The 240,000-nt window shown below is 40.4% G+C and overlaps 3 protein-coding genes across 7 annotated transcripts in view; 2 read left to right on the top strand and 1 right to left on the bottom strand.

Moving 5' to 3' along the window:
- Positions 1-53,296, top strand: part of Mettl3 (methyltransferase like 3) — a 252,746-nt gene extending 199,450 nt beyond the window's left edge. For both annotated transcript variants that reach the window (XM_067108002.1, XM_067108003.1), the window contains exons 8-11: positions 9,842-9,986; positions 19,000-19,147; positions 39,344-39,519; positions 50,670-53,296. In XM_067108002.1, the coding sequence (XP_066964103.1) occupies positions 9,842-9,986; positions 19,000-19,147; positions 39,344-39,519; positions 50,670-50,781 (581 nt within the window). In that variant the 3' untranslated portion in view covers positions 50,782-53,296. The remainder of the gene's footprint in view (positions 1-9,841; positions 9,987-18,999; positions 19,148-39,343; positions 39,520-50,669) is intronic.
- A 42,152-nt stretch (positions 53,297-95,448) lies between these two features.
- Positions 95,449-221,542, bottom strand: LOC136840991 (uncharacterized). Of its 4 annotated transcripts, none has more exons than XM_067108008.1 (5): positions 221,414-221,542; positions 182,111-184,282; positions 145,187-145,357; positions 125,055-125,221; positions 95,449-96,321 (listed from the first exon to the last, which is right to left on the bottom strand). In XM_067108008.1, the coding sequence occupies exons 2-5, from the start codon at positions 184,203-184,205 to the stop codon at positions 96,298-96,300; spliced, it is 2,457 nt and encodes an 818-aa protein (XP_066964109.1). In that variant the 5' UTR covers positions 184,206-184,282; positions 221,414-221,542; the 3' UTR covers positions 95,449-96,297. The 4 variants fall into 4 exon arrangements, with proteins under 4 accessions (XP_066964109.1, XP_066964110.1, XP_066964107.1 ...); XM_067108006.1 differs by lacking the exon at positions 95,449-96,321 and adding an exon at positions 97,903-98,078; XM_067108007.1 differs by lacking the exons at positions 95,449-96,321; positions 221,414-221,542 and adding exons at positions 97,903-98,078; positions 221,079-221,219.
- Positions 189,179-189,935, top strand: LOC136841185 (vitellogenin-1-like). The gene is made up of 2 exons (XM_067108224.1): positions 189,179-189,635; positions 189,805-189,935. The coding sequence occupies exons 1-2, from the start codon at positions 189,179-189,181 to the stop codon at positions 189,933-189,935; spliced, it is 588 nt and encodes a 195-aa protein (XP_066964325.1).
- Positions 221,543-240,000: the final 18,458 nt, after the last annotated feature.

Below are 240,000 nucleotides of genomic sequence, written 5' to 3' on the forward strand. Positions count from 1 at the left end.
ACAGAAGTGAAGTTCTGTATCCCCATATTTATATTTCGTCCCTATTAGTGTATGCGTTTGGTGTTGTTTCATTGTGAAATTTCGTATCATTAACTAGAAAAATATGTACAGTATTGCATTATTCACTTATAGTATGTATCACTAAAATTTGTTAAGGTTTGCCAGTTAGGTCTACTGTATTTCAAGTCCTTGTTGGAGATGGACCTTATGGACCTTCACCTGCTGTGTTACACTTTACAGCCTAGCACTGCATTCGGGTAACACCTGTGATGTTTACTGGGACAAACGTGCTTGGAGAAACAAATCCACAGTTATGTAACTGTGCAAAGAAATCTCTACAGAGAGATTTTGAGAATCCGTACAGATTCTCAAAAGCTCTCTATAGAGATTTTCTTTTAAATATATTTGTACAGTTACATAACTGTGGATTTGTTTTTCCACTGTAAGACTCATACTATACTACTATGACTAATTTTATAAAACTGCTTACTCTTGCTGTTCTTATGAAAAAGGACACACCAGGCAAGGAAGGAAGAGTGCTTTTTTACCAAATTTTCTGCTTATCTTGCTTGGGAATCAGGTTTTGTTGTCAGCTTCTGGATCTTGGCTTTTCTTGTTGAAGTTTAGGAAAACTAATGTTCAAGCAAAGTGCTGTTGTCTGCAGCTGAGCCTGTCTTCTGATTACCTGCCCACTTTCTCCACAAGATCTGTCTGCTTTGCCCAGTGACTGAACTACTGCCTCCAGACTTGCTACTCCCTTACCTTTCTGCTTGCCCACTTTTGCCCAGTAACTTGATTGGCTCCTAGGCACTGGCTTCTCTGATACTTCTGGTACCACTCTCCTTTATCAGACTACTGTTGCTTCATTGTTGGAGGACCCTGATAGGTTGGGTAGTTGCTTAAGTGCAGGAGAACATCTTAACTGTAATTCTGATCATCCTTACCAGGTTGTTGCTGGGTTTGTTTGCTTTGTGACATGCTGGTTTTCATGCTGTGCATGCTATTGGTTTTCCTGGGGTATCGTTAAGTGTTACCCGCTGTGCCTGCTTCATTATAATTGCTTTTACAGGGCCTCTTCCTGTTGCCTTGCATTCTGCATGCACTTACAGCTGCTTTTGCTGCTCCGGCTCTACCTATTGTTTCTTCAAGGTCACCTCCTTACATTTTCTTGATTGTTATGACCACGTTAGCTCCTGTGTTATTAATTCTTCATACTAGATTTTCAACAATTCATGTACTGACAGTGCCTGATGTGCCTCCTGTGCTTGTTACTCATCTCTTCAACCACTTCCTTTGGTGATGACCATGGCTTTTGCTGTACCTGCTATGTCTGTGTTGCATGTTGTGCCATCTACCCCTGCTTTGCCCATTATTTTTGCTTTAAAACTTTTGCTTATCTTATTGTTGCTACTGTTCCTATAACACTGCCCTTGTCTTCAGCCTCTGCACCAGTTATACTGATATCCTCTTCTGCTGTCTCTGTTATCATCATAACAGGTGCTCCTTCTATTGTCTGTTACCATTCTAGCAGATGCTCCTGGATATAATAAAATAGGCTCATCTTACTACAAAAAAGCTCTTGGTGTGTGTGTTTATTAGTTGTCAAAATATCTTTTGCACAAAGATTGAGATATGGCCAAAGTTGCCATGGTAAATATCCACAGCTAATATCATTGAAGTTGGTTGTGATTGGTGGCCAGAGGATTCATTGCTAATATGTTTATGCACATAGATTATTTTACTTGCTTTTGTTCATCAACCTAATTGATGAATGTATGGATAAGATTATGGAGCCTCCTACTTTCTGTTATCACTATGAGTTCAATTTCCAATTCTTTTGCTAAAGAATCCAGGTAATATGTTGGCTTTTGCATCTTTGAGGCATATGAGGCCTAGGCACTTAAGAGGTGAGGAATGTAGACTTCTTAATACATCAATGGTGGAAACATGTCTCTAAGAACACAGTGTCCTACTGGCTGAGGCTGGTCATCCTTCAAGCATGTATAAGGGTTTCAGAAACCAAGGCTAGCCATATAAGAGTGACTGCATAAATAACAGTGCCCTCAACATCGTCAGTCTTCAAGAGGAACATTGAGATTGAGGCCAGTATGAGTGTAGGTATACTGAGATGTCAGTCAACCTTTACCAGTTTTCATCTTCAGTCTTAATGTAGATGGTTTGGATTGTACTTCTTTGGAGTCACTCTAATCAGTACCCTTATTTATTTATTATTCAGTTCTCTAAAGATGAGCCTTTGAATGGTTAACTGATCTGTAAACCTGTTTGATACTATTGCAAATATTATTTTACTCTCAGGGTTCTCATCTGCTTACAATACCCCCACAAGAATAATGTGAGGACTTGGGTCTTTTGACCTTGTCTGTCCCCAAGCACTCCACTGGATATTTGCAGAGGCTGGGATTCTCAACTAAACTGTGATCCAGGATGGATGGGTTTATTATGGAACAAGTTATCAAGTTTTATAGTGTGAAGCCCAACTTTTTCATATAAACTGAGCATTTATATAGAAAATGAAATTTTTAAAGTAATTTGTATTTTTCCTAACACAAACCTGAGGTCTTTACATATGGGATTAACTTTCAGCAATTGGAAATCTGAAAGTTAAACTTTTGCAAGGTGGTTATGGTAATAGTTACTGATGGTAGGGGTGGAAGTACCGCCCACCAAGTTGGTGAGGATTCAATTCTACACAGTTTTCCTTTTGGCCCAAGTAAGAGAATGAGGGGTGGTAAGAGGTGGGCCCTGTATGTAAAGACCTCAGGTTTGTGTGTTAGGAAAGATACAAATTACTTAAAAAATTTTTCATTTGTTCCTACACAAATACAAACCCTCAATCTTTACATATGGGAGACTTACTTTTGGAGGGAGGATTCTGAGTATATCTCTGAACTGACTGGTAGTTCGGCCCACCTGGGTACTCTCTTCCTGTTCATGAAAGAGCCGAGGAAGGAGACCATACCTCTGATCTATTGAACAAGAGAGATGTTCAATCGTCAGACTTCTCGGCATTTTGAATTAAAGGAATGTTAAAAGAATGTAATATCCTTGATTTGAAAAGGTTTGGATGAACCCACAGTGTCAGCGACTATAAAGCTAAGAATAACCAACTGCTTTGCTCATAGTTAGTCCTTCTCTCCCCTTGCTAGAGAGAAGGAAGGATTTGCATCTACTAATCCAAATAGAGCTAGATTATAGATAGGGTACTCAGTCATCTAGATCACCTGCATGCACGCCAGTCCAGCATGTGACGGCTCATTCACTGTTCCTCTGCCCACTGGAAGAGGAAGGAGGACAGGAGAAAGGGAGGAGGCCAGTCCCACACACACACACCTTCTCCTTGCAGCCGCACACCTTAGGTGAGATGCAACCTGTCCCTCAAGAGCTGGGTGAACTACATGAATTATTGAGCATCCATTGTAGGATCCAAGGAAAAGGAGTCCAAAGACCTATGGGCAACATCCCAAGGTAAAAGGAGGTGAATGTGATCTGCACGATTACATTCCATCCTAGTACTTGACTGACAGGTTCTTCCTGAATGTGATGGGCAGACCAATGCCTCTGGCCTCAAAAGATCTGGCCCTAAACATACTGATGTCCACCAGGAAGTTGCCGGGTATGCTCGTTTGGTCCTCTCACTAGTCAGAGGAATGACTACTTGGACACTGTTTCTCGGCTAACTTGAAGGTAACGAACAAGTTGTTGGCGTTGGGTTGAAAGTCTAGTCTTTACGGAGGCAACATAGGACCGTAGAAGTGGAATAATCCATCTCACTGATCACCTTTGAAACATGTAGAATGACAAAAGGTGCAAGCTTCCAGATGTAAATAGGTACCAAAGATGTCTTACTACTGTATATCCAAAGGTGCAAGAAGACAGAACAGAATAGTGCCAACTTCAGTAAGTGAAGAAAATAAGGACTATGATCAAGCTTCTTCAGAGGTTGAATGAATTCCCAGAAGTCAAGGTGCCAAGATCAACTGTCCTTATTTCCTGGCTTCAGCGAATAATTGTTGTAATTACAGTCGACCCCCACCTATTTGCGGTTCCGGATTTGCGGCTTCACCTGTTCGTGGATTTCTCTATGGAACATATAGTTACACATTATTCACAGAAAATTTGCCTATTTGCAGTATTTCTCATAGAGAAATATTCATAGATGACTGTATTTTTTCATATAATTTTTGTGACTAAATGCAATTCATGTGATAAAACTATTAAAATATTCAGGTATAAGCATTTTAAGAGGGTTTGTTGGTGTTTTGAACTATCAAGATAGTCAGTTATAAGCATTATTAGAGGGGTGTCAAGTATTCGCGGATTTTAGCTATTGCGGGGGGTAGTGGTACACATCCCCCGCGAACACTGGGGGTCGACTGTGCATCCATCTTGCCTGGGATGTTCTTCTGTCTGCTCGTATACTTGCACTGCAATAGAGTAGATGAAAGGACACTGGGACCTTTTATTGACCATGATGCTACCGTGGTGTCGTTGCTATCACACCGAGGAGTGTCCATCTTGGATCTTGAGACTCTTGAAAGTCTTAAAAGAACTGAACCTAAGTTCCTGGTCAGTGTTCCGAAGAATGAAAAATCTCTGGACGACGATACAGTAGTGTAATGACAGCACTACCTTGGTGTTGTTGCTATCAAAGGAGTGCCTATTCTGACACTGAGACTCCCGAGGCTGTCTTAAGATCCACATAACATCTCTCCTCGGGTTGTGAATCAACTGATAATTGCAGTAGCAGCAGCTGCTGCTTACAACTCCCACTCCTCACAGGAGTGTGACCACATCAAGTCAAAAGAAATGGAGCTCCTAGACACCACTTCTTGACTGAGTAGGAACCAAAAACAAGTTGTCGGAACTTAGCTTATAGGTGTTGTTGATCTCCCGATGAATCAGGCAAAACAACAGGAAATTTGCAAGCCCAAGACTTGAATCATGGATGCGAAAGATGTCTCTTAGGAGCCAACAGCATCTGAAGTTTCTAGGAGATCACTTATCTAAGTACTGACTAGTCCTAACGTTTCTAACCATGGATGGGAAAGATGTCTCCTAGATGACAACAGAATCCAGTGCTCCAGGAGGTCACCAATCCAAGTACTGACCTGACCCAAACATTGCTAACTTCGCTGATCAGACGAGAAGTGATATCTTCAACATGGCCTGGTCGATGGGCTGTTATGCCAACGGTCCATAGAGACAGAGCCGAATAGTAACATCTTCGGAGTGTTGAGATTGTAAGACCAATTGGCTGTCCTCCTAGATCAAACAATTCTTCGATACATTGAGGTGTCAAGACCAGTTGTCACTAACACTGACCCTAGTGACAGAACTTGTCTGTCATACATCCATCATCCTGGAATGTGTCTGGTTGACCACTGTGCTGAGTGTGTTATTGTAAAGCTGTGCACCGCACCATCAATCAAGGAGATGATAGGACACTAGGCCCTCCCCCTCCTGTTGACTAAGGAACTACCATGGTACCGTTCCTTAACAACACTATGGAACGCCTATTTTCAGATCCTGAGGCTTGGAGAGCTAAGAAGATCCAGATTATTGAGGTGCAGATTAGGTCAGGTTAGGCTAGGTTTAGTTTAGGGTAGGCCAGGTTGGGTTAAGTACCCAACCTAACCTAACCCAACCTAGCCCCCTGAAGACCAGGTAACTACTGGTTGATGCCATGAAACAAGAAGTCCTAGGATACTGAAGTGCAGGTAGGGTTAGGCTAGAACTAGTTAGGCTAGGCTAAGTACCCAACCAAAACTAACTCTACCTAGTCCCTTGTACAGTAGAGCAGGAGACTGCCTCCTGGTTGATGGTATTAGGCAAGTAGTTCCAAGATATTGAAATACAGGTCTTGTAAGGTTAGGCTAGGCTAAGTTAGGTTCAGTACTCAACCCAACCTAACCTCTTGAAGTAGGTTGATTCTTTGAGGCATGATGTATCCCTGGAGGGGAAGTCTGTACAACACCCCAAGGGGACAGTTGTCGTCTCAACATTAGGCCAAGTCCTCTCACTTCTCTGAGAGAGGATGGGAAGGAATGAGGAGACCTTGTTGAAGACCAGGACCCCCCCCCTTTCCATCTTCAAGAATTAGTCTTCATCCTTGCGCCAAGAAGAGTATTGGAGAAGAGAACACTGAGGCTGTTGTGCCGGGGAGTAGGTCTGATCCGTAGATCTACAACACTAGAAAATAATTCTGATTGCACGATCAGAATTGATTGACTCCTATTTCGGAAGCATAGGATGCTATGGTTCTACAGAACTTCACTGTAAACGAAACCAACCTGCAATAAAAAACGAACAGGATTCCAAAGAAATCTGTGCTGACGAACTGTAACTACCATGGCTCAGGGAGTCAAGGTTAATCTTAGTGTAGGAACAATCAAGAGTCAATGTTCGAATGCGAATGATGAAACAGAGATTTCTTCCTACCTGAAAAATGTCGAAGTCTCTGCCTGAACACAATAAAAAGACCGTCAATTCTTGCAATGATGGCCGTATGTGTCTGATAGAACAAAGATATTCAGTTGTAGGCATTATGAAAAGATGTTGGATGCTATGAGGAAAATGACTGATGAAGGTTGTTACTTATGTCAGAAACATCTGGGAGAATGATCCATTCGTTGGAATTTGTTGACTGTTCGTTCTGTGATGTAGACATTTACTGAAAACGGAGGCTGACTGCTACCGATGAAGGACATAAAAGTTGGCAGAACGCTCCTGTTCGCTCATATATAGGTGGTATGTTAATGTCCGTTGGCTGTTACCAGATGATCAAGATAAAACTCGTATGTGATCGAAAGGCACTGCACAGACATGCTGTTGATGCACTCGCACATGGGTTGTCACCCTTCTAGAGCTCCATAGACCTTCTATCAATGCTCTTTACTCGACAGACTTTGGTGCTTCAGCGTGGCATGGCCATAGACCATCCTGTTCTCTTCCCAAACCTTCATGTGAGCGAGGTGGATGGTCCGTTCCCGGACATGCCATCCTTAGACATCTTCTACACACCCCTGTGCAGCAGAGGTATGGCCGTGCTGTCACATCCACGGCTATGTAAACTTGAGTGACGAACCCAACTTCCCCTAGGAGAGCGAGAATGTGAGAGACAACGAGACACTGAGGAGCAAGGCAGAATGGCCGACTGGATTGAACTAATCGCACGTATATGCGTGTTCATGGATGCAGACATGCGACAACGGTTGTGGGAGCTGGAATGAACCAACTCATTGCCAGTGAGAGTGATAGGCCTGATATGTGAACTTTGAAAGATCAAAATCTTCACTGGGTACATGAATAGCCAAGCTAAACTAAAAAAATAAGGAGAGCGTGAACAGAGAGGAGTTCTGGAATGACGGAGACTAATGACACGGATGTGCGAGTGATGAGGCATCAACAGCCTAGACTGGAAACATGTCCATCATACGATTGCCTTTACTACACAGGATTTCTTAACAGAAGCCTTGTCATCCTTCCTACGGACACAAACAGGGGATCAGGGAAAGGCGACACTGCTGTAGATATCCCGATTGCTGATCTATGCTTGGAGAGAAATACTGATGGACGAGAAGCAGCTGGATGTGAAACCCCCCCTCATCAGTGAGACGTCCGCGATCTGGAATGTGAGAACCACGGCCGTGGTCGGACAAAGAGGGAAGAGAAGGGAGACAATGGAGGAGGAGACGGAGACCTGCGACGCTTCGTCCTCACAACACGGTTGAACTTCTCCCGAAAAACAGTGTCAACTCTGTCAACTACTGCTTTCATGAGAGCATCAGAGGATGGAGCGTGAGAAGAAGTCACTACTGCGGTAGGGGGACCAAAACTCTGCGAGGGATACGCTGCTGACTGAGCGGGAGAAACACCACCAAAAAGGGGTTCCAAAGCTCGGGGAGGGGGTACGCTGCCAGTGGAGCTGGAGGAGCCACTGCCATGGAAGAGAATCCAAAGCTCTGAGAAGCATACACTGCCAACATACTTGGAACTGTAGGTCTACATAGAGGTGAACGGGTTACCCGCTGCAGCTGCCGACTCAAAACGCTGGTCAGGGCACATCAAAGGCTGATCAATAGGCCACCAAAGGTTGGTACTCCTAGAAGGCCTAGAGAAGCCCGGATGCCAGCCATCTTCTGAGCCTCCGATCATGAAGTAGAACAAGATGGCATTGCCTCTTCCCTCACCGGGGCTGATGGCTCCCCCCCACAAGAGAGCAGGGGCAGCCTGAAAGATAATATCACCTGACCCTTCTCTCGAAACTTCCAAAGTCGAAGCTATGGAAGAATGGGAAGGGGTAAAATCTTCCAAGGAAGGAGAAGCAACTGGAGGAAGATTGGCATAGGAGGAACCAGAAGGAGACTGAGAAGCAGCCATCAAAGGGGGAGAAAACCCTTCCAAGATGGCACCTTCTCCCCTCCTCTGATGCCTTGTCGGCAAAAAATCCTCCACTGCTCAGGAGTCCATCAGAGAGGGGAAGGGAGTGAGCCTACACCCGCCAACAAAGACAGGGCAAGAAACAAGACATGAACCGTAGACAGGAATTCCACCTGGTCCTGGAGAGCAAGTCGGGACCAAATGCATTGTCAAAGATCTTCCGACATCAAGCTCTGTTTTGAGGGAGAGGGGGAAAACTTGCTAGGTTTAGGCAAGAAGTATTCTTGTACGACTGAATATAAAACCCTTGCCTGGAGACACGAAAAACCCCCTTGTCTCAGTCCTCTCAATCTACACATCTGAAAGACTAAAACATTACAACATTCCAAGAAATTGTGTAGTCGAAATAAAAAAATTTTTTGTTCATGAAAAAGCACTTCAGAACAAGGAAGCAAAGACTGTTGAAGAGGGAAGTTCTTAAAAATGAGGTTGAGATGTCAAAAAACAGAACAGTTGTCATTAAGAGTTGGAAACTATCCTTCCAACTCTCCACAGTTATATGAATAAGAAAATAGACTACACAAAGCAAACACCAAGGAGATAGGTGGTAGGTTTGTGTAAATACAAAAAGGCAAAAAAAAAGCAAGTAAAATGAAATATAAGGAAAAAGGCTCCAAAACTTATACAGTACAGCACAGGCTAAAATCAGCCAATATAGCTATGTAGCAAGAATAAGTGAATATATCATTACAGTAGTGAGACACAGAAAAACATGTTGAAATGTTTCAATATATGCAAAGTATAAATATATAAACAATATGTTATAAAAGCAAATACATTCAAATACAGAAGAGATAGTCGATTGGCAGGTCAGAGAAAGAAACGCATCTGTATCAGACTGTGAACCAAAAGAAACTGAGTAAAATTGAATGCTCTCTGACTTGGTGGGTGGTACTTCCGCCCCTACCATCAGTAACTACAGTATTACCATAACCATCTTGCAGAAGTTTAACGGCCGGATTTCCAGCTCGCTGAAAGTTAATCCCATATGTACTCGCTGAAAGTTAATCCCATATGTAAAGACCGAGGGTTTTTATTTGTTTAGTAACAAGTACCCATGTTCCCACCTAATCATCCTCACTGGATCATATTCATTTTTATGTGAATCAGTGAGAATGTGTACTATCCACCCATGGGTCATAGGCAGGCATGCTTGAATAGTTACTCTTAGAACAGATAAGGATATTTGTGTCATGGAAAATTCAGGCTACAAATGAGGGCTGAATGTGATAAATAATTTTTTTTATAAAATGTTATGAATACTGGATTTTTATGTTATCATAATGTTACAATTAGGAATTTGTTGTCTGTTTATTCAATACTTTATACTTATGTAAATTATGTGTATGCAACTACTGTACAAATTATCTTTTTGATACAGGTAAATTTGCAGTTATCATGGCAGATCCCCCGTGGGACATTCACATGGAACTGCCATACGGCACGATGTCTGATGATGAAATGAGGCAGTTAAACATTCCAATATTACAAGATGAGGGACTTATTTTCCTCTGGGTTACAGGAAGGTGAAGTAGTTTACATATTTTTTTAAATGTATGTTGTGACTTTCCATAAATTACATTAATCAGGTACAGTATAAACGTTCAACTGTGCTGGATCCTTGATAATGTCAGGAATGAAAATACATATAAATCAGCCGAAGCTGAAGCTGTTATGGCTAGATCAAACTTGTAAAACCCCATATTGATTTTGTGGCATCAGTAAGCTCCATTGTAATGAATAATGGGCTGTATTTTTCTTTGCAGAAGGGTAAAGCTGGTAATAACAAATTAAAGCACTAGATTAAACCCAAAGTCATGTTGTGGCGTTGAATAGTATGAAAAAGTAGCAGTGGCGTATTATCCTGTTTAAGAACTAGGCTTACTTATGTAACACAAAGATACTCTATGGCCACTCCTCATGATCTCTAAGAATCTGTGATCTGGATACTATTCTGATTTCATGACCCCCAACTGAATTTTGTGCCTGGAGTTCAGTAGTTTTGCTAAGTCTTCAATATGGCTTGCCTGAACCAATAACTTTGCCCACTTGGTTATTTAACACAAGGTTACAATGGTCACACCTCATGATCCACAGTCCGTATTTAGACTGGCCCAGTTTCAACCAACATAAGTCTCATCAAGGGGACTAGTTGCTGAAAAAATTATGGAAGCCAGAAGAACATGAAATTATGAAAATTTTTCTATTATGTTTGGCATTCATCATTCTAAATACAGATTGTTTAGTCAAGTTTGTTGAAGTTTTGTAGAGATGGGGATTTTCCACCAATCCTAAAAATTAGAGTGTATTATGTTGATCAATATATTTTGTTTATTGCAATAAATTACTATAATCCTTATTGAAAAATGCCATCTAAATTGACTATGGTACCTCTGTCTCCCTTCCCAACTCAGAATAAGACTACAGATTGTGTTATAGTTATCATCCAGCCTTTATTGAAGTAACAGTATCATGCAGCATTACATGGTCACCCTCTCCAACTTTAGAATTGTTTATTTCAAAGCAAGTTTTATAATTTAAAATTCTTACTTCTCCATTATTAACGTATAAACATAGACCAGTCTGTTTGATGAAGTATAACTTTTAAATATTAAAATGGTAAAATATTGGCAGATTTGTTTTTGAGGGGTGATTTTACAACTGAAAATTGAGTCATTCTTTCATACTCACCTTGTGATAAAGAGTGTGGGGAAGGGAGGAGGGCATTATGTAATATTATAAATAGATTACATGAAAATACGGTTTTTTATAAACTAAAATTTATACTTTCAAACAAACCCATCACTTTATGATAGTGTGACACGTGACAACAAATTTTCATAAAAGGCCCAGCAGCAGAAGGTGGTGACTTCCAAATTGTTGTCTTTACATCTGGACTCCAAATTACCCTTCAGTTTAATTCATATAATTTCAGGTACAGTATTACCTTAATTGCTGACAAAGAAGATAGATTTGAGTACAAAAAAATCAATTTTAATTTTTATGACTGTATTTATTTCTATACCACCCATCCCTGTATTTATTTCTATACCACCCATCCCTTTAAGATAGCCTGAATAGGTATTTAGGCGAGAGGACTTTCTTAAGTCCTACAATAAAACGTTAGGCCTAAGAAGGCAGACAAACCTCCAGAGCTTAGTGGTCCACAAGTCTTTGGTACTGATAATGGGTCATGAAAATAGACAGGTACCCTGTTAGTCAGACTATGATCTGGATTGGTCAGAACATGTTATAATTTGACCTGAAAAGGAATAAATGCACTCCCCTTATTCAAGTAGTGTGGAAGCAGATACCCCAGTCCAGTTCCAAGGGCGTTATGCATCATCCAACCTATCCCTCTTGTTCGGTTTTTATCAGACATTGAATAAGAGAGATATATTGTGGGGGGGGGGACCTGAAACTGGTAAAATTGACAATGGTTAGTGAAAATTTTCTAGTGTATTTAACCCATGCATGAATTTTGACACATACATACTGAAGTCATTTACAGCAAAATGGCTATTGTTGGCTGCAACTCCTTAGTGATTATATGAAACATGATTGTTAGTGACAAATCTCACCAGAAATGGTTGCTTATTTTATTATGAACAATTTGTATCAGCAAATCATGTTGAATGCAGTGCTCAGTCGGGATGGGCACTTCAAAAGCAGCCCAAGCTTTCTCGTTGTTGTATTTTTTCTTTCTTTATACAGTAATCCTTCAATTATCTGGATTAATAGAGCCAAGGGTCCATCAGATAATGGCGAAATCGGAATAATGGCAAGTAAAAAATCTAGGGGTGTTTAAGGGCAACTTTGTACCCTTCCTCACCAAACCTTGTCAGTGCCACATAAATAACTATAAACACTCAGTATGCTTATAAACAACAACCATCACACTTTAAACTGAAAACTTTATGCAAAAGGCAAGTAACTACCTTTTTTTCTTATATTTGTAACAAAATATATTGCATAAATAGACTTTGAGAAAAACTCCAACCCCTTCTTTTCTTCTCCCTAGTAAAGGATAGTTTAGTAGGCAGGTAGCCTACTTGTGTTTACCCACAGCCTACCTTGGTTTTGTGACCTACAATGTATTTTTATACAGCAAATGCCTCATCAGTTGTTACCATACTGTATTACTATATATGAGATAAAATGTGTAGGCTATGCGTGAACCTTAGACTTAACCTAACCTAGATGTTACACTCATAGTCTCCATTTGCAAGTCAAATAGGCTATTACAACTGTATTTAAGATAAAGGTAATGGTAATGAAACTGTTATTTTACCTACAGAATCTATTTATGCTGTATATCATATCGATATGTTATCATCGTGTTATGTATGAAAAAAACTGATCATCCTGCCATTTGTAATGTTTACGTTCTAAGATTGAGCCTAGTACTGTACTATCGAAGGAAGTAGGAAAATAATTTTTTAGTTGCTAAAAGAAATGAATGTATTAATGGAATTATTATTTTTATTTTTGTTCATAAATGTAAAATAGGTATACAAAGGTAAACTAACATACTTTATGTTAAATTAAAATCTCTCAAAATTGCAAAACAGCTGTTTCCCAGTTCATTTGTTTACTGATGTAAACATACCTCAGTTCTCCCCACCTCTCTCTCTCTCTCAGTACTGTACGTACCCTTTAATGAAATATGAATTGCTGTTCATAAACATAAAAAACGAAACTAAAACTCCAGGAAGTTCTTGCATACTTATGTATGTGTTACCCTTTTTTTCTTTATCTGCTTAGCATGATTTACAGTAGCATTTTTATTACAAGTTTAATTGACTCTAAGAGTGATTATCAAACATATCATAACAGTACACAAGAAGATATTTTATCACTGTTGATATTTCATCTTTAATAACATTAAAATATTTAAAATGCGAATTTCGTATTTAGGCAGGACAAAACCAAACAGGCTGTAGCAAGTTCAACGACGGCATGGAGTGAGTGTGTACATACATACATATCCTAAGCACACAATTGTGTTATCCTTTGGTTTGTAAAAAAAAAAAAAAAAGACAGAGAGAGAGAGAGAGAGAATACAGTAAAAATATATACAAGAATACTGTAGCTTAAAATATAAAACAAAATAGTGTAAGTGTGTGTGTGTGTGTGTTACTGTATTAGGCTTTAATAAACATAGCTCAGTTTTCTCTCTCTCTCTACTGTATCAGCACTGTACATATACTGTAATGAAATATCAATTAATGTGCCATAAACATAAAGAAAAACAAAACTGAACAAACTCCACAAAGTTCACATGCCATCGAATGAGTGCATGCTTACATAGGTATGTGTCGTCATATTTTTAGTTTTGCCTGATTTACTGTACCGTATTTCATTACGGGTGTAGTTGACTGTAATTATGAGTATCAAACATACTATAACAGTAAACAAAGAAATATTTCATCACTTGATGTTTCATCTCTAATCACCGTAAAATTATTTAAAATCCAAATTTCATACGTAGGCAACACATAACCAAACAGGCTGTGGCAAGTTTACTCATGCCATGGAATTAGTGCATACGTACATACTGTATGTATTGGCATTTTTCTTTTTTTGCTTTGCTTGATTTACTGTACCACATTTCATTACAATTTTAGTTGATTCTCGGTATGATTATCACAAATATCATCTCAGCTGATCTCTCTCTCTCTCTCTCTCTCTCTCTCTCTCTCTCTCTCTCTCTCTCTCTCTCTCTCTCTCTCTCTCTCTCTCTCTCTCTCTCTCTCTCTCTCAAGGTAAAAATGAAACAAATAAAGAAAAGAACAAAGATCATGTGATGAAGGCAAAAAGCAAGCCAACAACACATTATGAAAAGTCAGCACCACGACATGAGCCATCAGCACCTAGATATAGCACAAGGAACAAGCAATGTATCTATGATGCAAGGGGATGGTGCAGATATGGAGAGATAAGTGCAGGTTTATGCACAAAGTGAATAAATATGAAGCTGGAAGAACAAATATAATGGAAAAGTTGGATTTTTAATGTATAAATTTCTGGAAATGAAAAAAAGATCAACATATCAGAACAGGAAAGAGACATGGGAAAATCCTTATTATTACCCATATTAGATAATGGAGATAATATGCAAACCATCATAGTGATGAACAGCTACAGGGGTCTAGTTTTGAGTAACTCAAAAAGAAAGGTAGAGTTCTTAGAAGAACTAACCCAAAATGAAAAAATAGAAATATTGAATATAAGTGAAACCTGGTATTCCCAAGAGACTGGTAATGATGACCAGATAAAGGGTTTCCAAACTTATAGATCAGATAGAAAAATAGAAATCAAGGGGGAACCGCGATATATGGGAGAGATGCCAATCAAGGAAAAATCTGTGAGAAATATAGTAACACAGAATGTGAATTAATAAGCGGTAGAATTTGAATCTGAAAAATTAGTGAACATTGTAATATATAGACCCCCTAATACTAAAGAGTTTGACATAATAATTGAAAAATTGGATGAAATATGTAGAAATCACAAGGACTGGACTATACTCCTAACCGAGACTTTAACTTTCCTTTTGTAGAATGGAAAGAACGAATAGGAGACTGTGGTTGTATTTATACATATAAAAAGAGAGCAATAGTAGTGCAGAAGATAAGAGGCAATTTGAAAAGCTATTAGATATGCTACTAGAACATAACATTCAGCAAATAAATCACCTACCAACAAGAAAGGATAATATTTTAGACCTAGTATTTGTGAATGAGGTGAACTATGTTAAAGAAATAATAGTATATATAACACGAGTATTTCGGACCATAATGTCATAGAACTAACAGTCCGTTCCAGAACATACAAAACAAAGAAAAGCAAGAGACGAAAAATGGGAAGGATATGGAAAATACAATTTCTATAGTAAGAATATAAATTGGTCAAAAATAAATGAAGAATTAAACAAAGAATGGAAAACATATTTGTAAGTGATGATATACAGGTAAATACCGATATATTATTTTATATAAAATATTAGAGGAAATAGTGGAAAAATATATACCAAGAAAAAAAGTAAGCATCAGTCACGAATTCCAAGAGACAGAAGGATCTTGTTCCAGAAAATTAGAAAGTGGAAAAAGCTCTTGCAAAAGAAAAGAATGCATGGAAAGTGATGGAACTAAAAAGTAAGATAGAAAATGCAGAACAAAAGGTTATACAATCAAAAGAAAAATGAAAAATGGAACCTAGAAGAAAATGACACTACAAAATATCAAGCAAAACCCTAAAATTTTTTTATTCATATGCAGAAAAGATGAATAAAATAAGAGTAGAAATAGGCCCTCTAAGAATTGAAGGGCGATTAACGAATGAAAAAGGAAATATGTAACATATTAGCAGAAAGATATAAGAGTGAATTTACACCTAGAATTGACAATGAAGATAATGATACAGAAATAAGAGATGAAAATACTGAATACTTATCAGATATAGATATTACAGAAGCCGATATTGTGCAGGCTATTAATGAAATTAAAAATGGATCAGCAGCAGGACCAGATGGAGTACCTGCCATATTGTTAAAGAAAGTGGTTCATTCAATGTCGCAAAGCCGCTAGCAATATTATTAAGACAAAGTATAGATACAGGCAAGATTTATGAGCATAAATTAGCATATATTACTCCTACTTTCAAAAGTGGTTCAAGACTAGAGGCAAAGTAATTATAGGCCTGTGAGTCTGACATCTCATATTATGAAAGTATAGTAAAGGGTAATGAAAAAAAATAAATGAAACATTTAATGAAAAATAGATTGTTCAATATAGGACAACATGGTTTTGTACCCGGAAAAAGTACACAAACCCAACTGTTAGTCCACCATGAAAGCATATATAAAAATATGATAAATGAAAAAGATACAGATGTGGTTTACCTAGACTTTGCAAAAGCTTTTGACAAGGTAGATCATAATATATTAGCGAAAAAATTAGAAAACATAACATTGTTGACAAAGTAGGAAGATGGATAAAAGAATTTTTGCAAAATAGAAAACAGATAGTGATTGCAAACGATGAGAAATCGGATGAAGCTACGGTAATATCCGTGTACCACAGGGTACGGTGTTAGCTGCATTGCTGTTTGTGATTATGATTGCAGACATAGACAGTAATGTTAAGGACTCAGTAGTAAGAAGTTTCGCAGATGACACAAGAATAAGTAGAGAAATTGCTTGTGATGAAGATAGGAACTCGCTACAAAGAGACCTAAACAAAATATATAAATGGGCAGAGATAAATAGGATGGTATTTAACTCTGATAAATTTGAATCAATGAACTATGGTGATAAAGTACGGATGCTATATGCATATAAAGGACCTAATAATGAGACAATCACAAACAAGGAAGCAGTTAAAGACCTTAGTGTGATGTTGAATAGGAATATGTTATGCAATGATCAAATAGCAATTCTATTGGCAAAATCCAAAGCAAAAATGGGAATGTTGTTCGGCACTTCAAAACAAGAAAAGCTGAACACATGATTATGCTTTATAAAACGCGTCGTCGTAGTCCACTTGAATATTGCAATATAATATGGTACCCACACTACCAAAAGGATATTGCAAATAAAATAGAGAGTGTACAAAGGTCATTTACAGCTAGAATAGAAGAAGTTAAGGACCTTGACTACTGGGAAAGACTACAATTCTTAAATTTATATAGTCTTGAAAGGAGAAGAGAACGCTACATGGTAATTCAAGCATGGAAACAGATAGAAGGAATTACCAAACATCATGGAACTAAAATTATCAAAAGAGCAAGCAGAGGTAGATTAATAGTGCCAAAAACTATACCAGGAAAATTAAGGAAAGCACACAGGACATTAATCCACCACGCACCAGCATCGATAATGCAGCGTCTATTCAATGCGCTACCAGCTCATCTGAGGAACATAACAGGAGTGAGCGAGATGTGTTTAAGAATAAGCTCGAACAAATATCTAAGATGCATCCCAGACCATCCAAGACTGGAAGATGCAAAATATACCGGAAGATGCGTTAGCAACTCTCTGGTAGACATCAAAGGTGCCTCACACTGAGGGACCTGGGGCAACCCGAACGAATTGTAAGGTCTGTAAGGTAAGGTCTGTAAGGTCTCTCTCTCTCTCTCTCTCTCTCTCTCTCTCTCTCTCTCTCTCTCTCTCTCTCTCTCTCTCTCTCTCTCTCTCTCTCTCTCTTGTACCCTGTACTTATGATTGTGTTTATATTTTGGTTTGAAAGAATAAAAAATGAGAAAATACAGTGAAAATATAAATGAGAATACTGTAGTATAAAATATAAAAAGTGGAGTGTGTGTGTGTTACTGTGAACACTTAGATTCTCTCTCTCTCTCTCTCTCTCTCTCTCTCTCTCTCTCTCTCTCTCTCTCTCTCCATCTCTCTCTCTCTCTCTCTCTCTCTCTCTCTCTCTGTATTTCAGTACTGTACATATCCTTTAATAAAATGTGAATTACTATATTATAAACATAAAATCACGAACCAAACAAACTCTTATCAAGTCAGGTACAGTATACCAATCCCTCTTCACCCATCCAACACTGCACCCCCAGCCCCTCCCAACCATAGAACTGCTCCCAGCTCCACCCATCTTCCAAAACAACACCTCTGAGCCTTCCTTTACCCAGCCTTACTGCTCCTCCTCTCCAATGGCACCAAGCCATTTGACCCCCCCCCACCCCAATCCCCCATCATGGAAACTTATTGAGATCTCCCCTACCCCCAAAACCCTTTCCTGGTCAGTCTGAATATAGGTTGTATTACCAACATTTTCTTGAGGCCGCACAGCATTGCCAACCATCGGAGGGCAGTTTTTTCAATTTTTAAAAAATTTATATATATAATCTTTGGGGCCTTGATCCCTGGCCAGGTGTCGGATAATGGCGATAATTGGAGGATTACTTTAATATTACTGTTGGTGATTATTAATTGTGACATTTCTGTCAGTTATTGAGAAAGAATTAGAGGAATTAAAAGCTTATTGAATATATAGGTGAGGTTCTTTATTATTTCATTAGTTTTACCAGTATCTCCAATCTCACGTGAGAAAACGCTACCATCAATTCTGCCTGAACAAAATATTTGTTAGAAGTTCAGCCAATTCCCCAAAGTCACAGCTTCTCATCCATGACTTGTCTGTGTAAAAACTTGTTTAATTACAACATTTAATTTAGAAAATCAATATTTTTTATAAAAAAAACCCATAACTAATATTAGCCTGCATTTCTGATGATCCAAAGCCCCAGACACTTCAATTTTCTGTTTAACAGAAAGAAGTGATGGCAGTCCTGCATGTTACTATGGATCCTTGGGTCCCAAACGGATAATTGCCCCACTTTATGTAGTCTGGAATGTTAGCTGTAATAACTGGGCAAGGTCAAACTCATTTCTCTGCTATTCAGTGTCTTAATGTCACTGATATTAATGGGGATTCATCTTATGAGCATTAATATGTTTCAATGTGTAGAAAGCTGAAATTGTTAATGAATTTATTATTATTGTATGTTTTGTTACAGGGCAATGGAATTAGGACGGGAATGTTTGAAACTTTGGGGCTATGAAAGAGTTGATGAAATTATATGGGTGAAAACTAATCAGCTTCAGAGAATTATTCGTACAGGAAGAACAGGTCATTGGCTTAACCATGGAAAGGAACACTGCTTAGTAAGTATACAGTTTTTGAATACCAAAATTAATTTTTTAAGCAAACTCATCACTTTATAACAGTCTTGAGTCAAGTGTTGTTGGAATTAATACTAGTGAGAGACATTAGTCAGGGGGAAGACCTTGAACATTTTCATAAATCAGACAAAATTTGCACTGATCAAAAGTCATAATTGGACCTGAAAAGAAAATAATACACCCCAGAGGTCCACACTAAAGCTTCTCAGGGGAGCTAACATTACTGTATTATTACAAAATAAACAATTTGACCAGCAGTAATGATATGCCATAGGTAATTTATCAAAGGACTTACAAGTTAGAGCTTTCAAGTAGATCTTACACAATTATTAGGATATTTCCAAGAGGCGCAATGTTTACTTCAATATTGACTTTTAAAAGGCAAGTGAGACAGATACAGCCTAACTCTCATGACCCTGTATACAGGTTTATGATTTTATCCATAATTCTAAATCCCAAAATATTTTTTGGAAGAAATTAACCATTTGCAAAAGTCAAACAGTATAATCATATTTATAATAACAATGATTTAAATAAAAGTAGTTTTGCTTCCTGTGTCCAATTACATTATGTTGCATATGTTTTGTCATTATTGTGTTACAGAATGTAAACCTTGTGATCGTATGCCATGTGCATTTGATATTGTTTACGGTCTCAAAATCTTGGCTAGTTGGTTACCAACAACATCTTCATTGCCATTAGTTGCTAGAAGAAACATAATTTGGAGATACTTTTCCTTGTAAATGAACAAAGTTGGGTTTAAAGTGTGCAGTTTACTTGATTGTAAAAGCAGTAAGTATGAACAAAGCAATCATGCGCCATTTGCATTCTGGTTCTGTTTATATTCTTAAAACCATCAACTGATGGCATTTACCGTCATCATCACTGTTATTAATATTAATTGCTGAATGAAACTAAACTTAAAAGATTAATTTCTTTCATAAATTATCAGAGCTGGGTTTGAAAATGCAACCACTCTATTTATAAATGCAGTAAATCAAATAAGTACGTGTGATTTTGCCAGTTTCTGACATTACTTTTTCCCCCAAAATATTTTGCAGTTTGGTGGTACAGTATTCATTTCTTCAGCCACAGCTATAACCTGTCACTTAACCCTTAAATGCTGACTGGACGTATCGTACATCAACTAAAATTGTCTGTCGGGTGCCGAATGGACGCACCGTACGTCGACTACAAAAAATTTCAACCTTTCGTTTCACTTTGACTCTACCAAAATGGTCGAAAAATGCAATTGTAAGCTAAAACTCTTACATTCTAGTAATATTCAATCATTTACCTTCATTTTGCAACCAATTGGAAGTCTCTAGCATAATATTTCGATTTATGGTGAATTTTTGAAAAAAACTTTTTCCTTATGTCCGCGCGGTAACTCGGCCGAAAATCTCAGAAATTCTTTCATCACTTTGTCGTAATGTTTGCACTGTTTTTCTAATAGCTGTTACATAAAGTTTTATATATGAAAATGTGTGCAATTTCATGTAGAATACAACAAAAAATAACTCATGGTTGTAGCTTTTATCAGTTTTGAAATATTTCCATATAAATCACGATAAATAGAAAAAAATTCGACCTTCGGTCAACTTTAACTCAACCGAAATGGTCGAAAACTACAATTGTAAGCTAAAACACTTACAGTCTAGTAATATTCAATCAATTACCTTCATTTTGCAACAAACGGGAAGTCGTCTCTAGCACAATATTTTGATTTATGGTGAATTTTTGAAAAAAAAAACTTTTTTTTACGTCCACGCATTACGAATTCATGCATTATTTTGTGATAATATTTTCTCTGTGTTGCTTTGATCGTTTTACAATTTGTTATATACCAAAATCATCGCAATTTAGTGTACAATACAAAAAAAAAAAATAACTCATTAGCTTTAACCGTTTTGCTCACAGCGCGATTTGTATACAATTATATATGAAATTTTTTTTTTGCGCTGTCATATATTTCAATATTTATATATGATAATGATATTTTTTTCATTTCTGATAGTTGCATACTAAACTTCAGGCAATGACAAAAAAAGGAGCCGAAAATGAACTCTTAATCTTGAAAACAAAGTGTGCTGTGATTTTTTGAAAAAAAAAATTTTTCCGCTTCAGCGCTAACTCCCGAACGCCGCTGGCATACGGCAGACACTTTTGTAAATAGAGGCTCGGCGTTTAAGGGTTAAATGTAGTGGCATACTTTCTTAAAATATTCTCCATTGCATGAAGGACGAATAAAAATATATTTTATTTTTATTTATGGAATTACATTGAAAATAAGCAAGGTTCAACAAACTAACAACTATAATGCAACTATTAGTAAATGTGTGTTAGTTACGGTACCTAACATTGGCAAACAGCTGTTTCTCGATTCGGTTGTTTATGTCACTACTTGCTGTTGTTTATTCCAGTGTCTTGCATTCAGTAGCTAGTGGCTGTTGATTGTTAGAAATAGCAATGAATTCTTCCACAAGCCACAAGTTTGCTAAGCCTGGTTGAATGTATGATGATGTGCACTTAACCTACTGTTTAAAAGCTAACTTACATAGAAAGCCAAACCTAATATAATCTACCAAATAAGAAACCTGCATGTTAAGCATATCCTCATGTAATCTATCGAAAATGGATCACTCACTATACATGATATTATATGTGATGAAATCAAATCATATTTTGGGACAAAATTTTAAGAATCGCTTGATACACAAGATCAGATGATACATGAGTACAGTATATATGCAAATTACAATATGGTTTTTTTTGATGCTGTGTATTTTTTAGTTTTATAGAATGTTATTGTTGGAAATGAAATGTGCATGTGTGTTTTAGGAGCAATCTTCAGTTCTGAAATCCAAAATATCCAAAAACCAATACACTCTTGCCCCAAGGGTTTCGGTTAGGGATTGTGAACCTGTAGTGCCATATAATTAAAGTTTGTGCACACTGGTGGCTAAAACCAATCCTCCTTCCCCCATTTGATGGTAAAGCCTTACAGCTTTCACTGGACATAAAAAGATCTTAAGTTGTATGGCCAATAAGTGAACAACAAAAGATGGAGCAGGTGGGTCAAATGAAAGTGCTTACTGGGGATTGGCCATGAAACCAGACATTTATAAAAGGCCATTAGTCAGCCTTCATGCAAAAGTTAATGTTACCAAACCCTAAGGCTTCCACAAACAGACCTGAAAATGCTTTAAAACAATGGACATATACCATAAAGGAGGTCTGAAGCCTTGGGGAAGGGCTTTCCTCAAAAGTCTGGCACATTGATCATAGCTCATTTGAGGGACCTAAGTCTAGGTCCTTGGTCTTGAAAACATGTGATGGAGCAGACCTTTGATTTCTGAAACTTAAAAGACTCCTTTAATTATAAAAACTTCAAGGAAGGAATCTGCTACCTGGGGAACAGTGAAATAAGGTGAATCAATTTGTCTCCGAATTGGAAATGGTTTGCTACTTGGATTGGTACAGTTGGGCTGTAGACTTGTTGGCAGGGTTGGCAATGACATTGGCAGCATGGCTTGACAAACATATCTTGATAGGGCCCTGGTTGATAATCTCCAAGCATCTAGGTGAAACACTGCCTTTTAGGTGCTGAAATAACACCTGAGGATTTTAAGGATGTATGACTGGTTTACCGTCTCCAAAGCTTTACTATAACACCAGTTGTTGGAGAATCAGTACAAGTTCTCATAAGCTTAAGAAAATTGGGCACAAATTGATGCTGCTGCATAGTGAGTGCTAGAAGGAGAAGCATTAAACTGAGAGAGTTCAGTTGCTTCTGCTAAAGAAGTAGTAAAGACTGTCCCAGTGAGATCACACATGCTTAAGAGGCTTCCTTTACACATGTTGGAGAGTTGGGTAGTTACTTCAATAGCTAAATGTGGAAGTGGTAGCTTGAGAAAGTGTATCATTTTGACTGGATGGTTTGGTTAAACTACTTCAATAATAATAAAATAGAAGCCCTTTCCCTGCCAATACTGCTAAACTTCTATAACCCCATATTGTGTAGTTTTTGAGTGTATCAGGGCAAAACTTTCAAAGGCTAATGCAGGAAGTAATCATCTGTTCCCTAGTTTGAGCTTGGCTTTCTTAAGGGCCAGATGGCCTGTATTATACTCTTTTTTTAGTTTCCAGTATTTCAAAGATAATCCTAGATTCTGGTTGTTCAGTTTGTACAGTCAAGTACAAAAGTGTCGATACTCTCAGTCTAGATTTTTGGACAAATTGTTAACCTAGAAAGCAACATCTGGCAACTACAGAAGTCTCGATACTCTCAGTCTAGATTTTTGGACAAATTGTTAACCTAGAAAGCAACATCTGGCAACTAGAGCATGGGGAGGGTGCCGCAGGCAGCAGAGTTGCTGTGAAGTGACAGATTTAAAGGGACACGTTATCTTTCAAATTATCATTGTGGTTTACTTGTACATTTTGGGCTTTGATATGTTTTTACTTGAGAAAAAGTTAAAAGGTAAAAACTAAAATAACAAAAAAGAAAGCTTTTGCTTTATCAGTTATGTATGGTTTGAATTTTCAAGCTCTCATTAAGAATTAAATCTCATTACTAGGTCTGTTGGTCGGAAACATCTGTTTGTATTAAGTTGTTCATTGTTAGACTTCATGCCTAATTATTTTGCATATAATAAGTATTGTTGCAAGTCTGTTGTTATTTAACTGAATCATAAAGGAAAAATTGAACAAAAACACAATAATTCACTTGAAAATTTTATTGAAATATGAAACGTGAAATGTTCTAAGAAACTAAAAAATTATATTACATGCAGTCCTGGTTTACGACGGGGGTTCTGTTCCTACGCCGTGTCATAAGCCGAAAATCGTTGTAAACCGAAAAATTGTCGAAAATCATCAAAAATCCTAAAAAAACTTACTTTCTGAGCTCGTCCCTATGTCAGCTGGTGAAATTCCTATTAACCTTTAAATGCCTGTTGAACGTGGCAAACATCGACTAAAATTGTCTGTTGAATGCCGAGTGGACGTAGCAAACGTCGACTACAAAAAATTTCAACCTTCGGTCAACTTTGACTCGACGAAATGGTCGAAAAAACGCAATTAATAAGCTAAAACTCTTACATTCTAGTAATATTCAATCATGTACCTTCATTTTGCAACAAATTGGAAGTCTCTAACTGTATTTCGATTTATGGTTAATTTTTGAAAAAACTTTTTCTTACGCCAGCGCGGTAACTCGGCGAAAAAAATTTCAGAAATTCTTTATCATTTTGTCGTAATTTTTGCACTGTTCTATATTAGCTGTTACAAAGTTTTATATATGAAAATGTGTGCAATTTCATGTACAATACAACAGAAAATAACTCATGGTTGTAGCTTTTATCAGTTTTGAAATATTTTCATATAAATCACGGTAACTGCCAAAATTTCAACCTTCTGTCAACTTTACTTCGACCGAAATGGTAAAAAAAAACGCAATTGTAAGCTAAAACTCTTACATTCTAGTAATATTCAATCATGTACCTTCATTTTGCAACAAATTGGAAGTCTCTAGCACAATATTTCGATTTATGGTTAATTTTTGGAAAAAACCTTTTTCTTACGCCCACATGATAACTCGGCCGAAAATTTCAGAAATTCTTTCAAATCACGCTGTCGTAATGTTTGCACTGTTTTATATTAGTCGTTACACAAAAGTTTTATATATGGAAATGTGCGCAATTTCATGTAGAATACAACAGAAAATAACTCATGGTTGTAGCTTTTATCAGTTTTGAAATATTTTCATATAAATCACGATAACTGCCAAAATTTCAAGCTGGTCAACTTTAACTTCGACCGAAATGGTAAAAAACGCAATTATAAGCTAAAACTCTTACATTCTAGTAATATTCAATCATGTACCTTCATTTTGCAACAAACTGGAAGTCTCGAGCACAATATTTCGATTTATGGTGAATTTCTGAAAAAATTTTTTCCTTCACGATCTGCTCGCGGTAACTCGGCCGAACATCTCAGAAATTCTTTCATCATGTTGTCGTAATGTTTGCATCGTTTTACATTAGTCGTTACATAAACTTTTATATATGAAAATGTGTGCAATTTCATGTAGAATACAACAGAAAATAGCTCATGGTTGTAGCTTTTATCGGTTTGAAATATTTTCACATAAATCACGATAACTGCAAAATTTCAACCTTCAGTCAACTTTAACTCAACCGAAATGGTAAAAAACGCAATTGTAAGCTAAAACCCTTACATTCTTGTAATATTCAGTCGTTTACCTTCATTTTGCAATAAATTGGAAGTCTCTAGCACAATATTTCGATTTATGGTGAATTTTAAAAACATTTTCCTTACGTCTACTTGCGCGTAACTCGCCGAACATCTTAGAAATTCTTTTTCGTCTCGTTGTCGTAATATTTGCACCGTTTTATATTAGTCGTTACATAAAGTTTTATATATGAAAATGTGCGCAATTGCATTTACAATACAACAAAAATAACTCATGGTTGTAGCTTTTCTCAGTTTTGAAATATTTTCATATGAATCACGATAAATAGAAAAATTAAACTTTTCGGTCAACTTTAACTGGACCGAAATGGTCGAAAACTGCAATTGTAAGCTAAAACATTTACAGTCTAGTAATATTCAATCAATTAGCTTCATTTTTCAACAAACAGGAAGTCTCTAGCACAATATTTCGATTTATGGTGAATTTTTGAAAAAAATAATTTTTTACATCCGCACGTTACGAATTCATGCATCATTTTGTGATAATATTTTCTCTGTGTTGCTTTGATCGTTTTAAAATTTGTTATATACCAAAATCATCGCAATTTAGTGTACAATACAACTAAAAGAAATTAAGTCATTAGCTTTAACCGTTTTGCTTACAGCGCGATTTGTATACAATTATATACAATTTTTTTTTTTTTGCTGTCATATATTCCAATATTTATATATGATAATGATATTTTTTTCATTTCTGATGGTTGCATACTAACCTTCAGGCAATGACAAAAAAATTAGCCAAAAATGAACTCTTAATCTTAAAAACTAAGCGTGCTGTGATTTTTTGAAAAAACTTTTTCCGCTTTGGCTAACTCACGAATGAATGCCGCATACGGGAGACGTTTTTGTAAATAGGGCTTGGCGTTAAAGGGTTAAGCACGAATTTCTAGGTATAGATATTGCTAAATATACCAGAGAAAAAGCTATCAGGAAATGCTGGGTTACTACCCCAGATCGAACATCTATTATGAAATAGACGTCGGTATAGATAAGGGTGAGTGATTGTTGTCACTGCCACAGGACTGCACTCTGTAGACATCCCAATGACAAAACCCTGGAACGTGAGGAGCCGATCTAACGCCCGCACTCACCTGCCCGCCAACCGACGACCCCAGCGCCATCTGTACTCATTCCATACTAGCACGTTTTCCTTCCGGAAGATCTTTTTCTTGTGCTGGCTTTGCCCCAATTTTCCTTGAATTTCATCATGTCTTCAAGCAATTTCACCGTTATGAAGTTAAGTACCATCTTCTTGTGGGGTTTTAATTATCAGTGAGGCTTTTTATTGGCCCGTAAGTTAATATTTACAGGGTCATATTTGACGCTCCCGGCGTTCGCCACCTCCGCCATGATGACCTTGGAGGTACACCCTACAGCTTGTTTCTGCAGGGTTTCTCTCGGTTGTTTACAATTTTACTCATGTTTAGTAATTCCCCTTCAAGAAGTTCCTTTTGGAGGTGTTTATCTATTTCGGGGTTCCTGGTACCTGATTAGCGTCATTCCTCACGGAGGCTTCCTCCCCTTATCTTGGTTCTTACAGTTAATTCATAGCTGATACCAGGCTCTCGCGCGGATAGATTCCCTCTCAAGGTGGTGCTTTCTTTTGTCAGTTTCTCTGATTTGTAGTGTAATGGATGACATGGATAATTCGGTTTATTAGGTCGGGCTCGCCTGTCAGGTGCAGCCAGTTGGCTGCCTACCTCCTGCTCGCCTCGCTCGGTTTAGGCTATACGCTTAGCACAAGTTCTTATATTTTTGTATATTCGATCATATTCGTGTACTTATGTAGTTATTGGTTAACTTTAGCGGTACTTATCAGTAATTGATCCTAGCCTAGCCCTCTCGCTCCAATTGGTGGGTTAGGCTATTCAGGTTAGGCTTTGGCATTGTCTTAGCTCCCATCTCTCCCGACTGTGTCGCTTGAGCGGGGGAGGGAGGGGTAGGCTGGTCGAGGGAGTTCCTGTTTGTTGTTCCATCCGCCTTACTGCCCGTTTTCGGGTTCGCTAGGGCATCTGAAGCCCCCATCCCCTCCTCCCTTTAATGAGGGAGAGAAGGAAAAATAAACAGGATCTTCTTTATGCATTGCCCTTCTACCCTATGGGTCGGTTGTTGGTTGGACTACGTTGCAGGGAATTTCTCTCCTTCCACCCTCTTCCTCTCCTCTCTCTCCTCCTCCCTTTTACTGTCTGGGCTGTGCCTTCAGAGGAGGGTGAGAGTTTTGGCGCTATAGACTAGTGCTGTTGTCCTATCCTCCCTAGTACTTTTGGTGAGTGTCATGAGTCTCCCTGCGCGCAGGAAGTCGATACGTCTGTGTCGATGCCCCGTGGGGAGTTTTAGTCAGTGGATAGGGGTCCCCGTCCACTTGAACATAACTCTCGATTCCACCATTCTAAGTACTGCCTCCCTGACTTTGCCAGTGGTGTGTCATCTCCCGCGTGTGGGGCGTCGGTCTTCGATGCGATCACCCGTGGGGTCTAGTCGGTTCCCAGTTGAGAGTCACCCACCCTCCTGGCCTCCGTTCTGGTGTCAACCGCTTCGGCTAGTGTTTCGTTGGTTCGCTCTCCTTCCGGTCAGGCTGAACTTCGATCACCCTCAGGGTTCAAACATTTCCTAGCTGGTTCCGCTCCGCCGTCCCGGCCCTCCGTTGCCTTCTTACCTGTTACCACTCCGGTGGTTTTGGTTTTCAGTAGGTTGGCCTTAGTCACACCTAGTTCTCTAGCTGTATACTAACTGGAGGTAATGATTTACCCGCCCTCCCTGCTGTAACCAAGTGGCGGAGGCACGGGATCTCGGAGGGTCTCTTGCGCCGAGCACTGACCAGCAGTGTACTGCTATCCTATATTGTTAACCATTTACTTACTACCGGTCTCCGGCAGTAATTATACTTTAAGTTGATTTTACAATTAAGAATTGCATGATCCTAAGTTAAGGTCCCTACTCATTGAACTATCTCTGGAGTTTCTTGATTTAATCTGTGTCATGTTTTGCTCTGGTTTATCGTCCCGCCGAGCATTCCGGCGGTCCGTATAAATTAATGCTTGCTGCCGGACTCCGGCAGTAATTATACTTTAAGTTGATTTTATAATTAAGAGTTGCATGATCCTAGGTTGAGGTCCTGCTCCGTCGAACTATCTCCGCGCTCCTTAATTTAGTGTGTCATGTTTTGCTCTGATTTATCGTCCGCCAGAATGCTCCAAGGGTTCGGTATAAATTAATTAGCATGCTTCATTACCTGCTGTTGTTTAAGGCCCCTATCTCCGCCGGTTCTGCTCCGGCGCCTTAAATTAGTGTGTTCATATACCTTCTCCCACTTACAGACAGTGCGTTGTGAGGAGCCTGGGTGCACTGCTGTGCTGCACCAGCCCTATGGGCCGTTGTCTGCCGTTCTCATTCGGGCTGTGCAGTGCGGATCGACGATCTCATCGTATGGCACCCGGACGGTTGTGAGTTTGCTTCGCTCTATACGAGCGTGTCCAGGATGAGTCGGTAAGCCTATAGTCACTGCCTTTAGTTTACCTGGTTGCCTCAATTGTTTCAAGTACGTTATGTTCTTGATATATTGCTTATATATATCTCTTCACCGAGCTAGGTTATTAAGTCCTGCTCTCTTCCAGGTTGACCAAGCTTCCCAACGACGCCTTGGGTTCCCTTCGAGCCTGGGTGGCTGGTTATGGCAGGAACGTTCCATCGGGGAAGCCGTGCGTTCTAGATGAGAACATCCGAACCTGCTTTACCCGGCGCCGGATCTCAGCGGCTGTTCCACCTGAAGTCGCCGCTCCTGTCATCGAGCAGATCCGGTAGAAACCCAGCCTCCCAGGACAAAAATTTGTACGTGGAGGTGTCGGAGGAAGTGGTGGCCATAAACCTCGACCTGGAACCAATGAACACCAACAGGACCAGGAGGTAGGTAGGGAGGTAAGTGAGGCAGTGGGGCGGGCTCCTTTTTGATTCCCCTTCATCCACCGCTTCTTCTTTTCAGGGTTTTCAAAAATCTTCTTACTTGGAGGGCGGCGCAATCCGCTGTCCCCAAGTTGAAGAAGTCTTGGAAGGCGAAGGGCTATAAGTCCGGTGAAGCCACGGGATACTAGTCCGGTGGCTTCCAAATTCAAAACCACTCCTCTACTAAGGGAGCGAGTTCGAGGCAGCCAACCTGCCTTTTGACCGGAGGTTGCCGGTATACTTCTGCAGAAGTTTACCTCGGAGGTGGATGCTAAGCAACAAGCTTACGGAGAGGTTGCAGAGCCAGGAGAGTATGCTCTCCGGGTTCATGCGCTCGGTGGTTCTGGGTACATTACCCCATCCCGGATGCCTCCGCCCTCCTCCATTTGACAAGGGAAATCCCTGGCGTTTGGCCCTTCATGCTCCCGGCATGAAGATACCCTGACGATCGAGGGTCTAGGCACCGCGAGGCTTCAGGAGCTGGAATTCTTTCCTTCTGACCTGCTGCCCCCTACCAGGCTTGGCCAGGTTGGGAGGAAGCTTGGGTGCGGACGGATAAGGTCCCGAAGGAGACAGTGATCTTCCCAAGGGACCAGGCGCAGTGAGACCAATCAGGTGGGCGGCAGACTTCACCTGTTCAGGGACCAGTGGACCTTCAGTCCGTGCGCCCACAGTATAGTCTCAAGGTTTGGGGTGGAGTTGGATCAAGGCCCTCCCCTCTGATCAGATTTCATCAACCGTCTTCCAAAGCTCTGGGACTTTGCGGCGGAATTACTCAAAAGAGGGCCATAAAGAAAGTGAGACACCTGAAATTTCAAGGCAGGCTGTTTAGTGTTCCCAAGAAAGACTCCAGTCAACAAAGGGTAATCTTGGATCTGTCGCGTCTCAATCTTTACATACAATGCGACAAATTTACGCATGCTTACAATCGCGCTGCGGACTCTACTTCCTCGTGGAGCATCACCACCTCTATAGATCTTTCAGGCGCATATTATCACGTCCTGATTGGGCTGAACTGTCTCCTTCCTAGGTTTCAGACTGAAACAAGCCTACTCCTTCAGGGTCATGCCATTCGGGCTCAACACTTTTCCACGAAGCTGGCGGACACGGCAGTGCAGCAGTTATGGTCCCGGGGATATCGCTGGCGCATACCTGGGCGATTGGATAATTTGGGCATCAACGCCAGACCAACTACGGCCATGGTGATCGAGTTTCTGGAATCCCTAGGCTTTCAGATAAACAGGCGAAAGTCCCCCCTAACTCCAGGCTTGATTTCAGTGGCTGGGTATCCAATGGGATCTGGTCTCGGACAAGCTGTCTATTCCGCCAGCCAAGCGGAGAGAAATAGCCAAAGCCACCAGGCAATTCCTCAAAGGCAGGAAAGCCTCCCGCAAGAAAGAATCCTGGGTTCTCTTCAGTTAGCATCCGTAACAGACCGGCTCCTAAAAGCAAAACTGAAAGACATAAACAGAGTGTGGCGGAGACGGCCAATGTCAAGCTCAGGGACAAGGTATCTTTAATTCCTCCAGTGCTGAGGAAAAGACTCCGGCTGTGGTCCACAGTCAAAGGGTCTTTCAGTCAGTTCCCCTTCAATTCCCTTCCCCAGCTCTAATAATCCACACAGGCGGCCGTTAAGCGGCTGGGGAGGGCACTCACCAAAGAAAAGGTACAGGGTACATGGTCCACACTGTTCCGTCAATTCCACATAAACATTTTGGAGGCAATGGCAGTGTTTCTAACTCTGAAAAAACTTTGCCCCACCAGCAGATTCATATCAGGCTGGTGCTGGACAGCGCAGTAGTGGTGCATTGCATAAACAGAGGTTCCAAAGCGAGTCGGATAAACCAAGTGATGATAGCCATTTTCTCCCTGGCGGAGAAGCACGGCTGGCACCTATCAGCTACCCATCTAGCAGGAGTCCGAATGTCATTGCAGACTCCTGTCCAGGGCAACTCCGCTGGAGTCAGAATGGTCCCCTGGGCGTCTTCTTTCAGATGGATATGCCATCAGGTTCCGGGCCTTCAGGTGGACTTGTTTGCCCACGGAGAGCAATCACAAACTCCCTTGTTATGTTGCTCCCAACCTGGATCCTCGAGCTCACGCTCACGGATGCAATGTCAGTGGACTGGAACAAATGGCAGAAAATCTATCTATTCCGTAATAAACCTGCTGATGAAGGTGTTGCACAAGCTCAGGTCATTCAAAGGTCAAGTGGCCCTGGTAGCTCCCAACTGGCTGAAGAGCAATTGGTTCCCTCTTCTTCTGGAGCTCAAACTACGGTGTCATCAAATACCCAAGCCACAGCTGACTCAAGTAGTGCAAACACGGACTGTGTCAGCTTCCTCAAGAATTCTGAATGCCCTGGCTTTATGGACTTTATGAAATTCGCTCAGAGAGGTGCGGATATTGATCCGTTAATACTGTTTCTGGAATCAGATAAAAGAGATTCTACCCTCAGACAGTACGATTCAGCAGTTAAAAAGTTAGCATCTTTTTTTGAAGGAATCTGAAGCTCAAGTTATGACCACCAATTTGGCAATATCATTCTTTAGATCACTGTTTGAAAAAGGTCTGGCTCCGGCCACCATTACCACAGCGAAATCAGCTTTGAAAAAGGTGTTTTTGCATGGCTTTAAGATTGATTTAACAGATTCATATTTTTCATCCATTCCCAGAGCATGCGCTCGTTTGAGACCAGCGACCCGTCCACATACGGTTTCCTGGTTTCTTAATGATGTTCTAAAATTAGCCTCAGAAACTAATAACGATCAATGTTCTTATTTGAATCTGTTAAGGAAGACGTTGTTCCTAATTAGTCTAGCTTCAGGTGCCAGAATATCAGAACTGTCTGCTCTCTCTAGAGGTGCGAATCATGTGGATTTTCTCCCATCAGGAGAAGTTCTGCTTTCCCCAGATCAAAGGTTCTTAGCAAAAAATGAAGACCCTCAGGATAGGTGGTCCCCCTGGAAGGTTGTTCCTCTTCCACAAGACCTGTCTTTATGCCCAGTTGCTACCCTGAGGGCCTATTTATGGAGAACTTCTCAGTGTTTGTCTGGTCCTCTTTTTATCAGGGAAAAAGGAGGAACGCTTTCTTTAAAGGCTATTAGACAACAAATTCTATACTTCATTAAGCAAGCTAATCTGGATTCAGTCCCTAAGGTTCATGATATCCGAGCAGTGGCTACCTCCGCTAATTATTTTCATACTATGAATTTTGATGAGCTTAAGAAGTATACGGGCTGGAAATCTCCATCAGTGTTCAAACGCCACTATCTGAAATCACTAGAAGCTCTGAAGTTCCCTGCGGTGGCTGTAGGGAGCATTGTCCCTCCACCTTAAATTAACCTTTAATCCCTATCCTCTCCCCCCTGCCCGCCTGCCTCATTTACTTGCCCTGCCATTTTCTCCTGGACCAGACATGCTTCACAGCCTGGCTCCTCATATTATGATGTACAATTTTGCGGTGTTAGTTTTTAAGTTTGCGGCATGTTATGTTTACTGTAACTTAGTTTTAAGCGGAGAGTACCTTTATAAATTTTCTGTCGTTTATTTAGTTTTGGTACCTTCCCATTATAGTATTATTTATGTACATAGTTGTTTATCATGTCCTTTACTGTGATATTAATTGTATCCCTAGTTATAACTCAGTTTATCTGGCTATACCTTTGGTATTTAATCATGTTTTGAGGGATAATTAAAACTATTTTCAGTAATAGTGTTTTTATACATGTCCACCTAACTGTTCGCTCCTTTTAGACTTTCACCAAAGCTTAGTATGATTCTCTGTCATGATTTCACCGGCTGACACAGGGACGAGCTCAGAAAAGGATTTTGACAAAGGAAAAATCTATTTCTGAGGGAGGCCCTGTGTCACCCGGTGATCCTCCCAGGATCTAGGTTTCCCTTCCCGGTAGGCATACCAAGCTTGTGGGGGTGCTAGCCTGGAATGAGTACAGATGGCGCTGGGGTGCGTCGGGTTGGCGGGCAGGTGAGTGCGAGGCGTTAGATCGGCTCCTCACATTCGGGTTTTTGTCATTGGGATGTCTACAGAGTGCAGTCCTGTGGCAGTGACAACAATCACTCACCCTTATCTATACCAACGTCTATTTCATAATAGATGTTGAACTGGGGTAGTAACCCCCAGCATTTCCCTGATAACTTTTTCTCTGGTATATTTAGCAATATCTATACCTAGAAATTCGTGCTTAATAGGAATTTCACCGGGCGACACAGGGCCTCCCTCAGAAATAGATTTTCCTTTGACAAAATCCCTTTTTAATGCTTTTGGTGCATTGAAAATTATGTAAACTGCATTTTTATTTAGTTTTTCATCAAACAAACCTCCCAATTATTATTATTCTGCCATTTTGGAGCCATATTTCTTCTGTCGTATCGGCATCGTAACCCTGGAACATGCGTCGTAAACCAGGAAATAATTTCTGATGAATATATTTGAAAAGCGTCATAGCCTCGGAATGTTATAAGCTAGACCCTTCGTAAACCGGGGACTGCCTGTAATCAGTTCACTCCTGTAAGAACAAAATGGAAATATGGAGCATAAAAAAATAGTCTCTCTTTCTCACAGTTAACAACAGTTCATCAAATAATTTAATTTTCCTTCAGTGTCTTACACATTATGATAGTGAATAAAAAGTAATAGTAAATATATACAGTATTTCTTTGATGTAATATAAATTAATATTCTTTGGTATAACAGTAAATAAATTTCCTTTTTTTTTTTAAGATGACACTATACATTATCTGAATAATGAGTTAAGTTGTAGTCTATAACATAAATATATGTTATATGCTACAATTTAACTTATTATTCAGATAATGTATACAGTAGTGTCTAATATTTAGTATGACCTCCATCATTGTCAATCACAGCTCTTAGCCTATTTGTGATTGAATCTACTAGCTTTTGAAAATAATTATTCATCCCTCTTTTCGGTATTAATGATTCCCACACTGACAGGCAGTGTTTGATCAGCGCAGGTTTGGTTTTTATTGCCCCAGTATCCCATTCCTTTACCATTTGTCCCCAAAGATTTTCAGTAGGATTGAGGTCAGGAGATTTCGCAGGCCAGTCTATACATATGGCATTGTCCTGTTCAGCAAACAATTCACTGACCATTTTATAGTTATGAACAGAAGAGTTGTCCATTACAAGGTAGACTGGCAAATGATCTGGTAGTAGAAGTTTCCTCACCAATGGGATCAGGATTTCACCAAGAATTTCTACATATTATTGTCCGGTTAAACACTTGTCAATGGGAATCAGCTACCCTGGGCCACATGCAGCCGTCCTTGCCCATAATCCTGCTGAAATTCTTCTACTTCGCCGCAGCCGTTAAATATTTTCTTTATTGAACCTAGAAATTGAATACAAAAAAAATGTTATTGCAAGTAAACGAAAATATCAGCGCTGAATATCACCAACATTCATAAAATTCGGCAACAAGGAATTTACATTGATATTAACCTTTGTCTAAGCCCTATTTACAAAAAAACGTCTCCCGTATGCTGCAGCGTTCGTGAGTTAACAATGCAAAAAGTATTTTCAAAAATCACAGCACGCTTAGTTTTTAAGATTAAGAGTTCATTTTTGGCTCATTTTTTTGTCATTGCCTGAAGTTTAGTATGCAACCATCAGAAATGAAAAAATATCATCATATATAAATACTGTATTGGAATATATGAGTGAAAAAAAAAACTGCATATATAATTGTATACAAATCGCTGACTAAGCAAAACGGACTTAAAGCTAATGAGTTAATTTTTTAGTTGTATTGTACATTAAATTGCGATGATTTTGGTATATAACAAATTTTAAAACGATCAAAGCAACACAGAGAAAATATTATCACAAAATGATGCATGAATCCGTAACGCGCAGACGTAAAAAAATGTTTTGTTCAAAAATTCACCATAAATCGAAATATTGTGCTAGAGACTTCCCGTTTGTTGAAAAATTAAGCTAATTGATTAAATATTACTAAACTGTAAGTGTTTTAGCTTACAATTGAAGTTTTAAGTGCCATTTTCGAAGTTAAGATACAAAAGTCTAATTTTTTCTATTTATCGTGATTTATATGGAAATATTTCAAAACTGATAAAAGCTACAACCATGAGTTATTTTTTGTTGTATTGTACATGAAATTGCACAATTTCATATATAAAACTTTTATGTAACGACTAATATAAAGCGGTGCCTATTACGACAACGAGATGAAAGAATTTCTGAGATGTTGATGCCGAAAGTTACGCGAGGGCGTAAGGAAAATGTTTTTTTAAAATTCACCATAAATCTCAAATATTGTGCTAGAGACTTCCAATTTATTGCAAAATGAAGTTAAACGATTGAATATTACTAGAATGTAAGAGTTTTAGCTTACAATTGCGTTTTTTTACCATTTCGTCGAGTTAAAGTTGACCTGAAGGTTGAAATTTTGGCAGTCATCGTGATTTATGTGAAAATATTTCAAAACTGATAAAAGCTACAACCATGAGCTATTTTCTGTTGTATTCTACATGAAATTGCGCATTTTCATATATAAAAGTTTATGTAACGACTAATGTAAACGATGCAAACATTACGATAACATGACGAAAAGAATTTCTGAGATGTTCGCTTACCACAAACATAAGGAAAATTTTTTTTTTTTTTTTTTTTTTTCAGAAATTCACCATAAATTGAAATATTGTGCTACAGACTTCCAGTTTGTTGCATAATGAAGGTACATGATTGAATATTACTAGAATGTAAGAGTTTTAGCTTATAATTGCGTTTTTTGACCATTTCGTCGAAAAGTTGAGTCCTTGAAATTTTGGCAGTTATCGTGATTTATATGAAAATATTTCAAAACTGATAAAAGCTACAACCATGAGTTATTTTCTGTTGTATTCTACATGAAATTGCACTTTCCATATATAAAACTTTATGTAACGACTAATATAAAACAGTGCAAACATTACGACAACGTGACTGAAAGAATTTCTGGCGCAGACGTAAGGAAAAGTTTTTTCAAAAATTCACCATAAATCGAAATATTGTGCTAGAGACTTCCAATTGGTTGCAAAATGAAGGTAAATGATTGAATATTACTAGATCGTAAGCGTTTTAGCTTAAAATTGCGTTTTTTGACCATTTCGGTCGAGTCAAAGTTGACCGAAGGTTGAAATTTTGGCAGTTATCTTGGTTTATATGAAAATATTTCCAAACTGATAAAAGCTACAACCATGGGTTGTATTTTGCTGTATTGTACATGAAATTGTGCACATTTTCATATATAAAACTTTATGAAACGGCTAATATAGAACAGTGCAAAAATTACGACAAAATAATTCAAGAATTTATGAAATTTTTCGCTGAGTTACACACCCGTAAGAAAAAGTTTTTTCAAAATTAACCATAAATCGAAATATTGTGCTAGAGACTTCTAATTTGTTGCAAAATGAAGGTACATGATTGAATATTACTAGAATGTAAGAGTTTTAGCTTACAATTGCGTTTTTCGACCATTTCGGTCGAGTCAAAGGACCGAAGGTTGAAATTTTTTGTAGTCGACGTATGGTACATCTACTAATGATGAAACAGACAATTTTAGTCGACGTATGATACGTCCAATAGGCGTTTAAGGGTTAAGAATGTTTTCTAACCCTCGATAGGTAATTCATTGGAATTCCAATAGGCTTAAATTATTACCCTTGAAAGCAAAAAGAAACGTTATATTTTAACGAGCTTGCAGGTATTTAATCAGTGTAGTGAAGAAAGTTCATGTTACACATAGGCCTAAGCCTACATGAAAACTAGCAGTATTAATTACTTACCTTGTGTTATTAGGTCGCCAGCAGTGGAGTATACCATGATCATCGCTAGCAAAAGTCTTCTCATCTCATCATATAACGTTATCCCAGAATCCTGATTCAAACAGTAGATACTGAAGAACGAAAGCTATTCATTGCTGTTGGTGATTATGAGACAGAGGGTTTGACAGCCGGACTTCGATGATGAATTCCTTGGTTGTGCAATTGCCTTCTCACCATAACACTAGAGATTTGAAGACCTAGTTCTTTTTTCACTTTCACAGCAGTTGTTATAGGCTGTGAGGTGAATTTAGCAATGATCTGGTCATCCTGCTCTCGAGTAGTGCATTGGGGTCGTCCTTTTCTAGGCCGATTCTTGAGGTTCTCCCCTTCGTTGAAATGTTTGATCCACCTGAATACTGTTGTCCAACTTATACTTAATTTACGGCTAATTTCTATGGGGAGGATATTATTTCTATGCATTTCTATTATGACTCTTCATATAACTAATGAGGTTTCCTGAGCTTCGGCTCAAGAATTTTTTTGATGTTGCCCAAGATGCTCCAATATCCCAGCATCGGGTAAGCGTGAAATAGGCTAAACACTGAATGCCACTGTATGTCACCTGACAAGTTGCAGCACTGTTTACGCAGCTTTTCAGGGATGCCAACCTTTCGGAGCCAGGGAGGCGAATTTTCTCGTGGTTTTATTGTTTTGGGAGAGTGCATGTGGTTGTCAGCCCTCATTTTATTGTTCACCTTACAGAATGTTTCGTTTTATGTCGGTATAATATCGAAAATGGTGAAGTTTTTAGCAGTGAAGATTTTTTTTACATTTTATATTAGATATATTATTGATATATGTATTGTTTTACTCTTATAATTCAAAATAAGCTTTTAAAAAAATAAAAATTCTTTTCACTTGTGAACGATAACAAAAGCACTCGGTACCGTCACTAACAAACGTGACTGTACAATTAGCTTTTACTTTAGTGCTGCTTGTTTAGTTAATCAAGAGGCCATTGTTTTCACACATGGATAGGGGTTAGGGGAGCATTTCTTTGTACATTATTATTATTGAATTTTTAACTTTACACAGTATTATTATTGAATTTTTAACTTAGTTATTTTAGAGTAGTTGATGGGCAGTATAGTGACTACAGGGATGTAGACTCTGGTGTTCCTCTTGAGTTATAACAACACACACACACACACACACTCTGTGGTTTGGCTTTGAAAACAGGCTTGTTGCTGAAATCTAACAAAATTCAGAGTATGATTATTAGGAGGTCTAGGCTATAGTACTGCCGCATTGAGATCTTTCCATTGACAGTATTTCTTCAGGTACATGCAACTTAAAATTCTGTGTCATCCTCAATTGTAAATTCACTTTTTATAATACATATCAAGTCTTTTTCCTTTTCAGTTGCACAAATAAATTCAGGATATTTTACTGAGAAAGTCTTTCAAGATTTTTAGAGACTTGTCTATCCTACTAAAATTTTGTATTGCCGTGTTTTGAATATTAATCTCTAGCAGCTGCCCTGCATTATAAATTGTTTGGACAGAAATTTCCCTTCAAATTTGTTATCTGAGATTATAGTATCAACTTCTGGCACTTATGTTCAGTTACCTCAATGAGCATACTACAGTATTAAAATGTCATAATCCTGATCATCCCTTGTATTCAGTTTCCTTAACTCTGCCATCCACTGATTTGTAATAGATCTTTAGTTGTTCCAAGGCTTCCCTGTTCAGAGAGGTTCAGTAACACACAGTTGCCAAGAAGTTATGCCAGTGAATCTCACAGCATAGTTTCTTTTTTCTCCTTTACAGTTTATTCTGCATTTCAGTTTTTTTTTAGTTTGCTGCTTTCTGTATTGTAGCCTTTGGGCTCGTAGCATTTTGGGCTGATGCTTGACTAATAAAATGAACTTTGTTGCAGGGTTTTGCATAGATTAATTATATATTAAATTGATTCTTATAATGCAAGACATTTTTCCGACTCGTGTTTATACTATGTAATATATCAGTAGATTTTTTATTTTGTGGGTATTATAGCTAATGTTACTGCTACTTTTTGCATAGAGTAATTATAGATTAAATTTAATATTATCCAACAGGATATTTCATGAATTCCAATTGTTCATTACAGGTAGGGATGAAGGGCAATCCTAAAGTCAACAGAGGCTTAGATGGAGATGTTATTGTGGCGGAAGTACGAGCCACTAGTCATAAGCCTGATGAGATTTATGGTATTATTGAACGTCTTTCTCCGGGAACCCGGAAACTGGAATTGTTTGGCAGACCTCACAACGTACAACCTAACTGGTAAGAAGTTTTCTGGAGAGAGAAAAATTTGTAATAAGTTTTAGAACATATATTTACATGTATGAGTATACAGTATACTAATGTAAGATAAAACAAAATTAAAACATTTAAGTTCAAAGAATGTAGCAGAGTTCCTTTACTGCATAAGTAGCTGATCATGATAAATTAAAATCTAGAAGAATGAACTTTAGGATATGGATAAAAGTGCTAGAAAAGGAGAAGATAGACAGGAAAGTGAAAAAATTAAAACCAAATGTAAGAAACAGAAAGCAAATATCAGTAGGTAGATATAAAAGATAACTTTGGCTTAATACTAATACCTGGGTAATCCATCCCAAGGACCAGTATATTGAAGAATAGATGAATTTTTAGTTGTGTAACTTACAAGTTCAGTCGAAACAACTGGGAACTAGATTTTTTTAAGTTTACGACTTAATGATTGATGAAAAAAAAAATGCAAAAAAACTACAAAAAGAAAAGGTATGAATTAGAAGCTTTAAAAAAAATGAGTCATTCCATGTTATCTTTCCAGTGTCACAATGAACACATTATAAGAAAGGGAGGGAGGAGGGGAAATTGAAAGGACCACATTGTGCCCTTTTCCCCAGTCTTTGGGAGGTAAAGTGTTTGATTACCCATGGGTGACCTGTCTGCTGTTGGGCAGACTGGCACAGGTCTCACTGAGTACGCTCAGTACTCCCACCCCGGCATGCTTCATCTTGGATTTGACTGCTGCACCCAGATATTCCAAGGTGGTTTTACCAGAAACACACTAGGTTGAGCCAGCTTTTACTGGTGATTTACTGGGCAGTAGCTGGCATAAATAGCAGTATAAGCTACTCTACAGCAGTTTCCACTCCACAAAGCAAAATAAATTTATTTTCACTTTTATTCATATGCTACAGTTTAAAATATCTGTATATGGCCGACTTCAATTTGTAATTTTTGCTCTTCTGTAGTACAACTGTTCAGCTTCCAAGTGACACTAAAATCACTACTCTACCATGAACAGTACATGAACAGTAACTTTATAGACAGCAGTAAAGTGAAATATCTCTATGTGCCTTGCATGCCTGTAAAACATTCTTACATCTCATCTTTTATCTTCAGCTTTTTTACAAAATCAAGATAGTGCACTTTGTATTTTACTGTTTGTTTTTAGTTGTATTATACATTATGTATTTAACACGTACATACTAAACCATTTTTCTTTCTCTCATGTACACATTGCTAAGACTTGTAGCCAAAAGCTAGACTTAAGCCACAGAAAATCATCAAGAGTGCCTTTTTCTCTTTATGCATTAAGCACAGTTATACATCTCGTATTGGTTTTAACATAACCCCATCAATTTATAAATGCCATCAACAGTTTCCCTGCAGTTGTATGCACTGCATGATCAAGTTTTCCATTTAAACTTCACTGGTTTGTGTTCCTGTATTTTTGGCTAATGCATTGTAGTAAATTGTTTTCCTTTTAACTTTACTGGTTTGTGTTCCTGTATGTTTGGTTAATGTAGTTGAGCATATTGTTTTCCACTTAAACTTCACTAATTTGTGTTCCTGTATTCTTGGTTAATGTAGTCTTTGTATATTTTTATTATTATAATTTTTACCATGGTAAGGCTATTGTCAATTTGCTTTAGAGTCAGTGTAATAATCTGTGGAGAGACTTGTTTGTATTAGCACCAGCAACAATTCATACCTGGTCTGGCCATTTTGGTATCTTGATATTGTGAATTTTTTAAGTAATGGCAAAGTGAAGATGCACTGGTAGTTTATATTAAGTAAAGCCTCAACCTTGTATTGTGCAGGTAGGGGTCCAGTTTGCACACCTGAATTCATACGTGGTGCTTGTGAGGATTGACTTCAGAATAAGTTGCTTTTTAGCAGTAAGGAAACATTTAAATGTATTTGATGAAAGGGAGCGAATTTGCAATGTCAAAGTCTTTCACAGCCTCATTTAATGTTGACTTCATCAAAGCTGTCCCATCAAGAATGGAGAAATTGAAGAGCTGCATATTTGCAGCACTTAATACAAAATAGGAGCATTGGTTATACAAGCCTTTGGAGGATGTGCCTGAGGATTTAGCCCCCTTCTGTCTTCAAGGATTATATGACATCTGATATGTCATTCTGATGGGATGAAATCTTAGCAGTGGCTGATCAACTATCCCCGTGGAGACAGACAATGCTGAAGCAAAGAAATCTCTGAAAAGGCAGTAATTACCACTGCACCTTAAGTACCAGCAACCAGTTGTACAATGAACCCCCCGTATTCGCGGGGGATGCGTACCACACCCCACGAATAGCTAAAATCCGCGAATACTTAAAACCCCTCTAAAAACCACTTAGAACTGCCCATTTTGATAGTTTAAACACAAGAAAAACCCTGTAAAAATGCTTATAGCCAAGTATTTTAATAGTTTTATCACAAAAAGTGCATTTATTCATGAAAATTATATGAAAATACAGTAATTAGTGAATATTTCTCAGTGAAAAATACAGCGAATGGGTGAATTTTCTGCGAATAATGGCTAGTTATGTTCCACAGAGAAACCCATGAATGCGTGAGTCCGCGAATCATGAGAACGTGAAAACGGGGGGTTTACTGTAATGTGCTCCTACTCCAGTTCCTTTACAGTCTACTGGTAAGGAGCACAGTGTCAGCCCTACACGTCCACGCATGGGTTCTCATCTGTCTCCTCATTCTCATTCCTCCAGAGCTGATGATGTTCATCTTACCAGGTCAGTGGCTTACAATCGTTCAGTTACACCCTCACATCCGTACATCGCCCCATGTCCTTCCACAAGTTTTTGCGTGGTATGTCGGTCTCCCATTCTATCAAGAGGAATGCGACTCAAGATAGTTTCCCCTTGACATATGCAGGTGTTTATTCTCCAAGAAAGGTTTTAGGTCTGGAAAGGGCCTACACTTTAGTCTTAGCCAAGAATATTTTGGATTCTTCTGAGTTCATCAACAGATCAGGTAGGGACTCCCAGGGACAGGAGGTGGAAGACTTAGAGAACAAGGAGTTTTTACTACGTACGGAGAGGTGGTTGGGTTAATCTCTGAATATAACAATCTTTTGCAAGAGGACGTGACAGGTTCCTTAGATTTTCCCACAGGAATAGCTCTCTTTGGACCGAGGAAAGAATCTAAGGCTTCTATTGGGCTGCCTTGTTTTAAGCATGCAGATTATATCCTTAGTCATGTAAATTCTCTCAACTCTGGACGGGACAATTCCTTGCGTCCTAGCAGAACTTTCAAGCTTCTTCGTACTCCTCTCCCTCGGCATAGGCATTTCTACACTACACCTAATGCTGCACTTCTACCTCGACAGCTGGATGCAGATGTGGCTTGATTAGCTCCGGGAGTTTCCCTAGACCAGATTCGGGCGGAAGGTCCTTCCTTTACCTCTCAGGAAGCTGTCTCTTTGGAGTTGTCTGCCTCTTCTGCCTTCCAAGCAATTTCTTGGTTAGACTTGTGGTCGACAGCGGTGGCTAAGATTTCGTCCTCTGCTCTTGGTGATTCTGAAGATAATGATTCTTACTTTAGGCTTCTGCAGTCAGGCAGTAAAGTCATTTCGTATTTGGCTCATTTGACTGCAAATATTTGGGTGAATATTTTGCTCTAGAGAATGGACACCGCACTTGCCAAGGTATCAAGATTCATTAGTTAGGATTCTGTGTTAGCCCTGAGAAAGGGTGACATCCTCAACACTCGTATTTTCCCTAAGGATCAGTTGGACTTGGCTGTAGATAGACGGCGAGCCGATAATAATGATCGGTTGGTTCATCAAGCTGTGTCTAAGTCTGCTATGATTATGGCCATAGATAGACGGCGAACTGATAATAATGATCGGTTGGTTCATCAAGCCGTCTCTAAGTCTGCTATGATTATACGTTAGTTTTAGAAGGTTAATCATTATTATTTTATTTTTATTTTCTACATTAGTAAAATGGTATGGGCATTACAAAATGTTTAATTTTATAAGATGTTTTTATAGCAAAGCAATCTTTATGTTTAAAATTATCTGCTCTTGCTGTGACATCATAGGAAGTGACATCATAGGACAACAAGTGGCGGGAGGGAGTGAAAGGTAAACAAATGTAGGCGGAGTGTTGAAAAGAGTGTGGTGCAGTAGAGAGAGCTCTCTGTCCATTTTTAACCAACCACGCTCTGCTACCACTTAAAAGTTTTTCTAGCCTAACCCGTCCAAAAATGCTACAATTATACAATCCACCCACCTGTTCATGTTCTTATTTTATAATATAATCCAGCATACAACTACAAAAACCCCAAAACAAACTTTTTCTAACCCAAAAATTGTAACCTAACCATCAGAAGTTAAGTTAAATATATCTTAGTTTAACCAGACCACTGTAACAGCTCTCTTATTTATGGCTTTCTGCGATTAGATTTATTTTGTGGCTAAGAACCAATTGGTTACCTAGCAATGGGACCTTTAAGCTGTAGGTCCCGTTGTTAGGTAACCAATTGGTTCTTAGCCACGCAAAATATATCTAATCCTTCGGGCCAGCCCTAGGAGAGCTGTTACAGTGGTCTGGTTAAACTAAGATATACTTAACTTCTGATGGTTAGGTTGTTAATTTTGGGTTGTAAGCCTGTTTTGGGGTTTTTGTAGTTGTATGCTGGATTATATTATAAAATAAGAACGTGAACAGGTGGGTGGATTGCATAATTGTAACATTTTTGGACAGGTTAGGCTAGAAAAACTTTTAAGTGGTAGCAGAGCGTGGTTGGTTAAAAATGGACGGATCCGACGGTAAACTTTAGGAGATGAAATGGAGAAGAGACTGTCTGAGATTTAGTGGGACACAGGGCAATTATAAAGGATGGAGGGGACAAGTAGAAGATTGGCTTGTGGTGTGTGGAGGAGTGAAATATCCGGGGATAGAGTTAAAAATGAGCTTAACAGGAAAAGCTTTAGAAGTAGCAGAAGGAACAGATAGAGATGAACTTAAGGATATAGAGGGTTCAAATATAATCCTATCCAAACTAGATGAAGTGTATCTAAAAGATAACATTAATGGAAAATTACAGTAAAATGAAAAACTATTTTAAAATAGAAAGAGAATCTAGTGAAAAGGTGAAAGATTTTATAATTAGGTATGAAAAGGCAGAGTCAGAGTGTAGTAGAGTGATAGGGAAAAGCATGCTTGAAGGGGAAGCAAAAGGTTTTCATGTACTAGAACAAGTGAATCTCACAGAAAATGAAAAACAAATGGTATTAGCAGCTTGTGGTCAAGGAAAGTTGGAATATAAAACAGTGTCACAGATAATGAAAAGAATATTTCAGGGATTAGGGAATAAAGAGGAGGGGGAATGGTTGGGATCAGAAGGTTATGCTTATTTTGGGAAAGGTAGGGAAAATCAAAGATATCGGGGAAAGTGAATTGAGGTAGAGGTGGAAGAAATCCTAAAAATAGAGAAGGGAAAGTAACACTGTGTGCAATATGCAAATCAGAATGGCATTGGGCTAGAGATAGTCCTCAGGATTTTCAAAAGAAGAAGAAATCAGAAACTGGACAAGAAGAAGAAAAAGTTTATATACAAGAAGTTAGTAAAATAGAGGAAGAATCTTGGGAAGAGGTTGATTCAATTTTAGACATAGGATGTAAGTCAACAGTTTGTGGGGAATTGAGACTAGCACGCATTGTTGTGGGTTTGAATCAGGAAGAGTTGAGGAGAATGAATGATTCTAAGAAAGAGTCTAATAAAGTACAGACAGTCCTTGGTTATCGGCAGGGGTTCCGTTCTTGGGTTTGGTGTGATGATAACCAAAAATCGCCACTAACCGAAAATTGGCGATTTCCGGCACTGTTTCGGCGATTTTCAGGTTTATCAGGGCTAAAAAGTGCCGAGTTTTGGTTATCGGCGCCTCTGTTAGGTATGTATTAGCGCCAATACCCAATTATCGGCGATTTTCGGTGCCGAAAATTGCCGATTTTCGTCGCTAGACAAGTCCCATAAAACCGGATCGCCATTAATCGAGCCCACTGTTAACCAGGGACTGCCTGTATTTAATTTCGGTGAGCCATCATACAATTCGAAAGGAGTAATGGAAATACCAGTAATATTGAAAAACAAAAATTTCAATAAAGTCTTATTTGAAGACAGAAATTTTGCAGGATGATGTACCATGGTTATTAGGTAAGAAAACCATGAGTAAAATGGGTATGACTGTAAATTTACAAGAGATTTGTGTTAAAATAAAAGTGTTAGGGGAAATGAAGGTAAAGTTAAGAGAAGACAAACAGGGCCACTTAAGAATACCAATTTTGAGGAGGAAAGTAGAAGAATTGTTACTGGAGGGATGGAAGGGAAAGAGTCTAAGGGAAATTAAAGGTGCAATGATGAAGTTACATCTACAGTTTGGTCACATAAGTGGAGATAAAATATGGTAGCTAACAGAAAAAGCACAGTGGAGTGATGGTTTGAGAGAGAAAGAAAAAGAGGAAATACAAAGTTACTAACAGACTTAATCGCAAGTTGTGAGGTATGTAAACGATACAGATACAAAAGAAACCCAGCTAAACCAGTAGTGGGATTTTCTTGGAGTAAAACATTTAATGAAGTTGTAGCAATGGATGTAGGAGAGATAGAAGAGAGAAAGTTCTTGGTAATGGTAGATATGGCAATGAGGTATTGTCAGGCTTTTTGGATAAAAGACAAGAAACCAGAAACTATTATAAAGACACTTTTGACGGGTGGTATGCTATATTTGGAACACCTATAATATTATCAAACAATGGGGGAGAATTTCAAAATGAAAAAGAAAGGAGGATGGCAGAAAGATGGAATATTAACCCTTAAACGCCGAGCGACTATTTACAAAAGTGTCTCCCGTATGCCGGTGGGGTTTGAGAGTTAGCGCCGAAGCGGAAAGAAAGTTTTTTCAAAAATTCATCATAAATCGAAATATTGTGCTAGAGACTTCTCGTTTATTGCAAAATGAAGGTAAATGATTGATTATTACTAGAATGTAAGAGTTTTAGCTTACAATTGCATTTTTCGACCATTTCGGTCAAGTCAAAGTTGACCGAAGGTTGAAATTTTGGCACTTTTCGTGATTTATATGAAAATATTTCAAAACTGATAAAAGCTACAACTATGAGTTATGTTTTGTTGTATTCTACATGAAATTGCACACATTTTCATATATAAAACTTTATGTAATGGCTAATAGAAAATGGTGCAAAATTTACAAGAAAGTGACTAAGGAAATTCTGAGATGTTCGGCCAAGTTAGCGCGTGGACATAAGGAAAAAGTTTTTTTCAAAAATACACCATAAATCGAAATATTGTGCTAGAGACTTCCAGTAAATGATTGAATATTACTAGAACGTAAGAGTTTCAGCTTACAATTGCATTTTTCGACCATTTTGGTCGAGTCAAAGTTGACAGAAGGTTGAAATTTTGGCACTTACCGTGATTTATATGAAAATATTTCAAAACTGATAAAAGCTACAACCATGAGTTATTTTTTGTTGTATTCTACATGAAATTGTGCACATTTTCATATATAAAACTTTTTGCACCATTTTCTATTAGCCGTTACATAAAGTTCGACAAAGTGACTAAAGAATTTCTGAGATTTTCAGCAGAGTTAGCGCACGCGGACGTAAGGAAACAGTTTTTTCAAAAATTCACCATAAATCGAAATATTGTGCTAGAGACTTCTCGTTTGTTGCAAAATGAAGGTAAATGATTGAATATTACTAGAATGTAAGAGTTTTAGCTTACAATTGCATTTTTCTACCATTTCGGTCAAGTCAAAGTTGACCAAAGATTGAAATTTTGGCACTTATCGTATATGAAAATATGTCAAAACTGATAAAAGCTACAACCATGAGTTATTTTTTGTTGTATTCTACATGAAATTGCACACATTTTCATATAAAAACTTTATGTAACGGCTAATAGAAAACGGTGCAAAAATTACGACAGTGACTAAAGAATTTCTGAGATTTTCAGCAGAGTTAGTGCACGCGGACGAAAGGAAAAAGTTTTTTTCAAAAATTCACCATAAATCGAAATATTGTGCTAAGAGACTTCTCATTTGTTGCAAAATGAAGGCAAATGATTGACTATTACTAGAATGTAAGAGCTATAGCTTACAATTGCATTTTTCGACCATTTCGGTCGAGTCAAAGTTGACCGAAGGTTGAAATTTTGGCACTTGGCGTGATTTATATGAAAATATGTCAAAATTGATAAAAGCTACAACCATGAGTTATTTTTTGTTGTATTCTACATGAAATTGCCCACATTTTCATATATAAAACTTTATGTAACGGCTAATAGAAAACAGTGCAAAAATTAAGACAAAGTTACTAAAGAATTTCTGAGATTTTCAGCAGAGTTAGAGCGGATGTAAGGAAAAAAGTTTTTTTTAAATTCACCATAAATCGAAATATTGTGCTAGAGACTTTTCGTTTGTTGCAAAATGAAGGTAAATTATTGAATATTACTAGAATGTAAGAGCTATAGCTTACAATTGCATTTTTCAACCATTTCGGTCGAGTCAAAGTTGACCGAAGGTTGAAATTTTGGCACATCGTGATTTATATGAAAATATTTCAAAACTGATAAAAGCCACAACCATGAGTCATTTTTTGTTGTATTCTACATGAAATTGCACACATTTTCATATATAAAACTTTATGTAACGGCTAATAGAAAACGGTGGAAAAATTACGACAAAGTGACTAAAGAATTTCTGAGATTTTCAGCAGAGTTAGGGCGGACGTAAGGAAAAAGTTTTTTTTAAAAATTCACCATAAATCGAAATATTGTGCTAGAGACTTTTCGTTTGTTGCAAAATGAAGGTAAATTATTGAATATTACTAGAATGTAAGAGCTATAGCTTACAATTGCATTTTTCAACCATTTCGGTCGAGTCAAAGTTGACCGAAGGTTGAAATTTTGGCACTTGGTGTGATTTATATGAAAATATGTCAAAATTGATAAAAGCTACAACCATGAGTTATTTTATGTTGTATTCTACATGAAATTGCCCACATTTTTATATATAAAACTTTACGTAACGGCTAATAGAAAATGGTGCAAAAATTAAGACAAAGTTACTAAAGAATTTCTGAGATTTTCAGCAGAGTTAGAGCAGATGTAAAAAAAAATTTTTTTTTTTTTTTTTTTAAATTCACCATAAATTGAAATATTGTGCTAGAGACTTCTCGTTTGTTGCAAAATGAAGGTAAATGATTGAATATTACGAGAAAATATAAGAGTTTTAGCTTACAATTGCATTTTTCTACCATTTCGGTCAAGTCAAAGTTGACCGAACGTTGAAATTTTGGCACATCGTGATTTATATGAAAATATTTCAAAACTGATAAAAGCCACAACCATGAGTCATTTTTTGTTGTATTCTACATGAAATTGCACACATTTTCACATAAAACTTTATGTAACGGCTAATAAAAAACGGTGCAAAAATTACGACAAAGTGACCAAAGAATTTCTGAGATTTTCAGCAGAGTTAGCTGATGCTTTCTAGTGAGAAAAGAAAGAAATTTGCGCATGCGCAGCTGGGTCACGCTTGTAAACTAAACAACAGTGTGATCCGTGAACTCCCAGCATCCCTTAAGGCGCGTGATTTAAAATTTTTCGCAAACTAGGCCTATAAGTATTTTTCCGCGAATATTTAAAAAAATTTTTTGTAGTCAACGTATTTTACGTCCACTCATCACCCGACAGACAATTTTTGTCGACGTAAAATACGTCCAGTTGGCGTTAAAAGGGCTGAATTACCTATTTGGTCCCAGTGCTAGGCTTCTAGCCCAGACCTGTCATCTCATCCAAATCCTTCGGGCCAGCCCTATGAGAGCTAATAGTCAACTCAGTGGTCTGGTTAAACTACTTTAATAATAATAATAATAATAATAATAATAATAATAATAATAATCATCATCATCATCATCATCTGCGGGACGTTGCCCACAGGTCCTTGGACACTTTTTCCTTGGGTCTGGAGGTGGCTGTTCAGTAGGTTGTTTAACTCATCCAGTGCCCCTAGCAGGACAGTTTGTATCTTTCCTAAGATTATGGTCTGAAAGTGAGAATGAATGGGATGGCTGGTCTCTTTCAGTTTCCTTTCTTTTCTTCTTTACACAGTGTGTGAAGAAATCATGCCATCATGGGAGGTTTTCAAATGCCCTCTTCATACTGGCCTTACATGGTTATACTGTTCCAGTCTGCAGGAACTGGGAGGCCATTATTGACAGTTAAGGCACTTAGCTTAACAGGAGTTTTATGTGAGTTTTACATTTATTACAAAAGATGTCCTACAGAGATTAACCTCATATACAAAAGGAGCACCATAACCCCCAATCAAAGAAAATGAAAAGTACAAGCTTAAGGATTACAGTATTGTTAGTATTGCTAAAAGAAGCCAAAAAAGGAAAGAGATGAAATGCTATAGATTAAATTAAAGAATGATAATGAAATGAATTAAGCCAGTCCTTGTAGGGAAAAGTCTCTGATTTCAGTAACAGTTGAGGTTCAACAGACACAAACTATAGGCAACTTAGGTGATCAAACAGCTTATGCACAGAACTTCCTGTTCATTACTTTTGTTTATGAAACAGAAGACTGATGTCTGGGATCATAGACTGTAATTTATTGTTTATGAAACAGAAGACTGATGTCTGGGATCATAGACTGCAAAATTAGGCTTTATTATAAGTAATGGGTTTGTTGTGAAAATAACTTATATGTAAACAATTACATCTTAATATTTTTCATAACTGAAGAGAGCAGTAGTCCAAATGGCTTTGTTCTTAAACATGGTATGAAAACTGGTCTTAAAAAATTTTTAGCTGGACAGACAACTGGAGAGAGAGTAAAAGGAATATATGAAAAGCAGAAAATGACAAACGGTACAGTTAGAACCATAAAGGATGCTGCTTAAAGTCTGTGTGGTCTGATTAGAAAAATTAATAATGTATCCTGCAGTGTCTCCTGTGACAGCAAACCCATTGAGAGAGTAAATATTTGTAACTTAACATATGTTTCTTCCATCGATTGTATTGATGTTGTGAATGCTCTTGAGGAGAAATTTTATGGAAGATCTTACATAAAATTAAAAGTATATTTTATTTTGCAGGGTAACTCTTGGAAATCAGTTGGAGGGTGTAAACCTGCTTGAAGAAGACCTTGTCAAGTCTTTCAAGGAGCGATATCCTGATGGCATATGTCGTAAACCAACCTCTCAGTAATGAGTTTTTTTTTCTTTTATCAGAACGTTCTCTTGAGAACTATATGAGATGCAGATTTTATAGTTCAATATTGAATTATATTTTGTATTTCAAGAATTTAAGCAAGTAATAAAATGTAACTTTATAATGTAAAGTACTATGTTGTTATCACAGTATTGATACGTTTTAGTTACTTTTGTAAACTAATGATCATAGTGTATTTGGTATACTGTACAGTACTGCATAGAGCTAAGTCCTTATACAGGTTTACCCTGCCCTACAAAGGTATTTCATTACTATTGAAAGTATTCATTTGGTGACATTTTGAAAATGAAGTAATTACCATTAACAAAATTCTTGATGGTTCTATGGCACTTGAAAACAACCTAAAGTCAATATTTTGCCAGCCTAATCATGCCTAATACCAATAAGGTAAGAAAATGTACAGTAATTCAGTGTTATTAATTACTACAATAGGCTAAATAAATGTAATATAGTTTTACACTTGAAGATCATAATACAGCACTGAAGGCAGCAAGCATACTGGAGAAGAAGCAGGGTGGCAACAGTAGAGGGTTAATGGGCTGATGGTTGCTTGGAGAGGCAGGAGTGTTATGTGAAGATGGCTTTGATGACAAAGGGAATGAAAAGAGCATGGAGTCTTTATCAAATTCCTCTTCCAAAATGATGATCATCATTTCTGATTTTCAGCAAGAGTTGTTTGGCTGATGTTTATAAATCAAAAGATATTTGTTTACATAGTTACAATTTATTTTTCACGTACAATTCTTTATAAAAGCTCAGTTTATTTAGTAAATTTACAGATTTAAAGTTAAAATCCCTTTCAGAAATGCAGTCATATTTTTCTGCTAACACTGACTTTTCCATTCAAGGCAAATAGCTCTCCTAGCTGTTTCACACCAAATTCTTAAACATTATCACTTTTGGGACCTTACATGGCATACTGTATTCCTTTTTCCCTTTAATTTTTCTTCCTGTAGTTGCATCAAATCATTGTCATGAACTTGTTTGTAAGCGCCACTTCACAAATATCATCTTCTGCTTCTGTAAATTCCGTTATCTTAGCCAAACCAACAATATTCAGTGGAATTCTTTCAATAATCATTTGTTCAAAGCCATGGAAAACCATACAGTCATTCACTCTTTAAGATGACTGTTTTCAGGCAGTTCTTCTGCAACATTGTTAGCCTATTTGGAACATCTCCCAGATTCAAGTTTGCCAACTTTTGTTATACTGTACTGTATTCCTTGCCATTATGCTTTGGTTACAAGGCTGCAACAATAGTCATATTTAGTAAATGAAATACAACTGTGTTGCTTCTGTATTAAAAAATATAAGAGGGATGTGCAGCACAACTACTGATAACCACCAATGCCCCATTACCAAGATTTTTTCCTGAATGCACTCTTCAGTGGCTTGGGAAATCTAATGGATATTTTTCAAGTATTTTAACCATTTAGTTGTGGACCAGAGAAAGGAAGCAGTTTTGTTTGCTCTCCTAAGTGCTTGGGGTGTTTTCAGTAATGCAAATGGAGGTTTTAAAATGGCACTTCCTTCAAAATGAATATAAACTGGCCCTTTAATGCCATACTATAGCCAGCAGGCTGCTTCTCTTTAGAAATAAAGTTGTTCCCTAGTTTTTTTCCCAGTAAACTGCCATATCTTGTGTACTGAAAACCTGTTCATATATCTACTATCAACAACAATATCAAGAAGTAGTTTTGTGAAATTTTTGAGGCCTCTGTATTATCAAAGAAATCTTTAGACCATGCAGTTGGCCTTGTTTCATAATGTGATGAAACCACTTATGACTACTTTGTGCCACTTTTCCATTACATTTTTCCTTGGGATTTTGAACAAATTGACTGCTTCTCTTAGAAATTATGTAACTTAGAGGAATGCTATTGAGGAGTCCTAGAATTATTACCCCTTCACTGAAGCCATGGGCATTAACCCTTAATGGACGGGAATCATCGTATGAGTATCTATAACAGGGTTTGAGTGATGGATGGGCTAACTTACATGAGTATTAATATTACACACCATTCGGTTTGGATGAATTTAGCAGGAAAAATGTTCATATCAATGGCCCATAAATGACTTTATGGTAACTGAAATCGCTCAGCACGGGAGGGACATCGATCAGTATGCCTTGAGATTTCAGGGGGGGAATGTGCTGCCTCTGCAGCTCCAGGACATCTTTTTATTTATTTGCTCATAAATATACCCAGGGATTGCTGTTGGTTTTAGTTCTTATCTTTTATGATAATATGTCAGCTATAACTGTAATTTTTGCAAAGAAAAGTGCAAAGAAATATTAGAAAAAACATGTATACCTCACAAATAGTTACTGTATCTCCCCATCTCAGTAAATCTCGTAAATATTTTACAACAAATATACTCAAAATTTGTTACTGATTTTAGTTCTTTTCTGTTACCATATTGTGTGAGCTGTAATTATAATTTAATAAAATAAAATAAATTATTAGAAAAAACATGCATCACTTGGTAAAATTAGCATATTTTTACAAGTGTCCTGTGAAAGAGGCCCCACACAGGGTTGTAAATAGTCACTTTCAACTTCCCCTGAAAGGTAGGGAAAATATTTTAGAATTTTTTTCTTATACCACATGCATTTACATATCTTCCTCTTTCCATTGATGTATATTTTTCTTAAATTGGCCAACCTTAAAGTTTGTCCAATCTGGGGGTGTGCTTGATATATATTTATCCCGTCCCTTAAGGGTTAATGAAAAATAAAAAAAGTGCTGCTATCCATTGAAAGTTGAGTGGAAAGTATACGTAGATAAATGGCAATACTTTAGGAAAGTTAGAATATGCTTGAGTGAGGCAGGCCACAGTAATGCTGGAGAAATCTTTCATCCAGAATGTGAAATATTGATTAGGTTTAACATCAGCGATGCCAAGGTCCCTAACTAGATAACGTGTTGTCTACCTATGTCCACAATACATCAGAACATGGGAACCTTGAAAACTTATTCACAATTTCCAATCCAAAGCAAATGAAGACTTGGTGTGCCAAGAACTTAGAAATATTCATCTGAGTGTTAGTTTTTATTGCTTAAGCTACCCAAAATAAAAGCAGACTTATTTAGAGCCTTGATGCCTAATGAGAATACCAAAATAACTGGAAATACAAAATCAAGGATTCAAACCAATAAGAGAGAGAATTTGATTTACCAGAATATAAAATATTCAAGAAAGATAGATTAGGAAAAGAGGGAGCAGTGAGTTTATTGCAATGTTAAAAAAATATGAATCCAGTTATCTGTGGACTTGAGACACTATGAAATGCCAAGACTCATATTAACAAGACTGAAAAGCTCTATACTGTATATACTGTATATCTTGTTTATAAACCTTATCAAGCTGTAGAAAAGATTGAAACTCACCCTGAGCAACATTATCAGAAAAGTTTAACCAGACCACTGAGCTGATTGACAGCTCTCCTAGGGCTGGCCCGAAGGATTAGATTTATTTTATGTGGCTAAGAACCAATTGGTTACTAGCAACGGGACCTACAGCTTATTGTGGAATCCGAACCACATTATAACGAGAAGTGAATTTCTATCACCAGAAATAAATTTCTCTAATTCTTCATTGGTCGGTCGGAGAATCGAACGCGGGCCCAGCAGAGTGCTAGCCAAGAACGATACCAGCTCATCCAATGAGGAACTATCAGAAATATGTTATTCCTTACTGGAGACTTTTAAATCCTCAGTAAACTGGAAAGCAAGAACTGCACATGCTGAAGGTACGCATTTACAGTAATGAAAGAGTAATATTAAAAGCAATGGGTGAACAAACCAACAAGAGAAAACAGTACCTTAAATCTGGCATTTTTTGAGGTCAATATAATGTTCAATTTAGGTTTTGGACAAATTTTAGGAAAAAGATGACCACTGTAAAAGCAGCCTTTAGAAGATCTCAAGTGAGAAAAAAATTTACCTAAAAGCAAGGAAACAAATGCAGTGGAAAAATGTCTTGCAATTAAAATAATCTTTATGGCAACTGAAGACTCCAGCATCCACAAAAGAAAACCCAATGAGATCAAATTGTTCAAATGTTTTGGTAGGGATTTTAATATGGCAATCAGGGACAGACAGAAAGGCCACAACCTGTCAAAGTTACAGCCATCACAGGGGATAGAAATGGCTCATAAAACAAGACTGAAGGAAGGTACAAACCGATTACTTAAGAAGGCAAAGGTAGCACACAAAGACAGGGTTCCATTTAGAGGAAAAGGAAACCCAAAAACAATTTTTACACACGAGCTGTAGAAAACCCATAAAAATGTATAATAGAACCATTTACTGTTAAAGATATTATTATTAATAGTAATGTACAATATGGTAGATCTGTTACATGAATACTTTGGTCAGTGTGCACTGAGGAAGAGACAAATTCCTTGTTTCCAAAGAGACAAACATTTGGTGGCACTACACTGCACAGAATGTTAAACTGGAAGTTTGTAATTATTATTTGTTATGGCTAGGGTTAACACCTACAATGTTTTCACTATTCAGGGGGTGGTACCAAGTCAGATCTTCATTAGGCAAGGTAAACCTGTATTCTGATTTTAAAATTTGAACTGTGACTTACATTGTGTTGACCATATTATACATTTATTTTAAGAGAGACCTGGTTCCTCATGCTTTAAGGATTATGCGAAGGGGCCATTGTAATACTAAAAGTCTAGGTTTATCTGCAGAAAATTTCTCTCTTTGTGAGGATATAATTTAGTTTCATACAATAGAGGTTTATTGTCTTTGCTATAGTACATCAATGGGTCTTCCTTTGAACAATTGTAGTGCTAACATTGTGTTGACAGCCTTTTTTATTTCTTACTGCTGAGGTAATCCCTACAAAATTTGTTTAAAAACCTGTTTTCCAAGATTTGATTACAGTTGTTAGTACACTAAGGATTCAGCTAGAAGAAACAGTACCACAGATGTCATGGAATATTTATATTGCACAATTTACCTGTGTATTATGGAGGAAAGATGACATCTACCTTACTAATTCAGTTTTGCCTCATGACATTGGTAGTGTGATGAAAGTTATTATTCTTCTAGAAGTAACTGAAAATGTAGCAACCATCAGGCTCCAGTACATGCTATTTTCAGCATGACAGCTGCGCTAGTGGAAAATAGCTATTTCTATCCCATCTTGTATCCCAGGCTTGCCCTGCATATGTCAAAGAGAAAAATTCACACACACACAAATAATGAGGTAGAACTTTCTGATGAATGCATATTTGTCTACAGCACTGATATGTTGTAACACATTATACCCTTACTACTTGCAACAAGATACAGTTGCACCATAGATACTAGTCTGTGCCACAAGAAAAAGTTTGATTGGGGCTTGTTTGGTAAGTACAAGTCAGGTATTGCTGTAAGTAAAACAAGCATTATTAAGTAATTATTTAAAGATTTGAGAAGAGCTTAATAGTGATGACTTTAATCATTACTATATTTGGGTATATTTTACATTAAGTCAAAAAAGTGGGAATCTCCCTCTGTGTCTCAGTCAGCAGAGCTAGAAGTTTGGGGTACCACTCTACGTGTGGCCACAAAGGAGTCACTACGATCATTACTCTGGTAAACGTCCAGGTTGCCCCAAGGGTGTTGAAGGGCGTGTTCTGCCACAGCCCAGGGATCTAGAATGACCAAACAAAATACATACAGTTTTCTGTTGTATCTGGTTGCAAAGAGATCTACTGTTGGCCTTCCCCACAGATGGAATAGCCTTTCCACTACTTCCACATGAAGTGACCACTCTGTTCCCAGCACTTGATCCCAACCACTAAGCTTGTCTGCCACAATGTTCCTCTTGCCTAGAATGTATCTGGCCGAGAGATCCACTGAGTGAGTCGCCGCCCACTGGTGTAATTGCACTGTCAATTCGTGAGGTTGATGGGAAACTAGCCCCCCCCCCAAATCCTATTTGTTGACATATGCCACCATCGTAGTATTGTCAGACATGAGGATCACAGAGTGCCCTATCACCCTTTCCTGAAATTCCTGAAGGGCTAGGATGGCTGATTTCAGGTCCAGGATGTTGATGTGCAGCTGTCTGTCTTGGTGATCCCACACCCCTGAAGTCAGAAGATCTTCCAAGTGTGCTCCCCAACCCTCATTCGAGGTGTCTGTGAACAAAAGAATCTCTGGAGGGGAGAGTGAAGAGGCACTCCTATGGTCAGGTTCCTGTTGTCCAGCCACCAGGCTAAGTCCTGTCTCACTTCTTTAGAGAAAGGAACTCGGAAGAAGGGAGAACCCCTTGAAGGGGACCAAAACTCTTTAAATCTCCACTGAAGGGATCGAAGGTGGAGACGTCTGTGAGAAATAAGCTTCTTCAGGGATCACAGGTGACCTAGAACAATCTGCCACTGACATGCTGGTTGCTTTTGTCTAAAGAGGAAGGACTGAACGATGGTCCTGAGCTTGTCAATGCATTGGTCTGAAGGAAAGACCCTCGCCACTGTCGTGTCTATATGCATGCCCGGGTAAAGAATCCTTTGGCTGGGAGTGAGATTTGACTTCTCCAAATTTATCATTATGCTTAAGCTGTGGCAAAATTGGAGTAGATGGTCGGTCTTGGATTAACTTGCCAGGACCAGCCAGTCGTCGAGGTATCTCAGGATGCATAGCCCGTGAGAATGAGCTCAGTTCGAAACTAGGGTGAACACACTGTGGGGCAGTTGAAAGGCTGAAGCAAAGCACCTTGAATTGTTACACTATCTCTCCCAGAATGAGGTAAAGAAACTTCCGGGAAGATTGGTGGATTGGAGTCTGGAAGTATGCATCCTTCAGGTCTATAGTGAGCATGAAGTCGTTCTTCCTGATGACTGCTAGAACTTTGCGAGGAGTTTCCATCTTGAGCCGAGTCTTTCTGATGAAAGGGTTGAGAGTAGATAGGTCTATAACCAGTCTACAATTGCCCGATGCTTTTGGAACCAGAAAGACATGGCTGTAGAAGCCTTGGGACTGATCCTTCACAACCTCCACAGCTCCTTTTTCCCATCATTTTCCTCACTTCCTCTTGGAGAGCTAGATACTTCAGCAAGCCTTGAGTATACATTCCTTGGTGAAGTGGACACTCGGAGAGGGGAGGAGGAAACTCGAAGGGAGTAGATATCCCACCTGTAGAACATCTACTTCCCAGGTCTCCACTCTGTACTGCTGTCAAGTTACAACATGGCCCACCAGGCACCCACCCCACCAAAGGCAGCGAGTGGGGAGGGGTGCCCCCTCTATCGTCTTCCTCCTCTAGCCCTGCCGCTGACCCCCTCTTCTGGGTCTGGAAGAACAGTTCTGAAAGGGATGCTGTTGAGGAGTTTTCTTAGTTGGAGAGGGCGAAGGTTGGCGGCCCCAAGTGAGGACCCGTCGTGCTTTGACGTCTTTTAGGTGAAGTATACATAGCCCAAGGTCTAGGTTTTGCTATATTAGCATAAGGGCCAGACAATTTAGAGAAGGTTTGGTGCACAAGACGGTCATTGTTGTCTGCTCTCCGTCTGTCGACTGCCGCATCAACCTGGTCCTAAGGAGAGAGATGCGGAGCTTAAAATATCTCCGTTTCTCAATGCCAAGATTGAATTTGTGCCAGCAAATCTGGAGACCTAGAGAGGGCAGCATCTCTCCTCATCAGTAACCAATTGGCCCATATATCTGCTGTTAAGTGAGCCAAGTATGAAATAGTCTTGACGCCAAACTGCAAGTCTAAGGAAGGTGGCACTCTCCTCACTGTCATTAACCATGGAGGCAGAAGAGATCTTGCCCACTGTTGTCGACCATAGGTCAAGCCATGAAATTGCCTGAAATGCCATATAAGTGGTTATCCTCATTGTAGCTAACTCTGGATCCACTTGGCTTGCTTGTTATGCAGCCTTGGGGGTTACATAGAAACATCTATGCCGTGGAAGTGGTGGAGGGAGCAACTCAAAAGACCTACTAGATTGAAGTGAGTTGTCCCATCCAGAGACGAGAGAATTCACTTGGTTGATAATTTAGCCAGCATGATGAAAGCATGGCAACCCCAAAAATGCCTTCATTTCTTTCTTGGGCCCTACCAGGGCTTCTAGATCCGAAGAAAAATCTGAAGTGGGTAGCCACAGTCTCCTCAGCCAAGTTGTTGTACCCACGAATGAGTTCAATGACTTCTGCGTAGGTTGTCATAAGTTCTTGATTGTCTCCATCTAGGGGAGAGGACCTTCCACTTCCAGGCCATGGGGTTCTCGATCTGTCCTGTTAACCAAATTGGAGGCAACAGAAATATCCTTGTTATTACAGGGGCATATGCTCGCTCAGGGCCTAAGACCTTCTTGGGAACATAAAGCTCTGCAGAACGAGAAGGTGCATTGTCTTGATCAGAATCCCGTCCATGAGAACAGGAGCACATACTACGATGAGGAGATGAATGCTGTGGTTGGTTACGCACCATGTAGGGCTCCTGTTAAGTGGAGAACGGTCATGGCCATGAAACCAAAAGCGTGGAGAATGGTCCCATCCATGAGAACAGGAGCATGTATTATGATGAGAAGATGACAGCTGTGGAAGGTTTTGCAACCGTGTAGGGCTCTCGTTATGTGGAGAATGATCGTGGCCTCATGAGCAAGAACGTGGATTATGAGATGCAAGACAAGAATGGTCCCAGTCCCAAGAACATTCCCTCAATGTTGACTTCCTAATGGGAACCTTGTTGTCCTTCTCTACAGCCAAGGTAATAATGCTCATTCCTTGAGCAGGACGAGCAGAAGAAGACAAGATAACTGTGACTTCTTGCAGAGAAGTCTGATCCATAGATTTGTGGTTCTTAGAGACTTCTCTCAACATGTGTGCTGCTACTGCATGGGAGTCAGTAACGGGGCGATGTTCATCGGCTAAAGCAGAAGACCAATGGTTGTGTGACTTGCGAAGCAAGTAAGTTCGGGGTGGCTCTAGATGAAGCAGGAACAGGTTCGACATGGATGTGTCTAGATGAACGATGATCGGCTGCAGGAGAAGCAAAGCTTGACTCTGGAGAGGGCCTGTGGATCCTCTTGCGTGGAGGTGCTAAGAAGTCTCTCTTTTTTCCGTCTGATAGAGGTGGAATGAACAGATGACGAGGAAGAAGAGGAGGACGAAGACAATGAAGAAGATCTACAACATTTCTTCGATTTCATCAACTTAGTATGACCATACTTCTTCAGAAGAGCACCTTCGACTCTATCCAACAGAGCTTGAACAAGAGAGTCGGAAGCAGCAGATGTAGAAGGCCCAAGAAAGAAAGCCGATGGAAGTGACATGGCCCATGACAGGACAGTATAGGACAAGGGAAGAGCAGCTGTGGAAACATGGGGGGAACACACACAAATCATAGCTCTGGAGACCGTCATAGTGATAGACACTATGGTGTGGGAAGACACGAAGTGGGACAGTAAGTCCCCAAAAAGGAGGGTGCCCCTAGAAGACCTAATGACACCTAACACTCGGAGAGCTTCTGTGCATCCATGCCTGACAAGACTGTACAAGGGGAGCTGCTTCCTCCCTTAAGGGGCAGGGGGAAGCTTCCCTCCCAAAAGAACAGAGGCAGCTACATCAATTACAAGGCTCCCATACCCCACCTCAAATCATCTAAAGACAAAGAAATAGAAGAAAGGGAAGGAGTAAAATCTTCCTGAGAAGATGCAATGAGAGGAGATTTTGGCATGGAAGAGGTAGATCAAGAAGGAATGGTGGCATCTGCCACCATTGGAGGCGCAAAGTCTTCCCAAGGCGGAGCAACCAATTCCCTCTTATATTTCCTCTTCTTACCAAAATTCTTCCATTGCTCTGGATACCAATTACAACACTTAGAACAGGGGTTACATTACAATCATTAGATCTGCATCTGCTACAAGTGGTATGTGGGTCTGTATCCAAAGCAGCTAAAAAATGAGAGCATGGGTTATTACCAACACCTGGACATCTTCTCTGAGGCCTGGATTGCTTAGATGATTCATGGGTTTGCATTTTCTGGGAATGCAAAAAACATACAGATAGCACAATATAACACAGAATTACACAAACAAAAAGAAAATGAAAAACCAGAATGCCAAGTCGCAAAATGGGCAGGAAGTGCTAAAATAAACCAGCATCTTAGCAAGAAAGACAGTGATCGTCTTGCTTGGAAGGCTGTTAAGGGAGAAATGAAGCATCACAGCATCTGCTAGGGGCAGCCAGGTCAGGCTCCGCCCACCTCTTTCCCCATTGGCTATCATCTCCCATTGCCACCAAAACCTTGTGCTATTAATAATGGACTCCAGCTAAGCACTTGAGAAAATCCCCATACGTTAACACCTCAGGTTTGTTAGTTACGAAAAATACAAATTAATTAAAAATTTGTCATATCTGTGATTCAGATTATCCTGACATTCACAAATTTCAAAGTACTGTAGAGAATTTTTCATGCAATCAAACGATGATAGTCATAATTCTATAGCTAACTCTGCTTTACACTGTTTGTACTTGTTTAGCAATTTTTTTTTTATGATCAGCAAGGTTATGACATGTTTGTAGGACACATCATGACTTGTTACATAATTTATTTGATATAGTTGTTGGCACCATATTTATATCCATTCATAATACAAGCAGGGTATGAAGCAAACTTACAAAATATATGGCACCATGTGTCATAAGAGGTTCAAATCAACAATATTCACAAAACCCAGCTGCAACGTATTCCAGTTATTTCATAACTTTAGAGGATAAGACTGGATACAGGAACTTTTGAATACAGTAATACCTCCAGTTACTTCATGTCAACATAAGGCATTTTTTATGTTTTTTTTAATCAAAGGGAAAAATAAAAATTGAATTTCATCAGTTCATGCATCTTTATGTTGGCCAGTAAGAAATGTTAAAATTCCTTACAAAAACAGAAATCAATAAAAAAGTGGTCATAAAAAATAAATGTTAAAACATACAAAATAATATATCTACAAAATGTATTGGCACAAATTCAAAGCTACTTGTGCGTGAGTTGCAGTATTTGCAATGTCTTATTTACACTAAATTTTTGTCTTGAATAATTAGGTTCAGGACTTCAGGAGAGCTTCTAGTGCTATTCCACTTGAAAATAAGGTGGCTTTAATAAAACCCATGAAAATGGTGGAAACATTGATGCCAGCCCATTATCCAGCCCAGTGAGTATATTGCAGTCACCCATCAGGTGGGTACAATACTGTACAGTACAGTATATTGTGCTACATACATATATTGTATTTTGGTTTTTCTTTATAATTACTATGTATAAATTTACTGTATTAAATAAGACAGCAAAATGTTCAATTACTGAATGACTTATTGTCAAGTGTACATGTATTACAGTGACATTATGGGGTTTCTTATAGGTTTTACAGGATGTCTGTCATTTTTTCAAGGGCTTATTCAACTTAAGTTGAGTGTCTTGGAAGGAATCAGTGAAGTAGTGTGTGAGGTATTACTATAATAGTAATTCAAGATTATAGAGATCAGTTTGGCAAAAAGCATGCCAACAAATAATTAACCTATAAATTCACAAATGACAGCAGAGAGGATGAGTTAAGAATCTTAAATTATAATGGCCTGGTAATCCCTGTACAGTATCTTATTTTACACTACTTTCAAAAGGACATAAAACTAGTGTCCTTATGAGTTCTAATCACCTTTCATGTCAAGTAAAGAATACTTTGAGGAAAAATTCTGTTGCCAAGATGAACAATTATGGGAGGAAATGGCTATTTCTGTCTGCATGCAAGTAAAGAAGGTTAACAAAAATAAAAAGTGATAAAAATACTCCTGCATAGTCAACAATCGTTATACCCAACCATATAAAGGAAACTAAAAAATGTAAACAGTAAGGTAATGGAACTAAAAAAAAAAAAAAATACAAAAAAACTTCAAATGAAGTGAGCATGGACCGAAGTATAAGGCTCTATGAGAATGGAATATAGTAATTTGGCACAAGTGGTACTGGTCTCTTGGCTGGACTTGACTGGGTCAAAGCAGTGACTGCTGTGAATGAAGTACAGTAATCGCATTTCCTGCTAATGTCTACATGTCAGTCTCAAAAACATATTTTGGTTGGCTGTGTTTTGCTTGCTTGGGGTCTACTAAAAATATGAAAATTAACTTTGTCAGTGAAATTAATACTGTAGATGAAAAATGACTCTAAAAATTACTAGAACTGAATGTTTGCAGAACTTGTTAGTTAACTAGTATTATTTTTTCATGATTATACATCAGCTGTATGTCATAATTTTAAATTTGTTTATGTCCACAATTATGTAAACTAAGTTAATACTAAACTTAAAAATGTCATGGTTCTTTTGGGGATTACTAAACTTTTTTCATATGTTGTCTCACTTGAAAAATCAATATCCTTATTTTGGTTAAGTAAATTTCTTTTTATTTCTATATACAGTACTAAAAAAATTAACAAACTGTAAATGAATTAACCAATACTTGTTACTGTTAAAGGATATATATTTTTTTACTGGCTTTGGTCATTAGTTTAAAAATTACTGAAGTAATGATTTGTAAACTATATATTTAACTATTTTCTTTTTTATGCCTTAAAATTATAAATTGATATTATGTATGCTATTTGAAATAAAATTTTAAAAAGGATTTATTTGATTACTTTTATCCTGCAATTGTTCTATACTTTTATCCTGCAATGTAGAACAATGGTTTATCAATGATGGCAGACATGCTTTTTCTTAAAAACATGGCTGATCAAGTTTTGGGGAGTAACAGATAGCACTTAAAATGGAGAAATTTCATCCAACTAAGAGCTGTGGTTCAAATTTTATACTTCAGCTGAAAATTAATACTTTTATGTAATTGACTTACCAAGTAATTACATAGCTAACGTTTCTAGTATTGGCAGCTAAAATTTGAAACTCGCAGCAGCGATTCTTTTGTTTTTGGTGTAGTGTCTAGCCCCGTCCACTTTCGGGGAAGAATAGGAACAACTGAGCAAATAGCTTCAATTTGTTTCTGCTGGCTTCCAACATAGGTTGTGAGCAGCAGCTGAATTGGGATTACTCATACTTAGCCATTTTTTGGTTGTTCCTCAAACTGGTGAAGTATTCTTTGATTTTGGTAGCCTTTTGGCAATATTTAGACGGTTTTGACATGAAAACCTTAGTATTCACGATTTTTGACAATTTGATTGTGACTTGGTGCTTAGTTACTGACTTGCTGTAACTATATCAGATACTAGTACTTCTACTTGATACTGCAGCAAAGGCTGTGATTTGTTCAACAGAGAATACATGTATAGAATGTGAAGGGTGGGATCCTAAACAATGGAAGATTTTGTCTTCTCATCATTCAAAACTTGAGAGGGATAGAAAGAGAAAAGTAAAAATTAAACATGACAAGAATTTTGCTAGTCAGGAATCTGCTAGGTCTTCTTCTGAAGTTAGTACTATTTCTTTGAATCCTAATTCTCCCATCCCCTCCTCTTCAGTATCACCTGATCCTTTACTCAGCTCTCTCGCTCCTGACTCCAATGCCATTGCCAGTCTGGAGTCAAAATTTGATCGTAAATTTGAGCTGTTAGTGAATACAGAGATCCAATTAAGGGCATCAGGGTGTTCCTTGATGGAACAGAAGTCAATTGATAAGAGTGATGTGTTAGTGGAGGAGCTGGCTGCCTGTCCCGCCGATTCTCCTAAGCAAAGGTCCCTAGCATACTCCCCTAACACTGGGAGAAGCCATACCGGAGACCCAAGGGAGGTTGGTGGGGTCTGCCCATGGGTAGTTGGCCCTTTAGTCACACCTGTTGCAAAATCCCAGGTGTCGACAGTGCATGACAGCCACTGAAAAGGTGCTTTGTCACAGGCTCACTGACTTTCTTCCAGTTCAAAGGCTTCCAGCCCTGAACAAGAGTGCCAATGGCACTTCAGTGATGTGTCCAGACCACTAAAAAGGTCTGTAGTGGAGGTGCATTGCTTGTCTCAAGTTCTGTGCAAGAAGGCGAAGGAGTCTCTTCTTTCATGCAGTTTCTGGGATAGCCTGAAATGTTTTTCTCCCAATCAACCTGATGTTGGCTGATGCAAGCGCCCATTGGCACCTGATAGCATAGCAGTTTCTGAGCGCTTTTCTCCCACTCCTGAAGTTCCTAGACATAAGTGTCTAGTGGCGCCAGTAGCTTCAACAGAGCCTGCTCCTGCTGCTCTGTCTCCCAACTCTCTTAAGCATAAACATCCAGTGGCGCCAACTGGCGCAGCAGCTCCCAAGCGCCTATCGGCATCCGAGCTCCCAGTAACCCCCGAGCGCAAATTGGCGTCCAAGCTTCCTTTGGGCCCGAGCATTCTTTGGTGCCAAAGCAGTCAGTACCAGTCATTTGCTCAGTATCTCTCGAGCACCCAGCAGCTTCTGAGCGCCGCTCGATTGCATAATGCCACCCCTCCGGGTTATCCTGACTTGTCTTCTGAACATTTGGCACCAGCTCTCTTGTCTTGTTTGGATCCTTCCCTCGCTACGATTCAGCAGCATCTGGATGACATTTTGGGGGTTTTTGAAGAAACCTTCGTCTGCAAAACCTTCCAAGGAGTTGTTGACTCCGGTCTCACTGGCAGAAGAGGAATTAAATGCAGAACCAGAAGAGGATTCCATTTCTTCGGCTTATGCTGCACTGTTGCAGTATCTTCTGCGCAGTTTTCCGGCCTTCTTTCCAGCTGCTCCTCCTTCGCTCAAATCAACTTTTCAGATGAGTGGCCTCTCCAGTGAGTCGGCTAAGTTACCGAAGATGGTTCCCTCCAGTTCTGAAAAGAAGGCTCTAAGCGAGGTTGAAATCTGGGTCTCAGACAAGAGGGAGAAAGGGAAAGCTTGCTTCAGTTATCCTCCCAGTAGATTACTGAATAGAAGGTATCAATGTTATGCTACCATAGAAGCTCCATCCCTGGGGGTTCCTGCCTCTTCCCAGGGAGACTTCTCGTGTCTCATTGACTCTTCCTGTAGATTAGCATTTTCTGCGGCCAAGATTATGTTCTCCGCAGCCGAACTAGACCACTTGCTTAAAAACATGTTCAAGGTGTTCAAAGTGGCCAGTTTTTTGGACTGGATGGTGGGCTCTCTAGCGCCGATAAAGGGATTAGAGATAGTTCCCGTGAATTGGCCTGTCTCTACGCTTTAGGTATTTTGAAGAAAAGAGAGCTCTGTTGCTCTTTCATCTCAAAGGGAGTCACTACGGCTCAGAAATCTGCACTTCTCTTCTCCCCTCTGGCGCGTGAGTTTGTTCCCACAGTTTGTGTGGTGAATAATATTGCTATGGCTTTGCAAAAGAAGTCTAAGCAAGATCTTTTGGTGCATTCTTCAAGGCATCCTACAGAGCTTCCTGCTTTTAGTTCCAAGTCATCCCCTCCTTTACAGCCCTTTCCCTTTTGTGGGAGCAAGCGAAGGGCTCAGCCATGAGGGCGTGCGAATGTACGTTTCACCCCTCGCTCAATCAAAAAGTCCTCTTCCAAGACATCAGCCAAGAAATGATCCCAGTGTCCTCTGTGCTCCAGTAAGTGACAGGCTCCATCTCTTTTGGGAGTTTTGGAAGGAGCAAGGGCGGAACAATGGGTGATAGAGGTTCTCAGGTGTGGCTATACAATCCCGTTCACAGATCGACCTCCCTTAGTCAGGAAGCCCAGCAACTTGACTGCTTACCCCGTATGCTCAAGGAGGTTTGCAGCTCTCCCAAAGGAAGTACACTCCCTCCTCAAGACAAGGGCAATAAAAGTAGTCGCAGATCCGACTTCAGAGGGTTTTTACAACTGGCTGTTTGTAGTCCTCAAAGCCACTGGAAGATGGAGACTGGTCCAAGATGTAAGCGCACTGAACAACTTTGTACTCAAGACAAAGTTTTGTATGGAAACCAATCGGTCCATTATGGCCTCGATTCGTCAGGGAGACTATATGGTCTCAACAGATATGCAGGATACGTACTTTCACATCCCCATACATTGGGAATCAAGGAAGTACCTAAGATTTGTATTTCAGGACCAAATCTTCCAGTTTCGAGCTCTATGCCTCAGTTTAACCACAGCACCTCAAGTGTTCACCCAGGTTTTGGCCCCTTTGGCATCTTGGCATCTCTGGCCTGGAAGACTCATTCATCTCTATCTTCTGTTAACCCAGGAATAAACATCTCACTTTACCTGGGGATGACTCTGAACTCTCGTCTTTTTTGGGTTTTCCAGCCCCAAAGAGAGTAGAATCCTGTCTACGTACGATCGACGAGTTTCTCTCCCTTCAGAGCTGCACAGCCAACAAATGGATGAGTCTCCTCGGAACGTTGGCCTCGCCAGAGCAGTTTGTTTTTCAGGGGAGACTTTATATGAGGGTGCTTCAGTTTTTCCTCAAAGCCAGTTGGGACACAAACAGACATCCAGACTCTTTCGTGTTTCTGGTGACACAGAGCATCAAGGAACACCTGCTTCTGTGGAGATCCAAAAGCAGGTTATTACAAGGAAAGTCACAGAACCCAGACCTAAGCTTCTTTGCAGACACCTCGGATGCGGGCTGAGGCGCTCTCCTGGAAGACAAGGAAGTCTCCAGGACATGGTCACATGTTCAAAAGAAACTACATATCAGTGTGAAAGAACTCAAGGCCATTCACTTAGGTCTTCAGGGCTTTGCCTCCGAGGTGTATGACAAAACCATAGCAGTCCAATCAGACAACACTACAGCCCTGTTGTACATCAGCAAGCAGGGAGGAACCCATTCCTTCTCACTCTGCAAAGCAGCGAGGGATATGCTTCTCTGGGCTGACCAGAACAGGACAAGAGTTCCGACATGATTTGTCCTGAGGAAACTAAATGTACTGGTGGACCAGCCATGCTGAAGCAACCAAGTCATTCCCATGTAGTGGACTCTTCATCCTTTAGTTAGCATGGCCCTTTGGAGACTGTGGGGAAAACCAAAGGTGGATCTTTTCGCAACATCCAAAAACAATTGTCTGCCTCTTTTTTTTGTTCGCCAGTACCAGATGCATTGGCATGGGCGACGGATGTGATGCTGCAGGACTGGTCCAACAAGGATCTTTAGGCCTTCCCTCCCTTCAGAATGATACGGGAAGTTTTGAACAAATTCCAGTTTCACAAGAATGTGTCAATGATCCTGATTACTCCCTTTTGCCCCCTATAGGAATGGTTTCTGGACCTCATGGGTCTTCTGGTGGATTTTCCAAAACCACTTCCTCAAAGGCACGATCTTCTCAAACAACCCCATGACAAAAGATTTTATCAAGGGTTATCTACTCTAGCTCTGACAGGGTTCAAACTGTTAAAAGACTCCTCAGAGCTAACGATTTTTCGGGAGCAACTGCAGAGGCAATCTCAATTTAGACGCCAATCTTCCTGCAACATTTACCAAAGGAAATGGTCCATTTTCCCAACTTGGTGCAGAAAGCATGAAGTCTCTTCTACTAAAACAACTCTGATTTAGATCACAGATTTTTATTGTACCTTAGATCTTCCAGAGGCTTAGCCCTGTTGACTATAAAGGGCTACAGGGCTATGCTTAGCTCAGTCTTCAGGCACAGACGCCTTGACTTATCTTTGAATCAAGACATTTCTGATTTAATAAAACCTTTTGAGACTAGTAAGCAGAAGGTAACAGAACTGGTATCATGAAACCTAGATGTGGTCTTAAAGCAGTTGTTTCTTCCTCCTTTCGAACCTATCAGCTCCTCTTCGCTCAGAGAACTAACTAAGAAGACCCTCTTTTTGGTGGCTTTGGCAACAGCTAAGAGGGTTAGTGAGCTACAAGCAATCGATAGAAGGATCGGTTTCTCTGGAGGAGACGCGATTTGTTCTTATACGCTAGGATTTCTTGCAAAGAATGAGAATCCTTCCAAGCCCTGGCCTTGTTCTTTTAAGGTAAAAAATCTCAGTGAGATTCTAAGACCTGAGGAGGAAGAAAGAGTTCTTTGCCCTGTAAGGGCATAGTATTACTTGAAGAGAACAGAGAAGTTAATAGGGCCCTCTAGTAATTTGTGGACTTCAATTAAGGATCCTTCACCTCTTACAAAAAATGAGATATCCTTTTTCTTAAGAGAACTCATTAAGGATGCCCACTCTCATGTGGGAGAAGAGCTTTTACCTTCTCTGAAAGTTAAGGCACATGAAATAAGGGCAGTGCTACGTCCCTAGTTTTTCAACATAATAATTCTCTTTCTGATATTCTCCAAACAACTTTTTGGAGATGTAAATCAGTATTTGCATCTCACTATTTAAGGGATACTGGAAACAGTTTTTAATGAATGCAGTACTTTGTTTGAGTCCTTTATTGGTTGTTGGCATGGTGTTGGAGGAGGGAGAGTAGGAAGCATACTTCCATCCTTTCTCTTCGCCTTGAATTTTGGTGTGAGTTCTAATGGAGTCTGGATATTTTTATGGTTTGGAAATGGTGTTTTCAAGTTTGGTGTACATAACAGCATTGTTATCTGGTTGTCTTGTGTTAGTACTGCGCCCTGGGCAGGGGCTAATTTTCTGTAATTTACTAGTGTTCGGTGGTGTCCTTTGCTGTAAGTTTCCCACTGATGTAGCAGGCGACCCAGGGTCATACCCCTTGCCTCTACTGAGTGAAATGAGAGCCAACCAGAGGCAGTATCTTCCAGCAGCAGCTCTCTCACCAGGTAAGGAAACAACAAGCATTGTCATAATGCTAGCAAATTTTCTGTTCTCAAATTCATTACTACATACAATACTTTGGGGACAGAGCAGTCCATGTATCCCACCACCTTTCAGTGTGGAATCAGCTATGTAATTACTTTGTAAGTCACTTATATAGAAATGACATTTTGATAATATAATAGTTTTATATGTACTTACCAAGTAATTACAGAATGGGAGCCCACCCTCCTCCCCTCGCATGGACGTAACAGCACAAACAAATTGAAACTATTTACTCAGTTGTTCCTCTTCTTCCCCGAAAGTGGGCGGGGTTAGACACCTACACCAAAAATAAAAGAATTGCTACCGTGAGTTTCAAATTTTAGGTGCTGATACTAGAAATGGTAGCTATGTTATTACTTGATAAGTATATATAAAACTTTATTTTATTATAAACATGTCCTGTTTATAACTTGCAACATAAAGAGTTAGCTATTCTAAACTTGCACATTTTGACAGACTCAATAGTGCCACCTCCTTTCCTTAAATCAGATAATTATGTCAATAACTATCCAAAGGAAATGCAACCCTTTTGGCTAATGCATTCAACTGTACGCTGAGTAATGTGATACTCATTATGGTTCATCCTTGTTTTCTTGATCCTAAACAACCTCATTAAGCTTTTGGTCCACTGAATTTAGAATCTTTTACTCACTCTTGATGTAGACCTAAATGGTATTTTTACTGTTCTTGTGAAAACTGCCAATTACTCAGCTCCTCAGTTGTCTTATTTTTCATATGCTAGCCCAGAGAGGTACTTTTTACACATGTTAAATTGTAAAGGTTACTCCTTTGGTTAAATATGGAAGTAGTACCTCTTACCTTAACAATTCCAGTCCAATTTCTATAACTTGCATTACATACTCTTTCATGTGTGTTGGCTATCACCATATTGAAAATGTTAATTTATTCTCTTACAGTTTGGCTTTAGCTAGGGCTGGGGTGCTTGTACAGAAATCCCTAGATATTGGTCATGAAGTTGGTACAATAAATCAGTACAACGCTGCTTTCAAACATAATCATGAGGCCCTAGTTTTAAGGGGATCAGCCACCTAAAAAACCCAAAAAATCTTCAAAAAATTTGATTTGCTGAAAAAAATTCTATGGCTTTGTATAGGGTTCAAGAATGTGTCCACAAAGTATTATGATAAAATTTGCCTTATTTCTCTAGTTATGGCCTCAAATGTAGCAATAACTATATACCCATAAAACACCAATAGTGCAAATGATTTAGTCTGGTATAGTTTTTGTGATATATGTTATGAAAACTTCCTTTAAAATGAAATGTATAATGTCAATAATATCCTACTTGGCACCTTTTTAGTTATTCCTAGTCATGACAAAGCACGCAGGTTCTTGCCATGAGGCTCAGCTGTCATGCTGACAGTTGCCTACAAACAAAGGAGAAGGTCACAAAAACAATGAAATAGCCTTGACTGAACTCAGTATTTTCTGCTGTGTTTTTGTTTTTGGCACCATGCCTAAAAGGTCCAAGAGTTCACTTCATGCTTCTAGAATGCGGAAAACCAAATAAGTCCAAATAAAGTAAAAGAAAGAATTCAAGAAATTAGTGCCAAAAATAAACAATGGAGTGAAAAAAAGAGAGAGAGCTGTCACCCAGCAAATGGCGCAGGCTACCCTCAGCTGCTGACCAGAGACCAAGACCCCATCCACCCAGAAACGTCTCTTTGGAGGCGTCATCACTACTAAAGGGCAAAGATATTTTAGATGAAGAAAGCGTGGTCAGTCTGATATTATAGACGATCCTGAAAATAAAATGATCATAATAAGTGAAGCAAGATTTGATGAATTACTTGAATCATGAATCCCTAATTGTGAATGTAAAGTAATTCCCAGGATCCATTTGGCAAGGGATGATTCGAGACACTAATAAAAAAAGATATGTCCTAAATGCAGAGGGAAAATTATCAAAACAAAAATGCCCACCGATTTCTACAGAGGGAAGGAAGGCTCCAATTTACAAAACCAATGTGGCACTAATCTACCATTCTTTGTTGGAAGATTATGGATTCAAGGGATTGAAGAGATTACAAGGAACCCTAAAAGTATAAAACCAATGGGAGATAACAAGTATTCATGCCATCTTTTTACCTTTATGATAAAATGGAAACATATTTTCAGATGAAACAAGAGCAGATCTTTGAAAATATAAGAACATACTACAGGAAATATATGGGAATTGTGCCTGATGAAAATGGAATACTTAATATTGATGTATCCTACAGTGGGACATGGATGAAAAGAGGCCATGTTTCTAATGTAGGTATGGGAGCCATAATAGAAGTGTGCACAGGATCTGTGATAGACTTTGAAGTGATGAACAAAGTTTATAAAGCATGTGCCGCTAAAACGACTAAACTAAAAGAAAAGAAAATAACAGAAGAGGATTTCAACGTGTGGAGAACCCTTCATGATGAAGATTGTAATATAAACTATGAAGGTACATCAGGAGGGATGGAAACAGAAGGAGCCATATGGATGTTTTCAAGGTCGCAAGATTTGGGATTCCGCTATGCCACCTTAGTTGGAGATGGAGATTCCAGCGCTTATAGTAGTGTTTTAGCGATGAACGGTGGAAATGGACCGAATGAAAATGTAAAAGTTGTGAAACTAGAATGCATCAACCATGTAAAGAAAAGAATGACCAACAGAATTAAGGGGAGCGTTTGACGAAAAAATAGAAAAATCAAAATTTTCCGAGATATTTTATATATGGCATCATACATATCCTGACTATCTTCTCAGAAAGTTTTATTAAAAAATTCATCATAGTTTGGGAGTTATGAACAAAAACAATAACCCTATCATAGACAAAATTACATTTTTCTATAATGTAATGATAATGTCAGTATATCGGGTAGTAAAACACTTTTAGCTATGAAAAATAATATCTACATGGGGAGGATATGGCAACCATGTGGACCTAGTACGCCCATAAAACAACCAGAATCCTAGGGCAGGCAGTGACGCTTCAGACAGTCAGTCAGTAGCAGCTTTTTTTTTGACTAAATAAGACGTCAACCTGCCCAACCTGAATGTGTTTTGACACTCCGCCATCTAGCTTCAGAGCCAATTATATTACTTTGCAAGTCTATTGTTATATATTTTGGCTGTTCAAATATGTTCATTAAACATCAAACTGTGGCTAACAGCAAGCAAATAAATACACAGAAACAAAAATATCGTATATCTCAAAACAATAAAGTTATCTTAAAATTCAAACTATATTCCATAACAGAATGCAACGATCTCAATGAAACAAAAAGCAAATGAAAACTAAATAAATTGTCTAAAACAAAGAGAGAGTTTTTTTCATTTTGTCCCTCGAAAATTTTTAAAATTTTTTCAAAAATCAATCGAGTTTTTTCAAAAACGAAAAATATTCATAAAAAAAGGCAAAAAAAAAAAATTGAAAAAAACGCTCTCTTACTTTGTTCTAATATATAATATCTGTCTACCACGTAAATTTGAGCTCTTAGTTTGCAGAAGTTATGGAGGAGATGACATTTTGAAAAATTTTTGGGGTGGGGTTACCAGCTAATGGGGGCAAGACGAAAATTATGGTTACAGTCCTTTGCCCTATACAAAAATAAACCCAGGCACAAAATTTGAAACTGATTCATTAAAAACACGGCTGTTATTAGAAAAAAACGATTTTATCAAACGCCCCCAGAAGAGACTAAGAGAAGATGAAAAAGAAGAGAGAGTAACAAGAACTGGAAAAAGAAGAAAATTTAGTGCTCTAAATGGAAAGAATAAATTGTCGGATACAAATATTAGCATAATGACAACTTATTATGGCAGGGCAATCCATCGTAATATTGGTAAATCATGGATTGACATGGGCATCATTTCACCATACAGTATATTTAGTTCAAAGAAAATCAACATCATGGTCTTTGTCCAAAAGGGAAGATTTTTGGTGCTACTTTTTTCCAGCATAGCAATAGGTGAAGAAAGAGAGAAAATAGAGTTCATGAGATCTTCAACAGTTATCAATTTAGATGCTGAGAGTAAAAGCAAAATAAAGGCTGTGTATGAAGCACTGTCTGAGAAAGATTTGCTTGAATGCTGCATTCGCGGTCTTACACAAAACGCGAATGAAAGCTTTCATTAAAAATTTGGAACAGAGCACACAAGATTACGTTTGCTGGAGCACAAAGAGTAAAGTTTATAGCACAAACAACTGTGTCACTGACCAAACTTTGGATACAGAAAAGCAACACTGTTCCAAGAATTTGGCATATCTTCTGCTCTTCAACAAAGCCTGGAACTTCAAGATAAAGAAAGAAAAAGATTGAGTGCCAGAAAGAAGAAATTCCCAGAAAGAAAGAAAATACACAAGAAAACTCAAGAATATGAAGCTGGATAATTTTAAATAACCACATAACCTGGCGACAATGAGTAGTGTAGGCAACTATGATACCCTAGAGTAATACCTTGCAACAAGATCAGACATGGGGGAACCAGGAGCCTAAAATTTATAATAATGTGTCTTAGGCACATAAATAATCAATTAATATTCTTATTTATAATCATTTTGCATTAACTGATACCCAAAAATAAAAATTAAAACCATAAAATTAATTGTAACACAGTCTCTTACTTTTTTTATGTAACTAAAACTTTGAAGGCCCAAGAGCAGATTCTCAAAACTAGTTTTTCACCTTTAAAATGCATCTCCTCCTTAGTATTGACCAGTCTAAAAGAAATTTTATATATAACATGGGGAAACATGGTACATTAATAAAATGCCGGAGATTTTTAATATTTTGAGTTGCTGATATTTGGTCATTTTTTTCTGTCATTTTTCTAGGAAAATTTCATAAAAAAGAAAAAAAATTCATATCTCGAAGAAGAATTGAAAAATCAAAAATCCCTGGCATTTTATTGAAGGTCCATATGTGTTTTATGATGGTTTAAATCCCATCCCTAAAAACTAAAAGCAGAAAAAGATGCATTTTGAAAATGGCCATTTTTGGCCGAAAAACGCCTGACGTCACAAAACCTAAGGTCATTGACCAAAAATGTTTTCCCTAGAAGTTCCACATAATGTCCTTAAACAAACCCCCTATATATCAACAACCTGTCAATAAAAAAGTAGGAAACCGGCCGATCCCCTTAAAACTCAACAGATGGGAGTTGGTGGAATTTTTCTTAATATTATTACTGAATTTGTCACTAACAGACTGCAAAGAGCCACTGATGATAGGCACTACCATAACTTCAAAAATGTAATTTATATTGTTCCTCAGGGTAATTTTATGCATGCATATGTGGCCTGGCTTAGCAAACAAGCTGGTTATTTATGTTCAAGATGATACTTTACTCTCATCAATCCTATCTCCCAACTGTACGCCTATATTTGCTGATTTTTGTAACAGACTTAGTTAAAATTAGTGTCTGGTGCAAATTATGGGGTAGGAAGATGAATCCTAATACAACTCAAAGTATGACTCTTAGCAGATCTAGGACACTAGAACCCCAACACCAACCTAAATCTCTTCACAATGTTCCTTTAATTATATGAAACTATTAAAATTCCAGTTGCCCACTGATAAAATCTAACACTTAACATGCAGTTTCCATCATGAACCATGTCTGTTGGACATACTCATTCAATACTGAGAGGTCAATGACTGGTCTCCAACCCCTGTTTGCCTTTTCTACAAGGAAATGGCTGCTGTACAGACCCAGAGACTGAAATTCACAACTTCAATTATGCCTTTCTCTGTCATCACTTCCACCTCTGCCAACAAGGCCCTGGATTTTCACAAATCTGGAGAGAAGTCAAGAACAATACTCATTTTATAGTAAGAGAAAGATGGCTGCCCTTGAACAGAGGCCTGAATCTTCAGCACACCAGACATACAGGGCTTTGCTGAACCTGAAGGTTTAGCAACAGGTGTCTTTGCACCCTGCAAGGGTTTGAAGGACTAAACATGGCCGAAGAGGGAGTCAAGATAATCCCAACACTAAACCATTTTACAGCAAGAGGCTATCCTTATGGGGCATCTGGCAGGAGAAAAAGGATTCCTGGTGTGCCAGGTAGGTAAGGACCCCACCTCCTGACACCAAAAAATGACAAATTTTAATTAATTTGTATTTTTCATAGCTAACAAACCTACGGTCTTATTGTGAGGATAATATCTTCTAGTGCCAGCTGGATACCAGTAAAATTCATATAAAATTGTAGAACAAGGTATTGGTGGCAACAGGGTTCAGCCAATCAGCTGACCTCGCTTAACCCGAGAGCGGTGTGACACATCAGTTTCTTCCAGCCCTGGGAATCACTTTGAGGGGTGGCAAGAGGTGGGCAATGTATGTTAACTCTTTTATGCCCAAATGACGTAGTGGCACGTAAAATTACCCTACTCCCCTTCCTACCTGACTGACATACCGCTAAGTAAAATTTACCAAAATTTTTCGTGCGTGTTAGGAGTGAATTTTTTTTTATTCGGACAATTAGTGGTTTCCATAGGCTAAAGCATACCTTGGACCATGTAACTCAGGCATCAATACGCCAGCCAAGCAGTTCCTGTACTGCGCATGCCCAAATCCTTGGCGTAGTCAAATTCTCACAATGAAATTAACTGATCCTACCCAAACTTCTCTCTCATGCCTTAAATTTTTTTTTCTTTTTACATTTTTTATAAAATGTGGGATTTGTATGTGGGATTACACCATTGGAAACACTGCTTGATACCCTCTTTTTCTATAAATTTTTTCACCAACTGTACTTATTCGTTTTTCATTCTTTTATATGTCGATATTTAGAGAATTTTGTGGGCTTTCTCATAAAAAATAATTCATTCACCTCACTGTTATAGTTTTTGAGCTACGAACGATAATGTTGACAACGGTAACATTTTTTTTGTTTCAATCAACTTATAACGTCATAACGAAACTGTTGCCTTTACCAAAACCATTTTTCTTGACTCTCACTGTATTCCTCAACCTTTACTCTACATTTTCGTATATTTACAAAGTAATTCCTATGAAAAATAACTTAGATAGAGCTCTTAAAAAAAAAAAAAAAAAATTACTTTCTAGCGTTAATTCTCACTGTACGCCAGGCAGAGCGCTCTGTTTCTTACCCTCTTTTCTATCAATTTTTTCACCAACTGTACTTATTCGTTTTTCATTATTTTATATATCGATATTTAGAGAATTTTGTTTGCTTTCTCATAAAAAATAATTCATTCGCCTAACTGTTATAGTTTTTGAGCTACGAACAATAATGTTGATAATGGTAACATTTTTTTTTGTTTCAATCAACTTATAACGTCAAAATGAAATTGTTGCCGTTACCAAAACCATTTTTCTTGACTCTCACTATATTCCGCAACCTTTCCTCTACATTTTCGAATATTTACAAAGTAATTCCTATGAAAAATAAACGAGATAGAGCTCTTAAAAAAAATAACTTTCTATCGCTAATTCTCACTGTACACCGGGCAGCGTGCTCTGTTTCTTACCCTCTTTTCTATCAGTTTTTTCACCAACTGTACTTATTCATTTTTCATTATTTTATATATTGATATTTGGAGAATTTTTTTTGCTTTCTCATAAAAAAAATTCATTTGCCTGACTTTCCTAGTTTTTGGGCTACGAACAAAAAATGTAAAAATAAGTAAAGATTTTTTTTGTTAAATAACTTAAATTTTTCGTATTTAGAGGGCTGGGACTCTTATTCTGACTATTTCACCATAAAGTATAAACACTGAGAAAAAAGGACAGCAAAATGAACATTGTTGGCATAAAATTTCTATTTTTGCTGAATTTTTTAAAAAATTATTTTTTTGCCCTGTCGAGCGCTCCCAGACACCTCGGATCTCTGGTAGGAGCAGTGCTCAAACTATAAAGATGCGAAAGTGTTAAGACTGTAGTTTTTTGCTATGAAAACACAAATTAATTAAAATTTGTCATTTGTTCATATGTGGAACAAACCTAGGTCTTAACATGAGGAGAGACTCACCTTTGGTGAGAGAAAAGTTGTCTTAAACCGACTGGAGGTTCAGCACACCTGGTCTCATTTCCTGGTTATGCTAAAACAAAGGAAGGAGACGTATCCCTCTGACTTGTCAGATGAAAAAGTTTACCAAAGGGTCAGACTACTGGGCTAATACACAATGTGGAGGAACACTGTATAAGTGGAAGTTAAAGAACTATATCTGTTCAGTCAACAAACCTCCATTAACCACCAATTTGTTTATCATTCCACTCTCCCCTTGTCAGAGAAAGGAAGGAATAGTTTCCGCACGAAAAATATTCGTGTTAGAATAAACTTTCTCAAACAGAAAGGCCACTCACTCACCTGTATCTAACCAGTTACAGCTCATGATGGATTAATCTTTCTACTGCCCCTGGGTAGAGAAGAAGGGGAAAAGGGAAAGGAAAAAAGACCAGTCATCTCATTCACTCTCACTTTCATACCATCACCTTACGTAAGATACAAACTATCCAGCCAAGGGCACTGGATGAGCTACACAACTTGATGAACAGCCACCATCGGACCCAAGGAAAAAGTGTCCAAGGACCTGTGGGCAGCATCCTGAAAATAGAAGGATGTGAAGGTGGTCCGACGAAACCAAATACCAGCCTTCAAAATCCTATAAACAGATAAGTTCTTCTTAGAAGCTAATGAAGGGCCTAAACCTCTAACATTATGTGCTCTTGAACGCACTGAGTTAGAATCCGAGGTTGTAGAAGAGTTATAAACAAGACTGATAACTTCATGGAGCCAGAAGGAGATGGTATTCTTGGACACTTCTTTCCTGATCCCGCCTGTCTTTGACACCCCAGCCTGAGGTGACAAGTCCTTTTTAGGTAACCACGAAGTGCCCTGACAGGACATAAGAGCAAATCGTATGAGTCTTTATCGACAAAATCTCCCAAGGAAGGGATGGAAAAGGATTCAAATCTATCATGAACTGAAGGATTTCAAGTGTCAGCTACAAATTCTGGGACAATATTTGAAGGCTACAGACCTCCAACCCCTCGTGTGTTTAACATTAGCAGAGAGACCATGGAGTTCTCCTGCTCTCTTCAATGAAGCTAAAGCTAGTAAGAAGACTGTTTTAAGGGTGACTGTTTTAAGGGTCAAGTCTCAGTCAGATGACTGTCATGGCAGTTCATAGGGGGCTTGAGTGTGACTACTTAGCACCAGAGTCAGGCCTCAAATAGGAGGTTAAGTTCTCTGGGAGAACAAGACTGCTCAAAGCTTTTGAGTAGCATTGAGATTTCCCAAAAAAAAGAGAGAGCCACATCTTTTAGGTGCAGAACCAAACACAAAGCAGCTTTGTAGCTTTTGATGGCAGACACAGAAAGACTTTTCTCCCTCCAGTGACAAACTAGGAAATCTGCTATTTGCTGAACAGAAGTTCCGACCACAGAGAGACTTCTTCAATGGCACCAATCACAGTAGATGACCCATTTTCCATGGTACACAGATGAGGAAGATATTCTGAGATAGTGTAATGATGTAGTCACCATGGGTACACAGATGAGGAAGATATTCTGAGATAGTGTAATGATGTAGTCACCATTTGTAATGTTATGATGTTCTTTTCTTTATTGTTGTTGTAACCCTTCATATGTAAAGAAGTTTATTATTTCCTTCATAGTTGCTTTATCGTTTCTGGCTTTGTTTGTTATAGTAACGTTTGAGTCCCAAGAGACTTAGGAAGACAATGTAGTTTTCTTACTTCATTATCACACTAGTAAAAATAACACTGTACATATACAAGTTAAATATCTATACAAGTTAAGTAGTGTGAATATGAATCGAAGTATGAGCCTTGCTTTCTTCTCAACCCACAGCTGGTGAGGCTCACGACCTCACTCCTCTGCTTCTCTGTCTTTTATCTGCCATCTATCTGCTTCTCTCTCCCTTCAAACTTGCATTTTGAAGGCTCTTGAAAGGAAAAAGTCCATCCCATCAATAGGCAGGCAATAGCTTCTGTCCCACCTTGTAGATGTCCTAAGTGGCTGGAGATTATCTAACGATGTCCCTTTGAGTGCAATTAAATGGCTTAGTCCCCTCCTTTGTAGGTGGGACTAATGACGTCACTGGGAGTCTTTAAGTTCCGGCGAAAGTTGAAAGGTCAGTTCACAGGTAGGACGGTTAAACATTCTTTAATCATTTTGCTTAGATTAAACTCACGCTAATGTTTTGACTAACTAATCATGGCACAGGAAGTCTCATTACTCTCTCTGTCTCATTTCATTATTATTCATTCTCTTTCTCTCTTCTTTCTCTGTCTATCTTTAGTCTACTACAGGTTCTCTCTCATTTCTTTTTCTCTCTCTTATATTTAAGCTAAACTAATATTTTCCTAGTTATCATTACATCAGCCAGACATCTCTGTCACTGCTCTGCGAGAAAAGCCTCTCCCTCACAGGAGGTACTGGATAGTCTCCGGCCGTGAAGAGATAGAGATCCTACTGACTGGTGATATCTCTCGACATGAGGCTGGCAGAGGAGGTTGTGCCAAGGAGGGATCTCTCTGGGAACTGCTGACAGCAGGGATAGTAGATCGGGGAACCATTCTGCATGAGGCCACCACGGAGCTACAAGAGTCATCCTAAGATTCCAGGAAATCATTACCCTATTCAATACCTGATGAATCAGGCAAAAAGGAGGGCAGGCATAAACCACCAGGTTGCCCCAAGAATGTTGTAGGGCGTCCTCCGCCATGGCAAAGGGGTCTGGGACAACCAAACAGAAGACTTCTAGCTTCCTGTTGAACCTTGTTGCGAACAGATCTATCACTGGCCTTCCCCAAAGGAGGAAGAGCCTGGCTGCTATCCCGACGTAAGGACCACTTCTCATCCGAAGACATAATGACTATCACAGTGTAGTCTGAGAGTGAGCTAATCTATAAGTTTAGCCATGAGACGGCTTGCAGTAAAGCCATTGCTATGGATTCCAAAGTATTTGTCTTTACAGCACTGAAGGAGAAACCCGCTGACGTAATGTCTGAAGGGGGAGGTTGTTCACCAGTTGACAGACTGATGGATCCAACCAGAGAAGAGAAGCCTCCAAATCCTCAGGCACATAAAATCTCTGTTGGCATGAAAACAGTCAGGGGAGGAGTTTGCTTGATCTTCTTGGGGCAAGTGAACTCCCAGACCTGCAGATCAGGGTGTTCATCTCCCCAAAACACCATGAGGTAATATGGACCAAGGCAACATGACCAATGGTTTTGCTTCTGGAGCAGTGCCCAAGGCTAACTCTCTAGTTGAAATCATGGGCAGGTAAAAAGCTGAGGTTGCCTCTCCAAGGTTATTGTGCTCACATGAGCGAAATAACTTCCCAAAAACACTGCTCTAGTTCAGCCTGAAAGGATTCCGGAGAGGAAAAATCTCTCAGGACCCAAAGGATCCACAGAGGTCTGAGCTACCTTCTCTCCCAAATAAAAGGAGGCCACACCAGGCTTCCACTCCTTCTCACTCTTGCTCCCATCCAGCAGCAGATGAGTCTCTCAATAGAGAAGGCAGACAGGACTTATGAGATCAATAGGGATTTCTCCCAAGACCGATAATGCTAAGATACTAGACACACTGGTGATTGTGAGTATACTAAGAAGGGGGTGCAAGGTCCCACATCAGGCTGGCCGTGAGGGAGAGCCTGTCCTATTGCTCACCTGTGCCGAGAGCTGCTGATGCTGTCCTGAGCTATAACCCAAGTCCACAAACCCACGAAAGGGGAGCAAGGGGGCTTCACAATGCCATCAGAGTCTGAGCATGAGAGGCAAGTAGGCAGTCCTCATGTCCAAGTGGGGATGCACCATAGCACTAGCTCTGTATGAGATACAATGATCACCAGCCTGTGAACTGGCACATATGCTCTCCTGCCATGAGGAAGAGCGGTTGGGAGAAGTACACCAGGACATATGACTCACTCTGAACTTTCTGTTCTTCTTTCCATGACGAGGAAGGGAATTCTGGGATTGAGGATGGGGAAGATGATGACAGCAATGATGAGGAGGAGGAAGAACAGCAAGAAGTCTTCATCCTTTTCTCTGACTTGTCAGACTTTCTAGTCATCCTGCACACTGGAGGGGAAGAAGTCACAATATCAACTTGCTAAGCTACAGGTATCACCACAACCACTGGAGGATCACCAATAACAAACCAGGAAGACATACGAACTGTGGAAGCTAGTGTGTCCAGGAAGGCAGCAAGCACTGGACTACTTGGAATATTCAGAGTGGGCTAAATTTTGCAGATAGTCAAAAAACCAGACCACATGACAGCATTGTACAAAAAGGATATGGTACAGGGTAAAGAATATGGAATTAGGGAATAAGGGCAGCAAGCTACTCATCCATAATCCAACAGGCATAGAGGGAAGACAACAAAAGCGTCCCCTCTTGATGGCAGCTGAAGAAAGAGTGAAGTGGAAAGAGTGAGGTGCTTCCTCTCCCCAAATTTCCACAGTTAATTGCCTTGATTAACCCTTACACGCCTGTTGGACGTTTTAAACGTCGTCCAAAATTGTCTGTCGAATGCCGAGTAGACGTTAAAACGCCGACTGAAAATGCTTTTTTTAAATATTCGTGGAAAAATAATTGTAGGCCTAGTTTGCGAAGATTTCAAATCCCGCCTCGGCGGATGCTGGGAGTTCACGGATCCAGCTGTTGTTTTGTTTCTGAGCGTCACCCAGACGCCGCATGCAAATTTCCCCATCTCGCATCAGAGAGCATCAGAGCAGCACCTTGGGAGCGATATTTTGACGCAGACATGTTTTGTTGAACTTTTGCAGTGTTAGTGTATTCGTGCTGCAACAGAACGTTTGCAGAGATGTCACAAAGGCGTCAGGACCGTGAAAGGCGCATACTGCCTGTCGGAAGTGAGCGTGTGAGGCGAGTTTTAGACTGGGATGCTGGAGAAGGACCCAGCATCCAAAGTGAATTTTAACATTCGGTCAACTTTGACTCGAATTTAAATGATCGAAAAACGCATCCGTAAGCCATAATTATTACATTCGAGTAACAATCAATCATTTACCTTCATTTTGCAACAAACGGAAAGTCTCTAGCACAATATTTAGAATTTTGGTGAATTTTTGAAAAAAAATTTTCCTCCGCTCCGCACGCGCGAACTCCGCTGAAAATCCTGTCATTTCTTGCGTCAGCTTGCCGTAATTTTTTCGCCGTTTCATATTATTCGTTACATAAAGTGTTATACATCAAAATGTGCGCAATTTCATGTAGAATACAACAAAAAATATATCATTCCTTTAGCTCTTCACAGTGTTTTAATATTTACATCGAAATCACGATAACTGACAAAATTTTAACATTCGGTCAACTTTGACTCGACCGAAATGATAGAAAAACACATCCGTAAGCCATAATTATTACATTTGAGTAACAATCAATCATTTAGCTTCATTTTGCAACAAACGGAAAGTCTCTAGCACAATATTTAGAATTTTGGTGAATTTTTGAAAAAAAATTTTCCTCCCGCTCCTTGCTTGCAAACTCCGCTGAAAATCCTGTCATTTCTTGCATCAGCTTGCTGTAATTTTTTCGTCATTTCATATTATTCGTTACATAAAGTGTTATACATCAAAATGTGTGCAATTTCATGTAGAATACAACAAAAAATATATAATTCCTTTAGCTCTTCACAGATTTTTAATATTTACATCGAAATCACGATAACTGACAAAATTTTAACATTCGGTCAACTTTGATTCGACCGAAATGATCAAAAACGCATCCGTAAGCCATAATTATTACATTCGAGTAACAATCAATCATTTAGCTTCATTTTGCAACAAACGGAAAGTCTCTAGCACATTATTTAGATTTTTGGTGAATTTTTGAAAAAAAAAAAAAAAAAAATCCTTTGCTCCGCGTGCACGTACTCCGCTGAAAATCCTGTCATTTATTGCGTCAGCTTGCCGTAATTTTTTTGCCGTTTCATATTATTCGTTACATAAAGTGTTATACATCAAAATGTGCGCAATTTCATGTAGAATACAACAAAAAAATATGTCATTCCTTTAGCTCTTCACAGTTTTTAATATTTTGCCGAAATCATGATAACTGACAAAATTTTAACATTCGTCAACTTTGATTCGACCGAAATGATCGAAAACGCATCCGTAAGCCATAATTATTACATTCGAGTAACAATCAATCATTTACCTTCATTTTGCAACAAAACGGAAAGTCTCTAGCACATTATTTAGATTTTTGGTGAATTAAAAAAAAAAAAAAATTTCCTTCGCTCGCGCAGCCTCCGCTGAAAATCCTGTCATTTATTGCGTCAGCTTGCCGTAATTTTTCGCCGTTTCATATTATTCGTTACATAAAGTGTTATACATCAAAATGTGCGAAATTTCATGTAGAATACAACAAAAATATGTCATTCCTTTAGCTCTCCACAGTTTTTAATATTTTTGCCGAAATCACGATAACTGACAAAATTTTAACATTCGGTCAACTTTGACTCGATCGAAATGATCAAAAACGCATCCGTAAGCCATAATTATTACATTCGAGTAACAACCAATCATTTACCTTTATTTTGCAACAAACGGAAAGTCTCTAGCACAATATGTAGATTTTGGTGAATTTTTGAAAAAAAAATTTTCCTTCGCTCCAGCGGCAAGACGGACTCCGGCGAAAATCCTGTCATTTCTTGTGTCAGCTTGCCGTAATTTTTTCGCAGTTTCATATTATTCGTTACATAAAGTGTTATACATCAAAATGTGCGCCATTTCATGTAGAATACAACAAAAAATATATCATTCCTTTAGCTCTTCACAGTTTTTTTATATTTACATCGAAATAACGATAAATAGAAAAATCAACCTTCGGTCAACTTTAACTCGATCAAAATGGTTCAAAAATGCAATTGTAAGCTAAAAACTTACAGCCTAGTAATATTCAATCAATTTCCTTCATTTTGGCACAATTGGAAAGTCTCTAGCACAATATTTTGATTTTTGGTGAATTTTTGAAAAACTTTTTTTACGTCCGCTCATTACTAATTCATGCATCATTTTGTGATATTTTCTCTGTTTACTTTAATCGTTTTACAATGTTATATACCAAAATCATCGCAATTTAGTGTACAATACAACTAAAAAAATGAACTCATTAGCTTCAACCGTTTTCCTTACAGCGATTTGTATACAATTATATACGTTTTTTTTTTTTTTTGCTGTCATATATTCCAATATTTATATATGATAATTATATTTTTTTATTTCTGATGGTTGCATACTAAACTTCAGGCAATGAGAAAAAAGGAGCCAAAAATGAACTCTTAATCTTGAAAACTAAGCGCGCTGTGATTTTTAAAAAAACTTTTTCCGCTTCGCGCTACCTCTCGGAGGCCGCCGCATACGGGAGACGTTTTGAAAATAGGGTTCGGCGTTAAAGGGTTAAGCAGCCATCCAAGATTCCGATGAAGGATACCCAAATAGAAAAGGTGATTGTTATATCCAAATATAAAAGATGACTGTTATATCCAAACATAAAAGGTGACTTGTATCCAAATATAAAAGGTGACTGTTGTATCAAAATATAAAAGGTGACTGTTGTATCCCAGTAAGAACTATGCCTCATTAAGATGTCTTTAAAAACTGCATGTGCTTTAACTTCTATTGTCAAGGTATTACTCACACCCTCATTGGGTAATTCATTACATTCACTTCCCTGAAAAGACTTAGAAAAAAAATTTATTATAAAAATAGGGACCTGTCCCTTTGAGTCCAGAGCAAATAACAGGATGCCACAGGAATGAAGACTAAGTAAAATAATCAAGAGGTAGAGGAAGATGATTTCCTTATGTCCTCTAAAATTTAAAACCTGGTCCCAAAGAATACACATCCATATATATATATATTTACCAGACATCAAAAAGATAGAATTCACAAAAGTAGACCAGCAACTTCATGTAGCTGAACTTAAATTAGAGTATTCACATCCAAACCGCATTAAAAAAACCTGCGAGGACTCTTGTTCTCAGAGTCATTACTGACGTTGCTGTAAACTGTGGATGACATGAAGGCAGTCAGTCTCATTTCTTGGACCAACCTGTAGAATAAAACAACCCTTCATCTGAGAACCCAGCAGGTGGGCTTTCCTGCCCTTCACTAATGTGTCCATGAACATCAGAAAACTGGAACTTGCAGAACATGAAGAACCCGCATAAAATTTTCCTCCAGCTACTACCACTGACAGTCATGGAGAACCTCATCTGTAACAGGTACCTGGAAGCTGTCCAAAATAAACGCAACCTTCCAGCAACTAACGAAACCCAGCTGCAGAAAATGAATCATGAAACAGCTCTAAGGAGTAAGTTTCTATAGCAAGACAAACTGTCTGGCAACCATTTATAAGAACTTTGTGTAATACTTTGAAGACCACCATGAGATGGTTGTCCTCCAACAGGTTCACAAACTCCTGCAGTGTCTGTGGTAAAAATATCACCAAGGAAATTGGATATGAAGTTCTAGAAATTCTTAATGTTGATTCTTGAAGATTGGATGCACACTTTTTCTCATAAGATTAGCTATAATGAGCTTTTAAGACAAATCAAATTTATCTTTGAACAAGAAATAAAAATTTACTCTATTTTTAAATAAGGTTAAGAATGGCACATTTGCTATACTGAAACAAACATATTTTCATGCTTGTATAGGAAAACATATGGGATAGTTGGAGTTCATTTTCAAGAAGTATTTAACCCTTAAACGCCGAGCCTCTATTTACAAAAGTGTCTGTTGTATGCCGGCAGCGTTAGGGAGTTAGCGCCGTAGCGGAAAAAAAGTTTTTTTCAAAAAATCACAGCATGCTTAGTTTTTAAGATTAAGAGTTCATTTTTGGCTCCTTTTTTTGTCATTGCCTGAAGTTTAGTATGCAACTATCAGAAATGAAAAAAATATCACTATCATATATAATTATTGGAATATATGACAGTGAAAAAAAAAAAAATTTCATATATAATTGTATACAAATCACGCACTGAGCAAAACGGTTAAAGCTAATGAGTTTTTTTTTTTTTCGTTGTATTGTACACTAAATTGTGATGATTTTGGTATATAAAAAATTGTAAAACGATCAATGATTTTGGTATATAACAAACTGTAAAACGATCAAAGCAACACAGAGAAAATATCACAAAATGATGCATGAATTCGTAACGAGCGGACGTAAAAACAAGTTTTTTTTTCTAAAATTCACCATAAACTGAAATATTGTGCTAGAGACTTCCCGTTTGTTGTAAAATGAAGGTAATTGACTGAATATTACTAGGTGTAAGTGTTGTAGCTTACAATTGCAGTTTTCCACCATTTCGGTCGAGTTAAAGTTGACCGAAGATTGAATTTTTTCTATTTATCGTGATTTATATGAAAATATTTCAAAACTGATAAAAGCTACAACCATGAGTTATTTTTTGTTGTATTCCACATGATATTGGGCACATTTTCATGTATAACATTTTATGTAAGGCCTAATATAAAACGGTGCGAAAATTGCGACAATGTGACTAAAGAAATTCTGAGATTTTCAGGAGTTACCGCGCGCGGAGGGAAAGAAAAAGTTTTTCAAAAATTCACCATAAATCAAAATATTGTGCTAGAGACTTTCCGTTTGTTGCAAAATGATTGAATGTTACTAGAATGTAAGAGTTTTAGCTTACAATTGCATTTTTCTACCATTTCGGTCGAGTCAAAGTTGCCCGAAGGTTGAAATTTTGGCACATCGTGATTTATATGAAAATATTTAAAAACTGATAAAAGCTACAACCATGAGTTATTTTTTGTTGTATTCTACATGAAATTGCACACATTTTCATATATAAAACTTTATGTAAGGGCTAATATACAACGGCACAAACATTACAACAAAGTGACGAAAGAATTTCTGAGATTTTCAGCAGAGTTACTGCGCAGATGTAAGGAAAGTTTTTTCAAAAATTCACCATAAATCAAAATATTGTGCTAGAGACTTCCAATTTGTTGCAAAATGAAGGTAAATGATTGAATATTGCTAGAATGTAAGAGTTTTAGCTTACAATTGCATTTTTCGACCATTTCGGTCGAGTCAAAGTTGACCGAAGGTTGAAATTTTGGCACTTATCGTAATTTATATGAAAATATTTCAAAACTGATAAAAGCTACAACCATGGGTTGTTTTTCGTTGTATTTTACATGAAATTGCACACATTTTCATATATAAAACTTTATGTAACGGCTAATATAAAATGGTGCAAAAATTATGACAAAGTGAAGAAAGAATTTCAGAGATTTTTGACTGAGTTACCGCGTGGATGTAAGGAAACAGTTTTTATAAAAAATTTACCATAAATCAAAATATTGTGCTAGAGACTTCCAATTTGTTGCAAAATGAAGGTAAATGATTGAATATTACTCGAATGTAAGGGTTTTAGCTTACAATTGCGTTTTTCGACCATTTCAAGTTGACCGAGGGTTGAAATTTTGGCACATCATGATTTATATAAAAATATTTCAAAACTTATAAAAGCTACAACCATGGGTTGTTGTTTGTTGTACTCAACATGAAATTGTGCACATTTTCATATATAAAACTTTATGTAAGGGCTAATATAAAACGGTGCAAAAATTACGACAACGTGACGAAAGAGTTTCTGAGATGCGTCGCTGATGCTCTGTAGTGCGAGAAGAAAGAAATTCGCGCATGCGCGGCTTGGTAACGCTTGTAAACAAAACAACAGCGTGATTTGTGAACTCCCAACATCCCTCGGCACCCGACAGACAATTTTAGTCAACGTACGATACATCCAGTCGGCGTTTAAGGGTTAAGGGATGGTTAAGGTCATGCAGCAGCTCACCAACAAATTTTTCCTACCATCACCAGAGGATTTACTAACCAACCCAGTCCCTTCACCTTTCTCTTTCCAACTGCATAGGAATAATAGTGATGATGATGAAGTTGTGTACACTCTGACCACTTTAACCAGCACTCTGAGACCAGGAGACTGTTGTACCATAGAAAATCCTGGATGGCAGAGCTCACCCCTAAAAAATACCTTTGTAAACAGTCTTGCCAACTCATTCCACATATATATCTCTGTGTTATCAAAAGTAGAACATGCTATGATTACTGTAATCACTGCAATTCATTAGGTTTAGTTCCTTATGAAAATTCTGGCCTGCTCCATGGGCATCTCCCCGGAAAGCTTACGCCTTTGCTTGAGATTAAACCACTTTATCAGAGAGATTGAGAGATTCTGAGAGAGAGAGAGAGAATGTTTTCCAGAGAGAGAGAGAGAGAGAGAGAGAGAGAGAGAGAGAGAGAGAGAGAGAGAGAGAGAGAGAGAGAGAGAGAGAGAGAGAGAGAGAGAGAGAGAGACTATTGGTCCTGGGTTAAGTTATTACACTGACATGTCCATTTGCAAAAGTTAAAAAATACAGTTGTATTAAGAATAATTTTAATAAAAATATTGTTTAACATACTGTATGCAACTATATTTCATGCATTATTGTCATATTATCGTATTATAATTTATGAACATAGTGATCAGGCGCCATTTGCATTCTGGTAACGTTTACATTCTTAAAATAATCAGCTGATTGCATTTTACCAACATCATCACAGGCAGCCTACGGTTATTGGCGGGGGTTCCGTTCCTGGTGGCTTGACGATAACCAAAGAACACCAATAACCGAAATTCAAAGTCTACAGGCACCGCAATCCTCCTTACAGCACCCTAGACCGTGTGATGGCCAGATATTTTACCCTAATATGTAATAACCCTTTAATAAAAATGTGGAATTTCATTTGCCTAATCCTTTACTATGGTCTGCATGGTAGTTCTACAAATTTTTAATGCCAGATTTGATGAACTTACAGGTAACCCTTGGCCTAGATAAAAAAAGACGTCTCACCTTTTTCAGAACACTTAATGATGTCATATTTCATCTCCATTGATACTGTCCTCCTCTTCTTAGTGGCACTTCCATCGGACACAGCATTCTCACATTTGGGAGCCAAAGTAAATTAAAAAAAACATAAGCTAAGGTGACAAAGTATCAAGCAGCAAGAACGTATCGTGTATCATGCAAGTTCCTTTTTTGAGATACCAAATTACAATAGACTAACTCTTTTCCTTCATCTCTTTATTTATCCCATCTTCTAGTATAGTTAAAAGAGTAAAACAGAATGATAAAAGTATCATTAGTAATGTTATAATCGTTGATTAAACGCGTACAACCATAAACAACTGAATGAAAATAGTTGTTTTGCTGCGAACAACTGAATTGGATAACAACAGCTGTTTTGCTTGCATTTCAACCATTGAAGAAGAGTAAAAAATTACTGTGGTTATGTTACAAATGGCATTAAGTGGAATAGAACCGATATATTTTTACATTATACCTTTATTTCCTATGGAGAAAAGATTGGCAAGGAAACACAGTGCTAAATTTAAACTGCAAGTTGTAACTGAAGCTGAGAAAACAATGTTCAAACTGCTAATGACTAAATTATCATGCATCAGCAACATGGATGAAACTACCGTAAATAACAGTGGAGAAAAAATACTTTAATCAAAACTACTATTATTATTATTATTAAAGTAGTTTAACCAGACCACTGAGCTGACTTTCAGCTCTCATAGGGCTGGCCCGAAGGATTTGATTAAAATACTAGGTCTAGGCCTGAAGTCAAGCGCTAGGACCCAATAGATCATCCAATACTAAGATGAATGGATTAAAATGAAATTAAAAACTGCACATAGGAACATGCTCTCATACAATAAATACATTTACTCAGACTTCGTTACATACATACTAAAACGGTATATTAAAATTCAGAATATAAATTAAACAAAATTTAAAAATTCCTTTTTGTAAAATTCAAATGTTAAAAGGATTTTCATATTTTTATTATTTACTTATTTTTATATTTTGTTAATTAAATTACAGTTCTTCAAGAACATCATAATTGAATGATTGAAAATGTGAAAGATTCTGACAAAATTTCTTTCACTGACCTATTTCCAAAAGTAGACATTCGTTGTCGGTCATACTTTGAACATTCACATAACACATGTCTGACTGTTATTATTACTCTGCATTCTGAGCACTCGGGAGCCGGGCCATGTGGGCTGCTCATTAAGTGCCCATGTGTCAGACGAGTATGGCCTATTCTGAGGCGTGTTAAAATTACTTGTGCGTGTCTCTCTCTCTGATATGATGAACTCCATTTTTTAACATTAGGTTTTAATTCTTTCAGTTTATTACTTTCAGGTTCTTCATCCCATATATGCTGCCATTTATTTATGATACCCATTTTTATGTGAGTTACATAATCTGTAACAGGGATATTCACATTTGATCTTGTCATGTGAGTTGCTGCTTTAGCTGCTTTGTCTGCTTCTTCATTTCCTTTGATCCCTACATGCGCAGGGATCCAACATATTTCTTCATTTTTTCCATTATTATATAATTTATGGAGATATAATTTAATTTGTTGTACTATATTATTATTTGATTTGTAACTTTGAATAGCTTCTATAGCGCTTCTTGAATCACTGAAAATCACAAAATTATTGAATGATGATTCTTTAATTATTTTTATAGCTGATGCAATTCCATACAATTCTGCTGTAAATACAGAAGCATTATTGGGCAGGGAGAACTGATAAGTTTTGTCTTGGGACACTGCAGCATATCCTACTCCGTGTTCTGATTTAGATCCATCTGTATATATTGCATAATGTGGACCTTTTCGGTTTATATGCTCTATTGTATGCTGTCTATGGTGTTCTGTTGTATATGAGTTACTTTTTGATAAATACTTGAGGTGTGTGCAAATTCTCGTTTTATTCATTGTCCAGAGAGGAGGTGATTTTACTATTACAGGCACTTGTATATTTATATTCAGCGACTCAAACAATCTTTTAGCTCTAATTGGGACTACTGGCCATGAAAGAACACATTTCACTGTTGTTTTCACGCCGATAAAAGATAAATACGTAAAGCTTGTATGAAGATGAAATCAAGTAAAAGCAAACAGAATCTGTTAATTTTTTACACAACAACATGCCCCAATGCCATCTAAAAAAAAAAAAAAAAAAAAATTTAGTTCACAATGAAACGTATTTAAGTTATATTTTGACTTAAAAACACTTCGTATAAAAAATAACCTTGTCCCATATAAACAGTTTCTAGAGATTCATTTACACTAACTATAAGCAAGAAAATCACTCTGAATTGAGTTACATACGGCAAGACAAACTTACCTCGTAATTATCCCTCGGCTGATTTCCAAAGTCCAAACCAAAACATTGATCGCTTTCTCTGTATTTTACAATACAATAGTAATATGAGAATACATACAATATTGGATACAGTGAAATATAGCAAAACTTTTTAAAAGATCCATGGAAAAGACGCATTTCGTTATTTCTGTATTTTATGATTGTCTCACAGCGCTTAAGCTGTCGATAACTAGACAATGATGCTGTTAACCCTAGTTATGAAAATATTTGACAAGGGCTGTAAACCCGAAATGCAGATCACTGATCCCGCCAATACCCGGGGGCTGCCTGTAGCTGCTAAATAAAACGCATTTTGGAGATTTGTTATATTTGTAAACTATCAATGCTGAGTTTAAAAATGCAACTTTTTTACTCATAAATTCAGTAAATTAAATGATGTAAACGTGTGATTTCACCAGTATCAGATGTTGCTTTTGCCTCTTCAAAAACATTTAGTGGCCTGCACATATACGTTTCTCCAGCTGCAGCTAACAACTGTAAATTTAGTGGCATACTTTCATAAAGCTTTCCTCTCCATTGTGCGAATGATGAATAAAAATTTATTTTATTTTTATTTATGACAGTCACCATTGAAAATTAGCAAATTTTTAACAAGTCGACAACTGTGACGTAACCCTTAATATGTGTGTTAGTTATAGTAACTGACACTGGCAAACAGATGTTTCTCAATATGACTGCTTATGTCAGTACTTGCTGTTGTTTATGCAGTTTCTTGCATGCAGTAGTATGTGGTAGTTAATTACAAGAAATAGTAATGAATTCTTAGACAAGTCACAAGGTTGGTAAGTCTGATTAAATGTGTGAAGATTTGAATTTAACCTAATTAACTCTTGCTTCTAGGCCTATTTATTAGTTAAAAACTACCTCTTATATACATTATCAATGGTATCTACCAAAACTGAGACAGCATAGAAAGTTTAGCCTAGTGTAATCCACTGAAAATACATCTTGCATTATACACGATGTATATGATGAAATCATGTTTCTGGGCGAAATTTTAATGGTCGCATGATACAAGTATTTACACAAATTACAGTTCTCTTGTATGCTGTATGTTTTTGAGTTCACAATGTTTTAGTTGGACATGAACTGTTCTTGTGTGTTTACAGAGCAAGCTTCAGTTCTGAAATCCAAAGAAATCCAAAAACTGAAATGACGTGTGGCACCACCTTCGTAGCTGCTCAAGAACTAATGGCAGCTGATTAAAAAAGGTATTGGATCATGGGAATTGCTGGACCACGGAGTGCCAAATCTAAAATGTTGGACTGTATTAATAATGAAAACCTAAGGTTCTGAGGGATTCCTGGCTGAACCTTAATGACCTTATATGAATACTGGAGCTCATTGTAATGGTCAAGAGTCCTAGCAGCCCGCTGCAGTAGGATACATTCCACTCTTCACCCTAAACCTAATGTTCCTCAAATTAAGGCAAGTTCTTTAAAGTATATTTGTGTAATGAAGGGAACAGTTTATCAATACATGCTAATAACTGTGCATATTGGACATACAAAGGTTAAGAATTGGGTGAATGCAATTCTGAACACAAAATGGTATCACAAGATATGCTCAGGACAGAAAAATTTAAATGGTGTGAAGCATTTTTGATGGCATACATATATACAAGTTAATAATACAGCAAGAAAGGAGAGGGTCATGTTATGGTGAATGGGCAGGCACTGGATAAAGCAGAATATCTCTGTTACTGAATTTTAACGCAGATACTACAATGTAGTAAGAAAACGAATAACAACCATGAATGAAATGGAAAGAGATTGCTCGATTAAAGATAAATAAGAATAATTATCATAATTAGTATTTTCATCTCACACCAAATATCAATGACACTTATATGCCATTATATATATATATATATATATATATATATATATATATATATATATATATATATATATATATATATATATATATATATATATATATATATATATATATATATATATATATATATATATATATATATACGCAGTCCTTAGTTATTATGAAGTTCGGTTCTGGGGTGCGATGATAACCGGTAATCGCCACTAACTGAAAATCGCGATTTCAGAGTTTATTGGCACCGAAAAGCGCCGATTTTCGGTTATCAACGCCTCTGTTAGGTATGCATCGGCACCAATAAGTGGAAATCAGCGATTTTCGGCGCTGATTACTGATTATTGTCGCTGTGTGTGTGTGTGTGTGTGTGTGTGTGTGTGTGTGTGTGTGTGTGTGTGTGTGTATATATATATATATATATATATATATATATATATATATATATATATATATATATATATATATATATATATATATATATATATATATATATATATATATATATATATATATATATACTGTATACAGTAAAACCCAGATCAGTGGCTCACTCATGCTTGGTTGCCCCTACCACTTTGTCATCCCACACAGGAGGTTACAGGAATCATTCCCTTCCCTGCTTGCATGACTTTTGCATCTTCAAGGCAGGTCATCATACTTTTAGCACACACTGATAAAATTTTTCAAGTGAAGTAATGAGACACTAAATAGTTTTTTTTTTGTTGGAGCTGACATTTTAGTGAAAATACAAATTTCTGGTAGGCATCCCATCATTGTCATTCCTTGCTTAGACAGGACACAGGGATACAGTAAACCTTCCATATTAGCAGGGGGATTGCATTCCAGACGCCCCCGCAAATAGTTAAAATCCGTAAATACTTAGAAACCCCCCCTAAAAGAGCTTCTAAATGCCTGTCTTGAAAGTTCAAATACCAAATGTATACTTAAAGTATCATCCTACATCAAATATACCTTAAATTATTATCCTATTACTATATTAATCTTTGAAATTATATTATTAATATCATTTCAAAGTCATCTTAAACATTAGTCCCTTAAAAATACATACATACCCTTCTAGCCAAAACAAAGACTTACCTCTAATTTATATTAAGCCAGCCCTGCACTGGAACGGGCAAAAGAGAGAGAGAGAGAGAGAGCTCATCTCTTTAATCTCTCAAGGAATGTTAATCCATTTCTATTTAAGCGACAGACAACAAAAAAATTTGTTTGTTTTTTGTCTTCTAAAGATGTATTACCTTTACTAGCATTTTTAAAACACTATAAACACACACACACACACACACACAAACAGTGTGCACATGTGATAATACCAATTGGTTAAAGAGACTCAAATTAGTACTATCTTTTCCTCAGAGAGAGAGAGAGAGAGAGAGAGAGAGAGAGAGAGAGAGAGAGAGAGAGAGAGAGAGAGAGAGAGAGAGAATGACTGAACTATGTATCTATTTATCTATTCAGATTCATACCCAGGGCATTTGAAAGCTCCCATTACTAATGAGGAAGCTGGGGATAGACAAGTCCAGAGAGTGTTGAGGTGGTTTCAGTGCTCACTGAGAAGGGAGAACTATTACTTACAACAGCATCAAGAAAAAATCAGAGTGAATTCAAGTAGAAAGTGCATAAGAGAATGGAATGAACTCAATACAAGTTTTGTGTTGCAAAAGTAGAACCTGAAGTACACAATGAGTTATGAAAAAAACTACAGCTACCCTAATCAAGCTTGCTTACCATGTATCTTAACAAGAAGCTTACAGCTGTTGCAATGAGATAAAGAAAAGGAAAATAGGTCAAACACAACTACTTGGTAATTCACATATAATGAATAATGAAGAATATATAAAAATATTAAACATAAGAATAAAAGGAGCTTAGAAGTAAGCAATCAGTGCTAAATAATGATATAAAGGAATTATGACAAAAGAAAATTTGATGCAAAATGAACATCTCAAATGTACACTACACAATATAAAATAGGTTACTGTACTTAACCACAATATTAAAAAAAAACCTTACCCTTACCTATGAAATGATTCAGGGCAGGTAAAATGAGGGGCTGTCCTACAAGGAATCTCTTCGGCCATCTAATCAGGATTCTGAACTTTTGAAAAGTTTTAGTTCTAGCTTAAATATATTATACATTATGCATAATATAATAATCAAATCACATCTTTAAAATTCAAAATCCTAACTGATCGAATATAAAATTTCTAATACTACAATTTCGTTAGATAAATGTAAAATATCTTCTGGCATTCAAGCAACATAACTATACCAGTTTTTAAGTCAGACTCCAAACTGTAAATAAAACATACAGTATGATTTTGTCAGATAAAAAATGGTAAGTGTACAACCTCGCTAAAAAACAGTAAAATATTTCATAGCTTTTGAAATACAGTTTACAGTAAAATAAGCACATGAATAATAACTAATGTTTAGGACAAACTAGACATACAGCAACAATAATAATTTTTTTATATAAAAAGTTATTTTTTTGTATGGAAAAGCAATGCATAGTTTCCAATGCTACGTTCTTATAAAATGCTTGAACTACAAGGAAACAACAAATTCCAAACAATGAGAAGCCTCACCCTTACTAGTATACTAAGTAATAAGAAGAACAAAATTATTACCTCCCAGGAGCATTTTCTTACTGATCCCTTATTTGTTTTATCTGTGAAATAAAATGAAGAGTATGCATGATTCAGTCAATTATATTAATTTTCAACATACAGCAGTGAATATGTCACAGAATATCAACACTATCAAGACTGGCTTGATTAACAATAAAGAAAAATCATGTAATGATGCACAGCAAAAGCAAAATCACTTTTACATAATTTCATCACATGACACAACGATATTATATAAATCAATATTGAAAGATGGTCATAAACTATATAAAAAAATTTCAATTTCTTAACACAAAAAGTCAACTTTTAGAGTATAACCCCATCTTTCAAATCTAGCTAACATTGGTGGTCTTGAAATGTCCAGGACATGTGGCTCTTATCTTGTTAAATAAACGGCAAAACCTCAGAAGAGCAACACTAATGTAAAAACTTTATTTGTTTAATTCCAAAAAACAGCAAAATCTCAGAAGAGCAACACTAATGTAAAAACTTTATTTGTTTTATTCCAGAAACATCACTCATATCCAGCCCGAATAACAATTTGGGAGGTTAGGTGAGCTGCAAAGAGTCACACACTACTAAACGTTACCTGCAGAATCCTCATAGGTGAGCTCTTGGGTATAGAAACTAGTCAAGGATCCTAAAGACACATCTTCTAAAGCCTGAAGACTTCTTACATAACAAAGGACCCCTTTTGAGTCATACAAGATTACATTTGTGTAGGTAATGACTAAACCATAGTCTTCCATATTTCATAAAGGGGGAGACATGTTAACTGATGATACCAGACTTCTATATTTCCTAGAAGGAAAGGAAATAGGTAAAAGAGAAAGAGGATGAGAAATCCCTTACCCATTCCCCCAGAATGAATAGCCTGTCACACACATACTAACATTCCAAATGAGTGCAAATACTTCTATTCAAGAGTGAAGCTTCTTTGTAATCTTTTGAAAAGTTGGTTAGCATCTCCACAATGGAGACCAATAGAAGACTAATTCAATGTTTTTTTTTAAAAAAGGCATACAGTTTACTAACTGTCTTTGAAGACTCAAATGCCAGCAGATATGCTATCTTTATAGTCCAATCTTTTAATACTTCCTTCAAAGGTTCCTAAAGTGCTCTGTAATGCTTTTTAAACCCAGAAATAAATACCAGATGGGGAGCTTGACAGACTTCCATGGCTCCCCAAACTGCTAAGATAACTGAGTTAGAGTTATCACCCATAAAATGGCAGAGATTGACAGCTTCTACTGATGTCTATATAACAGAAAAGTCTGCTATTTGGCTGGATCAATATTTTTCCCATGACACTAATAACATTTCTGTAATTATTTTACTAAGCATAATTTTTACAATTTTTCATAATTCCGGTCATCCATTGCATTCTAGCCTTCCGTAACTTATACAATCCAATATGTACCACCAGAAATTCAGTTAATTCTAACAATCTTGACTTTCTTTTGTAAGGTTCAATACCACACTTATCAAGAAGTTTTGTTCCAATTGTGACCACATTATGGAATAATCATCCTAGTCACATAGTTGAATCATGGAAACTTCAAATGTTAAAACAAAGATTAATGCATTTTTATTGAGCAGGTTCACTTTAGAATCTCATTTCATAGTTTTAATTGTTTAACCTCATTAGTTTTTCTTTGTTATTTTGCCTGGCAGAAGTTGGTGATTGAGGTTCTGAGAGATCTGGCACTGGCTTCAGCTGTGTCTGCAGAAGAGCCTCTTCCTCTTATTTCCCACTGGATAGCCTCCATGTGTGAAGTTGAAGCATTTCCAGATTACACTGAAACATGAGGGAAATGTTTGGAAGTACCGTTTCCCACAACAAAAAATCCTAGGTCTGGTATCATTTTCACTAGGATAAAATATATGTGGCAATTAGATATATGTAGCAGATATTACATAGGTACACAGTAACATGCATATGAGCTCAGAAACAGTTACTGTTAAACATTCTAAGAGTTGGGTAAACAAAGCTATTTGGAACCACAAAGTTGGATGTTCTGAGACAAATAGCTTTGTCTCAGAACATCCAGCTTTGTGGTTCCAAGGTGACTTACCTAATGTTGGGTCTGGCAGTAGGATTATTGTGCCTTCCCTGGCAATATCTCAGCATGACCACTACTCTCATGGCAATATTTCAGGAATTTTTATCCATGGTAAAGTCACAAGTTATCAACTGTTTTCTTAATTCCAGATACCCATTGGGGTTTGGTAATAAAGAACAAGAAACACATGAACCTATAGTATATGTATTATCCCTTGTGAATCTAAGGTGACTTATCTAATTATGTCGGGTCTGGCCGCAGGGTACTGGCCCTTCCCTGTTACAGGAATACTGCACCTAATAACCACCCCTTAAACTTGGAGAATTCTTTGAAAGAAACATTTCCATAGAAAATTAACGATGTACAGGTACTCACCTTTTGGATGTCATGCAACTTAGGAAAGGAGTAAGGGTCTGCCTTTTCAATAAGGGACACTAAAATAATTCTCTGTCCATGTACAGAGAGTGGCTTGTTTGTGCTAGGGTGTAGGAAAAAGAGGACCATCTAGGGTGTTTGCCATGACATTTAAGTAAACCCTGAATGCTTGAACCAGGCATTATGTTTTACCCAAAATACTTAGTTCCCTTTGAATCTTCTCCTAGCCTAACTTGTCAAAAATGCTACAATCATGCAATCCACCCACCTGTTCATGTTCCTCTTCCTGTATAATCCAGCTTAAGACCACAAAAAAAAATCCCCACAAACACAAACTAACTTACAACCTACAACCGACAACCTAACAAAGAGAGCTCTGTATACCAGCCCACACCGAAAAGCGTCACTGGTTCAAACTTGTTTAGATTTTGCACCCCCCTGCAGCAGCGTATTGCATCCTGTGACGTCACAACACACACAGTTTCACTTCAAAACATAAAGAATGTTTTGTTATGGAACCATCTTATAAAATTAAATGTGCTTCTTATACATTTTGTAAATGAATAATGCCCATACTACTCACTAATGCAGAAAAATAAAAATAAAATAATAATTACACTTTAAAAACCGATATATACTCATCCTCATCAGAAAATGGGATTTTCCCTTTAAAAGGTCCTCACTCTTGGCCAAGAATGATAGGACACAAGACAACAGTAAATGACAACTAGGCGTGAGAGATGAAACACTGTCCCTGTCTAAGAGGGCCCAGTACACAAACCAAGCTCCTGATGCCAAAATGGTCAAGAAGACTGCTTTTTGGAACATCTGAGTTGTAGTTGTATTGGGCTCACTGAACTGAGGGGATGACAGGAGTCTAAGAACCTTATTCAGGGACTTTGTAATGGGAAGCCTTGCAGGAGCTGGCCTTTGCAGGGCAAAAGACTGGAGAAAGGAATTAAGAATTTCTATACTGCATTAAAATCAGTTCCAAAATACTAAAGCAAGGGTTCCAACAGCGCTGCCTTGTATGCCATGACGGTTTTGATAGCAAGGCACTTGACCTCAAAAGATATATAAGGGATTTTGACAAAGGAAAAATCTATTTCTGGGTGAAGGCCTGTGTCGCTCAGTGAAATGTCCCTTTACAGCACACATTTCTAGGTATAAGTATTGCTAGATATACCAGAGAAAAAAGCCAATAGGATGCCAGAGTTACTACCTCTGGATCGATACATCCTTATAGGATGTCGGTATGTCATCTAGGAGCCGAGTGGAAGCCACTACCACAGACACTTAACCCAATAGACTCCTCCTCACCAAAACCCCTCTGCCTAAGAGGTGCCGATCTACTCTGTCCCACCACCGCTACTACTAATTCTACCCACAATGCACCATCCTGAAATAGCACCCAAGCTTTTTTGGCTAGATCAGGTGGGGAAATATAGAGAGGGAAGGGTTCACTGAGCGACACAGGCCTTCACCAGAAATAGATTTTCCTTTGTCAAAATCCCTTTTCTGGGCTTGTCCTGTGTCGCTGAGTGAAATAGTAGCAGAGAAGTGACCAAAGAAGCTTGTAAATTTAAAAAAGGGTTAATGTAATAAGGATAAAATAAAATTTTTTATTTTGAATATGCTTTTACTAATCCAGAAAAGCAAATATAAAAATAAATTAGTACAAAAGGATTATAACTGACTTAATTAATGCAAAAAAATGTGGTTACAATCTTAAGATTAATAAACAAACTAGTAACCATCACCTATAAAACAATATTTAGTGAAAGCTTAACAACTAAGGTGATAAAGCAAAGCCAGGTATGGATTGAGAAGCAACCCAAACCAGATAACAAGATAGGAAGGACGGGAATACAAGCGAGGCAGGTAGGTGAGGTACCAACTGGTAGGGCAAGCAAAATACAAAACAATTACAATTACAATTTACCAACAATAAAATATTATAAAACAATATTATGCTGACTCTGGGGAAACAATGTTCCCTGCAGCGACAGCAGAAAAACTTCAAAGCCTCCAAGGATTTGAGATAATGACGTTTAAAGACTCTAGGGATTTCCAGCCATTATATTTTTAATTTCCTCAAAATTCATGTGTTGGAAATAATTAACTGAGGTGGCTACAGCCCAGATATCATGGACCTGGGGATAGAATCTGGATTAGCTTATTTAATAAAATAAAGTATTTGTTGTCTAATGCCATTCAAGGAAATGGTTCCACCATTTTCTCTAACAAAAGTGGACCTGAAGACCTCTGAGAGGTTCTTTTTCTAGATAGGCTTTTAATGTGACCACCGGACACAAGGAGGGATCTTCTAAAAGGGGTATTATCTTCAGGGAGACCACCTAATTAGAGGATCTTCATTCTTAGCTAAAAACATTTGATCTGGGGAGAGTAGAACCTCTCTCCCGATGGGAGAAAATCCACATGATTCGGCTCTAGAAAGGGCTGACAGTTCAGAGATTCTAGCTCCTGAAGCCAGGCTAATTAAAACAAAGTTTTTCTAAGAAGAGTCGAATAAGGCAAGACTCATTATTTGTGTCTGAGGCTAATTTTAATACATCATTTAAAAACCAAGAAACCGTTTTAGGACGGGTTGTTGGTCTAAGACAGGCACAAGCTTTAGGAATAGATGAAAAAGTATGAATCAAATCAGATCAATATTAAATCCCCATAGAAATACTTTCTTTAAAGGCAGATTTAGTTGTAGTAATGGTACTAGCTGCCAGACCTTTATCAAAAAGGGCTTTAAAAAATGAGATTGCAAGATTTGTAGTCATAGTATGAACGTCTGACTCTTTCAGAAAGTTAGCCAGTTTTTTAACTGCTGAATCATACTGACGAAGAGTAGACTCTCTCTTATCTGATTCCAAAAACATTGTGTTTTGAGGATCAACATTAGCATTTTTCTGAGCCGTAAACTTCATGAAATCCATAAAGTTAGGGCATTCAGCATTCCTGAGGAAGCTGACACAGTCTGAGTTTGTACTACTTGGGTTAACATTGGATGAGGAATTTGCAAGGCTCTGAGTTTCAGCTCTGACAGGAGGGGAAACCAATTGCTCTTCGGCCAGTTGGGGGGCTACTAAGGCTATTTGACCTTGAATGACCTGAGTTTGTGTAAAACTTTCCATAGAAGATTTACTGGAGGAAACAGATAGACTTTCTGCCATCTGTTCCAGTCTATTGACATTGTGTCTGTAGCGTAAGCCCGAGGGTCCAGGTTCGGAGCTATATAACATAGGAGTTTGTGATTTGATTCTGTGGCAAATAGGTCCACCTGAAGCCCTGGAATCTTCTGGCAAATCCAATTGAAGGATTTCTTGTCCAGAGACCATTCCGATTCCAGGGGAGTCGTTCTTGACAGCGAATCTGCAATCACGTTCCTCACTCCTGACAGATGTGTGGCTGACCAGTGCCAATGGTTTTTCATTGCTAATGAAAAGATTGCTATCATTACATGATTTATGTGACTTGTCTTGGAACCTCCCCTGTTCAGACAATGAACTATCACTGCACTGTCCAGGACTAATCTGACATGTATGTTCCTGGCCGGACGTAAGCGTTTCAGAGTCAAGAAAACTGCCATTGCTTCCAGAATGTTTATGTGGAAGTGACGAAAGTGGCTCGACCAGAGTCCTTGAACTTTTTTGTATTGTGAGTAACCTCCCCAACCAGTCAGAGATGCGTCCGTGTGGACGATCAAGGCTGGAGGGGGAAATTGTAAAGGAATCGATTTGGAAAGACTTTTGGCTGTTGTCCAGGAGCGAAGTCTTTTCTTTAAGATTGGAGGTATTAGGGAGACTTTGTCTCTGAATTTGCAATTGGCTCAACTCCGCCACACTTGATTTATGTCCTTTAGTTTTGCTTTTAGGAGAAGGTCTGTTACGGACGCAAACTGAAGAGAGCCCAGGATTCTTTCTTGAGTGCGACGAGAGGCTCGTTTGCACTTGAGAAACTGTCTTGTTGCTTTGGCTATCTCTTTGCATTTTGCTGGGGGAATTGAAGGTTTGTGGGTACTTAAGTCCCACTGAATGCCCAGCCACTGAAATTTGTCCGCAAGGGTTAGGCGAGATTTCTTTGTGTTTATATGAAAACCAGATATTCCAGAAACTGAATGACTAACTTGGTCGACTTCCGACATTCAGAGTCGTTGGAAGCCCAGATTAGCCAATCGTCCAGATAAGCTACGACCTTGATGCCTTGAGATCTCAGCTCTTGCACCACGGCTTCTCCCAGTTTGGTGAAGATCCTGGGTGCTATATTTAGTCCCAAAAGGCATCACTCTGAATGAGTAAGCCTGTCTTCCCAGTCTGAATCCCAGATAAGGGGAGAAGTTTCTTGCTATTGGAACATGATAATAGGGCGTCTGTAAGATCTATAGAGGTGGTGACGTGACACGGGAAGCAAGGTCCGTGCATTTGAGAGACGGTCAACATAAGGAACTTGTCGCATTGAATGTAAGAGTTTAGAGTTGATAGGTCTAAAATCACTCTTTGCTTGTCTGAGTCTTTCTTTGTACGCTGAATAAGCGTCCCTTGAAATTTTAGATGTCTGACTTTCTTTGTTGCCTTCTTTAAAAGAAGGTCTTCTGCATAGTCTAACAGATCTGGTGTTGGAGTCTGATAGAACCTGACAAGTGGAGGGTCCCCTACCCAACTCCACCCCAGGCCCTTTGAAAATAATACTGTGGGCCCATGGACTGAATGTCCAATGGTCCTTGAAGAGGCGCAATCTCCCACCTACCTGGGGATGCTCATTTAGTAGAGGGCTTACTGTCTCTGGCTCCTCTTGAGCCTCTACCACGAGATTGGCGCCTGGGACCGTGTCTGGATCTAAAGCTTCCCCTACCTCTATTGCCCTTGAACTGGCGATAGTTCTGAAAAGTCTGAGACTCATAGGTAGGGTTAAAGGCCGGAGAGACATAGGCTGTTGAACCAGCGGGATGGTGAGCCGGTTGGTTCAATAGAACATACTGTGGATGTCCTTTGGAGGTGGAAGGCTGGGCAATTTGGCCAACTGGGACTGCCTGAACAATTGTCTGGGTCTGGGGTGCCTTGTAAGGATGGAACCTCCTAGACCTCTTTCTACCTTTGGGTTGGGGCCCCGAAAATTCTGATGACTTCCTCTTAAAGGGGAGTCCCCAACGAATCCGGAGATTTTGGTTGGCCCTTGAGGCCTCACTGATCACCGAGTTGACCATGTCCTCGGGAAATAGGTTGGTCCCCCAGATAGAGGATTTTATGAGTTTGTTCGGCTCGTGACGGATAGTAGCGTCAGCCAGAACAAATTTTTGGCAGTTCCTCCTTGCCACTACGAAGTCAAACAAATCACTCTGGAAAGAGGCCAGAAGTGATTTGGTCAGGATCCTGAACAGAGGTTCATCCCTGTAAACAGCAGACGTCAACTCCGCCAAGTGACGGAATTGATAGATCTGCTGAGAGGCGGCACCTAGCCTCATACTCAGCTTTGATCAAGGACTCCGGAAGCCTGGGTAATTGCTCACTGAAAAGATTCGAAGCGCCTCGAATCTAGCTTACCCACTGTAAAGGTTTCGGAGCTCCGTCCAACATTCCAAGTCTGCTGGAAAGAGAAGAGGTAGGCTCCGTCTCACGAAGCTGTGGCATAGGCTTCTCCTCTGCTCCGGCCTGAAGGGTTAACTCTGCTACTTTAGAGGTGCAAGGAGTTGGTACATCCTCATTAACGGTGAACATTGTAAATTTACCTTTATGAGAGGTCAACCTAGTGTTCAAACACTCCCAGTCAGATAGGATCCTAACCCATGCCGACTGCGCTTGGTCCCTAGGAAAGATCACAGTTTCTTTGGGAACCTTATCTTCCCTTACCAGAGTTTCCTCGGAAAGCCGAGCATACCCTGGAAAGGGAAAAACAAGATCTGCCGGGAAGAACTCGTAATCTTCCACAGGGCGGGTGCCACAACCTTCGATGGTTAATTTACCATTAGCGAAGGGGGCATTGAAAGCGAGCCGCCAAGGGTTACAATCCTCATAAGCTGGTAGCTTAGAGGCATCTGGAATGGCATATGACTGTTGCTGAACTGGGCCTGAACTCACCAGTCCGGCCAGCGATTCTTCTTGTGCCTTCAATCTCTCCGCCAAGGATTGAACATACTTCCCTGACGACTCAAAGGTCGAGACAAGGTCGCGAAACATTGCCTCGAACTGAGAAGCCACCTGTTCAGAAAGCATCCTCCTCATTGACTCCGTGAAAGCTCCAGGGTCGAAGTCAGGTTTTTTAGACCTGCTCGACTTTGTTCTCGACCCCTTAGAAGGGGGAGTAGCTTTCTGGGCGGAAGTCGAAGGTTTGGGAGTCAATGAAACCTTGGCGGAGCTAGTTACAGATGGGGTTTTCGGGGGTTTACACAATTTAGGCAGAGTCTTCGTCTTCATAGAGGACTTCACCTTGGGGATCACCGACCCCGAACGGGTCCCCAAGGTGGAGCTCTTAGAGAATCCTTGAAAGGATAAAGACGAAGACGCAGGTGAACTGAAAGACAATGGGTTAACTGGTCTACCTGCCTCACTTACATCCCTACCTTCCTCCAGGTCGATGGCCATTGGTTCGACGTCTAGGTTGATGTTGGCCACTTCCTCGGCCACTTCACCGCACAGCTCCTGATCTTCTGGTGAGACCTGGGTCTCCAGCCTAATCTTGTTGATCAGGGGATCTGCCACTTCGGGGGCTACAGCTGCAGAGGCTCTAGCATTAGGGTATAAGATATTGCAGATATCCTCTGCCAGCACATAAGGACGCCCCTGACCAACGTTGCGACCAAAGCCGCCAACCCAGATCTTCAGAGTCGCCAGAGACGAAGCTTGACGGGACCGAGGGACCTATTAATCGAAAACCATGTCAATAAAAGGATAGATAAAGATATTACTTATGTCAAACATAAACAAGACTGTTTGAAATAACTGAGTTAACTACAATTGAAGGTTAACGTGCGAATCATCAACCACATCTGAACAGAGTCGCGTAGCATACGTCGCAGCCGTCTGGGTGCCAGACGGGTGGTCGCCGACCAACTGCACAACCAGCATGCGACCTGCATGCTACGTACCACAGGGTTGCTGCAAGTAGGCGTTACAACCTGGTTCCCGGCAATGCACCACCTATAATAAAAATTTGATACATGAGTATCTAAAATAGGCGTGGAACAGCTAAACTAGAAAAACTTAAAGTAAAATTATATATTTCTCCACGCCGGAGTTGAGAACTGTGGATACAGCGGAACTCTCCAATGGAAATCTAAAACAGGTGGGCCAAACCTGAGTCAGATCACGCTGAAAGCAAATCCGTGACACCGAACGTCACGAAAAATTAACCATACACACAGAACTCAACAACCGGGAGGACTAGTCGCCGAGCAAAGGTTCGAATGAATAACCGAACACGAAACTACATAAATAATAATAACAATAATATAAACAATATTCATTCTGCTTTCACCATTCCGCCAGAAAACAAAGCAACGACGCCAAAAAGTCTTATTAAGAACTAAAGCGAGCTAACGATAGCTGCCAGAACGAGTCCGGATGACGGAACGGTAGGGAAGCAGGGCAGAAAACAAAATTATAATTACTATTAGAAATTCATCACCGCTCCTCTCTAATTCCGCCAGAACAAAGGCAACGACGCTCAAGCTAAAGTTTCTACTAGAAGCTAAAGCGAAGCATCGATAGCCGCGGAACGAGTCCGGATGACGGAACGGGAAGAAGCGGGAGTGAAGCAAGGCGACAACAACAGGTCAGGTGCTAGGCACCTTCCACGGTGTCATCTCAACCGAAGAGGCAAATGAGCTAAGCTCTAAAATGCCCCCAAGGGAGAGCCAAGACAAAAGAGACTGATATAAAAAAGCGGGGGTGAGAAAAAAGGCGAAAAAATAAACATTATTTCTATCGCCTAGCCTAACCTCCTGAAGACATCTTCTGGAAATGTAGGCTAGGACTCGCCAATTAAACGAACGAGAAAGAATGTTAGCGCCAAACCCCACCTTCCGAGATGAAAAATTCAACTGGTCAGGGAGGAAGGGCCTGCACTCAAACTCGAACGAAGGCCACCCAAGAAAACCTTACCTACTTAGGCCTATAAACCAAAGAAGGAAGGAAGACTGGGGCCAACTTAGCCTACCTTCCAAGAATCGGCCGAGCCAAACTGGCCAGGTAGGCTAACAGACACCACCCAAACAGACTCAAAAACTGATACACAGTACATGAAATGGTATAACAACACATTTTAACAACACATTTTAACAAATGTACCTACGTAATGCATAAAGGAAAGCTAGGCTAGGCCCAACTTTCAACTTCTAAAAAATAATAGTAATAGTCGATCGCGTGAGATCGGGCAAAAATTGAAACTATCATTAACAGAATGTAGTAAATTAATATTAAATCGCTTGGGTGAAGGAAGGCATTCAATAATAAGGCTGAGGGTAGTCGCCACTGAACGAACACGAAAATGGCGGCCCCAGCCGATCAAAGCGAAAAATAATAAATGGGACTAATATAATCCGATCGAAGTCCCAAAACATTCAAATTTGAATACTCAACTTGGAAGAAGATGCACCTTGATCAACTGAAGCCATCAGGAAGAAATAAAGAATCCGTAAAGGAAAATGCAGATGCAAATCTAGCACCACAAAAAACCTGTTGTCAAAAGAGCGTGCTATAAATGGATGGTGCATTGTGGGTAGAATTAGTAGTAGCGGTGGTGGGACCGTCAGATCGCACCTCTTAGGCAGAGGGGTTTTGGTGAGGAGGAGTCTATTGGGTTAAGTGTCTGTGGTAGTGGCTTCCACTCGCTCCTAGATGACATACCGACATCCTATACGGATGTATCGATCCAGAGGTAGTAACTCTGGCATCCTATTGGCTTTTTCTCTGGTATATCTAGCAATACTTATACCTAGAAATGTGTGCTGTAAAGGGACATTTCACTCAGCGACACAGGACAAGCCCAGAAAATGAAATGTAAATCTTTCTCAAAAGATTTCAACCAGGCTCTCAACATGGAGGTAATCTAACCACATTTTCCATATCGACTTGTATGTTGGATAGATGAAGTCTGTAGTTTTTTAACTAGATACTTATCAATGTTAGGTAAATAATCTTTACGGGAGACTAGATTTAAAATTCCACACATAAAGGTCACTGTTCAGAAAGGAGGATGTATACTGCAGATGACTTTCCCTCCTTCTGTTTGGGACAGAACAGTGGACTCTTGATAGAATTTATCCTCTCTCCTATTGCTGAAGAAAAAAGAAACCAATGACTTTTTGGCCAATTCAGGGCCACTAGATAAGCAATTCCATTGATAGCCCGAAAAACCTGGGACAATGGAGGAAAAAGGTATACAGTATCATCCTTCATTCATTCCCATATTGTACGAATGCATCTACAATTGCCTGAATGTGCAGGTTCAGACACACACAACAGAAGTTAACAGTTCTCCCATGTGGCAAACAAGTTCACTTCCGGATGTGGAAGCATGTTGGCAACTGCAAACTTGAGAGGGGCTGAACACGAACCAAACCACTTGATATAAGACACTGCAGTCCTACTGTCTAGGACCGACAAAATGTGGGACCCCTTGGGAGGATTCAATTTTCTGAGATCAAAAGACAGCTAATAGCTCCAGGGTGCTGATAGGACACTTCCTCAGAACAGGTGCCATCTTCCCACTACCCAACGACACTCCCAATGGCCTCCCCAACCTGTCAAAGAGGCATCAGTATGTATTATCACTTATACGGATGGCGGAGTAAGGTTGATCTGTTTGCCAGAGACCCCTTCCAGGTCTACAGACAGCGAATCTTCCCAAACTCAGATGAAGGTGATTGCAAAGCCTTTTCCTGGCATGTGAGAGCCAGACTCTGTTTACATTTTACAGTCACAATCTTAGGAATAGATCATCACAGATGCAAACTGTAAGAGGCCCAGACTTTGTTCCAACTGTCTTCTGGAGAAGCTGGAGGTACCATCAAAAGGCCCAGGGGTACTCAAAACCTTATAATGACTTGTCATAAAGATTGGAGGGAGATAAAAAATGTAAACCTAAAAACCTTAAAAAGATTTCATCGGCCTTTCATGGAGTTTATTCTTCCACCAATGGCACAAGTGGGAACAGACTCCCAAATGTCCGCTTGCTACCCTACCCCATAGGGGATGGCACAACATGATTAGAGTGGCCCAGTGTAAGCCAAACCTGCTTGCCAGGAATGAGAATATTACAAGAATACAATCATCCCCACACTAATCATGTTATGGGCAAAGTGGATAGAATGCCAAGAGTCCTATCCCCAGACTCCCCCGGAATTCGTGGTCCAGCCTAAAGAATAGTTCCGCCTTTGAGCTGTCAATATGATAACTCTCAGGTCTGAACATTATTTGGTAGTTGATGGTCCTACCACAGTTCCCACTATTTAGCTCTGGATATAAACCCAATCCCAGCTATGATATCTTTTCCCATTTATAGGGTCAAATAAATTTTAGCAAAAGTGGAAAATTCCACAAAAATTATTCCAAAGAATTATATAATGAATATATGGGACTCTAGGACTCAAACCCGGAAACAAATTCCTGGGGTTCAAGAGCCCCCACCCTATGTCAAGGTGGTCCCACACAGAGGGGGATGACTTAGCAGAAAACCTCATTCTGTTTGTGCCTTATGTCCATGAGAAGGGAGGAGGGTGGGCCCCGATTCTGTAATTATTTGGTAAGTATATATGAAACTTAATTTTATCTTGAAAATTACATTTTCATATAAGTAACTTATCAAGTAATTACATAGCTGAATCCCACATTGACAGGAGATGGGATGCATGGACATATTTTACTTCAAAACATTAAATAATACAGGCAGTCCCCGGTTATCGGCAGGGGTTCCGTTCTGATGGCGTGATGATACGCGAAAATCGCCGATTTTTAGTTATTGGCGCCTCTGTTAGGTATGTATCGGCACCAATACCCAATTATCCGCACTGATAAGCAGAAATCAGCGATTTTTGGTGCCAGAAATTGCTGATTTTCATCGCTAGACAAGCGCCGTAAACCCAGATCAACGATAACTGGGGACTGCCTGTAGTAATGAATTTGAAATATGACAAATTTTGAAAGTAATTTGTATTTTTCCTAACATACAAACCTGAGGCCTTTACACAGGAATTACCTTCAGCACAAGCTGGAATAGGCTATTCTACACAACAAGGTTGTTCGGTAGTTGAACTACTAGTGGGAGAGGTGAGGGGTTCCCTCACCACCTCCCTTTGCTGAGTTGTGCATCCACTTGCCTTATAGCCCAGGTAAGCAGAATGAGGGGTGGCTAGAGGTGGGCAGTTTACATTATGTAGAGATCTCAGGTTTGTATATTAGGAAAAATACAAATTACTTTCAAAATTTGTTATTGTTGAAACAAATACAAACCATCGGACTTTACATAGCAAGACTTACTTCTTGGTAGGAGGATATGAGTAGACTTCCTAACTGACTGGTGGTTTGCCTCACCTAGGACTTTTTCCTGGTCGTAAAACGTCGAGCAGAGGAAGCAGTCCCATACCTCTGATCAGGGGAACAATTGTGCTAGGCTGTCAGACTTCTGGGCTTTTCAAAGTAATGGGTGTGAAAGCAACATTGCTCTGAAAAAGGCTTGGAAGAATATTGTGTCGGAGGCAATAAAGGTAAGATAAGTAATGGGTTAGTTTTATTGCCCAGCCCTCTCTCCCCTTGTAGAGAGAGGGCAGGATTTGCTTCTATCAGATCATAACCATGGAAAAATAGAAAGGCTGAACACTCACCTGCATCTGTGTCCATCCAGCATATGATGGTTTGACTACCTATCCTCTGCCCGCAGGAGAGGAAAGGTACTAGAAGAAAGGAGGCCAGTCACACACACACACACACTTTCACTTCTATTACCGTACATCTTAGACCAGATGCTACCTGTCCCGCCAGGGGGAACTGGGTGAGCTACACCACTTGTTGATGAGCCACCACAGAACCCAAGGAAAAGGAGTCCAAGGGCCTATGGACAACATCCCTCAGGTAAAAGGAGGTGGACGTCATCTGACTTGACCAAACTCCTGCTCTCAGAACCTGATATACCAACTAGAGGGTGCAACGCCCCTAACTTGGTGAGCTCTGGGCCGAAACGTACTCTAGTCCTCCCCATTTGACATTGAGCATGCCCGTTTGACAGTCTCATGAAGCCAGAAAGATATTGTGTTCTTGGACACCTCTTTCTCTGTCTTGCCAGTGCTAACAAAACGCTGTCGACACTCGGGCCTGAGTTGCCGAGTCCTTTTAAGGTAGTGCCAGAGCACCCTAACTGGGCAGAGTAGTATCTCTTCTGGTTCATTACCTACAAAGTCCTGTACAGAGGGGATCGATAAGGACTCAAATCTAGTGTCAGGAACCAATGGATTCTGAGTCTTCGCTATGAATTCTGCTGTAAATTCGAACAAAACAGATCTCCATCCCCTTGAGTGCTTAACATTACATAGAAAAGGCCATGAAGCTCACATATTCTCTTTGCAGATGCTAGGATAAGCAGGGGTAAAGTCTTGAACGTCAGATCCCTGTCTGACGACTCTTGTAAAGGCTCGTAAGGGCATGAGTCAGGCTTTGAAGGATGTAGGTCCCATCCCATTCAGGGGACTTGAGTTCTCTGGGAGAGCAAGACTTTTCAAAGCTCCTCACCAGCATGGACATCTCACATGAGGAAAAGAGATCTATGTCTTTCAGGTGTAGGACTAAGCCCAGGGTGGCTCTGTAGCCTTACATTGCTGAGAAGAGAAAGTCTGCTACCTGCTGAACAGTAGCTCTGAATGGATAACAGAGCCAGCAGGTCCAGATACCACTCGGCATGTGGCCACTTGGGAGCCACCAGGGTCATTCTGAGATTCGTGGTGATCATTACCCTGTTGATCATTTGACGAATAAGACAGAATGGAGGAAAAGTGTGTGTTGAGACTGTTCCATAAGTGCTGAAAGGCATCATCCGATTCAGCCTCAGGATCCAGGACAACTGAGCAAACACCAGCAACTTCCTGTTGTGCCGTGTTGCAAAGATGTCTATAACTGGTCGCCCCCAAGATCGAACAATCTTTCCACACATCTGGGTGTAGGGACTGTCCCGTCCCTAACACTTGAACCTGGCAGCCGTGTTTGTCTCCCACTACATTCTTTTGCCTGGGATGTATCTGGCTGACAACTCCACTGACTGTGCTATTGCCCACTCATGCAATTGAACCGTCAACTCATGAAGCTGAAGAGACACTAGTTCTTCTTGCTTATTGACATATGCCACTACCATGGTATTGTCACTCATGAGTACCACGGAGTGCTCCATTACTCGATCCTGGAACTCATGAAGAGCTAGAAAGGCTGCCTTGAGCTCCAAGATGTTGATGTGCAAGTGTTTATCATTCTGATTCCACACACCTCAGATTAGTAACTCCTCCAGGTGTGCGCCACGTCCCTCCCTCGAGATGTTCGAAAACAGAAGCATCTCAGGAGGGGGAGTGTGAAGCTGCACTCCTATTATGAGGTTCCTGTCGTCTAACCACCAGGCTAGGTCCTGTCTCATTTCTCTCGAAAGAGGAATGGGAAGGGACAGTGGATCCCTTGCTTGAGACCGGAACTCCTTCATTCTCCACTGGAAAAAGCACAGGGGAGGTCACCCATGAGGGACCAGTTACTCCAAAGACGACAAGTGACCGAGAACAACTTGCCACATTTGAGCTGGTTGTTCCTGTAGGGACAAGAATAATTGCACTGTCTCCTTGGACTTGCTGATGCATGAGTCTGAGGGAAAGACTCCCACTACTGCCATATCTATCGGCATGCTCAGTTACTTTATCCTCTGCTTGGGTATGAGGTGTGACTTCTCGAGATTTATCGCAATGTCTAGGTTGCGATAAAATTCGAGGAGGCAATTTCTGCCCTGAAGCAACTTCAAACGAGAGCTTGTCAGAACTAGTCAATCGTCAAGGGAGCTGAAAGAGAGAAGAACGACGGATACGAAAATAATAAAAATTTCATTAAAGAAACATAAGCCGTTGTGTGCTGATCCTTCTGTCTTCTTCATCTGAAGAAGAAATCGATGAGGGAGCTAAGTCCGGTTGCTTCTCATCTGCAGATGAAGGCTTCTTTGATATGTCCAAAATGTTATCCAATTGATGATGGATCAGGTCCAAGGAGGAGTCCTGCTCCGCAGGAACACTGACACTAGTCAAAACTGACTGTGCTGGGCGCTCATTGGGAGAGGTATGTGGTGTCAAATGTTTGGTAGGCCGTGGCACCAAACGAGCAGACGACTGTGTCAATACTGGCAGACAAGAAGTCACAAGAGAAGTCGCTGAGAGCGAAGAACCATCCGAGACTGGTGAACACTTGGCTAAAAGCCGATCTAACACTGAACGCTTCTTAGATAGGGAGCGTTTAGAAGGATGATCCAACACCGGACGATCACTTACCCAAAGACTACCTGGGAGCTCGGCTGGTACCAAGTGCTCGGCTGCATCTGGGCACTCAGAATCCACTGCACACACGGACAACACTGGGCACTCAACTGCCACTGGACGTTTAAAAAGCACTGCAGTCTCTTCAACCGTATGTTTGATGCCAGCTTGACACCTGGTGCCAGCTGTGCTCTCACATACTAGACTCTCACCCCCTTTGCAGCCCTCTGCCATCACAGAACGTGGGCCCGCCCCCTCCCCCCAAACAAGGGTGCTCGGCCACTACTCCCTTCTTGGTAAAAGAGCACCACAACTCCCTCTTCTTCAGAATGCCCAAGGCGAAGAGGGAAGCTAGTTCTTGCGAGCCATCACAAACCACCTTGTCTGTGCAGGACAACACTCTCAACCAGTCCGCTGTAAAGTTTTCTTGGAGGGAGGAGCAATCTTCAATTTTCATCATCAAAGCCCCCAGTCCAATCTAGAAAGCTGAAGATTCAAAGACTTTGAACAAGTTCTTCACTAATGGTCCAGCTCTGAGGATGAAAAGCAGAGCTTGGCAGAAGTGAACGGCGAATATCACACAGAGTCAATCAAGCCAGAGAAGTCTCCCTGGGAGGAGGCAGGCACTCCCAAAGAAGGAGCTCCCCCGGTGACATAATACTGATGCTTCCTTTTCATCACACGAGGGGGAGGGGTGCAAAAGGTAGCCTTCCCGAGATCTCTCTTGTCAGACAACCAACTCTCGATGCAAGACAAGGCTTTCTTCAAGGAACAGTATAGAACCGTCTTTGGCAGGTTAGAGGCACCTGCGGGTTGCCTCATCATAAAAGCAGCCTGGTGACGAGGGAGCTGAAAGAGAGAAGAACGGAAATGAAAATAATAAAAATTTCACTAAAGAAACATAAGCCGTTGTGTATTGATCCTTCTCTGTGTCTCCTTCATCTGAAGAGGAAATCGATGAGGGAGCTAAGTTCGGTTGCTTCTCATCTGCAGATGAAGGCTTCTTTGATATGTCCAAAATGTTATCCAATCGATGATAGATCAGGTTCAAGGAGGAGTCCTGCCTGCACTGCAGAAACACTGAAACTAGTCAAAACTGACTGTGCTGGGCGCTCACTGGGAGAGGTATGTGGTGCCGAATGTTTGGTAGGCCGTGGTACGTAGGTCGTGGTACCAAATGAGTAGACGACTGTGTCAATACTGGCAGATGAGAAGTCACAAGAGAAGTCGCTGAGAGCGAAGAACTATCCGAGACCGGTGAACACTTGGCTAAAGAGCGATCTAACACTGAATGCTTCTTAGATAGGGAGCGTTTAGAAGGATGATCCAACACCGGATGATCACTTACCCAATGACTACCTGAGAGCTTGGCTCATACCAAGTGCTCGGCTGCATCTGGGCGCTCAGAATCCACTGCACACACGGACAACACTGGGCACTCAACTGCTCCTGGACGTTTAAAATGCACTGCAGTCTCTTCGACCGTATGTTTGATGCCAGCTTGACACCTGGCGCCAGCTGTGCTCTCACATACTACACTCTCGTCCCCTTTGGAGCGCTCCGCCATCACAGAACGTGGCCCCCCCCCACCCGCCCCAAAGGGTGCTCGGCCGCTACTCCCTTCTTGGTAAAAGAACACCACAACTCCCTCTTCTTCAGAATGCCCAAGGCGAAGAGAGAAGCTAGTTCTTGCGAGCCATCACGAATCACCTTGTCTGTGCAGGACAACACTCCCAACCAGTCCGCTGTAAAGTTTTCTTGGAGGGAGGAGCAATCTTCAATTTTCTTCATCAAAGCCCCCACAGTCCAATCTAGAAAGCTGAAGACTCAAAAAATTTGAACAAGTTCTTCACTAAATGGTCCAGCTCTGAAGACGAAAAGCAGATCTTGGCGGAAGTGAATGCTGAATATCGCGCAGAGTCAATCAAGCCAGAGAAGTCTCCCTGGGAGGAGGCAGACACTCCCAAAGAAGGAGCTTCCCCGGTGACATAATACTGATGCTTCCTTTTCATCACATGAGGGGGAGGGGTGCAAAAGGTAGCCTTCCCAAGATCTCTCTTGTCAGACAACCAACTCTCGATGCAGGACAAGGCTTTCTTCAAGGAACAAGAGAGAACCATCTTCGGCAGGTTAGAGGCACCTGCGGGTTGCCTATCATAAAGCAGAGCCTGGTGACGAGGGAGCCGAAAGAGAGAAGAACGACGGATAAGAAAATAATAAAAATTTCATTACAGAAATGTAAGCCGTTGTGTGTTGATCCTTCTCTGTGTCTTCTTCATCTGAAGAGGAAATCGATGAGGGAGCTAAGTCCGGTTGCTTCTCATCTGCAGACGAAGGCTTCTATGACGTCCAAAATGTTATCCAATCGATGATGGATCATGTCCAAGGAGGAGTACTGCACCGCAGAAACACTGAAACTAGTCAAACTGACTGTGCTGGGCGCTCACTGGGAGAGGTATGTGGTGCCAAATGTCTGGTAGGCCGCTTCTTAGATAGGGAGTGTTTAGAAGGATGATCCGAAACCGGATGATCACTTACCCAATGACTACCTGGGAGCTCGGCTCGTACCAAGTGCTCGGCTGCACCTGGGCGCTCAGAATCCACTGCACACACGGACAACACTGGGCACTCAACTGCCACTGGACGTTTAAAATGCACTGCAGTCTCTTCGACTGTATGTTTGATGCCAGCTTGACACCTGGCACCAGCTGTGCGCTCACACACTACACTCTCATCCCCTTCGGAGCGCTCCGCCATCACAGAACGTGGTCCCCCCTCAAAAAGGGTGCTCGGCCGCTGCTAGTTGTTCGGCGCTCTTCTTCTACGGATGCTTGGGGACAAAATACTAAGGAGACGTCGGGGCACTTTTCTGGTTCCAGAAGCTGCACGAGGGTTCTGGGCTATGATCCAGATCTCTGGAACACTTACTAGGAAGTGGAGGAGCGCTCTCAGAGGTAGCAGACCTTTTCAATGGTCTGGAAGACTCATGAAAGCGAAAACTACGCCTCCTGCCTGAGCTGGAGTCGAAGTTTCTCAACGATAACATCCACACAGATGCTTTTCCAGCCGCTGTCCGCCGAATCCTGGAGCCACACAACAAGCTCGGCTGAGGGGGGCAACTCCCCCTGGGCAAACCCCATCAACCTCCCTTGGATGACCAGTTTGCCTCCTCCCTGGTGTAGGGGAGTCTGGCAGGGACCTTAGTCTAGGAGCATCAGTGGGATGGGTAGCCACCTCCTCCACTGACACAACACTTGCACCAACACTACAAGCACTTATTTGATCCATCAGGATCCTAACCGAAGCCCTAAGCTGGGTTACGGTATCAACTAGAACATTAAACTTCTTATCTACCCGGGCTTCGAGGCTGGCTAAAGCACTGGGCTCGGAAGGAAGGGAGACAGGTAAGGTAGTTAATGGCAGAGTTAGAGGACTTGGAATAGGGGAAAAGGTAGTCACAAGTGTCGAAGGTACAGCTACTTCAGGAGGATGAGACAACCTAACTTCGGCTTTTGCAGCCGCCTTTCTCTCTCTATCTCTTTGCAGTCTCACTAAATGAGAATTCAAAGTTTTCCATCTCCCCTGATCCCATTCCCTACACACTCGTCACAATTAAGGTCAGGAGAACAAGTTTGTCCTTTACAAGAACTACAAATAGTATGCATGTCATATTTAGCCGATGTCAATCTAGTCTTCCAGCCCTTGATGCAATACCTAATACTATGGGCACTAGAATCTGACATACTTCAGTCACAATCGGGAAACTAGCTAAGCTAAAATAGATTAGCGCTGCCAAAAAGAACAGTGTACTTCACCAAAAGTTGGTGATGCCTCCAACTAACCAGTGAAATTCAATTCAAAACAAAAGTTACCCAACAACCAATGTTCAGTCGATGAGCGGCACGAACAAACTGAGTTCTTGAGCCAGGTTGCACCTATTCTTCCCCAAAAGTGGGCGGGGTCAGCTACCTACACCAAAACAATAAAGTGCTACCACGAAATTTAAAACTTAAGCTGCCATGAAAAGTAGGAACTAATAGCAATGTAATACTTCGTAAGTTACTTATATAAAAAAAATTTAAAACTTAAGCTGCCATGAAAAGTAGGAACTAATAGCAATGTAATTACTTGGTAAGTTACTTATATAAAAACATGTATTTCTTAACTCAAAGAGAGAGAGAGAGAGAATTATGAAAGCCTTGGGAAAGAAACAGGTTTTTAGCTTTGTGCTGGTAATAAACCTTACTGAAATATTAAAGTGATATTGAAATTATATTAAAATTACATTAAAGTGATACCGAAATTATATTAAAATGACATTACTGTAAAGTGTTTTAGGATGATAGTTTAAGGTATACATGTAAACATAATATCAGTTCACCCTCTCTCAAGTTATTCTCTCTTTCTCCAATAATTCATGAATAATTTCACTTTTGATATTTAACATAAGGCAACCCCTCATATCTTTCTCTCTTTGTACTTTATACATCCTTTAACGAAATATGAATTACTGTATCATTAAAAATATGAAAAAAACCCAGGAAGTTCACAAAGCCATCATTGAATGAGTGCATGCACCCATATGTACGTTACAATTTTTTTATTGCTTTGACATAGGCTCCATGACAACAAGCTATTAGCTGGAGGAATTAGAAGTAGCCAATCACAGGGCTTGTAGCAAACACCCCAACCTCTCTCTCTCTCTCTCTCTCTCTCCATGATGACACGCTATTGGCTGGGAGGGTTGGAAATAGCCTTGAAAGAGGTAGGATGTGTTACTCCACTGAAGGCATTGTGACATGGGATGCGGCCAACCGAAATATGCCGTTGGTAACGCTTAACAGGTTAATAATAAGGCTTTTATATTACTTTATGGGTACTGTTTGTTTACATAAATATACTTCATAGCAAAAGGGAAAACGGAACAACTTCAATACTATGAGAAAAAACAAAACTTATTTAATTTGTATTAAAGATTCATTTAATTTGTATTAAATATTTATAGATATTTTGCTGTGTTTACATTAATATTATTTTAGAATTAGTAAATCATTGTTATAAGTGCTTTAGGGTTATAAGTGTTTTAGGAAGGTAATCGAAGATGACTTTGGGTGTTTTGGGATGAGGTTTGGGGTGTATTTTTGTTTGAAATATTAATTTGTTTTAGTATGATGATTTAAGGTATATTTTCGCTTGAACTATTAAATTAGGCAGTGAACTGTTAAAATAAGCAGTTATAAGCATTTTACAGTATTTTAAGGGGTACGGGGTAAAAATATACCAGTAATTTACGGCAAAAATAACAAATTTTCAAAATAATTTATATTTTTCATAACTAACAAACCTGCAGTCTTAACATTATGATAAATCTTCCAGCGCCAGCTGGAAACGGTAAAATAGAATTGCATATGTAAGGAACTGGTGGCAATTGTCCTCTGTCACGAGTTAGGTGGAACAACCACCGACCCAAGCTGGGACTCGTGACGTATCAGTATTCTTCCAACCCAGGTTAAACTGTCAGAGGGGTGGTTAGAGGTGGGCCTTAAATGTTAAGCCTGCAAGTTTGTTAGTTATGAAAAATACAAATTATCTTAAAATTTTGTGATTTGTTCATACACGGAACAAACCTGGGGCCGTAACATTAGGACAGACTTACTGTTAGTGGAAGGTAAGTATCAATAACCGACTGCAGGTTTGTCACACCTGGTCATTCTTCTTGTATAAGAGAAATCTAAGAAAGACAACCTACCCCTCTGAACCTTAGATATGTAAATAACTTAGGCTCAGACTCCTGTATAATTGGGGACCTTAATTCTCACCCCCACAAAACAATTTTATAGCAAATTTACTCGCTTCTGTCAAAATCACGCTCTCCAAATTACCTATGTTATGCACCTCCCTCCCTCCTCCTGTACCTATGTAGAAAACAGAACGGACACAATTACAACTTCCTGGCTGGACCACTGCATCACGTCCCCACAACTTTATGATTCTATTGTGACCTGCAACATTCACTATGATCTTGCAACAGGCTATGATCACATTCCCTTACAGGTGTCATTCAGTACACCATCCCTTCCTACCGTGAACCCCTTAACTGATCGCCCACCTGCTGTAAACTGGGATTTCAAAAACCAAAAGAAAACCAGATCCTTTAGGGAAACCATGGAAACCAGGCTGCAGTCAATAGTTCAAACGGCAGACGCCTTACTGTGCACTAACCTAAAATGTTGAAATGACCATCACAGGAGAGATCTGAAAGAATTCTATTCAAATACAATTTCCGCTATGCTTGCCTCTGGCAGGGATACCTTTAGATCTTGTTAAGGCAACTCTCGTAATATACCTGGATGGAATGACTTGGTTAAGGATCTACATACACATTTACGAGAAATGTTTTTACTGTGGAGGCAAAATGGTATTCCAAGGGAAGGACACTTTGCACTGCTAATGAGGCAGGCGAGAGCGCACAGTTCAAACTTGCCCTTAAGCACTGCAGACTGAATGAAAAGCAACTAAGAGCTGATGCAATGTCTAGAAAATTAGAATCTGGCAATTACCCTCTTCTTTGGAAAGACATTCAATCCCTAAATCCCAAAACTAAAAAGCTATCACAGAGAGTAGGAGATGCCGTTGGTGATGAGGCTATTGCAAGTATGTGGGGCGATCACTTCAGCACTATCCTGAATTGCACAAATGACCAAGACTCCCGGAGGGATGTAGATAACCTCCTTACTGATAACATTCAGTTTCCTTTCGCTGATCGTATAACGCCAGGTAACATCAGCGGTGCCATAAACAACCTACCTAATAATAAATTGCCCAGCTGCGATGGTCTACCTGCTGAAGCTTTCAAATTCTGCCATCCGATAATTTACATTTGGCTAGCTGCTCTATTCAATGCATGCATAATTCGCCAGTTTCTCTCAAGACTCCCTACTCTTAGCTCACTTAATACCATTAATAAAAAACAAGTTAAAGGATGCAGCTGACCATGGCAATTATCGCCCGATTGCAATTACTACAATTGCGTTGAAGATACTTAAGTCCGTTCTTCTAGTGAGACTTATCCCCTTTCTACATGCTACTGACAACCAGTTCGGCTTTAAAGCGAACCACTCAACCGACAGTTGTATCTATATCCTGAAAGAATTGCTGAACTATTACCTATCAACAACCTCTCCTGTTTTCCTATATTTTGTAAATGTGCGAAAAGCATCTGACAGTGTAAACTACCTGAAGCTCTTCCTGAAGCTGCACAAACGAGGCACACCTCTTCATCTAACTGGCATTTTATGTTGTTGGTTCTCGAAACAGCAATTCTGTGTAAAATGGGGTAACGTACAGTAAACCCGCCGTATTCGCGGTCTCACGATTCACAGACTCACCTATTTGTGGATTTCTCTGTGGAACATATATACACACTGTTCGTGGAAAATTTGCCCATTCGCGGTATTTTTCACTGAGAAATATTCACTAATTACTGTATTTTCATATCATTTCCATGACTTAATGCGCTTTTTGTGATAAAACTATTAAAATACTCATGTACTGTATAAGCATTTCTGGAGGGTTTTTTTTGTTTGAATGATCAAAATAGGCAGTTCTAAGTGTTTTTAGAGGGGTTTTAAGTATTTGCAGATTTTAGCTATTAGCAGGGGGTGTGGTACGTATCCCCCGCGAATATGGGGGGGTTTACTGTATTGTCATACACCTTCGGGTCCCTAAATGGGCTCCAGCAAAGGGGGCATTCTCTCTCCATACCTGTTTAACACGTACACAGATGACCTGCATGTCAAACTGAACTCACTCCCAATCAGATGCACTATCAATGAAATAATTAACAACTTCTGTTATGCCAATGATATGGTTCTGATTTCCCCATCAGTGCAAGGTCTCCAGTGACTCACTGACACCTGCCACCAATATGCAGAGGAATTTGATATCCTATACAACAAAAACCAAGACCCCGTGTATGTCGCTGCTCCCGAGATCGCTTAAGCATACTGCAGAACTGCAAATTTTCCTCGGAAATCATTGTCTGGAATTCGTGCATGAATTTCTGTATTTGGGTCACATTACCACGGACGACCTAAAAGATACAGCAGACATAAGACAGAGGTGTCAAAAACTGTGTGCAACTGGCAACATGATTGCAAGGTGGTTTGCCTTTCTGTCACCGAGACACAAAATTGCTGCTCTTCTGCTCATACTGCTATAGTATATATGGGTGTTAAACTATACCAGAGAAACCATGAGACGTATCACTGTTGTTTACAATGACATTCTGAGACGCCTCACAAACACTCCTCGCTATCACTCCGCCATGCAGATGTTCAAAGAAAACTGCCTGGATAATTTGAAAATCACTGTTGGGCCCACAATGTCCAATCTGATCACCCGACAGAGAAACAGCAGCAATTTGCTCATACAAAGCACCCCAAGCAGTGAGGCAAGAAGATCTAAATTGTGGGAAAGATGGGATAATGAGGCATCTGTTCCTTAAATGACTTATTCTCTATTTTTGCAATTATGAAGTGTCATCTCCAGAATCTGTCATTATCATTACTATTATTATTATTATATTTCTACGTTTCTTGTTATTCTTGGTATTTTTCTTTTTTTACTATTACTGTGAATAATATCATTGTAGAGTTTTGCAATTTTCTATTTTTGTACTTAGCCTTCTGGACCTGACTTCTATAACAACCTAAGGTCCCTTGCTGGAAATTAATCGTCAGCAATCTATATTTTTAATTATCATTTTTCAATACTTTTTTCACTATCATTCTCCATATAATTATTGTCACTACCATTATTACAAATTCCATTTTTCTACTTCTTCAACAACTGTGTGAATATTGCTGATTATTATTTTGATCATGTTATCTTATGTATCTAGATTGTGTGTATTGTATTTGTATATTCCATGTATATGGCCCTGAGCTGCAATAAAGGATATTATTATTATTATTATTATTATAATAATACAGTGCCCAAGTTCATTACATAAGCAGAAGATGAAAAGCTATTTAGTCAAATAACAAACCAACGTAGCCACCAATGTAGGTTTGTTATCATCCCTCTCTCTACTTGCTAAAAAGAGGAATGTCCTGCTACTGAAAGGTAACTTCATTCTTTAATGACTACTCTAACAGCATGGCCACTGCACTAACCTGTATCATGCCCCTTCCAGCTCATGATGGAACAAACTTTATATCGCCCAAAGGTAATGAAGAAGACAGAGAGGAGGGGAAAAAAAAAAGACCAGTATCTCATTCATTTCACTTTCATACCATCATCTTAGGGTAGATACAAACTGTCCCACCTGGGGCACTGGATGAGCTACACAACATACTGAGCAGCCACCACTGGACCCTAGGATAAAGTGTCCAAGGACCTATGGGCAATGTCCATCAGGCAGGAGGTGAAAGTGCTTTGGCGATGCCATGAACCAGCATTAAAAATTCTATGAACAGATAAACTCTTCTCGAATGCTAAAGAGAAACTCAGCCTTCCAACGTCATGTGCTCTTGCATGCATGCTACTGGCTGAAACAACGGCTGACGATGAATATGCATTCGTGATCGTTTCTCATAGCCAGAATGAGATTGTACTCTTGGACACTTCTTTCTTGACTCGGCCTGTGCTAACAAAAAATCTTCGACATCCATGTCTGAGGTGTCGAGTCCTTTTTAGATAAGCATGTAGCGTTCTGACAAGAAACAGCAACATTTCATCAGGGTCATTGTCAACAAAGTCTCCCAAAGACGGTATAGAAAAGGAGACGAGTCTGTCATTATGAACTGAGGGATTTTGAGTCTTAGCAATGAATTCCTGGACAAATTCGAAAACTATTGACCTCCAACCCCTGGTATGTTTAACATCATAAGACAGACCATGCAACTCGCTCCCTTTTTTGATGGCGCTAATGTTAATAAAAAGACTGCTTTCAGGGTCAAATGTCTATGCGAGGCCTGCTGCAACGGTTCATGGAGGGCTCAAGTAAGGCTAGTCAATAAATGAGTCAAATCCCAACTACAAGACTTGAGCTCTCTAGGTGAACAGGACTGCTCAAAGCTCTTAATCAGCACAGATATCTCCCAAGAAATTGTTATATCCACGTCCTTCATACGTATAACTAAAGCCAACACAGCTCTTTAGCCCTTTATGGCAGACACTGAAAGAGGTTTTCTGTTCTGAGAACGACTAGGAAATCAGCTATCTATTGAATATAGGTTCCAAGTGGAGAGGAACCCCATCTACGACACCAATCACAGTACACGGACCACTTTCCCCCGGTACACGGATGTCAAGGACTTCCTGAGATAACCTGACATCTGAGACGCTGTTCTTTGAGAAAACCCTCTCGCTTGCAGAGATACTTGACAATCTCCACCCATGAAGAGATAGGGATCCTATCGACTGATGATACCTCTCCACATGAGGTTGACAGCAGATTGTGCCAGGGAGGTATCTTTCTCTGACCTCTGACAGCAGAGAAAGGAGATCCAGAAACAATTCTGCTTGAGACCATAAGGGAGCTATCCAAGTCATCTTGAGATTCTAGGACCTCATCACTCTGTTCAGGACATGATGAATCAGGCAGAACGGAGGGAAGGCCTACACATCCAGGTTGTTCCATGGATGTTGAAGGGCGTCCTTCGCGACTGAAAACATGTCTGGGACTACTGAACAATAGACCTCCAGCTTCTTGTTGAATCTTGTAGCGAAGAGATCAATCACTGGCCTTCCCCACACGTGAAACAGCCTGTCTGCAATCTCCTGATACAGAGACCATTCTGTTCCCAGAATCTGTCTCTGCCAACTAAGCTTGTCGGCCACCACATTTCTTCTGCCTGGAATATACCTGGCCATACGATCCACTGAGTTGTCTACAGCCCACTGATGCAACTGGACTGTTATTAAGTGAAGTCCTCACTCAAAGGCGGTAAGAAGAATACTGATACATCACAAGTCCCAGCTTGGGTCGATGGTTGTTCTGCCTAACTCGTGACAGAGGACAGCTGCCACCAGTTCCTTGCTTATACAATTCTATTCAATATTTTACCAGTTCCAGCTAGCGCTGCAAGATTTATCCTAATGTTAGGGCCCCTGGTTTGTTCTGTGTATGAACAAATAAGCATTCACGTATTTATACATTGATATATCAGAGTTTCTTGTATAGTGGGGTAGGCTCGGATGCTTTAATCTGTTATCTCAGTGAGCTACTGTATTTGGTGTTTGAACTATTAACCTAGGCAGTTAAACTATCAAAATAGGTATTTATAAGCATTTTTAGAGGGGGATATCAAGTATTTGCGGATTTTAGCTATTCGCAAATACTGGGGGTTGACTGTACTCCCAAGATTTCTGTTGGGAGCACATCTCTAAATCAAGTGTCACTGGCTCATCACTTCTAAATAAAGTAGTTTCAGCTAAGGGAAATCTTCTGAGCTCCAAACCATCCCATACTACATAAACAGCCATTCGGTCTATCACATATGAGTTGTTTTTGTGTAACAAAAAATATAAACATTTAAAAATAAGTTTATTGCATTATTCCAGACACCATCGCTTTACCCAAAATTTTACAGCACCATACACCTCCTTATTACAGATGGGTAACCCTATGCAGATAATGCCCAGTTCCACCCGCAGAAGTGCTAAAAGACCCGGATGCATACTCAGACAGGTGGAAACTGGAACACTTCTAATACTGCTTTGGGAAGTGTCTCAAGATTGTGCTAACATGCATTTTGGCTATCAAAAATTAATAGTTTTGCTTATGAAAAAAATTATCTTTAAAAATTACATTCAACTTATCAAAATACATTCAACTTACCAAAATATCTTTGGCACAGTCTGGAACAGAATTGTTCTTACACCATTCTACAACATGCTCAATCTGACTAGTTTTTCTAGGAATAGAAGTTTCTGAGCCAATCATAACTTCATCTATTTTTGCCTGATTTTTAGCATTCATGGTCAAAGTAAAAAACACATTTTCACCTATAAAAAGAAAATCACCATTAGTTCTATTATCATAAAGAATCTTTTTATATACAAAATCCTTACATAACGCAAGTAAACTGCTCTGCCAACCACAAAATGGCACAAAGGTGAGAAACTTCCAAGTTCTTATATAAAAAATTTTCATACAAACACACTGCTTGTACTATAGCTCAACTTTATGATATTCCGGACATATTGGTTTTTGCCTGGCACACAAAAGAAAAATGGTACTTGAATATAAGATTCATTCATGCACTAATGTACCACTAAGAATCCAGTAAATTAATTGCCTTCCTTTCTGTGGTGTGGATAATTTGTTGCAAGAAAAAAAGGCAGGGTATGGAGGTGGAATTTTCAAGTTTAAACAGTGGGGGTCATATGAAAAAGTTATTCTATATTTTAAAAATTATTTGTTTCACAACAAACCTATTGAAAGGATGAAGTTTCCAGAGCTATCAAACTAGCTGAATGAGACCACTGGAAGCCATTATGTAAAGACCCCGGGATTGAGAAAAACATTAAAAAATATTAGTAAAATCAGAGCAATATCCTTATGTACCACAGCGAATCCTAGAAGGCAGAATTTTTCCCTTACAGGAGAATAACCCAAAAAATCAAGCACTGAAGGATGCCCAAATCAGATAAGAGTGAAGATGAGAGTGAAGATGAGGAGGATAAAGAATGCAAATGATCTTGGAATCTCGACTGAAGAAGAAAATACATGTCCTACAGCTACTACTGGTCCTAATGAGCAGGAGTCCAATCACCTATGAGTAACAGTGCTAAGGTAAATATTCATGGAAGTAGACAGGCATTTCCACATGCTTGGCATTTAAACCAAAATGGAAATAGGTAGAGAACCCTAATCTTGTGAACACACTAAATTGTGCAGCAGTACAATCTGTCAAACTGATGCATACCCACGATATGACTTATCTGAAGTAATACAGTAAACCCCCAATATTTGCCTTCTCACAATTCGCGGACTCAGCAAATCGTGGAATTTTCTGTGGAACCTATCTATAAATTATTTGTGGGAAACTCACCCATTTGCAGATTTTTTTGTAGAGTAACATTCTGTATATTCATATTATTTTCATGGCTAAATACTGTACTGTATCTACATATACATTTTATGATAAAATAATGATTTATAATATTAAGTTTCAAATATCAATAAGATGAAAAATAATTACAAATAATATAAAAATAATTCTCTCTCTCTCTCTCTTACTGAGATGTATGTTTATTTGTTTTGTATGATAAATAAATGATTTACTAATTTTCAAATATTAATATTAATGTAAAACAACAATAATATCAATTTATTAAAGAAAATACTATAGTGAATTAGTAAGATTATGTAACTTTTTAAAGGAATACATATTGACCCCTAATCTTTTGCTTAAGACTTGGAGAGAGGGGGGTGGGTGTGTCTGTCATATATGTCAAGTAACCTTACAGCAAGGGTTGGGTGGTCAGTGTTGCTGACTTACTGGTCAAGTACCAGAAATCTCTCTCTCTCTCTCTCTCTCTCTCTCTCTCTCTCTCTCTCTCTCTCTCTCTCTCTCTCTCTCTTGACTCTCTCAAATTTTTATGGTATGTTTATTGATTTACCTATATAATAAGTAATAGTTTTCAAATACCAATAAGATTAATAAGATATAATAATAATAATAATAATAATAATAATAATAATAATAATAATAATACAGTCATTACAACATTTATGCACTTTTACAGTAAGTTATGAAAGATAAATTTTAATCAAACAAATTTCAACCATAATCCTTTCCTGAGTTTTCAAGCTCAGGGTGGTGGGTGAACCTGTCAAATATGTCAAATTACTCTAAATGTTGCCACAACATGATCAAATCAATTTCTCTTTTTCTTCCTTCCTTTCTCTCTCTCTCTCGCAAAAGGGTAAAATGTGAGAAATATATGGATAGTTAAATAGATACTTAGTTCAGCCCTTCTCTCTCTCTCTCTCTCACGAAAAGATAACATATAATGTTGTAAAGAGAAATGGATTAACATTCCTCAAGAGATTAAAGAGCTAAACTCTCTCTCTTTTGCCCTGCCAGTACAAGTTAAGTATATCTTAGTTTAACCAGACCACTAAGCTGATTAACAGCTCTCCTAGGGCTGGCCCGAAGGGTGGCTGAATTTGTTGTAGTGGTAACTCTCTCTTTCAGATTTGGCTGGAAGGGTTAGAAGTACATATGTACTGTATATATTTTTAAGGGTACTAATGTTTAAGATGACTTTGAATGATATTAACCCTTAAACGCCTGATGGACGTATCATCGTCAACTAAAATTGTCTGTTGGGTGCGAATCGACGACCGTCACGTCGATCTACAAAAATTTCAACCTTATGTCAACTTTTGACTCGACCGAAATGGTGAAAAACGCAATTGTAAGCTAAAACTCTTACATTCTAGTAATATTCAATCATGTACCTTCATTTTGCAACAAATTGAAGTCTCTAGCACAATATTTCGATTTATGGTGAATTTTTTGAAAAAAATTTTTTCTTACGCACGGCAATAACTCAGCGAAAATTTCATAAATTCTTTCAGTCATTTTCTCGTAATTTTTGCACTGTTCTATATTAGCTGTTACATAAAGTTTTATATATGAAAATGTGCAATTTCATGTACAATACAGCAAAATACAACCATGGTTGTAGCTTTATCAGTTTGGAAATATTTTCATATAAACCACGATAACTGCCAAAATTTCAACCTTTGGTCAACTTTGACTCGACCGAAATGGTCAAAAAACGCAATTTTAAGCTAAAACTCTTACAATCTAGTAATATTCAATCATTTACCTTCATTTTTCAACCAACTGGAAGTCTCTAGCACAATATTTCGATTTATGGTGAATTTCTGAAAAAACTTTTTCCTTACGTCCAGCCCAGAAATTCTTTTCACACGTTGTCGTAATGTTTGCACCATTTTATATTAGTCATTACATAAAGTTTTATGTATGAAAATGTGCGCAATTTCATGTAGAATACAACAGAAAATAACTCATGGTTGTAGCTTTTATCAGTTTAGAAATATTTTCATATAAATCACGATAAATAGAAAAAATTCGACTTTCGGTCAACTTTAACTCGATCGAAATGGTCGAAAACTGCAATTGTAAGCTAAAACACTTACAGTCTAGTATATTCAATCAATTAGCTTCATTTTTCAACAACTGGGAAGTCTCTAGCACAATATTTCGATTTATGGTGAATATTTGAAAAAAACATTTTTTTACGTCTGTGTGTTACGAATTCATGCATCATTTTGTGATAATATTTTCTCTGTGTTGCTTTGATCGTTTTACAATTTGTTATATACCAAAATCATCGCAATTTAGTGTACAATACAAAGAAAAAAATAAATAACCCGTTGGCTTTAACCGTCTTGCTCACAGCATGATTTGTATAAAATTATATATGAAATTTTTTTTTTGCGCTGTCATATATTTCAATATTTATATATGATAATGATATTTTTTTTTATTTCTGATGGTTGCATACTAAACTTCAGGCAATGATGAAAAAAGGAGCCAAAAACAAACTCTTAATCTTAAAAACTAAGCATGCTGTGATTTTTTGAAAAAAACTTTTTTTCCGCTTCGGCGCTAACTCCCAAACGCCACCGGCATACGGGAGACGTTTTTGTAAATAGAGGCTCGGCATTTAAGGGTTAAGTACACTATTCCTACGAAGGTTAGAATTTTGCTCAAAACCTTTGAAATCTGGGACAATGGAGGAAAAATTATCGTCCTCCCCTTGTTCCAGCCTTAAGGACGGCATCTCTTGCTGTTGCTTGACTGTCCAGGTTTGGCAACACATACATTAGGGGTTTGTGATTCTAGCATGTGGTGAACAGGTCCATTTCTGGTTGTGGAAGCATGTTGGCTATTATTTGAAAAGAGTGGTTGTCCAACATCCACTCTGTTGAGGCTGTCGTTTCCCTTGATAGAGAGTCTGCTATTACAATGAGACCCCCTGTGAGGTGAACTGCAGACATGTGCCACTTCATTGCTTGCGCCATACAAAGGATGGCTAACATTACCATATTGAGAGGAGGTGAATGTGATCCAGACCTCTTGATGTAGGATATTGTGGTTATGTTCTCTCTCTTCTGGGGGTTTCAGTTTTTTGAGAGACAAAAAGACAGCCATCAGATCCAGGAAATTGATATAACAATTCCTGAGTAGCTGATCACCTCCCTGCCTCCTGACAATCACCCCAATGTCCTCCCAACCTGTCAACATGGCATCTGTGAGTTTGTCACTCATACAGATGGAGGAGTCAGATCTAAGGCCGAAGCATCTCCCCAACTCTTTTAATCTTTTGATGAGGTCTGTCTCGCATCTTTTTTCTTGCAAGCGATAGCCAGAATTTGTTCACATTTTTAGTTGCAATCTACGTATTGGATTTATTACTGACGGGAACTGCAGCAGGTCCATCATACGTTCTGATTGCCATCTGGAAACTCTGGGTTGTGCAAGGAACCTTTTGAGAACTTGCCTTATTCTGTTTTGAGTATGATGGGGAGAGACAACAGGCCATGAAGAGTATCCCAACACAGTCCCAGCCACTGAAAGTGTCTGCTGGGCATGAGGCAGGATGTTTTCAAATTTATAATAAAACCTTTTGACTGTACTGTAGTCTGTTGACCATTGCTCTTAGGTTTTTCAAGCACTCTTTTCTTGTGGGCCCCCAGATCTTTTTGTTTGAGTTCTCGAACGAATACCGTTGCTAGTTTTGAAAAATATTCTTTAGGCAATGTTTACCCCAAAGGACATGACTTTGAATCTGTACGTATCTTTTCCTATTCGGAACCTTAGGAGGGGGCGGAAGAGAATGGCTATAGGGATGTGCCAGTGTGCATCTTTCAGATCTATAGAAACTGTCCGAGTCCCTTTCTGAGATGATTCAATGTACTTAGGCAACGGTAACTATCCAAAACTTTCAGCAAACAATGTGCTTGTTCAATGCTGATTGGTTGAGGATCACTCTTCTTTTGGGTGAGTCCCTTTTGAGGACACTGAAGTGACATACTTGGTGGCGAATATAGGCAAGTTTCTGTCCCCCCACAGGGAAAACTTCCATTGTATGTGATGTTATCGAAGCTAACCCCCAACCAACATAATTCCTCCTGGTATCTGCCTCCTCCTTCACCTTTGATAGACATTCCAGGTGTTGTTTTTCTTTTCCCCCCCCTATGAGATGGTTTTTAGACCTTGTGAAAAAGGATGGCCTTGAAGTTGTTGTTGTCCCTTTGCAGGGAATTGTCCCTTCTGACCATCTAACTGTTTTTTGAGGAAAGATTTTTTGGGGTGACTGAAGGGTTATATGATTTTTGATGTGAGCCTTTTTTGGGGTTGGGTAAAGGGAAATTTTGGGTACTTTGTTTCCTGAATTCCTCTTTTCAAAGAAAAGCGTACACTGTACAATTCTGTTGGTGGGCATGCTCGCTGAGTTGAGCCACAACAGACTCCTCAAAAAGGTCCTTACAGAAGGGGTTAGAATGTAACAATGCAGTGACATTGGAGAGTGATTTGATGGAGCTCTCAATACTTCCATCGCAATTTTATGCGCCATTCTAGGAAGTCAAAGAGTGCTTTTGGCCTCAACAGCAAATATTATCCTGGGATGTTCTGGAAGCCTTAAGATGGCAACTTCCAGCAAGGTGATAGAGGTTATAATGCTAAGGAGTCGGAGCCTAGCATAAAATTCTGACGAGGCTACTTGGTGAGCAACTTGGGTCTAATTCAAAAAGGAAGTAGAAATCAATTTTTCACTGACCTGGTAAAGGGTGATTTCTTTAGTTTTTAATGCTATAGGCACAGGTAAGAAAACCATTTCTGTTAGTGGTTTCTCCAAGTCTGATGAGGATGGTACCAGGTGCCATTCTGTATTAAGGAATGCTACCGTTTGTAAATTCTACATTTACAACTTCGATCAGAGTTTTTCTCTCATTAATTACCTACTTGCTATTGGGAGAGAAAGTGCACATTGAGGTGTCTCACCAAGGATTATCAGTATCATCAGGGGTGAGTACTGGAGCCCCTATTATGTTTTGATGATCTGAAGTTCTGTATTCCAAACCGACCCATTGTTGTTTCTAGTCGGAATTCTAAAATCAGACCTTGTTTGGGGGGCACTTGTATCTACACTCACTTTTCAGTCACAGGATGTAGTACTTTTACACTTTGGTGCGTACATGACTGACTGACTTTGCTTTACAGAATCATGCTTCATGTCCCTTATATATTGCTGATCTGTGGCAAGGGTGTCTTTGATGGTACTCAGTTTCTTTATGGAACTGACCAAATGGCACAAACTGTGTATCCCTTTTGGGGGAACTTGCTGCAAACAGTGTATGCCTTTTGGGGGAGCTTGCCGCAAACTGTGTATCCCTTTAGGGGTACAGGTCAATAAAATCTCCATTTCCTTACAGAACTGATCAAATGTCACAAACTGTATATCCCTTTTGGGGGAGCTTGCTGCACACTGTGTATCCCTTTTGGGGGTACAGGTCAATAAAATCTCAATTTCCTTACAGAACTGATCAAATGTCACAAACTGTGTATCCTTTTTAGGGGAGCTTGCTGCACACTGTGTATCCCTTTTGGGGGTACAGGTCAATAAAATCTCAATTTCCTTGCAGAACTGATCAAATGCCACAAACTGTGCATCCCTTTTTAGGGGGAGCTTGCCACAAACTGTATTTGGGGAGCTTGCCATAAACTGTGTATCCCTTTTGGGGGAGCTTGTGCAATCTAACTGAGCTTCAGCAACTAAACTGTAACTGGCTGTTAATGAAGGGACAGAAGTCCTGGGCAAGTTACTATACCTTTCCAAAAAAGTAGACATTTCAGTCTGAGTTAGGTGGATCCCAGTATCCCTTTTTGGGGAAAGATCCTATTCAGCAATGATAGCTACATGGGGAATAGAATTCCCTGAGCCTTCTGGGTTCAGCAGGGCCATTTCGATGGCAATGTTCACTGCATATTTTTTAATAAGAATGAGAACTCCATGTAAAGATTCCTCTACTACCTGAGAGGTATTGGCGACTGATGTTAATGGGTTTTGGCCAACACATTGATGTTGTTCAGAGGAAGGGTTAAATATCTGCTGCTGGAGTTCTGCCGGAAAGATAATCTCCCCCTTCCTCACCCCTAATGAACCCTAGGCCCAATTGAGACAGCTTAAAAGGAGCTGTTTCGTCCTTACAACTTGCTGCCAAGAGCATACTACAGATCTCGCCCAAATCTGGCGACCAAGTAAATTTTCCTTGTTTTTTACAAGGACTATGCTCATGGCAGGTGGTATGGGATGTACCCACTGGCAAAAAATGAAACGAGCAATTTGCTACGGAATACTTGAACTGAGGATCCTGCCTAATGGTGGCCATGTAGTGATATAAAGCAAGTTGTTGTTAGAAGCTAGTTAGTATTAATTGTTTTTAAGTGTGGGACACTTCTGTAGTTCCTCATATAGTTTCCATATTACAGGTTAATTTGATTACAATTGTGCAGTTTTAATACATTTAATTAAATATCTTTGTTAAACCTTCTAAGGTTTAGGTTAGTTTTGATACATGTACATGGCTGTATTACTTATACACTGTTAGTCCTTTTGCAATGGCCAAGTGAAATTTTTAATTCCAACTGTCATGCCATTCAGACTAACTGCTATGAACTAATTTGTCCGACTAACCCAACCTACTGTTTTGTATAGCTTAGGGTAATGATTCTAGTTTAATCTACGTTAAGCTAAGAATAGAGGACTTCTTAGAAGGTTCTTGCTTAACCTATTCTAGGCTTATTTACAACTTAAAAGACAAGCTTTACAGAAAATTATTCTCTTATCTATTTTTCTGTTTTATGTGGCTGAGACTACCTTTTCATCTGATACTTGGCCATTGCTGTTTTAGGCTAATAGTAGGACATTCATTATAAGGGGGTTCCTACTTAACAAGGTTAGGCTACTGCCTGTTCTAGATTTTATCACCTTTAAGGATATAGGCTACACAAGACCCTACTAGCATGTAACCTTACAGATAAGCTACCGAGTCATAACAAACTAGGTTATTTTATTTAGGCTAGGATACTGTTTATGTATAATCCTAGGCTTATTTGTTCTATCTTAACCTAGTATAGGGTAGTGCCTAATCCAGATTATTATAACCTTATAATTATTCAACTATTTGTCTAACCCAGTTCGTTGTTTATATCCAATCCTAGGCTATTTGGTTTACTATATAAAACAGTAATCACTAATGATAACCAGGTTATAACGTACTCTAATCTAGGCTACTGCCTAATCTGGATTATTTTATTCACACTTAAGTGTATGGGTTACATAAACAAAACAATTAGCCTACCTTAGTACGTAGCCTTAAGGCTAGGTTACCATCTCATCCAGCACAGATTACAATTTCACCTAGTCCCAATTACATGGTCTAGGCTAATAATTTAGTCCAAAAATGGGATGTTCCATGGAAAGTTACCACTTAACTTGATATAAGGTAATGCCTAGGCTAGTCCTGGATTATTTAGCTCATGCTCAAGCGCACAGGCTTATATTAAAAGGAGAAAATTTATACTGATATGTAACCTCATTGTCAGGCTATCAATTTACTTTGCCCAGATGTTGTTATTATCTGATCCTAGGGTCCTCGGTCTAAGCTTGGCCACTTAGGATACGTAATCCAAGGATGTACATAGGCTACAGACAACATCCACTATTAATCTAGTCTGAATTATTCTCACTTACTGCCTAGATTATTGTAGACATCGTATAATCTGAAAGGGTTTTCCATATTAATAATAAGTTGTAGAACATTTAGTTAAAACATTTTGTTAGAACTTAAAACAATTTTCGTTTTACGAAACCAGGTAGCAATCAACGCTTTACCAAACTAAGTAGGCTAGTGATCAACGAGCTGGGTTCCGGCTTTAACACACAAATTATAAAAATTCCAGAAGTTTAAAACTAAAACTTTCAACTGTTTGTATTAATTGAGCACTTATCTTGCTATGTTTGATATTTCCATAATCGTCGATACTAAAACGGAGAAAAGAGTCGAATTTTTTCGGAGCGCTGGTAACAACGTGAACGGTTCGCTTTAGACCAAAGAGAGAGTAATGGCTCCTTGGTCTTTTAACGGCCTAGTTGTATACAAGAGGGTGGATGCGCATGCGCAATAGTAACTTCTCTTTCTTGCAGGTTCTTTTGATGTTGGAAAAACTGGGTTCAGCTTCGCTGAAGATAAGGGAAAGTGCCCTCTTATCTTTGAGTCCAATATATACTCCATCATGTGATATAATGTTAATCATTACGAAACAATACCTGGCCAAAAGACTAACTAGAAGAGAATTCTTTGATATTAGTTTGGTCACCATGGAGCTCTGGTAGACCATGGAAGGTAACTCATTGAGGACGAGACAGTGACTACGCTATCAAAAAAACAAACAAACAAACAAAAACCATATAGTGTCTATCTACCTCACTTGAAAAACTTTTATCAGGGTGTGACAGAAGTATGTTGACCTGCCTTGAAGATGCAAAAGCCATGCAAGCAGGGAAGGGAATGATTCCTGTAACCTCCTACATAGTTTGGTACCCGGGATGACAAAGTGGTAGGGCCCAAGCATGAGCAAGCCACTAATCTGGGTAGGACTCACCAAAGTAATCAAACTTTCAGACTTCTGAAGTCTGCTAAAGGGAATTCAAGTCAACAGGTAGCTAATTCTGTCTAATACCCAGGGATATGTGCAGAATATAGCTCTACTTTGCAGGTCCCCCTTGTTAAATGGGAGGGGAGAGGGAGACGAGTCTTTGGATCTATATTAATTCAATTTGATTTGATTTATGAATGTTTGGTCTACTGGTTGTGCACTGGAACCATTAGGTTATACAGTACCACAACACAAACTGAGGAATTACTATTAAATAAAAATAAAAAATAAATTACTATCTAAAAATGAACTTTGCTTCAACTAATACCATAAAACATTCCAGTATCTTTATTGTATTCCATTACCTGTATGTTATTAACATCAAAGGCATCACATATAATTTGTTCTATAGCAACAAAAATATGGTGTTGTCTTCTCTCCTCAACAAACTTGGGACAGCCCATAAACATGTGCTCCTAAGTAAGGGGGGTGGGGTATCACGAAGATCACACACTGGTATGCTATTGCCCTGAAATACGAACTTCTGTGTCAGATAAACTGTATATGCCCTATACTTAATCTAAAGAGCCTTGTCTCAAACCCACAATTTCTCTCCTTAGATGAAGACCAAGGGTCAGTCAAGGGACATATCTTCTGATATTTCAAGTGCTCACTGAAAATGAGTTCCATCTATTTTGCCATTTTTGTCTGTTGTAAGATAGGAATAATCAAAACTGTCCTATTTCATTGCATATTTGGCATGCTTATAAGCTTCTTTATTTCCTTGGATTCCAATATGGTCTGATACGCAACAAAACTGGATCAATCTGTAATGGGAAGCAAGCCAGCAGAGCCAACCCTAGATTCTCTTTGTAGTCAGATGTGAAGGCCTTGTGTTTAATGGCTGATAGAGTGCTAAAAGTCTGCATAAATAGCAAAGTTATTGTCTTCATTTTATTTGAGAATAGCTGTCAGTTCAGCAGTTCAGACTGGAGCATTGATATTGTATAAAAGATTCCTTATTTTGTATACTAGCAAAACCAAGTCCATCCTGGGTCTTTGATCCGAGTCGATCTTAATGGAGTTTTTATGGCTCTTGTCATAAGCCAAAATCTGGGATTTTACAGCCCCCTAAGATAAATTTTTCTTGCTGATTTTGGACAGATTTTTGGTTCTTGAAGCATCCACACTGGATTGTCTGGGTATTCAATTTTCATAATCCTTTGCCCTTTCGAGGAATTATCATCCACCTCTTTACTGATACGAATTTGGAGGAGTTTACTTGAAACATGGATGTTAAATTTGAGTTACATTTTCTAAGTGTGTATGAAAGTATGTATTTAGCTGGAATATTACATGAACTTTTCAATCTATTCATTATGCATTGAAGTGCAAGCTCTTCTCTTCTTAGGTCTAGCAGATATATACATATCGTAAAATGCCATTAATTTTAGGAAAATTGTCTGAAATCTTCTATAATAATAATAACATCCGAGTGGATCTTTCTTGTTTGTCCAGCCCGGGCGTGGCATGGAAGCTGATCAGCAACCAAGCAATGCTTTCCATGGGAGAAGTCCTGAAAACTCTGAAGGATATATGTAAACCCTTGTTACCAATGACATCTAGCTTTTTGAGTTCTGTTTCACAGGCTGTAGTCTATTTTGGACCAATATAATGCATTACATAGTTTTAAAGGACACTCTTTACCTTTTTTTAGGATATCTAGAAACTTTTTAGCTTTATTCTTTAGACAGTTTATATGTGAAGCCCAAGTTAGTTTCCTGTCAAATATTAGTCCCAGAAATTTCACTTCATGACTCTTTGAATAGGCCTAACATGAGCATGGACTGCTTCTATGATCTTGTTAACTAACACAGAAAAATAAATGACACTTAGTACACTTCCTTGGGATTCCTCTTCATATTATTTGTATAAAAATATTTTATTGCCTTGAACTTGCAGGTATCTTCCTGTTAGGAAAGCCTTGATAAATTTTAACGTGTTGCCTTTTACACCTAATGTATGTGGTGTTATGCCTTCTCCATATCAAAAAATTCACTAATGGTTTGCTTTTCCTCTGCAAATCCTTGCTGTATCTGCTCTGAGAGACAAAGAAGTGGATCTAGAGTACTTCTGTTCTTTCTAAAGACAAACTGATTTTTAGATATCAAGTTATTTTTCCAGAAACTGCATTAGATGATATGTTATCATTTTCTCCATGAGTTTCATGCAATTTTCCAGCTATTGGGAAAGATTCCTGTTTCCCATATTTTGTTGAAAATCTCTAACAAGAAAGCCTTAGATTCATCAGGAAGGTGTTTTATTATCCTATAAATGATATTTTCTTCACCTAAGGCATTTTCTTCTGATATACAGGGATGTTGTAGCTCCCTCATTGTAAAAGTGGCATTGCACTCTTACAATTGTCATAAAGTTGCAACTGAATTTCTATTTCAGAATCTAATGACCTTAAATTTGGTGGTGAGTGCTTGGGTTTTTGAGATCTCTGAAAAATGGTCCCTAAGCCTATTAGCAATGTCATCTGGGTTGGTGATTTAATCATCACTTATTTTCAGTGATAGTAGAGGGATGGTATAAATTTCCCACTGAGTTTTCCAATCTTTTTCCATATCAGAATTAGGGAAGTTTCAGAATTTAGTCCATTAATATAATGCATCTAAGAGTCTCCTTTTGCTTTTTCACAGTAGCAGTGCTGCCTGCTTGGGCCAGTTTACAATTGATTTTGCAGGTTACTGAGCCGCTGTTTTTATACCTCCCTCATGAAGGCCATGCATTTTTTTCTTGTCCCACCAGGGAACATGTCTCCATGATTTACAACCTGTTTTAGGGAAAGAGTATTTTTGTAATGGTTATAATTCAATATGAGGTTTAACAGATTCAAACTTTTTGTTTTGATTCCTTGGGTAAACTTTGTCCAATCAGCTTCTTTTGTCTTCCATGTTGGAATAGAAGATTCAGGAGAATTAGATACAGATTTTAGTCTAATGATCCAACAGTCACTAACACTTCAAATTAAAACAAGCTAACATGGCCACAAGTATGTGTCTATAGTATGCTGTTAGGTATTAAGATCAATGGGTCATACCATAAAAGTAAGATCAATGGGTCATATCCATAAAAAGTAGTAATGTAATAAAATATGAATTCACAATTACTACAATAACATTGCCTTGAAGGATTTACAGTACCCACATATATTTCTAAACTCAAATATGACAAACCTACATGGATACCCATACAATGTATTTCTATACATTTCACAACTTTGATTACCCAGTCTATTCCCAAGCACCAGGTAAAGGTGGTAGGCAACATTAGTTCGTACATAATTCAAATCATTAATCATTGGAAATATTGTACCATATATATAATCAGTATGTCTAAGGTTTTAAAATGTTTGACAAAGCTTACCATTATAAAAAAGTACTTTTGTATTCCTTTAGGAAAAAGACAAGCATCACAACAATTTTCTTAGACACCTGTGACATCACTATCAGTGAGCAATACCCATTAGAGGTAGATCTGCATGATTTTTGTATTCCTTTATGAAAAAGACAAGCATCACAATTTTCTTAAACACCTGACACATCACTATCAGTGAGCAATACCCATTAGAAGTAGATCCGTGTGAAAGTACTTCCTTTAACACTAGATAACTGGGTAACTTTCTCTATCACAAAATCCATTTAGTTTGATTATAAGATACTACAGACGAAATAATGACCCTTGGTAAACACCAAGGCTCATCAATCAAGTACAACTGGGAACTACTAATGGGGCTATTCATGTATTTTTTAATTTTTATTATTAATATTAAATTTTGTTTATATTTATTCTTTTAAATTAAATTTGATTTATATTTATTTTTATTAATTAGGCTAACCCGATTTACCCATTCAATAACCTAAAAATTATTTATCAATGTTAAAAAAGTCACTGACTAATGAGTTTCAATATCAAAATTGTCTAATATTACTGTATTGCATTAATGCTAATTATTACTTTGTTAGACAGGATAAAACAGCATGGCAATTACAAAGTATCCTCGTGATGTAATCCTAACTTATCACCTTGCAGGACACCTAACAGACTCCCAGTTTTAACAAATATAAGCCTACCGTTAAAATTTGAAGGAACTAAAACTTTTCAATGGGTCTAAAAATTTGTAGTAAGCTTTAAATTTGTTATGATCAATTTTTTCGAGCAAATATGACATTTTTATAATAAAATAAAGTTTTATATATACTTACCCAGTAATTACATAGCTACTAGTTTTCCACAAGGCAGCCAAATTCCTATTTCATGGGTAGCGCTTCAATTCCCCAGTGTAGGTGCACAGTACCACCCATTACTGGCAATACTAGGAACGACTTAGCTAACCACCTCACTCTGTTTTATGCCTAATGTCCATCAGAGGGGAGAAGGGATGGCTCCAATCATGTAATTGCTGGTAAGTACTGTATATATAAAACTTTATTTTATTATAAAGATGTCATTTTTGTATAAGTAACTTACCAAGTAATTACATAGCTGATTCCAAATTGATAGGAAGTGGGATCATAGATATATTCTACTCCAAACCATTAAGTCATGTAATGAATTTGAAGTAGAAAAGTTGCTAGCACTGAAAATCAATGTTTGTCGTTTCCTATCAGTTAAGAGAGCTACTGCAGGTGGATTCTGCCTCCGGTTGATATTCAAATTGTAGTGGCGTGGCGGTATAGCCAGGGGTTGCCTCCAACTTAGGGGGATATTTGCAGCGACGGAAGTGCTCCGATAGCTAGCAAAGCATGATAGGTGCCCACCCTTGCCCTGGGTGCAGCACCAAAATTAAAACAACCAGATAACACTGACACCTATGCTGAAATAAAACCACAACCCATCTACTGAGAGTGGTGGGTGCTTCAAGTACGTTGTACCCCCTGGCTCTCCAAACTCAGCACCTTACTGAACAGGTGAAGAGACAGAGTAGGACATCCTGTGCTTCCTTCCACGATGACATGCCAGTCACTAAAAATAGTCTCAAGGTATTGGAAAATTTCCACACTGTTTAAACTTTCACACAAATAGAGAGAAGCAAAGATCACTTACACTTCAGGTAGGTGGATAGTAGAATGGTGGACATAAAGAGCATATAGCGTCTGAAAAACTAAGGAGGCAGAGGCTGTTCTGACATCCTCAGCTTTGCTTTAAAGTAGGCAAAATGCACTCCAAGAAAAACTGAGTGTGTCTCAGAGATGAAGTCCATATAGGAAGGAGGACATCACATTTAGACAGAGGAAGAGATGGGTTCTTGCCAGGACTCCCTAGGTTATGGATGGTCCTCTGATTTCTGGTTCAGCTCAGGGAATTTCTGAAAAACTCCAACTGGACAGAGAGGTCTCTATACTACTTCCAAGCTGGGTAGCGCTACTGGGCGCTCGTAGCAAGAGCTGGAGCCAGACGAGCTGGGTGCCAGGCAAGCTAGGGGGTTGGGAGCTGGAGGAAACTAGGAGCATGAGTTGGCGCCAGGCTGTGGCTGGAGACAGAGGAGCTGGGTGCCAGGCGAGCTATGACCTTGGAAGCTGGCGGACACTTGGAGCATGAGTTGGCACCAGGCTGTGGCTGGTGCCAGAGGAGCTGGGCGCCAGGCAAGTTAGATCATGAGATGTTGGGTGCTCCTGGAAGTCAAGGAAGTTTGTAATAATCTAAAAGCAGAGAGAACCGATCCAGGTCTTGGATGGGACCTTGAACTTGGCTAAAATGCCCAAGGGTAACAAACAATCCAAGTCAATTTCTTCCTTGCTTGGATGGGTAAAAGACTTGCGGAGGGACAGAGATTAGGAATATATCAAGGTCCCTGTGCCTAAACCTGAGTTAAGCATAGCTCTATACTCCTAAATGGAGGAGTACTGGAGAACCTAGACCTCCTCGTAAAAGAGGTAATCCGCCACTGGGTCACAATGTCTCAAAAGGGGAGACAAAGTGTGTGAGGTACTAGTTACAGAAAATCGACCCTAGTCTGGTAGATGTAGCTACAAGATTGACGTTTGCATGCCATAGTCTTTGTGACACATTTCAAAACCTTTTCAACTGACAAGCCTTCGGATCACCTGAAGCCTGCCTGGGGAAGAGTGGTGGTCCTGAGGGAGGTTGACTGAGGAGAAACGGTTGGGGAAGGAACCTGGAGGGTCCGTCATCAACCGTCGCAGATTTGGGAATCATTCTATGTAGGACAGAACAGGAGTATGAGGGTCCTTGTAACGTTACGAGCCTGAAACTTACTTAGGGCTTCCCTGAACCATAGGAATGTGTAAGGCGAGGAGGACCAAGAAGGATCAGTCGGCATATGGCGACTGTCGCTTATACAAGAGGGTTTGGGACTGGAGAATCCAAGGGAGGAGGCGAAGGGTCCTTGCAGTGATGGACAGGCCCAAAGTCACCTCGGCCCTTAGAGTCCACAGATCCCATGAGACCAGGAGATTGAAGGCCCACTCAGAAGGAAGATCACTCTTCTGACAGCTCGATATGACTGCCAAAACTTAAGAGCCATTAAAAATTTGTGTGGCCAGAAAACTTGATTGGTTTGCCCACCGAAGAAGTTCTTTTGTTGTTGAAGGATCATGGAGCAAACTTCAGACAAAGTGTGGACCCGCTGTTGGCTCTGTGGCCCGTGTGGACTGACAGTACCCTGTACAGCCTGAAGCATATGAGGAGCTGTACATGGAACAGAACTTACATCTGGCAAACTTAAAAAAAGGGCTGCAAAGTCCATAATCCACCAAAATCAAGGCACAACAAAAAACAGAGGCCTAGTCCAAACCAGGCTGTGACCAACTCTAGGTCAAACACAATCCTCTAAAAAAGAAATTAGCCAGTGAGTGGGTGTTAGGCGCTCAGTGGTGGAAGCCAGGCACCAATGGTGCCAAGCGCTCTGGAAGAGGGGGTGAGCATTTGGGAATCGGCATCTAGTGTTAGTTGGTTGGTGCCATGAGATTGAAAGTTGAATCCAGGCGTGAAGTCAGACCGAAGGAGTGACAGAGGGAACCACAGCAAAAATGCAGGAAGGCTGAGACATGAAGCTAGTCTCACTACCTATTGACAGGAAGCAAGAGAGGGGCAACCATAATTGCATGATGAAACAAAAAACCATTACAGTGCTTGTTTGCACTGGAAACCTCAGAACTGGATGAAAAAGTAAGACTCTCATAGGATGCCTAATCTTGACGAACAATGGTGGACAAAGTACCCAGAGTTATATTCACTAAGTTTTGTGAGCTATAGAAACTTACGGACTGTCTGAAAACTCTCTTGGCGGAAGGAAAAAGCTCAAAAATTCCAAGAGTTGAGGCTGAAAACCAAAACAGTAGACTCTGCGATGATGGTTGTGTTCTGAGAAAGAGGTGATAAAGATCTGCAAGCACCCTGATTTTGGTCTCCAAGCGACAAGATGCTTCGAGAAAGCGCCCATCTCCTGCTATGTGCTCTCTCAGCCCTTGCTTGGCAGCCACTTCAGACTTCCGCACCTGACAGCTTGGCCCCAACTACGGGGTGTTCTCTGCAAAGGAAAGTGTGATGAGTAGCCCAGGCCCGATAAACAAAAACAAATTACAAATATTTTGGCCTAATGGAATGGTGTAACATTCAAGAATTACTTTAAAATAATTTACGGGAGGCTTGCAAGATGCCTAAGCCCAATAAACAAAAAATAAATGGCAAATGTTTGGCCTAAAGGAATGGTGTAACATTTAAGAATAACATTAAGGTAATTATTTACTGGAGGCTTGCGAATAGCCTATGGCCAGTAAACCACTCCCTAAAGCAAAAGTTTGGTCTAACAGAATGACGTAACATTCAAGAATTAATTTTAAGTCAATTGTTGACCAGTGGCTGGGTGTAGCCTATGCCCAGTAAACAAATCAAGAATGCAAAAGTTTTTGGCCTCATGGAATGGCACAATATTCAAGAATTACTTTTAAGGCAATTATTTACCTGCAACCTGCACATAGCCTAAGCCCAGTAAGCAAAACATGACTGTAAAAGTTTTGGCCTAAAGGAATGGTGTAACTTTCAAGAATTACTTTTAAGACCAAACTATTACCGGCGACTTGCAAGTAGCTGGCTTGTTGATGAATCTAAATCACGGTAAAAACAAAAAAAAGGCAGGACTCATCCTGAAACATTTCTGCTTAAGGGCTATGAAATATGCATTCCGGTGGTTGTGTAATACTGCTGAAATCCGGTGATATAACCGGAAAATAAGAACAAGCTGCAGTAAGCACTCGATGTTTTGTTGAGTACGGCAGAAAACAGAATGAGGTGGTTAGCTAAGTCATTCCTAGCATTGCTGTTAGGGGGCAGTACTTTGCACCTACACTTAGCAATTGAAGCGCTACCCGTGAAATTTGAATTTAGGCTGCATTATGTGGAAAACTAATAGGCTGCATTATGTGGAAAACTAACAGCTATGTAATTACTGGGTAAGTCACCTATAAAAAAACTGGGGTTATGTGAACTCTGTGACAGACCAGAATGTAATGAAGTTAGCCGACATACACACTGTTGTCACATCTGTGCCAGTAGAATGAAGGAAAAACCAAGGCAGCAGCTTTTGACAGGAGACAGAGCCCTCTTGTCCAGAGTCCTTTATATTCTACCACTATGCCAACAAGTGATATTCTGGTTGAAATCAACTATAAGAGAATTCTTTGAGATTGGTTGGTCTGTCTTATGGAGCCCTGGGGGACCATTAGAGTGTAATTCCTTTGAGGACTAACAGCAGCTATGCTATCAAAAATTTAAGAAAAATACAAGAATCATTGGTGTGTTCATAGCTTTATCTATTCTTGAAATGGCCGGTAATGGTACCATTCACAACCTCATCTGATAGTCTCTTATATTAAGAAATTCCAACAGTAGCTGATGTTGAACTGTTTTAGTTGCAATTTCCTTGCACTGAACCTAGTTTGGTTATTAAGATACAAGGGTGCCTATAACCCATGTTATTTATACACTTGAGTATTTTAGATGTTGCTATCAACACTCCTCTTAATGGATGCTTTTCTAAAAAGAACAAGTTGAGGTGTTCTGGCCTTCTTTGATATAAGATTGATTGCTCATGCCTGCACAGTTTCTGCTCTCTCCATCCGTCTTCTGGGACATCAACCAGAACTGAAGTGCATATTTTAAGTGGGGTGTAAATACTGCATAGCAGGTTAGTGTTCTTTTCCTAGCAGTAAACTGGTATTTAATTTACCCTCATGTTTTATGAGCTTTTCAACTTCTATACAGTCGACCCCCGGTATTTATGGGGATGTGTACCACTACCCTTCGCGAATAGCTAAATTCCACGAATACTTAAAACCCCTCTAAAAACACTTACAACTGCCTATTTTGATAGTTCAAAAATCTCAAAAAACCCTCTAAAAATGCTTATACAGGCAGTCCCCAGTTACTGGAGGGGGTTCCGTTCCGACGGCATGACAATAAGCGGAAATTGGCACATATCAGCGCTGAAAATCACCAATTTTGTTGCTAGACAAGCCCAGTAAAACCGGATCGCTGATAACTGAGGACTGCTTGTACCTGAATATTTTAATAGTTTTATCACAAAAAAGTGCATTTAGTCATGAAAATGACAGTAATCTGAGAAACATTTCTCTATGAAAAATATCACGAATAGGCAAATTTTCCGCGAATAGTGTATATACGCTCCCCGGAGAAATCCGCGAATAGGCAAGTCCACAAATAGGCGGGGGTCGACTGTACTTTGCTTAGAAGGTTTTTTCTCTAGTGATAATGTCTTCTACAGCTTTCTCCTGATGGCAATTCTTTATCTCCTTGGTAATTAGGTCACACTTGGCATTCCTGTTTTTAAAATCTACATACATAACGTAGCACATTTGCCTATTTTCTATAGATTTTCTCAATGGCTTTATTTCTATATCATTACCACCACTAATGACCATATTCATGTCATCAACAAACTTCCTTATTTTGCTAGTCAACCAACCATAATTCCAAATCATTTATGTAGCTAATGAAGGGCAAAGGCCCAAAAACCAAACCCTGGGACACTACTTTTGATATGTTTTACCAATGAAAAGATGTCCCACTCATAAGAGCTCTTTGTTTTCTGATATTTCATTAGTTTTCTAATCAATCTCCAACTTCTTCTTTGATACCTAGTCTTTTGCCAGAGAGAAGAGAATTTAAAAATAATATCACCTTCAGCAAAATTGTAAATGTTGAAAAAAATACTCACCATGAACTAATACATGCCAAAGTTCTACATGGCATAAATTTATACCAAACAGGTAACACTGATCTCTGGAAAAGTAGTATGTTACGCCACCTTCTGATTCCAATTTTCCCATGTTGCAATATATTTCTATCACCTTCCCAGCATTGTACTTTTTAGCATTTTCTCTGTTACCTAAAAATAAATAAAAATTATGTCAGGGAGCAAACTTTATATAAAGCACGTATAGAATTTACTTATTGTATATATAATGGAATTGAGTCTATAATCAAATAAACTAAATATCTTAATAAACACACAAGGGCATACAAAAAATTACCGATAAGGACAGAGAGGAAAACAGAAAAGGGGCAATAACAAACTTAGTGATCCCAAATACCAAGTTGGACCGATTGTCACCCATATGAATTAAAGTGTTTATCTCATACAGCACTAGGCAAAGAACTAATTGAGATCTTGACCTCGCCCAGTGACCTGCTCACCATTACATTAACTCGATAACAACAGTTGAACGAAATGTATAGATAAGTAAACTTGAAATGTTAATGGAAAAGGGGAGCCCATTTGGATGAAACTTGGGAAAATTATACCAGATTTTGGCATTGAATGAATGCCCATATATACGAAGACTCTGGAAGCAGAGGCAGTTGGAAAAAGGCATCAGGGCAGGGAGTGTGAGATGTGTGGAAAGGTGACAGTGAAAGCTCGAAGTGTCTTGTGAACTTTTATAAAATTTCTGAATGCCCATAGACTAAGTAAAAATCCTAAGTCCAAGAATTTTACAATGTGCCTTTTAAGATGTAGACTTAGTCACTACTAGCCATTATAAGGTGGAAAGTTTATACAATTTTAAGACTAGAATAAACGTATTTAAGGAGAAACATTTTTCATTTTAACCTAAGATTTTAAAAAATACTTATGAAATTTCCAAGATAGCTGACATCTGAGCATGATAAGTGTAAGCTCCAACACAGTTAAATATCAAGCAACTTGTTCCTACATTAGTGAAAGCACGCAGTACAATACAGTTTTCAAGAAGTGAATACCTTCCCCATTACATATGTAACCTAACTGGAGAGGCCCGAGATCAATATCACTGAACCACAGAAAACTTATCGACATTTCCAGAAAGAGGTTAAAGCCAATGACTAAGAGAATAAAGTATTAATTACCTATGCACAAACAAGTAAGCATATTGAAGCTAATGGATTTTTATTCAAAAGGAATTTTTGCTGAAAAAAAATCCCTCTCCTACTTATTTTCCTCAAAACATAGATGAATTTTCTTACAAATGCTTACTCCTGTAGTCAGCAGATTCTTTACACTCAAAGAAAAGAACAACAATTACATCTACCTAAGCAGTTTTCTTGGTAGGTCAGCACCTTCAATAGCAGACTCCTTCACTTCCCTGTAACATCTGAACCTAAATCAAGATATATGGGATTGGATGCCTATAACTGTAAACTGATGTACTTGTATTAAAAATAAATCTTATCTTTCGGAAAATTTCAGTGTTTAAATACAACCAAATCTCTACATATGGCTGAAAAGCTAATTACAAAAAAGGTTTTGACGTAGGAAAAACCTATTTTTGGTAGTCGCTGTTGAGCCCTCAAAGAGTTACCTTCCACGGTCTACCAGAGCTCCATGGTGACCAAACTAATATCAAAGAATTCTCTCCTCGTTGGTCTTTTTGGCCGGGTATTGCGTCGTAATGATTAACATTATAACGTGATGGAGTATATACTGGACTCAAAGATAAGAGGTCACTTTCCCTTATCTTCAGCGAAGCTGAACACAGTTTTTCCAACGTCAAAAGAACCTGCAAGAAAGAGAAGAGACTATTGTGCAGGTGCATCCGCCCTCTTGTTTAAACCGGGCCGTTAAAAGACCAAGGAGTCATTACTCTGTTGGTCAATGCAGATTGATCCCTTGCCCAAATCCCATGTCTTTTCGTCAGTGAAGTGGGAGGGTTTTGAGGACTCAACAGCGACTACCAAAAATAGGTTTTTTCCTGTGTCAAAACCTGCTTTTTAATGGAGCAGTCGCTTGTTTTGTCCTCAAGGAGTTTTACAAAGAAATTAACAGGTGACGAAAAAGGTTTAAGCTCTCAATTTTTAATCTCAACACCCCAAAGGAAAAAACATTTCTGGTCAAAGGTCAAGCCACAGATTTCACGTCCCATTCTTTACTCCAAATACTCTTCAGGTTTTGGTACCAAGGAACAAGAAATTATACACGAACTCTACAGTGGCTTACCTAAGCATGCTGGGTTTGGTTGCAGTGCTGTCGCCACTCTCCCAGTAACAGTTAGCACACTCATTGTCAATAAGACCCCTGGTTTTCTGATGTAACACCTAGGGGTTAAGACTAACCATGCCACCTACTGACACACAGTGTAGTCGAATTTGTTCCAGCATGTGGCAACAATTTAACTGATGACCACCCTGTACATTCGGAGACTTCTTCAAAAGAGACATTTCTAAAGAAGGCCAACGACGTACTTACTTTCCTAACATCATGTGACCTAGGAAAGGAGTGTGGATTTGCCTTTTTACTGAGAAACACTACAATCATTCTCAGCCCTTGTAGGGAGAATGGTTAGTTTGTGCTAGGGTGTAGGAGAATAGGACCTTCTGGGATGTTTGCCATGAATTCTAGGTAAACCTTAAGTGCTTGAACCAGGCCTAATGTCACTTGTCTTATAAGAATGGATTTCCTTTTTTAAAGGATCCTTATTCTTGGCCAGGAATAATAGGCTGGAGACAACAATAACTGATGGTCAGCTATTTGCGTGATGCATCGTCCCCATCTAAGTGAGCCCAGATCACTAATGCGAGCTCCTGATGCTAATGCAATCAAGAAGATTGCCTTTTGTAGCATGTGCGTTGTGGTTGTATTGGGTCTGCTGAATTGAGGGGTTGATTAAGCACCTTGTTCAGGGACCAAGTAATTGGAAGTTTTTCAGGAGTGGGCCTTTGTAGAGCAAAAGACTGCAGAAGGGAGGTGACAACTTCTATGCTGGAGTCAATCCCGAAACCATAAAGCAAGGGTTCCATTAGTGCAGCCTTGTATGCCATGACTGATGTAACTGCAAAGCATTTGCCTTCAAAAGGGTATACAGTACAGGCAGTCCCCGGCTAACGGCGGGCTCAGTTAATGGCGATCTGGTTTTATGGGGCTTGTCTAGCAACAAAAATCGCCAATTTTCGGCGCTGAAAATTGCCAATTTCCGGTTATCGGCGCTGATAGTTCGGTATTGGCACTAATACATACCTAACAGAGGTGCTGATAACTGAAAATCAGCACTTTTCAGCGCCGATAAGCCCGAAAATCGCCGAAAAAGCGCCGGAAATAGCCAATTTTCGGTTATCATCACACCCCCAGAAAGGAACCCCCGCCAATAACCGACAACTGCCTGTACTGTATAAGAAAAATACAAAGTGTTTCTATAGAAATCTCAACTGGGCTCTCAGTATGGGGATAATTTAACCATATCTTTTGTATGGACTGGTATTGCTGGATAGATGATGTCCGTAATTTTTACACTAGGTACCAAGCAATGTTGGGTTAGTAATTATCATGACAGATATTTTTTAAAAATCTATACGTGAAGGTCTCGGCTCAGAAAGGAGCATGCGTAAGCGACTTTCCCTCCTACTGTCTGGGATAGAACAGTGGACGATAGTGGAATTGATCTTTTCATCCGTTGTTGAGGTAATAGAAACCAATGCCTATTTGGCCAATTTGGAGCTATTAAGTAAACTGTTCCTTTGAAGGTTAGAAGTTTGCTCAAAACCTTTGAAATCTGGGACAATGGAGGAAACAGATATTGTCCTCCCCTAGTTCCAATCTTTAGGAAGGCATCTCTTGCTGTTGCTTGACTGTTTTGGAGACACATATATTAGTAGTTTGAAAATGGCCAACAGGTGGTGTGGGAAGCATGCTGGCCAACATCCACTCTGTTGAGGCTGTCATTTTCCTTGATAGAGAGTCTGCTATTATAATAAGACCCCCTGTGAGGTGAATTGCAGACATGTGCCACTTCATTGCTTGTGCCATCCGAAGGACGGCTAGCATTACCATATTGAGAGGAGGTGAACATGATCGCAACCTCTTGATGTAGGATATTGTAGTTATGTTCTCTCTCTTCTGGAGGTTTGAGTTTTTTGAGAGACAAAACGACAGCCATCAGCTCCAGGAAATAGATATAAAAATTCCTGAATAGCTGACCACCTCCCTGCCACCTCATGATCCTCCCAATGTCTTCCCAACCTGTCAACGAGGCATCTGTGTTTGTCACTCATACAGATGGAGGAGTCAGGGTGACCTGTTTTGCCAGAGATTTCTTCCAGATCCAAGGCCTAAGTATCTCCCTAACTCTTTTAATCCTTTGATGAAGTTGGTCTCGCATCTTTTTTCTTGCAAGCGATAGCCAGAATTTGTTCACATTTTTAGTTGCAATCTAAGTATTGGATCTATTACTGATGAGAACTGCAGCAGACCCACCATACGTTCTGATTGCCATCTGGAAGCTCTGGACTGCGCAAGGAACCTTTTGAGGACTTACTTTATTTTGTTTTGAGTATGATGGGGAGAGACAACAGGCCATGAAGAGTGTTCCAACACAGTCCCAGCCACTGAGAGTGTCTGCTGGGAGTGAGGCAGGATGTTTTCAAATTTATTATAAAACTTTTTGACTGTACTTAGTTTGTTGACCATTGCTCTTAGGTTTTTCAAGCCTTCTTTTCTTGTGGGCCCCCAAATCTTTTTGTTTGAGTTCTTGAACGAGTACCGTTGCTAATTTTGTAAAATATCTTTAGGCAAGTTTAGCCCAAAGGGCATGACTTTGAATCTGTACGTATCTTTTCCCATCTGGAACCTTAGGAAGGGGGAGGAAGGGAACAGCTATAGGGATGTGAAAGTGTGTATCTTTCAGATCTATAGAAACTGTTTAAGTCCCTTTTTTTGGAATGATTCAATGTACTTAGGCAATGGTAATTATCCAAAACTTTTGGCAAACAATGTGCTTGTTCAATGTTGATTGGATGAGGATCGCTCTTCTTTTGGAGGAATCCTTTTTGAGGACACTGAAGAGACGTACTTGGTGGCGAATATACGCATGTTTCTCTATGGGCCTTTTTAACAGGGCCTTTCTGTACATGTAAATAATGCTGTCCCCCCACAGGGAAAACTTCCACTGTCTGTGATGTCATCGAAGCTAACCCCCAACCAATATAATTCCTCTTGGTATCTGCCTCCCCTCTGCCTTTGCCTTTGATAGACATTCCAGGTGTTGTTTTTACTTTTTCCCCCCTATAAGATGGTTTTTGGACCTTGTGAAAAAAGATTCCTTACTGCTGTTGTTGTCCCTTTGTAGGGAATTGTCCCTTCTTGACCACCGACCTGTTTTTTGAGGAAATTTTTGGGGGTGACTGAAGGCTTATATGATTTTTTATCAAAGTGAGCCTTTTTTGGGGTTGGGTAAAGGGAGATTATAGGTTCTTTGTTTCCTGAATTCCCCTTTCCCCAGAAGAGCATACACTACAATTCTGTTGGCAGGCGTGCTTGTGAGTTGAGCCACAACAGACTCCTCAAACAGGTCCTTACCGTAGGGGTTAGAATACAATACTGCAGTGACACTGGAGAGTGATTTGATGGAGCTCTCCAATGCTTCCATTCGTGCTTTTATGCACCATTCTAGGAAGTAAAAGAGTGCTTCCCATCAGGTTCTCATAAGACTTTTGGCCTCAATAGCAAAAATTATCCTGGGATCTTCTGGAAGCCTTTAGGTGGCAACTTCCAGCAAGGTGGTAGAGGTTATAATGCTATGGAGTCGGAGCCTAGCATAAAATTCTGACGAGGCTGTCCCCTCTGAGAGTCTTCTCATAGGGGTCCCAAACTGCTGAGCAGCTATATCTAAAGGGAGCTTTTTCCTTTCAAAAGGGAGTTGCAGCATCGCCCATTCTTTGGTGGAATTTCCCAAAACTGAGATGACTGTGGAACATGGTTTTAATTCTGCCAGTAACTTGTTTTCAGTCACTACAAATTCTGAAAATCTGTCTTCACATGATTAATATTTTTGAAAGTGAAGGGACAGAAGGCTGTGGGTACTTGGAGAGCAACTTGGGTCATATTCAAAATGGAAGTAGAGATCCATTTTTCTCTGACATGTTAAAGGGCAATTTCTATAGCTTTTAGTGCTATAGGCATGGGTAAGAAAATCGTTTCTGTTAGTGGTTTCTCCATGTCTGGTGAAGATGGTTAGTTAGTATACCTTAGTTTTACCAGACCACTGAGCTGATTAACAGCTTTGGCCCAAGGATTAGACTTATTTACGTGGGGAACCACTGGTTACTTAGCAATGGGGACCTACAGCTTATTGTGGAATCCGAACCACAGTATAGCTAGAAATGAATTTCTATCGCCAGAAATAAATTCCTCTAACTCTTCATCAGCTGGCCGCGGGAATTGAACTCCGGCCCATCGAGCGACAGTCTGAAGCTCAACCGGCTCAGCCAAAGAAGGGCTACTGGTGAAGATGGTACTGGGTGCCATTCTGTATTAGGGAATGCTGCCGTTTGTAAATTCTAGATGTACAAATTCGATCATAATTTTTCTCTCATTAATTACATGCACATTGAGGCGTCTCTCTCACCAAGGATTATCAGCATCATCAGGGGTGAGTATTGGAGCCCCTATTATGTTTTGATCTGAAGTTCTGTATTCCAAACTGACCCTTTTGTTGTTTCCAGTTGGAATTCTAACATCAGACCTTGTTTGGGCAGCATTTGTATCTACACTCACTTTTCTGTTACAGGATGTAGTACTTTTACAATTTGGTGCGTACATGACTGACTTCCTTTTCAGAATCATGCTTCATGTTCCTTATATATTGCCATTTTGTGGCAAGGGCATCTTTGATGGTACTCAATTTCCTTACGAAACTGATCAAATGCTGCAAACTGTGTACAGTAACCCCCCGTATTCGCAGGGTATGCATACCACAACACCCCAGTGAATAGCTAAAATCCACGAATACTTAAAACCCTTAAAAACACTTAGAACTGCCTGTTTTGATAGTTTAAACACAAGAACAACCTTCTAGAAATGCTTATACCTGAGTATTTTAATAGTTTTGTCACAAAAAGTGCATTTAGTCGTGAAAATGATATTAAAATACAGTGAATATTTCTCAGTGAAAAATACAGCAAATGGGCGAATTTTCCACGAATAATAGGTAGATACGTTCCACAGAGAAATCTGCGAATACATGAGTCTGCGAACCATGAGAATGCGAATACGGGGGGTTTACTGTATCCCTTTTGGGGGAGCTTGCGCAATCTAACTGAGCTTCAGCAACTGAACTCTAACTGCCTGTTAATGAAGGGGCAGAAGTCCTGGACAAGTTACTAATATACCCTTCCAAAAATGACATTTCAGTCTGAGTTAGGGGTGGATCCCAGTATCCCTTTTGGGGGAAGGATCCTATTCAGCAATGATAACTGCATGGGGAATAGAATTCTTTCTGGAAGGTTTCTCCCATCGCTAGCTAAAATTTGTGTGCCTAAGCCTTCTGGGTTCAGCAGGGCCATTTCAATGGCAATGTCCACTTCATATATTTTTTAATAAGAATGTGAACTCCATGTAAAGATTCCTCTACTTCGCGGGGTTAACCCGGGAGGTATTGGGGACTGATGTTACTGGGGTTTAGCCCAAACATTGGTGCTGTTCAGGGAAAGAGTTAAATATCTGCTGCCGGAAAGATATAATCTCCCCCTTCCTCATCCCTACTGAACCCTAGGACTCATTGAGACAGCTTAAAAGGAGCTGTTTCATCCTCAAAATTTGCTGCCAGGAGCATACTACAAATCTCGCCCACATCTGAAGACCAAGCAAATTTATCTTGTTTTCACATGGCAGGTGGTATGGGACATACCCACTGGCAAAAAGTGAACCAAGCAATTTGCTAAAGAACACTTGAACTGAGGATCCTGCCTAATGGCAGCCCTGTAGTGATATAAAGCAATTGTTATTAGAAGCTAGTTAATATTAATTGTTTTTAATGAGGGACACTTCTGTAGTTCCTGATATAGTTTCCATATTACAGTACACGTTAACTTGATTACAAGTGTGCACTTGTAATGTATTTAATTAAATATCTATGTTAAACCCTCTAAGGTTTTAGTTAGTTTTCATAACTGTATATGGGTCTATTACTTATACACTGCTAGTCCTTTTGCAATGGCAAAGTGAAATTTTTAATTCCAATTGTCATGCCATTCAGACTAACTGCTATGAACTAATTTGTTTAAGTAACCCAAACTACTGTTTTATATAGCTTAGGGTAATGCTTCTAGTATAACCTACGTTAAGTTAAAAATAGAGGATTTCTTAAAAGGTTCTTGGTTAAACTATTCTAGGCTTATTTACAACTTAAAGAATATAAACTATACAAAAAATAATTCTCTTATAGTCTGGTTTTCTGTTTTATGTGGTGGCCAAGACTACCTTTTTATCTGATATTCGGCCATTGCTGTTTTAGGCTAATAGTAGGATATTCCTTAAAAAGGGGTTCCTACTTAATATGGTTAGCTACTGCCTGTTCTAGGTTTATATCACCTTTAAGGATATATGCTACATAAGACCCTACTAGTATGTAGCCTTACAGATATGCTACCGAGTCATAAAAAAAAAAATAGGTTATTTTATTGAACCTTGGATACTGTTTATATATAATCCTAGGCTTACAGTATTTGTTCTTTCTTAACCTAGTATAGCGCACTGCCTAATCCACATTATTATAGACCACTTTTAAATGTATAGGCTAGGCTGTATAAAACAGAAAACTTACTAATATGTAACCTTATAATTAGTCTACTATTTTTTTTTTCTGACCCAGGTTGTTGTTTATATCCAATCCTAGGCTATTTGGTCTACTATATAAAACAGTAACCACTAATGTGTAACCTTATAGCCAGGCTATAACTTACTCTAATCTAGGCTACTGCCTAATCTGGATTATTTAATTCACACTTAAGTGTATGGGTTACATAGAACACAATTAGCCTACCTTGGTATGTAGCCTTAAGGCTAGGTTACTATCTCGTCCAGCACAGATTACAATTTCATCTAGTCCTAATTACTATTTAATCTAATCCTAGGTTAGATGGTCTAGGCTAACAATTTAGTCCAAAAATGGGATGTTTCGTAAAAAGTGATCACTTAACTTGATATACGGTAATGCCTATGCTAGTCCTGAATTATTTAGCTCACGCTTAAGTGCACAGGCTTATATAAAAGGGGAAAAATTTATACTAACATGTAGCCTTATTGTTAGGCTATCAATTTATTTTGCCCAGATATTGTTATTATCTGATCCTAGGGTCCTCGGTCTAGGCTAGGCCACTTAGGATACGTAATCCAAGGACATAAGCTACACAAGCATCCACTATTAATCTAAATTATTCTCACTTACTGCCTAGATTACTGTAGACATCATATAATCTGAAAGGATTTTCTATATTAATCATAAGTTGTGGAACATTTCTTTTAGTTAACACATTTAGTTAGAATTTAAAACAATTTTCGCTTTACAAAACTAGTTAGAAATCAACGCTTTACGAAACTAAGTAGGCTAACAATCAACGGGCTGGGTTCCAGCTTGAATACACAAATTATAAATTCCAAAAGTTTAAAACTAAAACTTTTAACTGGAAGTTAATATTAAGCATTTATCTTGCTATTTTGATGCTTCCATGATCCTCGATAATGAAAACGGAGAAAAAAGATTTTTTTTTGGATTGCTGGTAACGACGTGAACGGTTCACTACAGACCAGAGATAATGGCTCCTTGATCTTTTAATGGCTCCGTTGTAAACAAGAGGGCGGATGCGCATGCGCAATAGTCACTTCTCTTTCTTGCAGGTTCTTTTGACTTTGGAAAAACTGGGTTCAGCTTTGCTGAAGACAACGGAAAGTGCCCTCTTATCTCTGAGTCCATTATATATTCCATCTCGTGTTATATAATGTTAATCATTACAACACAATACCTGGCCAAAAAGACCAACTAGAAGAGAATTCCTTGATATTAGTTTGGTCACCATGGAGCTCTGGTAGACAACAGGAGGCAACTTCTTGAGGACGAAACAAGCAACTACGCTATCAAAAAAGGAGGGATTCTTGATAAAATGAAGATAAAATGGACTAGAGTGCAGAGATTTGATTTGATTTTATTATGAAGTACAGGCAGTTCCCAGGTTACAGGGGGAGTTCTGTTCCAGCAGCGTGCTGTAAATCAGGAAACGCCGTAACTCAGAACGTCGTGATAAAAAATTTTAAAATGAGAGAGAGACTGACTTATGCAATCCTGGGGAAAGAAACAGGTTTTTAAGCTTTGCCCTGGTGATAAACCAATTTTCTCCTCTCCTTTTAGTAAGGACCTCCTTATAATGAACCTTCACACCTTCTTCCTCAAACTTTCCTATCACCACATTCACTACACACACATGCTCTTCAACAGTCTTGCTCAAAATCAGAACATCATCAATGGACACTATTACTCACTCTTTTGCAAAACTTACTCAACATCACATTCATATCACACTGGAAAGCTGCAGGGGCATTAGTTGAGCCAAAACTCAAATTCTTAAACTGATAATGCTTATGACTTGTTGAAAAAGCTGTCATAGGTCGACTCCCTCAGAAATTGGCATCTGATAATACCCGCTCATCAGATCCAACTGACTGAATACTTTCATTCCATTCACAGACATTCCGACATTACTGTACATGCATCGAAAAATGATCTTTCACAGTCATTTGTTCACCTTTCTATAATCAATACACTTTCTCAAACTTCCATCAGGCTTTCTCACAGGCACAACTGGGCTGTTCCACCCACTCTTACTTGGTTCAATTACATCAGCTCGCTCCAACTCTTCACACTGCTCCTCTATCTCCATAGTCAGCAGAGGAAAATGACACAGCCTCTGAAAACTAGGGGTATCATCCTTCAAAGTCACTCTACTCAGGCAATTTAGACCCAACAAAATCATTGTCACCCCTACTTATCACACATCTCATCGTCCACAACATGTTGTACACTTGCCTTGTCTTGGTCACTCAGATCCTCACCTATGCTTACTTTCTCCACCAACTCCTCATACATCCGCTTGATTTCTTCCAAAACCAAGGTCTTGACAGGAAAGCAAGGCTGTGGGTGGTTGTCAACCCACGGAGATGATGTCTGCATGAGTCGGGGAGAGTGGTCCCACTCACATGAATGTGGGTGGGGACTGTCCGGCAAGCATGCTCTTGTCTTCTTAGAAACTGGAGCTTCTACAGATAGAGACTATCGACTGGGGGACCTCCTCTTGCCTGGCCAAGGTGGCTGGGCTGGTCGGGCCAGGTTACTACCCTGGGACCCCTGAGCAGCTCTCTTTGAAGAGTGGGAGGGGTGTGAGGTAGCACCTGCACGTCCTCTGCTCACCTTCTCTTGCTGGGCTGTGCTGGCAGCCAGGCCTGGTTCCACAGACCAGTGACCCTTGATAGTCCAAGCAGGGGAGCTACCAGGCCCAGTATTGGTACACCAGTGGTCTGGAGAACCCCAGGTAGCAGTTGCACTTGTGCACTTGGCAACAGGAGAGGAGGTGACAGCACTTGACGATGAAGACAAAGATGATGATGACTTCCTTCTCCTCTCCTTAGACTCCTCCTTGCCGAGCATGGTCTTCAACAACGTGTGGAGTAGGACATAACCCAGAGACAAAGCAGATGGCAGAACTTAGGGACACATCACCGATGATGCTTACAGGGTCATCAAGGAAGTAGGGGCTGTCGTAGAGCAGGTGGATATCATAACTGTTGAAATCGTCACAGTCGAAGCAGTTACTGGAAGGCCCTTCAGAGCCTTGAAGTGACCAATCAATCCAGAGACATTCGGCTCCCCCAAGAGGCCTAGCTCTTCAAGTCCCTTGGCCACCACAACACCTGAAACAAAAGTCAGGTTAGGTAAGGGAAGCTACCTACACCCTGAGAATAAGCATCTACCCGAGGACAACTCCAAGCAAAGAGAGACTCCTAGAAAGGAACCAGGGTGGTAGTCTCCCCCAACCCCCAAACAGCAGAGTCAGCAAAGGGGAAACCACTCCCTTGGGAGGGAGTGGTAATGGCAGGTGTTAGTTTGGCAGGAGGCATAAAGGAACCGGAGAGAACCTTTAGTGTCACCAGCGGAATATTGCACTCCAGTGACACCACAGAAATAAGACAAATTTTCAATCAATTTGTATTATTCATTGCTAACAAACCTAAGGTCTTAACGTAAGGATAAAATCTTCTAGTGCCAGCTGGAAACCGGTAAAAAACATATAAAATTGTAGAACAAGGTATTGATGGCAACAAAGTTCGGCCGACCTTCCTTAACCTGAGAGCGCAGTGACACATCAGTTTCTTCCAGGCCAGGAAATCACTTTGAGGGGTGGCGAGAGGTGGGCAATGTTCGTTAAGACCGTAGGTTTGTTAGCTTTGAAAAATAAAATTAAAAATTTTTCATGTGCTCATACGTGGAACAAGCCTAGGTCTTGACGTGAGGATAGACTCACCTTTGGCGGAAGGAAAGGAAAGTCTTGAACTGACTGGAGGTTCAGCTTACCTGGTCTCATTTCCTGGTCAGGCTAAAGCAAAGGAAGGAGACATGTGCCACCAACTTGTCAGATAAAAAGTTTACCAAACAGTCAGACTACTGGGCTAATCACAATGTGGAGGAAGATTGTATACGTGGAAGTTAAAGAGCTATATCTGTTCAGACAACAAACCTATGTTAGCCATCAATTTGTTTGTCATCATTCCTCCCTCCTCTTGTCAGAGGAAGGACTACCTCATGATGGATCAATCTTCCTAATGCCTGAGGGTAGAGAAGAAGGGGAAAAGGGAAAGGATTAAAGACCAGTCATCTCATTCATTCTCACTTTCATACCATCATCTTACGTAAGATACAAACTGTCCTGCTAGGGGCACTGGATCAACTGCACAACCTGCTGAGCAGCCACCACCGGACCCAAGGGAAAAGTGTCCAAGGACCTGTGGGCAACATCCCAAAGACAGAAGGATATGAAGGTTGCTTGATGAAGCCAAGTACCAGCCTTCAAAATCCTAAGAACGGACAAGTTCTTAAGAGCTAATGAAGGGCCTAAACCCCTAACATCATGTGCCCTTGCATACACTGTGGTCAGAGTTGTAGAAGAACTGTAAGCACATCTAATAACCTCACGGAGCTGCAAAGAGATGGTATGCTTGGACTTTCTTTCTTGATCTGGCCCGTGCTTCAACACCCCAGGCCGAGGTGATGAGTACTTTTCAGGTAACCACGCAGTGCCCTAAGAGGACATAAGAGCAATTCGTCTTGGTCATTATCAACAAAATCTCCCAAGGAAGGGATGGAAGAGGATTCAAACCTGTCATGAACCGAAGGATTTTGAGTCTTAGCTATGAATTCATGGACAAATTCGAAAGCTACAGACCCCCAACCACTATGTGTTTAATATTAGAAGAGAGACCTTGGAGTTCTCCCACTCTCTTCAATGAAGCTAAAACCAGTAAGACTATTTTAAGGGTCAAGTCTCTGCCACATGACGTTGTAATGGTTCATATGGGGCTCGAGTAAGACTACTTAGCACCAGAGTCAGACCCCAACTAGGAGGTTTAAGTTCTCTAGGAGAACAAGACTGCTCAAAGCTTTTGAGTACCACTGAGATTTCCCAAGAAGAATACAGACCCACATCTTTTAGGCACAGCACCAAACCCAAAGCAGCCCTGTAGCCCTTGATAACAGACACAGAAAGACTTTTCTCCCTCTGCAGATAAACTGGGAATCTGCTGTTTGCTGAACAATTCTGACTGGAGAGAGACCCCTTCAACGACACCAATCACAGTAGATGGCCCATTTTCCCTGGTGCATGGCTGAGGAAGATTTTCTGAGGCAGCTGGACATCTCTGCCACTGCTCTGCAAGAAAAACCTCTTGCTTGCGGAACATACTGGATAGTCTCCAGCCTTGAAGAGACAGGGACCCTACCGACCAACGATATTTCTTGACGTGAGGCTGGCAGAGGAGGATGTGCCATGCAGGGATCTCTCTAGGAACTGCTGACAGCAGGGATAGTAGATCAGGGAACCATTCTGCGTGAAGCCACCAGGGAGCTACAAGGGTAATCCTGAGATTCTGAGAAATCATTTCCCTGTTCAAGACCTGACAGATCATGCAAAAGGGGGGAAGGCATAAACCTCTAAGTTGTCTCAGGGATGCTGTAGGGCATCCTACACCAAGGTGAAGGGGTCTGGGACAACTGAACAGAAGACCTCTAGCTTTCTATGTTGAACCTTGCTGCGAACAGATCTATCATTTGCCTTCCCCAAAGGAGGAAGAACCTGTCTGCCATCTCCTGATGTAAGGATCAATCTGTCCCCAGGACCTGACCCCCACGACTCAATTTGTTGGCCACCACATTCCTCTTGCCTGGGATACACCTGGCTGAGAGGGCTACTGATTGGTCTATCGCCCACTGGTGTAGACGCACCATCAGGGAGTGAAGTTGGCGAGACTAGCCCGTTTGTTTACGTAAGCGACCACAGTAGTGTTGTCCGACACCAGAACTACAGTGCCCGACACTGGTTCTTGAAACTGCTGAAGTGCCAGGAAGGCTGCTTTCAGCTCCAGAACATTGATGTGCAGCTGCTTGTCCTGAAAATTCCTCTTTCTCTCTTCTTCCTCCTGGCAAACTTCATCCACTGTTCAGAAGGCCAAACCTGGCACTTATGTTTACAGCATGACGCACATTATGAGTGAGGGTCAACCTCAATAGAAGAAGGAAACCAGTTATACAGCCTGTCCTTCCCTGGACAGTGCCTCAACACCTGCAGTTTCCTCTCCAAAGAAGGCTTATGTGACTGAGGGGTTTGTATGGTAAATCAAAATAATCACACAAAATATATTTCAAGTAAAAAAAAAAAAAAAGTCATAAAACAGAAAGCAAACAACCAGCAGTTCGGCAGAGACAGCTTCATATGACAGCAGCCAAAAGCAAAGTGGAGTGCAGTACAGCCTCATCTGAAAGTTAAACAGCCATCACAGCTTGCATTTGCAAGCTAAATCCCATGTGAAGAACAAAGTCTGTATTTGTGTAGGAAAAACTATATGTAATTATATTTGAAGGCACAGTTTGTATCCTGAAGCTTACAATATAGTGGATAAGATAATGGTTGTTATGTACTGCATATTTTCATAAAAAAAACCTTAATTATATTAAATTATAATTTTACATACTCTGTATATTATAAAATACAAAAAAATTTACTTATATTTCATCATCAAATTGCTGTGGGCCTGTGAACTTAGGATTCCTACCTGCATTTAGCTATGGGCAATATAAGTAGGCACAATGAGTGATAATACAAGTGTAGATACATACATACATACCCCAAACTCATGTGAGGTTAGGTTCCAGAACCCCTCGCACAAGGCAAATTTTCGTGCAAGTTTGGCACGGTCTCCAAAAATGCTAACAAATGCTTATTTCTAAAGTTTAAACATTAAATATGACCCTAACCATACTCCCAAATTATTAAGCTAACTTTTAATGACATTAAAGTTACTGTAATTTCACCTGAAAGTTAGTTAACACATTACCTTTAAAAAAAAAAATAAATGGTTGAAATAAAAATAGAGTTGGAAGAGAATTTCTGCCTCTCTCACCTTCTGACCTATCTATTTTTAGAAGTCTTCTCAACCTCTTTTTCATAAATTCTTTATTCTGCATCTCTTTCTCCTTGTTCTGAAATGCTTTTTCATGAACAAACGAGTGTTTTTTATTCTGACTAATACAACTCTTAGTTACTGTGTCTCTATGTTCCAGAATGTATTTGCCACACTAGCGTATTTACACTTCATAGACGGTAAAATTAGATCAATTTAAACTATCTACTATACAGGTAAAGAAATACAGAGAGAGAGAGAGAGAGAGAGAGAGAGAGAGAGAGAGAGAGAGAGAGAGAGAGAGAGAGAAGAGAGAAATTATTTTTTAATTATTATGGACAACTTGAAAGAATAACACACAAGAGAGAGAGAGAGATTTAGAGAGAGAGAGAGAGATAAATAGAGACGTCAGAGAGAGAATTGTCCCATTTCTCTCTCCCATTCCATATCTATTTTCAAAACTTCTAAACCTCACTAATCTTTTTAATCTGCAATTCTCTTTGTTCTGAAATGCTCTATGTCTCTATGTTTTTAGAACGGTGCATTTAAAGTTGTAACTGCAGGTAAAATTAGATATTAGAAAAATAAATTATCTACTGTATAGTTAAAATAGAGAGTGAGAGAAGATTAGTAGATCAGTTTTCTTACCTTCCGGACAGAGAGAGAGAGAAGAGAGAACTTCGACAAAACTTCTTTATTCTGTCTTCACCTTTGACCCACTAATCAACAACTTTCTTGTCAAATGCCGACAAGTCCGACAGCTAAACAGAAGATGAGGTAAGGATATTTGTTTGTTATATTGTTATTATTATATTAATATTTGAAAATTATTACTTATTATTAGGTAAAATATTTATTTATCATACAAAACAAATAAACATATACAGTGAACCCCCAGAGTTGGGGGAATTTTCCACCCTCCCCTTCTGAAATAGCTAAAATTTAGAATCTTAAAACCCCTCTAAAAACACTTAGAACTGCCCATTTTGATACAGGTAGTCGTGACTTACGACCATCATTAGGTTCCGACAGAGCAGTTTTAGTTTTTTTTATTTCGACCAACCACATATGAACATGTATTCTGTACCTACTGTATATTATCCATCATATATTATAGCCTAAGTATGTACTGTATACTGTACTGTCTTTTTTTTTAGCATATTGAATACTGTAAATTTAATCATGTTTGAGCTGTCTTTTATCCTTTTACCATATTCAAACACATATGCATATATTACATATACATGTATATATTTTTTGTTTACATTTTCATAGACAACTGACTAGCCTACATATACATTTTTATATTATCCCAAAAATGTGCATGTATAGTACCCTATTATTACGCTTTAGCATATGAAATCTTATCATGCTTGAACTCCTTGATTAATACTTACTTTTATTACTGTATTTAAAATTTTTATTGTAGGCATTCAAACCATCTGTCTGGTTTGTTTACATTTCTTATCCGCCATTTGCATTGCCAATCGGCTACACGTATAATGACGACATTTACTTTTTATTTATTTATAGGTTTGAATTAAATACATAATTTATTAATTTGATTTATTTGCAAAAAATAGAAATACAAAATACATTACAAAAATATGAATCTTTTACCATTTTTCAACAAAATTTTACTTCTGAAAACATTTGTACTGTTGCCAACACGTCTATGAACACAGTTTTATTTTGGTAAATTATTTTTTCTTTATAAATTTCAGGCAAACTACAGTAATGGCACATAGATAGATTTGATTTACAGTACAGCAAAACATGAACATACAAAATAAAATAAAAATTACATAACATTTTAAATTTGAAAAAAAAAAAAAATTATTGTCCACTGGTGGATGGCTGAGGATCGAGAGGTCGATCATTGTGGTCGAGGGTAGATGGGTAGGGGTAGACGGAGGTGCTATTTTCATTAACATGCTTAGTTTTGTCTGAATGGTTTGTTTTTTTTTCTCTTCATAAATTTCCAGTATGGACGAAAAGCATCAGAGGACCATGCATTCAATTCTTGAAAATCTTTCAATATTTGGATCCATTCCTTCAAAATGAGCTAGAAGTTTATTTAACTGTGATAAACCTTCTGCTAAGCCTTTGGTCGTGAACATTCTTTGTGGTTCCTCCTCCTCATCCGCTATTTCTGCTGCTGCTTCTCTCCTTTCTTCTTCTGCCACCTTTTCCTCTTCCAGCGCAATCAGATCTTCAGTTGTTAGTTCTTCCGACTCTTTGTCAAGCAATTTCGATTTCTTCCATTTCACATTCTAACGACAGATCTTTGGCTAATTTCACAATTTTTTACGAATCATTTCTAGTTCATTCTCACTATCAAACCCATCAAAAGTATTCACAGGAGTGTTTACGCAATTCTTTAGTACAAACACCGTTCATACATTTCTTCCTGACAGCTTCCCATGACGCAGCGATGTTCTTGATGCATTTAAGAACATCGTATTTTTTCCAAAAATCGGGTCCTCTGAAGATACGTCCAGGATCAGCATCTGTAGCCAGATTGCTTGGGAAAAGGTGGTTTTTAGATAATTTGCCTTAAAAGGCAGCAATAGCTCCTTGGTCCATAGGTTGGATGAGAGGAGTTGTATTGGGTGGTAAAAATACCACTTTCACGTTGGGATGGAGATCGGCTGATGAGGTGGATGCCCGGTGCGTTACCCAAAAGTAATAACACCTTGAATGGAACAGTGTTTTTTTTCCAAACAATATTCACGAACCTGGGGAATAAAGCAGTTTAAGAACCAGTCTTGGAAGTGCTTGAGTCATCCATGCCTTTTGTTAGACCGATAGTAGACTGGTAGCGTATGCCTATTCACATTTTGAAGGCTCAACGGGTTTTTCGGAATGGTAAATCAAAAATGGCTTAAGCTAAACCCGCGATGTTACCGCCAAGCAACAAAGTCAGCCTATCTTTTAGAGGCCTTAAATCCTGGCATAGATTTCTCCTCTTGGTAAATGTAGGAGCGTTCTGCTATTCGCTGCCAAAATAAGCCACTCTCATCAACATTAAAAATTTGTTCTGGTAAAGGCCTTCTTCTGCAATGATTTCATCCAAACTTTCAACAACTTTTCGGACCTTTCCTCATCTGCAGCTGCTGCTTCCCAGTGATTCTGACATTATGCAATTGAAATCTGTTCTTAAACCGCTTTGAACCAACCTGTACTTGCTGAAAATTCTTGATTATATTCTTCTCCAGCACACTCCTTCAACGTCTTAAAATACTTAAAGCTTTCATTTGCAGTAACAAAAGGCTTAATGGGGACACGTTTCTGGAGTTGGCTTTCAATCCACACATTTAATAGTTTTTATTTGACAATGGGTCCACTTCGTTGTTTAGTTATCAAATTTATGATCTCAACAGGTGCTGAACCCATCACTGCTTCACGAATCTGCTCTTTATCCTTCAAAAATTGTCGAGACAGTAGAATGCGATATTGAAGATCACACGATTATTACATTCAATTTCTTTAACTTCAAACTGCTTTATCACTTTCAGTTTCGTGTCCAGATCAATAGCTTTTTCTTGCTTTCTTAGCAGGATTGGAAATTGAGGAAGATTTTCTTTTGAAAACATCTTTGATTGGGGTTTGGAGCACACAAACAATGTCTTTCGGGTAATAATGTGCAGTATGTAATGACACAAACACACTGAATGCTGCCGAGCTGAGCATCTCGGAGATGAGTGCGCTATATAGTGGGAAAAAGTATCGTACGCGCTATATATATATTTTAGCAAAACATAAAATTAAATATTATTATATATATATTATATTGTCGAGCTCGGTCGTGAAGTCGATCAGTCATAGAAGTCGATAGGTCGTTCAATTCGAGCTGACTACCTGTAGTTTAGACACAGAAAAACCCTGTAAAAATGCATATACCTGAGTATTTTAATACTTTTATCACAAAAAGTGCATTTATTCATGAAAATTATATGAAAATACAGTAATTAGTGAATATTTCTCAGTGAAAATACTGCAAATGGGTGAATTTTCCCGCAAATGATGGTTAGATATGTTCCACAGAGAAAACCTGTGAATGAGTGAGTCCGCGAATCATGAGAATGCGAATCACGGGGTTTGCTGTACATGGCACCAAAAAATTCCTCATCTTGGCCTAAAAGAGAGAGAGAGAGAGAGAGAGAGAGAGAGAGAGAGAGAGAGAGAAGAGAGAGAGAGAGAGAGAAAGAGAGATTAAACTTTTATTATTTAATGTCATTTAATTTACACATAAAAGTTTTAAAACTTATAAATTATAAAAAATTAAACACTTTTGCAGGATTTCTCAGTATTTGCAAATGTTATAAAAACTTGTGTATGACAATTAGTTAGGTTCCAATGAAAAGTTATACACACTGTGAATTCACATAACTTGAACACACAAGTTTATATATTACTGTATGTATATATAGATATATGTATATAGTAAACCCTGTGTATTTGAAGGGGGTGCATACCACACGCCCCCACCGAGCAGCTAAAATCCGCAAATACTTAAAACCCCCTCTAAAAACACTTACAACTGCCTATTTTGATAGTTCAAACACATAAAAAACTCTCAAAAATGCTTGTACCTGAGTACTTTAATAGTTTTATCACAAAAAGTGCATTTAGTCATGAATAGGATATGAATATACAGTAATTAGTGAATATTTCTCAGTGAAAATATATAATAATAGGCGAATTTTCTATAATAAATGTATATGTATGTTCAATAGAGAAATCCGCGAATCGGTGAGTCCACAAATCGTATCGTGAGGACATGAATACAGGGTTTACTGTTTACACACACACACACACTACATATATATATATATATATACATAATTTATATATATATATATATTGTATATATACAGGCAGTCCCCGGTTCATGGCAGGCTCGGTTAACAGCGATCAGATTTTAAGGGGCTTGTCTAGCGACGAAATCGCCGATTTCCGCTTATCGGCGCCAATACATACCTAACAGAGGCACCGATAACCAAAAATCGGCGTTTTTTGTGCCGATAACCCACGAAAATCGCCGAAAAAGCACCGAAATCGCTGATTTTCGATTATCATCACACCCTAAGAAACGGAACCCCACCGATAAATGGGGACTGCCTATATATATAATTATATATGTTTTATATATATATATATATATATATATATATATATATATATATATATATATATATATATATATACATATATATATATATATAACCCGGTCCATATATATATACCAGAACGCGAGATAATTGGATTTCGACGCGAAACGTCGAGTAAATTTTGTGTCGGAGCTCGCACAACAAACCGGAACTTGACCCGATGAATTATAGGATGTTAGTAAAAAAAGTTTTGGTTGGCCACCGCTAGCTGGCATTGTTGGGGGTATTCTTCCCACACGTGTTTAAGTGTTTAAGCCCAAAAGCAATAAAATGACTGCTGTTTTTTGGAGTATACATGCCTGTACAGGTATTTCATTATTTTTGGCTTTCTGCACTGAATTTATCTGAAAAACAATCAGGGTCCCAATATGTTAGGGTATCATATTTATTGAAAGATAATTTACAGTGATTTTGTACACTATTCCAGTAGACTCTGTATGAAATTTACCATAAATACTGAACGTAAACAACTTTTATGTAAATAGTACAGTACTGAGATACACCACCAGGGTGGTGTTGATTTGCACATCTGTTCAAAAAAGTTAAGAATTCTGAGTGCCAGGGCATTTAGAAATTTTTCTTAATTTTATGATAACAGACATACAGTAGATTTGGCTTATAAATATATATTATTAATTTACTGTAATAATCAGGCTTGTTTTTTCAATATATATATTAATAACAGTTTTTGTATGTATAGTAGAACCCGGTCCTGGACTGTACTAGAACTGACATAATCAGATTTCAACACTTGCTTGAGTAAATTTTATTCTGAGCTCAAACAACAAACCGAATCCTTCCATTTATCATATGATGTTTGTAGAAAAAGAGTTTCACTGATGCCGCTAGTTGCTGTTGGTCGTTCTTTTCCATGCTTATTTAAAATCATTTAAACCCTACACATGTGCTGCTGCTACTGAATCCTGAAAAACAAGTCCAGATTATCACATTAAATTAATAATACAGTATTTATCATCCAACTGTATGTCTGTTGTCATAAAATTAAGAAAAATTTCCTAAATTACTGTTTTCTTTCTCGACCAGCTTGTGGCAGATGTAAACAAACCACATATTGCTCACACTGGTGGTATCATGTACTAATTACATAAAACTTCAAATTTATGGTAAATTTCATACAGAGTCTACTGGAATCAGTGTACAAAATCACTGTAAAACATCTTTGCAGCCTTTTGTCATTGTATGTGTACATTTTCCCTTTACTGGCATGTAATGTTTAACTCTCTACATGAGGACTTGCTGTGGGACTCATCTTGGACTGTAACCAGGTGTTCATTCAAGACTAGTTTGAAGATCTTCAGGCGTTCCAAGCCTACTATCCTTCATTTAACAATTTTACTTTTAGTTTCTTTTCTGTAAATATAATTACATAATTTAACCAAAGTGTTTATGTAACATTCTCATAAAGTAAAACTTGAACTCATTGAATCATGACCATTTTTCTTTATGATTTCCCTTAACGAAGTCAGATTTCCAAGGCCAAATTAAAGAAGGATCCGTTGCTGGCCTGTAAAGCATCTTATGAATCTAGAAATCTTGGGAAATACATAAAATGACCTTTCCATAGATCTTGTTTTGCAGTTGCAGTTTCCCCTTGGAATTATTGTTGCTTTGTTGCATTTGTAACTCACTAAATCAGCAACTAATCAAAGCTAAGCTCTTGAGTAGCAAATTCTGAACCTGGTACCAAGAGCACCACAAGAGAGTTCTATGTAACATGAAGTGTTTATCTCAGCAAAGAATTTTTTCCAGCACAAACACAAACAATCATGCCTCTATTTAAAAAGCAGAGAGCTGTATGCCAAACACTGTTTGAGAACTAGCCCAAAGCGAAAGAAAGTTTTTAAAAAATCACACTGCTTAGTTTTCAAGAATTAAAACTTCATTTTGATACTTCTTTGTCATTGCCAACAAGTTTAGTATGCAACCATCAACACTTTGGTGAAAAATATCATTATCATATAAATATTGGAATATAACCACCACGAAAAAATTTCATAACAAATTGTATACAAATACAGCAGGTGAAACAAAACAGTTAAAAAATGAGTTGTTTTTCATTGTATTGTAACTTGTTTAATGATTTTCGTATATAACAAATTGTAAAATGATCAAAGCAACACAGAGAAAATATTATCACAAATGATGCAAAATTCAGAAAAAGGGGGTAAAAAAAGATTTTCAGAGTAATTCACCATAAAGTGGCAATATTGTAGATGATTTCCAATTTGTATAAATTAAAAGATAATTATTGAATCTGACTAGCCAATGTAATTTTTAGCTAATTAATCAGGGTTTTATCTCCAATGATGTTTCATCTTGAATCAAATGTTGAAATTTTGATAAGCATCGTGATTTATATGAAAATATTTAAATAGCAAAATAAGACCATGAGTTATTTTTTCAATTATTTTCACTGAAATTGAAATCATACATTTTCAAGTCACAACACAAAATAAAGCCTAATGGAAAATCAGTTAAAAATTCAATATATACAGTATAGAAATGCTGAGATAATCATATAAAAATTCTAAAAAATTAGAAAGTTTTTGCAAAAATCACCATTTAATTGGGGTAGAACCATTCATCAGATATTTGATGTTGCAAATCTGGTAAATGTTGCAATGGCAAAAGTAAGAGTTTTAACTACCAATGCATTTTTTAGAAAATTTCGGTAACTTTATATGATATATTGAAATTTTGCAATTATCCTTGGATTTATATGAAAATATTTGAAAACTGAAAAAGCCAAACCTATGATTGTTATTATTTGTTGTAAATGTATTCTACATGAAATTGCTAACAACATTTTAATGAATAACAACTTTACTTAACGTTCCCATCCACGCCAGTAAAACGGTGCAAAATTAAGACTTATCAAGAAATTTGAGATTTTCAGCCGAGTTATCGAGCATAGGTGAACGGAAAAGCTTTTTTCAAAACATTTACCATGAAATTTGGAATACTGAATGATATCCTTTAGAGACTTCCATTTGTTGCACAATGAAGGTAATGATTGAATATTACTTTCAATGTTAGATTTTTTGAAAGTTAAAAAAATAACTTTCATGTAAATATATCAGGAAAAAATATATATATAGCTAACACTTATCAAGACATACATTTTTGGGACTTTATAAACAAGCTATATATGATGATATATATAGCTCTGGATATAAGATCCAAGATAAGCCTTCATAAATAAAAAAAAATTATAATACATTTTTTTTTTTTATTATGTAATACATAAGTAAAACGCCTAATGCTGGTGAATTATTTTTTATAAAGCTGAATACATGATGACAAAAACACATAAACTACAGATATATAAAACTCACTTATCAATATAAAATTAAATTAAAATCAGAGGCAGTACCACTAATTAACGACTGGGGTTCTGTTTTCTCCCTCCTCCATTGCCTGAGTGATGGAAAATTGTTGATAACTCGAACATTACAAGTAATTATGGTAGGATAAATGGCGCTTACTGCAGATGGTGCCAATCGGAGTCCCCTAAACCCTTGTGTCCCTCGGTAAACAGCTTCCAATTAACACCGAAAATGGTATGGTGCCAATACACTGAGTACGATCCTTTGGGAACTGCTTAAGGTGCGCCAGAAAATCACTTACTGATGCTGCCCTTCAGGCACACCCGGCACTTATTGGCCACGCCAAATAGTTAAGGGCTCCAGGTTAGTTTAACCAGAGCACTGCAGCTTGACTAAGGGTCCACCAGAGCTGGCCCAAACATTAGAATGTGAGTTTACGGTAGAACCAACAGGGACCTAGCAGGGGCATACAGCAGGAGCAGGAAGATCGATTATGGCCCTGAGAAATGAATCTGCTACTGATCCTCTTTTCAGATTGGAGTCGGAGAGTCAAACGCTGGAAGGCCAACAGCAGGTTAAAGTTTATGAGGGCATTCCCCGGCCACCTGAAGAACAGCTGGGAAGCAGGACAACCGAAGGTGTCTGAGTTAACCGATGCCAATAAGAGGGGACTGTAGGCATTCTGTAGGGTAACTGAAAATTTGAGGAGCCTGTGTCACTCCTGGTTCTTATATATAACTCCAACTGCCCTGAGCTATGTGAAAGAGATAAACCTCCCATTTTTAATGCTTTATAGTTGCTCTATCATGATCTCCTTAACCCTGTAAACGCCGAGCCGGCGTTTACAAAAATGTCTCCCGACTCACGATTCTCGGTGAGTTAGCACCTGGTCGGAAAAAAATTTTTTTCAAAAATCACCCCTTCCAGTTTTTAAGATTAAGAGTTCATTTTTTGCCCCTTTTTCTCATTGCCTGGATGTTGCAAAATCAGAAATGAAAAAATATCATTAAAAATACGCGAATGCCGAATATATGACAGCAAAAAAACTGCTATAATTGTATATAAATCGCAGGGGCAAAACGGTTAATACTGATACAATTTTTTAGCTATTGCATGTAAACAAGTTCGATGATTTTGGTATATAACAGGCATTGTAAACGATTAATGCAACACAGAGAAAATATTATCAAAAATGATGCATGAATTCGTAACGCCAGATGAAAAAAAGTTTTTTTAAAAATACACCATAAATCGAAATATTGTGCTAGACTTCTTGGATTGTTTCAAAATGAAGGAAATTGACAGAATATTACTAGACTGTTGGTTTTTTAGCTTATAACTGAATTTTTGAACCATTTTAAAAAGCAGCCATAAACAGTTGATTTTTTCTAATTATCGTTATTTATATGAAAATAATCGGATAAAAACAGGCGCTGAGCTAAAAGAATGATTTATTTTTTTGTTGTATTCCAAATGAAATTGCACACATTTTGGATGTATAAAACTTTATGTAACGAAGGCTTTGAAATACCTTTCCATCGCCAGGAAACTATCACGGGCATAAATGCCGGATACATTGGGCGACAAAAAAAAATTCCGCCCAATATTGCCTGACGTTGTAGCAGGCATCATCCCAAAAATGTGGAGCTCCCAAAAATGCGCTATGTCTGTGAGGTTGCAGCCCCGCCAACATGGATACGACAACGCCGACTGCAGTTCCTCGGCAGTACCAATCATAACACGCCGCCTCCGCAACAAGGAATTCCAGCAATAAACGATCAGGAAGAGCTGAATGAACCCCAGTGTAGTGAGGAAAGGGAAAAAATCCAGGTACTACCGTGAATGGGTGAATGTTAGGTGGGGTGGGGTCCTCCAACCACCCCTCATCACTTTCGGACGAACGGCTAGATAACCCAAGCTGTCACAACGCTGCGACATTCTACAGGTTCACGGCACGATCTTGGCACGCACACTTTGTCGCAAATTACTCCCAGCTGGGCCGCCTTTCACTTATCGCCATCACTTTCTAGGCTCGGCCCCACCAGCCACAATCGAAGCATCCTCCTCTCCAACCTCTGACTCTCCTCATGCACTAAAACCACTAAAACTTTCTAATTCACTTTCCTGGTGAACGCTCTTTAATACGGACATTGGGGGCAAATACAATATCACTGACATCAGGGCGTGATGTCCTCGCATTTAAAGATGACCAGATGCCATTCAAAATTATTGTCGCTTTGTATAATAATCGATTGAGCAAAGTACAGAGTTCATGTCCTTTGTTGAGGCCTCCCAAATGTGTATGGATACAAGACACCATAGTGTAGGGTCATAAAGGCATGGGATGTTTTTCCTTGTCCCTTTGTATTGACACGTAAGTCACTTTACACGAACTCTGAGAAGCTGGGTCACTGGGTGCTTATCCTCCCCAAAGAGTGCTAAACTGCGTGTGTACGCCACTACCATAGGCAACATAGCGGTACCTTTCAGTGGGTCCTAGGCTATGTTCTAGATATGTTTTGGTAACGCCCATTTTTTCCAACAAATGATGGTTTTTTTGAACCTACCCCATCGTAAAAATACAGTTCCCATTTTTAATTTGTTTTGTTTGTGTTTGAAGGCCCTGCCAACTAAGTTTGATAAAAATGCATCCCAGACACGGGGCTTACAATAAGTGGTTCCCGTTATTGTGTGCAGGAAAGGACATGGGAATGTCGGGGCAAAGTATATCAGGAAAATTAATCCAGGGGCAACTAGATACTTCATAGAGCAGAAAGAGAGGCAGAACTGTATTGCCCAGGAGAAAAGAGAGATGGAGTACAGAGAGAAAAAGAGATTTACCAGGAGAAAAGAGAGGAGATGGAGAGGCAAGAGAAGGAGAAAGAGAGGAAGCTAGAACAACAGCACAAACAGACCTCCAGATGTTAGCCCGGCAGAATGCAGCACCCACCCTCCTCTGTGGCGGGGATGAGCGCTCAGCCAAGCCCACACGCTATGCCTAATGGACAGGTAGAGAGAAGTATGGCTTTATGAAAAACAGCAAAAGTCCTGGAGTGTTGCACCCTCTCCTTCGGAACTCTCCCTTGTTCTCACTAAATTCCTGGGAGGGAAGGCACCTTGCTCATACCAAGTCCTTTCTGTATTTATAAGGGAAAACAAAAGCCATTGCAAGTTTAGTCACTTGACTCACGATTACTCACACGGTGGATGTAACGTTGGAGAGAGCAGATTTTATCAGGCCAGACTTGTTGCATCTCCCATAACACTAAAAATATTTAAAATGGCTCAGTCCATCTGAAGGGGCTACACAAGCTCTGGCGAGGTATCTCGAAATTCAAATTTGAGCACTTCTACGCCACGCCTCCCCACCCTGGCCACGCATGTACACAGGCACCTGCAACACACTGAGTGTTGCCGAACAGCAGACATGGGGAGACTCACCATCCTCAGGAGGGATCCATGCGGCAGAAGATATATCCCTCTCCTTCCTCAGAGGATCTCTCTCCCAGTGAAATGGAAACTGTATTAGCCCTTAACATGCCATTATTGTAAAATAACGGGCATTCCACTGACCAGTGTCGGTTATTTTCAAGGCCCACACACACCGCCCACAAGACATCACAGCCGCCTCCTGCACACTGCACACACACATCACTGCCACAGCACACACCGCCCCGCAGAGTTCCCCATGAGATATGCCAATGATTGCAGAAGACGGGGACATTACTCCCTCCACATAAAAGCTTTGCCCTCATTATAACCAGCCGAAATTACAGTAGGCACCGGGAAACTTGCCTTTAACATCCACTGGGTGATTTTCTTGAGTCGGTGAGGGTCGCGCCTGGACAACACCGTCCTCCCAGGGATTAGAAAATATACAGACACTGAGTCAGAGTCCGCTCTCTGATAGTGCTCGAGCAAAGTCCCCGGTGGATGGGATTGAAAGGACCTATCCGACGGTCCGCTAAGGGGTCACTCACAGGCATACCTCCATCGAAAACACCTTTTTGGTGTAGCTGAGACGCTCACCACAGAGAAACCCCTCCTCCTGGGACAAGATCTTGTCCAGTGGAGGGATCCCTCCATCCCTCTCCTCTGCCTAAAGCCCCCCGAGCCCGCGGCCACCCTGATGAAAGCAGGAGGATCTGCTTCCCCCTGGATTGTCTCTAGGATTGATCCTTTGGCTCCAGGGACCACCCCCTGCCCCCCAAGAAGGCCAAAAACACTCCAGTCCCTACCACCCTCCTCATTACCAGAGTCGCAGCTGCCCTGCCCTCCCTCACGAGGGAAAGACCAGTCGAGGAGCAAAAGGCGGACTCTTCAATCAACCGCCTCCGCAGTGAGGCTGCCACCAGCGAGGATGCCCTCACTGATTTGATAAAAGACGCCTTCCTGCTAGAAGACGATCTCCTGTATAAAGTAACCCGCGGGCCGAGCGAGCCATCCCAGGTGCACCATAAACTCGTGGTAGCCCCCCGACTCTGCAGAAGGATGTGCTAAGTTTGGCACATGACTGCATCAGTGGGCACTCCGGTGTCGCTCGCTCCGCTCATGGTGTCGAGAGCAAGTTCCACTGGCCTGGCATCTGAAAGAGCATAAAGCAATTCGTTGCCTCCTGCCCCACCTGCCAAGTGGCAGGAAACCCAAACGAGGTAGTCCCCAGGGTCCCCCTCAGAATATCCCCTTCTCTCACAGCCCCCGATCATTGACTATTTCAATTCGCAGGGGAGGATGAAAACTAAACGGTGATTGGGGAATGCCCAATGAACTTACCATCATTGACCACTTCACACACAATACCCAGGGGAATTCTGGTTAGGAGCCTTTGCCCAAAAACGCAGTGAAGGCCCTAGTAAAATTCACACTTTGTAGATTTGGGTTCCCTGCCACAATACAAACAAATCAGGGTCAACACTTAATGTCGAAAGAATTCCATGACAACATGACCCTAATCATGCTCCCAAATTATTAAATAACTTTTAAATGAAATTAAAGTTACTGTAATTTCATTTAAAAACTAGCTTAATACATTACCCTTAAAAAAAATAAATGGTTGACATAAACACAGAATTGGAAGGGAATTTCTGTCTCTCTCCCCTTCCAACCAATCTATTTTCAGAAGTCTTCTCAACCTCTTTTTAATAACTTCTTTATTCTGCATCTCTTTCTCTTTGTTCTGTAATGCTTTTTCATGAACAAACAGTTTTTTTATTTTGACTAATACAACTCTTAGTTATTGTGTCTGTTTTAGAATGTAACTGCCACATTAGCGTATTTACACTTCGTAGACGGTACATGTAAATTATATCAATTTAAACTATCTACTGTACAGGTAAAGACATACAGAGAAACAATAAGTTGCGGTAAAAATGTGTGAGCCTGTGAACTAGAACTTCTGAGAGAGAGAGAGGAGAGAGAGAGAGAGAGGAGAGAGAGAGAGAGAGAGAGAGGAGAGAGAGAGAGAGAGAGAGAGAGAGGAGAGAGAGAGACATTGTCCTTACCTGACATATCAAGTTAAATTATTTATGAATTATTAGAGACAGAGAGAATACCATGAGAGACAGAGAGAGAAGTTATTATACTAGATATCAAAAGATGGAAATTCAGATATAGGAATATTACCATGAAATTAAAGTTACTGTAAGATGCCAAAAGTTAGCTTAATATATTACCTTTAAAAAAAGAAATAATTTCTGTCTCTCTCCATTCCACCGACCTATTTTTAGAAGTCCTTTTTTCTCATTTTTAAAACTTTTTATTCTGTCAATTTCTCTGTCAGGAAATTTTGGCTATATCTATGGAGCCAGAACAGCGTGATTTACAGTTTGTAAACAGTATAGGTAAAATCAAATCAATTTCAAATTATCTACAGTACAGTTAGACATACAGAGAAACAGATCCTCCTAGGCACCAGCTCCTGGATGAGAGAGAGAGAGAGAGAGAGAGAGAGAGAGAGAGAGAGAGGAGAGAGAGAGAGAGAGAGAAGAGAGACAGAGGAGAGAGAGAGATTACTTGAGAGAGAAACGCCTTGACACCTTGGACCCTAATCAGCAACACTCCTCCTTGTCATGTTAAATCAACATGTCTGACAGCTTTTTGCCTTCACGCCCACAAAAAGAGGAGGGAAAGATATCCCGGAGGTTTAAAATACATATCAAATACAAATGTTTTAAAACACGGGATATTATTATTATTATTTTATTATTATTATTATTATTACTATTATTATGATTATTTAATCTTATTATTTGAAAATTAGTACTTATTATTAGGTAAAAAAGTTATCATACAAAACAAATAAAAACCCTATACATGTAGCATAAAATTCTCTCATCTTGGTGAGAGAGAGAGAGAGAGAGAGAGAGAGAGAGAGAGAGAGATAATTATTTTGTTATTTAACATGTTATACCTTTTTATTATTTAACGGGCCAAAATATTTCACATAAAAGCTTGAAACTTATAAAATTATATAAAAGACTAAACATAAACATTTCTTTGCAGGATTTCGTCCTTATTTGCAAATGTTCGCATTTGAAAAACTCGTGTATGGGTAATTAGTTAGGTTCCAATGAAAAGTTTGTGTCTGTAAATTCACGCAACTTGAATTGCACAAGTTCGGAGTATTACTGTGTATATATATACAGTATTATATATAAATAATATATATTATATCGGGAATAAACACACAGCACTGCAGGTGACTAGCTAGAACTGCCAGGTTCGACTTAGAACCCTTCTAAAAGCAATTACAACTGCCTACTTTGATAGTTCAAACACACACACACACAAAACTAAAAATGCTTATACAGGTATTATCCTCACCTATTATCAGGTTAGGTTTCAAAACCCCATCGGTATTGGAAACATCTACTCAGAATATAGCCCCGGTTGCCTACACTATGGTATTCAGCACCATGTATACATCATGGGACGCCTAGCCTAACTTAAACTATAAAGTATACTCTACACATGACACGGTATAGTAATTATTAACCCTTTAACTCTGGCCCCTATTTACAAAAAATGTCTCCTCCAGCTGACGCCGTGAGTTAGCTTAAGTGAAAAAGTTTTTTCAAAAAAATCACAGCACTTAGTTTTTAAGATTAAGAGTTCATTTTTGGCTCATTTTTTTGTCATTGCCTGAAGTTTAGTATGCAACCATCAGAAATGAAAAAAATATCATTATCATATGAAATATTGTTTATATGAGTGAAAAAAAAAACTCAGGTACCTAATTGTATACAAATCGCGCGATGTAAGCAAAACGCCTAAAGCTAATGAGTTAATTTTTTTAGTTGTATTGTACACTAAATTGCGATGATTTTGGTATATAATTATTTTAAAACGATCAAAGCAACACAGAAAAATATTATCACAAAGATGATGAACTGTTGAACGCTGGACATAAAAAAGTTTTTTTCAAAAATTCACCATAAATCGAAATATTGTGCTAGACACTTCCCGCTTGTTGAAAAATGAAGCTAATTGATTGAATATTACTAGACTGTAAGTGTTTTAGCTTACACTGCAGTTTTCAACCATTTCGGTCGAGTTAAAAATGACCGAAAGTCAAATTTTTCTATTTATCGTGATTTATATGGAAATATTTCAAAACTGATAAAAGTACAACCATGAGTTATTTTATGTTGTATTGTACATGAAATTGCACACATTTTCATATATAAAACTTTTAGTGTAACGACTAATTTAAAGCGGTTACAAATATTACGACCGAGACGAAAAATTTCTGAGATGTTCAAACGAGTTGTTCAGAATTTGAAAAGGTTTTTAAAAAATTTACCATAAATCAAAATATTGTGCAGAGACTTTTAATTTATTGCAAAATGAAGTTAAACGATTGAATATTACTAGAATGTAAGAGTTTTAGCTTACAATTGCGTTTTTTACCATTTCGGTCAGTTAAAGGTCCGAAAAATTTTGGCAGTTATCGTGATTTATGTGAAAATATTTCAAAACTGATAAAAGCTACAACCATGAGCTATTTTCAGTTGTATTCTCAGAAATTGCGCACATTTTCTATATATAAAAGTTTATGTAAGTGACTAATGTAAACGATGCAAACATTAGACAACATGACAAAGAAATTTAGATGTTTAAGAAAGTTAACATTGTAGAGACGTTGGAAAACAAAATTATTTTTTAGAAATTCACCATAAATCGAAATATTGTGTTTAGAGACTTCCAGTTTGTTGCAAAATGAAGGTACATGATTGAATATTACTAGAATGTAAGAGTTTTAGCTTATAATTGCGTTTTTTACCATTTCGTCAGAGTTAAAGTTGACCAAAGCTTAAATTTTGGCAGTTATCGTGATTTATATGAAAATATTTCAAAATTAATAAAAACTACAACCATGAGTTATTTTCCTTGTTGTATTCTACATGAAATTGCGAGGTTTCCATATATAAAACTTTTATGTAACGACTAATATAAAAACAGAAACATTATGACAACGTCATATAAGAATTTCTGGCTCATAAGGAAAAAGTTTTTTCAAAAATTCACCATAAATCGAAATATTGTGCTAGAGACTTCCAATTGGTTGCAAAATGAAGGTAAATGATTGAATATTACTAGATCGTAAGAGTTTTAGCTTAAAATTGCGTTTTGACCATTTCAGTAGAGTCAAAGTTGGACCAAGGTTGAAATTTTGCAGTTATCAAGTAGTTTATATGAAAATATTTCAAACTGATAAAATGCTTATAACATGGGTTGTATTTTGTTGTATTGTACATGAAATTGCACACATTTTCATAATAAAACTTTATGTAACGGCTAATATAGAACAGTGCAAAAATTACGACAAATGATGAAAGAATTTATGAAATTTTTCATGAGTTACCCTACATGCGTAAGAAAATGTTTTTTTCAAAAATTCACCATAAATCGAAATATTGTGCTAGAGACTTCCAATTTATTGCAAAATGAAGGTACATGATTGAATATTAATAGAATGTAAGAGTTTTAGCTGAATTAGCGTTTTTCGACCATTTCCTGGTCGAGTCAAAAGTTGACCAAGGTTGAAATTTTTTGTATCGACGACGTATATCCACATATCGGCACTCAACAGACAATTTTAGTCGATGTATGATATCTTTCAATAAGCGTTTAAAATATCAGCTAATTCTGGAGGTTCATGCAGTGATTTATGATAATTCAATACAAGAAATTGAATAACAAACAAGAATTAGCTTAGCCTACACTATGGTATATCGTATACATATATGGTAGCATAGCCTACATTATACTGTACTCTATATTCACATATCTTATTATACAAACATCAACATAACGAATACGCATCGTTTTCATGGATCTTTTAAAATGTTATGCCTTAATTCACTGTATCCAATAATATTGTATATATTCTTATACTGTATTGCTTTTGAATTATAAATTGCGATCATAGCAATCAATGTTTTGTTTGAAATCAAGATTCCGTGTTTATTTCACTCGTGTTTAACTCCAGTTGTGAGTGCTTTTATTGTTTACATTTAGCGTAAATGAATCTCTAGATATTTTATTTATATGGGGGCAAGCTTATTTTTGTTATACTGTACGGTGTTTTAAGTCGAAATATAACTTAAAATTGTCTTGTTGTGAAAGTAAGAAGAGCTTATTTTTCGCTTAAGAGATGACGTTTGGAAACATTTAAACTGCATGTTTGCTTTTGTGTGAAAAAAATCAAGATTCCGTTCGCTATTTTCACTTGATTTCATCATATGAGCTTAGCGTATTTATCGTTTATCGGTGTAAAAATAGCAGTAATGTGTTCTTTCATGCCCAGTAGTTTTAAAATACTTTTTGTAAAAATAGCAGTAATGTGTTCTTTCATGCCCAGTAGTTTTGATTAAAATACTTTCTCTCCCATTTTAATTACGGTCAAGTTTCATCCATGTTGCTGATCACCGATATTTTATAGTCATTAGCAGCTTGAACACTTTTTTTAGCCTCAGCTACACCTTGCACCTTAAATTTAGCAATATATTTCCTTGCCGATCTTTTATCCATACCGAATAAGGGTATACTGTAATGTAAAAATATATCAGTCCTGTTCTAATTAACGTCATTTGTACTATAACCTACAGTAATTGTGTATTACCATACAATGGTTGAAATACAAGCAAAAGGGCTGTTGTTATCCGATTTTCTGATAAACAAAGCAACAGTTTCTTGACTGGTTGTTTATGGCTGTACACATTTACGCGAGAGTATAATGTTACTAACAATACTTTTATCAATCTGTGTTACTTTTTTAACTAGAAGATGGGATAAAGAGTTGGAGGAAAAGAAGCTGGTCTATTGTAATTTGGTCTATCTCGCTGCCCATATGCTGCGCCTGCGCCTGCACAAAATTTAAAATACAGGTATTTTATAAATACTGTCGTATGTATTAACTGCTTACCCCATTGCAAAATCGAATTATCACGAGGTAAATATCGTAAGTCGAGCACTACCCAGGTATTTTAATAGTTTTATCACAAAAAGTGCATTTATTCATGAAAATGAGATGAGAATACAGTAATTAGTGAATATTTCTCAGTGAAAAATACCGTGGATGGGCGGATTTTCAGCTAATAATGCATACAGTAATACCTCGAACTTGCGCAATTCGAGTTGCACGAATTTTTTACTGGAACCTAACTAATGGTCATACACAAGTTTTTCACAGACAAGCGAACATTTCCGTACACTGAGAAACCCAGCAAAAGTGTTTGTTTAATTTTTTTATGTAATTTATAAGCTTTCAAGCTTCTATGTGTAAATTAAATAACATTAAATATTAAAAGTAATAATTTCTCTCTCTCTCTTTCTTTTAGTGAGATGAATTTTTATGGTATGTGTAAACAGGTATGTTTATTTGTATGATAAATAAACTTTTTAAGTAATAATATGTAATAATTTTCAAATATTAATAAGATTAATAAAATCAAATAATAATAATAATAATAATAATAATAATAATAATAATAATAATAATAAAACTGTAATACAAAATTTGTATTATCTTGAACAAATTCTTCCTCATCTTTTGTAGAAGGTGGAAGGCAAAAGCTGTCAGACATGTTGGCTTAACATGACAAGAATGAGAGTGTTGCTAATCAGTGGTCAAATTTTTCTTTGCAATTCTCTCTCTCTCTCTGTGTCCGTAATAATTCATAAAAATTTCACTCTCGTAAGTAAGACAACTGTTATCTCTCTCTCTAAGAATTTAGCCAACCTATGTATTACAGCACTGTTTCTCTGTATGTCTTTAACTGTACAGTAGATAATTTTGAATTGATCTAATATTACCTGTACTGTTTACAAACTGTAAATGTGCAGTTCTAAAACATAGAGCATTTCAGAACAAAGAGAAAGTGACAGAACAAAAAAAAGTTTGTAAAAACGGGGTTTTGAAGACTTCTAAAAATAGGTTGGTGGAATGGGGAGAGAGTCACACACTATATTCTTAAGTCAACCATTTATTTCTTTTAAGGGTAATGTATTAAAGCTAACTCTCTCTCTCTCTCGTAAATACTATGTAATTCATAAATAATATAACGTGACATTTCAAGTAAGGACAATCTCTCTCTCTCTCTCTCTCGTGTTATTATCTCTCTCTCTTGTGTTATTCTCTCTCTCCGTAATAACTGATAAATAATTTCACTCTCTTAAGTAAGGACAACCCTTGAACCAGGCGATTCTTTACCATTCTCATAGTTAGCGCTCACACATTTTTACAACTTATTAATTCTCTGTACATCTTTACCTGTACAGCAGATAGTTTCAATTGATCTAATTTGACCTGTATCGTCTACGAAGTTTAAATGCACTAGTGTTGCAAATATGTTCTAAAACATAGAGACATAATAACTAAGAGTTGTATTAGTCAAAATATAAAACATTGTTTGTTCATGAAAATGCATTTCAGAACAAAGAGAAAGAGACGCAGAATAAAAAAAGTTACAAAGAGGTTGATTCTAAAAATAGATCGGTTGGGGGGAGAGAGAAATTCTCTTACAACTCTCAATTTTTATGTAAACCATTTATTTCTCTTTTTTTAGGGCAATGTATAAGCTAACTTTAAATGAAATTACAGTAACTTTAATTCCATTTAAAAGTTAACTTAATAATTTGGGGAGCATGATTAGCATCATATTTAGTGTTTAAACTTTAGAAATAAGCATTTATTAGCATTTTTTGAGACCATGCCAAACTTACATTGAAAATTCACCCCTGCAGGGGTTCTGGAACCTAACCTGCGTGTAAGTTGAAGATGACTGTATATAATTCCCATAGAGAAATCTGTGAATCGTGGACTCATGAATACAGTGGGTTTACTATATATTATATATATATATATATATATATATATATATATATATATATATATATATATATATATATGTATAGTGGCATCGGTTAACATAGCGTTTCGATTTTACAGAGCCTAGCTAATGACAACGTTAACCAGATTTTTGGGGCCGATAAATTGCTTAACAGCGGTTAACCAGTTACCAGTGTTCAACCAGCAATCTAACCCACGTTGTTAACCGGGGACTGCCTTATATAAAATTTTTCCAAGTGCTAAAGTACCCTCCCAGACCAACTTAAACATAACTCAAAAATAAAACCAAAATATTTCCCATTACCTTTGCATGTAGCCTTATCATCCGTCATCAGCACCACTGCTTTCCTTTTTCTTAATTGTTCATCATTAGTTTTGCATATAGATGGGCTTGGAGTGGGCACTGCAATGTAACTAAGCTCTGCTACACTTTCATCCACAAGCCCTTCATCCTTTAGGTGGCTAAAGGAAATTTGGGCTTTGGGTTGCTCCCCAGGAGTTGGAATGCTTAAAGGTTTGGTGCCTATCCATCCACAAGTTGCTGCCAGTTTTACCTTGAATCCTGAGCAGTTTTGATCTTTTAATGGCAACACATAAAGATTACAACGACGATTACACAGCACCGATGACAATTTCATTGTTTTATTGATAGGAACTAAATCAACATACAAATCACTTTGCTTAAATAAAATATTAACACTCCCAAAGTCCATACTCTTCCACTGTGCAATGCCAATGTTACTTTGTTGTGAAAACAGCTTTATGATATGACCAGTCAAATGCTTACCACTATATTCATTTGGAATTAATCTTAAAAAATACTTTGAATTTTTTAAGGTATTACTGTCTTTCTTATCACAACTAATTCTAAGATCATTCATCATATAAAGAGCCCTATTTTCAAGATTTTTATTCCAGTATTTCTCAGTCTCATTCTTTTCATTGTTTTCTGAGAAACTGAAGGGAGTCACATTTTGTATATGCCTTTGAGAAGCATCCTGATCAACATACTCACAGTTGTTATCTGGTTGAATAATATCAGAATAAACACTAGACTGACTTGAATCAAAGAATACTCCTGTGGCACATCTACCATAGTTATTATCTTCAAGACTTTCTTTTCTTATAAAAGATAATGGTAATGGTCCAAACTCTACATGGACTGCCTCCCACAAAATGGTCATGCCATGTATTTGCTTACAATCAATCTTCCGTGCTTTAACATCACATCTATTAAGATGAGCAACAAGAAAATGCAACATTTCACAACTGACTTTCTGCCCTTCAAAATGAACCACATCACAAGTAAAATGAATTCCAGAAAACTCAGAACCCCAGGCTTTTTCTTGGTATACACGCAAAATACCATTATCCTTATTTGCCCACCAAATATACCCAATAAAATGAGACAATGGCAAAATGTCATTAATGGGGGTACTACTGCACTGATCCTGTGTTCTGTTCCTATCATTAATGTCATCAACCTCATCAACATTGTCTTGATTTGCACTCTCTGACTGCTCAACAAATGGTAGTAATCCCTCAACATCAGGGACTTCACCAAACCAAGCAAGCACAGCTCTATGAGTGATAACAGATTCATCATTTTCAATGTTTCCATTGAGTTCCTGTGTCCCGGCTTTCTTAGCCGTCATAGGCATCTTTTCAATAAATGCTTTAATGTCTGTACCCAATGCAAGGACATCACTTAATCTTTCACCTCCACCTGCTTGACTTCCTACTGTATACATAACATCCTTACTAACTTCAATTTTCAGGTTTGTTCCACTTTTTAGAAATCCTTTAGCACTACTTTCATCATAATCATATACAGATCCTCTGATAAGCATTTCTCCTATATTATGTTTTAAGGATTCAAGATCACCTAGAAATTTCAAATTCACTATTTTTGAATTCAGTGAAGAAGAAATAGGTGGTATCAGAGGTAAAACTTGATGGCTTGGAGACTCACCATCTGCCATTAATGGTATTTCTTTCTCCAATGAAATGGAAACGCTTTTACCTTGAGTGTTGGAATTCTGAGTAGAAGTTGAAATACAAGGCTCCTGCATCCTAAAACAGCCATTATGAAAAGTATGAATGGGTAAGACACCCTGCCTATGAGGCAGTGGCATTAACGGAGGGGGTCTCGGTAATAAGGGCACAGTACCCCGCCAAGTAAGTAAGCAGGGTGAATAATTAGTTCTGGGTGGTGGGAAGGGTGTAAAATGGTATGGGTTCTGGTAATTCTGAGGAATATGGAATATGCTCACAGGGCCATGATGCATAAAAGGAGCCACTGCAGACAGATTTCTATCAGGCAGCATTGTAGGATATACTGGTGGATATACAAGAGGGTTTCCAACAACCAGAGGTTTCCTGGAATTCATTCTTCCCATGTACAATCAAATAGAAGTAATCTTCAAGGCCAGAAGCTACATTTCGGCAGACACTATGCCAGCTGACTCTCAAAAGTCTGAAAATAAAAAAAAAATATATAGGAAAAATAATTTTTGTAATTACAGCAACTTACTACAGGTACTTACATTTTACAAAACGCATTTTGTATTTCAGCCTTCTTTCAATCTTAATCAATTATTGTTGTTACAAACAAACTTTCTTTGACAATCTATTAACCAAATTCTCATCAGTGGCAAAAGATTTCTAACTATGACTGTCACAACATACAGTTTCTATGAAAAAAATATAAATTTTCATTTTAAAATTTACTAATAGGATACTCACCTACTGTTAAAGATAGCTAACATCTTTGTGCTGGTCAGGTATGGTCGGTATAATATAATAATAATAATAATAATAATAATAATAATAATAATAATAATAATAAAATAAAAAAAAGGGGGGGGGGGAGCTTAGCCACCCGGATGGACTGTCTAGTTCACCTATTCTCTATCAGGCGTTTTTCAAATGTTTTAGTTCTCATCTGAATTCTTCTTGGCAATCCACTAAGATGTGGGAGGGATCTAGTTTAACAGTAGCTAAGTATCAAAATAAATAAATTTTATAGTGAAAATTGTATTGTCATAATAAAATTAAGTTTCATACATACTTACCAAGTAATTACACAGCAATATACTTTCCACTCGTGCGGCAGTTAAAAATTTGAAGTTTGCGGTAGTGATTCATTTATTTTAAGTGTAGGTAACTACCCAGCCCTCTATCAGGGAACAATAGGTACAACAAAGAGAATCACTTCTTTTGTGCTTAATGTCCCATCAGAGGGAGGGAGGGCTCTGACCTGTAATTACTTGTTAAGCATATAAGAAACTTTATTTTATTATGAAAATACCATTTTCATATATGTAACTTGCCAAGTAATTACACAGCTGAATCCCACATTGATAGGGGGTGGGATAAATGGACATATTCTGTTCAAAAACAGTCAGATATGAAGATGATTTTGCAACATAAAATCTGTTAGCACTAATAAAATGTTTGCTGTATCCTTACCTGGTAAGAGAGCTACAGCAGGAGATTACTGCCTTTTGGTCGGTGCTCACCTTGACCTGTAATGACTTAGCAGTACGGCCAAGATAATTCCCTACTTTAAAGAAGGGGCTTTGGAGTGAAGGAGTCTTCTGAACACCCAAAAGTGTCAAAGGAAAAATTTGTTCTTGCCCTGGACATAATACCAAATCAAAAAAGACCAAAAAAATCGTTACCTACACCAACAACCATAAAAAATTAACAACCATCATACCACTACCATAGACTGGTGGGCACTCCGGGTACATGTAATCCCCAGGCTTCCCAAAAGAAAACTAAACATCCAAAATTCAAGGTGAAGGAGTTATGGATAGGAAGGGGTGCCTCCTATGCTGCTTCCCCCAATACCGCACCAGCCACCGATAACGGACCTAAGGTACTGCAATTCTCAAATGTCATCTCTATTTCTTTTAAACAGTGTGAGGCAAAAATGAAGTTGCATTTCCACTATGTCGACTGGAAGATAGCTGAGAGTGACATTTTATGTCTAAATGCATATGACATGGCAACAGCCCTAATCTCATGTGCTCTCACCTTAAAGGAAGGCAGAGCATCCTCTTGTATTTGAGAGTGCACCTCTATAATAAGGCTTCTAAGAAAGAATGACAACGCATTCTTAGATATGGGCTTAGATGGGTTCTTTATGGAACACCAGAGGTGACTGGCAGGGCCCTTGATCTTCGTCCTGCCTAAGTAATGCCTCAGAGCCCTTACTGGACACAAGACTCTTTCTTCCTCCTCTGGTCCTGGAATATCCATAAGGTTTTTAATGGAAAATGAGCATGGCCAGGGATTAGACAGAGACTCATTCTTAGCTAGAAGCCCAAGCAAAAATGAGCAGACAGCATCCCCTTGTGAAACCCAATGTGTTTGTCAATTGCCTACAGCTTGCTCACTCGTTTAGCCATGGCCAAGGCACTAGGAAAAAATTTCTTTGTTAAGTTCTTAATTAAAATGGAACGTAGAGGCTCCTAAGCAGGGCCCACTAAGCATTTCAGCACCACATCTAAGTTCCATGAAACAGACGTCTCGTGGCTGCTTAGTACATGTAGTCTCGCAAGACCTAATCAGATCACTCAGGTCTTGATTAGAACCAAAGTCTACTCCCCTATGTTTAAAAACTGACCCCAATATTGATCTGTAGCCTCTAACAGTCAATGAAGAGAGTCCCTTGTTGTTCCTTAAAAAAAGAAGGAAATCTGCTATTTGAGCTACAGTGGTTTTAGCAGACGAGACATTATTGCTGCACCACCTACAGAAGATGGCCCACTTGGCCTGGTAGACTGTCGTCTACATCTGGTAATAACTTCCGCAGCTTATTTTGAAAATCCCTTCACTCTGCCAAGTCTCCGGATAGTCTGAATCCTGTCAGAGCTACAGTGGATAGGTCTTGGTGAAATTTCCAGAGATGGGGCTGTTTGATAAGATGTGGACTTTGAGGCAGTAGCCTTGGAAAGTCCACAAGGAGCTTTAGAAGGTCTGGGAACCATTCTTTGAGTGGCCAGAAGGGAGCTATCAGAGTTACTGATACATTGCAGTGCGACTGGAACTAGTTGAGAACTGCTCTCACCATGTTGAATGGTGGAAAGGCATAAAGGTCCAGGTTGGACCAGTTTGCTAGCATGACATCCGTCGCCCAAGCCTGTGGGCCCAGAACTGGCGGCGAACAAAAAAGAGAAAGACGGCAATTCCTCAATGCAGTGAACAGATCCACTGTTGGTCTGCCCCACAACTTCCAGAGGCTGTCACAGACTCTTGAATTCAGAGTCCATTCTGTCAAGAGGACTTGTCCTTGTCAACTTAGTTTATCTGCCAGGACATTAATCCTCCCTTGGATGAATCTGGTGGTGATCCTGACCCGATTCTGGTCCACCCAAATGAGCAGCTCCTTCGTTGCCTTGCACAAGGAGAACAAGTGTGTTCTGCCTGCTTCCTGATGTATGAGAGAGCTGTGGTGTTGTCTGAATGAATCAGCATGGTTCCGTCTGTGACTGCTTCCACAAAGTGATTCAGGCCCGGATGAATGGCCAACAACTCTTTGACGTGTATGTGCAGCTTCCTTTGCTCTGGAGACCATGTGCTGAAGCTTCTAGGGTGCCCAAAAGAGCTCCCCAACCTTGGTCTGAAGCATCTGCATAAAAGGAGAGGTCGGGGCTCAAAAGATGTAGAGACTTTCCCTCTGACAGTCTGTCTCTGGACGTCCACCACTGGAGGTCCTCCTTTATCTCTGTTGTAATTGGAAACGTCGCTGTGTCTAGTTATTCCCTTCTGTTCCAGCTTGCCTTTAGGGAGAACTGAAGGGGCCTCGTATGAAGTCTTCCTAGCTTCACGAACTGTTTGATAGATGAGAGGGTTCCCAGCAAACTCATCCACTGATTCGCAGAGCAAACTGGAAGAGAACAGAGATCTTGAACTGAATGAAGGCAGGACTCTATCCTCTTGGGGGAGGGAAAACCTGAAAAGTCAGAGAGTTGATTTTCATCCCTAAATAGAGAATCTCCCAAGTAGGGACCAGTTGAGACTTCTGATTTATCAAGAATCCGAGTTCCTTGGCAAGAAGGGTTACCCGTAGATCCTTCTTGCATTGCTCCTGTGATGGGGAGCGAAGGAGCCAGTTGTCTAGGTACAGACAAATGTTTATACCTAGCAAATGAAGCCATTTTGCAAGAGATTGGACTCGCACTGTGGTGGCATTTAAAAGTTTTGGGTTTGTATGATGAAAGATGGGTTTGTGTGAATGAATTATTTCATTTTGTTCTGATTTTTTTTATATTTTGTATGTCAGGAAGGAGTACACTAGTTAAGTATTTTTTCTTTTTTTTACTTGCAGTTTGCTTAAATGGGTTAGTATAGAGTGAGGAGCTCCCCTTCACCTGAACCTTGGGAGCCTACAGATATAATAAGGTTTGCATTGGCAATTGCCAGATCAATCTAAGAGCTGGAGAGGACAAAACAAGCTGACTGTATCTGTGGAGCATCACTTCCTCAGCCATTGGAATCGGAAAGAACTGATGGAGTGGGAGGACGAGGGATAAAAGGCAGATGGGACATGGGCGGTTGTGATGTGACACTAGTGGAGGAAAGTTGGGAGTAAATTTCAGGGGGCGCATCTGTGGTTCATTCAGCCTTTTTGTACTGGAGTTCAGTTTCTGCAAGGAGGTGTGGTGGTTGGACAGAAGAAAGAAAAAACTGTGCCAGATTGCAGAGGCAGGGACACTTGGTTGGGACGCTGTTGAGTTGTGCATAAAAAGTTGGTGGGCTCTTGGCCCCATTGGAAGCCTCAAGTAAAGTATACAGTAGTGTGGAAAAAAATCACCTCAAAGAGGGGGACAGAAAGACTAAGACTGAGAAGGTTGAGGTGAATCAAGAAAGTGAAAAGGTTACTGAAGAAGTTGACGTTGACAGTGAAAAACTATGGAGGTAAAAAGATAACACTGGATTTCCCGATTTACTGACAGCAAGGCTTCAAAGTTTTTTTTTTTTTGTGGTTGTTATAGATTTACGATTAGGAATTAGCTTAGGTTCTTTTGGGGGTCATGGCAGTATTAAGTTAGGCTAAGTTAGGTATAGGGGGATAAGTTTATCCGATTAATGTTTTTTATGACCATTGTAGTATTAAGGTAATAAATTAGATTAAGGAAAGTCAAGTTTCATTTAATAACCTCCAAATCTGTTCCCATCATACTGCCCTAGTTGTGTACAATAAAAGCCCCTACATAATATTTTGGCACCCAATGTGGGGGCTCTGACAGTAAAGTAAGAGTGGGGGTACATAATTGGAGATGGCAGAGGGAGCAGGTTTGGAAGGTGTTGGGTCAGGTGAAGGGGAGCAAGGTTGGATAGGCTGATGTGCATGACAGTCAGCATGCAGGATAAGTTAGGGGTAGCCCAGGTAAGGGAAAGTAAATTGGTTGCAAGAATGGAGGACATGGATGAGAAAGCCCAGTTAAGGAAAAGTAAATTGGTTGCCAGAATGGAGGCGATGGAGATGAAGATGGCTGAAATGGCTAAGAGTTGGCCCGACGTTGGGAAGGGAAGTGAAAACAATGAGGTAAAAGGTGCAAAGGAGAAAATCTCTAAGAAAGGGAAGGAGTTGTTAAGTGAGAGTAAGGGAGTACTGGCCATGGATGATGATGGTATGAGTGAGGTGAGTAAAAGTGATCAGGAAGAGAATAGTAACAATAGAAAGGGAAAGAAGAGAACACAAAAGGGGAAAGGTGTGAGGAAAGAGGAACCTAGATCCCAGATTTGGAGTAGTAGTAGTAGTAGTAGTAGTAGTAGTAGTAGTAGTAGTAGTAGTAGTAGTAGTAGTAGTAGTAGTAGTAGTAGTAGTAGTAGTAGTAGTAGTAGTAGTAGTAGTAGTAGTAGTAGTAGTAGTAGTAGTAGTAGTAGTAGTAGTAGTAGTAGTAGTGAAGGTTTGCATGAGGCAGAGGTGAGAGGCCAAAACAGTGTCCCTGAAGGAGGTTGCCTTGATTGAGAAATTTTGCATAGGGCAGGGAAGAGACATATGTGAGTTTTTTGGTGAGTATGAGAAGAATTGTAGGCAGAAGTATGCGGAGAATGAGTGTGTGGATGAAGCGGCTGGGAGAGTTCTTGGATGGGCAGTTAAAGATGTGCTATAGAAGTATGTGTGAGGGCGAGCCAGGGTATGAGTCTGTGAAGGCTAGAGTAATTAAGAAGGTGAAGAGATGAAGGGTAATGAAGAAGGTGAAGAGAATGAAGGGAAGTGTTGTATACAAGAAGGATGGTATGTTTGAGGAGGTGAAGATGAAAAACTGAAGAGAAAATGGGTTTGTATGCCCATAGGTTAGAAGCTTTGGCCAGGAAGAAGCATGGAGAGGAAGGAATTGAGGAAAATAAACACCTTTTGAATGAGAAGAAAAAAGATCAGAAGCAGTGGTCAGGAAAGAGCTTAAATTGGGAGGATATTTTAGAGATCCTAGAAGACCTGAGAGTAGAGGATGATGAACCAAAGGAGACATGCGTTGGGTCTGAGGTGGTAAGTGGAAGGACATATAAGGATGCTTTGGTGAGAGAGGAGTGTAGGAGAGACCGGATGGAAAGAGGAAGAAAGAATGTGCAAGTGAATGTGGGGAATAACGGGAAAAGGAACTGGAGCAGAAGCCAAGAGAGGTTTGGGAGCGTAGAGCGAATGGGAATTTGAGAGGAAGTTAGATGGGAAGGAGTACTAATGATGAGTGTTACAGCTGTAGAAGGACTGGGCATGTAAAAGCGGATTGCAGATTGGCCAATGGCGAGTGTTTCAGCTGTGGAAAGAGAGGGCATATGTAGGTGGACTGCCCACAACCGAAAGGGTTGTTGTCTGGTGCTAGGTAGGCGAACCCACCCCCCAACTGGAACGGTCTCTACAAGGCAGAGTCCTCTTCAGGAATGATTGCATCCGAGGAGGCAAAGCCTTGAAAAAGTGAGGGATCACAGATTCATCAGGAGACTACCTGGAGGGACATCATAGCAGTGTCCTCCAGGTTTGCCGTCTCTTGATGCAAGGGGGAACACCCTTCACAGCATAGAGAAACAGCGGGTGATCAGAGTACAGACAAGCCAGAGCCAGGACAATCTGCTAGTTGGCATAAGACCCCTCCGAGGCAAGAAGAATTGCTTCTGTCGAGGAAGAGGAAGGGAAAGGAGCTTGATTGGGTGGCTCGGCCAAAATGAACTCCTTGTCCAGGGAAAAAGCATTCATCTGGTCAAGAAAGCCCTTAAAGCAAGCAAGGACTGCAGCAGCCCCAACAAAACCCCTGCAAGGAGCAGTGAAGAGTTATTCACAGGGGATGCCATGGTCCTCTCCCTGAGATCATTATGCTGACAAATCAGTGCGAACATCTCTGCGAGAAGAAAATCAAGGGTGTCTGCATCCCAAAGAAGACCCTCCCCCAAAGTCCTTCTTGGGCGCAACACTCCTGGTCTCTTCTCCTTGGAGGGATAAACTCGCCAGAACACAGAAAACCATCCTCAATTACTCGGATGTATGGCGAGCTGATCCAAGAACCAAGCCTGAGAAGTAAATCCTTGTTGCAGAACTCCAATAAGAAACAAAACTTGTCAGAGTCCTCTCTATCTGGCTCGCATCCCACGGCAGCGATGGAAAGGGTTTGAGGGAAGAGAAGAGGAGAAAGAGCACTCTTACCTATCCTGCTACAAGAACAGCAAGAGGGGCTGAACGCGGACGATAATCAACCAGAGGCAATGATGGCAGCATGGAGGAAGGAAAGCGCCAATGCCACAGTGAAGCGCTAACCTGAAGAGAGCAAAAAGTTCACTTAAGCTGAGTCTCCTGAAGGAAGGAGAACCTTGGCAGCATTCGGTTCACCGAACCAAGAGAGGTGAGCCAATCGGTAGGGGCTGGGTGAGCAAGCCAAACCGCACAAGCTGAGCTGATCACATAAACGCATCAGGGGCTGGGCAAGCAAGCCAAACAGAGCGAGCCGAGCTAGTCTCGTAACACGGTCAGGGACTGGGCGAGTGGACCGAACTGACTGCATTTAGTGTCTGGGGGAGCAAGCAGGGCTGAGCCGAACCAAGCTGGGAAAGCTCGGTTCTCGGCTACTGTGAACTAGTGCTGTCCTCAAGACATGCTCTAATCTCCTTCAAGGCCAAAGCCCTCAAGAAGGTTTAAAAGGGATTCTTGTCTGCTAGTCTGAGTGCTAGGAGCCAAGGGTCTGAGGTACGAGTTTTGGCAATGATTGAGCACTCAAACGAAGCTGGCAGGAAGTGTCGGAACACCTGAACGTTTCGACACCTTCTCTCGCCCTGTGCCTAAACCAGACCGGAGAGTGAACTCCTTAGTACTGGTTTGGGGAGTGCCCAAGATTCCGCAGAATCCCAGACATTCAACGACTCGCTTGTCGAGCGATCACAATCTCACTGGGAACCTGACCAAGCACTGGCAGGAAGAACCGAGACACTTGGATGTCTTGGTTCTTTCTCTCACCCTGCGCCTGAACCGGGATAGTGAAAGGTATCTTGAGTACTCGGTGTAACTCGGCAAAATTGAGTACCTGACACAGCACCAGCCTAGAAGCAGAACCCCAAGAATGGCAACGGGAGCGCAACCTGAAGTCTGCGCGCCAACAACTCCTGAAACACAAGACCCTGGGGCAAGCGATTCGGTTCCCAAGCCCAAAGGCCAGGAAGAGATTGCAATGCTTCCCCATAAAGGGAGGCAGCCCCTTAGAAGCTCAATGGCAGGACTTCTTAGGGAGGGGAAAGGCAGCCTTCCGTTTCTTTGGCCGATGAGCCTCAGAAGAAGAAGGGGAGAAGGCAGCAGAAGACGAAGTCAAAGATAAAGTTGAAGACGACAACTACACCCTACAGGACTTCTCCCTCGACCTCTTCTCCGACATCATCTACCAGATGGTGGTCAGGAAGCACAGGAGTCACCGGGCCAGCTAAATCAGGAAGCGCAACAGGAGCGGCCCAGACGACAGGAACCCCTTAGGCAACAGGAGTGACCAGGGCAGCTGAGGTAGGAGGCATGACAGGAGCGGCTCAGCCAGCAGGAGCTTCAGGAACGTCAGCAGCCATGACAGGAGCAACCAGGCAGCTGGGGCAGGAGGCACAGCAGGGGTGGCCCAATGACAGCCACCTGGGCAACAAGAGCAAAAAGACAGGAGGCACAGCAGGAGCAGATGGGACCACAGTACAACAGGAGGGAGTGGCAAAAGTAAGTATACCTTAGTTTTACCAGACCACTGAGCTGATTAACAGCTCTCCTAGGGCTGGCCCGAAGGATTAGACTTATTTTACGTGGCTAGAACAATTGGTTACTTAACAACGGGACCTACAACTTATTGTAGGAATCGAACCACATTATAGCGAGAAAATGAATTTCTATCACCAGAAATACATTCCTCTAACTCTTCATCAGCCGGCCGCGGGAATTGAACTCCGGCTCATCGAGCGACAGTTTGAAGCTCAACCGGTTCGGCCAACAAAGGGCTTAGGAGGGAGTGGCACAGCATACATGAGTGCCAGAGAATGAACAGCGGTTGGTCCCCCTTGTCAGGGCACAGTGTTGACACCAACGTGGGGATCTTGACCATAATCAGAGAATGCACAACATGAGGGCAGCCTTCCTGCCACAGGGAAACTTCAGCTGCGTCTTGCTCACTGTCCACTTGGAGAAAAAAGCAAAAAAGATTAGTAAAGCGAGACTCCTCTTGCTCCGAGAGGGATTCCCCTACGAAGCAAGAGGAGGCCCCTGAGAAGAGGTCGTCCGACCCCCCCCGCCCCGGCCCCCGCCAATCTTTGCTTCACGAGCGAGCAAAGAACATGAAGGAGAGATCTCTTCCGAAGGAGAGGCAGCCAGAAGGGAAGCTACCAGAAGGAATGAAGGGGCAGTCACCAAGGGCACTGTCAGAGGCAAATAACCTTCTGATAACGGCCAGCAACCCTGTCCTGATAAGGCTCCTCCTGGCAAAACCGCCCATAGCGCAGGTGGCGAAGAGCAACACTCGCACAAGACAGAAAAGGATACAGACACGCCCCTGAACAAGGAGTGGAGGCATGAGGTCCAAATGACAGGGAAGTGAAATTGTTATGTTCCAGGCCACAGATCCCAAGAAACATGCCGGGGAAAAGACAGCCTTACTGCAAGGCAATCAAAATTGTGGGTTGTATGTTAAATAATATCAAACACACAAAATATATACAAAAATAACACAAAAGATCCCACCAGGAAAGAAGAGCTTAACGACAATCAGGCAGAGAGCTCCAAAAACACGTCTACACAGCATGATCGCCAAAAGCTAACTGGGATGTTTACATCTGAGCAGGCAGGACTTCTGCCTCCCAGACGGTAGTTACTGCCTAACCACCTTGTTCAAACGTTTAATAGCCGTTTCCAGCTTCACTGTAAGTAATTCCTAATGTAAAGGATCGTTGGTTTGTATATCGTGTAGGAACAACCAAGAATATAAGTAGAGCAGATATCACAAAATATGCAAAGCACAACAACAAGGAAGGAAAAAACCATGATGAAGTGCAGGAGAGAACAGCCAGCAAACATTCGGGCAGAGGAAGGCAAGAGATGCGTCTGCTCTGGACGAAGGCTATAAGGCAGGTGGATGCATAACTCAACAATGGGAGGCGGTGAGGTTACTCCTCACCCCTTACCCCTCCTGCCGGTAGTGGAACTACCAGACAACCTTGTTTTGTAGAATAGCCTGCTCCAGCTTGTGCTCAAGTTAATCCCCATGTAAAGACCAATGGTTTGTATTCGTATAGGAATACAGTTGACCACCAGTATTCAAGGGGGATAAGGACCACAACAACAACCCCCCCTGAATAGCTAAAATTCACAAATACTTGACACCCCTCTTGTGGTCCTTCCTATGAACTCTGACAAAGGGTGGAACAACCACAGACTTCTTCAACTTGCATAAATCCTCGGCATCAGAAACACGGACATCAGGAGGGAGAGGAGCATGGCAGTGTTCCGAAGCAGACGAAGATGCGATAGGTCTGAGATGCTTCCTATTAGGGGAAGAGACAAAGTCACTAATTCGCCATCGCTTGACAGGAACAGGGGAAGACGAAGGAGATGAAGGAGATGGCGTCCTACGATGTTTCACTTGCACAATACCTCCATAACTCTTCCAAATTCGATCAAACACTGCCTGAACCAGTGAGTCGGAAGGGGGTGGGGGCAGAGGTCAGAGCAGGAGGAAGCAAGATGACATGCTGGGACGAGAGCAGAGTGGTCAGCTGGGAAGATGAAACAGCTGATGAACTGGGCATGGGAGGTGGGGGAGCTGCTGGGACGGGGACTGAAAAGGCAGCTGTCCCGGGCCCACGTGAATTTAAGTAATGGGACAACAGGCCATCTAAGGTTGGTAACCTGATAGGCCTAGAAAAGCCCACAGACCAGCCATCCTCTGCGCATCAGAATTGAAAGGTTAGAACAAGATGGAGGCGCATCTGCTCGTAAGGGGGAAGATGATGCACCCCCCCCCAAAAGAGCAGAGGAAGCATCAGTAGGGAAGTCTACTGAACCCTTTCCCAAAACTTCCACATACGAAGCTAAAGAAGAGTGGGAAGGGGTAAAATCTTCCAAAGACAACATAGCAACTGGGTGATATGGCAAAGTGGAGACAGAACAAAGAGCATGCTGCACATCGATCAAAGGAGGGAACCCCTTCCAAGATGGAGCCTCCGACTTCCTCCTACCCTGCCTCTTCTTGGCAAAAACCCTCCACTCAAAGAGGCCATCTCATCAAAAGGAGGGAACCCTTCAAGATGGGCACTTCTCCTACCTCCTGCCCTTCTTGCAAACCCTCCACTCAAGAGGCCAAGAACGATGCTCAGGGCATGGATTAGTGATATTACAATCATTAGCTATACATTGGCTACACAAAGAATGAGGATCAGTCTCAGCTGATGCCAAAAAGTGAGAGCAAGGGTAACCACTGATGCCAGGACACATCCTCTGATGCTTGGAATGCCTGGCAGAGACTGGAGGCTGGGATGATTCTTGTTGATGAATGATCACTCAAAAACACACAGCACACGAAAACACAGAATCACCTGCACAAGCAACACAATCACAACAATTCAGCAAAAATGATATTTTTATGATAAAATAAAGTTTGTTCATACTTACCTGGCAGATATATATATAGCTGAAAAGGGACCGACAGAAATTCAAAACTTACGGCTGCCATTGGGCCAGGTGGGAAGAGACATTCCCGAATAGGATCAGGAAACAAAACATTTCTATTCAGATTTTCTAAATTGAACTACTGTCTCCCTGAGGGGAGGAGGGTGGTTCTATGATTATATATATCTGTTAGCATTGCTGACTTTGATTACTTTGTCACCCAAGTCTGCTTCCACTTTACTAGAGACAGAATCCAGCGAGGTAGGACCTACAAAGCTGGTGAAATTCTAGATGATCTGTCAACTGTCACCCAAGGGGACGAGACCACAATGGGACCTACAAGACCATATGACCTTACTGTGACTAGACCATATGGCAAGCAACAGCGACAAGCGAAACAACCACCTGACCAAGCCTAGTTACGTCATGAATAAATAACATAAACTAAGGACTGGGACGACCACCACTGGTGGAGACCCAACAACCATAAAAAACAACACATCTAATATATTTAAAAAAACACATAAACAAAACTAAAGGAGAGGATGAGTGTCATTTCTGCCCCAAGATCGTATTTGCGGAAACGTATGGTCCTAGCGAGAAGCAATTCTCATAGGATGTCTTTACTTCCAGGATAATGAAGCGAAGACAGAATTGCTTCGCCAAAAGTGGCACCCAGAATGTCACTGAGAGACTGGTTTTCTGAAAGCCACTGAGGTAGCAATGGCTCTCACTTCGTGAGCCTTGACCTTCAAAGATCTCAAATCCTCGTCTTGACACACTGGAATGGGCGTCTATGATGGTGTTCTCTAAAAAGAACGCCAGGGCATTCTTTGAGAGAGGTATATCAGGCCTCTTAACCGAGCACCAAAGATTGTTAGAAGGACCTCTACAATCCTGGGTCCTCTGTCTAAGTAAATTTCAGAGCCCTGACAGGGCAAAGGACTTCTCTCGGTTCTTTGAGTGATGTCCGTCAAGCCCTTGATTTCAAGGACCTGGGCCAAGGGTTAAGACGGGTTTTCATTCTTGGCAAGAAACATAGGGCTCAGAGAGCAGACTGCATTATGCCCTCTAAAACCTATAATCTTGCTGATCGCTTGCAGTTCACTAACCCTCTTTGCCGTTGCCAGAGCAGTTAGGAAAATAGCTTCTTAGTTTAATGTCCTTGAAGGAAGCAGAATGCAAGGGTTCAAAACTCTTGGACATCAGGAATTTTAAAACCATCTAAATTCCAAGAAGGTAACTTAGGGCGGCTACCTTAGACATCTCAAAAGACCTTAGAAGATCATGAAGGTCTTTGTTGTTAGACAGATCAAGTCCTCTATGCCTAAAAACAGCTGACAGCATACTTCTGTAGCCTTTGATGGTAGGGACTGCCAGCTTTAAATCCTTTCTCAAATAAAAAGGAAGTCTGCTATCTGGGACACAGAGGTTGTGGTGGAGAAATTCCCTTCTTGCACCACTCTCCTAAAATGACCCACTTTGACTGGTACACTTGCTGGAGGAGGTCTCCTGGCGTTGGCAATAGCTTTAGCCACTGGTTTAGAAAAACCTCTCGCTCTGAGCAACTTCTCGATAGTCTGAATGCAGTCAGACACAGAGCGGGAAGGTTTTGGTACCTCTCGAAGTGGGGTTGTTTGAGAAGATCTGTTCTCATGGGAAGCGTTCTTGAAAAATCCACCAAGAGAGACATGACCTCTGTGAACCACTCCGGCTGAAGGCCAAATGGGGCGATTAATGTCATTCTCGTCCCTTCTGAAGACTACAAACTTCCTGATGACTTCCCCAGAATCTTGAATGGGGGAAAGGCATACACGTCTAGACCCTTCCAGTCCCAGAGAAAGGCATCTACTGCTAGGGCCCCTGGGTCGAGAACAGGAGAGCAGTAAAGAGGCAGCCTTCGGTCCTTGAGTTGCAAAGATGTCCACCAGGGGACGTCCCCAAAGCTTCAAAGCTCCTGACACACTTCTTGCGTTCAGAGTCCATTCTGTTGGAAGCTTGATGCTGCCGACTGAGAAGGTCCGCACGGACATTCTCGACCCCTGCAACAAACCTGCGTGAGAATTGTCACCTGATTTCGAGAATGTGCCCACAACCAACAGGATCTCTTTGGCAATCATGAACAGGGACCGAGAATGAGTACCTCCCTGTTTCTTGAGGTATGCCAGGGCTGTGGTGTTGTCCGAGTTGACTTGAATTACCCGATCCTGCAACTTGATCTCGAAGAAAGAAGAGCTAAGAAAATCGCTTCCAGTTCTTTTTAGATTGATGTGCCAGGACACCTGTTCCCCTTTCCAGGTGCCTGACACTTCTTCCCCCCCAGTGTTGCTCCCCATCCCACATGGACGCTCGGGAAAACAACACTAGGTCGGGGTTCTGAAGAGAAGAGAGACCCTTCTGCCAACTTTACGGGATCGAGCCACCACCGAAGATGGTCCTTGACAGAGAGAGATCCTGAGAGACTCTCTAGATCCTCCTTGTTCTTCCAGTTGTCCTTCAGGAAAAACTGGAGGGGTCTGAGATGCAACCTCCCCAGGGAAACAAACTTCTCTAGTGATGAAATGGTCCCCAGCAGACTCATCCATTCCCTCACCGAGCATGTTTCTTTCCCAGGAAGGCAGAAACTTTTACTAAACAGTGCTGCTGGCGTTCCTGGGATGGAAAGGCTCGAAAAACCACTGAATCCATCTGAATCCCCAGATAAAGAATGGACTGGGAGGGGATCAGATGGGATTTCTCTAAACTCACAAGAAGTCCCAGGGACTTCGTCAGCTCAAGTTGAATGTAAGTCCTCCAGACACCTTTCTTCCGATGAGGCTCGAATGAGCCAGTCGTCCAGATAGAGCGAGATCCTTATGCCCCAAGATGAAGCCACTGGGCAACGTTCCTCATCAAGACTGTGAACACCATAGGAGCTGTACTCAGTCGAAACACAGAGCTCTGAACTGGTACCTGTCCCCAGGACAAATCTCAAAAACTTTCGACCGAGGATGAATGGGGACATGAAAATAGGCGTCCTGGAGGTCCAGAGAGACCATCCAATCGCCTGGTCTTAGGGCTTGATAACAGACTGAGCTTCTCCATTTTGAACTTTTCTTTGAAGACAAAATTGTTCAGTCTGCTGGCGTCCAGTCCTGGTTTAGAGTCTCAGGTTTCTACAACCCTTCTGGTTCCAAAACTTCGGAACCAGAAACAGCCGATTGTAAAACCTGGGACTGTAAATCCAGACTTGCTCTACAGCTCTCTTCTCGATCATTTGATCCAGCAGATTGAAAGGATCTGTTGCTTCTCCTGATGGTAGGATGGCGACAGATCTCTGGGAGATGAGGACAGGGGGTTTTCTGAGGAACAGGATCCTGTAACCTTTCTTGATTACATTGAGGACCAGCTGAATCCGCCCCTCTTGCTTTCCAGGCTTCCGCAAACAGGAGAAGCCTGGCTCCTACTGTGTCTGGAGGTGTAGAAAGTCACTTCTTGCCCCTTTGGGAAGAAGGGGCTCCGCCTCTGGAGGACCTCTCTGCCTCATAAAGAGGGTCTAGAGGAGGAAGATTTCCCACTAAAGGGCTTCTGTCTCTTGGAGGGTAGTCCCTGGGAAGAAGTGGATGGGACACTCATCGTCTGGAAAGACTGTGCAAGAGGTCCTGAGTAGCCTTCTCTGCAAGGCTGGAGGCGAGATCCTTGACTAAGCGGTTGGGGGAAGAGATGGCTAGACAGAGGCGAACAACAATTCTGCCCTCTGGTAGGAGAGAAACGACTTTGCTGCAAAATTGCAGTAAATAACCCTCTTCTTCAGGAGGGTTGTACAAAAATGGGCAGCCAGTTCATCCGCACCATCTCCTGACGGCCTTGTCCATGCAAGACAGCACACTGGACAGCTCCCCCAGAGAGATAGAATCTGGACTACGAGTCCTCAAGTCCAAGGCCCCCAAGCACCAATCCAGAAAGTTAAAGACCTCCATAGACTTGAAAAGGCCTTTCAGATGGTGGTCAGTCTCAGAAAGCGTCCAGGACACTTTCGCTGAAGAAAGGAGAGACCTCCTGGAAGCATCAACAAGAAGAAAATCCCCTTGAGAGGAAGAAGGAACCCTCCAACCAATTTCCTCTCCTGTCTCATACCAAATTCCAGCTTTCCCACAATCTAGATGGAGGGGTAGAGCGAAGAAGTCTTTCCCTGAGACTTTCTATCTTCCATCAAGAGTTGACTTTCTTGAGGCCCTCTAGTAGCAAGAAAGTCTTCATTTTCAGGAACCAGAGATTTCCTCACCTTGAAGAAGCTAACTGCGAAGGGGAAAGAGGAGCAGAAGGCTGAAATTTGTCTGAAATAGCTCCTTCAGCATATTAGCCAAAACCTGGTAGTCGGAGAAAGAAGACAAAGGGGCTGCTCCTGCTCTGCAGAGTCCGACTCCTGAGACAAACCTCCCTCTTCGAAAGGAGCCAGGAGAGTCTTCGGGGCTTGAGGAAGACTAAGACCTTTGGGTCCAATTCGGCCAAGAGACCTCTTCGTCGGAAGAAGTCAGAAGAAAAGTCTGGAGAGCAACACGCACAAGAATCAAAATGCGTCCTGAAGGAGACGAATCGTCCTGCTTCACAAGCTGCCAAGCAGCTCCTGACGAGCGTCTGCCTCACAAACAACCGAAAGTCCTGACGAGCAGCTGGGGCGTCTGACTTCTGAAGAGAGCCCTGACGAGCGTTGTGCAGAGAATCCAGATGGGAAGGAAGAAAAGCGTCCTGGGAGCGTCTGCGAGCGTCAAAGCGAAGCGGGATGAGAAGCAAGAGGAGCTTGTCAGAGAAGAGCGTCTTGGCGCGAACTCTTACCAGAGGCTAAACCGAGCTGCAAGAGGGGCGTCCTGATCAGCCAGCGTCGTCACGAAGGCAAGGAAAGCCGATGATCCGCCGAACAATGAGGGCGACTGAGCGAGAACCCGAAGGAGAGACGAGCGAAGAGCAGGAGAGGGAGACCTCTTAGATCTCTTAATTGGCAGCGTCAAATCGCTTACGGCGCCTCGAGGCTCCGTCTCCTTCTGGGCAGCGAAAGGGATGCTAACTGCCGTTGCATATCCTGGAGAAGACACTTGAAGGAGAGGAAACCCTTCAAGGAGAAGGCTGCTCTTATGAGAAGAAGAGGGGAAGGACGTCCTCCTCCTTCTACCAAGAAGCGGCAGCAACAGCTCTCTTCTTGGGCGGCTGGGGCGTTCAACAACGTCCTCCTCAGAAGAAGTCCTGGTCCTCTTCTGCGGCGGCAAGTCGCGAATCCAGTCGGGGAGAAGACTCAGAGCACGAGAAAGAGGAGAAGAAGCGTCCTCCTCAACGAAGCTCCTCTTCACAAGCGAGAGTCCAACCGAGAACGCCACCCCTTGCGTGGAGAGGAGGAATCGGAGGAAGCAGAAGCAGTCTTGGGACCCGTGCGTGAGCACGATCCTTGGCAGCCTGGGAAACGTCAACAAGGCCTGCGCCGGGACGCCAGATCGGTGGGGGTCCCCGTAACCCTCTTGCGGCTTTCGACATGCCCATTCCCTAAGTCCTGGGAGTTCGGTGAGGTCCAGGCCTAGAGGCATTATAGGGCCGATCTGACGCCCCCTCCACAACACTGGGGGATCACTACACTTCACTGCATTTTCAATAGCCAACACCTTAGACTCCAAAGTACAAATGGAGCTCAAAATCTGCGCAAAGGGCATTACCTTCCGCAGACGCAATCACAGGGTTAGAAGGCGACTCTACAGGGAAAGGTGAAGCATTAGTAGGATTAACAGGAGATACATTAATACCCTGACTCCCACCAACTGACACACTCCTGGAGGAGGACCTCCTTAGCACTATCACGCTCTAACTTTCTCATAAGAATCGTAAGCCTTCCAATCAGAATCAGGCAACGATTCACACTCCTTGCAGCGATCATCCAACAGACAGACATGCCTCTACATCTCATGCATACTGTGTGAGGATCTGCCAAAGCTTTCGGTAGCCTCACCTTACACTCCTTCACAACACACACCTGAAACTAGCAGAACTAGAACCAGACATCTTGTTCAAGAAAAAACCAAAACCAAAATCAAATCAGTCCACAGAAGCGTATGCCTATCCACAAATCCAAGTCAAAAACCAAAAACAATCAGAATACTCAGTGGAAAAGTTTCCGAAATCCAATGGCGGAGGTACTGACAACAGGTGTTGACAATACCGGCGACAGAGAAAATCTGAATAGAAAATGGGAATGGTTCCTGATACCCGCCTCCCAGCGGCGGGAATGGGTACTAACCACCTGGCCCAACTGCGTGTGCCGTAAGTTTTGAATTTCTGTCGGTCCTTTCGGAGAATACAGCTATATATATCTGTCAGGTAAGTGTCATGAACAAAAATAAATGGATGGAATGTATGATTTTCATCTCTTCTTGATTCACTAAAGAAAATGGTTTCATTTCTTTTCTTGCATGTTTTAAATTGTGAACAAAGTAAATCAAGGCTATTCTCATCTAAGATTCCTTGTTTGTTATTTTTAACCAAACTTAACAACCAATCAATTATGCAAAATATGACCACTTTGTTCATTACAAAACAACTAGACATGGCAAACACTGTTAAAACCTCAATCACTTAATAACAAGATTGGTGAGAGTGGCAGTTTACAAAAAATCTTATCTTGATTACTCAAGCCGTGGAACAAACAACCACTCTCAGTATTGAAAGAAATTTCAGAAATTTTTAAATGAACCTGTAACCACAAAGCACCAGTAAATAACACAAAAAAGTCAAAACACCCAAAACATCTGAAACAAAGATCAGTTTAAAATTTAAAAACAAAGACATATTAAAGAATCAAATGGAATAAAAAATGTTTTGCAAGAACTGGGTGCCATTGCAGTATGAAAACCACAGCCAACACTGGTAAGTCCAGAATTTGGGAAAATGTTAGTTTCATAATCAAAATAAAGAGTGCACCTGAAGAGTTGCTTTTAAACAAAGTCAAAAATAACATGCATTTCAGCTTGACAAGACTGGTTTTTCTGTGAAAGCAGTAAACAGCAAACATGCCAGGTACCTGGAGCCAAGATTTCAACTATTAAAAGATTTATCTCAACCTCTTCAACACTTAATTAATATAACTACCAGGTATGGTGTTCAAAAATTTATTTTAAAAAGAAATAACAAGTCTCTGAAAGTCATTCAGCACTGGGTCACATCAGTTGCCTCTTAGTACGAGCAGCATGTTCACTTGTTAGACAGGTCAGGCGACCAAACCTGGGTCAGCAAAACTTTTCCACCACAACTAATTACTTATTAAAGTTTACAAAGTAGTTGATCTAGCAACCAACCTGTTAAAAGCAGAAACATATGCCACAGTTGCATTTCATAAAAACCATGCATGCAGAAACAAAGGGCTCTGAGAAACATCAAACTGGTAAACTTTTTCATAAAGCTGTTCATATAAATTATCTAAATAACCTTGTTCATACTAAAAACTTTCATGGAAGATTGTTAGGAAAGCATATCTTCCAAACAATCCATAAAGGTAAGAACAAAATAACAAAAGGTATTGTTTTATGGATTGGATTAAAAATTTGAAATGAACCATTTAAACAACCAAGAAAGGATTCAATTTTCAACAATTGAAAAATCTCTAGAACCAAAATGAAGAGTTCTATAACCTCTGAGGATTCAACCTCCTCTAAATACCTAAAGGATTCGTGCAGTATAAACAATATCTAAAGTAACTAGGGCATTGGTTATTAAATCCCACATCCATCGTCCAAGTGAGAAAAATAAAGAAAAATCTTGTGATTTTAAACTTTCCCACTAATAACACAATGCCCAACATGAAACTGGCAAATCTGTGCCTGAGGAGTTCTCAAAGCTCGGGTCAATCCAGCTGCACTATTGGACTAGACACTATAAACATCTCAGTCAAAAACTGATCATCTCCCAGTTTTTGACACCTACCAACTGACTTGTTTGGAAGTTCTGTATCACGAAACCACACTTCTCAAAACAGTATACTGACCGTCTTTAGGTTAAAACCTTAAGGCCAAAAAATCCCTTTTCAATTTAACTTCTTTTATCAACTGCCTGATTTCTGAAAAAACAGGAATTCCTACAAATGTAATCTTGACTGCCAAAACAAAAACAAACATTCTTATAGTACTTTGTGGTGTCACACAGAATGCCATCTAACAGGAAAATCAAGTCTTCTCTCCCACAATGTCCGCAGTAAATTCTGGCAGCCTATGACGTTCAAGAACTGGCACCCAAAAGATGTTACTCACCAGTGGAAAAGCTTTGAAATCAAAATTGCAACGGCCATATACTTCACACTGTAAGAAGAGTCTTTGTCAACAATACTCTGGACACTGGATCAACCTTTTAATTTACAAGCATTTTCACCAACATGAAAAACTTTGTTAAAAAAACAGTAACTGACTGAATGTCCACTAGAAGTTTAAATTTTGGTTCAATACTTCTTACCAAAAATCTTATAACATTTTCCCTTTCAACAAGGATGTGGTTATTTAATGTCTTCGAGACTAGCTTGGAGTTCTAAAATAATCTTCTGAAGAGCTGAGATTCAAATGCTGGAAATTCAAGTTTTTTTAGGTATTATCATAAAAACTGCTGCCCATCATGCTCCTATAGCCCTTAAAGTGCATGGAAAAAATTAAAGGAAAGGAAAAGAATTCAAAGGTAGATGGTCCAAATCTTTAACAAACATGATGGAAGATGGACACCTGCTTCAGCCTCTTTACCATAGGTCTAAATATCTCACAATGTAATAATGTATAATCTTGAGAATTTATTATCCTCTCAGACCTCAGATAAATTAACCTTACCTCTTTAAAAAACCTGGTCTGGTCTTGAATGATGATGATTATATCAAAACGTAACAGTTGAAATTACCAGCTCTGGTTTTGGTGATAAATCTGCTCATGCTCAATGCTCATTCCTATCTGAGTTCTTGATGGACCTGGGAATCCACTACTTGAAGCATTCCAAATGTGATCCTGGAATCAAGCTGAGGGAAAACCACCTGAATCCATCTGGTATCATTGAGAATGACAAATTTTTGGACTCAGTCAGATGCTATCTGAAACAGCTGCATACACAGTACCAGTCCTGAAATTTGTTCAGCTAAACTGTATGTTGCCACAGATCTGCTCCAAAGTGTAGACCTCATTCTTTGCGGAAACATCTACGAAAAGTCATCCCCAAAGACTGATGCCATGCTACTGCATTATCCTGATGACACCATTCTGTTGAAAGGACATCAGGACTGCTCAAGAAACCATCAAGTAGGTTCCCCTAAGTTTTAAACAAATTGAACCCTGCATAACTTCTTTTGCTCAAAAGGGGTTCTCATTTGTCTCTTTAGAGACCATGAAATGGGTTTATAGTTTGCTTGTTGTAAGCAGCAACTGTTGTGGTGTTGACCTGCACCTGGCTTGAGATTTTGAAACTTGTCTAAGCAAATCAAGGATTGCAGTTGGATTCCACTTTGTCCAGACAAAAGAACCTAGAGAAAGCTATTCAAAAAATCCAGGATCAACTTGCTTATTTCCCAAAGAAAACTGGTTTCCAGTTGAACCTCAGGACATGAGCTATGGTCTGCTTTAACTAAATAAGAAGGTCACCTCCTGGAGGATCCAAGTCATTCCAACCACTGTAATTCTGGAATTATTGGTAAGACTTGCCTTGGTCTCATTCTCTTCCCTTGATGAAAGCAATTAATTTTACTGAAACTATCAGGCAACTAGAACATAACCTCCCAAACCAGACAAAACGTTCTTCTCTGGTCCCTATCCAGTAAAACAGCTCCAAACTGAAAACCATGATGGTGATCTAAGAAATAAAACAATTTTCTTAAGGCTTGAAGTATTTGGGTTTGTAAGGGAATTTTCTGAGAAAAGTCTGAACAGACGTCTTCAACCTAAGGTATCAAAACTTTTGGAGAATGATCACTGAGATGGACATTCTATGTTTATCATGTCAAAATTCAAGGTATGGACAAGGAATGACTAATCTTGCCTCTCAAAGAAGGCTGACAAGACATTTGAACTGAGCTTGAGGAAGATCATCAACATACCTGCTGTCAGTAAGATGAAATGGATGCAGGCTCTGAAATCAACTTTGCAGCTGATTCACAGTTATGTAGATCAGATGGAAGTGCATCTGAAAAAGGAAGAACAAAAATGTAAAGCTACAGAAGAAACCCTGGCGTCCCTGGCGTGACAAATCCCCTGAGAGACTCTTGTCTGGTCAATCTTGTCCATGCAAGTTCAGATACTTGAAGGCAAAGCACCCTTTAATCAAGAGGCTAATCCAAAATATTAAACTTTTTCTTCTAAGAAGCATCCGTTGTTTCAATACTGAAAAATATCAGAGAAGCAACTTGTCATAACTTGGTCCCATGTTATAAACCAGTCTCACTTGCAATATTTTTCTTTCCAAGTAAAGGGATTGCAAAAAATGAGAAGAGGCTTTTCCTTCCCTCACCTTGAGGCAGGTTGAACCTCAAAGGACTGAGCAATGATTTCTGTCCTCCCATATATCAATAATGGATCGCCAATCAGCAGTCCTACCTAAAGAGCTAATCCTAATTTATTGAGACTTTCATTATAACTGCATCCAAGGGTTGACACTCTTGAGTGCCGTTCTCTTGCAAGCCCTGGTAGGCCAAATGACTGCAACAACTGACTGTTTCCTCAAGAAATTGTTCTTAGTACTGCACTGCACTTCACTGGGGAAAGAGAGAGGGAAATTTGTCGGGCTGCTCAAATGTATAATACAATGATGTCATTTTACACTTGTTTATCATGAGATCAGAGGATGCAACAATGTGAGGTCTAAAAGAGAACGTTGTTCATAAGTCCTCTTTTGACAGAAACAAAACCCGACATAGAAGTTCTTGGAGCAAAAATTCTTGGACATTACAGTGCATGGATGCAAAAATACACCTTTCAAAACCACCTTAGGCAAGAAATCTTAAGTCCGACAGAGCTATGGAACCTCCACATATTTGTTTTCACATTTTATTCTTTGTTTACTTTCACTGAAAATCACGTCTGACATTAAAACCTAACCCCCAACCCTGAATTTGGATACTGAAAGATAAATTCTGCATAATTAATCACAACATTCTGGAATGTTTGCAATACAAAATCCAAAAGCTGCCCCTTGAACTTGTCATCAAAAACTGATCAAAAAGTCTAAGTTAAGAGGAGGCAGAAAGCAATGTCAATACCTCTAATTGTCTTACAGTTACTATCAAAACAATGCTGAGAAAAGGCTGGAAACCAAATGGTGTTTAATTAAATTGTCAAGTAAAAGGAATTTTTTTATGCAAAAGAAATAGAGCCAGAACCTGCCATTGATTAGTGAAGCCCTAGAGGGAACCTTATGATCTCTATTCCACTGAAAACCAAGTTATGAAAAGATATTTGTTTTTCAAAGCCTAAATCTCTTTTCAGCAGCCACAGTGGTTGGTAGGTTTTTCTTGCTGTTTTTAGATTTACTCAATCTTATTTGGTTTTCAACTGCAGAGTCTTCTCTCTGGGAAACTCTTTACCAAATTTTGAAGAAAAAATAAGAAATGAAGAAAACAAGTTCATAAAAGTTCTCATTTTGATTGGACAAGGCTCTACCCCATTAATTCAAAAAATGAAGTCAAAGGTTCTATGGCACTTATCTGCCATACAGATTCCAGTATTATAAAAAAGGGAGAACGACAGTTCCACTCTCCCGACACCCAAATCCAGAACAAAAAGCCTGAAATTCAGTAACACTCATGTTGAATATTAATCACAAGAGATGGACACTCAAGAATTCGAAGAACAGTATTTGGCAATAAAGTATCAAACTGAGACCTCTAATAATTGGAGGGAAAACTGGGGTCTCACCTGGATTGGCCAACTTTTGTTCTCAAAGTATCCATTGGGAAGGAAAGAAATGTTGACCTATCAATTTTAACTTTGATAAATTCTGAAGGCATCAGACTCCAAAATCAAGATCTTTCATCAATGCAAAAATTTCAAATCTTCTCAACAGTGTCTGTTGGGCTGATGGCTTATATGTCTTAAGTAATTAAACCATCAGAACACAGATAAGAAACAGTATTGCCATTTTCATCAATTTTTTAAATGAGTGATGCATTAAAGACTGTGATCATTTGGGAGTGATCCACTTTTTTCTTGACTGTAAACCCCATCCACTTTTTGTGATTTAGCTGAATTTCCTACTGGCGTCAAGGAAGGTGGGTGATTGGTCAAAATAAGTGAAATGATTTTTCACAAGAATCGATTCTCCTTGAAGTCAAGAATGATTTTTCGGTAATTCTGTCACAGTATGATGTTTTTTCAAGTCTCCTGGCGATAACAACATGCGGCGTCACATGCATCCGTCACTTCAAGAGATGCCTAACCTTCAGGAAGACACAGTTTAGTTCCTGGCTTCACAACTTCAAGTTGGCAACAGCAGAAAGACAACAGGACTCAAAGAGAACTTGTAAAACAAATTCCGGCCCATTCCAATAACTTCTGTTCCACTGCTGACAATGCAAATGCCTAATCCAGTTTGGCTAAAACAAACAAACAAATAATGCAATCAGACGTCCCCTCAGCTGGAAAACTGAATGGAAAAGATTCCGAATGCCCTGGCCCTCCTACGTCAAAAATTGGAACCCTTGACTGAATAGTACAAAAAAAAAATATTTAAGATTGAATTTCTGGAATGGTCTCATTCCTCCATTGATGAAATGGCAACTTTGGATCACAACCAAAACCCTTAACCTTTTTTTCCAGAGACAATGTCACGTGCATGATTTTCTCTGAATGTCAGATTTTTCCATGTTAGTGACAGTTCAAAGGAAATATTTTTATTATCAAGAACCTGATCCATGACTTTCCCACGCCCAGGGAACTGAAGAAAATGAATTATTCAAGAAACACTACAATCAAGGGAACAGGTCTAATGATGAGAGAACCCTCCACTGGCATGCACTAACAGATTAACACTTGTATTTTTAGTGGCTTATTGTCGATTTGGAAGAATTATCCATATCTTAAAGGAATTTTGAGCAGGGTGAACAACAGATACCAACAAATCATTTTTCATGTTGACATTGTACTCTGTTTCAAATGTTTCAACTTCCGGTGCAAAAGGGAAAAGATCAAAGTGATGCAATATCATGAGAACAGAATTAAAAAATTTAGGTTATTTGGTTATCATCAGACAATTTTTACAAAGTGTTAATCTTCTGAAATTGCTTGAGAAACTAAACATCTTCAGACATGTACTGTTCAAATAATAATTCTGAAGAGGACTTGACAAATCTTGAAGAATCAAAAATGAAAGTTGGTATCTTATACAAATCAAAAGAAACAATCTTACGTGTTTTGAAAAGCAACCCGAAGTGTATGTCACCTGCATGTTTTCAAAAACATTATAAAATGATATTTTTATGATAAAATAAAGTTTTGTACATACTTACCCGGCAGATATATACTTAGCTATAGTCTCCGACGTTCCCGACAGAAATTCAAAACTTCGCGGCACACGCCGACAGGTAGGTCAGGTGATCTACCATACCCGCCGCTGGGTGGCGGGAATAGGAACCATTCCCGTTTTCATGTCAGATTTTCTCTTCCACCTGTCTCCTGAGGGGAGGCTGGGCGGGCCATTAATCGTATATATCTGCCGGGTAAGTATGTACAAAACTTTATTTTATCATAAAAATATCATTTTTGTACATGCAACTTACCCGTCAGATATATACTAGCTGATTGGCACCCTTGGAGGAGGGCAAGAGACAGCTAATAACTAAAAACAGAAAACAACATATGTTGTAGGATAAACAAAAACCATGGTTCTTACCTGATTGGGCAGAAGACTTCATGGATACTGTCTATGAGTCTGCATGCCTCAAGAGCTTCAGCGAGGATGTGACCTAAGACTGACAGCCCTTCTGGATCGTATCAATGGGGGAAAACCCACTTACATGACAGAGCCTGTTATGGATCGTGTCAATGGGGATTAACCCACTTACAAGACAGAGCCTCTACCTGAATCATATCAATGGGGGCTATCCTCTTACATGACAGAGCTAGGTGTCACATAAAAATACAAGGAGCTAACAACCAAAACCGACCACCTGACCAAGCCTAACCTTGTTAGTGATACGAATTGAAAAAGAGAGAGACCTTCAACACTCTCTTTCAACCAACCATAAAAAACACAACAAACCAAAAAAAACTAACAACTAAACTAAATGGGATTAGATTCAGCTCCTTGACCCAGCACCGAATCCGCAGATACGTAAACTCCTAGAGAGAAGCACTTCTCATATGTTACTCTAACATCTCTCAAATAATGAGAAGCAAACACTGAATTACATCTCCAGTAAGTAGAGTCCATAATAGACTGGAGGGACCAAGACTTGTGAAAAGCTAGAGAAGTAGCAATGGCTCTCACCTCATGAGCATTAACTCTTAGGAGCTGAAAATGTTCATCTTTCACAAGAAAGATGAGCCTCTTTGATAACGTCCTTAATGAAAAAAGCCTGGGCATTCTTTGAAATTGCTCTTGAAGGATCCTGACAGAGCACCAAAGACTTTCAGTGTTGCCTCAGCTGTTTCTTTCTCTCCAAATAATGTTTAAGACTCCTTACTGGACAGAGTGTGTCCTCTCAGCTCCTGTCCTGAAAGATGAGAGTCCTTTGACCTCAAAACTCTAGGCCAAGGTTTTGAAGGGTTCTCATTCTTTGCTAAGAAGAAGGCTTGAAGGAGCAGATTGCAGAGTCCTTCTTAAAGCCAACAGAACCTTCCAAAGCTTGTAATTCACTCACTCTTTTAGCAGAAGCAAGAGCAAAAGAAACAGCGATTTTCTGGTCAAATCCCTGAAAGAAGCAGATCGAGGAGGCTCAAACTTCTTAGACATTAAGAACTTTAGGACCACGTCCAAATTCCAGCTGGGAGGTCTTAGGGACTTATTTTTAGACGTTTCAAAAGACCTTATAAGATCATGAAGGTCTTTATTTTCAGAGATGTTCAGACCTCTGTGTCTAAAACTGAAGACAGCATGCTCCTATATCCCTTTATGGTGGAAACCGCCAGGTTACATTGCTCCCTTAGGTAGAGAAGGAAATCAGCAATCTCCATTACAGAGGTACTGGAAGAGGAAACTTTCTGAGATCGGCACCATCTTCTAAAAACTTCCCACTTAGACTGGTAGAGGCGCAAGGTAGAAGATCTTCTGGCTCTGGCGATAGCCTTAGCAGCCTTGTGCGAAAAAAACCTTTCGCTCTAACCAGTCCTTCGACAGTCTGAAGGCAGTTAGGTTGAGAGCGGGAGGTTCTTGTGATATCTGTCGAAGTGGGGCTGTTTGAGAAGATCGCTCCTGAGAGGGGCGACCTGGGAAAATCTATCATCCATTCCAGTACCTCTGTGAACCAGTCTCTGGATGGCCAAAAGGGAGCGATCAGGGTGAGCTTGGTGCCCTTTGAGAAAGCAAACTTCCTTAATACTTCCCCATTATCTTGAATGGGGAAAAGCGTAGCCCGTCTAGACCGTCCCAATCTAGGAGAAGGCCGTCTATAGCTACTGCTCTGGGGTCCGAGATTGGTGAGCAGTAGTTCTCCAACCTCTTGTTCCAATGGGTTGCAAAGAGGTCTATATGAGGTCTCCCCCACAGGAACCACAGCCTTTCGCAAACCTCCTGATGAAGAGACCATTCCGTGGGAAGAACTTGGTCTTTCCTGCTGAGAAGATCCGCTCTCACATTCCTTTCTCCTGAACAAATCTGGTGAGGAGAACGATGTTTCTCTCCTCCGCCCACAACAGAAGGTTCCTTGCTGCAAAGTAAAGGGAGAAGGAATGTGTCCCTCCTGCTTCTGATATAAGCCAGGGCTGTGGTGTTGTCGGAGTTGACCAGAACTACTGATCCCTTGACCAGGAGTTCGAATCTGGAGAGCTAGATGAATGGCTACCAGCTCTTTCATGTTGATGTGCCAGGCCCTCTGATCCGTGTCCCAGGTGCCTGACACTTCTTCCGAGCCTAGTGTTGCTCCCCAACCCGACTCCGAGGCGTCTGAGAACAACACTAGGCGAGGGCCTCGGCGGTTGAAGAGAATTCCTAGACCCAGCTTTTTGGGTCTAACCACCAACGGAGATGTGCCTTTTTGGTTCTTGAGATGATATGTGGAAGGAATCCGACAAGTCTTGGGACTTCCGATCCCAAGATTCTTTCAGGAAGAACTGAAGAGGTCTGAGGTGAAGCCTTCCCAGAGAAACGAACTGTTCCAGCGAGGAAATGGTCCCCAGCAGACTCATCCATTCCTCGCCGAACAACTGTCTTTCTCTAGAAAGTCTGTCACCTTTTGAAGGCAGCGTTCCCTTCTTTCCAGGGAGGGAAACGCTAGAAAACCCGAGAATCCATCTGAATCCCCAGGTAGACAATTTCCTGCTGAGGAATCATCTGAGACTTCTCGAGGTTTACAAGAAGTCCTAGTGACTGGACCAGGTTTAAAGTGATCCGAAAGGTCCTCCAGACAACGGTTCTTGAACTGGACCGAATCAGCCAGTCGTCGAGATACAAGGAAATCCTCACCCCCTCCAAGTGCAACCAGTGAGCTACATTCCTGAGAATGGTCCCGTGAACACTTGGGGGAGCTGTGGAAAGTCCGAAGCACAGAGCCCTGAACTGAAAGGTTTTGCCGTCTACCATGAACCTTAGGAACTTCCTGGAGGAGGGATGGATGGGAACGTGGAAGTAAGCATCCTGAAGGTCCAGGGACACCATCCAATCTCCTTGACGAAAGAGACGACAGAACTGAAGACGTCGTCTCCATCTTGAAACTTCTTCTTTACATGACAAAGAGTTCAGGAGCTCACGTCCAAGACCGGTCTCCAACCCTCCCGAGGATTTTGGCACAAGAAAAAGACGGTTGTAAAACCCGGGAATGAAGATCTTGAACCGGTTCTATGGCAGACTTTTCTAGCATTTGTTCGACGGCTAGAAGAAGGGCCTGCCTCTTGACAGGATCCTTGTATCTGGCCGATAACTCCTCGGAGTTGATGTCAAGGGAGGTTTTCAAAAGAAGGGAATGAGGTACCCTTCCTCAAAACAGAGAGGGACCAATCGTCCGCCCCCTCTGTGCCCAGGCTTCAGCAAACTTGAGAAGTCTGGCACCTACTGGAGTCTGGAGGACTTGATTTTCACTTGGACTTCCTGGAAGGGAGTCCTGAAGACCTGGATCTTCTCTCAGGTCTTCGCCTCCTAAGGTGACCTGGATGAAGGCCACTCGAAGGGCTCCTGAAAGGGGGCTTATCCTTCTTAACAATAGGACAGCAGGTCTCATCCTCTTCGACGACTGAGCCAGCAGGTCCTGAGAAGCCTTCTCAGACAAAGAGCAGAAATCTTCCTTCACAGTCTCTTGTGGGAAAAGATGGCTGGAAAGAGGAGCAAACAGAAGGAAGACCTCTGGGAAGGAGAGACCGATTTGGAGAGGAAAGAGCTGAATACTGACCTCTTCTTAAGCAGGCCAGTGCCGAACAGGGAAGCGATCTCCATCGAGCCGTCCTTCACAGCTTTGTCCAAACAAGACAACACACTGCTGAGGTCCTCCATACTGACAGAATCCTCTTCAAGACTTCTCTTGGCTAAGGCCCCAAGAGACCAGTCCATGAAGTTGAACACTTCCAGCAACTCTAAAAAGGCCCTTGAGGAAATGGTCCAGTTCACAAAGTCCCCAAGAAGCCTTGGCCGAATTAAGGAGAGAAAGCCTTCTGGAAGAATCCACCAGATTAAGAAAATCTGAGCCAGCAGATGAGGGGAGAGCTAACCCCATCGGCTCCTTGGTCTCGTACCACATTCCGCTCTTCCCAAAAGCCTAGAAAGAGGCAAAGAGAAACAGTCTTGCCTGCATCCTTCTTGCAGAGAGCCACTCTCCGAAACCTTTAAAGAGCTTTCTTCATGGAGATCGTAGGGCGCATCTTAACAAAAGAGGAGGATTTTTGAAGACTTGGTGCTCCAACATTGAACCAGGAGAAGGAGGAGAAGCATGGCTTGAGGGAATCTCCATACTCCTGGACTAGAAGAGCCGTCAACCTCTTGTAATCTGAAATCCAGATATCCTTAGGGGATTCATCCTCTGATAACGCCTCCAGGCCAGCAGGAGGAGGAGAACGTCTAGAAGGGGGCATTTGTCAAAGAAGAAGAGCGCCTAGAAGGAGAGGAGCCTTTGTCCACTGGAGAGACGAAGATCCGGAGAAGCGCCTGTCAAGCTGACTGGCGCCTGACAGAAGAAGAGCTTGAACTGAAGAGGCGCCTTGCTGGAGAGGGGGTCCTGTCAGACAAAAAGAGGCTGGAGAGGAGCCTTCCAGGAGAGGAGGCAGGCGTTTAACTGTGGAGAAAGTATCTCCAACAGGAGAAGACCGGTGCGACGCCTGGGTGGAGAGGCGCTATTCGAGAGGCTAGACGCCGAGAGAAGAGCGCCTGTCCAAAGGAGGCGCCTACCAGGAGAAGAGCGCCAGGAAGGAGAGGCGCTACCAGGAGAAGAGCGCCTGGAGGAAGGACGCCTAAGGAGAGGCGCCTGGGGGAGAGGAGCGCCTGCAAGGAGAAGAGCGCCTACCAGGAGAGGAAGGAGAAAGCGCCTGTTGCTGGAGGGGCGCTTAACAGGAGAAGAGCGCTTCCAAAGACGACTTGCTAGGAGAAGAAAGTCTCTTGGAGGACTTGATCGGAAGAGAGTATCCTTCCGACGAGAGGAGCTCTTTGATAAAGAGCCAGCAAGAGCAGCGAGTTGAGCCTGGAGGCCTACCAGGAATCTGCTTGGTGAACTCCTGAACTCCTGAAGAAGAGGAGGAGGAGATCTACGAGTTCTCTTCTTGACTGACAGGAGAATCCTTCAGGAAGCGCTCAGGGCTAGAGTCCAATGCGTCTCCTCTAGGAGCCTTCCAGGATCCTCTTCAAAGGGCGCGACTCCTCAGCCGAACTCCAACCACGTTTAGGAGAAGACGAAGCAGAAGAAGAGAAACACTTCTTTAAGATCCCTTTTCTACTGGCGATCCAAGGCAGCCTGGGACGCGTCAACAGGCTGCCAAAGGGACGCCTGACCGTTGGGAGGATGCTCTTCATCCTCCCTTGCGGCTGTTCGACATTCCTCCTCCACTGGGTCTGGGAGTTTGGAAGAGGTCTAGGCCTAGGAGCAATGCGGAGCCGGTCAGACGCCCTCCACTGCACTGGGGACACTACACAAATCACTATCACTTCTCACTTTCTTTTCCTCCATAGCACGCATCTGCAATTGCATCTTGCGGATCGTTCCGCCTTCATTGCAGCCATCTCCGACGACGAATCCACAGGTTCGATGAAGGGAGAAGGGGCTGAAACAACTGGAGTGACAGGAGAATCTGGAAGAGTGTTAGGTTCTAAATCTACCTCCTTGGAAAGAGACCTACTAGAGCTTCTAGAAGAAGCCTTCCTAACTCTATCCTTCTCAACTTCTAAAGAAATAAAATTCCAGTTCAGTGAGATTCTCACATTCAACACACGTTGTTATCAAAGAACAATCATTCTCCCTACACCTCATAACATACAGTGTGAGGGTCTACCGAAGCTTTCGGTAGTCTCACCTTACAATCAGACCTCACACACACACGAAACACAGGTGCAACACTCTGATCAGACATTCTTAATGAAAAACCCAAAAGCAAATCAAAAACAGTCCACAAAGCGTATGCCAAGCCAAAGATCCAATACGTCACCAAAGGTCAGTCCAAAATAATCCTCAGCAAGCGAAAAATGAAAATCAAAGCAGGAGGAACCAACAACAGATGTTGCCGGAACCAGCGACAGAGAAAATCTGACATAGAAAACGGGAATGGTTCTATTCCCGCCACCCAGCAGCGGGTATGGTAGATCACCTGACCTACCTGTCGCGTGTGCCGCGAGATTTGAATTTCTGTCAGGAACGTCGGAGACTATAGCTAAGTATATATCTGACGGGTAAGTTGCATGTACAAAAAACCATCGATGTTAGGACACAGCGGCAGGAAGATCTGAGGAATAGTTGGAATGGTTCCAGGTACCTGGGTAGAGGGCGCACAGGTGGTTCACCTGACTACCGATCGGCGAATTGCCGCGAGTTTTGAAATTCTGCCGTGACGTCAGGGACTTAAGCTGTATATATAACTACCAGGGAAGTTAGATGTTTAAAAAGGTAAAGTAGTAGAAAAGTTAGATGAAAGGTCATACTTAATTGAAAATAATGGCAAATTGTTAAGAAGAAATAGAGTGCATTTAAGGGAAACACCCAATGACATACGAGAAAAGAGAGATGTTAAAACTCCTGTTCTAAGTAAACCAATAACTTTTGACAGTGATGTCTATGTAAGTAAAAATCTACCTAATGCTGAGAGTGATGTAACCATTGATAAACCTGTTACATCAACTAAAAAATTTTTCACACCTAAATTTGCCGACTATAAAATGTATTAAATACTTTGCGATGTAGAAGAGTAAAACTGCTATCTACAGTATTGAATCTCTGTGTTAGTTATCTTACGAGTGTACTTGATGCCAAAGTTTAATATCCTTTGCTTAATGTAACTTTGTGCAATAGCTTCCTTTGAAAAAAAAAAAAAAAAAAAAAAAAATTATGATGTCAACATATTTTCACACAGAACACAACCAACTGGGTTGCTATCACTGTAGTTCAATGTGCAGCTGCTTGGTGGCTCTGCTTTTGTTACTTCTTGTACTTCATCTCTTAGATAGTAAATGTAAGCCACAAGAGACCCTGTGTTCTTAACCACAAATTATCCAGCACATCAGAACAGAAACCTAAGAGACCACATGCTGGATCAAGTAAACTTAACTGCTGGTCAACCTTTTCTTGACGGCCACCTTGCCTCTGCTCTTTGGAAATACCAAGAAAGATCCCAACACAGCTATTTTCCAAAGGACAAGGCTACTCTCTGAAGAAAATTGTTTTGAGAAGAGACTATGAACCAAATGGTGCTGACTGGTGGGAGAGAAAGGTCGGAGCTTTACCTCCTGATACTTATAACCTCTAGAACTGGTTCCTGTCTTTATCAAAGGAAACTCTGTGATGGCAAAGTCCATCAAAGTATTCAAAAATATGCTGGGTCAGAGGGCAGCCTGAAAGGAGGCCATTGCCTTGGCAACTGGGAAAAGTGAAGCGAAGGACATCTTTTGGCATGGGGTCCCTGATGAGGAGGCTATCCATCAGTTATCAGACAAACAAGTCATTCTGGAACTTTGCTCCATAACCTCTATAGTAAGTGGAGGTCACAGCCAGAATGATGGTCCTGCATCAAGGGTTAATCCTAGGGTTTATTTCACCAAGAATCAGGTTTGAATGGGCCATATGACCAGCTAAAAGTGCCTCACCAAATCTGCTTGCGTGGATTCTGAAGGCATAGGATCCCAGCTTCCAAACAGATCAACTGCAGACTAAGAAAAAGCTCAAAGGTTGCACGAGCCCAACCTAGATCCCAAGCCATGGGGAATCACCAAAATATCAGGGCCACTGTGTGTTGTCTACAACGCTAAACTCCCAAATCAGAACAGCCTTGGCTGAACCAAGGGTAGGTCTAGGAAAGCAGTCACAAGGCTATCATGCAGGCGCACAGTGGTAGACTTGGAAAGACTGGGCCTGGTACAGTGTAAGGTGCATCACCAAAGAGCAAAGAAGGGTTTTAAAGTCCAAAGTCTGTTTCATGGGCAGGTGATTACAGTGTAGTCACATGCATACTTATGGATTTTCAAACCTAGTGCAAATGGAAACTACAGGCAGCACTGATTCTTCAGGCCAGACCTCACAAGAAACATTTAACATGGAAAGAGATCCAGATGGTCCCTCTCTTCCTTCCCATCCAAGAAGTGACGGCAGACAAGATGTCATAATCACTGTTGTGAACCTCTACATAATTCCCTTTTCCAGAATTCTGTTCATGTACAGTGAACATAGACCATCTTATCTCTCTGACGAAGAGTGACACTCACATGAAGCCTAAGACTACTGGTCAGAGGACTTCTGGGACCTCTTTGATAAAGACAAAGAAGAGGAATAGGAGGAGGACCAAGAGCATCATAACAAGGAAAAGGAGGCTAAGGTAACGTGTATTTTTCTTCACCTTGCTCTTACTATGTCTCTTACTCTTGTCTACTATCATGTTGGAGGTAAAAATCCAGGAATACATGGCTAAGTGGTCTAGGGAGGTGGCATAGACAGATCACTAGGAATACCCAGGGGAGGCCACATAGCCTTCAATTACTCCACCTCCAACAGAAATCCCAGTTACCTGCAATGGGAATTGTGGAGTGAAAGGTCCCGAGGCATAGTCAGAAACTGCACTGGGAAAGATCACTAACTGACCAACTGCCCAATCATGAGCACATGCTAGGACTCCTCATTGAATGGGAGTAGCAACAAGGGATTTTTAACATATATGAGCCAAAAAGAGGTGCAGATGTCAAGGCAGGCATATTACCACACAAGGACTTGAGCAAACTGCTTTTTGACCTTACACTTTTTCCTATACCATGTTCATTACCACCAAACCCAGGGATGATCATTGCTGCACACCCAAGGAATGCAAAAGGAACAAAAATGGTGAAGGTTCATAACAGTGCAACATAAAGTGTGCATACATATTCAACTTCAATTAACACATTATATGCTGTGCAGACAAATTTCAAACCTTCAAATACAACAGCAGCTATATCCAGAGAAATACAGTAATGTAATTTACAATCAAACAAGACCCTCTTACATCATTAAGATAAGCAGTGGGGGGAAGGGTTGGACATGCAGGAACCAATTAAGCTAGGGAAGGTTAGATTATGATGCATTCCTATGCAGTATTTTACTTTATGATCTACAGCACTAGGCCAAGTCAGGTTAGGCTTGAGGAGCCAGTTGGTGAAAAGTCTTCCAGTCAAGTATAATACAACTTTAAAGGTTACATAAGCTTAGAATGCATTGCTGTAAGTCATTCCATACTTTATGGTGCTCTAGGTTCTGACACAATGTCGAGGTTTAAGAGCCCAGCCCACCAACCAGGTAGAAGACAGCAATCTATGTTAACTGCCTTTATGCCCTCTACTTAGCTTCTGCCAAATTTTCACAAATTACGTATTTTTTAGATTGCCTATATTGTAATTCATTTCTTCATACCACCTCTTGTTGGTGCTACTCACTCATTTTTAGTTTTCCACACCCAAAAATTTCAGTTTCCCAGTGAATCACCTCCTATTATTGTTAAATTACATGAAAAATATATAAACTGCATTGTGGCAAGGATATGACATGACATAACCTAGTGCCTGGTAAATTACACAAAACTGGCAAGAGAACTTAATGTGTGAAGTATTTTGCCACAGAAAAGAAAACCAGTGATAAGTTACTCAATGGTGGACTTCACTTGTCACATATGCTTTGGAAACCTGTTAACTTTGCAAGTTTACTTTCAACAACTCTCTCTTGTACATATTTGTTTATCAAGTACTTCAACTATCAACTTTACATGAAACTCCATGGTACTGCACAAATTCCTAAAATGTGACAGATAGCTTATTATTAGCATGAAAAACAGAGGCTGCAAGGATTGATTTGATTTTATGAAATTTAGGCTTTAAGCCAAGCACTGTGTACTTTTTGGCCAGTCAGTGCTTAACACAGTAGAAAGAGGGAGTTGCAGCTATTGACAGCTGCATATATTTGAAAGCCAGTACTTCATTTCCTTTGTTACTGGATCTCTCATTCCTTACTTTCAATAACTGCTCCCTCTTTTCTGTGTGTTAGCACTGACTGGCCAAACATTCAGTGTTGGCAAAAAGGTAAATTTCATAAATAAAATAAATCCTGTGCCTCTGTTTTTCATCCTAATGAACTAATCTGGGTCTGGTTAATTTACCTAGTTCTGAGCTTTCCTGACAGCCTGATGAAAACTGCTAAAGCTATAACCAAAAAACTACTGGTATTAGTTAAATCAAGAAAACCCAGTTAGCAAAGTTATAAACTGGTAATAGTTTGAGAGCATGACGGAAGAAAGGAATCCAGCATAAAAAGAACAATAAAAGGCTAAAAAGTGGGTACAACAGGGGCCTGGAGGGATGCTGAGACCACCCTTTCATTCTGCCTACAGTGCACCATGCAAGGTACACTGACAGCACTAACAACCTGTTACAGCAAAAGGCTATAAGGGAAATCTTGGAGTAATTTAGGTTATTTGCTGTATCGCCATTATACTACTTATGATGATGGTATATATCTTCATAAGAAATGTGTGGTCAGTTGGTGTGATGTCACTACCAAGGCTGCTATTCTCATCCCAATCAACTGCTCCTCTTGTCTACACAGTACATTCTAAGTATAGTGTAACTCATGTCATATACAATTACACATGCGCTGTTCTGCACAGACTGTCCTCAAAACTTTTTTTATGTCATTTGTAAAAGCGTTGTGTATTATGTGTAGACATCCTGTTGCTTGCATTTAATTTTATTAATGGGTATTCTTTAGTCAAGGTAGTGAACATTCATTATTATTTCTTGATCCCTGGAGCTGTGAAACAAAATATTCTACCCACTGTCAATACTGGCAAGTTCTTTAATTTCAAAAACATTATTAATTTTAAAACTGGTGAAATAGTTTTCAGGCAGGTATTGGTATAATTTTAATAAATTTTACTTTAATATCCATCATAAATGGGTTAAGCCATTATATATCCATTGTCTAACAGTATGGTAACCTCAGTTGGAAGTCATGCCTTCATGGTCTGGTTAAATGAGGTGGTACCCAGTAACCTCAGTGGGATCAAGTTACTGGTCTCGTATATTCCTGGTTTCCAATCACTTTCAGTCACTCCACGAACAGTAAACATCTACTGTACATCTCCATGAAAATTAAAACAAATTCGTCAGAATCGCATTAATAATTCCCTGAATAGCCACACCTCACCAGTTTTGGAATGAACTTCATTGTAAATTGGCATAGTTTAGTCGACATTTATTTGTTTCTCACTTTGTTTCATTTACCGATTCAAATACCTGGCGCCTCACCAGTTAACTTTACATGAAAACCCTCACGTTAATTTGTTCTGATTTCTGCAGTAAAATGAGAGCCGATAGCCTAATAGCCTACCGTGAAAGACAACTCCAGCTCTACGGCTCCTTTCAGTTGAGCTGTCTGCAAAAGGAAATATAGGAGGCTACACATAGAAACTTGTGAGAAATAGGAGTGAATACGTTGGGGTCAATCAGTTATCATTTAAAATTTCTGAACGCTCTGAAAAGTGAGTCTGCATCTGCGTTAGGAACGAGTTGTGAACGTACATGCCTGGGTCTAATCCTACAACAGCCTTTGCAATGGGTACCCTTTTCTTAACAAGTAACTTACTAAATTAGATAGGTCTGTCTCAAAAATTATAATTTACAGCACTGCCACGCATATTTTCAGGTGTGTGACCTAATACATACCACGCTACTAGGTGATGACAGCGAGACAAGGTGTTCAAATGAAACGTTCCTGGAAGGAGTGCGCCTTTCAAGTTCAAACAGCGTCAAGGGAAAGTTTTGTTTACATTCGTAACTTCTACGGACGTACAGGGTTTGGACACGTGATTCGAGAAACTATGTCGCAGCATCTCACCAGACAGTCACACAGGGAAATTTAAATAACCTAATATTTATAATGAATATTACTGATGTCTTTTGAGTATCTTTGAACTTAAACTTGCTTTACCTTATGCCCCATAAAAATATTCTTTTCCATGAGAGAGAGAGAGAGAGATAGAGATAGAGAGATACATATGGATTTGTATGATATGCAAAAATAGTGCACAGGCACTGGGGACATAGAAGGCCATTTATTATGAAGAAAATAAATTATGGTGAGGTAAATGAATTTATGAAATAGGGAAATGATTAATAAATAAAAGGAAACCAAGAGATATGACCAATAAATAAAATAAAGATATAAAGTTCATAATGAATGACGTTATCATATCCATATATTGTATATATATATTGTATATATATATATATATATATATATATATAACATCCATTTTTTTATATCTTTCTAAAACTATCAGTTTTTAAAAGCTCTAGAGAGAAAAAATCTCTTTTTTACAGGAAAGATAGAACTGAGAGAGAGAGATCAGAGAGATGCCGTACAGTTAGATTTTACAAAACCTTCTTGACAGGCTAATTCTTAGACTGTCTAGATGTTCAACTGTGAAGTGCTTCTTTAATGCGGGTAATGGTCTTTAATACTTCAACGTCAAAACATCTTGACTTCATACGTCGTACTCTTGTTAGCTACATTTCTTTGGTGGCAATATTACTTCGTGGTCTTTCAAATAAAATGTTCAACATTTCAATTTTATCACCGTTTGTAGAGAGTTATCTTTGCCACAACGTAATGTTCTTGTCTTTTCAGCACTTTACTTCCTCCATTATGACGTTTATTTTTGAAATGGTATTTTCAAACCTGTTTATAACTCGGATAACATTACAAAAAAAATTACTTCATCATATATGATAATTTATCAGGAAATATGCCGCAGAATATACGTCACATAACGCTGCCCTATGGTACTCCTCTAACCCATACTTAAAGATTTAATTTCAATTTTTTAATTTACCAGTTTTATGTGTCAGTGACTCGGAAACCAAGGGCCTGCTGCATTTATAACCCAATACGTTTAGTCGCAATTTACGCAACTCGGCTGGTTGCCTTATACGTACTATGGTATCTGCCACAATTTTAAATATGATCAAGCATTAAATCACCACTGTTGTCCCTCATTATGAGACAAGTAATAAGTTTATCTTTCTTATCGATTTGATTGTAATTACTGGTAACGATTACCGCGCCATATCTTGTGTAATCCAAGGTCCTTTAAATATATACGTATATTTAAAGGACCTTGGTGTCGAGAATTCCTCCCAACAGTAGCTCAGTTTACTGGCTCTTCCCCGAAGTTCTGGGCCTGATACACAATCTAAAAGAGACAGACTTCGAAGAGCACAAACAGGTGATGGCTACATAAACATAAGTATACTTTCTGAATTTTATTGCACAAATAAAATAAGTCACATAAAAAACATACTATCTGAATTTACGTTAGCCTTAAATCAAGAAACAAAGACGAATTCTGGACCTATTATAGTGCGGGCCGGCAGTCATGATTCAAAAATTACCTAAATTCTGACACAATTTGTAAAGTCCCAGCTCAACGGGTTTGTAAGGACTGGGTATTGAGCGACATACTGGCTGGGTGTTTTATACACTTATTGGTAGTTCTCACTGAGATAAATGTACATTTTTTCCATAGTTTTAGATTTGGCTGGCCTTGTGCCAGCAACGTAATCTGCTCCTCATTTGCCCGTTTCTTTAACTATTGATGATGAGTCTGTTAGATGGGTAGGTTGGATCGTTTAGCTATGATGCATGAAAGTGATTTTTACGTGATAGAATGTACAGAATCTTCAAGATATTATATGCGTGCGAGCGGTAAAGTGGCGTCTACACCACAGACAGGTTAACAAGGTGGATTCGGGCATCTGAGTTTCCGGCAGACAAACAGATGGCGATATTGAGAGACACGATTAACATACAGTGATGAAACATATATCAATGGAAAATGGGAATTCTACATATGGCCAACACGCATAAATGATTCAAGACAGATTAATGAATACAATGCAGTAGCATAATATATGTGAAATGGCGAGACGTTTGGCGTCCTCACAAGAAAAACATACAAAAGTTTGATGAATGATTCGTTTGTTTATGAGTATTGTATTAGAATGCTTGCATGGCAATGCAAGTAGTTGGTGATTTCATATATCAAGACAACAATGGTTAGAGAGATAGACGGAAATATTGTATGGTTGAAATCGTTCCTTTAGGAAAGAAAACGAGATGCTCTTGTTGTCTTGAGACAGTTCCGATGGACGACAACACACGCACTCACGTGTTTGGAAGAGACGGCGTCAGGCTCTTATACTCACCCAAGACGTGGGTATGTCTGATTAATCGCCCCAGCTGCAGAGATGACTGCTCAGAGCAACATGCGGTGCGGTTGTGTTTGGAAACCCGGCATCCCGACGGGCTCTTACAATACTCCCCACAAGCGAGGCATCGATGCGGAATAAGACAGTCTTGCCGACAATTGTAGTTGGCTCGAAGGGGCTTGGAGGCTAAGGGCGGGTGGGAGGCTGAAGACTGGCGCCGGCCGGCTGGTTTGTCGAGGAGGACGGGAGCGGGTTGAAGGACATGTCGGATGATCCTTCGGTGGCCGGTTCAAACTGAAGGATGACGGTGGCTGATCCTTGGTAGCCAGATCAGGAGGGGCGGCAGCTGGCTGAAGGATGACATTGGCTGGTCCTTCGTTGGTCAGCTCATCCAGTACGTAAGTGCGGGGCAGCTCCAGGTTTTTCTGGAGGGGCATCCAGGGTTCCGGTGGTGGGGTGGGTCATCTTGGAGGGTCAGATTTCTACAGAGAACTCAGGAACGGCAGTTTGCAGCGGTTTGCGGCGAAGGGTCTGTCAGCCGTGGAGTCATCATCTTGGGTTGGCCCGGGTCTTAGGTCACTCTGAAAATAAAGTTGGAAAAGTGTTGGAGGACTGGGTATTGAGCGACATACTGGCTGGGTGTTTACCGGTTTATTGGTAGTGTAAGGTGTCAAAGAAACGATCAGGTAAAAGTTACTGCTACTTTATTACAGATCCAGGCAGTTTATATAGCGGCCGACTGACGCCGGCCCGCGAGAGACAATGGAATTGACTGTGACCTGAGGTCGAAACAACAAACAATAATATGCAGTGAATGAGTACAAATTACAATACAAAACATACAGAACTTCAATATGGATACAGTCTTGATGCCTGTGAATGAAGAAACATGTGATACAAATGTGTGACATTTGTATAAATACGTATAAAGTAAAAATGGTTAAAATGCGTGACCTGGCACGTTTTAGGCGTGACTAATTGAGTTTGAAGAAAATGGGAAGTCACCAAAGAAAACATGCTCAGCGGAGACTTAATTAATGGCGCTGCCGAAACACTACGCTGGCGCCGATGTGGTGACTTTACAAATACTTCCCCCAAGACGGGACGTGTCTGACTAATCCCTATATCTGCTGGGACGCTGAAGGGTGCCACGGCTCCTGAAGATAACGGAGGGTCTCCCGCCTGTGAGGCTGCTGGTTGGGCGGTCCCTTCCTGGGCGGCCGTGCCTGCGGGGTGAGGCGTGCTGGAGTGCGGTTGGGCGGAAGGGGTGCTGCGTCGCTGTCGGACTCTCCGACAGGAAGGCGGGCTTTAACCGGTCTATTGGAACCCAGTCGTCCTTCCCGGGAGTGCCAGCCGAACGCCTTGCTGTTTCGTTCCAGCACGCGGAAGGGTCCCCTGTAGGGCTTGGTTAGTGGTGGACGGACGGCATCGACTCTGACGAAGACGTGGGTGGCGGATGACAGCTGTGGCGGCATGAAGGTGGTTGATTTGTTGATGTATTAGCGCCTGCAAGGGGCGAACTTGCCGGCCACGTCGCGGAGCCTCTGCAGTGATGGGGAGTGGCGTTCATCCGTCACGAGCTCTCCCGGTAGCATGAGGGGTTTCCCATAGGTTTGTTCGGCTGCAGACGGGGTGCCGTCGGCTCTGGGGCGGTTCTCAACCTGAGGAGGACCCACGGTAGCTGATGTTTCCAGTCCTCGGCGGTGCAGCGGGCCATGAGGATGACTTTAGGGACCTGTGGAACTGTTCGACCAGGCCGTTGGCCGCTGGTTGTACGCTGTGGTGGTGTGGTGCGTGGTCCCCAGCAGTTGAGCCAGGGCGGACCACAACTCGGAGAGGAAGGCGGGGCCTGTCGGTTGTGATGTGGTCCGAGGACACCGGCGGCTAACCCAACTGAGAGCAGGGGCCTTGGCGCACGCGCTGGCGGTGGCTTCTTGCATGGGTGTGGCTTTGGGCCACCTCGTCGAACGGTCTACCACCGTCAGGAGGTATCTGGATCCGCCTGATGGGGAAGGGCCCGACGACGTCGATGTGGATGTGGCGGCGGCGCCCTGGCTGTGGGAACTTGCCTACCCCCGATTGCGTGTGACGACCACCTTACTGGTCTGGCACTGTGTTTTGCCCAGGGCGTGGCGTTCTTTTGCACCCGTGCCAGACGAACTTTTTGAAAGCAGTTTGGCCGTGGTCCTGCCGGAGGGGTGAGAGGCCGTGAATTATGTCGAATACCTGGCGGCGGCGTGAGGCTGGAACCAAAGGCGCGGGCTGACCTGTGCTGATGTCGCAGAGCAGGCTGGGGCCTTCGGGTGAGGGTCACGTCCGCCACTTGAGGGATGTGATGGCGGTGCGGTATGCTGGGGTTTCTGGGTCAGCGGCCTGTTCTCTGGCAAGGTCCTGGTAATCTACACCAAGCTGCACTGCGTTCAACTCAACTCTGGAGAGGGCGTCTGCTACGGATTTTTCTTGCCGGGGTACCTGACGGAACAGGTAAATTCGGCTATGGCTGAGAGGTTGCGCTGCTGTCTGGAAGACCATGCATCCCCTGCTTCGTGAAGGCATGAACCAGTGGCTGATGGTCTGTGAAGATTGTGAAGGGCGTCCTCCAGGAGGAACTTGAAGTGCCGAACTGCGCGGTACATCGCGCAGAGTTCCTGTCGAAGGTGCTGTAGCGGGTCTCTGCGGGATTGAACTTCTTGCTGAAGAAGGCGATAGGCTGGGGCGCCGTTGATGATTTGCTCCAGAACAGCACCGCAGGCGACGTGAACTGGCGTCTGTCGTCAGCTGGAGGGGGCCTTGGGATCCTGGTGTGCCAAGGCGGTTGCCTTTGGCGAGGGGCGGCCTTCGTCAGGAAAAGGCCTGCTGCTGGCTGGGTCCCCAAGACAGGGACTTTGGTTGGCCTTTAGGACTTCCGTCAGGGGGCCCTGGTGCGCGATCCCGGGATGAACCACCTGTAGAAGTTTACCATCCCAAGGAACTCCTGGACGGCCTTGATGGAGGTGGGGGTCGGGAACCTGGCTACGGCTGCTACTTTCGATGTAAGAGGGCGGACGCCTGTCGGAGACACCTCGTGACCCAGGAATTCTGCTTTCAGGACGCCGAAGATACACTTGTCAAAGCGGACGACGAGGCTGTTCTCTTGGAGGCGCTGGAGGACTGCCCTGATGTGTCTCTGGTGTTCGCTGTGAGACCTGGAAAATATGAGAATGTCATCGATGTAGCAGACGCAGAACTTTAGGTCCCCAGGATGCTGTCCATGAGCCGCTGAAGGTGGCCCGGCGTTCCCCAGCCCGAAGGTGGAGAAGGCGAACACATAGGACCCGAAGGGCGTGATGATGGCTGTCTTTGGTATGTCCTCTGGTGCAACAGGTACCTGGAAATAAGATTTAAGAAGGTCCAATTTAGTGAATATTTTGGCCCGTGAAAGGAGGCCGTTAGGTCCTGCATGTTGGGTAGAGGGTAGTGGTCAGGCTCTGTTGCAATGTTGAGCCGCCTGTAGTCGCCGCAGGGTCTCCAGGAGCCGTCCGGTTTCTGCACCATGTGGAGGGGGGAGGCCCATGGACTGGAGGCTTTCCTGCAGATTCCCATCCGCTCCATCTCCGCGAATGCTTTTTTCGCCTCCTGAAGGCGCTGAGGGGGAAGCCTGCGGAACTTCGCATGTCAGGCCCTTAGTCACTTATATGGTGGTATATGCCCTGCTTGGCTGGGGCCCTGGGACTTGGCGAAGCTCGGCTTGAATACCTCAGGGAACTCCGATAGTAGGTGTGCATACTGGTGGGGCGACGGGCGCTGATGGTGGGTCTGGGTCCGCTGTTAATGGGAGAGCCGGCAGAGTCGGTATCGAGGAGGCGCTTGTTCCTCACGTCGACTAGCAGGCCAAAGTGCGCCAGAAAATCGGCCCCCAGGAGTGGGGTTCCTACGTCATGACGATGAAGTCCCAGGAGTAACTCTGGCCAAGGATGGAGATCGACAGGGCCTGGTGCCGTCAGGAGAGGATGGGGTTCCGTTGGCAGCCGTCAGGAAGCGGCCGGGTCTGGTGTCTGGTTGCGGTCCTCTCTGGATACTGGGAAGACCGATTTAAAGGCCCCTGTGTCGACCAGCATCATCCTGCTGGAGGCGGTGTCGCGGACGTAAAAACCTACTGTTTTGAGGCCCTGGGTTCTTCGGCTGCCATGGCGGCCTGTCCTGCTGGCCGCCACCCCGTTTTTTTTGAACGGGCGAACGAAGCAGGGCGGCAGGCAGTTTCGGGCGTCCTTTCCGAGCCACTTGTGGTAGCGACAGAAGCCAGGGGACCTCCATCTGCTGTGGTTCGGTGGGCGTCTGTTGGCGACGGCGTTGACGGGCTGCTCCACGCCCTCTTCAGGCTGGATGGAGCTGACCGGCTGTGTGGCTGGTTTTAGCCACTGTGAAGCCTTGACGAGTCTGTGAGATGTTGCGCCCGTCTCTGAGGTTCTCGATAGGCATTGTGTAGGTGAGCGATCTGGTTGCGTACCTCTGGGAGGAGTTGGCGAAAGGTAGATTTCCGTCGAAGCTTATCTCCTGCCGCTTCTTTGTGCCTTCAAGTCTGGTAGTGACAGGAGATCCACGACCATGCCCCAAGCATCTCTCTTGAATTGAGGCCGTGGCGTGGATTTTATGGCAAGGTCGATAGCACGGGGTGGCCGCTCGGTGATGGGCAGGAGCAAGCTTCGAGGAGGAACTTTTGTGTGGTGCTGTATGTGAGGTGTGTGTTTGGTACTCGTGAGATGAGTTTCTGTACACGTCCTCCGGAAGGGCGTTGAGCACTGTGTCGGCCTGTAGGATTTCATCCGTCAGGTCCGCGATTCTGAAGTGGCTCTCCACTCTGCGCAGCCACATCGATGGGTTCCCCTGCATAAACGGGCGGCAGTTTCACGGTGAGGGCGGCCCGTGATTGTGTTGCCCGGCCGTCGTGTGTTCGGGCGCTGGTGTGGAGTTGCGGAGGGCCTCGATGCGGGGCGGGATGCGCGTGTGATGGGAGGTAGAGGTAAACCTCCAAGTCGCGAGGTCCGCATTTAACTGCATGAAGGAGGATATCCGCGTCCATGCTTGCTCCTTTGACCCCTTGCTGGAGTGGGGTACTCGGCGTCAGATCGCACTTTTCGCGCGCCGTGTGGTTCCGCTAGTGACACTGGTGGGGCATGCGCCGACGAGTCAGCATCGCTCAAACGCTGGTTACAGCGCCATGTTTAGGCCGCTAAGAGTGTTTTGGAGAAATCCTGGGCCAAGACTAAGTCGCCGTGTCGGTCTGTTAATGGCTCCAGGATACTCGGTCACCACTGTAAGGTGTCAAAGAAACGAGCAGGTAAAAGTTACTGCTACTTTATTACAGATCCAGGCAGTTTATATAGCGGCCGACTGGCCCGACCTGCGAGAGACAATGGAATTGACTGTGACCTGAGGTCGAAACAATAAACAATAATATGCAGTGAACGAGTACAAATTACAATACAAAACATACAGAGCTTCAATATTCATACAGTCTTGATGCCTGTGAATGAAGAAACATGTGATACACAATGTGTGACATTTGTATAAATACGTATAAAGTAAAAATGGTTAAAATGCGTGACCTGGCACGTTTTAGGCGTGACTAATTGAGTTTGAAGAAAATGGGAAGTCACCAAAGAAAACATGCTCAGCGGAGACTTAATTAATGGCGCCGCCGAAACACTACGCTGGCGCCAATGTGGTGACTTTACAGTAGTTCCTTACTGAGATAAATGTACAGAATCTTCGAAGATGTTATAGGTGCGTGCGAGCGATAAAGTAGCGTCTACACACAGACAGGTAAAAACAGAGGCGATAGATTCATACAGGCATCTGTGTTTGTTGGCAGACAAACAGATGGCGATATATGAGAGACACGATTAACATACAGTGATGAAACATATATCAATGGAAAGGCCAGGAAATCTCATATGGCCAATTGCATGAGATTCAAAGACAGATTAATGAATACAATGCAGTAGAGACGGCGTCAGGCTCTTACAGGTTCTCTGTAATGAACATCCCGTTTTCTGCGGTGCCTTCACCTGCGACCTAGGGTAGGACGGACACAATATTATTATCATTATTATGAATTGTATATTTATCATCTGGTCATTTGGCCTTGCACCACGTATATGTGACAGAGTATTTTTATGTCTAACCAGTCATTGTTAATCATTATGTTTTCTGTATGTACCTGTCCTGTTTTGTGTTGAGAAATTGTTTGACCTCAGGTCACCTGTAAATTTTTGTACCTGCAGTCTCTGCGTAGTACGCAGACATCCGCACGCCGCTTTATAAGTGGGTCGCTTCATCAATAAACTAGCAGTATTTGTCTTCCTGCTCATTATTTTGCACCTCTCTCACAGTGGTGACCCCTGGAGTGGTTCCTGGAGCCATTAATGGACCCAAACGGCAACTTAGTCTTGGCCGATGAACCAACCCAAAGTAACAAGTGTTGATCTTTGGCAAATCACCAGTGTTCCCACACACTCCAAGTGTTTTTGATGCACAGTGAATGAACATGGACACAGACAACCCAAACCACATACAAATTACCACAAATTTCTCGGAGGCAGACGTCTCCCTCGCGCAACCTCCTCCCACGCACTCCTCCACGCCGGTGCCTGCTCCCTGTGCGATGCCCCTCCTGATGGACCAACCAAGGGTGGCCCTCAGCATAAAGCCGCTGCCATTCACCCATCAGAATGCAGCATCCTGGCTCTACAGAGTCGAGGGGCAATTTAGGGTGGCAGGCCTGACCAACGAGGTGTTGAAGGTGGACATCGTTATCAACGCCCTCCCAGAGGAGATTTACAAAAAGGCCACCCCATGGGTGATGACAACATCGAGCCCTGCCACCTTTTGGGAGTTAAAGGCCACTCTTGTCGAGACCTTCTCCCTGCTGGTCTCCGAGAGAGCCACCATGCCCTTGGCTTCGCCATCAGCCCCCGGCAGGACACAAACCTCTTGGAAATGTGGCACACCCTCCAGGACCTCCTCCTCCTCCCCGAGACTGACAGCAGCAGCAGGCGCAAAGAGATCAGCCTGTCGAGGGAGATCCTCCTGCGGCAGCTACTCCCAGAGGTCTGTGGGCAGATCACAGAAGCATACACCCTGCCTGTTGAGGACCTGATCAGGGTGGCGCAGCAGCTGATGGACTCCACGAGGACGGTGAAGTGGGTGTCCACGCCTGCACACCCCATCAACTGCCTCCAGCCGAAGGACCCCACCACAGAGGGCATCAACGCCCGTCGACCAGGAGGCCATCCCACCAGGAGAAGAAGGAGGCCAGGGCTGTACTATTACCACCAGAGGTTCAGGAAAGCTGCCTGAAATTGCGAAGTCCCCTGCCTTTTCTCCCCTCCAAAAAATGGGGGAGGCAGCAGCCACCCTCACAGGCCGCCACGGCAGCAGCATCCGAAACACCATGGGGCCCCGCACCAGTAGGCTTCATCTGCAACACTATCTCCGGCAGGATGATGCTGATCGACACTGGGGCCATGCGGTCAGTGTTCCCGCCTTCCAGAGAGGACTGCAGACATCCACCAGACCCGGCTGCCTCCCTGATGGCCGCCAACAGGTCTCCCATTCTCTCCTACAGCACCAGACTCCTGTCATTCTCCATCCTTTGCCGGAGGTACAGGTGAAACTTTATCATTGCAGACGTTAGGACCCCACTCCTGGGTGCGGACTTCCTTTCCCACTTCGGACTGGCAGTTGATGTCGGCTGCAAGCGCCTGCTGGACACCGAGTCCTGCCAGTCCCTGCCCTTGTTGCCGGACCCCAAGGAGCCCACAATCTGTTCCGTCCCGTCCCACCAGTACGGCTCCCTCCTGAAGGAATTCCCGGAAGTTATCAAACCCGAGCTTCGTTAGGTCCCCGGAGCCCCCTCCAAACACGGGATATATCATCACATGAAAACAAGGGGCACCCCGACGCACGCGAAGTTCTGGAGGCTTCCCCAACAGCACCTTTAGGAGGCTAAGAAGGCCTTTGCTGAGATGGAACGGATGGGCATATGCAAGAAGGCTCCCAGCCAGTGGGCCTCCCCACCTTCACATGGTGCAGCACCTGGAGACCCTGCAGCAACTACAGGTGTCTCAACCTCGCTACAGAACCCGACCACTACCCTCTACCAAACATGCAGGACCTAACGGCCTCCTTCCACAGGGCCAAAATATTCTCAAAATTAGATCTCTTGAAATCATATTTTCAGGTACCAGTAGCTCCAGAGGACATCCCCAAAAATGCCACCATCATGCCTTTCGGGTCCTATGTCTTTGCCTTCTCCAACTTCGGCCTGAGGAATGCAGGCGCGACCTTCCAGAGGCTGATGGACAGAATCCTAGGGGACCTGGACTTCTGCGTCTGCTACGTCGATGATATCCTAGTTTTTTCCAGATCCCAGAAGGAACACCTACGGCACATCAGGAAGGTCCTGCAGCACCTGCAGGAGAGTGGCCTCATTGTCAGGTTTGACAAGTGCACCTTAGGCGTCGAGAAGGTGGAATTCCTAGGCCATGAGATATCCCCAGGAGGCATCCGCCCAGTATCATCGAAGGTCGAGGCTGTCGTCAGGTTCCCCACCCCTACCTCCATCAGGGCCGTACAAGAATTCCACGGAATGGTCAACTACTACAGGAGATTCATCCTGGGGATCGCACACACCATGGCCCCCCCTGACGCAGGTCCTCAAGTGTCGTCCGAAGACCTTAGATTGGGGCCCCAACCAGTGGAAGGCCTTCTCCCTGACGAAGGCCGCCCTCGCCAAGGCAACATCTTTGGCCCACCAGGACCCCAGCGCTTGCCATCCAGCTGATGACGAACGCCAACATCGCCTGCGGGTACGTCCTGGAACAAGTCATCAACGGAGCCCCTCAACCCATCGCCTTCTTCAGCAGGAAACTCAGCCCCACTGAGTCCCACTACAGCACCTTCGACTGGGAACTCTTCGCAGTGTACCAGGTGGTACACCACTTCAAGTTCCTCCTGGAGGGTACGCCCTTCACGATTTGGACGGACCACCAGCTGCTGGTCCACGCCTTCACGAAGCTGGGGGATGCATGGTCCTCTAGGCGGCAGCGGCACCTCGCGGCCGTCACGGAGTTCACCTGCACCATCAAGTACCTCCCCAGCAAGAAGAACCCAGTAGCCGACGCCCTCTCGAGGATCAAAATCGACGCAGTGCAGCTCGGGATCAACTACGAGGACCTCACCTGCTAACAAGCCACCGACCCAGAGACCCCAGCTTACTGCACAGCCATCACGTCGCTGAAGTGGAAGGACATGCTCCTCGGCCCTGGAGGGTCAACATTGCCGAGTGACGTGAACTCTGGCTGTCCTCACCCACTGGAGCCCGCCTCCCGTCATCGGCTGGTCTTCGACGTCATCCGCAGACTGTCCCACCCCTCTGGAAGGACGACAGCCAGGCTGCTGGCAAAGAAGTTCGTCTGGCATGGCATACGGAAGGACGCGACGACCTGGGCAAGGCAGTGCGTACAGTGCCAGGCCAGCAATGTAGAGCGGCACACTGAGTCTGGGGTGGGCGATTTTCCCCAGCCGAGGAGACGTTTCAGGCGCATCCACATCGACGTAGTGGGTCCTCTTCCCCCATCAGGAGGAGCCAGATACCTTCTAACAGTCGTCGGCCGCTCCACCAGGTGGCCTGAAGCTACGCCCATGGAAGAAGCCACCTCCAGTGCGTGTGCAGAGGCCCTCCTCTCCAGCTGGATCAGCCGGTTCTGTGTCCTGGACCATATAACTACAGACAGGGGCCCCACTTTCCTGTCCAAGCTGTGGACCACCCTGGCATGCCTGCTGGGGACCACTCCACAGCACCACCACCTACAACCCCACAGCCAATGGAATGGTGGAAAGGTTCCACAGGTCCCTGAAGGCATCCCTCATGGCTCGTTGCACCTCCGAGAGTTGGAAATACCAGCTGCTCTGGGTCCTCCTTGGGCTAAGGACTGCCCCCAGAGCCAGCGGCAACCCGTCCGCAGCAGAAAAAGTCTATGGGGAGACCCTCATGGTCCCGGGGGAACTCATCACAGAGGACCAGGACGAGTTAACAATGCAGAGGCTCCGTGACAGGGTTGGGAAGTTCCCCCCCTGCCGGCGGACATAGGACGTCCCCCTTCATGCCTCCCGGTCTGTCCTCTGCCACCCACGTCTTCATCAGGGACGACGCCATACGACCACCCATAACCAGGCCCTACAAGGGGCCTTTCCTTGTGCTTGAGAGGAACAGGAAGGCATTCCGGGTAGCTGTCCATGGGAAGGAAGACTGGATATCAATAGACTGCCTCAAGCCTGCATTTCTGGAGGAAGACTTCGGGGACACTTCCCAAAGCCCCCCTGCAAGGGATAGTGGCCCCCCAGCCCACCCCATCCGCAGGAAATCATCATGGGTGCCCCCGGAAAGCCCCTGGACCAGGCAGGAGGGCACCCCAACACACCCCTCCACAGGGTGCTGAAGAAGACGACCACCCGCTCTAGCTGGCATCAAGAAAGCGAGGCCCCCTCCGCCACCCCAGCAGATACCTGCTTTGATCAGACATTACCTACGTCTTGGGGGAGGGAGTATTGTAAAGTCCCCGCTCAACAGGTTCTCTATCATGAACATCCCATTTTCTGCGGTGCCTTCACAGGCGACCTAAGGTCGCATGTACACAATCTTATTATCATTATTGTGAATTGTATATTTATTACCTGTTCATTTGCCCTTGTACCATGTATATTTGTCAGAGTATTTTTTATGTCCAACCAGCTATTGTTAATCATCATGTTTTCTGTATGTACCTGTCCTGTTTTGTGTAGAGAAATAGTTTGACCTCAGGTCACTTGTAAATTTTTGTACTCTGTGGTCTCTGCATATCATGAATGTCTGCACGCTGCTTTATAAGTGGGTCGCTTCATCAGTAAACCAGCAGTACTTGTCTTCCTGCTCATTATTTCGCACCTCTCTCACAGAACCTTCACCAACAGGAGCAGCAGATACAACCCACCCACCTTAGACTCCTGCGTCTACGTCTTCGTCAGGGTGGACGCTTGTCGGCTGCCCTTAACGAGGCCCTACAGTGGGCCCCACAGAGTCATCAGGCGGGAGACTAAAGCATTCCTGCTGGACATCCACGCACATGAGGACTGGGTAACGGTCGACAGGCTAAAACCGGCATTCCTGTTAGACAATGAAATCAGCGAGGAGACAGGCAAGCGACCCAGAGTTCCCCCTTAGCAACACTCCACAGGAAAAGCCACCCCCACGCCGAAAAGAGGTCCAGGACGGCCCAGGAAACAGCCCTCGCCAGAACCAGAGGTTGTGCCCACACCCCGCCCGCAGTTCTCAAGAAGTAGGGGCCCACCCCAGTTGCTGCAGCGCCTCCGCGATTGAGGAGTCATCAAATAATTTCTCGCATAATTATTGTCTTATGGGGGAGAGTACTGTAAGGGCGTCAAACCGCCTCTCTGTTCCTTGTGTTTCGCTCTACATTTGTACATTAATCATGTCGTATTTGTCACTTACTATTGTTTCAGATTCTTTATGTATCTCATTATATGTATCATTCTATTTCGATATATTAAGATATATAATATATATATATATATATATATATATATATATATATATATATATATATATATATATATCTGCCTTGTACATGTTCTGTAATGCTCTGTATATGTCATTTTGTGTCTTTCAACAAACACAATTCTGTACGGATGCAGCGGGGGAGGCCGCAGGTCGCCCACTACCTTTCCGTCCGCTTTCCGCATTATAAGTACCTGTCGTGAACAATAAAGGCGTTACGGGCTGCTCTAGGAGCAAGAGCCCGTGCTGGCACAAGGCCAGCTAAATCTAAAACAACAACAATAAAGAGCAGATCATCACGAGCTAGCATACTAGCTACCTGTGCCTACTACTCAAACTCTTCCTCTTTCCCATCTGTTGGCCTCTCCCACTAGCCAACACTCACTGCTATCATACTTTTATTCTCATCTGATGGGTACCTTAGGGTTCAAAGAGGTTGCAATCTTGCCTGTTAAATCTTTTCACTTCAAAATCACCCCCACCAAAATCATTTTCATGCATCATAATAAAGTTCTCATCTAACCTACCCACCTCACAGACTCATCATCAACATAGAGTTACGGGCTGCTCTAGGAGCAAGAGCCCGTGCTGGCACAAGGCCAGCTAAATCTGAAACAACAACAACACAATAAAGAATCAGTCTCAATTCTGACCTTTCTTGAACCTCGCACACTAACATCGCAACTTAATAGAGCCTGCAAGTGTAGCTTAACTACTAGACATGGTACATGTCGATGGAAAGCAACGATCTGCCTCAATTAAGTGGGATAAAATGATAACAGAATACCTATTGTTTCAAGCAAGATCTAGCCAGCGTCAGACCTTGTAATCAAGAACACACGTGCTACACGTTTGAAGTTTGTCGTCGCTGAAGGAAGAATGAGTATGAGTGTTCTGTACAGTTCTGCAGTGTTGCTACTGCGTTCTTTCCAGAAATTTCCAAATTCCCAAATTTGCAATCACATCATTACAAGCAAGTTTCTCAGATCGAAAACTCTAGTTCACTAAAAGTGCAACTTGCAGTACACTTTTCAAGAATAAAGGACATGTAACAAACGAAATAATAATAGCACTTCAAATTATAACCATTGCGCATGTCCCCACGTCAGTCCATCTAGAGACATAATCATTACGCTCGGTTGTAATTTCTACTGATATTTTTAAACCGAGTAGATAGGGGTTTATGTTGACAAAATCCCTGCAGAAGATTTTGTCGACCCTGGGTGTAATCCAAGAAAGTATCATCATGTTTAATTAAATCTATTCGTTAGTTGTTCAGTTATTAAAAATGTTTCTATTGTTCCTATGATCATAAAAGCGTCTGCAAAATTATCCGCTATTTCATGAGGTATATAAGCCATCCAAACCCAACTTGATTCCCAAAAAGTCATGAGAATATGATTTAAAGAAGGCATGCTGTTTTCAAAAATTTCCTCAGTTACGCCAGTCGCGAGCATCCTATGGAGACCATCCCACTGCTATTAAATTACATGGGGAACTGGTCATGATCTGTCATCAAAACCGGATGTTGAATGAAGCTCCATAGCCATATCTTGAAAGATTTATTATGTATAGAATTTATTCTGTTTTTGTTCAGTTCTACACATGGGCTCCAGACATGCAATACGTAAGTGAGCCTGTATTTGACGCCCCCCCCATTTTTTTTTTTACCAGATATTGACAGTGCATGAGTAACAGTGTCCCACATTGTCAGGAATATCATTTGTTACTCCATCTATCAGTTGCAAACTAGCTTGAAAGAATATCTAGAATCATGTCAAGATTAGCGAACCCACTCACAGTAGGGTTCGCTATTCTTTACAAGAAAATTATTGGGTTCGTTATTCTTTACAAGAAAATTATTGGGTTCGTTATTCTTTACATGGGAATAATCAGGTTCGCTGTTCTAAGACATGAACACTTCGGTACCAGACATTTGATCCCCCAGGGCTAGTACTAAACAAGGCGAAATAAATTTGACGCCCCGGGGCTAGTACTAAACACGGGGAAACAGTGTGGATGAATCATTGTTTCGCCGTGTTTAGTATTAGCCCTCATGTGGAATTGGAGTGCGGACCGGAAAGGGTTGGCCATTCTTCACATGGGGACCATTGGGTTCGCTGTTCTTGACATGGAGATGTTGGGTTCGCTGATCGTGACATGATCCATATTCTAATATGGAGAAAGTAACGAGAGGCGCCACGAACATTTATTTTCAACTAAACTGAAACGCGTGGAAAACTTATGGCATGCATAAAGTATTTAACAACTTGAGGAAAACTGCGTCACGTAGACGCACTTTCGTAGCCCACCGTAGGTCCACCGGAGTGGACTGGAATGTAAATTCATAAATGTAAGTTAGATTTGAAAGTTAGATTGTTATTAGATATCAGGCGTATGATAAGGCATAAGTTTCGTCTACTAGAGTTCTACAACTGTGATATCCACTTTCCAGATCTGTATATGAAGGTACATGTTACAGCCGGGTATTTTGGGAGTCTTCTGGCTTGCCAGGGGTAAATGTAGAGTCAGAGTGAAAATGTGCATAGTTGTTTAAGAACACTGCAGCTGACCTCGTTAACCATCCATGTTAAAACTGAGTTTAGTCATCTCTGATTAATTTACTAGATTTGTAAAAATTTGGACTTGCACACTATATTAGCCAAAATGTTTTGTCTTTTGCCGCTCAGATTTTCTTACACGATCTGGGGTTAAATTATATCAATTCGTCACTGTACATTGAACTGGACGTTTTCTGTCAATAATAAATATATATAGATTTTGATTACGTTATTGTATTTGTTCTTCGCGTATTATTAGCCTATGGTGACAATATTGTCCTTACAGAGATGACAGCACGTATGTGGTCCCCAACGTGTTAACTCATAGCCAAGTTTTGCTAAGCCTATGTACTGTAAGCTACTGCAGCATCAAATCCAGCTTAAATACATTAGTCACAATATCTCACATCTTTACCATTTTTAATACATTTTCCTGACGACGGATTCATTATCAGACATAATTTTACAGGTTTTGAAGGTGGTCGACAAGTTCCTGGTGTGGTACTCTCAACAATGAAAATACCAGTTAAGTGTTGGGCTCCACAATCATAGGAAACTCCTGTTATCTCCACTACCCTGCAAAGATAGTTTCAGGCCTACAGCTTTGTCACTGTCCCGATATAGAGATTTTTATAGAATCATATCCATAATTGTTTGGTAGCATAATGTACCCTCTTAATAAAAATGATCTGCAGTCTCAGTGTATGACGGTATAAAGCGGTCAAGCGGTCAACATTTGTATACGGATTTGTTAATTCTGCTTTATTAACTTCTAACATCCTCAGGACAATTTTTCCTAAAATTTCTAAGTTTACTAGAGGATGCTTTTCCTTTCAGCTGTAATGGTGCAAGGACAAGTTGGTGATCTGGCCCTCTGTGATATTCCCGAGTTCTTTTTCACTCTCGTTAGAAAGCCATGTGACCTGTTGTCTTCTATGACTACCATCCGGAAATGTGCAAATGTGTATAGAGATGTCCTTTTGTGGAAAGAATGAGCCTAATTACTAAATTATATGCAGTACAAAAACTAACAGACTGAACTCCATTTTGAAAAGAGTCAAAATTTTTTCCATCTTACCTTGCTTCTCATTCAGTATTGGCGAAATGATGTTCCACTCTTTACTGGACCTTTATGGGTCTTCTAATACAGCGTTAATGATTTGATGAAATTTGTGCATCGGTTCATGAGAAAATGTTTAAACAGAGGGTGAAGGCGGTCATTCTTCCAGCTTTTGTTCAAAGTGGCAGCCGCAACCATTTCAAGACATAGTTCGCTGGTACTATTCTCACATGAGATCGTGGCAATTAAGGTACGGAGAGTGGGATGTCTTTCCATCCTAACACAAATGAATCGGAGAGGTCCTCACGATTCTTTTATTAACAACGAAATACTAATATGTTATTGGATTCCAAAAGAAATCGCACTAACGACACCGCCATAAGGGCAGTACAAAGGTAGGAACGAGCAAAAAGATATCACGGACTCTGGATGGCATCTATCCTCAATATCTGTCTCATCTTGCCGCTTAAACTAAGAGATAAAAAGAGATCCTTATCTAGTGAGAAGTGAATGCAACTCACACCAAAACAGTTGACGCTCAAGGATGTTACTATCTTCTCATATTCTTGTGCTGCTTAATCTGAAGAAGTGATCTGATTATTGCCCAGCTGTTATAGTAATCTGATTTCCCCTCTAATGGATGGGTTTCCATTATGTGCATTACTGCGCAATCTTAGCAGAGTATTCATCTAAAGCCACATTCTGTTAAGGTTGCTCTTGTGAGCCGTAACACACAATGGATTTCTGATGCAACACTGTATCATCGACAAATGTCATTGTGTGAACAATCAAATCTGCATATTTTTCTCCCAAATGTTTTTAAGTG

This window comes from Macrobrachium rosenbergii, chromosome 8 (assembly GCF_040412425.1).
Source record: "Macrobrachium rosenbergii isolate ZJJX-2024 chromosome 8, ASM4041242v1, whole genome shotgun sequence".
NCBI lineage: Eukaryota > Metazoa > Arthropoda > Malacostraca > Decapoda > Palaemonidae > Macrobrachium > Macrobrachium rosenbergii.

Excerpts from the sequence above, each read along its gene's own strand:
- LOC136840991 (XM_067108006.1), bottom strand. The coding sequence starts at position 184,205 with ATGGGAAGAATGAATTCCAGGAAACCTCTGGTTGTTGGAAACCCTCTT. Across the intron at positions 145,358-182,110 it reads TGATAAGGCTACATGCAAAG|GTAACAGAGAAAATGCTAAA; the intron begins GTAATGGGAAAT and ends ATTTATTTTTAG. Across the intron at positions 98,079-125,054 it reads ACTGTGCCAAAGATATTTTG|TGTAATCTGGAAATGCTTCA; the intron begins GTAAGTTGAATG and ends CTCATGTTTCAG.
- LOC136841185 (XM_067108224.1), top strand. The coding sequence starts at position 189,179 with ATGCAGGATAAGTTAGGGGTAGCCCAGGTAAGGGAAAGTAAATTGGTT. Across the intron at positions 189,636-189,804 it reads TAGTAGTAGTAGTAGTAGTA|GGCAGGGAAGAGACATATGT; the intron begins GTAGTAGTAGTA and ends AATTTTGCATAG.